This window comes from Sorex araneus, chromosome 5, assembly GCF_027595985.1.
Source record: "Sorex araneus isolate mSorAra2 chromosome 5, mSorAra2.pri, whole genome shotgun sequence".
Classification (NCBI taxonomy): Eukaryota; Metazoa; Chordata; class Mammalia; order Eulipotyphla; family Soricidae; genus Sorex; species Sorex araneus.
In genome coordinates this window covers 34452218-34709265 of record NC_073306.1, presented here as the reverse complement: position 1 = coordinate 34709265, position 257048 = coordinate 34452218, and the positions used below count along the sequence as shown (strand labels likewise).

Here is a 257048-nt window from a genome sequence, read left to right as displayed (position 1 = left end):
GGGACTGCAAGGACAGCTGACTTTGGACCCTGCCCCGGGATTCCAGGGGCCCCGGGCTCCAGGGAAAAAACTCCTAGTGACCTTGGCCCGCCCCGCCCCCCAAACCCAGCCCGCTGTCCTCCCCCGGCGAAGGCCGAGGTCCAGGAGCCGCGCTGGAAACGCGGGGACCGCTTTGGCCCACCGCCGTGCTGCGCGCCTAAGCAAAGGCCTCTTGGACCTTCGGGGTTCCTCTCATCTCAGAACGTCCAGCGTCCCGGGTTCTAGGTCCTTCTCTTCCTAGGCCTTTCCCGCGCCTGGCGTTGTTTCTCGGTTAAAAACAAAGGTGTTAGAAAGCCCAGGTCCCTTCTGATTCGAAGCTTGGCTGCCCACGACGTTATCTTCCTTGCTATCAACAGGTGGAAGGGTTAGAGGTGATTCTGTGCGACTTGTGAACTTTGGAATTTGTGTCTACGTCAATCTTAACTGATTTTCTAAACTCTGAGCACTGCTAATCTGCCCTGCAATTTCACACGTAATTACATTCAGACGCATTATTTGCTGTTGCTTCATTCGTCTTAGTCACCGAGACCAGTAAGCTCGCTTTTAAACTCAGCGTAGGTGCTCAATATTTGGATGCTGTGTGTGTTAGATTAATAGTAGGTTGTTTGGATGAGAGGAAACGGGGTGGGGGGGGGGCTTGGATGCATTGACCCTGGACGCCTTTCTTTTTTTTTTTTTTTACCTAACGTAGTCAGAGATCAGATAAAGACCTGGTAGTTGGCGGAGTACCCAATTCCTTCTGCAAACATTGAACACCTGCCATGTGCGGAGCATTTCTAGGCAGTGAGGGTACCAAGCACCAATGTATTCCTTTTCTGTATTCTGGCAAGATTCTGGAGATTTAAAAATTTATCCACTTGTTAATCCAACAAATATTTGCCCATCACTGCTAAAGATTCCCGTACTATTTTAACACTTGGGGTATATCAGTGAACTGAGAGGATGAGAAAGGGCAGGCTTTCCTTTCCCTCTTGGAGCTTTGGTCCTGAGTGGTTTTCTAGATGATAAACAATGGAAACAGAGGATGATATGGGCAGGGCTGTTGCCTTGCTTGTGGTTGACCCTACTTAGATCCAGGCACCACTCCTTGAGTGCAGAGCCAAGAGTTAGCTCTGAGCACTGCCTAATGTGGCCCAAAAATCAAAAAGAAGATGAAGAGAAGGAGGAGACCATTAAAAGATCCATATGTCCCAAAGAGAGTGTAGTACTCTCTCTCTCATATATATATATAATATTTAAAATATATATATTTCAAAGTTAGAGGTATGAAGAAATCTGAAGAGGAATTTTTTTTTTTAACATCAGCCATTTATTCAGCAACAATTACTTATTTGTTCAACAAATACTTCAACCGAGTCATGTGTTAGGTGCTGGGACTTTAGTAGAAAATAATCCAGAGTTTCTAAGGTGTGCTTTCTTGCTTCTCATTCCGTATTTTTCACTGAATCATGAACTAGGCCTCCCATGTTCATCCTCACAGTTAGAGAAACTGAGGCTCTGAAGAATTTTCAGCTTCACCTCAACTGAGCCTCCTGTTTAATAACCTCACCTCTTTTGTCAAGTAAATATCTAGGCAAATCGCCATAGGCCTGCACTGGGGCAAGAGGGAGGGAAGAAGGAAAATATTTTAAAAGGAAGACCTTGGAGAAAAAAAAAATGTGGAGTAAAGGACTTGTGATAACAACGAGGATTCTGTGTAAGAGAAATTAAAGAATCATAACATCCCATTTGAGCTTTACAGAAAGTGTTTAATAGTGCCATTACAGAGAGCCCAATCCAGAAGGTAACTTTAATCAGAAACTTGAAAGAGGCAAGGGGGCTGAACTGTTGTCTGGGAAAGAGTGTCCCAGGCAGAAAGAATAGCCAGAAGAAAGGCCCTGAGGTAAAAGCATTCCTGGAAGTGTTAGAAATAGTGAAGAGGCCAAAGAAACTAGATCTGCTGAGCCAATGCAAGAGGAATGGGGAAATAAGGCCAGAGAGGGGGCTTACAGGTCACTGTAGGGATTGCGGCTGAAATGGAAACACTAGTGGACTTTGAACAGAAGAGAGTGAGGTGTTCTGATTTTTTCTGTCAAAAGATGACTCTGGAGACTATGCTGAATAGACACAGGATGATTATCTCATTATCTGGGTACAGGATGTTGGACCTGACTGCTAGTAGTGAGTAGGATGAATAAATGATATATGTACTTTAGAATCCACAGTCTAATGGGAAGCAGACATTAGATACTTAGAATCCAAATGGGTGGCCTTGCCAACTTTCCTGCGATGAGGTAGAGGGTCCCTCATATCAAGTTCAAAAGGGAATTGGACATTCATGGTTCTTTGAGGAGTCCTTTGGATGGATCCTTGGTCAACATAGCTGACATTCATCTTCTCCACACCACCTTTAGGTCTCAAAGCCAACCATCGAGTGAGTGATAGCAAACCTTCTCCCAAAAGGTTTATACTAAAGAGCTGACTGGGTCAGTACATGTAGGGAGATGGACAAAGAAAATTGTTGCCTCCATTTGTCAGAGGGGAAAACTGAGGGAATAGTTATTAGGTTTTTACCTGGAGCTTGGATTAAGGTTATCAAAACCCCAAACCAGGGATCCCTCTGAACCTCTGAAGTGGAGAGAACAGATTATGAAAGGAAAAATCAGGAAGAACATTGATCAGATGTAGCTACTATCTGAAGATCAGGGCCACCCATTTACCCTCACCTCTTATGAATCTTGGGCAGCTCCTCATCTCAGTCATCAGGAATTCCAAAATACTTTCCTAAAGTCCTTTGTCTGTGCAAGGAGCCAGACTACGAAGAGTCTAGGTCAGGATAGCTGCCACAATGGGCTTAAAGGCATTGGGGTATCAGAAGCTTTAAAAAGAGGCACAAGGCTGGGGCTATAATACAGCAGGTACAGAGTTTGCCTAGCATGTGGCTGACCCAAGTTAAATTCCCAGCATCCCATACAGTCCCAGAACACCGCCAGGAATAATTCCTGACTGCAGAGCCAGGAGTAACTCCTGAGCCTGGTGTGGCCTAAAAAAACAAAGCAAAAAAAGGGGCAGGAGCGATAGCACAGCTGGTAGGGTGTTTGCCTTGCACGCAGCCAACCTGGGCTCAATTCCCAGCATCCCATATGGTCCCCTGAGCACCACCAGGGGTAATTCCTGAGTGCATGAGCCAAGAGTAACCCCTGAGCATCGCCAGGTGTGACCCAAAAAAAAGCCAAAAAAAGATTTTAAGGGGCTAGAGTGATAGCACAGCAGGTAGGGCATTTACCTTGCACGTGACCAAATCAGGCATGCCATAGGTTCCCCTGAGCACTGCCAGGAGTAATTTCTGAGCATGGAACCAGTAATAACACCTGAGCATTGCCAAGTGTGGTCCAAAAACAAAAAGCAAAAATCAGAAACGCCACAAATTAAAAGACGGACAAGCCCCAGTATGTCAAAGGATTAAGAAACACACTTTCCCTTCCCTTCCCACCCCCAAAAGTTGTAATGGCCAGCAGAGGAAGGGGGATGGAACCTGGCAGAGGGTGGGCAGGAAAACCCTTGAAGTCCCATAGCTCATTTCTTACATCACATTCTTTCTTTTCTTTTTGTCTCTGTTTCCTTGCCTATTAAATGGAAACCATCGTAGCTGCCTAGCAAGAGATGCTGCGCTGGCTACCATGAGTTCAGGCCCCCAAAGACAGTGATTGTGATGTGCAGGGTCAAGTGTCAGCACAGAAAAAAACAGTTTCCCTCCTTCAGAGTGGGAAATGAACTGGGAGTGGCTGGAGCCGGAGAGCCCTCTGAGAGGAGATGGTATCTCTCACTCAGGACAGAGCCTCAAAGAAATGGATTGCTTAAACAGTGAGATGGAGGCTTTGTTGATTTGTTTCACTTACAATCTCATGCCCAGCCTCATCTGGATTCTAAAGATCCTAAAAGAAACAGCCCAGGGGCTGGGGGTGGTTTCAGTGGCCCCTACGAAAATCTAGACCTGGCCTTAGCTGGGCTGCACCAGCAGGGCAGGGCCTTCAATGCCTCACCTGACCCACAGCTACTTAGACAAACAAAACAAACAAGGCTTCCCCTAATCTTTTCCTTCTCCTTTAGTCATTGTAAGTAGAAGGCAGAAAATGAGAAATTTTAATGAGCTAAGACCTGCAAGAGGGAGAGAGAAAAATGAAAATTCCCTCCTATCGTTCCCAGCCTGAAAGAGCCTGGAGATACATATCTAATACTTCATATTGTGTTGATTAGCTAGATGGGGGAGCTGTTCAGATGTCACAGAGAAGTGCTCAATGACATGTCTATTCAAAGACAAGGCTTGTGCTGGGTATGGTTACTATGCAGACTGGAAAAGCAGTAACCACCTTTCAAGCATCTGCTCTATACCTGGCATCAGGCAGATTCAAGGAATGAGCCCCGAATAAGCACTGTATCTTCAACATACTCCTAGGCCTCTGGAGAAGAAATCCTTATGCAGTTTGGAGAAATTTGAACTTGTGTTCTGGACCAGAGAAGAAACAAGGCCGAATATTCTCTGTTTGGATGCGTGCACCAAAGAAAGCCTCATCCTTTGGGGTAGATACAGGCTATGTTTTGATGAATAGGTGTTTGCCATGTAGAGACAGAAGCAAGTAGAGATAAACTGGGGCAGGGAAAAAGAGCTTCTGCAGAGTCAAAGAGGGTTAGTAGATATGAGAACAGGAGAGGCCATGCAAATTGCAGTCTTATAAGTGATTGTTAAACCCTTGTGGCTGATGGGAATAATTAACTCAAGGAACCAGGTCAGTGGTTGCCATTTACTTGTGCACCTGCGGACCCCAGGGTTGAAAACCACTAAGCTAGCCTAGGCGGCATCGCTGTATGTGTGCCATGCAGGAATTGAGTTCCTGCTTTCTGCAGTTTGTTATAAACTTTAGATTTTATCAGAAAGACAGTGTATGATACTTTTTAAACATTATACTGCTTAATCTTTGTAAAAGAAACAGTTTAGAACCTTTCTCCCCGCTAGGAGTCAGTAGCCTATTTGCCCACCTAGTTCTGGCAGTGATTTTTCTCTAGTGCACTACCTCCCACAACGCCCCTGCCCGACCCCCATTCAGTTTCCTTGTAACCACCTGACTCAAAGCTTGGCTTTCCTCCACTCTCTGAATCAATGGAGCTAATTAAAAACATAATGAAAGACACAAGGGCACCAAGACAGCTGAACAAACATTAACAAATGCATAGATTAAATAAAGTATTTACATTATGTGCAAGCAGTGGTGTCACTTGGGTTGACACTGGGAAAAATGAGTCAGAGGATGTTCAAACAGAATGGGATCACAGGAGGGATCTTCTCTCTTCCAGTTAGTTAACAATATCTTTTGGAATGACAGAATGAAAGGAACCTGGCTAGCTGAAAAAAGCAGCCAAGATTTGGTGCCTACAATTCTGGGTACAAATTATGATTGTTAAATAGTCATTGTTTGAGGAGCAGGGATGCGACTCAATCCTTGCATATGCAAGCCTCTGGGTTCCATCCCCCAGAAAGGCATCCCCCACTCAGCATCTAAAGTAATAACTCCAGAAACAATAGGAAAGAAGGAAAGAAAACGATTGTTCAATTTCAATGTGTAAAGTTCTTGGCGTACTTCATGCCTAATGAGCTGAATAAAAAAACATCAGGATCCCTCAGTGGTGGGAGCCAGAGAGATGACTCAGGGATCAGGGTTCAATCCCTGGCACTGCCTGGCCCCTGAGCATAATTGGCCCTAAGCCCACTGGGGTAGCTCTAGTGGCCCCTAAGATTGTTTGGCCTGAGCAACATCACATGACAGGGCCTGAGCTGAACCAACCATCTGCATAGCTGAGCAGGTTATCACCAGGAGAGCACTCCTGGTCCCATAGCACTGCTTGGGAGCCCTCTTTGCCCTCCCCCCCACACAAAAAAGAAAAAGAACCCTAAAGTGGGGAAGGTGAATAGTGAACATAACTAAAAACTGAGTTTTTCTTGTGACTCTTGGAACATGACATGCCCTTTGCAAATATTTTCCTTTACTCCTTAGAATAAACTATAAGGTTATCATCCCTATTGTTAGAAGTTATTTATTTATTGCAGTGGTGGGGATCAAAGCCCAGCCCCAGACGTGCGTGGCATATGCTCTACTGTTAAGCTTCAGCCCATTTTAAAGAAATAGAAAAAGAGACAGCGGATTGAAAGTGCTCTACATGGGGCTGGAGTGATAGCACAGCGGGTAGAGCGTTTGCCTTGCACATGGCCGATCCGAGTTCAATTCCCAGCATCCCGTATGGTCCCCTGAACACCGCCAGGAGTGATTCCTGAGTGCAAAGTCAGTAGTAACCCCTGAGCATCGCCAGGAGTGACCCAAAAAGAAAAAGAAAAAAAAAAGGCGCTTTACATATCTTGGATATAAGCCCTTTGTCTGACGTAAATTGCATGAATATTTTTTCCCATTCAGTAGGACATTTTCTTATTTTGGGGATCATTTCTTTTCTTTTTTTATTTGAAGGTGACTTACAATAGTATTCACGATACATTTCATCACCACACCCTCCACCATTACCTTAGGGTTCCCTCCTAACTCTCTTCCCTGGCCCACCACCCTTGGTAAATTAGGTATCATTTCTTTTGACATGCAGAGGGTTTTGGATTTAATATAGTTTATTTATTTCTGATTTTGTTGTCATTACCAGTGGGTTGATCTCATTAACAACTCTTCTGAGGTCAATTTCTGGAGAGTACTGCTTATGTTTTCCACACTGTGTTTAATGAATACAGATCTGATTTCAATATTCCCTGTTCTTGAGGTTAAGGCCATCCTCATTCATTTTTTTCAGATAGCCAATAGGTACTTTTTAATTTCTTTTTTTATTAAAACACTGTGATTTATTAAGCTCATAATATAGTTGTTTCAGGCATTTAGTGTTTCAACACCATCAGTCACACCATCATCACATACCCGTGTGACTTTCCCTACACCAATGTGTCCAGTTTCCTTCCCAATTTCAACCTGCTCCCTAACCTTCACTCATTTCTACACCTAATGTCTCGTGGCTGGGGTGATAGTTCCTCAGAAAAGGCATGCTTACATGTGGACAACACAGATTCAACCCCCAATATCCCATATGGTCCCCCGAGCACCACCATGAGTAAATCCTGAGTGCAGACCCCTGAGGATCACTGAGTGTGATCCCAAAGCAAATAAAATAAAATAAACCTATCATCTTAGTGGGTATCTGATGGTCACTAAGCACTCAATAAATCTTCATAAATTTTATCCAACAAATGCTATGGAATGAGCTAGAGCTGTAATTCAATCCTCTTAACTCCTCACCAAGGCTCTTCCGTGATCTAGACCAGAGATCTCCAAGTTTATTTGGCCTACTGTTCTTCCTTAAGAAAAAAAAAATCATTCATCACTCCCCTGAAAAAATCTGTCTTTTTTTAAGTGAACAGACTGAAAGTGCCCATCAGTTGTACTTGAAGCCATTCCCACACCTCTAAATCATTTCAGTGTCCTCCCAGAGAGTGGTATTTCCCACACTGGGAAACACTGATACAGATTACTGCCCACATGAGACCTTGAAAGGGAAAGCTATTAACTAACATTTATATAGTTTACAATTTATGTGTAAAGTATTTTAATATTATTTTAATTTTAATGTACACATTAATTACTAAGTTGTTTATACTACAGTGGTTTCAGGCATTATTTTAAATGCATGTAAGTGAAAAATATCTGGAACTCTTAGGTTCTTTGGGGTCAGAAGCATAATAAGCATCTAGTCAATGCACACAAACCTCCCGGGGAATTATTAAAAAGTACACATCCTTGAAGAAGAGCTCAGAGGAATTGTCAATGAAAAATCTAGCACTAGGTTGAATAGCACTAGGTCAAGTTTTCAAATGAGACTATATGAAAGAAAATGTGCAGGTGAAGGATAAATTTAGACAAAGATATGGGGCCCTGGGCCAGAGCAATAGTACAGCAGTACAGATAATACAGATAGCGCTTACCTTGTATGTGGTTGACCCAGGTTCAATCTCTGGCACCCCATATGGTCCCCGGAGGCCTACCAGGAGTGATCCCTGAGCACAGAGCCAGGAGTAAGCCCTGAGCACCCCACCAGGGATAGCCTAAAAACAAACAAACAGGGGCTGGAGTGATAGCACAGCAGGTAGGGCCTTGCATGCGGCCGACCCGGGTTCAAATCCCAGCATCCCATATGGTCCCCTGAGCACCGCCAGGGGTGATTCCTGAGTGCATGAGCCAGGAGTGACCCCTGTGCATTGCTGGGTGTGACCCAAAAAAAGCAAAAATAAACAAACAAACAAAAAAAGTAGGGTCCTGAGTCTCAACACTGACCAGACACACCCAAAGAATACAGGACAGTGATTGAAAAGCTATGTATGGAACATCCTTAAAACAAGCATAAAGAAAGTTCTGGAAATGAATTGGGACAACACAAATTAATTGCTCAGTTTATCAAATCAACCTGTTTTAATGCTGTTCACTTAAAAAGTTTTAGATACTGCACCCAAAAGCACAATGCAGAAAAGATATCTGCACTCCTATGTTCTTTGCAGCTTTATATGCAATGGCCAAACTCTGGAAACAACCCAAATACCCACAAACAGAAGACTGGATAAAGAAACTGTGGTCCATGTACACAGTGGAATGCTACTGCATTCCAGGACTGGCAAAACATTTCCAGGAAACAAGACTGGAAAAACATTGATGTCTGTATAAGTTCACAAACAGGGGCTTCAATCAGAAACAGAGAGTGGGGAAAGTAATTTTTCATTCAGTTCCCACAAGGATCTCAAAAGTTGGCAACTGCTGCTCCATTTCACAGGCAAAGAAAGCAGGAGGTATTTCTGGTGAACAACAGTGTGAAGTCTAGATACTCAGGCCCGTGACTTTGAAATCTTTCCTTTCTCTAATACTCTTGACCTATTGTCTAAATGTTTCTGTTATTTTAGTGGAAATGAAGATGGTGTATTTCCATATAATGGAAATTTGTAATTCACCTGTCTTCTGTCTTTATGGGTCTATTATCTACTTTGAGCAATTGTTTTGAGTGCTTACTGATTCATGGAGTTGTTTTAATTTCACTGCATCTAAATGCAGGATCCACTTCCTCCTGCAACTGATCGCAATAGAAAGAATGTGGGTTTTTTTTATTTTTCGATTATGATTATTTTTTTTGTTTTAGAGCCACGCCTGGGAGTGCCTAGGACTTAGTTCTGACTCTAGATTCTGGGATCACTCCTGGTGAGGGTCAGGTCAGGGTTCCAAATGGGATCTGCCATATGTGAGGCACCTTGCCTCCTGTACTAGCTCTCCAGTCACAAAAATCAGAATGTTTCTTGCAATGACTCTCAAAGCAAGAAATGCCAAAAGGTCTGTGAGCATGCATACATTCACAAACAAAGCTTTTTAAATACACCTCAGTTCTTATAATACAATTTTCCTTTTTAACAGTTTAGCAGTTAATTTATTGAACTAGTATGCCAACTTCCTCTTGCTAACTTCTTTTTCTTCAAATGTTAAGATAAACCCTTCTCTGGGGTTTCCTGTTTCTTACTACCATGTCGCCTTACTAATATGTATCCTTGTGCCTGTAAATTGCCTGCATATTTAAACTGCTTCTAGAATTAAAGAAATTTTAATGGCAATGAGATGGTTCTACATTGTTGCAGCTGACATTTATTTATCCAAAGCTAAATCTGGCCTGGATACTATACTCAGGGCTTGGAGGACAAACATAAAAGCAGTAGCTAGAGGGCAGTACAGCATAATAGTGATTAAGTGAGTATGTGCTCGTGATAAGTGAGTGATAGTGATTGATAAGTGAGGATGGGCTCCCTTGCCAGGGGTTAAACCCTAGCCCTGTCACTCACTAGCTCTATTACTTTAATTTGGCAAGTTGCTTAATTTCTGGGCCTCAGTTTCCTCATCTTTTTAAATGGGCATAATAATAGGGCCTACTGCATAGTTATGTTGTGAGTCAACTAACCTAAAGCACTTGTCTTAATGAGTAAATGTTATCAAGTATTTAATGTGAAAATGTTATAAAGGTGAGTTCTTCTGTCCCCTTGTATGGTTTGACAGGAAGGATCGTAGTGGAAGGAATTTGATAGAACTAAGGAAAAGTTCTCAGACAGAAACAGTTGTGCTCATCCTTGAGGTTGAGTTAGGAGCAATGAGGTAGACAGGAGGGTAATTCCAAGCATTAAGACCTGCCCTGCTCTATACAGGACATAGTTTGGGGAAACTTCAATTTCCTGAGCTTCCTTGGGATTGCCAGAGCAGGAGTTTGGGGTGGATGTGGGTGGATCATGTGATCTGTTTAGCAACTATATCATCCTTCAGAATGTGTAAAGAGAGGTTTCTAAAATCTCAGGGCTAGGACGAATGGAGACGTTACTGAGACTGCTCGATAAATTCGACGATCAACGGGATGATGATAATCATCATCATCCTTCATAACCATCCTCTGCTGATTTCTATTTACTTCACTCTCTCCCCACTAATATTATTGAGAAAATAATGCCTCTCCATCTCCCCCACAAGCTTCATGCCTGGGGATTGGAGAAATCCCTTAGTGGTCAGGGGCATAGAACCCCAGTTCCACCCCCGGCACCATTTGGTCCCTGAGAACCAGTGGATACACCTGTGGAAGCCCCTGGCTACCTCCTCTAGGGTTGCCCCCAGTAGATCCCACCAGCATAGGCCTTATCATTGACCCATCCAGCCCAGATAGTTGGCTTGGGAGTGGCTCCTTGGCCCTCTGCATACTCTTTGGGAGGTTCCCCCCCACCATCAAAAACCAAACAACCAAAAGAACCAACTTGCCACAAATCCCTTCTTAGATTCTGCTTTTTCAAGTAATCTAATTCAAATCATCATGATTTATACTAAATATAATTGAAATCTCACTAGCGAGGAGACTCAGAGAAATACATATTAATTTATCCATTGAACCATCTCTTAGAAATATTTGGCATTTCTTTAAATCTGAGCATCTTTATTGTGTCTGCGATCTTGGATGGATACTTCCTGTTTCAGATATAAATCCTTAAACCTTTTCAAATGTTGTTCTTTTCTGTGAAAAACTTCAGTCAGACATGCAAAGAAGCAAAGAACACACTGAACCCCCATCCACCCTTCACCACACTTGAACCAGTAGAAACCAAGTAGGAACCAAGAAGTAATATTGCTTCATCTAGGTTCTCACCCCTACCATCATGTTGCCCCTTCTGTGGCTTTGTTGTTGTTGTTGTCGGAGTCACACCTGCTGGTGCCCAGAGGCTAATCCAAACCAGGTGCTAGGGGCTTGCTACCAGCATGCTGGGACACCATGCAGTTCTGGGGAATCGAACCTGAGTCTTTGGAATGCAAAGCATGCATACCAACCCTTGGAGCTATCTCCCCAGCCCTTCTGTGTTATTTTGAGGCAAATTCCAGGCATCATATTTTATCAATACATGCATATTTTCAAACTATATCTCCAAAAGATAAGGGCTTTTATTTTGATGAAAAATGCCATTATCTTATCTGAAAAAAATAATGAGAATTTCTAAAGTTGCTGGTATGTAGATATATCTCTGATATATCCTGCTAGTGTTTTATTTAACTTTTTCTATAATTTGTTTTCTTTTGTTTTGGTGAGAAGGGCACACCCAGAGTGCTCAGGAGCTAGCCCAGCTCAGTGCTTAGGACAGAACCATTTCTGTCAGTGCTCAGGGGATTATAGATGGTGCCGGGGACCAAACCAGGGTTGTCTGTCTGTATCCCCTCCACTATCTCTCTGGTCCCCCTATCCTGACAGTATTTTAATTTCCAACCACTTTATAAAACGTAAAAAACGTGTTCTGGGCTGAAGAGGTTGAGCAGACTGAGAGCATACTTTGCAAACAGGAGATCTGGATTTGATCTCGGCCCGCATGGTCCCCCCAGCACTGCCAGGAGCAAGCCCTGAGCAACAAGCCAGGAGCATGCCCTAAACACTGCTGCCTATAGCCCCCAAGCAGCCCCCCTTCAAGTTCATTATTATTATTTTTTAATTTGAATCAAGACTCAAGTAACTGTAATAGAAACTAGTTATATTAGTTGTATGTCCCTTAAGTGATTTGGGTGGGAGAGTTGTACCACACCAAGTGGTGGTCAGGGGCCACTCCCTAGACAGTACAAGGGTCATTCTTGTGTTAAAGGGACCATGTGGTATCAGGGATCAAGGCCCAGTCTCCTGCATGCAAATTATTTTCACTAGTCCTTTCAGCTATCTTCTGGGTTCCTAAATCTTTTTTTTTTTTTTTTTTTTTTTTTAGAAAATATGGATCTCCCCAGTGGCACTTGAGGGCCCAAGGGCCTCTCCAGGTGACACCTTGGCAATGCAGCTCTTTTTTTTTTTCCTTTTTGGGTCACACCCAGCGATGCACAGGGGTTACTCCTGGCTCATGCACTCAGGAATTACTTCCTGCGGTGCTCGGGGAACCATATGGGATGCTGGGAATCGAACCTGGGTTGGCTGAGTGCAAGGCAAACGCCCTACCCACTGTGCTCTCACTCCAGCCCCACCTGAAATCCATTTTAGCATAGACGTTTTCTCATTCTTTTTTACTTACAGTAGAAGAAAGTACTAGATTTTCTTGCAGTTTTTCCTACAATATAGGTTTTGTTGATTGTTTCCCTGCGATGCTGTGTTTTTGTTGTTGTTATTTTTGCTTTTTTTGGGTCACACCCAGCGATGCTCAGGGGTTCCTCCTGGCTCTGCGCTGAGGAGTTACTCCTGGCGGTGCTTGAGGGACTATATGAGATGCTGGGGATCGAGCCTGGGTCGGCTGCATGCAAGGCAAATGCCCTACCTGCTTTACTATCACTTCAGCCCCTCCCTGTGATGCTGGGTAAATGTGGTGCTTTTTAAACTCTGTCCTCTGTGTTTTCTGTAAAACAATAGTTGGTTCTAAAGGTTAAATCAAGTTCACTTGTAATTTTGTTTTCTCATCAAGTAGAAACAAAATATCTGATTATTTCTGCTCTTGTTTTTCCTGACTGATACTTTAAAAATTTCACAAAATTACCTGGATTGCAAGTTAAGAATTTTAGCTGTTGTATATATAGTTGGGCCACCATAAGACCCCAAGATTAAATCTACTGTTGTCTGGTGATGTGGCTCAGTGGTAGATCGTATACTTCATGTGTGTGAGACTCTTTGTGTCATCTCTGACTCTTGGCAAGGCAAAGAAGGTGGAGGGGCTGGAGTGATAGCACAGCGGGTAAGGCATTTGCCTTGCACGCGGCCGACCTGGGTTCGATTCCCAGCATCTTATATGGTCCCCTGAGCACAGCCAGAGGTAATTCCTGAGTGCATGAGCCAGGAGTGACCCCTGAGCATCGCTGGGTGTGACCCAAAAAGCAAAAACCAAAAAAAAAAAAAAAAGAAGGTGGAGGTGTTGGAAGAGGAAAAGAAAAAGGTAGAGAGGAAAAAAAAACTACTCTGACTCTTCTCTCTCGTAAATATTCTATTATTCATGAAAGATTACTAAGCACTAATTATGTCATCCAGTATTGGGCTTATAGAAAATCACTGACTCTTACTGAGTTCCTCTTATATAGGTCAGCTACTCTATTTGGGCGATCTGTAATCACAGAACGAATCAACAGTGCAAGTTTCATTTTCTCCATTTGATAGAAGGAAACGAAATCTCAAGGAACAAGAAGGCTGCACAATTAGCAACTGACAGAGCCGACTTGGTTTGTGAATGCCGATTTGTCTGTCTCCCAATAGTCTGCTCTATGCTGTCGCCCAGTCCTTTGAAAACAAATGAACTGTAAGAATGGTTCCTGTCTGTAGCAGGATTATATCTGGAAAGGAGAAAGATAAATGACTAACAACAATAAAAGCATATTCGTTAAGAAAATATGAAATGGAATAAAAACCATAAAAATGTGTGCATTTTGCAAGTGTTGATACTATAAATGAACAGGATGGAGGGGGGGAGGGCATCGTGTTTGACGTTCCTGGGGGGCGGTTTCATCAGGCAATGCAGAAATTATTGCAAATATAAGAGCTTTATCAATGAGCAAAGAGTCCTTTGCACAAGCATCTTCTCCCTTGGGATCCATGTCACACTGACACAAAGATTTTGTCACCATGGCAACTGGTCATTGGACCAATGAAATAATCAGTCGTCATGGTAACATGGTCTCCATCTTACTCCCACCAGGCACCTGTTCCAAATCATCACATTCTCCAACAACCTTATACCACCTCTGTGGTTCCTTTCTTCTTTACCCATCACCATCCTGTGTTCTCGACCACCTATGACCAAGACCCTACATTTATGGTTAGATGTATATATAAGGCTCTTAAAAAAAAACAGATAAAAGGACAGTCAATTTGTAGTGTAGAGCTTTACTCCAGATGGAAGAAAACCTCTAAAATACAATAATTGAATGAGCCAGAGCATTAAAAAAGAGCATGTGATGCCCCATTTGTTTCAGTTAAATTTGTTTGGAGTTTGAAACCTTGCAGAATCTTGATTCTCATTTTATCTGCCTAATTTCACTGACAGTTCTTCCTCCTTCAGTATCCTCAGTAAAGGTGTCCCTCAGCCGCCTTTCCTACTGTGTTATCGCTTTGGCTCCACATATGGGGTTTTAAAGACCGCATTCAAATCATGCAAAACATCTCAAGTAACCCTTAGAATAGCCTAACCTCTTTTCTAAGATACAAACTCACATTTTCAGTGACCTGCTAATCCTTTCACCCTTAAAGGTTTTTTATTCCTCCCAATTAAGCTTTACCAACCTTTTGGGGGGTGTTTTAGTTTAGTTTTGTTTGGGGTCATATCTGACTGTGCTCAGGGCTTACTCCTGGCTCTGCACTCGGGGATTGTTGCTGATAGTTTCAGGGGACTCTTGATGTGCCAGGGAGCAAAAGCAGGTCCAATGCATGAAAGGTAAGTGCCTGCTGGCTGTATTAGTGCTCTGGACCCTTTATCAACCTTTGCATTTTATTTTCTTGTTGCTGCTATAACAATGTATCATAACTCACATGTGTATTATCTTATAGCACTTGAGGTTAGAAGTCTGAAGTGAATTTCACTGGGCTTAAACCAAAGTGCTGCATGATTGTATTCCTTTGGTCACTCTTAGGAGAGAATCCATTTCCTTACCTCTTCCAACTTCCAGAGTCTGCCAGCATTCTTTGGCTCACTGCCCCCTTCCATCTTCAAAGCCAGCGATGACTGGTCAAGTTTTTCTTGTGCTGCATCATTTTGGCACAGATTTTCCTGCTTCTTTCATTCCTTTATTTTTTAATGTTTTTTGGTTTGGGAGCCACTCGTGGCAGTGCTCAGGGATTCCTCCTGGCTCTGTGCCCAAAGATCACTCCTGGAAGAGCTTATGAGACCATATGTGTGCCAGGGATCAAACCCAGATATACCACATGCTAGGCAAGCATCCTGATCACTGTCCCATCTATCTGCCCCCTGGAGGTTTCAAAGTTTTTTTCTTTCGTCTTCTTTTTTGGCCACACTAGACAGTGCTCAGGGCTTACTCCCGAATCTGCCCTCAGGGATAATTCCTGGAAGGACAAGGAATTGAACCCGGGCTGGCCATTGAACTATCTCATTCAGCCCCTTCTCTCTTTCATTTCTTGTGATACATTGAGCCCATCCAGATAGTGTCCCTGGGGCTGGAGTGATAGCACAATGGGTAGGGCTTTGCCTTGCTTGCGGCTGACCTGGGTTCGATTCCCAGCATCCCATATGGTTCCCTGAGCACCACCAGGGGTAATTACTGAGTGCAGAGCTAGGAGTATCCCCTGTGCATCACTGGGTATGACCCAAAAAGAAAAAAAAAACAGATAGTGTCCCCATTTTAAGGGCACTTGATTAATTACTTTGTTTTCATCCTCAATCTTAATCCTGCCTTGTCATATTATGTGTAGTCACACCTTCTGGGTATTATAATGTGGATAGCTCATCTGAAAAGGATGGGCAAAAAGAGAATGTGTGTGCATGACCAACAAGAAAAGAAATAGGCATTAGGGTGCACTGAGGGTAGCTCTCATAGATTTCCAGGTGCTTGCTGATAGACCAGGTGCAGTTAAAGGGGATGATTAGTAGGGACATCAATGATCTAACATCCTTCATAGTTCACAGCGGAATGCATCTCCTCTAGAACTCCTTTCCCTCAGTTACACTTTCCCTCCATGAACTGTGATCGCTTTTGTACTCCCTTGTACATCTGGGTGTTTTTCATTACATATGTAGCACTTGGTGTTTTTTTTTTTTAATTTGTTTTTTAATTGAGTCACCGTGAGAACAGTTACAGGACTTTTAGGATCGAGCCTCAGTCATACTATGCTCAAACACCCATCCCTTCACCAGTACACATGTTCCACCACCAATAACCCCAGCATACCTCCCCTCCCACTCCCCCTCTGCCTGTGTGGCAGATGATTTTCACTTTACTCTTTCCTTATTTTGATTACATTCAATTTTCGACAAGAAACTCACTATCATTATTTGGAGTCTTTCCCCCAACAGTCAGACCTGTCGGAATGGCATCATTTGATTGTATGTTTTTTATTGTTGGTAACAAAGAGTATATGATGTTGTACGGTCGCGAAAGCGGCCGCCCAGATTTGGAATTCTGGTATTAAGTCCAGAGGTATTTCTGCCAGCAGCCGCTGCTTTCCGAGATTGGTTTCTGTGGCTCTGGGATCATGGCTGTTCAGGAGCAAAGGAGCTGTCCGTGGGCGACCGTTCGGGGTCTCATTTGGACAGGAGGCAGGGCCGGTTCTGCCTCCCCCATCGCAAGATTCCCCATGCATCCTGTCCCATCACTGCAAACTCCTACCTCTCTGTCCAATTGGTTCTGAACGGTGACAGTCACCATGCTATCCAGGGGAGAAAAGGCCAAGGGACAGAAACCCTTCCCCTTCCGGGGCTGCATGGGGCCGTAGCTTAGTTCAGAGTCCAGGAGTATATCTGCCAGCAGCTGCTGCGTTTCTGAGATTGGTTTCTGTGCCTCTGGAATAATGGATGCTCAGGGTTGGCGGAGCCATTCCTGAGCATATATTTATTTGTGTACCAGGAAAGATCACATGGCAGCATAAGCAGCTGTGCAGTTTGGAGGTGTCCCACTCCCGCACACCGGAGCCGTGTTAGTAGAAGCTCAGTGTCGCCGGGGCTCCGTCTGGAGAAGGCGTGCTGGCTGTACTTTCTCCGTCTGGCACCCCGGTGTTGTTGGCCCAGTCTGGGGTCCGAAGCAATTTCCGGCTTGCAGTGCCTGCTGGAACGGCCCAGATTCTTCACTGTTGGTTAGTAAGCACCTGGTTTTAACCTATCTACTAGGATGAAAAATATTTTGTGAACAAAATTATTTTTTTTTATTGCCAAAACAATATTATTATTTTTTTTTATTTTTTTTTAAATTTATTTATTTTTAATTAGAGAATCACCGTGAGGGTACAGTTACAGATTTATACACTTTTGTGCTTATACTTCCCTCATACAAAGTTTGGAACCCATCCCTTCACCAGTGCCCATTCTCCACCACCCGTAAACCCAGTGTCCCTCCCACCCTCCCCAATCCCATCTCCCCCCCACCCCACCCTGCCACTGTGGCAAGGCATTCCCTTCTGTTTTCTCTCTCTAATTAGCTGTTGTGGTTTGCAATAAAGGTGTTGAGTGGCCGCTGTGCTCAGTCTCTAGCCCTCATTCAGCCCGCAACTCCCTTCCCCCACATGGCCTTCGACTACAATGTAGTTGGTGATCGCTTCTCTGAGTTGACCTTTCCCCGGAACGTGAGGCCAGCCTCGAAGCCATGGAGTCAACCTCCTGGTACTTATTTCTACAGGAACAAAATTATTTTTTGATCTTTTTAACTATGCTTAACTATGTGTTTAACTATGTTTAACTATGCGTTTAACTATGTGTTTAACTGTGCCGCCTACTTAATAAAAACATATTAAAGTACCAATATTTATGCCAATCTACTGTATAGTGGTTTCTCAATAACCACTTCTTGAGTTTAGTAGACTAGAGACAACCTGAGTGAACTTATAGATTATATATGCTTTGTTATAAGAATAATTGATTCCTAAAGAGTAAACTCTATCTTTTGCAGGGAGGTTCTCAGGGACTACTCCTGGCTTGGCACTGAGGAATCATTCCTGGTGGGGTTGGGGGACCATATGGAATGCTAAGGATAGAACCCGAGTCGGCTCTGTGCAAAGCAAGCACCCTACTTGCTGTACTATCTTTCCGGCCCCCACAAACACTATCTTAATTGACTTCTTACCTAGTGCTCTCCCTATGTCTTAAATGAACCACCAGTATAGTCCTTATAGGTAGTTGATAACAGGGTTTTTTGCAAATCAAACTCACCCATTTGCAGATCAAATTTTTCCACACAAAAAAATGTTGCCTTAACTTTGTGATACAAATAGATACAATGTAGTCATTACCAAAATTAAACATTTTAAACATAAAATGCTTATTTAACATCAGAAATACTTAATTACATATAGATTAATTTATAATGGCTTCCATGCTGCTGTTGCTGCTCATGGTAATTTCTTATGTATATTCATAAAGTAATTATGACAATCTGTAGGTATAATAGTTGTATGAGAATGATTGATAACATCTATTGAATTTTCCTGGTTTAAGTATTCAACCAAAATATTTCCTATGCGGAGCTATTTTTTTTATTTAGACACCGTGATTTAAAAAGTTGTTCATAGTACAGTTGTTTGAGGTTATTCAGCGTCCCAACACCAATTCCAGCACCTTCCTTCTACCAATGTTCCCATTTTCCCTCTTACGCCCCCAAGTCTGCCTCCTTAGTAGGCACAAATTTACTTCATAATACTTACTACAACAGAATGGCAAATGGAATTATCAAAAATAGATCAATAAAAGTCAATGTGTGGTAATTGTTGTATCTCACAATGGTGTCACCAAAGTCATTGTGTGAGCTAGTTGGAGCTAGTTGAGCCTTCTGTGTCATTGTTTTTGCTCTTTGAGCTTGGGGTTTTCTGCACAACTTTCCCATCAGCTGTTGTTCTATACAAATTTTGCTGTGTTCCTACTGGGCTGTCAGTACTGTGAAATTTGGAGGTGTCACACAGCCACATATGCATACCCCAGAAGCTGTAGAGCAGGGACAATCTGGTGGTTTGGTGGCTTACGAGGTTCGATGGTGGAACTGGGCCATTAACATTCCAAAGGATGTCAGGTGTGGGTGGGGGCGGCTGGGCCTTCTGGGAGAGAGGGGAATCTGCCCTCTCCTATTATGAGAGGGCCTAGAATTCTCCGCCTGAGAATCACTCTAGCTGGGATGACTCAGCATCTTGGCATGCTTTAAAGCAGTTGTGGAAACGGGCCATTTATGATCCAGAGGACATTGGGTGTGGGTGTGGGCTGCTGAGTCTTATGGTAAGGAATGGAATTTGCCCTTCTCCATTTTCAGAACTTAATTTTTGAATTAATTAATTAATTGAACAATCCAATGCAGCATCGTTGGGAAGGACGAGTAAAGAGAGGCTTCTAAAATCTCAGGGCTAGGATGAATGGAGATGTTAGCGAGACCCCTCGAGAAATTCGACAATCAATGTGATGATGATGATGATGATGGTGATCAACGGGATGAATTTTTGAAAACTTTTCTTCAACAGAGTCCATCATTCCAGAGTATAGAGGTATAATAATTAAGTGTGTCTTTTCTAATTAACAAGATCACTTACTTCCCGGGTTTTAGGAAAGCTTACACTGTCCATATTATCAGTATATCTTTAAATTGTCTTCATCCAATTTTCATAGTAATCCCTGAAGAAATTCACAAAAATTATTTGAAGTAGTAGTAGAATGTGCAATCATTTTATGCCACACCTTTCCTTAAACATTTATTCCTGCCATTAGGAAAACATTTTATGCTCTAATTGTTGACATGGTCACATGAACTCTCAATTATGCTTTTGGGGGGGCCAACGATGACAATTAAACCCCAATTTATCAATGAATATTATTTTTTGTGCAGCTTCTGAAGCATTTTGAGAAAAATTCAACATGGACATCTTTAGCCTTGAACCTCAATTGTTCTCTCTGAATTTCAATGATTAGCTTGTAAAGATGCACACTTTCACACTTTTTTTTTTAACTGAATCACCATAAGATAGTTACAAGCTTTCATGTTTGGGTTACAATCACACAATGATTGAACACCCATCCCTCCACCAGTTCACCTTATCCACCATCAATATCCCCAGTATACACCCCCTTTCTCACCCTCTTCCTGCCTCATGGCAGACAATATTCCCCATATTCTTTCTCTACTTTTGGGCACTATGATTTGCAATACAGATACTGAGAAGTTATCATGTTTGGTCCATTATCTACTTTCAACACACATCTCCCATCCTGACCAATTCTCTAGTCACCATTTTCTTAGTGATCCCTTCTCTATTCCAGCTGCCTTCTCCCCTCCACTCATGAGGCAGGCTTCCAACTATGGAGCAATCTTCCTGACCCTTATATCTACTGTCCTTGGGTGTCAGCCTCATGTTATGTTGTTTTATACTCCACAAATGAGTGCAGTCTTTCTATGTCTGTCCCTCTCTTTCTGACTTATTTCACTTAGCATGATACTCTCCATGTCTATCCATTTATAAGTAAATTTCATTACTTCATCTCTCCTAACAGCTGCATAGTATTCCATTGTGTAGATGTACCAAAGTTTCTTTAACCAGTCATCTGTTCTAGGGCACTTGGGTTGTTTTCATATTTTGGCTATTGTGAACAGTGCTGCAATGAACATATAGTACAGATGTCATTTCTACTGTGCTTTTTTGCATCCTTGGGGTATATTCCCAGAAGTGGTATTATGGGGTCATATGGAAGCTCAATTTCTAGTTTATGAAGGACTGCCCATATTGTTTTCCAGAAATGCTGGACTAGTGGGCATTCCCTCCAACAGTGAAAGAGTGTCCCTTTTTCCCCACATCCACACCAGCACTGGTTGCTCTTGTTCTTTTGAATGTGAAAGATGCACACTTTAATGTGATGCATAACTGTTTCAGTTCATTCCTAGGTGTATTCTATAATATATCAATCAACTTAATATATGTATATGTATCAAACTATCGCACATTGAGTGATAATCAACATTGGTCACCCGACTGCACAAGCGAATATTAATAAAATCATGAAAAATGATATTATTGTGTTAGTTTGCTCAATTGCTCCCAAAGTAAATTTGATTTACCAGAGGATGGATTTGATTTGCAAATGGGTAAATTTGGAGTGCAAGGGGAGAATTTAATTTATAAAATGGCAAATATGATTTGTGAATCACATTTGATTTGCAACTTTGATTTGCAAATGAGTGGATTTGTATTAAAAAAATTACCTGTACTGTGAAATAGTGTTTGGTTTTTGTGTTTGTTTATTGTTTGTTTTTGCCATACTGATGGTATTTGGCATCTAATCTCAACTCAGTGCTTAAGGTGCAGCTTCTGGTAATGCCATGAGGACCATGTGGTTCCTAGGAACAAACCTGAGGTTCCCACATGCAAGGACTATAACCCAACCCTGAAAGTCATCTCCCTGGCATGAACTTGAGTCTTAGCATATCCATTGTTATTAACTCATATATAGTGTCAAGCTGCATTTCATTTAAGTGTCAGGTATACTTGATATTATAGATAGGTAATTTAAAAAAAAAATTGGGGCTGCTCCTGGCAGTACTCTGCAGCTATTTCCAGCTCTGTGCTTGGGTAAACATGTGGTACTGATGATAGAACCCGGGCCTCCTGCACACAAAGCATGTGCTGTAGTCCATTGAACTGTCTCTCGAGCCCACATATTAAAAAATAATTATTAGTGAATCACCGTGGGGTATAGTTACATACTTACAAACTTTTGTGCTTGCATTTCAGTCATACAATGGTCGAGTACCCATCCCTTTACCAGTGCCCATTCTCCACCACCAATGTTCCCAGCATCCCTCCCACCACCCCCCCGCTCCCCGGCCAACCCCCCCCCCCGCCCCCCGCTGCCTCTGTGGCAGGGCATTCCCTTTTGTTCTCTCTTTCCTTTTGGAGCCCACACATTTTAAAATAAAGATTTTGTTGTTGAGTGTTTTTGGTGTGGGGGTGCATGCCTCGTGGTATTCCGGGCTTACTCATGGCTCTGCACTCAGGGACCACTCTTGGCAGAGCTCAGAGAACCACATGTGATCAGCTGGGTGCAAGGCAAACATCTTACTGGGTATATTATCTCTCTGGCCCCTATTTTTAAATTAAATTATATAACTCAGGCTCGAGAGATTGTTCCGAAGGCTGGTGTACATGCTCTGCATTTGGGAGGACTGTACTGGATCCCCGACACGACATGGTTCTCAGAGCACTGCCAGGAGCAATCCCTGAACATTGAACCACAAGTAGCCCCTGAGAACTGCCAGATAGGATCCCACCCTCCCTACAGATAAAATTATGTAAACAATATGAATGTTATATTGAATAAAAATTCAAATAAAAATTGTTTCTATTTAGACTAAGTTGTTTATCCTGGGAATATAAGAAAGTACAACATTTTAAAATTTATTAATGCAGGGGCCGGAGCGATAGCACAGCGGGTAGGGCGTTCGCCTTGCACACAGCCGACCCGGGTTCGATCCCTGGCATCCCATATGGTCCCCCAAGCACCGCCAGGAGTAATTCCTGAGTGCAAAGCCAGGAGTAACCCCTGAGCATTGCTGGGTGTGACCCAAAAAGCAAAAAAAAAATTTATTAATGCAGTTAGTTATACCATGTGAATAGATTTTTACAAATTTTTTTTTGTTTTTTTTTGGGTCACACCCAGCAATGCACAGGGGTTACTCCTGGCTGGCTCTTCACTCAGGAATTACCCCTGGCGGAGCTCAGGGGACCATATGGGATGCTGGGATTAGAACCCGGGTCGGCCGCGTGCAAGGCAAACGCCCTACCCGCTGTGCTATCACTCCAGCCCCATTTACAAATATTTTTTAAAAAGCTGATCATTTCACTAAATGAAAAGAAACATAAAAATTAATATCATAATGGATTTTGTTGTTGCTGCCTTCAAATTCATGAATCTCCCACATAGAAGCATGTGCTCTACCATTAAGTTACATCCTGACCTTTATGATTTAAAAAAAATTTTTTTTAAACTGCAAGTAGATGGCTACTGTCCTCATTTATAGATATATGACTAACTACCTATAAACCTCCACTGAGTCACAGAAAGTATCTATTCACAGTAATAAGGGAATTTAGCACATTTCTTATGTTTAAATATATTATGACAAAATCAATATCATTTTAATATTAATATTCACTGTCACTGTCATCCCGTTGCTCATTGAATTGTTTGAGCGGGCACCAGAAACGTCTCTCATTGTGAGACTTATTGTTACTGTTTTTGGCATATCGAATACACCACGGGTAGCTTGCCAGGCTCTGCCGTGCGGGCGCGATACTCTTGGTAGCTTGCTGGGCTCTCCGAGGGGGGGTGGAGGAATCGAACACGGGTCAGCTGCGTGAAAGACAAACGCCCTACCGCTGTGCTATCACTCCAGCCCAATATTAATATTATCCTAATTAATAATTGTAATAAGAATGATTACCCTATTCACAATAATGACAAAAACAAGAGACCCAGGAATCAATCTGATAAAAATTATGTGAGTTCTTGATGAAGAAATTTACAAAATTAAAGACTACACATAATATACCATAGAGACTTGAATAAATGAAGATATCTACTAAGTTTATACATTGGAAGAGTCAGTATCATAAGGATGTAAATTTTTCCCCAGTTAGCTCATAAATTAAATAGGATTATAAGTAAAATCCAAATAAGTTTCTTTGTGGAAACTTGTGGTCTGATTTTAAAGTTCATGAAGAAGAAAGACTATTTCTCAAATGAAGAAGAAAATAGAAAGATTATCTCACCAGTTATCAACTTCTTTTATAGTTCCAGAAATTAAGATAGTTTGATAATAACTTAAGGAGACTTGTTATTGGTTTTATGTAGATAACTTGGTAAGTGAAGCCAAAAGGAACACCCAGATAAAGGTTCATGAACCTTTGTTAGAGTTCAAACTTTATAAGGTGGGGAAGGAAGGAACTACTCAATGAATGAGAAAGATGGTTGTAAAAGATTCAACAAAAATCCCTGGACCTACCTGCCTCCTGGAAAACCAGGTCACTAATTAATTCCTTCACTTCCTAGCACTGGCAATTGTCTCAGTGTCCCCATACAATGATAATCTGACTTTTCATTGCTCTCAAGATAGCTGGAGATGTAATGTCTCCTCTGCCCAGCTCTTACCCTCCCAGACTCAGGGAGATTTATTTTATATTTAATTACATGATAATAAATTCTTTCTTTAACTTTAAAAACAATATGTGGACAGCTAAACACTGAATTCTGGATGGTTCTTCTGGACAGGAAAAGTGGGATAGAAATGAGAGCAGGACCAGAGAGAGCACTCAAAAGGCCAGTGTGCATGTTTTACATCCTGAGGCCCTGGGTTCATTCTGAGCACTGCGTGGTCCCTCAAGTATCACTGAAGCAGCCCCCTAGCACTGAGATTGAAGCAGCCCCTACGAACTGCTAGGTGTGTCCCAAAACAAAAGAAAAAGAAAAAAAAAGAAATAAGTGTGCAAGATATAAAATAAAAGTGAAGTGTGCAAGAAGTTTCAACTCTCTATATTTTTCCTTTTTGAAAACTATGAGACAAGTTTGGAGAAATGTCACCATTTTTATAACTACACACGATAGCCTATGTCTGTACTGTTTTACTTTTCACTGTTGTGATGGTTTGGTTTGGGGAACAGTCACCAACGGACAAAACTTAGTCCTGGCTCTGTACTCAGGGGGCACTCCTGGCATTGCTCAGGGACCACGTGTGGTGCTGGGGATCAGTTTAGAATGAGTGGCCTGTAAAGCAAGAGACTCACCTCCTGCACTATCTTTCCAGCCCTGTATTATATTGTGTATATGTTTGCAACACTTCATTTGTCTTTTAAGAAGCAAAGTGTGGAGTGATAATAAAGCAGGTACTAGCTTTGCATGCGGCCAACCTGGGTTCAATCCCTCGCACCACATACAGTCTCTGTTCCCACCAGGAATGATCCCTGAGCAGAGCATGGAATAAGTCCTGAGCACAGCCCACATGGCCCCCACAACAAGCAAACAACAGCAACAAGGAGTCAAAAACAAAAAGCTAATTAAAAATGCTTTGAAAAGGCTCAATAAAAAGTAAGTTCTAACATGCAATAAACAAGCCAAAAGCCACATTGAAATAACTATGGGGAAAAAAACATTGTAAAAAAGTTGGGTAGATAATTCTTTGTTTTGTTTTGTTTTTTGGGTCACACCCAGCAATGTCTCAAGGTTACTCCTGACTCTGTGCTCAGAGATCACTCCTGGCAGTGTTTGGGGGACCAAATGGGATCAAACCTGGGGCAGTTGTGTGCAGGGCAAGCGCCTTCTCCATTGTACAATTGCTCCAGTCCCCTGGGCAGATCATTCTAAGTAACTTAAAGTCCCGCGTGCAGATTTTTTTCCTGGGTAAGTTTAAATTCTTGCTCCACATTACAGAAATTCAAAGTGGAAATCATAAAAATATATATATTATGAGTATGGTTTATTCAAGAAACATAATGGGGAGCTCCAAATCAGACTCATTGAAATATTTGGTGAATGAACACATAAATAGCTTTAAAGTTAAAAATAAAATATTTAAAGTAAGTATAGATTAGATGCTTTCATTTCCTACTTTAACTGAACAGTTTCACTTCTGCTCCTGATCCTATTGGATAAGGTTTCTGCTGGAGTCACTCCAAGAGCTATTAACACATATTCAAGGTCTCCATCCTATGGCTAGAGGAAATTGGGAGCATAGTTATAATTAAATGGGAGCAAATTCAGCCAAACATGGAAAAGCACTGGAGTATGGATTTCCTTGACCAGAGGATGCAGGAGGAAGAGATAAGATGGGGTGTGATAGCACCGAAGAAAAAAGTGTTTGAAATTTTTCTTAACATCATTTCAACATTCTTTTTTTTTTTTGCTTTTTTTTGGGGGGGGTCACATCCGGCGATGCACAGGGGTTACTACTGGCTCTGCACTCAGGAATTACTCCTGGCAGTGTTCAGGGGACCATATGGGATGCTGGGAATAGAATCCGGGTTGGCCGTGTGCAAGGCAAATGCCCTACCCTCTGTGCTATTGCTCCAGCCCCTCAACATTCTTTAAATATAAAAATTAACATTTGATAGTTTCCAAGTTGAAAGTATTTTATTCATCATATTTAGCATGGCCACGTCCTCTGCAGTTTTCAGAGAACACTGAAGCCTGTGCTTCTGTTGCTCTTCAGACAGGGAAGGGAGGGAGTGAGACTGGAGTTACCTCTGCAACCTTTCACAGTCACCGGTAAACATTTCATCACTCATCACTGCACTGCCATCCCATTGTTCATCGATTTACTTGGGCGGATACCAGTAACGTCTCCATTTGTCCCAGCCCTGAGATTTTAACAGCCTCTCCTTACTCCTTTTTCTTTTCAAAGTCTCTTTTCAGGGTCAGAGGAATGAGAACTGTTGTTGTTACCGTATTTGGTATATCGAACACTCGGTGGGGAGCTTGCCAGGCTCTTCCGTGGGTAAACATATATCTTAAAATATTTTTAGGGGCTGGAGCAATAGCACAGTGGGTAGGGCATTTGCCTTGAACAAAGCCAACCCAGGTTCGATTCCCAGCCCTTATATAATCCCCTGAGCACCTCCAGGTGTAATCCTGAGTGCAGAGCCAGGAGTAACCTCTGTGCATTGCTGGGTGTGACCCAAAAAGCAAAAAAAAAAAAAAAAAATTATAGTGACACAAAAAAATCTATATACCTTTTCAAAGTTACAAGTTAGCCACAGTCTGTTTTTCTTTTTGACTTGCCATTTCAATCCCCAAACCTCCTCTTCCCCTAACCAAAGTTATTTAGACCAATAGCTCTGGAGAGACACTGTCCAAGTTCAAATATTGTTTTAGAAACTTACTTCTTCCCACAGAGGCAGTGGGTAAAGACACATGCCTTTCATGTGGCCTACCTGAATTCCATCTCTGGCACCAGTATGGTCTCCTGAGACCTGCCAGGAATGATCCCTGAGCACAGAGAAAGCCCCAAGTTCCAATAAGTGTGGCCCAAAAGCAATTTAAAAATAAAAGAAAAGAACGAATAGAAATTTACTCCTGACTAGCTTCTATAAAAGTGATTTTGTTCGTTTGTTTGTGGGGGGAGGAGCATGGGTCACACTTAGTGGTCATGCTCTATGCTTGAGTGACCCTTGGCAGTGTTCACATGACTATATGTGGTGCTGAGGAGTTGAACTGCATTGGCGGGATCCAGGACCAGCACCTTAATCTCTGTGCTATATCTCTAGCCCCTGGACAAGTGACTTAACCTCTCTCCATTTCAGTTCATCATCAAGGAGATAATTACGTACATATCTCAAAGGGGTAATTCCTGAGTGCAGAGCCAGGAGTGACCCCTGTGCATTGCCGACTGTGATCCAAAAAGCAAAATATATATTTATATATGCATATATATTAAGTGAAGAGCTATTATTATTGTTTTCAGTTCAGTTGTCTCTCAGATCTTTCTCTTATGCTTTAAACATAAATCTGTAGTCAGCATTGTTAGGCTGGTCTTCTGTTTTGCGGTGCCATGGATGAACCCCAGGGTCTCACACATGCAAAATATGTGCTCTAAGACTGAGCAATGATCTTAACTAGAGACAGTTTTTACTAAATGGTATGGTACCAGTGATATTGTTAGGCAATTTTGTATTATCACCTAATAGTAAGTCCTGAAGGTCATTCTCTGGCCATTGATTTAGAAATCAACCTTTCTTATAGTCCAGTTCTATTAGACTTTAGACGTATAAATGACTCATTTGCAGTGACCAGCTTTGTAGGTGTCTCTGTGTCCCAGTATAACTTCACTATGGTGAATATTAGAGTGCTAATTCTTAGTCACACATGGGCAAATTCTAAATTTCAGTTGATTCTACCAATGTGCCCACAAAAATGACTGTTATGACTCATAAATAAATCTCAAAACAGATCAGCAGGCTGCAGAGATGTTTTTGGACCCCAAAGTCACAATCCAGTTAAAAATTTAACTCTGGCTGTATCACTCCATAAAATTTTAGAATTCCTTCAGCAGTATCTCATACTCTACACCACTAATATACCAGGAGTAGCACACACCACATTGGATGGGATGTAAAGTAGAAGCCAACCAATCTTGATTAAGAAAATATTAACACATGAGGCTTAACCTGTAACAACATATTAGTAATCTCTTCTACATGGGTTTATTGGCTCCAGTGTGAGATGCAAAAAACTTCACATGCTTTCTTTTTCTTTCTTTTTTATTTTATTTTATTTTATTTTTTGGTTTTTGGGTCACACCTGGCGATGCACAGGGGTTACTCCTGGCTCTGCACTGAGGAATTACTCCTGGCGGTGCTCAGGGGACCATATGGGATGCTGGGATTTGAACCCGGGTCAGCCGCGTGCAAGGCAAGCGCCCTACCCGCTATGCTATCACTCCAGCCCCTCTTTTTCTTTCTTATTTTTTAAAAAAAATTATTAGAGAATCACTGTGATGTACAGTTACAAAATTATGAATTTTTGTGTTTGCATTTCACTCTACAGTGATCGTTTACCCATTCCTCCACCAGTGCCCATTCTCCTCCACCAATGATCCCAGTATCCCTCTAAACACCCCCATCCCATCCCCTACCACCCCACTCTGCCTCTGTGGCCGGGCATTCCCTTTTGTTCTCTCTCCTTTTGGGTGTTGTGGTTTGCAATAGAGGTATTGAGTGGCCTTCATGTTCGGTCTATAGTCTACTTTTAGTTCGCATCTTCCAACCCGAATGGGTCCTCCCAACATCCTCTACTTGATGTTCCCTTCTCTATCTGAGCTGCCTTTTCCCCCAGCATGTGAGGCCAGTTTCCAAGCTGTGGGGCAGTTTCCAAGCTGTGGGTCGGCAATTATACCACCTCCGCTTCGCTGATGACATCGTTCTCATAACACCAAACCAAACATTACAATTCGTATTCTCCACAAATATTTGTAAACTATACTTATTTCAACTTTGTGAAAGTTTTTCATATCCTTCCAAACACTTAGATAGTAATATTTTAAACTGTTAACAGTCTTGTGGGATGAAACTTAAAAAATTTTAATTAAATATTAAATATCCCTAAGTCCTAGGAGAATTTTTGGAGAAATGTGTATTTTAATGTGAATACTGGCCATTTGTGTTTTCTCATTTGCAAATTAGCTGTTAGTATCTTATTTTCTTTTGGGGGTAGGAGTATTGGGTTGGACCCCTAATGCTCAGTGGATTTTCTTAGCTCTGTGCTCAGGAGTGTTCCTGGCAGAGCTCAGGAGACCATATGTAGTGCCAGGATGGCACTGAGGTCAGCTGCATGCAAAGCAAGTGCCTTACCTGCTGTACTATCTCTCCAGTCCTTATTTTCTTTCTTAAATCAATTAAAGAGCTCTTTGTGTATGATAAATTTGAATTCTAAAAATTTTTAGAATTTAAATTTTTAGAATTCTGCATGGGAGAGCCTGGCAAACTCCCTGTGGTGTATTCATATGCCAAAACCAGTAACAATGATGGATCTCATTCCCTGACCCTGAAAGAGCCTCCAATGTGGCACCATTGGGAAGGACAAGTAATGAGAGGCTTCTAAAATCTCAGGGCTAAGACGAGTGGAGACGCTACTGAGACTGCTCGAGAAAATCAACGATCAACAGGATGATGATGATGATGTTGATGAAATTTTTTTCCTGTTGCCTGCCTTTAGCTTTTGATATGGTATCTAGTATCTACTATTTTATTTTTATGTAAATTTTAGTGTTATTAACGATGGACTGGAAATATATAAATGGACTTTCAGAATAAAAGGGTGTACATACAAAATTTTTTAAAGTTTGGGAGGGAGATGAGGTAAAATACTAATGTTAGAAAATAATGAAAATGGGGGGGGGGGCTGCAGTGCCACCAGCAGGTCAACCTATACCCACAGGACGAGTGCATCAGCAGCCTGATGGTGGCTTTAGGCTTCCTGATACCCCAAAATTGCTGCGGTGCCTCTGGCGATCCCAACAAGCCTGGATCAAGTTTCCCGAGAAATCAAATGGCCCAAACTTATATAGGTATGTGGGAGTCATGCCCATAAATCACCTCCAGCTCAGCTATCCAAGTTCATTTATCAGCCTTGCTTCAGAGCCCCATGAAAAAACCTCAAAAGGGATCAAAAACAGCAGTTAATCTAGGATCTGCGCAAAGTTGAATAGACCTGTAAAACAGAGAAGGGACTACCATGACAATGATAGTTGGAAATGATCACTCTGGACAAGAACTGAGTATTGAAAGGAGGTAAAGGGATATACATGATAACCTTCAGTACCTATGTTGCAGACCACAATACCCAAAAGGAAAGAGAGAGAGAGAGAGAGAGAGAGAGAGAGAGAGAGAGAGAGAGAGAGAGAGACTCAGACACACATACAGAGAAAGACAGAGAGAGAGAGAAGAAAATGATCTGTCGTAGAGGTAGACTGGGAGAAGTGAGAAACTGGGAACATTGGTGGTGGGAAGTATACACTGGTGAAGGGATGTGTATTGGAACATTGTATGACTGAAACTCAATCATGAACAGCTTTGCAACTATGTATCTCACAGTGATTCAATAGAAAAAACTAATTGAAAAATGAGACTAAGCACACAAACAATTATAAATATTCTTATAAAACACTAGTCTGCTACCTGGAGTACTGACATATTGCAGGTGAAATGGTCCTGTTGAAATGGCTCTCTCGTGGCTTGAGGAGAATGAGGAAGCATCCCATCCTTGCTCACTGAGAGACATCTACGGCCAAAGCTCTTTCCAGAAAATGCCGCTTCACAGCATCTCCCTTTACTGACTCTGAGCTCAAGGGAATTGAGAATTGTGCAATAGTTTCTGCTTATTTACTCTGAAAATCCTTCACGATGGTATGGTGACAACTTTGTAATCTAATATCTACTGACTTCAGTTTTCTGGCTGTAGCTTCCAATTTAAAATTCTATTACACTTGCTCTGTGGGATAAAAGCTACTGGAATGTGCTGTACGTTCCTTTACAATCCTAATGGACTAGATATGCCAATTTTTTACTTAAGGTTTTGGAATCTATGTTCACGAATGAAACTCACCTTTACTCGTGCAGGTTTTATTTTGTTTTGTTTGTTTTCATGAACCTTGAGTTATATAGTGAGATAGAAAGTGGTTCAGGGCCAGAATGATAGCATAGTGGGTAAGGCACTTACTTTGCATGCAGCCAAGCCAGGTTCAATACCTGGCATCTTATAGAGTTCCCTGAGCACCACCAGAAGTGATTCCTGAATGCAGGGCCAGTAATAAATCCCAAGTATCACTGGATATGGCAACAAAAAACAAAAAATAAAGAAGGAAGGAGGGAAGAAAGGAGGGAAGGAAGGAAGGAAGGAAGGAAGGAAGGAAGGAAGGAAGGAAGGAAGGAAGGAAGGAAGGAAGGAAGGAAGGAAGGAAGGAAGGAAGGAAGGAGGGAGGGAGGGAAGGAAGGAGGGAGGGAGGGAGGGAGGGAGGGAAGGAAGGAAGGAAGGAAGGAAGGAAGGAAGGAAGGAAGGAAGGAAGGAAGGAAGGAAGGAAGGAAGGAAGGAAGGAGGGAGGGAAGGAGGGAAGGAGGGAAGGAAGGAAGGAAGGAAGGAAGGAAGGAAGGAAGGAAGGAAGGAAGGAAGGAAGGAAGGAAGGAAGGAAGGAAAGAAGGAAGGAAGGAGGGAAGGAGGGAAGGAAGGAGGGAAGGAAGGAGGGAAAGAAGGAAGGAAGGAAGGAAGGAAGGAAGGAAGGAAGGAAGGAAGGAAGGAAGGAAGGAAGGAAGGAAGGAAGGAAGGAAGGAAGGAAGGAAGGAAGGGAGAGAGGAGAGGAGAGGGGAGATGAGGGGAGAGGAGAGAAAAGAAGGGGAAAAGAGAGGAGGGGAGGGGAAGGAAGGGGAGAGGAGAGGAGAGAGAAATTTTTTATGAGTTGTATTTCTTTCCCTATGAGATGAAGTTGGTCAATTCAGAATTCATACTCCCTACTGCCTATTCTCCCTGCATTGTCCTGGAGGTACCATGTGCAGATATGTGGTCTTCCCAACCCCACCTTTTCATGTGGAAGCCTAGAAAGAGAGGGAAGCTGGGCCCCACCTTTTCTTTTGAGCATCAGTCTGCTCCCTACTCCTGAGACCTGCCCCCTGTGCTCTGAGCCTCCCCCTGCTCACCTCTAGCAGGGAATCCATCCAAATCATTCAAAAGGCAAAAGGAACCAGGAAGTTTTCCTACATGTTTTAACCAGATACTTACATTTTCATTCAGGACATTTATTGTTCTTATGCTTTTGTTGCTAAGTCAAGCTCCAATCAGATATAATAGTCCTCCATCACTGAAAGATGGGGAGAGTGTGCTGCCTAATCCCTCTAGAATTTTAATCAGGCTCCCAGAGCCCTTTGGTGAAACCCATGCTAATAGCTTTTACACATGATAGCTGGAGCACAGGTGCCTTTTTAAAAACATTTTATCCTTGCAAAGATCCAGTGCAAAATTCCATTGCCATTTACAGATAAATTAATTAAGATACCTATTTTAGGATAAGATACCTATTTTAGAATACAGGCTAAGTTTCCACAGCAGAGATACTGAAACTCAGTACCTTGAACAAGTGGAGGTTCATTTCATTTACATGAGAGCCAGAAGAGGCAGGAGGATGTGCCTCAGTTAGATCGGGACCTTAGTGCCTTCTACCTCATTATCCCACCATTTTCTGGGGTGTCATCCTCTATGTGGTAAAATCTGACTCACCATTGCATGTGCACATCCCAGTTCAGGTAAAGGGGAAGAGCAAGGATGATTGACAGGCAGTTGCTTTCTTAAGGATATTGCACACAAACAATCACCTTTCCAGGGAAGCACAATATCATATGGCTATAACTAATCACTAAAAAGGCTATAAAATGTTGTCTTTATTTGACATGACTACATGTGAAGGTAAAACTGAGGTAGATGCATTTGATGGTGAGTCTATTACTGAAAGAAGGAAATCATAAATACTGCAGATTGCTTAGATATCTCTGCCACAGAATCCGATGTGTTTCACTTCTTCCAGTTCTGAACATTGTGTCCAAATTTTTTTTTAAAGCCACATCATTTTCCATTTCCCTTGCAGATAGGCACAGCAATTAGATATAAACAGAAATCACCGAATGGGGTTTCCTAGAATGCTTCAGTTGCCTGTTTTGCCTTCTTCTTCCTGCTGCTTGGAAAGCAAATGAGGATGATGAGAGCTTCCAAAACCATATCAGACTATGATTGAGCTACACTAAGCTCTGGATTAAAGGTGACAAAGAAAGAATCTGGAAACTCAACGATGGAGGCACTCATACCATTCTACACTGCCGATCTCTACACTTCTCTATTATGAGCAAGAAATAAGCCTCTTTTATATTTAAGTTGCTTGAATAATGTTCTTCTACAAACAACCAAATGAAACTAAATCACTCAAATTTTTTTCATGGAAATATTTTTACTGTGTGGATTTCTTTTTTTATTTTTATTTTCATAGAGCTGTTTCACAATAATTATTACATTCAATATTCCAACACTAATCATACCACCATTACACCTGCCCACCATGATTATTTTGAATTTCCCCACTACCACCCAAACTTGCCCCAAAGTAATCCTAAATAATTTATTTTGCATTGATTGTTATGAATAATCTGCTAAAAATGATCCCTCAAAGTTTCTTTGTGTGAAGATTGTTGTATCTCACCTTGGAGACATTAAGCTCTTGTATAAGAGATTACTACAGGTGGTTACAGGTTGAGCCTTCTGTGCTAATATTTTTTTGATCGAGATCGGTTGCCTTCTACTTTACACCCCATCAAGTGTGGTGTGCTACTCTTGGCACATCAGTGGTGTAGAGTATGAGATGTTGCATCGAATAATTCTAAAATTTGAAATAGGGTGATACATCTGGAGTTAAATTTTAACTGGATGGTGACTGTGGGGTCTGGAGGCATCTCTGCAGCTTGTGGCTCTCTCCCGAGATATATTCATGAATCTCTGGATCATGGCCATTAATGGACGTATATGGAGCCAGAGGCAGTTTGTGGGTATGATGGCCAGTCTACCAGAAGCACAGGGAGATTGGGGGAGGTCACCCATTCCCAACTCTGTGATAGACTGTTGATTTCAGTCAAAAATCTTGCATACCTGGGTTTTTCAGCAGATTCTTTCTCATGTGTGAGGCTCATTCTGAGCATGTGGAGATTGGCCATGATGCTCATGGCAGCGATTGGGTTCTTGAGGGTTCCTGCTGCCGGGGCTCTGTTGAGGTGGGTGCTGGACTCATTTGCCCCCTCTGGGGCTCCCTAAATGAAACTCAACCTGACCTGGGATCTGGAGGTATTTCTGCAGCTTGTGGCTCTCTCCCGAGATTTATTTGTGAGTCTCTGGGCCATGGCTGTTATTGAGCTTATATGGTGCCAGAGGCAGCTTGTGGACGAATCACTAAAGGTATTCAGTTAAGTGGTGTATTCCAAGTCATGCAGGTTATGTTCAGATCAAACTTGACCCCCAGTATTAAAGTCTTCCTCCACCCCCTTGCTGGGGATCAAAAAAGTCAGGCTCTCAAGACTAACTCAGCTCATGCAATGGCTTTGGGTTTAAATGGTGGCCTCATTCATGCTTGTTAGGTGCATTAAACACTGAGTTATCTTCCAGGGTCCCTAAACTAGCTTTGTACAATACAGAAATGGTATACTTTTGTAAGGAATATAAGTTCTAAATAAGAGTTGATTCTATCTCATTCAGGGGAAGCTATTTGTCCTTCATGGGAGTTCTTTATATGACCAAGAATTTTGGCGTGATATGTCTATAGGATGTATCACTGTATCACTGTCATTCCGTTGCTCATTGATTTGCTCGAGAAGGCACCAGTAACGTCTCCATTGTGAGATTTGTTGTATGCAACTTAAAATACAGAAACACATCATGGGGCCTCTAATTAAGTATGATTTATTTCTTATCTCTGACCTTATCAATTCATATTAATTGGTTCCTTGCTCATTTCTTTTGTCACTCGCTAGCGTGTGCTGACAGACAAGCCATAGGAAGTAGCAGTATGAAGGAAAATTAATAGAGAACATTTTTGAAATGTATAAAGTCCTATTTACTCACTATAACTGTTTTCCTTTGGAAGAGAATTCACAATCATTGGACTAATATGTCTAAACTCATTGGGTCCACCTCCTGGGACACACAATTGAACTATCTTTAGGATTGACTCTATTATGTAGGAGTCTTGTGAACATGATGGAACCCCCTACTGCCGACAGAAGACGAGGTGTGGGCTCTGAGAATCATCAGATGCAGCAATCCGAGAAAGGGCCTTTGTCATTGAGAAGTCATTTGGTTGGTGTGGTAGACTAGTTAAGCTGCATGTTCTAAATTGCTTTTTAGGGAAGATATCACTAGAATAAGTGAGGAGAGGACTGGAGAGATAGTACAGTGGATAGGGTGCTTGCCTTGCTTACAGCTGACTCAGGCTTAATCCCTGGCACCCAGATGCCCTCCCCTCATCCCTGCCCAAGCCTTCTAAGAGTGATCCCTGAGCACAGATCTAGAAGAAAGCTGTGAGTTCTGCTGGGTGTAGCCCCAAAGCCAAACAACAACAGAAAGAATAAGCAAGGAAACTACTTTTGTAGGCAACAATACCACAGAGGATGAAACTTTAGGATTTACTAAATAATAGTTTTATTATTGGATTATTATTATTATTAGGATTTATTATTAGAATTATTAGGATTACTTATTATTAGGATTATTATTAGGATTTATTAAATAATAGTTTAGGGCATTTGCCTTGCATGCAGCCAACTTGGGTTTGATTCCTCTGTCCCTCTCGGAGAGCCCGGCAAGCTACCAAGAGTATCCCGCCCACACAGCAGAGCCTGGGAAGCTATGTGTGGTGTATTCGATATGCCAAAAACAGTAACAATAAGTCTCACAATGGAGACATTACTGGTGCCTGCTCAAGCAAATCGATGAACAATACATGTAGGACGAGAGTGCTACAGTGCTACATGTATTTATTATGGCAAGCTGCCCATGGCGTACTCAATATGCCAAAAACAGTAACAACAACAGTCCTCATTCCCCTGATCCTGAAAGAGCCCCCAATATACCATCTGGCTACACTAGCACTTGACAGGGACTAATGGAGACGTTACTGGCACCTTCTCAAGCAAATCAATGAACAATGGGATGACAGTGTACAGTGAGTAGTTTTATTATCTCCTTTGGGGCTATCAATATCCTTAGATTTATGTTAATATGTCCTATATGGTGGGGTCATAGATAGAGCTCAAAGGACTAAAACACATGCCTGGCACGAGAAGATTCTTAGTTAGCCAGGTAACATTCTGGTGACCCTCTAGTGCACCAGCCCAATCAGAATGACATCACTATGACCGAGCATTTGGCTTACATAGCCAGGCCAATTATTGCAGGGTCCCCTAAGCATTGCTTAGGAGTCCCCCAACCCTGCCCCCAAGTCCTGTTTGTTATAAAAGAAGTAGGTAAGACTGAGTTATCAGCAAATGTCAATTTTGATTTTAGACTTTTGTAGTAGATAGAATAATGACACTGCACACCCTCCCCCACCCCAATTCCCTGAACCTGTGAATATGTTGCTTTAGGTGGAAAAACTGACTTTGCAATGTAATTAAGTTACAGGTCTTAAAATAGGAATGTTCTGGACACTGGATAACCTGACAGCTTTGTCTTATTTGTCAAGTGACTCAGAAGTCAGATGGAGGGCTCAGATATAGCTCAAAGAACTGGAGTGCATGTTTTGAGTGTGGGAATTGGATCCCTGATACCACCTGGTTCCTGAGCTCTGCTAGGCATGGTCCCCCAGACACAGCACCAGGAGCAGCCCCCAAGCACTGCCGGAAGTAGCCTCCAAACCAGCAAGCAAAAGAGAAGTTGGAGGGAAAAGAGAAGTGCTATCAATCACCAGGATATGTTTTTTCCCCGGAGAAAAATAACTCCCCAGGGAAGCCATGAAATTGGGTTCAACTGAGAGTGTGTGATTATAACAGGAGGCCTGATTTCATGATTCTCCTCTCAGGAAACACAGCTTGCTCTACCCACTGGTACTGTCTCTTGGAAATGGTGGGCTGTAGAAAGATTTCCTAAGCATTTCCTATGACTTGTCTGTAAGTTCTGGGAATGTGATATATAGTACCCAGACTTAACCTTGTCTTCTGTAATACCGTTTGGAATTTTGGGACCTCAGTGACATCGATTGAATATGATTGAATATGATGTGGTGAATTTCATTGTGGAACTGTCCACTGGGAAACTCCCATGTCCAACATTTAGATTCAGCCTTCAGGAATTGTGAGTTACCATGCATGGTCTTGGTCGACATGATGAACTCAGACAGTCTCTCACCCTGTTGTTCCATTTTAGGCCATAGGTCCCGATGTGGAGTTCTTCGGGTGACCTTCTTGGTCCTATCTTGGCATTAAAATCACTAACAATGCAGGCTGGAGTGATAGCACCGTGGGTAGGGCGTTTGCCTTGCATGCGGTCAACCCGGGTTTGATTCCCAGCATCCCATATGGTCCCCTGAGCACTGCCAGGAGTGATTCCTGAGTGCATGAGTCAGGAGTAACCCCTGTGCATCGCCAGGTGTGACCCAAAAAGAAAAAAATCACTAACAGTGATCTTGTAGAAGGTGTGGTCTTCTTTATAGAACTTCTCCAGCTCCATGTAGAACTTCTCAATTTCTTCTTCATATATGTTGGATGTTGGTGCATAGGTGATGAAGATAGAAACTGCCAGCAGTGAGCCACATCTATTCAAGCGTAATCATCCAATTCAGTTTGTTAGGCATTGGAATGAATCAATGCTCATGGCCAAGTTTGTGTTGACAAGGACACCGACGCCACAGACGCCTCTGTTGTCTTGAGTTCCGACGAACAGTTCTCCAGTGTCGAAAGTGGCATGATGTGATCGATGCCTTCTCATTTCGGTCAGACCAATGGTGTCATACTTGATCTTCTGCACTTGCACCATCAGGTCCTCAATGGATGCTTCTGATGCCAGCGTATGTGCGTTAAAAGCACAGTCAGTTTAGTCTTTCTTCGTTTTGACAGTCTAGTTCGTCCCTGAGATTTTATCAGCCTCTCCTTGTTCATCCTTCTTAATGCTGCCGAATTGGGGGCTCTTTCGGTGTCAGGCAAATGAGGCCCATTGTTGTCACTGTTTTTGGCATATTGAATCCGCCATGGGTAGCTTGCCAGGCTCTGCCATGCGGGCGGGGTACTCTCGGTAGCTTTTGCTGGGCTCTCTGAGAGGGATGGAGGCTTTTAGGGCAGCCTCCAATCACCTTTACAGGTGTTCCCATGGTTCACGCCATATTTGAACCCCATCAAATATGGTGTGGAAATTATGGAAAATGTGTATTAAGTGTCTTATGGTGTGTCTGGGTAGTGGAGATAGTGGAAGTCAGCCGGTGAGGTATTTATCTGGCTCCAGTAGGGTGGAGCATCTGGGTTTGGTCCCTGGAGCACCGGAGATTGGAGGAGACAGACAGAGGATCTTGTTTCCGGGTCTCGTTGAGCCTGGAGTCCAAGGTCACAAAGTTCTGCTTTAACTGGTTCTGTGGGGCTTCACTCATGCGTGATGTTTCGCTCAAGTGTCCGGAAAGCAGCCTGGAGCATGGCGGTGGCTGGGTAGTGGAGGTAGTGGAAGTCAGCTGGTGAGGTATCAGATAATTTAGTAAAATACACAGGCAGTAGAATGGATAGTTGGAGCAAACAACCACACTAATTTAGGAACCCAATTTTTTGTCTTGTCTGGTTGACACTGCTAACTACCCAGCACTTTGACTTTTAAGTGGAAAGGCACTTAACCAGCACAAGTCTTACACACAAAATGCAGACATTTGAACTAAGTAAACACAGTATGTGCTGACCTCAGTCTGTACCCTACATTATGGCTGAACTGGCCTTTGTGGTCCCAGTTATGATTGCAAGATGCCCCTCGGTAATAACCATCAGGAAATGGAGGGGGAAGTATGGCTCATTACTTACGGGACTTGGAAATTACCCAGCACACAGAGGATCACACAATGAGGCCGTGAGGAGAGAGACGGAAGGAGAGCAAGAAGGAGAGGATGGGGAGGAGAGAGTGAGAGAGCGAGAGAGAGTTCACAGGCCTGGGGTAATGCTTTTATAAAAGTTGAGTTTTACACTAACTCCTTGGATTTACTCACTATCGATAAATAAAAAACTCAAGGGGGGCTAGAACGTATCTCAGTGGGCTGGAGCACATGCTACACACGTAGGGGTCCTGACCTTAATTTCTGCAATGACAGAGTGGAACACCTTAGGCATAAGCCCCAAGTGCTGAGCTGTGAGAAACCTCAGACCACTACCAGGATATGGCCCCCAAAGTAAAAAATAAATTTCAAACAGAATAGTGGTCAGAACACTAGAGTACATTTTAACAGGGTTTCTGGTTTTCGTTCACAGGTTTTGAAATGTTGGACTTTCCCAGTGCTGCTGACTCAGCTGACTCAGAGACTTGGTCCCCCTACTTGGAAGGAAACAAACAGAGTGTAGTTAAACTCTATTCTAACTACTGACGAGATTCTTGGCGGGCACTTGCTCTCTGCTAGATCTTCCCGTTACTGTAATAACTTTCTGGTCAATGACAAGGTCTAGAAGTTTTTTTTTTTTTTTTTTTTTTTTGTGGAGGGTATGGGGTTGAACCACTGTATGCATGAAAGTCTATAGAATTGTAAATTAAGGTGTCTAAATAAAATTTAAAAAGATAAAGGAAGCTGTAAGAAAGGGGAGAACCTAAATTATACAAAAAGTTGAAATCAATGGGATGAGCTGTTTTTCTTTTTCATCTAATAATGGAGGAGAGTCCTAAGATGAGGGCAAGCCAGGAAGGTCAGGGCAAGGCCAGATGACTTGATTACTCCACATCTCCCTCTTCCTCTTAGCAGCAATTAATAAAGGCCCTGCACATTGCTCTTGCTCTTAGAGAGAGAGAGTTGGGCTGGAGAGATAGTACAAGGATTAAGGCACTTACCTTGTAGACAGCTAATCAGGGGTCCATCCCCAATACTGGATAAGGCTCCTGAGCACTGCCAGGAGTGATCCCTGAGTGCAGAGCCAGGATTAAGCCTGAGAACTAATGGGTTTATTTAAGAAAGAAAGAAAGGAAGGAAGAAAGAAAGAAAGAGAAAGAAAGAAAGAAAGAAAGAAAGAAAGAAAAGAAAGAAAGAAAGAAAGAAAGAAGAAAGAAAGAAAGAAAGAAAGAAAGAAAGAAGAAAGAAGAAGAAAGAGAAGAGAGAGAGAGAGAAGAAGGAAGGAAGGAAGGAAGGAGAGAAAAGTAAAAGAGGTAGAATTATATAAGACTAAAGACCAAAAAATAGGTTTAACTTGCCTGGGTTTAAGTTCCCACTGTGGCCTCAGATATTTTTTTGTAGACTTTCTATGCCTTAGTTTCCTTGTCTCAGAAAGAGAAGGGGGCAGAGAGAGAGGAAAGAAAGAAAGAAAGAAAGAAAGAAAGAAAGAAAGAAAGAAAGAAAGAAAGAAAGAAAGAAAGAAAGAAAGAAAGAAAGAAAGAAAGAAAGAAAGAAAGAAAGAAAGAACAGAGAGGGAGGAAGGAAGGAAGGAAGGAAGGAAGGAAGGAAGGAAGGAAGGAAGGAAGGAAGGAAGGAAGGAAGGAAGGAAGGAAGGAAGGAAGGAAGGAAGGAATTGTTGATACCCTTTCCTAATGGGTATCTGGATTTTTCCGACAACATCTTTACCAAGCAGGGACTTCTATAATGCCTTTTAAGAGTCCCCTCTAAGATTTTCAATGTCCTTTCAGTTTGTCAGACCAGAGAGGGGCCCCCCATAAATGTCAGTCCTCCTAGGGAAACAACTTGAAGCGGATCCATAATTTATCCACACACATGTCTGAAGACCCAGGCTCAGTGGGCAGAGGAGTGCTGACAGGCATGGTGGAAAGAGGGATTCAATTTCCAGGGAGAGGCACTACCCCACCAAAGGTGGAGAGTATCAGCTGCGCCAGCATTAGGGCTGGAGCTTGGTGGCCATGACCGGAACTCAGCTTGTTCTGTCAGGGTCCCGCATAGGTTCTGGGAGGAGAGGGAGCAGTCTGGGGACATGCCTTTGGGCAGCATCACATAATTGTAATTAAATATGAACACGGGCAGGGGGTGGGGGGCACCCTAGAGCTATAGCACAGCATGTAGGGCATTTGCCTTGCACTCGGCCAACCTGGGTTCAATTCCCAGCATCCCATATGGTTCATCTGAGCTCTGCCAGGAGTAATGCCTGAGTGCACGAGCCAGAAGTAACCCCTGTGCATTGCTGGGTGTGACCCAAAAAGCAAAAAAAAAAAAAAAGTGAACACGGGGTCCTTGGGTGTGGTCAAGATTGGTAGCCCCTGAAATGCCTTGCATTGTTCTTTTTGGGGGAGGAACAGGGGGCGTGGCTCAGGAATTACTTCTGGCTCTGCCCTCAGGAATCACTCTTGGCAGTTCTCAGGAAACTATGGGATGCCAAGGATCAAACCTGGGTTGGCCACATGCAAGGCAAGAGCCTTACCCACTGTACTATCACTTTGGCCCTCTCTCATTGTTCTTTTTAGCTTTTATATTCTGATGAAAAGTTTGCTGATATCAGAACACATAGAACCCCAAAGGGTCTACAGCTTTATATAGCTGCTTTGTGCACTTTAGCAGCTGTCACATCTGTGTCCTTCCTCCAAGGTTACTGCATATGAGGATGCTCCAATGGGACAGGGGGGTGAGGTGGCCCTGGAGACCCTGCTGCTTCTCCATCACTGTGTCCATGACCTCCCTCTGCTCAATGGCACAGAAATGAACAGAGCAATTTCTATACTTTTCAGAGAAAGCAGAGAGCACTTTACTGTTGCCAGCACTTAGAAAACCTTCACCTGAATAGGCTAGTTAGGCACATCATGAGGATCAAGGCTCGCAACCCTGAAATAAATATTAAAAGAACTTCTTGGTAGAACACACCATGGAAGGTACAGAAGCCGAGTGACTGGATTTCATGCTAGACTTTAGTCCTCCGTGAGTGCCCTTGTGCACTGAACAACCCACAGAACTGGGCAAACTTGCACAGCAGTGGGTCCTGGGTCACAGTCAGAGCATCTGGCAGGGGTGGGGGTGGGGGCTCATGGGCATGTCTGCAGATAGGAGAGGTGGTCTAGGAAAGAAACACAGCACCCGCGTGAGCACAAAGCAGCAGAGAGGCTGGCCAGGGTCTTCGTTAGTGGTACCAGAGTTAAGTGGCAGTCCAGTGAAGCCACAGAGCAGGAGTCCACCCCATGGGCAAGCAGAGATCAGGGCAGCACAGGAAGAGTAGAAACAAGCAGAAAGGGAAAGTGAACCTTGGACTCATGGCAGAACGTGAGATATTCCTGGGGACTCTCAATCATTAGAAAGGAAAGAGTGGTCAATATCTTTTGTTTGACCTGCCCAGGCCCCCACAAACCTTGGGTCTGGTGAGGCTGCTTGTTACATCCCCTCACTTTCCATCCCTAGGGCCTTCCGGGACAAGCAAGTGCCCTGGAGCTTTGTTGTTGTTGTTTTTGCTTTGGGGGCCACTCCCAGCAATGCTCAGGGGTTACCTCTGGCTCTGTACTCAGGAATTAGGACTGGTGTGCTGAGAGGACCATATGGGATGCCCCCGTGGGGCAAGGCAAACACCTTACCCACTGTATTATCGCTCCAGCCCTAAGTGCCCTGTAGCTTTGGCAGAAATAATAGGTTCTTGAGTAGGGTCATCAAAGCTATTCTTTAGGATTTTTGTCACTTAGTGGTTCAAAAAGATGGACTTGGGTTTCCAAATGAAGAGCATTAAAATGTAAATGTTGTTTTCTCTGCCTTGGGGAGGACGTTAGGTCCTGTAGAAGAGGTCAAGGTCTAGAAAAAGGTGAGGATAAGGAAGAGGAGGAGGAGGTAGGGGAGGAAGAGAAAGTAGAGCTGGATTTTAATCCTGAGATCTAATCCTGAAGCCCACTGCCAGACTTCAAGGACTCTGAGCCAACACATTTGCTTGATTCCTGTTCCGGTTGGCACTGGATTTCTCTCCGTTGTGAGTGAATGACTTATAACTAACACAGGCAGGGAAACTTGGTGTGTTCTGAGTATCTGAATACTTTATCTCTAATGCACAAGTGACATTTGGGAGTTGGAAACTTTCTCCACAGGGCACATCACAAATTGCCAGTGTAGCTCCAGCCTTATTTTTTTTTGGTGGGGGAGGCTTTTTGGGTCATACGTCAATGTGCAATGGTTAACTCCTGGCTCTGCATGCAGGAATTACTCCTGGTGGTACTCAGGGGCCCATCCCAGGTCAGCCAAGTGCAAGGCAAACGCCCTACCTGCTGAACTCTCGCTCCAGCCCCTGTACCTCCAGCTCTTTAAGGATGCTAGCATTACTTGCCTTCTAGTTCCTTACAGGTTATCTTTGTCTTTAGTCAATACAACTAATTTCCTTACTATTTTAGGTGAAATCTCCTTGCTCCTGAATTCTGGCTTTGAGATACAAAAGGACAGCTCATGTAACCAAATAATCCATCAAACCTGGTCATTCTGCTATACTGAACAATCACTGAAGTTAGGAGAACCACTAAAGCTCAGTGGTCTAAGCGCTGATCTGGCAAACCTGAGGCTGTGAGCTGGATCCCTGGGGCCACCCATTTGTACCAAGCTTGGTCCTGGTTGCTCTGCTACTTTTTTTCAATTTTTAATTTTTTGGTTTTGGACCATTCCTGGTGGTGCTCAGGGATACTCCCAGCTTGATGTTCAGGAGACCACGTAGTATGAAGGATTGAACCCAGGGCTTTCCCCATACAAAGCCTGCATACAAAGTCCTTTGAGCTACTCTGTGGCCCTCCATTTCCTTCACTTTCTTAGTAATAAAGAACTTTCCTTCCTCCACTAAGTTTTATCTGGCCCTATACCTATTTGATCTGGAGCATATTCTCCAGCCTCCGCTGCATACATGACTACCTGACCAAGTTCTCGGAATATGAAATGAAATTATGAGTGCAACATTTAGGTTACATCATTTGAAAGAAAATCACTTACTTGCCACTGTCTTGTTCTCTCCTTCCAAAAGTCTAAAACACAAATGTGAGCCAGAGAGGCAATCATAAAAACATGCCAGCATGACCACACCTTTTGGCACATTAAGGTAAAAGGATTCTAGATTCCAGTATGAACTAAGAGAGCAGAGCCACTTCCTTACCCCAGATACCCACCTCACTGGACAGATAAGGGAGATCAATTAATTTCTTGTGGAGTTGCTTTCTTTTAGGGACTCTGCTATAGCAGTATAGCCCACACCCCAAGGTGCCACCCATTTGTACCAAGGGGGAGAAAAGATAGCGCTGAGGCTTCTAATGTAATTCCTGACTTGAACAGAAATGACTAAGGAGCAAGGGAAGGTTGAGATAATACTCATCTATCCTTAATAACTAATGCTGAGTGAGGTGACAGCCAGCAGATAGTAAAATTAGCAATTATATGACCTTATCTCAAGAGAAATCAGGAAGTCACTTGAAAGCAGTTACTGGCTATATAGTTCTGGAAGCCTTCATCCAGAGCACAGCAGCAAACAGCAACCGTTTCACTTGGTCCTTGCTCTCTGTCCTGCAAAGTTCTGGCCATTGTCATCTTTAAAAACTGACTCCAGGGGCTGGATCGATAGTACAACGGGTAGGGCGTTTGCCTTGCACGTGGCTGACCTAGGTTCGATTCCCAGCATCCCATCCCATATGGTCCCCTGAGCACCGTCAGGAGTGATTCCTGAGTGCAGAGCCAGGAGTAACCCCTGAGCATCGCCGGGTGTGACCCAAAAAGAAAAAAAAAACCTGACTCCAATGAAGACTTCATTGACTAACTCTGCTTGGTCATTTTTGTATGTATTTGTGATGTTTGCAAAAGGCAAAAATTATTTATAAATCTCTTCTATTCCCAGAAAAGGATGGTTCCTCTCATTGAAAGTAGAAGCTATTTTGTAAGCATCATTTGGAGTAGTGAAGAGCTGAGAAAATGTGCATGGGGCGGGAATAAGGAGTGACACTGGGAAGAAGTGTCAGAGCATCAAGTGTGAAGGCTGGGTTGAGACAGAGTGGGAAGGGAAAAAAGATCCCTGGAGTAGGAAAGTGAAAAGGAAAGAGGGGGGAGTGTGAAAGATTGGGAGGGATAGAGGAAAAAGGAAGAGAGATAGAGATAGAGATAGAGAGATAGATAGGTAGATAGATAGATGGAGAGAGAGAGAGAGAGAAGAAAGTGCAGAGAGAGGGAGAAGGAAAGGAGAGGTAGAGGGAAAGTGGATGAGGGAAAGAGATGGGGGAGGAGAGGGAGAGGGGTGCTTTCAAGAGTCTTGCTGCAAGCCATATCATGTAAATCATGTCTCCCCTTCAGCTCAGTTTACATTGTTCACTAGGGCCATGGGAGTGCATAAGGTGGGTGAATTTGAATAAGAGGATGAGGAAAAGGCTAACATCTGGATTACTTATAGCATCTATAGAGAAAAGAAATGGACCAAGAAAAGAACAAGTCAGTGATGTTGATTAGCAATTTTTGAATCTCACACACTTTCCTTTAGTCATAATTCTATAATTTTGAATGTATGCAAAGTGAATTATAATCTGAGAGTTACCATTCACCCAATAATTATTGAGTAGTTGTAACTGAAGTAATAATTTCTAGTGGTTATTAATTGCTTATGGGTATACAGAAAGTAAGAGTTTCTATCTAGCTGAGGGTAAAATAAATTTTAAGAAAGGCAATATGGGGGCCGAAGCAATAGTACAGCAGATAGTACTTGCCTTGCACACAGCTGACCTGGGTTTGATCCCCAGAATCTCTTGAGCATTGCCAAGAATAATTCCTAAGTGCAGAGCCAGGAGTAACCCCTGAACATCATCAGCTATGAAAAAAATGAAAAAGAAAAAGAAAGAAAGTTGAAAAAAAAGAAAGACAGACATACAGGCAATATGGAAGGAATTTTGTGTCTGAGCTGGATCATGAAGAGTGGATAGGAACTGAAAATGTAAAGGCTCTTTATAGGAAGGGAACAGTGTGGAAAAAGCAAACAGCACATTTTTTTCACAAGGATTTATGAATATCCAATGTGTTCTAGGTGTCATGCCAGGTCCCATGGTTATAAGGATGAATCTGACCTCACAGACTTCTACTAACACATCTTGCCACTTTTCTATTCATTGATTCTTGTTTGACATACCAGTCACTTTCTTAGCTATATTTCTGCATAAGCAGATTTTCTTTCTTGAATCTTAGTAATGATGCCTTTGTTACTACTTAAAGATACTGATTTCCAATCACTCTTGTACATTTTAACCTGCTATTGATGATCATTTTGCTAATTTATTGAGGTCAGTTGAATTTTGATCTTCTATATACCTGTCATATTCATCTGCTTGGCATCGTCTGCAATATTTATGAGGACTTTCATTTTCTTCCTATTGTTAAGACACAGTTTATACCCTTTTGTGCCAATACATATGGAAGGTTGGGAGTAAGACAAGAAATAGAGCTCCAGAATTCCATACACAGAGTCTAGTATATATATATGTATATATATAATTATATATACATATATATGTAATTGACCACAGTTTCATCAACTGACCCTAAAGTGATGTCTCTTAAATGATAGTCACAAATGTTAATTGATCCCTGATTCCTGACCACATGCAGAAATAGTGAGACCAGTGCATTGGCTCTGTTCTTGAGAGGCTTACAGTCTAACTCAGGAATAAAATTGACAATGTGCATGCCTGAGTTTTACAGGGAACCTTTTACAATCCTGTTCCTAATGGATTAAGGGACAACTAAAATGAGAAGGTGGAATGTAGGGAGGGATTCCCTTCTATTCTACTTTAAGAAGAGTGAAGAATTTTGTTAACCAATATGTCAGGGCCCAGATCCACATTTGACCCACATTTGGGGTCACTGGGCTGAAAGGTCACATGATCACAAGTACTGCTTTGCCACATGTTTTCTGTGGAGGGGTCTGGGATGTGGTCTTCATTTAGCACGCACTTAGATGAGTACAGCTGGGCTGCTTTGCTGATCTGATCATCTCTCTTTCTTCAGGCATGTCAGAGCTTGCTGGCCCAAGAATTTAGGGGGCTGGGAATTAGGAAGCTTTGTGTCAACCTTAACCCTAAGCCATGATTCAACTTTGTCTTTTGGCAGCGTTCTATACAGAGATTAGGTGCTAGCTCAGCTATAAATAAAACTATCCTTTGGCTTCTATTTCTTCCTTTTGTATAGTTCCCTTGGAAGCCCTAAGCAGAGAAGAGACGATTAGTAAGTTTCCTGCCAAACAAAGGCATGTGCCTCATCTATTTCTGATCCTTGATCAGGGCAGATCAGGTTGTTGACCTCAACTTTTGCCCCATAGTTAGTTATTTTCTGCCCTTTCCAGAAAGGATTGTAATTTGCTGCCTCACTGACATTTTTAGACTTGATCAAGTGAACTTGTTCTGACCACGAAAATGTGAGTAGATCTAACCTGCAAATATTCTAGGCAGAAACACCAAGAGTCTCTGTGTGATTCACTAAGATCATTTTCCTTCCACAAGACCAACAGTGTTCCCAATAGTTCGTTCAATCAGCCTGAATGCTGGCATGAAGACAACCTAGAGTAGAGCCTGGCTGATCTGCCATTGCTTTGAGCTGGTGGCAGCACTAATAATATGCCTGGCCTGGTCCTTGTGGTTCTTTTTTTTTTTTTGTCACTCATATGGTTATTTATTCAGTACTTTTCTTTTTTTTTTTTTTTTTTTTGCTTTTTGGGTCACACCTGGCAATGCACAGGGGTTACTCCTGGCTTTGCACTCAGGAATTACTTCTGGTGGTGCTCAGGGGACCATATGGGATGCTGGGAATCGAACCTGGGTCAGCCACATGCAAGGCAAACATCCTACCCACTGTGTTATCACTCCAGCCCCAATTCAGTACTTTTTTTTTTGGGGGGGGTCACACATGGAGATGCACAGGGGTCACTCCTGGCTCTGCACTCAGGAATTACCCCTGGTGGAGCTCAGGGGACCATATGGGGTGCTGGGAATCGAACCCGGGTTGGCCGCATGCAAGTCAAACACCCTACCCGCTGTGCTATGGCTCCAGCCCTTCAGTACTTTTCATGTGCAGTATTTACAGACACACACACAACTTTGCATCAGAGGCAGGAAAAAAAAAAAGAAATCTCAGAACACTTTTATCATGGAGCCAGAATTCTAATCCAAGGACATGAACCCCAAATCCTATGCTTTCAACCATTAACACTACCCATGTTCCTCAAATACACCATCTTTCAAACTTTAGATTCATAGAACAAGAAACACCCGAAAGGCCAGGTATATGTGTGGAAAGTTCTGATTTGTGAAGATGTACCACTGAGCTAACCTAGCTGAACCATCTGATGAAACTGTCTGAAGGAGACTGGCAGTATTACCATTTAGTCATACTGCTAATTAGCCTTCAATTTTTACGTAGCACATGAGAAGTAACACGGCTTAAGTCCTTGTGGTTCTTAACATGTTTTAAGACAGCCTTCAGCCACTCAGCAACTAACAACAAGAAACTTTGAATGGAGGGAAAAGGTTCATTATAGGACTTGGAAATTACACCACACATCTGGGGTCGTCAAGGACTCGCAGGCTGTGGTGGAATTGGGTGGGAATGGGTCTAGGGTTTTGCTCTAATTGGGACAGAAGATGAAGACCCAGGGCACAAGGGGTCACTCTATAGTGAATCTAAAACATAAGAATGGGACTCAAAAGAGTGAGAAAAAAATAAGTGGCCTAAATGGTCAGTAACTGAAATCCACCTACCTCTCAAAACAATGGAATCTCAGAGTGGGGCAGACTCCTACCTCTTCACCTAGTTATCTAACTGGCAATGTGTCTATTTGAGACAACAATCTTCTTAGTGGATGCCTTGCATTACAAAAAAAGAAAATTGAACTGACAGGAGTTAACACCACAGCACTACAGTATGGTAGCAGAGTTATAGATCACCATTGTATAGTACTATAGTGCAACTATACAATACTGCAGTAAAGCTACAGGATTTGACTATACTGGTTTAGGTGGAGTGTTGTGTTATATTGCCGAGAATCCTCAAAGCCAGAAAAAAAAAATCTTTGTTGTAAAAAATCCTCAGAGTTAGAAAAAAATCTTTTTTGCAAATCACATTGGGATTATTTGTTGCCATAGTCTAACCTAGTTTATCCTGACACTTATTTTCTTTGTATCAAACACCATTGTTTGCTCTCTCAGCAGCCATTTTTTCTTCATTCCTCCTTTGAAAACTTTTTAAAAAATTTTAAGCAAGGTAGTTTACAAAACCTTTATTGGCATGGTTTCATGGGTAGAACATTCCAGCACCACACCCCCACCAGTCTGTCTGCCTCTCTCCATTAGTGTCCCAGTGTCATTCCCTCCTCCACTACAAGCTTCCTACTGAAGACCAGTTTTTATTCTTAGTTTCTGTTGCTGTTGGGAATTTGTTATTCCCGACTATGTTTCTTTATATCCTACATATGAGAGAGGGCCTTCTCTGCCTGTCCCTCTCTTTCTAACTTCACTCAGCGTGATACTCTCCAGATCCATCCACAAAGCGGCAAATCACATGATTTCATCTTCTCTTAAGGCCAAGTAGTGTTTCATTGTGCTTATGCACCAGAGTTTCTTTATCCGGTCATCTGTTCCTGGACACTTGGGTTGCTTCCAGATTTGGGCTTTTGTGAATAGTGCTGCAATGAACAGAGAAGTGCAAATGTCTTTTCTGAGTAGAGCGTTTGGGCCCTTGGGGTAGATGCCAAGAAGTGGAATTTTGGAATCATGTGCAAGTTCAGTTCCTAGATTTTTGAGAAATGTCCACACTGTTTTCCCTAAAGGTTGGACAAGCTGACATTCCCACCAGCAGTGAAAAGGGGTCCTTTTCCCTCACAACCATGCCAACACTGTTTTGTTGGTGTTATATTTTGTTTGTGCCCTTTTATTTCTCTTAAGACAATCACTGACAGACTTTCTGCTGGAAAAAAAAAAAAGACAATCCCATTTGAGGATCAGAAGTGTGGATCAGTGGTAGTGTTTATCTTGCATGGTGAGGTCCTGGGTTCAATTCCCAGCACTTCACAGTCCCCCAAGCACCACCTCAAATGGCCCCCCTGCCCCCATCCCAAAAGCACAAAACTAGAAGTAAAAAGTTCCTGATCACCACTAGGTATGGCCTAAAAACAAAAATGAAAAAAGAAAACCCCAAGTTTTTGCAGGTACTCACCTAACTCTTCATGTGCTTTGGGAAAGAGATTCCCAGTCTGGTGATAAATCATAATGAGAAACTATTCATAATGGTTTCTTATTACTTTCTGGTGACTGGTTTAGCTGTAGGACACTGTGGGAAATTGGCTTGAGTATTTCTCAGATAAGTTTTATTTTATCCCTTTAGTAATAAAAAGCCCACACGGGCAGAGCCTGGCAAGCTACCTGTGGTGTATTTGATATGCCCAAAACAGTAACACTAGGCCTCATTCCCCTGACCCTGAAGAGCCTCCAATCATTGGGAAAGACGAGTAAGGAGAGGCTGCTAAAATCTCAGGGCTGGGAGGAATAGAGACGTTACTGGTGCCCGCTTGAGTAAATTGACAAACAACAGGATGACAGTGATACAGTGACAGTGACAGTAATAAAAAGAGGCATATGGGGGGTATATGGAGCACATTATGTGCTTGTGTGTGCATATGTGTGTGTGTGTGTGTATGTGAGAGAGAGAGAGAGAGAGAGAGAGATAGAGAGAGAGAGAGAGAAGTGAGAACCTGAAATTGTAGCAGGCATTTTGAACTATGAGGAACAAAGAAGCCAGAGTGAAAAGAATCCACGTTCTTGATAATGCCAGGGAGCTACTGAAAGAACTAATCCCGGATCAGACCCCCTCCTAGATTTCTTGTCACATAAAATAATTCATTTTCTAGGCTAAGACAGTAGAATTTAGAATTCAGCAAAATAGAATAAGTATAATTTTGGTGATGAGGCAATGGTAAGACAGTTTTTCCACTGCTGAAATTCAGACATCGGGGTTAAGTTTGAATTTGGGAGATATCTATGGGAAAATATTCAAAAATAATACATATTAGAAAAATAACCCTATATTTGGGACTGCTAACTGTGCTTGAGGAGTCTTGGCAATATAACACAACATTCCACCTATACCAGTATAGTCACTTGTTTTTTTGGCAGGCAGGGAGCACACCCAGCGATGTTCAAGGGTTACTCCTGGCTCTGTACTCAGGAATTACTCCTGGCAGTGCTCAGGGGACCACAGGGGATGCAAAGCAAAAGCCTACCCTCTGTACTATCTCTCTGGCCCCATTCACTTCTTAACTGACTATGACACTGTAATGGGTCCTGACTACCCAGTCTAGAAAAGGTAGGTGACAGAAGTTCCAGCAATTTCCAAGGGAGGAAGGGCAAAGTCAGTGCATGTGATGACATCTGGATCCTCAGATCATCTTCTCAGTCTGGGTTCTGAGAAGTTTGGTTGTCACTTGCATATGCATTAGGCTTCTAGTGTTGTGTAGGTGATGTTGAGAATGGCTCCTGTGCAACTTCTCAGTTTACCAACTTGGTTATTGCTGTTGAATAAATCACTGATCCAGACTTATGGTTCTGACCCATCTTACAAATACTCATTGTGTGACCCTATAGGGATCACACAATCATGATCACCATCACGAAATCCCGTTAATCATCAATTTCTCGGGAGGGCTCAGTAACCTCTCATTCCATCCTTTCCCTGAGATCTTAAAAGTCTATTTCGACTCAGCCCTCCCAACGATATCGCACTGGGCTTTTTCAGAGTCAGGGGAATGAGATCCAGCTTGTTACTGGATTTAGCATATGAATACACCATGGGAAGCTTGCAAGGCTGTCCCATGTGGGCAGGAAACTCTCAGAAGATTTCCAGTTTCTCCCAGAGGGAGAAGTAGGCTAAAGATATCGCTTCTGAGAGCTTGCTTTTAAGTCTCTGGATGTTGGCCATTGATGGGATTACACACACCTGGGTTCCTCTGCCGGTATCTTCATGCATGAGGCCTGTCCGAATGTGGAGAGGGGCCTCGGGCATGGCTGTAGCTAGGTTCCAGTGGTCTTCGGCTGCCGGGAGCTCTGCTTGGGATGGGGAGGGAAGCGGGAGCCCATCCCCTCCGAGGGGCCCCGGGGAAAACAGCCAGGCATGCGGGCAAGAGACTCTCTGCATCACTCTCTTCCGAGAGCTTGCCCTTAAGTCTCTCTCTGGATGTTAGCCGTTGATGGGATTATACACACCTGAGCTCCTCTGCCAGTACCTTCATGCATGAGGCTTGTCCGAACGTGTGGGGAGGGTCCTCCAGCATGGCTGTAGCTAGGTTCTGGTGGTCTTCGGCTGCCGGGAGCTCTGCTTCGGGTGGGGAGGGAAGCTGGAGCCGATCCCCTCCAAGGGGCCCCGGGAAAGACAGTCAGGCGTGTGGGCAAGAGACTCTCTGGAGTCTCTTAGGGAGCATCAGGGTGAACAAAATATATATCAGAGGAAAATGGTTAATGGTGAAGAGAAAATTTGGTGGCTACAAGATACCAACCATAAGACCCTAGTACTTAAGAAATACATTCCTAGGGAGAAGGCAGGGTATTTTGCAACACAAAGGAATGATTCTATATTACTTGGAAAAGGTATCCTTGAAACTCCTTTAGGACAGAACTTTCTCAAAGGCATGGAAGGTGGGTGAACGCACACACGTGCATACTATTTGAAGCGAAGCCTGTAGGTTACCCCATAAGCTATTGTTGCTGGGATGCCTTGAAATTGCTGTTGCTTCCCTAAGCAAAACAAAACAAAACAAAAACCAAAAAACCAGCCTTGCTATGAATGTCAATGAGCTGGAAGAGCAAGTGCAAAGATAAGCTAGCTTCAGTCTTGCGGAGATATAGAAAGAAATATCTGGCTCCTGACATCGTTGCTTGCAGACAATTGGCTAGGACCAAGGATGGTGTTTTAGAGATGACTCAGTTGGATGGCGGGGCATCGGGTGGGCGGGCAGGTGGGAAGACCAGCAATGCTTGTGCTGATTAGAAGGCGTCTTAACAACGCGGTCATCACATCGAGGGTCTCCGGGTGCCTAAGCGCTGCAAATTAGGGGCGATCTGCTTGCTGTGGGGGGTCCAGACTACGAGACCGCGAGACACGCACCTGCAGCTGTTCGCGACTGAACACGGACCGACCGCAGCCAAAAGGCGCTTAGTCCCCGCCCGCTGCTCCGGGTCAGCATTTGGCCAGCGCTCCAACACCAGGGGCCATCTGGGGGCCCGCCTGGGTGATGACCTTGGCCAGCAGGAGGCCCCTGGGGTCGTAAGGCTCTGCGGGAGGCCGCCCAGCCTCCAGCCCCAGCGTGCTTGGAGCCACCTTGGAGGTGCCCCCTAAGCCCAGTTAGCGGGTCACCGGGGACCTCCTCCCAGCCCGGCCGCCGCCCCGGCCCCTCCCTCTCCGGCAGCCGCACCCTAGTCGCCAGCGTCACGCCCACCGGGGACCCGGGCCGCCCCGGGATGCCCGCGCTCGGCCTCGCCGTGCAGATCGTGCGGTTCCCGGCCGCCCGGGACCACGTGCCCCGCCCCGGCCGCCCCGGCCCCCCCGACCCCCCCGGCCCCGCCGCCCCTCCCGGGCGCCGCCCGCCGAGGCCGCCTCTGCAGCGGCCCGCGCGGCCCGCGCCTCCGCCGCGCGCTGATTGGCTGGACGGCGGCGGCCGCGCCGAGGGGCCGGCAGATTCGCTGGGTCAGGGCTGCAGAGGCGCCTGGCGCACGAGCGGGAGCCGAGCCGCGCTGCCCGGGACGCCCGCCGAGGGGCCGTCGCCATGTGCTCCCAGCTCTGGTTCCTGACCGACCGGCGCATCCGCGAGGACTACCCGCAGGTGCAGATCTTGCGCGCCCTCCGCCAGCGCTGCTCCGAGCAGGACGTGCGCTTCCGGGCGGTGCTCATGGACCAGATCGCCGTCACCGTGGTCGGCGGCCACCTGGGTGAGTGAGGCGCGCCCGGGGGCGGGGGGGCGCCGGGCTCCCCCGCGCCAAGTCTCCTCCGGACCCTCTGCCCTCCCCGCACCTCTGCGCTGGAGCCAAGCCCCCTTAGCTCAGCGCTCCCTTGGACAGCCCCCCTACCCCCGCCTTTGACCATCCTGCTGCTGGGATGGGGGGGGGGGATGCGATTCTTCCACTTGGGGGGCTGAGTCCACCTGCGACCGCCTGGAGGTCTGAGGAAAACCACGCGGCCAACCCCATGTGCAAAGCCCCTTGGCATCTCCCTCCGTCCGTTTAACGACGGAGACCCAGGCTGCGTGTGCAAAACCGCCACCAGGACGAAGGAAGGGTTATAGAAGTTTCCCGGGACTCAGGCTGTTACTCCCCAACTAGGAAACCCGAGAAAGAATGGGATGCGGAAGAGTAGACCTGGGATGAGTTTTCTTGCTCGCATCCTCCTTCCTACAGGTATTCAAGTTCGATTGCAGAAAAGCCTGTAGTTCAGATATGAACTGTTCTGTCCTCTCTGACTTCTCCACCGCAGGTCCAAGAGGTCTTTGGGGTAAGAAGTGATCAACGCCCCTGACCCCAACCACAGAAGGTTAAGTGTGTTTTTAGAGACTGTTGATTATTCTTACCGCGGGCTTGAGTAGTCTGTGGGTTAGGAAGAACCTCCCCTGCCACTTGCGCGGGGGGGGGGGGGGGGGGGGTTCCCTCAGCCAAGGAGGTGGGAAGTTGGGCCTCGTTCAGGTGCTTCTTGGTGTGCCGTTTGTGGCTTCAGTCATTCCTGGTTAAGTACACTCATGATTTGTTCGTTGGGTGAGGAAAGAATTCCCCATTGGGAGCAGGTTACTTAAGACTCGGATTCTGAATGTGATTCTGAATGTGATGTAGCTAAGAGAGAAGTAGCATGTTTGTTTCTTTTTAATCCATAAATTTAGCTAAATCCTCGTAAATAATATCAGGTTGTGTAGCTTGTTGGAGAAGACTGTAATTCTTGAGCATCTGACATTTAGTCTGAAACAGTGTCTTCAATCCTAAGGGGTGCCCCTTTCTCCCCAACTTGCTTAAACTCTCACGATTCGTGTAGAACTGATTCCTGAACAGGGAATCTGCAGGTCTGGGCTCTTATTACAGCTTTTTGGCCCACAAGTATCTCAGCTTTGCTTTGGCCAAGTCACTTTATGTCTTTCGATATCAGGTTTCTTGTTTATAGGACTAGGAGTTGAGGTTCCTCCAGATCTCCTGATCTATGGAGCGCTTCTGCACTGGGACAGTCTCCTCTCCTTTACTCAGCCAGAGCCTGAGCTACTATGTGTCTTTTCACTCCCATTCCTGTCTGTTGGATCTTCATTTAACTTACGTGTTAAATTTATAACTTAGAAAGATGCCCTTTTTTTTGAACTGTGTAACCCAAATTTCGCATCCTGCTCCTATTAAACACATCAGATTCTCTATGAAAGAGTAGGGAGAAGGCTCTCAGTCTGGGATCTGATGTGCCATTTTAAAGGACCAGCCTGGGTGAGCAGAGTACAGCAGGTAGGGCGCTTGCCTTGTGGGAGGCTGACCTGTCCCCAGCACCCCAGATGGTTCCCTGAGCCTCCTGAGCACAAAGGAGTAAATTCTGCACAGTCCGAGTGTGGCCCCCCAAGCAAAATATAAACAAATTAAGATCAACCCATGAAAAAAGGAGAAAATTAAATTTGCAACTGCAGGAAATATCTAATTTTATTTCATCTAAAAATATTTAATTTTTACTAGAATTGCTGTGCATTTCAGTCTAGTCACAAACCAGCAGTTATTTCTTTTTGAACTGTAAGAAAATGCACAGTTATTTTCATGGTCCATGGGAAGCTGAATATAGGTCTTAAAAAATTATGTGTTCTTATTTTTTAAATGCAGTTTTAGTTTTGTGTGATAATTCAGAAGCAGCCACCCACAAATCAAAACACATCAAACTTATTAGATTACTTGGGTGGGGGGTTCATACCCAGTGATGCTCAGGGGTTGCTTCTGGGTCTGCTCTCAGGAATTACAACTGGCAGTGCGTGGCGGACCATATGGGGATTGAAGTCAGTTTGGCCATGTGCAAGGCAAACTCCCTACCCACTGTACTCCAGCCCCTAGGTTACCCCTGAATTACAACAGTCCAAAGATTTGCCATGTGTATATTTGGGTAGGTGGGCCGATGGGGTGGGGATGGTGGTAGATTGATTTACAAAATAGAAGCATCAGGGCTCATTTGCCTTGTCCCACTCTGTAAATGACTAGAATAGTGCTTTATGCATACACAGAGTAGGCACTCAATGCAGACTTCAGAATGAATAAAGAAACATATGTGACTCCTGACTGCTAAATATCTGACTCCTAAAGTGATGAAGTCACTTGCTCAGTGCCAGTGATGAACAGCCTCACATGTGAAAAACTTATCTCCTCATTTCTAGCCCCATGATTTTTTTTTTTTGGTTTTTGGGTCACACCTGGCGATGCACAAGGGTTACTCCTGGCTCTGCACTCAGGAATTACCCCTGGCGGTGCTCAGGGGACCATATGGGATGCTGGGATTTGAACCCGTAGCCCCATGATTTGGCAATTTTCTGCTGTAGGACAGCTGTATTCTGTAAATTCCTTTACAATAGAGGAATACTGAATTGAATTACAGGAAAACTAGACAGTGGCTTTGCAAAGTAAGTGAAGGTACTACCTTTTCTTTTCTTGGGGGGTGGGTTAGGGTTGGGGCTTACATAGCTGTCTTTAGCAGCTGTTCCTGGCTCTGTGCTCAGGATCAATCCTGGCAGTGCTGGGGGACCATATGTGCTACCTGAAATCCAACTGAGGTCAGCCATGTGCAAGGCAAGTACCTTAATCCCTGTATTGTATCTCTGGCCCCAAGGTTCCACCTTTTCAAAGCCTTTATACCTTTGCTATTTTTCCTTCTGTGTTTAGATTAGGGTAGGAGTAGATGACAGGGCAGGCGGTGCTTAAGTTGAATCATGACCTTCCCTCTGGTGAAGCTCGGAGAAACCCAAATCTAGAGATAAGATTTCAGTTTATGCCAGGAAGTGGGGTTCAGACTTGAGATGAAAAGTTTTGCATTAAAGATCAAAGTTATTTTAATACAAGTAAAGGTAATGCTTTATGATTATTTTTTACCCAACCCAGCACAGATTTGGTGGGGGGGGGAACTACTGGAAATAGTGGAATGACCTTCAGATGACTGAAGCCACCCTGTGGAAAATAACTCCCCTTCATTTCTATCCTGTTTCCTTCTTAGAAGCCACAGACTTTTATGCATTCATTCAACAAGTAGTTATTACTCTCAACCCTGGGGATAAGGTGGTGGAGATGGTGGCAAAGTAGGCACATGGTAATAGTCACAGAAAGATATTGTGTACCAGGCATAGGTGTAGCTCTTTTTATATATTCTTATCAATATTGATAAGGGTGTCTGAACATATAGAGCCAATACATATTAATTCTGGCCTCAGCACTAGGTTTCTTCTCTTCCCCTCCACTGCATGTATCAGGGCACACCGGCTTTCATGTGCCTGGTTCTGAAATCCCTCTTTCTTACATACTCATCTGGTCCAGCTCCTTCCTGCATGAAGAACTTTTATTTATCCTTCAGATACAGACCAAGTCACTCACCTCTACCAAATCTTTCTTGAACTCCCTGCCCTCCTCCCTCTTCCGTATGCTGCCAAGCAACCTTGCACATGTACCTGTTAAAATAGCATTTATCTGCTTAATTGTAATTTAGCAGTTTCACAAGGTTTGCCTCTACCCCTTCATGACTGGGATTTCTCATATGTACACACCCTAACCGGTACATAGTAGGTCTTTAATCAATGTTTTTGGGTGACAGAGTGAAGTGCATTAAAGGTCAATTTGCAGCATATGAAACTTTTACTATAATTAACCTCTGTGCTTGGGACCTTAGAATTGAATGCCTAAATGTTTGGGTAATAAGCCATTATGTAAGAATAGAATCACAGTTTTCTTTGACCACCCACAGGTCTTTAGAATGAATTGTCTCAAGAAACAAATATAATCGCAAAATATGGGACAGATCCCAAGGCAGAAGAAATGACCTGGAAGCAGTGAGTGTCTTACAGTTGTTTCTCAGGAGCAGCATGATTCAGCATTCCTTGCTTACTTTCAGAGCTTCAGTTTGGTGGCCCTCTCGCCGTTTCTAGGTCAGGGTCTTTAAGGTGTACAAGGGTACATTTAACTGTGTTTTGGTTTTGGTTTTTGGTAGTAGTCTGGTGAGATTTAAAAGACCTCCAGAGGAGGGATCCTAATAAAATTCCCATGAAGAAATAGTCTTATCTCAGCCTTCAAAACAGCACAATGGTGCAAGAAAAAAGGATGGCCTCCCGGTACTAAGCAGAGGATGAAGGACACTAGAACGAATACATTAGCGAAACCTGCCTTGCTAACCCTTGCCCATAGAGGTTGGCCTGCCTGACGCCTTGTGATTGGAAAAACCAACCATACGTAGCCAGTGAAAGGATCGGAGAGAGGATGGAAGCAGTTCCTATATAGTGTTTCCTGACAGACTGGAATGCTGACTCCTGGGTCCGTGTTTATATCACATAGACCAAGGATAAATCAGATGCTCAGCATATATTTCTAACAGTAGTCTTTTAAGGGGAAGTCCTCATGAACTGTATTGGAAAAAGTTGTAGAAGCAGATTTTGGCATGCTTAGTGCAGCTCGAAGTCCGAATTATAAATTGGTTTTTGCTACCGTAACACTTTCATCAAATTTGTTAGGCTTGCCAGATATAGGTTCCTAGATCACCCCAATAAAACAAATATCATGGCAAAGTGAGTCATATGAATTTTTATTTCCCAATGCATATAAAAAGTTATGTTTGGAGCTGAAGTGATAGTACAGCAGGTAAGGCACTTGCCTTGCACACAGCTAACTGTTCCATCTCTGATGCCACACATGGTCCTCTGAGCACCACCAGGAATGACTCCTGAGCACAGAGCCAGGAGTAAGCCCTGACTACCACTAGGTGTGGCCCCCAAACAAGTTACATTTAGAGGCTGGAGAAAGAGCTCAATGGTCTGAGCACATGTTTAACATGTTAGTGGCCTGGAGTCATCCCCAGGACCACACGGTCCTCCAGCACCACAAGGAGTGACTCCAAGCCCAGAGCTGGAAATAGCCCTTGAGTATTGCTGGATGTGATTCAAAAAAACAACAAAAAAAAACCCCAATAAAGCTAACCAAACAAAAAAGTTATGTGTATCCTAGACTGTGTACACTATTAAGTCTAATAACATTAGATCTAAAACAGTGTGCCTGCCTTAGTTAAATGAGATACAGATACAAAATAAAAAATGGTTTGACGTAAGGTTGCCACACATCTTTTGTTCGTAAAAAATTGCATTATTTGCAAAGAACATTAAAGGAACAATTCAGTATCAGAGATCGATTTCCTCCTTATCCATCCACACCTCCTTACCACACCTTGCAGGGAGTCCACTGACTTCAGGTACCTCTGTGCTAGCCTCCCTATGCCAGCCCCTCTGATCACTTCATCCACTTGCCTATTTCATAAGGTAAAATACCTTGGTGATTATTTTCTTTTCCCCCACTTAAAAGAATGATTTTTATTTCATTTTTTTGCTTTTGTTTTGTTTCCCAGTGATGCTCATGGTACTACTGACTAAGCACTCAGACATTACAGCTGGTGGTTCTTGGAGTACCCTATGGGGTGTCGGAGATTGAATGTGGGTTGGCCATGTACAAGACACCCTACCAACTGTACTGTGTCTCCAGCCCCCCGCAAAAGTGATTTTTTACTTTTTTTTAAGTTTTTAAAGTTCAATTATCTCTTTTGTCATAGTTACAAAGCTGTTCATGATTGGATTTCAGTCATATACAATATTCTAACACTCATCCCTTCACTAGTGTACATTTCCCACCACCAATGTTCCTAACTTCCCTTCTCCTCCCCTTTGCCCTCACTTACCTCTATGGCAGGCACATTTCTTCTCTCTCTCTCTCTCTCTCTCTCTCTCTCTCTCTCTCTCTCTCTCTTGTCTTAATGTAAATGTACAACATGATTGGAAAGTTTCTGTTTCTGTGTGGTCCTTCACTGTTAAAATGTAGCTTAATTTCCTTCTCTAAAAGAGTGATAAATTAAAGTACTTGGCATTGAGGAACTCAACTCACAGGAATAATGGTTCTTTATTCCTGTAACCCTATTATTAATACTTTAGTATCTTTTATGTCTCAATCTTCACAACAATGCTGTTCATCTTATTTCAGTTAACAAACATCAAATGCCAGACATTGTGTTTTGTGCTGGAGGTATAATGGAGAAAGAACAATCCCCACCCTCATTATTATAACTCCATTCATTCAGTCAGAGTGCTCGGCTGCATGTATCTGGATATAAAGTATTGTTCCAGGAACTAGAACAGAACAAGCAGCATTACCTGCCTCTCAAGATTACATTTTAGATAAAGTAGTTGGAATACAAACAGGACTGGTACAAGATACAGTGTGCTGGTGGAAAGGGCTAAAGGAGGCAGAAAAAGCAGGGAAGGAGGAGAGAACATTTCTGAGGTTGGGGTGGGGATCGTTGTTTTAGATGATGTGGCTGAGGTGCTTCTTACCCAGAAGAAGCATGATTAAGCAAGCCATTTAGATACTCGGGAGTAGAGTTGTTGAAGTGAAAGGCAGTGGCAGAGGGACTGATGTGGCCAGAGCAGAGTGAGTCTAGAGTCATGCATTGGTAGAGGTCAGAGATGGGCAGGGGAAGCAGGTAGATCAAATGTGGGTCATGGGAGGACTTTGACTCTGGAGGAGCCAGGGGGTAGGGAGGGAGCAGAGAAGGGTCCCAGAGAAGGACATGGCTTGCCTTTGGTTGACTTAAGTTTACAGTGTCATTCTGACTGTCGCTGTTGAGTCTAGGCTGTTGGTGGTAAAAGCAAAAGCAGGGTGGTTGCTTTGGAAGCGCTTGCCACAATTCAGGAGAGAGGTGGTGAGTAATGGACTAGAGTGAGTTCTGGGGAGGAGGTGAAGAATGACTGGATTTCAGATCTATTTTGAAGACAAGATTGTCAATCTTTTCCCGTTAGTGTAGATGTTGAGTGTTCAAGAAAGACAACTCAGGGTGGGCTCCAAAGAATTTGGCCTGAGTAGTTGGATGAATACAGGTTTCCATTTACTGGTGGAAAGAATGAGAGGAGTACGGTTGGACAGAGGGTGTGGGTCAGGACTCAATCTGAGATGTCTGTTTCGCTATCCACATGGAAGTGCCAAGTAGGCAGTTTATCATATTGATGGGAACCTGGGAAAGTTCTGGCCTGTAGGTATAGAACAGGAGCTTCTCTAGACAATCACCAAGGGAGCGACTGTCCTGGAAACAGCAAAGAGAAGAGGTCTGAAGACTGAGCTCTGGGGCAATCCAGTGTTTAGTCCTGGGAGACAGAAGGAGAAATCATAGAAACCTCAGTAAAAGACACTGGGAAATTCTCAAGTGTGTGGGTGGGTCTGGAAGCCAAATGGGGCAAGAACCATTATTCCTGTAAGTTCCTCAATACTTGCAGAAGAAACAGGTTGGGGCTGGAGTGATAGTACAGCAGGTAGAGTGTCGCTCAGACACCTGGGCTCAATCCCCAGCATCCTCTATGAGCATCCCCTGAGTACCACCAGAAGTATTTCTTGTGTGCAACACTGAGCATTGCTAGATGTGGTCCCAAAACAAACAAACAAAAAGAGGTTTACATCAGGCAGATGTAAACTGTAGCTGACAGATCAAGAAAGGGGAAGGAGAAAAATTTGCCATTGAGGGGCTGGAGCAATAGTACAGCGGGTGGGGCATTTGCCTTGCACACAGCCGACCTGAGTTCAATTCCCAGCATCCCATATGGTCCCCTGAGCACTGCCAGGAGTAATTCCTGAGTGCAGAGCCAGGAGTAACCCCTGAGCATTGCCGGGTGTGACCTAAAAAGAAAAAAAAATTGCCATTCAACTCGGTTATAAGGATTTAGAGCCCTTGCAGTGAGGGTTGGAAACAGTGATCAGACACTGTCTTAGCAGCTTTGTGAGGGACAGAGTAAACAGTGGGCTGGGAGCTTGTTCTGGATTGAGGGTTACTCCCAACCCCAACCCTCAATGTTAATGCATTTGGAAATGGGATCTTTGAGAGGTAGATGAGGTCAAGAGAGAGGGATCCTCAGGATGGGATTAGCACTCTTATAAAAGACTAGCGAACTTGCTTGCTTGTGCTCTGCCATGTGAGCACAGAGCAAGAAGCAATTTGTCTTCAAGCCAGAAAGAGGGTTCTCACCAGAACCAGCCTTGCTGGAACCTGGGTATCAGATTCGGGCTCTTGCTATGGTACTTGACTATGGAATTTAATAGGCTAAGAAAAGTAGCCCAGGTAGGAAGGGGGAATGAGAGACAGTGAAAAGACAGGGGACTCAGGCATGATCATTCGTAGTGGAGGCAAAGCATGTATGGAGTGGGGAACCAGGCCAGAAAGATAGTGATTGAATATTTGAATTATGATGTTGGCACAATATATAGAAATTGACCGGGAATGGCAACTAAGGTGGGATGGTAGAAGAGCTCCTTGGAGGAACCGAGAGCCTTGAGCATTGGGAGAATTAATTCTCCTTAAGGATGACATCGTCAAGCTCCATGGGGGCATGGGAGAGTTGGCGAGTCTGGAGCTGAAGGGCGGGGAGTATCTGGGGCTTCACCATGGCTCCAGAGGGCCGTTGGGAAAGCATGGTTACTGGGGAGAGGTGGGGTTCGGGGACTCAGAGAAAGATTAAGGGAATGCTGACAGAAAAGGTGGGGGACAGGGCATGTGTTGCCCGTAGATTGGAGTCTGATCGATTTGGTCCAGCCAAGGTGGGAAGGAGCTGAAGGGGACGTTATGGAGCAGGGTGGGAACCATATGGCATTTAGAGGTCAGAAAAGTGACGAGACTTGGAGACTTGGGGAGTTTGGGGGGAGAGGAGGGGAAAGAACTTGACAAGATTTGTCTTTGTGGCTGTAAGACAGATCCTGATGGTGACATGGGATAAGAGAGGATGGAAAGTTTCTGAGTTCTGGGACCCACATTAATTATAGAGGGAGGAAGCAGGGCCTGGAGAAATGTTTGTGTCCTGAGAGGTTGTTAAATGACAGCAAAGAATTAAATCAAGTCTTGACAGGAGCCCAGCTCTCTACCCACTTTGCCATAATTGCCTTTTACCTCACTTTGCCTCAGTTTCTTGAAATGCCTTTGGAAATACAGTTGCCTCAAGATAGCCCTGAGCTCAGTGCTCAGGAGACGCCTGCCTTTGCTACAGGTCTGTTTTTGAGAGGTCAACATGGGGCATTGACTAATTTCAAACATTTCTTCCAAGCCCAGAGACTTGATGAATTAACAGTCTCTTCCTGAAACTTCCCGTGTTCGCCCCGAGACACTGTGGCCTCAGTGCTCCCTCCTCTGTGTCTGCTGCATCCTGATGCCTGTGTCTGTTCAGGGGGCGTTTCTTACGTTGTACTGGGACCAGGGTCCTTTGCTCCCCCTTCCCCTGCCCAAACCCCCCTGATTAGTCTTCTCAGTACCCCGGTGCTCTGCACAGAGCATTCAGGGCCCTGATCTCAGACGAGTGTCTTCTTTCATTCCAGGAACATTCCTTGTTTCCCTTACTTACATCCCTTCACCCCCATGCCCAGCCCTCCAGAGGTTTTTGCTCTCTTTACCTCTTGACTACTCCGTAACCACCAGACCCCAATCTCTGGTGGCTCTCTCTGCTCCCAGGAGCCCACTTGGTTCGCATATACATGGTAGATCTGAAGAACCAGAGAATTAATACTGCCTTGCTGGAGCAGATCTCCTCCCAAGACATCACTGGTGTATAAAAATGAGAACTAGCCAACTCCCTCACCACTGTGTGTGTGTGTGTGTGTGTGTGTGTGTGTGTGTCGGGGCGGGGGGGGGCATTGGGAGGGTAACTGAGGCATGTGTTGTGTTGTTGTTGATGTTTGTTTTATTATAGGCTCCCCTCATGGTGCTCCGCCTGATGATTCAGTGCGGAGTACTGGGTGCCTCCAAGAACATATCTACAGTGCCAGGGATGAAACTTGGGGCCTCACACATGCTGGGCATGTAGTCACCTATTCTGAGCGATCTCTCCAACCCCTGAGGCTTGGGTCTTAAATAGTTTCTTGAGAGTGGTGGCCGGGATTAAGCCCCCATTGCCCAGGGTTAAGCCCCCTGACCCAAGGCAATCACTCATTTGTTATCATACTTCTATTTCTATATCCCTTTCCCAAACCACCCTAATGAATCTCTTGTACTTATATCTGCAGACACCCAAACTAAAGGCTTGGCCCAAAGGAGGTGCTAAGTAATTGTTTGCTTGAAACAATAGATGTGTATTGTGAACAAATAAATGAGTATGTCAGTTACATCTGTAGCTTTCTCCCAAAGGAAGCTCTAAGCTCCTGGTAGTCAGAGACCACCTGGTTTATCTTTGTGTTCCTGCTTAATAGTGTGTCTGACTCCTCCCAACAGTTCAATAAAGGCCAAATTGAATTCAGTGACCTCAAAATAGCAGCTGGTGGGAAGAGAAAATGCCATATAATGACTATAGATTTTAATGAGGCGGAGGTGAGATTTCCTTGGGCCTTTAACAAAGAACTTGAAAAGAAAGGAGGAATGGTAAGAACATCTTTAAGATGTTAAAACAAAACACCTTAAGAACATCATTAAGAATAAAAATAAGGGCTCTCCACCCAGATGTGACTCCAAGCACCGCACATGAATGGCTCCTTCATTCCTGAACGCCCATGATCCCGGAGGCCAAATGACTACTTTCGGCACCCATCAGCTTCTTGAAGAAATGCCTCTAGACTGTGAACTAAGCTACAGCCCCATGCCGTCCCAGGAGAGGAAAGGTTTTTCTCTCTAGGCCTTTCTTTTTCCCGGTGGCGTGGTGACTGCCATCTTATAAGGCCCACTAAACAGAGGTACGAGCTTGCAATGATGCAACTTCTGGTAGAAATTTTTCTGGACTTAATTGCTAAAATACCAGAAATCCAAAACCACACGGCCACTGTTGCGGCCGCATGACCTCATATGCTCTTCATTCTCAGCAATGGAAAACAAATTATCAAGTGATGCCTTTTCGGCAGGTCTGATTGTTGGGGGAAAATTCCAAATAATAATAGTGATTTTTCTGTTGAAATATTGAATGTAATCAAAATAAAGAGAAAGAAAAGTGAACACCATCAGCTACACAGGCATGGGGTGGAGGGTGGGATGGGAGGTATATTGGGGTTCTTGGTGGTGGAATATGTGCACTGGTGAAGGGATGGGTGTTTGAGCATTGTATGACTGAGACTTCAGCCTGAAAGCTTTGTAACTTTTCACATGGTGATTCAATAAAATTTTTTTTAAGAAAAAGAATAAAAATAAGTTTCCTGTGAGAAAATGCTGGGGTAGATAAGAAGCAGGGAAACCTGAAGAATGACCAAGATGAGTGAGATCACATTTCAGGGGACTCAGGTTCCTCAGATACACAACACAATAATGTGAAGCACTCAATGGATCATCCACTGACTTTATATTGTCAATTCTTTCCTGATGGTGTTGAGTGCTACGCTACCAGCCACGGTTAGATGAGTGTGAAAGCTGCTGTCAGTGAGGTCCTCCCGGAGCCGCTTATTTTAGTGTTTTGAGAGGAGGACCTCTCCAGCTCTGCTCAGGAGGTCCTGGGAGTCTCTCTCAGCAATATTTGGCCAACGAGGCCAAACAGTTCAACACTTGAGCTCTGCAGATCAGTGCTGCTCAGGCCTGGCAGTACTGGGACCTCCTGGAACCACCCCCGCTGTGCTCAGGGGCTGCCTGAGCCACATCTAGCGTTGCTTTAGAGTCCAGGAAGTACTGAGGGTCCAACTAGGGCTTATACTCCAGCCCTCTAACCCCCCCCCTTCCCCTGTCCTGCTTAATTTTGTTGTTTCCTATGTACATTAAGGTATTTTTTTATATATTAGGACCCATTTTACTCATGAAGATTTTGTATTTTGCAGGGAGGGGCTCAAAGCAATGATCTAGGGACTCACCTGGGTCAGGCAATGCAGTGTCTAAATACTCTGGGCAGGTCAATGTGCAGGTCTGACATCGAAGAGCCTCTTGGACCCTGTGGTGCCAGGGAACACCAGGGCTATCCCAGTAGTTCCTAGGGGGCCTTCAGGGCCACATCTAGGGTGATAGGGGACTCTAGGTTACATCCTTGTAGTTCCAGAGTTTGAACTTGGGTCCCAGCACATGTACACATGCACTCCTGGCCACTGAGCTATTTCCCTACCTTTGTGAAGCTTTTTTTTTTGTGTGTGTGTGTGTGTGTATGGAAAGAGAATATGTGTGTATGCACATACCTGAATGCTACAGGTGTACATGTTAGGAGGATGGTTACTATTGCAAGGACCCTTTTCCAAGACATCTTTAAATTAGATAATATATATGAAAGTTCTTAGCAAATGAATTAAAGCACAAAAGATATTTAATTAAAATGTAGCCAAATGCTACATTTGGAAGAAGGAAGAAGTGATTTGGGCCATACCTGGTGATTCTTAGGTGCTATATTTGGCTCTGTACTTAGGAGTGACCCTGGCTGTACTCAGGGGACCATATGTGGCACCAATGATTCAAATCAGGGTCAGCTGCATTCAAGGCAAGTGCCTCAACCCCAGCTCTCCCTCTCTCCAGCCCAATGACTACTTTTCATATCCCTGCCTCTACTTCTATTAGTTTGACGGATGAAAATGGTTTTAATATTTGGCACTGTTCTTTCCGAGAATAATTTAATTATTTCTAAATAAATTTCTTTGTATTATAGAGCTCATTACCATTTGCATATACATATGGGAAATTCTACTTTTTAGGATTAACAAAATCCTGATATGTAGGTTAAAAAGTCTGATATGTTTTTCACTTTTATATCTTGTTTTTTAATACATGAAAGTATTTCCAGGGGCTGGACAGATAGTATAAGGATTGAGATGCTTGTCTTGTTTCACTGCTGTCCTGGTTCAAATATCTGGCACTGCATATGGGCCCCAGGGCACCACCAGGGGTCACTCATGAGCACAGAGCCAGAAATACCCGTGAGCAGTGCCAGGTGTGACCCAATCTCTCCCTCCCAAATATTTCCAAAAGTAAATAATAAACTTCAAAAGAAATTCAGGATATAATTATCCATGGAAGTCGGTCATTCTTTCTAGAAGTGATATGGAGAAATTATTTTATAGGTTGATTTCACGTACACTGCCCTCCAGCGTGTGTCACTGGTAGCTCCCACTTGGATGTCACATTGGACAGATGCTGCCACCAAATATGTACAGTAGTCAGTTAAATTGGTTTGCTAAATAGGAAGGGGAAATGTCATAGAGTTTAAAATTAATTTAGCATATTAATACTGACGAGCCTCACCATGAAGGAACTGGCAGAGGAACCCAGGTATGTGGGACCTGGGGCTGAGATCTCCAAGCCCACGAGGATCGGGTCTGGGACTCCTCCACCCAGATCCCCCATTTTCCAGTAGCTTGGCATCCACACCCACAAACTACCCCCAGTGCCATGTAATCCCATCAACAGCCAAGATCCAGAGACTATAAAACAAAGCTCCTGGAAGCTGCTGTGTGACCTCTTATACTCTAGCCCACTGATGTACCTAAAGCAACACACATGTATTTGGTTTTAACATACTTGCTTGTATTCTCTTATATACGTTCTCCATCCCTCTCAAAGAACCCTGTAAGCTACCAAGAGTATCCTGCTCACACGGCAGAGCCTGGCAAGCTCCCTATGGCATATTCAATATGCCAAAAACAGTAACAATAATGGGTTTCATTTCCCTGAACCTGAAAGAGCCCCCAATACGGCACCATTGGGAAGAACAAGTAAGAGGAGGCTGCTAAAATCTCAGGGTTGAGACAAATGGAGACATTACTGGTGCCCGCTCGAGCAAATCAATGAACAACGGGATAACAGTGATACAGTGACAGTGATACTTTCAAACTTTTAATTTATATTTGTTGGGACTGGAGCAATAGCAAAGCAGGTAGGGCGTTTGCCTTGCACGCGGCCGACCCGGGTTTGATTTCCAGCATCCCATATGGTCCCCCGAGCACCTCCAGGAATAATTCCTGAGTACATGAGCCAGGAGTAACCCCTGTGCATCGCCGGGTATAGCCCAAAAAAGCAAAAAATAATAATAACAACAATAATTTCTATTTGTTGAAAAAATAGGACTGATTTACTGAAGCTGCCAGATGGCAAGAAACACAAATAGCAGTGCCCACATCACCATGTGGACTATTGATCACTCTACTAGCTAGTTTGGGGTGAGACTCTTTTTTTTCTGTTATCTAATTGACCTGTTTGGGGACAGAGTGATCATTTTAATGAAGAGAAAGTGGTTTGAGACTCAATAGTAAAATGTGAAGTATTCCGGAAGCAACTCCCCACCACCCTTCTCCCTCGTCTCCATATGCCTGAAAGGAAATCCCTTTCGGTTTGAGAGTAAGTTCCCCGCCTGTTGAGCTGCCCTTCCGTTTGCTGACTGCCAAGCAGAATCCTGCCCTCCTCAGTGTTCCATACTAGCACTTCATTCCTCTGCCTTGAGGACTGTAGATTGCCATAAAAATATTAAAGGTCCTGGAAAAGGTGAAACATTAAACCCCATTCTGCATCCAGTTTTTCAGGTCTGTGTTTGTGTGTGTGTGTGTGTGTGTGTGTGATGAGAAGGTCCCAAAGGGATACAATGCTGCATGGGTCCTTGTGCTGGGGAATAACTGGACCACTGTGGCAGTGATGGGGAAGGAACCTCTAGGAGTAATTCTGGTGATGATTGGGGGATCATAGGAACCAGGGATCAAACTGGGGTAGGCCATATGCAGGGCACACATACCTTAAGCCTTACCTCCTGTATTATCTCTCAGTCCTTTGGGTCTTTTCTCAAGGGGTGGTATTAATGGGGAGAAAGACGGAGATTACTTAAGTGGTTAAAGATGTCATAGGAGACAGTGATTATACCGTGAATAAAGTGTTTGCCTTGCGTGCGGCTGACCCAGGTTTGATCCCTGGCATCCCATATGGACCCCAATGGAGAAATTCTTGAGTGCAGTGTTAGAAGTTACCCCTGAACATCGCCAGGTGTGGCCCCAAAACAAACAAACAGAAATGAGTTCATGGGCAGATTGATCCAGGGCAGTCTTAAACACAAACTCTTGACTATGACCAGGTGGAACTTTGGCTCCCACTGAAGCCTGGTCTAACTTGAGATGCAGCTGCGGAAGCACCAGAGAACAGGGAGGAACAGAAGACAAAGGAAGCTGCCCATAACAAGGATGCCAGAGCTGTGCCAGTGGACAATGTGTGCAGATGTAGCCCTGAATCCACCGTGTCCCTCTGAGTGACGCTGGACAGTCAGCGCAGAGACCAGATCTGTCTAACAGCTTGCTAGAGCCTTTTCATTAACCCATTCCATTCTTCGTTTATTAAAGGCTTCAGTTGGAATGAGCCAGGCCCAAAGATTAACCTTTGGAGAAGAGAGATGAAGTCCTGGTAAGACTTCCTAGGTATATGTGACTGCTTGTCGAGGCTGAGCTGTCTCTGTCTACTCGTGGTTGGTATTTCCAGAAATGACGGAAGTCTATTCTTCCCATTTAGAAGTTTAACTGTGTGTCTGTGGACTCGTGCTGGAATTTAACAGCCAGATGTTTCTGCTGCTTCTCATTTCTCTAGGCTACTTTTCTGTTGCAAAGTCATTCTTCTCATCTGATGGTTAAATCTCCATGAATTGTCTTACCTTGCTTCGTGGAGTGTCTGTGCAATAACAGTGCCAGTGCCTTACATATGTGTAGCGTTCTGTGGTTTTTCAAAGCCTTTTTTACATATAGTTTCTCATGATGCGATGTCCTGGCTGTTGCTTTATCCCCTCCCTCCCCCCGCCCCTCAATGCCACCAAGTTTTCTGTATATACTTATCATTTCCACCAACCTGAATACTTTTCCTTCTTTTCCTACCCATTTCCAGGCCATGAAGCCTGGTTTCCTTTCTTTTTCTTTCCTCTCCTATTATTTCTCCCAGGGACTGTGAGTATCAAATGTGTAAATAAAGCGGCTAACAATATAAATAATAGTGTTTTCTTTTGGCAAAGTGAAGATAACCTAAATGGTCTTTATCAACATCCCGGAGAATTATGTTGTAGTTCCTCAGTTGCACGTGTCTGCAGAAATACTAAAAGAAGTTAACCTTAATGATTATGCCTACTCCTCCCCCCTTTCAAATTGATGAATCTTCTAGAGGGAGGGGAAATAGTGCCGGCTGAAGCCTTCTGGCAGTTTTGTAGCTTTTCTATTTTGTTTGTTTGGCTTCTGTTTTGCTTAGGGTTTGTGTGTGTGTGTGTTGATATTTTTGTGTTGATATTATACATTTCCTGATGGACAAATCCTAATTTCATTAGCACCTTTTATTTTCTTGGAGTTAAAATGGGCAGTATATCATCTTTGAAATAGGTACTTTTGGTAAAAGCCTATGAGAAATGACTCTGAAACTGTATTGGAAACGTTTTCTTTCGAGAACTCTAGAGACTCAATCTGAACTCACTTGTCACTGCCCTTTCCATGCCTGGTTGAGTAATGGCTCCCAGGAGTCTGAACCATAGAGATGAGAGCGGGAAGGAGGGGACTCACAGATATCTGCAGCCCTCTCCCCTCTTTCCTTCCCTCTGTGCCCTTCCGAGTGAGCAGAGAGCCCAAGTCCATTCCGTGCCAGGCAGTAGCAAAGTAGCCCCATTGGTTGAGTCCAAGTCGGTCTCTCCTACAGCATTTGGAAATTAAAGAAACATGAAGTGCCTGTTATGGATCAGGCACTAGAACAATCATTACTTCACTTGAAAACTGCAGCCCTGGCCTGAGACTAATCTCTTGGCTTAGCCAGTGCAGTGTGGCTCAAGTCCTTTCCCTGTATGGATCCATTGCTTTGGCTATTTTCTAATTTGGCTTTATAGGGAATCCAGTTTTAGTAGCTTGATTAATTTTTTAGTCCTTTTTTTTTCCATAGAAGGGTAATATGTACTTGGACATATTTTGGAAAACACAAAATAAGTACAAAGTAAGAAATCACCTATAATTCCTTTACCCACTCTTTTTTTTTTTTTTTGCTTTTTGGGTCACACCCAGCAATGCTCAGGGGTTACTCCTGGCTTTGCACTCAGGAATTACTCCTGGAGGTGCTTGGGGGGCCATATGGGATGCCGGGGATCGAACCTGGGTCGGCCGCGTGCAAGGCAAACCCCCTACCCGCTGTGCTATTGCTCCAGCCCCCCTTTACCCACTCTTAAAATATTATTTTCTTCTGGCTTTTTCTAACCTGTATTTGTAATTTTGTTTCTTGAGTTTCTGTTTTCCATTTATCTTTTTTTTCATTTAAAGTATTTAAAATTCATTAAAAGTAGTTAAATGGTGTTATAATATTCTAAAGAGATTCCTCCCTGGCTTCAGTAGTTTTGGGTCCACCTGTAGTAGTGATCAGGCACTACTCCCAACTTGACTTCTGGTGGTACTCAGGGGGCCATTGGGTGTGGGGAATAGAACCCCAGGCCTCTGCCAAGCAGTGCTTGAACTCCAGCTCATTGAGTTCTCTCTCCACCCCCAGTTCTACTCCTGTTGTTAAAGACTGAGTCCTGAACTGGAGAGTTAATACACAGGGTGGGGTGCTTGCCTTGCATGCAGCCAATCTGGGTTCCACCACCAGCATCCTATAGTACCCCGATTACCATCAGAAGTAGTTCCTGAGCACAGAGGCAAACCCCTGAGCTCACTTGGTGTGTCCCTCCCCCCACCAAAAAAAAAGAGAAAAAAAACAAAAGCAGAGTCCTAAGAAAAAAGTAGTGACCTTTCCACTCTGGGGAAGCCCATGTTCCCTAAACACACATCTCTCCCCCACCCCTCAAGTTTTGCTTCACTAAACAAATAAAAAAAAGAATAGAAACTCCTTAAGTGAGCTTCCCTGTTTCCATTTGATTGCCTCCAACCTCCTGCTGCTGCTACAGGCGCTAATCTAGTGCTTATGTGGGGGGTCAGTGCTGATACATCAGCTCCTGAAGACCCTTCTAACTCAGACCGTTCTTAACTTGCTGCTTCCTGCGCCCCACCCCCACCTTCTTTTTGTATCTCCTCATAACCTCGCTGTGCCATTGATTAGTGCGTCTGGCTGACTGTCATTTCTCATGGCAACAGGATTTCCAAGTGACATTTTCAAGACTGGCTTCCTAGGGCTTCAGTCTTGAGGAAACTGTTGGAACCGTTTCCGCTCGTGGGCCCGACAGAGCCCCGCGCTCACTGCTGTCCTTCGCTTGCAGGCCTCCAGCTGAACCAGAAGACGCTGACCACTTTCCCCGACGTGGTGCTGGTTCGGGTGCCCACCCCCTTAGTGCAGTCCGACAGTGACATCACAGTCCTGCGGCACCTGGAGAAGTTGGGCTGCCGCCTGGTCAACCGCCCGCAGAGCATTTTGAACTGCATAAACAAATTCTGGACATTCCAAGAGCTGGCGGGACACGGTGTCCCCATGCCAGACACCTTCTCTTATGGTGAGTCTTCTGGAGTGGGACTTGGAACTTACCCTCCCGAGCACCTGCCTCTCTGCTTCCTCCCTGGGGAGCAGGGCATTGGTTTTCCTCATTATGGAGGTAACGTTGGTTTGCACCTGTGTGGATTTCAATGGGGGTTGTTGATTTTAGATGATTCGTATTTTTTTCCTTTTGCAGGGTCTCTCAAGCAGTGCTCAGAAGACTTAGGTGTTTCCGCCTGCCCCCACCCTTTTCTTCCTGCCTTCCCCTCACCCTCCTACCTCCCACACCTTCCTCAGCACCATTCCTTCTGTGATACTTGGCCAGTTTGACTAGCAGTTCAGTGCTAGGGCCCAAGAGTACATTGGTCCTTAGGGCTTGCAATTAATTCCCTGGGGAATACCCAAAAAACAAAACAAACAAAAAAATGCCCCCCAAATCTCTGTAAGTCCAAAATGCATTGTTATCAGAGGCTGTAGGATTCCCTTGGGGACTTGTAGGATTGCACCTGGCAATGATGGTTGGGGACCCAATGTGGTTCAGGGGACCAACCTGGGGTTGGCTGCATGTAAGGCACACAACTTAACCCCTGTACTATCTCACAGCCTTCAAGATTTTGAGTCTTTATCAGGGTCATTCATTTGTTTAAAATGTCTTAGCTTCTTTCTCTCTTTTACATATTTCTTAAATATGTTTGTGGTACCAGCCAACTACCAGACTAGTCCCTGGGCCATAGCCCTAAGTAAGAGAATAGAGTAGCATGTCCTTAAAGTATTCCCCGTCCATCAGAGGCAATTCAGTGCCATGTAATCAATGTCATGGTAAGATGTAGTGCAAGGGGGAATAGGATACATGAAGAGAGCTCCTGGTAAGCGTGGAAAACATTCATAAACAGTATTGTAAATCACAGAATATCAATAAAAAGTTTGTTGTGGTTGTTGTTATAAATAGAGCACCTATTGTTTAGAATGTATTGGGAAGACTTCTTGAAAGTTGCTATCTAAAGCAAGCAGATGTTGTCTATCCCTAAAACAGTGAACAGGATACAGAAAGGCCTGAAGGCAAGGGCAGTCTTACCCAGTTAGTGGAGTTGAGAGCACTTCGAAGGGTTGGAGTTATAGTACAGCGGGCAGGGTGCTTGCCTTGAACATGGCTGACCCAGGTGCAATCCTTAGCACCACATATGGTCCTCCAAGCCTGCCAAGATTGGTCCTTGAATGCAGAACCAGGAGTAAACCCTGAACACTGCCAGGTGTGACCCAAAAACAACAAAGAAAGAAAGTAGTTGTATATAGACCCTAAAGGAGTTAGAGTTGAGATAAGAAACTGGAAAGTGGGCCAGAGAGTTAATATGAGGGAAGGCACTGGCCTTGCATATTAGCCAACCCCAGTTCAGCTTTTAAAGTAGTTCAGATGAACAGTGATGGTCAAAACTAAGGTGGCCATAGTAAGAATGAAGATAAGTAAACACTCAGTAATTACAAAGGAGATAGAAATAATAGGATATAGTAATTAATTGGATGAGAGAGGTAGGGAGAATCAAGGGTGACTGTGGTTTCTGATTTGGGCAGCTGAGTCTGGACACCCTGGGAAGGAGAAATAGCTTGGTGTGTGGTAATTGCAGGTGAACATATTTCTGACTGAGGAGTCTGTGGTGTCTGCAGGTAGGCACAGAAAAGTGAGTCTGTAGTTGCTAAAAGATGCACAGGTAAGGCTTGGAAACCGCATTCTGTTGAATGAAGATTACTCAGAATATGAAGAGAGGGTTGAACTGTACACCTAAAATAGTTAAAGTGCCAACTTGATATTTTGTGTATTTTCCCACAATAACAAACGAAATAGGACTGGGGAGATAGCTTAGTGGACTGGGGGACATGCTTGGCGTAAGTTCAGTCCCTGGCCTCACCTGTTCTTCTAAGCACCGCTGTGAGTGCTCTCCACGCACAGAGCCTGGAGCAGCTCTCAGCACTGCCAGGTGCGGCCTCAACCTCCACCCCAACAAAACAAGAAAATAATAATAGTCAAATTAAAGAGAGGTTAAGACAAAGCTCTCTCTCTTTTTTAAATAGTCACCATAAAAGGACAAAGTTATTCGTGATTGGGTTTCAAGCATGCAGTGGAGGCAAAACCACTCCCTTTACTAGTGCCCACTTCTCTCCACCAGTTCCCGCCCCCCATTGCCTTCTGCCCACCAGTCTGCTTCTCTCTCTCTCTCTCTCTATCCAGAGAAATACTCTATATATAAATTTTCATATTTAACACTTTACCACCTTTCAGTACCACCTCTAAGAAGGACCTCGTTTAGGCATCAGCTACTTTTGTTAAGACAGGTCTTACTAAGATTACTCAGAATTTGGGGGCTGGAGAGATAGTACAGCAGGTAGAGCACTTACCTTGCATATAGCCAACTTAAGTTTGATCTCTGGCATCCCATATGGTCCCCTGAGCACTGTCAGGAATAATTCCTGAGTACAAAACCAGCATAACCCCTGAGCATCACCAGGTTTGACCCCAACCACCAACACCCCACCAAAAAAAAAAAAAAAAAAAGATTACACAGAATATTTTGTTTTTGCAAAAAAATGACAAATGACAATACCGCCTGTGTTAGATAAATAATGGCTCTTCCCAAAGATGTAAATCAAGGAATGTTTGTAAAATAATTGGGAGATTGAAATGTATATCCGTGTTTTTTTTTTCCTGATTAATACTGAAAGAGACCTAGTGGAGCAATTCACGCTTTCAATTTAGACCTAAATTTTGGATGAGACAAATCCTCAGGTTTGATTGATTTCTTTGGATATTGGAGTCTAATGCTGCACAGCAAACTACTAAACACTGGGCTCGAGCAGGAGCTCAGCTGACTGAGCACATGCCTTGCATGTGGGTCCTGGGTTCAACCCCCAGCATTTTGTGCCCCTCTAGTGCCAAAAGCAAGCCCCGAGAACAGAGCCAGGAGTATTTTCCCAAGTACTGCCAATGTTCCCCCCGCCCCCCCAAAAATAATAAAACCCAACAGAACGAACCACTAAACTGAAGTGATTGATAACCACACCCACTTCTGTCTCCTAGTGCCAGTGAGATTATGTGCCTTAGTCTGTGCAGCCTTTAACACCTACAAGAGCTTGATAAGTTTTGGTTTCCTGAGCTTCCTGCACTCACCTCTTTTGTACTTCAGCTACATGATGCTTGTCTGTTGGGTTGAAGGATTTGAGTGGCTTTTCATCAGAAAGACAGAGACAGGGCTGGGACAGACCATCAGCCTCGCCGTCACTAACTCTCACCCTTTCCTGGCAGGTGGGCATGAAGACTTTTCCAAAATGATCGATGAAGCCGAGTCCTTGGGCTATCCGGTCGTGGTGAAGAGCACGCGAGGACACCGGGGTCAGTGCTGTCTTTCCCAACCTTCTCTGAGGCTGCAGCTCTGCCTGGAGATCACCCCCTTCAGCAGGGGCTGAAGCAGTGCTTGGAAAATGGGGCTTTCCCTTGACGGGCTTCGTTGTAGGTGGGAGAAGTGGGTCCCACCAAAAGAAGTAGATCTCAGGACTGTAGCGGGTGGGGCACTTGCCTTGCACGCAGATGACCCGTGTTCAATTCCTGGGACTCCATTTGGTCTCCTGTGCCCTTCGAGGACTGCTCCCTGAATGCAAAGGCAGGAGTAAGCTTTCAGCATAACTGGGTATGTCCCAAGCACAAACAAAAATTAATTGTAGATCTTAGCTCTTCTGGGCAGCTCACAGATTATGTTGCAGTTCTTCCTTTGGGCTGACTCTAGTCTGTCTACCCAAGTGACTTGGGGAGAGTGGGGTGCAAGGGAAGTAGCCTCCAGAGAAGAGTGCAGTTGCCTTCCTGTTCAACACCTCCTTGATCACCCATGGAAGTGGGAGAATTGGGACAGATTGAGTCAGCTACAGGCACTTACATGGCATGAACATTCATGTCCCACCAGCCCCACCAGGCAGCCAGACTGTGTCGAAGTCTTCTTAGTCTATGTGGCACGGGAACAGATCCCCACCAGCTAAATTCTCAGGGAGCCCTGAACTCTCGCTGGAGCCAAGTGCTCTTTACAGGAGAAGGAAAGTCAGTGTGAATTACCGCCCAGGTGTTCTGGTTCTTCACTTTACAGGAAAGAATTCCAGGGGGTGACAAACTGTGAGGTAAAATTGTTTTATTTAGAGAAAACTGAAGAGAGAATATGAGTGCCCTCATATTCAGGGGAGAATGAGGGCACTCTCAGGTTCAGAAGTTGTTGGTGAATCTCCATGACAAAGGAGGCACCCACTTGCCTTACTAAGGTGTTTTTTGGTTTGTTTTAGGTTTTTGGCTCACATCTGGCCATGCTCAGGGCTTATTCCTAGACTCTGCACTCAGGGATCACACCACATGAGTGCCAGGGGTTGAACCTGGGTTAGCTGCTTACAAGACAAGCGCCCTGTAGGCTGTACTGTCACTTGACCCTTACAAATATTTTTTATTTAAAAATGTTAATTCACATATAATACATAGTTATTATAATCTATAAATAATTTTATAATATATTATCTACACTATCTTTAGTATATTATATTATATTCAATAAGTATATTATATTATATTCTAAGTATTTATTCTAAGGAATTATAATATATTATCTATAGATAATATAACATATCATCTATAAATATTATATATAAATATATAATAATTTATGTTATTGAATCACCATAAGATATAGTTACAAAGTTGTTCGTGATTAGGTTTCAGTCATAGAAGTTCTGTCATCCGTCCTTCTACAAAGATGGGCTTATACTAGGGCTTTCCCCAAACTGCCCCATGGAGGGCTCTGTTGCCAGGGTGTGGCCAAGGGAAAGAGCCTTAGACTTTTGATGATCTTTTCTATAATCTTATCATAGCCTCTGTTCTTAAAGCCGCTTTTCTGAGGGGGGGGGGGGGTCCACCCTTTTCCGGCCATGCTGCAGTTTCTGCATTTGGGTGGCACCTTCATGCCTTTGGGAAACTTCAGTCTGGTGAATTGACAACTTCTTGAAATCACATCTTGGTAGGTTACTTCCCCAAAACTCATTACCTTGGGCCTTTCCCTTTCTCGGGGCAATCTGGTTCTGACTTGTTTTCTTAACTCTCCCACAGTGCACCCCTCTGTGATTCTCAGGAGCCAGTTCTCTGAAACATAAATCTATTCTTGTCATTTCCTTGCTGGAAAAACCCTGCTAAGACCCCTGCAGCACATTAGGCAAAATGTCCATGCTCAGAATGGCCCCCAACACCCTGGGTGGATGGCCGTATCTTCCTGAGGAGCCATGTCTGACTTCACAAACCCTCTAGATCCACTGCACATCCGACTTCTCGTTCACCTGTACGATGCCATATATTTTCCTCCTTTTATACCTTGCTGCCTTCCCTTTGCTGGGAGTGCCTCTTCCACTCCCTCCAGTGAACTTCTCATTCTTCAAGCATACACGATTCAGGGTGTCCTTTCTCTTCCTCCACATCCCTGACCTCCTTCCCTGTCTTCCAGACAAAATTAGTGGTTCTTTCTGCAGCACTTTGGCCCTGCCTCTGGCATAGTCCTGTGTGTTAGGGGGTTAAGCAGCCCATATACCCTCTTATTGAATGCTTTGCTTAGGGCTAGAAGCAAACTTGGTGTACAGGTGTAAGGCAGGCTGCTGGGCTCAGGACATAGTTGGGACTCAACAGTCCTGTGCAGAAAATGGTGCTCAGAGAACCGTGTGTGGTGTCAAGGGTGTGCATTGGGGTCATCGCTGCTGAAGTCACATGCAAGGCACGTTCCTTCTTTCCTGTACTATCTCTCTGGACACTGTTGTTGAGTTTATAAGAGTTTATCAGTTATACTCTTATTGGAGATATAATTTGAACATGCTTTTCCTACTCTATAAATTAATTTTGTATTTTTACCTTCTGGTTAGAGGCCCTTATTGTATAAAATGTTTTATTTTGATGAGGTCCAGTTTATCTATTTTTTTTCCTTTGGTTACTTATGTATTTTGTGGGAAGGGGTTTGCACACCTGGAAGTGCTCAGGGGATACTCCTGGCTCAACTGGGGTTCACTCCTGGCAGGGCTTGGGGAACTATATGCAATGCCGGGGATTGAACCTGGTCTGCTGTGTGCAAGGCAAGCACCTTACCTGCTAGAGTATCACTCTGGTCCCTGGTTATTTGTGATTTTTATGTCATTTATTCCTTGCCTAATCCAAGATCATACAGTTTTATTCATATGTGTCTTTCTGTGAGTTTTATAGTAGTAGGTTTTATATTTCAATCTACGATCCATTTTTAAGTAAATTTTATATAATGTGGTACAGGGGTCCAGCTTCTTCTTTTGCATGTGGATGTTCAGTCTCCCCAGTACTATTGATTGAAACAACTGTTCTCACCAATTAAATGCTCTTGGAACTCTGTCAAAATTTAACTGACCATTTGAGGGAGAGTTTATCTCTGGACTCACAATTTTATTCCTTTTATCTGTATGTCTATCCTTATATCAGGCCACACTTTCTTTTATTACTAAAACTTTGTAGGGACTTGTGATATTGTTAAGTGTAAGACTTCCAACTTTGATGATCTTTTTCAAGATTCTGTTGGCTGTTTGGGATCCTTTGATTTGGGTGAGGGTTGTTTTGGAGGCCACACTTGGCTGTGCTCAGGGCTTACTCCTGGCTCTGTGCTCAGGGATCACTCCTGCTAGGATTCAAGGGACCATCAATGGTACTGGAGACTGAAACTGGTCAGCTGTGTGCAAGACAAGCACCCTACCTGCTGTACTATTGTTCTGGCCCCAGGCCCTCTGTATTTATGTCTGAGTTTTGTTTTGTTTGGGGGGGGGGCATACCCAGTGGTACTCAGAGCTCACCTCTGTTTCTGTGCTCAGGAATCTTTTCTGGCAGTGCTCAAGGGACCGTAGGTGGTCCTGGGGATCTAACCAGTGTAAGGCAAGCATCTTACCCCCTATACTATCTCTTCAACCCCTCTGTCTGAAAAGATCAACCTTTCCATTCTACCATTCTACAAAAAGGGAATTGGAGGGGTTCTCACTGAATCTATTGATGGTTTAAGTAACAATACCCCCATGACAATATTAAAACTCTAATTCCTGGAACCTCGATGTTTTTCCATTTATTCAGATGTTTTTAATTTTTTTCAAAGTGTCTTCTAACTTTTGGAATCTAAGTCTTGTACTTCTTTGGTAAAATTTATTCCTTTTGATGTTATTGTAAATAAAATTATTTTTTCCCATGACCTGTTCCAGTTTCATGTAGGGAGCAAAACCCAGGAATGTGCATCCCCACCATGGAATGGAAACCTCTCAGAGATTGGTTGGGTAAACCACAGAGTCAGTGAAAACATGACCCAGATAAGTAAGGAGGCAACTTTTGTAAAAGCAAATCACATGTCAAATTGGGGAGCTTTTCTCTTGCAGAAAAATCTGACTCTAAAATGCTACAGCATTGTACCTCAACACAGTTGTGGTAGCCTTTCACACAACATCTTTGGAATTGGAGGTCTGTGGCCATAGTCCGAGAGGGTGAGAGAGGTGTGGAGAGGGTAAATACTTCCTCAGGAGGTGAAGGTGACCACCTTTTCTGAAACATAAGGTTTCAGAATAGTTCTGAATAGTTCAAACTGGCCTCAGGAATATTTTCTTGTTGTTAGAAGTACTCATATATTTGTTTCCAGCATGTTGTGTTGGCTTTGTATGTTTCTGAAAAGCTTTCTATAAACTGTCATCCTTGATTTATGTTGAATTAGTGGAGGGAAGAGGGACACTTTTTTTCCAATCTCCTGCAATCCTTTTGCTGTAAGAACTCTTTCACAGCTATCACTTGTGCTGGCCACCTTGTTGGCTAAGAGCATATCTTATTTTTTGCCCTGAGCAATGGCCATTGGTGCGTCACCAACTAGGTCACCTGACTGTTGTGGAAAAGGAAGCAGAGGAAATTCTTCCTGTGCTACAGCAAAGGGGCAATTGTGTTAAAAGCCAACCCTAAAGCCCTTGAATCCCAGTGTTTTCTCTTTATTATGAATATCTGGCAAGCTACCGAGAGTATTGCGCCCACATGGCAGAGACTGGCAAGCTACCCGTGATGTATTCGTTATGCCAAAAGCAGTAACAATAAGTCTCACAGTGAGAGATGTTACTGGTGCCCACTCGAGCAAATCAATGAGCAACAGGATGGCAGTGACAGTGACAGTGACAGTGATGAATATCTGGGAAGGACATTGAAAGAGTAGCTCATTCAGGGTTCTGTTGATGGCTGACTCGGTCATGTTGGACTCTTGGCCCACTGTGCTGGTGACTTAGCGTATCTTTACATTCTCCACTCGACCTCACTCTTCTGGCCCCCTTCTGAATGTAGAGATGGTAACTGTTCCTTCCACATACACAGCCCTTCTCTACATAAATGTATGGTTCATTGTCTGCTTTTTAAAGCAGTTAACTTAATCTCTCTCTGTACCATAAAAGCTATTAGAAAAGTATCTTTTTATACGTATAAATAGAGAATTATATAGAATCAATTTGTTATTATAATGTTTATGGCATCTTAAATATGTAAAGTATAATTCTTAGATAATTTTTGGCCAGGATAATTTGGCGGGGGCGGGGGGTGGTATTTGGTTTGGACGAAAGTCTTCTTCACGCATGAAGAAACCAGCAGAGGAACCCAGGTGTGCGGGACCCAGGGTTGAGATCTCCAAACCTACTTGGATTGGAACTGGGCCTCTTCCGCCCAGATCCCCCATTTTCCAGTAGCTAGCTGTTCACATCCAGAAACTTCCCCCAGTGCTGTGTAATCCCATCAACGGCCAACATCCAGAATCTATAAAACCAAGCTCCCAGAGCCGCGTAAGATCTTATAGCCTAGCTCTCCCTTTCAGAGAACCTGGCAAACTACTGAGAGTTTCTTGCCCGCATGGGAGAGCCTGGCAAGCTCCCCATGGTGTATTCATATACCAAAACCAGTAACAATGATGGGTCTCATTCCCCTGACCCTGGAAGAGCCCCCAATGCGGCACCATTGGGAAGGATGAGTAAAGAGAGCCTTCTAAAATCTCAGGGCTAGCACGAGTGGAGATGTTACTGAGACGGCTGGAGAAAATAGACGATCAATGGGATGATGATGATGATGATGATGATGATGATGGATTTTTATTTGTAGATTGTTCATTGCTCATGTAAAGTAGTATCTTAGAGGAAATGGATACTGATTAAAGAAGTTAGACCAGTATATGAAAATAAATCTAAAGAAATGAGTAGATAGGTGGACTGTGCCTTTAAAACCGTTACAAATCTTGTGCACCCTTATTTTCCTTGTTTGTTATTTTACAGAAAATGCTGTCTTTGCCCTGATGACTTCATAGGGCAAGTATGAAGTGCAAATGAAATTTCAAAAATACAAAATGCTTGGCACATAGGAGTAGATGATTAACTCATCTTCCTGCCTTTCTTTTCTCACCCATTTTTCCTCCTTGCTTTCTTTCCTCAACTCCAGACTGTTATGCATCACCATGCCAGAAGCCAAGTCTCAATTTCTAGCCCCCATCTCTGCTGAAATGTTCATAGAACCCCCCCCCAGGGCCTAGAACAGAATCTCAGACATCTTCTGCTGTATGCCAGATTTTCAGGTGCCACATGGCCAAACTGAGACATATTTGGGGAGCTTATTTCTCAGCCCCAGCAGGAGACCCTTCACTATATTAATTAAGACTTCAGGAAGCTCCCATTCCTTTTAAAGTGATCACATAAATCATAGAAAACCATCTCTTTCATATAGTTGCAAGCTATACTAGACTGGGGCATTTGCAGAGCAGGCCTTTTGGGAATCCCTACTCAGGTCTGCAAGCCCATGCACAAATGGAGAAGCAGATGGTAATCGGAAAAAAAAAATAAGCCCTAATGACTCTAGCAGAAAGTAGAGAATTTGGACTCAAGCAAGAATTCCCTCCTCCCCCCAGAGATCAATAAAGATAATTCCTGGTAGAATTACAAGTATAGCCAACAAATATAGGATTACTTTGTTAGGTCAGACTCTGGTGACCCTCTTTGAACCCCATAGTATTTTGTAAAGCCTCACAGTGCATGTCATGCTGTGCTATATTCTGTTTTGGGGTCTCTTTTGAGCTATACTTGGAATTCCTCTGGAGTATAGTATATTGATTATGATATTTATTATGGTCTGAAAATATCGGTTGATCCTAGCTTGGTATTATCAAGTCATGTGAGGTTTGGGGGATTAATAAATGAGTTAGATCCTGCTTAATCATAATTGTTGGGGTGATAGGAGATGCAAACTGATGGGTTTCGAAGCCAAATTGACTAGATTCTTTGAGTTTTATTTTGACTTCTTTGTATTATTTACTTTTGAAAGGGAGTGGCGTGGAAGGAACGAGTGTATATTATTACATATCTCTTTTTTGGTGGGGGACACTCACCTGGCAATAATCAGCAGTTACTCCTGGCTCCACACTTGGGAATTACTCCTAGTGGTGCTGCGGAACTCTGTGGGGTGCCAGGGATCAAACCTGGGTCAGCCACGTACAAGACAAGTGCCTTACCCACGTACTGTCTCTCTTGCCCCATGGCTTATTAAAACCTTAGAAAAACCAAGAGAAAATAGAGCCACAGATGGCTATTTGATAGGAGAGCCTCCTCAGGTAATTGGACCAAACTCTCTGGAGAGAGTGAAAAGAACAGGTGGCGGTGGAGAACAGGGGATGGGCCACAGAGTTCTCACTTCTCCAACTGTTGCTCTCACTCTTTGTCTTCCTAAAGGAAAAGCGGTTTTCCTGGCGAGAGATAAACATCACCTCTCAGACATCTGCCATCTGATTCGCCACGACGTGCCCTACCTGTTCCAGAAATACGTGAAGGAGTCGCATGGCAAGGATATCCGGGTGGTGGTGGTCGGGGGCCAGGTGATCGGCTCCATGCTTCGCTGCTCCACAGACGGCCGGATGCAGAGCAACTGCTCTCTTGGTAAGGGGAGACGCTCAGATTGTGGGGCCTCGGGGACGGGTCCCAGGGCTTTTCACTAGGATGTTGAGGCCGCTCTGCGTCTGTGACGCACTCTGGTAGCTTCTCAGATCCCTGGATGGCATGAGGGGCCCAGAGCAGAATCAGAAACAGCGCTTGCCTTTACCAGCACACAGCCCAGCAGGGCGACAGCTGGCTGTGGGTGCCGTGATGGAAACTGGTCAGGACGCCGAGGGCCGGACCCTGTCCTACAGAGGCAGGACTGAGTGGTCAGGACAGAGCAGAGGCTGATGCAAGTATTCGTGTTTGAGAAGAGCTCATGTCTGGGGGGGGGAGCGGCTTGAAGGCCTGAGATGGGGTAGGGAGACGAGTGTGGAACCTGCAGTAGTGGGGCAGGAATAAGGAGGGGCTGCACGAATGTGACGGCAGGAGGCAGTGCCTGTCCCACCGTGACATTATAATTACAGGCTGTGCAGTGATGTCTTGTCTGCATAAAATGTGTCAGGACCCGTCTTTCCCAAAGTAGACGATACCTCCCTGGAATGAGGTGGGGCGTGGGTGGGACTAGTCTCAGTGCTATTGTGGGGGGAGGGCATCTTCTTGTTCACTTAAAGAAGAGGGTTTTCATGGAGCCAAAAAGGTAGTATAGCAGATAAAGTGCGTGCCTTGCACATAGCTGACCCAGGTTTGGTAACCTAGACGGTCCCCCAAAGTCCCAGGAGTGATTCCCTGAGTATAGTCGGGTATGACCCAAAACCAAAAAGTTAAAGTTTTGTTTTAAAAAGTTAAGTAGGTGGGTTTCCATGTGATGCTGGGCATTTTTTTTTAACTTTCTGGAAAGGGCCATAGGCCAGATTAGTTTGGGAACCACTAGCATCAGATTTTATCTTAAGAGTTTTTACCACAATTTTACAATTCAAAAAAAATTTTTTAATTCCAAACATCGATGTCAAAGTGCCAGAAACTAGAATTTTAGAAATGAAGTGTGGGGGCCTAAACGAGAGAACAATGGGTAAGGTGTTTGCTGTGCACAGGACTGACCCAGGCTTGATGGCCAGCATCCCATACAGTACCCCGAGCCTTCCAGGAGTGATCCCTGAGCACAGAGCCAGGAGTAACCCCTGAGCAATTACCAAGTATGGCTCCAAAACAAGAATAATCAAAAAGGGAAGTGTGTCTTTTGAAATTTTATCATAGGCAAAAATTATAGAAAGAATATCTAATGAGTGTTTGGAAAAAGTATTTCATTCTTACAAAAGAAGACCAAAGGGGCTGGAATGATAGCACAGCGGGTAGGGCATTTGCCTTGCACACAGCCAACCCGGGTTCAATTCCCAGCATCCCATATGGTCTCCTGAGCATAGCCTGGGGTAATTCCTGAGTGCAGAGCCAGGAGTAACCCCTGTGCATTGCCAGGTGTGACCCAAAAAACAAACAAACAAACAAACAAAAAACCAAAAGAAGACCAAGAAGATAGAAGTAGAAATATGTGGTGCCAGAGAGATAGTACAGGAGGTATAGCCTTGCATCCTACTGGCCCAGTTCAAAGCCCTGGCACCATAAATGGTCCCTTGAGCTCGACCAGAGGCAACTCCTGACACAGAGCACTGAGCACTGAGGTAGCCCCTGAGCACACTCAGATGTGGCCCCTCTCCATCTCCAAAAAGAAATATGTAGTTGGTAGGACAACTGATGTTCTTTGGTAATTTTTGCAATTTAATTGCAATGTAAATAATTGTAGCACTATTGTCCCGTTGTTCATCGATTTGCTCGAGCAGGCACCAGTAATGTCTCCATTGTGAGACTTGTTACTGTTTTTGGCGTATCGAATACGCCACAGGTAGCTTGCCAGGCTCTGCCGTGTAAATGAGATACTCTCAGTAGCTTGCCGGGCCCAAGGATAAAATTATGTTTTAAATGTCAGGAAAGAGGAGGAAGCCGCCGGGAAGACAGTACAGCGCTGTGTTGCCTTATCCCCAGCAGCACATCTGAGCCCCTGAGCACAGCCAGGACTCACTCCTGAGCACAGAGCCAGGAAGAACTGAGGACCACCACGTATGGTCAACAAAACAACAACAACAAAAAACCAAGGGGCCTAAGAGATAGCACAGTGGGTAGGGTGCTTGGCTAGCACACAGCCAACCCGGGTTTTAGCCCAGCATCCCATACGGCCCTCGGAGCCCTGCCAGGGGTGATCCCTGAGCACAAAGCCAGAAATAACCCTGAGTTCTCCTGGGTGTGCCTCCACCCATCCCCCCAACACACACACACACAAAAACAAGCCCCAAAAGTCAGTGGAGGCCAGGCTGGAGGGATGGGACAGCAGAAAGGTGCTCACCTTGCTTGTGGTGCCCAGGTTCACTCCCTGGTACCAACAGGAGTGATCCTTGCACAGAGCCGGGAGTGAGCTCTGAGCACTGCCAGGTGGCTCAAAGCCCAGCCCCCACCCCCGAAATAAAGAAAAGTCAGCAAAAGGCTGCAGGGAGGGATGGCTCCAAGACTGGGGCACGTGATTTGATTCAGGAGCCCTGGTTTGAGCCCCAGCACTACACGGGGCCCCAGCACCGCTGGCATCAAAACCCTCTGCCCCGGCCAAAGAGTAAGTCAGAGAAGGCACCAGTTAAATCACACCCAGTTCAGGGTGCTGTCGCTGGAGGTGGGGGCGATCTCGAGCACTTCTGTGAGGAGGCAACGTGGGGAAAGTGGGGTCCCTGCGGCCGGGAGAGTGGGAAACCAGGCAAGACTGCACCAGCTGCCACCCCCGGGCCCCCCACACTATAATGTAAATATAGCAAATCTTTTTTTTTTTTTGCTTTTTGGGTCACACCCAGCGATGCACAGGGGTTACTCCTGGCTCTACACTCAGGAATTACACCTGGCGGTGCTCAGGGAACCATATGGAATGCTGGGAATCGAACCCAGGTTGGCCACGTGCAAGGCAAACGCCCTACCCGCTGGACTGTCACTCCAGCCCAATATAGCAAATCTTTCTTTTTCTTTTTATCTATGTGTGTGCCATACCTTGCAGTGTTTCAGAACTACTCCTGGCTCAGTGCTCAGGGGTCATTCCTAGCAATGTTCCAGGGACCAGCAGGTGCTGAAGATTGGACCCGGGCCCCCTGCATGTAAAGCATACTCAGCCTGTTGTGCTCTCTCTCCAGCCCTCCAACAATGCATTTAAAAGGAATACAATTGGGGCCGGAGCGATAGCACAGCGGGTAGGGCGTTTGCCTTGCACACGGCCGACCTGGGTTCGATCCCCGGCATCCCATATGGTCCCCCAAGCACCGCCAGGAGTAATTCCTGAGTGCAAAGCCAGGAGTAACCCCTGAGCATCGCTGGGTGTGACCCAAAAAGCAAAAATAAATAAATAAATAAATAAATAAAAGGAATACAATTATAATTAATCCAAAGAAAAATGGACTTTTCTTACATATGTGGTGCTGCTAGATAGCTGCTACTTTTGTTTGGGTCAGATACTAATAACACGATCCTTTAAACCTCTAGGTAAAATTCGGGTTCTGTTGGGTAGATGGAGATATCCTAGGAAGGTTATAAATTCTTGTCCCCATCATAGGAATTTGCTACTGTGAACCATCTTGACTAAATTTGCATGTTGGGAATATGAAAAAAAATTACAATGATGATCATTTTCAAAATCACCACATGAGCATGTCCCGACAATTCAGTGACCCGTGTAAAAGCTTTACACATCAATTTGGTTCTTCTGTGAAAACTGGGTGAACAGTTTCTTGGAGCAGACCCCATGCTAGCTGTTGGGAGTGTAGCAGGTCATGGGTGAGTACGTGCCTTTGGGCAGCTTTATGGCCAGTCCAGCAAAGTAGGCACATAAGCAGATTAGTGTGAGAGACTGAGGCTGGAAGAGGCAAATGTCCAGTGCAGATGGACATGGGGCAAAGTACCTACTACTCCGTTCCCCTGATAACCATGTGCTGTTCCACGGTATTGAGCTGTATACTTCAACATTTGTCTTCTACAGTGGGTAGGGTGTTTGCCTTGCACGTGGCCAACCCGGGTTTGATTCCTCCGTCCCTCTTGGAGAGCCCAGCAAGCTACCGAGACTATCCCGCCCGCACGGCAGAGCCTGGCAAGCTACCCATGGCATATTCGATATGCCAAAAACAGCAACAAGTCTCACAGTGGAGACATTACTGGTGCCCACCTGAGCAAATTGATGAACAACGGGATGACTGTGCTACAGTGCTAGTCACTTTACAGAGAATCTGGGTTTTTTTTTTTTAAAGGAGCCACTCCCGGCAGTTCTGGCCCTGGGGAGTAGTCAGGGCCACTGTCAGCGATGTTCTGCCCCACGGTGCAGAGGGCCACTAGGCCTACCGGGTGGCATCTGGGTGCCACGCCCAGCTGAAAGGGCAATTTCAGGACCTCACAAATGCTACAGTTGTGCTCGACCACTTGAACTATCTCCTTGGTCCCCAGAATTCAGGATTAACTAGGAGTCCCCCATTCAATAATTAATCTGTATTGCTGTTTTGGGCAAGGGGCTGCTAGCTAAAGCTGTTTTCTGGCTTTTTCCTTATACAATGTGATGAGTATAGAGACCAAGGTAAAGACATTATCTATTGGACCTGAGAATATGAATTGTTAATCTTTCCAGGGAGACTAAAAGGAGAGAAATAAGTCAGAGTTTAAGTTCTCCAACAAGTCAGGCCAGACTATCCTTGGGTAGGATTTTATCTCAAGCTTCCCTTCTTTAAAAATCATTTTAATTTTGCTAGTTATAAAACAGTCAAAGTAGAAAACTTGGGAAATAGAGTAAAGCAAAATGAAAAAACACATTTATCATTAATTACCCTTCAGAAACAACCAATATTAAAATTTTGGTTAGTACCTCAGTGCAGTAGCAGCATGTCCATCTTGTAAAAAATTTGATAGCATTTTTTCTGATTACAAAAAACAAGTCTCACAATGGAGACATTATTGGTGCCCGCTCAAGCAACTCGATGAGCAGCAGGACGACAGTGCAGTGCTACAGTGCATTAAAATCAGTCATAGTGATGACTGAAACGTACCATGAAAGTTTGTTTGTTTGTTTTTGCTTTTTGTCACACCCAGCGGTGCACAAGGGTCACTCCTGGCTCTGCACTCAGGAATTACTCCCGGTGGTGCTCAAGGGACCATATGGGATGCTGGGAATCAAACTCAGGTCAGCTGCATGCAAGGCAAACACCCTCCCCGTTGTGCTATATCACTCCAGCCCCAATACCATGAAAGTTTGTAAGTCTGTAACTGTACCTCATGGGGATCCATTAAAAAAAAAAATTAAAAAAAAATACTACAGGGGCTGGAGTGATGCCACAGTGGGTAGGGCGTTTGCCTTGCACGCGGCTGATCCAGGTTTGATTCCCAACATCCCATATGGTCCCCCAGCACCATCAGGAGTGATTCCTGAGTGCAGAGCCAGGAGTAACCCCTGAGCATCGCTGGGTGTGACCCGAAAAGAAAAAAAAAAACTACAATAGTTCATTCTTTTTTTTAAAAAAATTCTTTTATTAATTCACCATGTGGAAAGTTACAAAGCGTTCAGGTTAAAGTCTCAGTTATACAATGCTCAAACACCCATCCCTTCACCAGTGCACATATTCCACCACCAAGCAAAAGTTCATTCTTATAGGTAACATCAGAGTAATTTTCTGTAATCTTATTAATGTATTTGCCTAAGTAGCTTCTTTTGTTATTCATATTAATTATATAAACTCCCCAAAAAATCAGTCATAGTGAACAGTCTTATAATACTTATAATACTTCCCATGGTTTACAGACTTTCTGAGAGAATCATTTTTAGTGGTTGTGAAAAACAAAAAAGCTTTGCATGGGCCAGAGAGATAGCACAGGGGTAAGGCCTTGCATGTGGCCAACCCTAGTTCCATCCCCAACATGGCAGGCATGACTTCTGAGCACTATTGGGGTGAGCCAAAGCCAAACCCTCCCCCCATACTCTTCCCTTTTATTGTGAGATATCAGATTCTAATGTTTTATATATCCACCAGTGGGTACTTATTGGGTGCCTCACTGTGTACCAAACCTATAATATCCAGTATTTTTTGTTTGCTTATTTGGGGCCACACCCAGTAATGTTCAGAGTTTACTCCTGACTCTGTGCTCAGGGTCACCCCTGGTGGGCTCAGGGCACTACATGGGATGCCAGATATAGAACCTGGGTTGGTCGTCTGACAGCCAAGTGCCCTACCCACTGTACTATTGCTGTGGTCCCAATATCCAGTGTTTTAAACAACTGCCATCAACATCGTTAAGCATAAAGCTTTTCATTTTATTTGTGGAGGGGCCTTGAGGGAGAATGTTTAGATCACACCTAGGGTGCTCAGGGGCTAATCCTGATTCTGTGGTCAAGCTGGATCCCTGATGGTAATAGGGCAGGTGATACTGGGGATCAGATCTGGATCAGCCACATGCAAGGCAAGCACCTTACTTCCTGTACTATCTCTCCAGACCTTCTTTTAATATACGGTTGTCCCTAATAGTGCTTGGTGGGGAGGGGCAGGTGGTTCTGGAGATTGAACTCAGGCCTCCTGCATATGAAACATGACTCCATCCCTCTAAGCTGTGTCCCCAGCCCAGAAAGCTCTGATTGGTCCATCACATCAGGTTCAGAAGACTGAAGCATGCATTCTGAAGAAGAAGCAACCACCTTGCTTTCCCGGAGACGGTCCCATTTTCCATCCAGACCTCAGTGTAGTACCACAGTGCCCTTCCCTGCCATGCCCCCCCCACCCCGCCCCACTCCCAGCTCCTCTGAAGCGTCTCATGTCCCTGTGCTCTCCCCACAGGTGGCGTGGGTGTCAAGTGCCCGCTGACAGAGCAAGGCAAGCAGCTGGCCATCCAGGTGTCTAACATCCTGGGCATGGACTTCTGTGGCATTGACCTCCTCATCATGGATGATGGCTCCTTTGTGGTGTGTGAGGCCAACGCCAATGTTGGCTTCCTGGCCTTTGACCAGGCGTGCAACTTAGATGTGGGTGGAATCATTGCTGACTACACCATGTCCCTGCTGCCCAGCAGGCAGATGGGGAAGCTGGCCGCCCTCCCTGGGCTGGCCAGTCCCAGGGAGCAGAACGAAGCAGATGGCTGTGCTTCAGCTCAGGGAGTTGCAGAAGGCGTCTACACCACCAACGGTGGGTCTACCTCTAGTGAGAGTGAGCCCGAACTGGCAGAGATCCGGGATTCCTCAGCAAGCACCGCCGGGGCTGCCCTGCCTAGGCTGCCCGAGCCCGGCTACAACATTAACAACAGGATTGCTTCCGAATTAAAATTTAAGTGAATTCCTACTTTGTTGGCAGCATTGAAACCAAATCCTCCTGCTTCCTTAGTAGTTTCAAGTGAATCAAATCTGGACTGATGTGATTTCATTTGCACAGAAAACCAGAAATCCCATCTGGGCATTCAGCATTCTTTCTAATGATGATGATTTAAGCAAATGGCCTGGCTGTGTGGTTTTTATGAAGACAAATAGAAAGACACCCGGAGCAGCAATCCCAACCGATCCATTTGAGACCCGTGTCTGCTGCGAGCATTCGGATATTATGGCTGGGCTGGGGTTGATACTCTGACTCGGTGGCACTGCTTCTGACTCTGAGCAGTGGTGCCCAGAAACTCAGATGGGCTCCTGGAAATCCTAGACTCTAAATCAGTCATCAGCTGGAGATGTGTGTAGAAGAGGGAGCATGTGATTGCAATTACATGCTCTTCGTTACGAGAGAGAGTGTGTGTGCTTGTGTGTCTGTGATGATTAGAGAATACACAGTCCAAACACCCTTAGAGGATCAATCTCTGCTCCTCATCAATCACCCTATTTCTCTGATACTCAGGAGACAGTGTTTCGAGAGTTTCCTCATTAGCATTCGTAGTGAAGCACTTTGTGGAAAGCGAGATCGAATGGTCTGGTTGATCCGTGTCTGGGTCTGAGACAGGGACTTTCTACTAATAGCCAATTTGCATTTAGAGACTTGATTCCACTAACGCCAGTCGCCAGCAGCCTCCTGCACCTTTGCTGCCTTTAGCCTCAGCTGGAAATACACTTCTAGTGAGCTCGTGGCTCCACACTTTATTTCTTAAGCATGCACTAAAATCAAACACCGGGGACTTCCTTTTCCACGGACTCTGTTCATTTGTCCTACAGAAGCCAATATGTTTTGTTTTGTCTTGTTTTTTAATCATAGAACACCTACTAGAAGATAATAATTTCTCCCCTTCTCTACTGAAACTTTGTATATTCTTTAGCTGCTGTGTAGATTGAAGCCATTGGAATCAAAGTCTAATCCCCTTGACACTGGAGTCTTATCCAGATTTCAGAGACCTGTCCTTGCCCACTTTTCCAGCTGGGGAGACTCAGGTCTCAGGAATCACTCATTGCACTTTGCAGGGAGAGGAAATGCAGACATGACAACAAGTGCTTTTCATGTTAACTCTTAGAGCAGTAGATGATCCTTCCATTAGCGTAAGTCATGGAGATGGAGTGTCCCGTCTCTTCTTATTTGAAGAATGACCTAATGTTAGCAAGGCTACCTTTTAAACCAAATACACTAAAATACACACACTCAAGGGTTACTCTTAGCAAGACTGTTTCCTCAGAAGCTGTACTCTTGAGCTGTGGTGTTGCATGTGCCAAGAACACTTAGACTTCCTCTTTGGAGTGTACCTCTGAAACCATTCAAGGGAAAAAGCCTCACAACCTCACAGTCAAATCTTGCTTTCCACATCATCCCTCCCCAGAGGTAGGCAGTCCCAAACACCATCACCTAGTTATCAGATTTATTTTTCTAATGCTGTTTGACTGTTAACAACATCCTTCCTCAAAAAGAAGTAAATCTGTTCTTAAAGGAACAAGACTTACCAGCCTTGGGCAAGCTCCCAGGGATGGTTCCCGTGGAGGGGTCAGCAGTGTTCAGCGCCACTGAACTCAACATGTATCTTTCCAAGGTGACTACTTTGACGGCAATAACACCCATTTGGATGTATTAGTTCCCATAATGATCTACTATAAATGTAAAGTGTGTGTAAAGTCAAACTACTTCCTCCCCGTCCCCAACACATTTAAATAGACATCAAGCTCTTTAAATATCTGTGACTAGAATCAGATCTCAAAGGAAAAACTGCTCCTCTGAAGAGATCTGTGCCATGTCATGGAGATACCACATGGGACACTGGTCTAAATGCAGCCCAGCATCAGGTACATGCCTCCATGCTCTAACTCTCATCACAGGTCTCAAACACCTGGAAAGCGATCAGTTTCACCTTTCTACAACATGTACTGCTCAGGGTAGGCATAGAAAAAAGATCATTCTCAATGGAGTTTGCTAGATGCTCTCTGCACAAACATCTTGGCTAAGTGATGCCATTCTGGAAGCTGCGTTCGCTTATTCCCACTGTTAGTAAAATCCCAGCCCCCTCCCCCCTACCCATTTCATCTAAAAAGATGCTAGTGAACCCCACCCTGAGCAGGGCTGCTGAAGACTGCTTTTAGACTTACAGTGAGGATTCATTTTCTAGCCATTGGTGACTTCTGTAGTCAACGGGTCACCCCTTGGAACCTGCGTAGAGGGAGAGGCCCGGGTCACTGCAGGATCAGAGCCCCTCCAGGGTTTCCACTGCCAGCTTGGACCGTGCCAGCCTCAGTCAGGCAGACAAGCCATATGCACCAGAGCTGCCCACAGTGCCTGCTGGGAGGAACGTGAGACCCATAGCCCAATTCTGGTCCTGGTTCTTTCTTAAAACAGCTGGTTGGGCTTGTACAATCCAGTGAACTTTGTCTTTCCATGTCCCCATCCTTCAGGTCAAGGAGATACCTATTCTGGTGGCAAATCCTGGAGGTGCTTTGTAGTTGAAAAGAGTTCAAGAAACTGTACTATGTGTGTGTGTGTGTGTGTGTGTGTGTGAGTGTGTGTGTGTGTGTGTGTGTGTGTGTTGGCAGGCAAGAAGGGGTTTGAAGAACCACTCCTACATCTGGTTTTATAACCATTTCCTATCACCCCTCCTCTGAGGGGGTAAAGAAGGAGGCCAAGAATTCTTGGCATTATTATGCTAAATAGTGGTGGGAACTCTGAGAAAGGATGCCAGATTCTCAGAGACCTTCTGGCCAGAGAGGAGCAAGGCACTATGTGTATTCAAACACCTTCTGATGTATCACGGAGACTGGAAACTCTTGACTCCTGTGCTAATGGACTGTCCTCTTATGTAACATGAATTGCAGAGTCTATATACAGTCTTCCCATTATCTGGTCATTGCATCTCAAAACTGGTCAAAACTTGAATACTAGTAGCACAGTCATTCGGAATACATATGATTCTGCACTTAGGAGAAATGTCTTCATGTTATCCTCTGATTGCTGAGGGTTCTGGGTTGCCAGGATCCATGATGGGAAGTGGGGGAATGGGGGTGGACTTTAGGTCTTTTGTATTTGATAAACAATCGACATGGATCAGGAGTTCATTGCCGTCAACTCCAAAAGGGTACCACAACTGAAAGGGGAAGGCAGGAAAGGGAAGGAAAAAGTTGTGGAAGGATTTATGACATTTCAGTGGCAGTTCTAGTGGGAAAAAAAGAATAAAGGGTTCTTCTGTGAGCTTTCATGGAAGAACTATGATTATATTGGTTAGAGGAAGGGGTCTCTGAAACTGTTCTGTATAAACATAAGGAAATGCATAAATTTCCATATACCTCAGAGGAAGTGGGCAAGATCAATTCCTTGGAAATGCTAGTCCTGCAAACATTCTGAAGATTGAAACAGCTAACTGGGAATTCCAGGATCACCCATGAAACAGTTGGCCCTCCCAGGGGGAAATGATTGCAATTACTAGTGAGCAAGCCTAGAGCCATGGCTCTCTCAGGTTGGTTTATGGAGCCATATTGGAGTATGAATCCCTCAGCTGTAAAACATGACATTCCAACTTCACACCTCCACTTCCAAGTCACCCTTTTGTCCTGGAGATGAGGCTCCTGCTTGTTGTCGGTCTATGCAGATGTCTTGGGAAGAGCCCTGACGACATTTTTGTGACTGTCCCTTGAAAGTGGTGTTCTTAGATCTGTCACTGTAGCCTGATGAAAGACTGGTGCTGTTTTTGACTGCCTGAAACTCATGGCGTTTGCTGTTGTGTGATTTTTTAATTTTTTAGGCAATATGATTTACAGGGAGCGATAGCACAGCGGTTGGGCATTCGCCTTTCACGTGGCCAACTCGTGTTCGATTCCTCCACCCCTCTCGGAGAGCCCGGCAAGCTACCGAGAGTATGGAGCCCACACGATAGAGCCTGGCAAGCTACCCGTGCATATTGGATATGCCAAAAACAGTAACAATAAGTCTCTCAATGAGAGACGTTACTGGTGCCCGCTCGAACAAATCGATGAGCAACGGGATGACAGTGATGGTTTACAGTACTTGTTAATGGCAGGGTTTAGTGTATCACATAGTCCCTTATCACACCCTCCTCAAAGTATCCACTTCCCTGTTTTGTCTCTGTATTCCCTGCTCCTCCCCATCCTATTTTCCTCACCCCTGCTCTATAGTAAGCTTCTTACAGAGGACCAGTTCTTGGTTTCTGTTGCCTCTGGGAATTTGTTATTCTCCTACTATGTTTCTTTGTATCCCACATATGAGAGAGATCATTCTGTGCCTGGCCCTCTCTTGACTAACTTCACTCCACATGATGCTCTTCAGATCTCCAACCCTGAAGCAGCAGATTGTATGATTTCATCTTTTCTTGGAGCCTCGTAATATTTCATTGTATATAAGTGCCAGGACTAGAGTGACAACACTCCAGTAGGGTAGGGCGTTTGCCTTGCACATGGCCAACCCGGGTTTGATTCCTCCGTCCCTCTCAGAGAGCCCAGCAAGCTACCGAGAGTATCCCACCCACACAACAGAGCCTGGCAAGCTCCCCATGGTGTATTCGATATGCCAAGAACAGCAACAAGTCTCGCAATGGAGACGTTACTGGTGCCCACTTGAGCAAATTGATGAACAATGGGATGACAGTGCTACAGTGCTGTATATGTGCCAGAGTTTCTTTACCCAGTCATATGTTCTTTGACACTTGAATTGTTTCCAGAATTTGGCTACTGTGAACAGTGCTATAATGAACATCTAAATGCAAATGTCTTTTCTGAATAGATTTTGAGGGGCTCTTAGGGTAGATGCCAGTGGAATAGTTGTGTCATATGGGAGCTCAATCCCTAGTGCTTTGTTTTTATTTTTTTAATTTTTTTTTTTTTTGCTTTTTTGGGGTCACACCCCGGCAATGCTCAGGGGTTACTCCTGGCTCTGCACTCAGGAATTACTCCTGGTGGTGTGCTCAGGGGACCATATGGGATGCTGGAAATCAAACCCGGATCGGCCGCGTGCAAGGCAAACACCCTACCCGCTGTGCAATCTCTCCAGCCCCACAATCCCTAGTGTTTTTCACTCCTCAAAGGGTCTAGAAGACCAGCCTTCTTTTAATGTTTTCTTAAAACACAGAAACAGAGACTTCCACTCCTAGTCCATGACTAGACTCCATCACTGTCTCTTCCAAAACTCCCCTTGCTACATATAAAAATGTTGTTCTTTTAACCTTTTTAACTTCCTTCTTGATTCTGGACCCAACACTTTTGTGTTTCGTGTTCCCTGGAGCTCCGGGTTAACACGAAGAAAGTCATGTACAATGCTAGATTTGAGGCCCCAGGAATAGCAAGTCTTTGGAAACCAGCCCAGCCCCCATCTGATCGCTGGGGCATTTGTAAAAATGGGATCATTTAGCAAGTCAGCTGTGAGGCTGGGATGCAGGCTGCCTGGCTATCCATCATTCATCTGAGCCTCCTACCAGAGGATCTCTACCACATTGCCATGCTGGGCCCACCCAAGACCATCCCCCTTCTGCTGTGCCTCTGCTCTGGAGTGGACTGCTGATGTCCTGGCTATGGAAAGTTCCACTCGAGGCCTCTCTGAGATCTCTGATGCAAGATGGCTTGTGGCTTGGGCTGCCTTCTACAGAGCAGCCAAAACCATAGCTTCACCTCCCACTGCCCGAAAAGGACTTGGAGGTCCCAAACTTGTTCACCTTAAGTGTACTTGAAGGAATCTAATTGATAAACATGTTTCAGGAGTCCTCAACCACAAAGCCAAAAGCGCCCTCCTCTTCTGTTTCACAGGGAACCCCGTTAGTGCAGATTCTTCCTGTCAGAGCCCAGGTGTCCGCTAAGGCCTCCTTACCCTTTCCTCAGCCAAACAACCGCGCTCCAGTTCCTGGCCCTCGGATCCACGTGGTTTCTAAGAGGCTTTATATTTCTGCAGTCACTGCTGACTTCAAACGTCTGCTAGCTTACTGGAAGTGGCATCTCTTCTCTGTGTCCAGTGAGACATGATGTTCAGACCATGCCCGACTTCCATTCATGCCAAGAGGCAAATGAGTTTGTGTGGGACTATCTGCTTCGGTGATGTCAGAAGAGGACACCGGGCAAGGCAGACATACTCCCTGTTCATAAGGACCCACACAGGGGCTGGAGTGATAGCACAGCAGGTAGAGCATTTGCCTTGCAGGCAGCGGACCCGGGTTCAATTCCCAGCATCCCATATGGTCCCCTGAGCACCACCAGGAGTAATATCTGAGTGCATGAGCCAGTAATAATTCCTGTGCATTGCTGGGTATGACTCAAAAAGCAAAAAACAAACAAACAAACAAACAAACAAACAAATAAATAAATAAATAAGGACCTATATATACCACAAGAGACCCACTCCATGGTGCCTATCTCCCCTCTTGGGACATGCTGATCCCACTTGTTTCCATTCCCAGCTGTATATCTACTCTGTTTGATTCCTGTAGTGCTCTCACCTCCAAGATTTTAAAAATTTGTTTGGGGGCCACACACAGTGCTGCCCAGGGCTTACTCCTGCCTCTGCTCTTAGGGAACACTCCTGGCAGAATTGGGGGACATATGAGGTGCCGGGCACTGAATTCAGGTCTGCCACATGCAAGGAAAGTGCAATATTCTCTCTCCAGCCCCCTATAGTCACCTCCAAGATTTGACCTTCTACCACCAGTGGCTTCTTCAAGGCATTTTCCATAACAAACATGGCTTCCTCCTCAAGAGTCATCTGAATGCCATCCCTCTCTATTTTATTATTATTTAGTGTTGAGACAATGAAGGTTTATGACATGGTCTGTGACAAGGCACGCAGATGCATCCAAGTGAATATCACCACACCACATTCACCACCGAGGCAACAATGACACTTTATGGTCCCCTGAATCAAGTGCCATTTTTTATCCCTACTTGCTGGCCACTTATCACCACCATGTTCACCATGTTCATGACGGCCCAGTTGTCAGGGCCGTCATGCTTTTTGGAAAAGCAACACACACCAAGGTAAATGGTGCCCATTTGAACTACACAGCCCCGATTCAAATCCTTGCTCCATAACCTACAGCTTGTGTGACCCAAGGAAAGTCGCTAAATCTTGCTGAACCTTTGTCTTATCTCCTACAAATGTGATCAGTAATACCCTCCTGAAAGTGAGACACTCAGCCCCGTGCCCACCTTCTAGCAGGTTCCTTCCTCTCGCTTCCTCCACGGTCAGTGATCACAGACACAGCCTTCCCATCCTGCGGGCTCAGAGCCAAGGCCTAAAAGCCTCAGACAGCAGCTTTCCAGCTGGGACAAAGAAACACAGGCTGGGTGGGGGTGGGAGGTGGCTGGCGGCTCCTCAGACATGCTATAGTTTGGGCTTCATGGTTGGAAGGTCCCATCCGTCCTTGAAATTGTCGTGTAAGATAGAGGGGGTATGTTTGGCTTAGGAAAACCCCCGAAGAAAGAAGTCTGCCTCGGACAACTGGGAGGCTGCCAAGCTGCCGAGCATCCCGACCTTGAATGATTCGGCACCTGGCTTTTTTGGCTCTTCCTGTATGAAGTTTGCTGGCTTTGCATCAGATGGAAGGAGGAATTGCCAGGGACTTGAATTGAATCTGTCAAACGGGGTGAGGGGAGTATAGAATGCTGGGGACTGGGCTGGGAACACAGAGAGTCCGACAGCACCATCTGGACTTAGCGAAGATGACAGCCCGGAAGTCAGATGGAGGTAGCCAATAAAGCCCCAAGTTCTGCTGTCCTGGTCCTGTCCCCAGGGGGGACTCCCATAATCTTCTCAAGGGGGGGGGGGCTGGGGCTCTTCATCTTTCTGCAGAACTGAGGTCGCTCTCAGGGCAGAACTAGGCAGGCGGTTTTAGTACCACCAGGCTGCACCAGCCTATCAGAGCAGTTTCAGGGATTTGCTGAGCTGGCTGTTAACCAAGACATTAAGAAAAAAAAATATGATAAACACATACGATTAAATATAATTAAATAATTGAAAATCAGAGGTAAGGCTCAGAATGTTTCATTTCCCAGTCGTTTTGCTATATTTGGCTGTTTACTGCCTCCGTGCTCCCGAGGTTATAGGCGTCTGTTGTCTTTGGTGGAAATACTCTGTAAAGGGGTGCTCTTCCCAGCACACCACTAGGGACATCACACTGGGAAAATTAAATCAGCCACAGCAGGTGTTTCTACTACAGAGGGATGGGTAAATGCCGTTTAGTCACATTTTCCCTGGAGAGCTGGTTGTTGAACATTTACCATTAAACTGCCACCACGTGGGGTGGGCTGACAAAAAAAAGTGATACAAGTAAGCATTAAAAGATTCAGCTGGGGTAGAGATGGGGGCAAGAAATGGGTTCTATTTCTCTGAAGCCAAATACCTTGGTAGCAGAACTGACTTGGGGTTTTGTTTTGTTTTATTTTGATCCACTTGAAAACACTGCTTCTCTGCTTGTTTTGTCTTGCCTCTGTTTTTCACGCTTGAGAAATCGCTTGCGTTTTTCTCTTTAACTAATAGAGTGATTTATGAGGCTCTATCTTACCTGTGGGCTCTACTTCAGCTTCGTTCCCTGCAGGAAAGTGAAGAGTAGATTTTGCTGCCTAATTGGCAAACTGGAAAATGTGTTCTAAGAACTCTATCTTAACGAGGCCCCCCAAAGAACTCATTTCCAAGTGATTAATACAGCAATAGTAATGTTAACATCTCCAGCAGGGAAGAAAACATCATAAATGATTGTTTTTGCTGGTTTTGCTTTTTATTAAAATTACTATGAAATGGAATGCTTTGTTTGCCTTTATCCCCCAAACCCTGTGTCTTTTGGTGGTTCTTTTGAAGTAAGAATCACATGATGAATCTACATTGGATGATTTTCGCATCATGAAAGGAGGTTTCATAGAAACCTCTACCCCATTCACTTGCATGCCAGCTGCATTCTGAAAAACCCTAATTTTCCTTTCAAAGGCAGAATGCTGTTTGAATTGTAATATTGCCAGCTCTCAACTGTCCAGATGATGGAGGAAAATACCATTACAGATGGCACGCGCTTGTTGTGGGCCTGCTCGGCCTGCTCTTCCGATATCCAAACTGATATTTGAAGAGTCAAAGAGCCAGTGAGAGCTGAAGGCCACTCCAAGTGCCCAGGTAATGGCAAGAAGCTGTGTACCCACCCACAGCGCTGAGCAGAGAGGCTCAGCCGTCGGGACATTTCCAAAGGTTTTCTGGAAGAAGGCGTGATAGGCTCTTTCGTAACCGTGGTTGGCACCAGGTTGGTGACCCTTGATCGTCAGTCAGCTTTGTGAGGGTCCGGGAGCTGCTTACTGGTTCCTGATGAGAGTCACCATGTGACTCACAGGAATATTGTTGTGGCCAACACTGATTTGGGGTGTGACGCTCTAGCTATACCACACACATTGTTCTTCAACCCAACTGTGGGGAATGTGACCTAGATTTCTTTTTCGGTGGATATGAAAATCTTCAAACTACAAGCAAGTAGACTGAATATTTCAGTAAACTCCCCAGATTGTAAGTGATCAAAATCTTCTATTTTTACTGCACTTGTCCATCTCTTTTCTTTCTGCATTTTAAATCTCACAGACCCACTCTTTGCTCCCCTTGCCTTTTTCAGCATGAGTCTTTTTTTGTGTGTGTGCTTTTTGGGTCATACCTGGCGATGCACGGGGTTACTCCTGGCTCTGGACTAAGGAATTACCCACTGGCAGTGCTCAGGGAACCATATGGGATGCTGGGAATCGAACTCAGGTCAGCTGCATGCAAGGCAAGCACCTTACCCGCTGTGCTATTTCTCCAACCCATATGAGTCTCATTTTTAAAAAGGGCTGTTTCTTGATGCCTTTGCCACTTGAAACAAGAGTCAGTGATTCCTTGACACCATCTCAACCAGGTGTTCAAATTCCACATTTTAGAAACCAGTGGATCTGCTGGTTCAGGACAGACATTGGGGAGGGTCAGTGACTGTGCTCCCACCATCCTAATGGACTGGTGCTGAAACACCCCCCACCCCAAGAACCCATGTTTAGGTCAGTGGCCATTACCACCCCGTGTGGTCACAGCTCTGAATTTTCAGTCCTTTAGCAAGAAGCCTATGGTAGGGTCTCCTACATTTCCAATGTCCTGTGGTCACTTTTGAGCCTTTCCTAGCTACCTGATGCCAGCACCCCCTCCAGCTGCTCCCTGCACCCCCAGCTTTCCTGTAGTTGTGACTTTCACAGTAGGGATTTCCTCAGGAGGAGAGGGAGTACCTCTCCTCCACTGGCCTCACATGCATGGCCAGGCTCCCCATGACTGCCAGCCCCTGACTCCTGACTGCTCTGGGGGTTGGAACCGTGGGGCTGCATTTATCATGAGGGATGCAAGAGAACACGTGAGAGGCAGCGCCAGCCACACCTCAAGGTGCCCCTCTGACTAGAAAGCAGGCAAGGGGATGGGTGTACGGCTTGCTCTGGAAGTTTCTTTTGCTCTAAAGGACATGATGCTGCTCACTGGGGAGTTCTGTCAGTGCTGGTGGAAAGTACTAGAGCAATGCCGAGTTCCTGCTTTTGGTGAACTGACGAACATATGTAAGAATGTGTCCTGGTTTTTAGAAACTACCCACGGGCATGAATATGGAGAAACAAGTAGGCATCGGTTCTGCAATTTCCAAATGGTTCTGAAAATAATGTCCACGGGTAACAAAAATGATAAAGCAAATGTGGCAGTATGCTCACATTTGGGGCATCTGGGCAAGAGGTATATGGGAGTTCTTTGTAGAAGCAGTTTGAATAGATCTGACATTACATCAGCCTTCACTGCTGGTCTCACCTCTTCCTGTGAGACATTCAGTTTTTCCCCTCATTTTTCCGTATCTTCCTCTCTTCCTGTCCCATGATCCAATGCACCTTCTCCATGATTCTCTCAGGTAACTCTGGAACCATGTTCTCTGATTTTTATAGGTCCAATGGCTACCTTTGTCTTCCCATTTCTCCTCCATTGTTTCAATGTATCTCAGACTCCCCAGCTCCAATCTGAATTTTCACTCTTCTCTCTGGAGGACAAACTCACTCTGTTTCCAGGGCTGCCTCTGGTGGTGGGGAGCCCACCCCCCCCCACTCAAGCCAGAGAAAAGGGTAACAACAACACACAAACTCAGCAGTTTTATAGTCTTCTGCTGTTTTCCTCACCCCCGCATCCAATTTATTTTTTTTTCAAAATTTTTTTTTCATGTGGTAAAACTTTACTTTCAAGCTCTGAACAGTCTTTTTTCACTGAAGATTTTTTGCAGGGTCAGGGGCCTTGTTCATTAAGATGGAAGCTCTGTGATCCATCCTTAAAGATTTGCAAGGAAGGGACACCATTTATAATCTCTTCTGGTATCAAAAACAACCTTGTTCATATGCTTTTAAAACTAGCTACTGTTTATTTACATAACAGTTACTGAAACTCTGTGTGCATGTATATAAAATGTTTATCTCAATAGCATTGTCATCAGTCTTGATGAGTATCAGGAAAAACACTGCCAAACAAAATGATGACTTGATCTCTTATTCAAGTAACATTTCGTTTCTTCTGACACAAAGTGTTTCCTTTGTGTGGCTATTGTCCTGAGATGCCCTTCATTAAACCATTGAGAATCCCAAACACCTCACTTGCACCCTGTCTGTCTGTCTGTCTGTCTGGGATGTGCCCGAGTGTTCTGAAATTGGTCATCTGGGGACCTGGAACACAGACACAGTCCATAGCTGTGCAAGAAGAAAATGCTATGGAGTCAGGCACAGAGCAACTACTAGCAAATTTTTGTCAAACAAAAATTCACAGACAGCAGGATACACTTTGTAAGACTGCGTATATATTTCATATTTGAATAGAAAAAATGATTTTGGTTCTTGGGCCACAACGAGCTGTGCTCAGGGCATCGGACCTGGACCTCCCTATGCTGAGCCTGCACTCCGGACTGTAGCAGGCAGCCACTTCCCTGGCTACATTTCCTAATAGAAAAAATTTACCCATCGCTTCCAAGGATGATCCTGGTCGAACACCTGCAAATTATGCTAAAGAGGCAGAGAAAATGTGAGATGATCAGAGCATCACCAGAACTGAACTTCTTCAGCCTGACTGCTCCTGTGGATCAAGGAGGCACTCGTTTGCGGGCATTTGGGCAACTGAGATTATGTCCCTCGGTACTGTATTATGCCTAAAATGAGATGCATTTTTATTGTGGAATTTAAAAAATAAAAGCAGAACAAACACCTAAAGATGGTAAGGGGACTGGAGAGATGGCATATGGGTAAGGCACATTCTGCTGACCTGGGTTCAATTCACAACAGCCCATATGGTCTCCTGAGCACTGCCACGAGTGATCCTGAGCACAGAGCAAGGAGCAAGCCATGAACAGAGCCAGGGTCATCTGCATGCAAGTAAAGCCACTTAACCTCTGTACTTGCTATCTGTACTTTCCCCCCACCTCTCACCGTCCCCGCCACACACACACTTAACTATTTTTAAAGCAGTTTTTTTACTGATTGTTTTAAGAATTATTCTGGACATTTTCACAACACTTTAAGATTAATGTTAGTTTCATTACAGTATAATAGAGAAACTTCCCCAATAGAATTCTATTCCTACCTTTTCTTGGTGTGTGTGTCGGGGGGTGAGGGGCTAGTGGGGTTTGGGTCACTGCAAGTGGTACTCAGGGCCTACTTCTGGTTCTGAACTCAGGGATCAGTCCTGGTGCTTCGGGGACCATATGTGGTGCCAGATATGGAACTAGAGTGAGTTGCACACAAGGCAAGTGCCTTATCCCTGAACTAGCTCTCTCGCCCCCGACTCCCCTCCCCTTCTCTGACCAAGATCTACAGAACATGTATGGGAAGACTTTCGGGAGCTTTGATAGACTATTTGCAGTCTGATTACAAATACCATGTTAGTGAGCTGACAGACCATCACTCAGAAGTTGTACAAAGTCACCAAAGAACAAGCACAAAGGTCTTGATGACAACAGTTTACTATTTTCTATGCCTAAAGCTCTAAATTCCCTTGCATATGCAGGTAAGAAAGAAAGCACCTCTCTGGGGGGGGTGGGTTTCCGGGAGAGGGCAGGTGCTCTGGCTGTCCTGGGGGGCAGTTATGCCCCCTTCACTGTGGGAGAAGTTGTGGACCCAGTATAGCAGCAGGGGACACCGGGTGATGGGTTATATTTACTCCACTGTGACGAGATCTACCAAGTCTTGAAGGATCCCCTGTTCTTGCAAACTGCATTTTCGCTGTTGAGCTAGATTTAAGGCTGCTCTGGCATAGTTCTGAGCCTGAAAGAGAATGACATAAGAGGAAGTTATTAAAGGCAGGGTAAAATAACCAAGGCCTGGACTGCTACGTGAGGGCTATGGCTGCAAAGCTGGAGCCCACAGCCACACCTGCTGACTCTAAGTCTCTAACACCAGAGAAAGTACACGGCTCTGAAAACAGAGGCGCCCAGGAGGATACTGGTTCTCTCTGGGCAAGAGATGGACATGCAAGTACAAAGCAAAGACCAACGTGGTGCTTCCTGGTGGCAAACCTAATCAAACCAAGTGACCTGGGAGAGGGTTCATGCCCACATTAACAGAGGCAGGGCTCAAGCCAGGTCTGAAGGAGCCTCCCAGGTTGGGTCACTGGACATTGAATCCATGTGAGGCTGCACCCCCTCAAGGACAGAAACTGAATGGAAATAGAAGACTTTCTGATAAAGCGATTAAAGGGAACTTTGCCATTGAAAGGCCCCGTCTGCAATGGACCCCAGAAACACAGGAGAAGCCCCATCAGTTTCTCTGACCCTACGCCGCCGAGCCCAGTGGGGAGAATTGACAACATGAGCATAAATGAGGAACACCCGAACAAAGGGAGCACCTCACAGGGTCTTCATCAGGGCCCTTTGGTCCAGCATCAGGAGTCACAGGTTGAGAGATACCACGAATCAATTCCCATCCTGAGACCATGGGACTCAGGGTTTTAACTGGAACAGAGATTCCATAGGACATCTTGGGACAGACTCCTCCTTTCTCCCCTTCTGCCTTTTGTCTTTCCTTCTTTCCTTCCTTCCCTCCTTTGCTGCCTTCCCTCCCTCCCTGTATTCCTTTTTCCTTTCTTCCATTTATATTTCCTTTCTTCCCTCCCTCCCTCCCTGTCTCTCTCTCTCATCTTTCCTTTTTCCCTTTCTTTAATGAATATTTACTGAATGGCTACTGTGTTCCAAGAACTGGTCTACAGGTAGAAATTCCTGCCTAGAGAGAAATATGGTAGGGGAGAGTTGGAGAGATAGTACAGTAGGTAGAGTGCTTGCCTTGCAGGCAGCTGTCCCAATTAGATCCCTAACATCCATTATGGTCCCCTGAGTCCCTCCAGGAGTGATCCCTGAGCACAGAGCCAGGAATGAGCCCTGAGCATTGCCAGGTGTGTCCCCTCCAAAATACATCGTAGGGGAGAGAAGTAATGAAAAAAAGAAATAAAACAGGACAATACAATACATGCTCAAGGGGAAAAAATTAATACAGCAGGAAGCAGGGCTGGGAAGCATCAGTGTGGTCAGGGTGGGACCAGAGGACTCCTGCCTGAGCAAGAGCTGAGGGAGTGAGGCGCCAGCCTGGAAAGGGACAGAGGGACCCCTTTTCTCTAACGAGCTCTTGGAGTTCTTAGAGCTCTACCATTAACACTTGGGAGTCACTTACCCCAGGTATATTAAGTACATAGATAATTGGAACCTCAGTTGTGGAAAAGAGACTTCATCTCTTGCAAACCTAAAATTTCACTGGGAATATTCTTTTTTTAAAACTTTTTATTAGTGAATCACCATGAGGTACAGTTACAAACTTATGAACTTTCATGTTTGCATTTCAGTCATACAGTGATCGTTTACCCATCCCTTCACCAGTGCCCATTCTCCTCTATCAGTGTTCCAAGTATCCCTCTCACCACCCCCTTCTTCTCCCCCAACACCCCACCCTGCCTCTGCAGCAGGACATTCCCTTTTGTTCTCTCTCCTTTTGGGTGTTGTAGTTTGCAATAGAGGTATTGAGTGGCCTTCATGTTCGTCTATGGTCTACTTCTGGCACGTATCTTTCAACCAGAATGGGTCCTCCCAACATCCTCTACTTGGTGTTCCCTTCTTTATCTGAGCTGCCTTTTCCCCCAGCATGTGAGGCCAGTTTCCAAGCTGTGGGGCAGATCTCCTGGTCCTGACCTCTACTACTCTTGGGTGTTAGTCTCCCTTCAGTAGGAATATTTTGTCCCACAAATCCCCTTTCCCTACCACCCGCAGGGTGAGTGTCCTCCCTTTTATTCTCGCTCTGGCCCCCCATCATACCCTCATGCTTGCTGACTCTGAGCTCCAAGGCCCTGGTACACAGGAGGAGCTTAGAAAACGTGTGCTGAAGAAAGGAAGGGAAGATGGGGCAGAGGGGGAAGGGAACCCCCATACTGCTATACCGCCTCCCACCAACCCTCCCTCTTCCCTAGGCCTCTTTTCTTTTTCTCTGGGCCACTTTCATTGAGTATCTTTGGCCAGGATTCTTGTTTGGTTTGGGGCCATCCCTGGTGGTGCTCAGGGGCTATTCCTGGCTTGGTGCTGGGGGGGTGGGGGCGTCACTTCTGGTGGTTCTCAGGGAACCATGTGGGATTGAACCCAGGTCATCTGCATAGAGAACATGCTCAGTCCTTGAGTTATATCCCCGGGACCTTTGGAGTATTTATTTTCTCATTGATGTTACAATGAAACAAAGTTGAACAAAATGACATTAGATGATGAGCTGCTGTATTTGAATGAGTGACTTGATCAATAAATCAGTTAAACCCAACAATTACCACTTACTGTCTCTAAGAACTGAGCACAGGCCACAGGGCCTCGGTGTCCTTATCTGCAAGGTGGGAATAATGAAATACCTACTTTTCAAGTGGATATGAGAATAAAATATGATACTTCACATAAAGCACTTAGGCTGACGACTGGAAGCTAATAAGCACTTACAAGTGATCCCCTTTTGAATTATTTTATTGCAATCTACTTCTACCTAGGTCCCACCAGCAGTTGGTGCTCACTGAGTGTGTTGAGAGCTTCTTCTCTGTTTCTCCTAGGATATCCCTAGCACTTCCCAGCCTCAGTTTATCTATGCAATCCTGGGAAGGTCCCCTGGAAGTCCTCTATGCAAATGGGATTCACTGAGAAATGTGTGAGCACTCAAACTTCTTTGAAGTAAGATGCTTAGGCATTTATTTCTTTTGTAAAGAAACTTCTTTATGAGGCCAGAGAGATAGTAAAAGCACTTGCCTTGCACATGGCTGACTCAGGTTCAATCCCCAGCAGTATATCATTCCCTGCACACCATATCAGGAGTGATCCCAGAGTACAGAGCCAGGAATAAGCCCTGAGCACTGCTAGGTATGGCCAAAACAAATTTTTCTTTTAAAAAAGGAACTTTGTGGGGCTGGAGAAATAGTACAGTGAGTAAAGGACTTGCCTTGCATGCAGTTTACCTGGGTTTAATCCCCACCATCCCTTATGGTCCCTTAAGCATTGCCAGGAGTGATTCTTGAGCACAGAGCCAGGAGTAACCCTTGAGCATCTCTGGGAGTGGCCCCCAAACCCAAAAAAATAAGATCAAGTAAAAAGGAGCTCCTTTCTCATCAGAAAGCAAAGACAAGCTACTTTCTCTGGAAACTTGCCTTTGGAGAATTCATCAGGAAGAAAAGCATGGCAATGGTTTTCAGAACAAAAATAGTTTTTCTGGGTTCTTTTTCTGTTCTAGTCTCTCGGATGCTCAAGATCGTAGTCAGGATCCTAACAGCTTCTGCTTCCTGGGCTTCATCTGCAATGGGAAGAAGGGAGGAGAGATGGGGCAAATGGGGAGGCTGGGCCTGTGCCTTGCTCCCCTTCAACAAGCCCTGAGCTACTAGGAGTGGGGGGTGGGGGGGCTGTCAGGAAGCCCCCTTCCTGGAGCACTGGTGGAGGCAGCCCACAGCTCAGCCCCAGGCCTGCAAAAAGCTGCTTCCTGGGGCCTTGACCACCAGCGGGCCCCCAGTCCAGGATTTGTGCCTCCAGCTACCTAAGCCTCTCTCCCAAGCAGCATTTCTCAATCAGGTCATTCTAAGGGGACCACAGGGGGGAAATCGCATAAATGGGGGCCACAGCCCAAGACAAGGATCAGACCAGTAGGGGTGGGGGCGTTGGTGGGTGAGAGGTGTCACGGGAGGGAAGCAAGGGGCCTTGGTTGGAAAGGGGATGAGAAACATTGATCTAGAGCAAGAGCGGGGCTTGTGGCTTCTTGCATGCGTGGCCCCAACTTCTCCTTCTGCCAAGCCAGAGGTCTTGAGCTGCTGCCTTCCTCCTTCCCTCAGCTGAGACTGCACATCCCCTGCCTCGGCCTCTAGTGAGTGACGAGGGGTCTGTAACGGGAAGCACAGTCGCTGCTACACTCAAGAAGAAGAGAAAGGACATCGACCATCATGTTCGTATCCACTCTTCACACACAGCTACAGCTTCCACGTGTTCTGCTTTAACAGGAACCTCTTTTACCATGAGAGAAAACTCAATGGATTGGTGCTTCTTCTTTTTTTTTTTTTCTTTTTCCTGAGTGCTTGAAACCTCTGCTCCAAAAAACAAAAGACCCATCCCTTTTCCACACCACCCCACTGTCCTCACCTTCTGGCTCAAGGCCTCATGCTGAAATATCATCTGTACTTGCAGGAATAGTTTTTGCTACTTCACAGCGGTTCTGTCTATCTATGCTGGATGTCTCTCATGAGCAGAAACAAGCCTCTCTGTCTCCCTGGATTAGCTCAGAGGAAATAACGATGGAGTTGGCCTGGAGATGCTCACAGTCCGGTGATGAAAGAGTTCCCAGGAAGAATGAGCACAGCCTGCCACCCTGGGCCTGCACCCTGCAAACCGTAACACCTAAGAAACTCCCTGTGCCCGAATCATAGGGGCTCTGTAGGGCCCTTTTACTGAGAAATATTCCCGTATTGGCCCCCTGAATGGCAGGAATCTGAATTTCCCACATCATTGCTAAAATCTTTTTGATTCCCAGCTAAGCTTCCCCAAGGGGACACTAGGCAGATGGAGTGATGAAGCTTTCTTAAGGACAGGAGTATGGGCTAGAGACATAGTATAGGGGCCAGGACACTTCCCTCACATGCGGCCAACCTGAGTTTGATCCCCTGCACTACACATGTCCCCCAAACCCCGAAGGAGTAATCTCTGAGTGCTGAGCCAGTACTCAGTAATCTCTGAGTACTGCTGAGTGCGGCCCTGGCCACCCCCACGGCCCTCCCTCTCCCACCCACACACAATGTAGGCCAAGCTGTGCGGATGAGTTAGGAGGGAGGGAGGATCTTACCCAAGCCGGTGTCAGTCTCAAACCGTTTGCCCAGCAAATCGACTTGTTGGAGGCGAGCTTCTGCAAGGACTTGATAATACCCATATAAATATTTGCTCCAGATTTCAGTGACCTGTTGTTGCACAGGCAGAGAGAAATCAGACATCCGAGCAGCCAGCCCGGCTTTAGCTAGCCAGGCCAAGGGAGCAGCACCTCCGGCCAGGATCTCCTGACAATCTACAGTCTCTCTGTCTTATGCCTGGAGCCAGGAAAAGTCTTTGGAGTGCAGACTGAGCTGGCCCAGCTAGTTACGACAAGTGCTGACCACCAAAGGCAGGTGGAGAGGGGGACGTCCTGCTGGGGTCTAATCACAACTGCTATCACTTACTAACGGTCCTCAGCTGAAACCGTTACATCTTCACAGCTGTCTCAATGAAGGCATTTTAAAAAATTATTATTCATTTTTACAGATCAACAGAGGCTCAGCAAAGTTAAGATCACACTTGGCTTTGATAAGAGCTGCTAAGAGCCAAGATTTAAATTCAATCCAGACGCCAAAGTACATTTCTTTTCAGCTACACCACAGTGCCTCTTCCTCAGAAGTGGGCACCAAATGCAAATCATTGGAGAACTCCAAGAGCTGGAGAGCGTGCTCTGCATGCAGAGGACCCGGGTTTGGTCCCTAAACTGCCAGTCCCCTGAGCACTGAGCCAGGAGCAGTCCCTGAGTACTGCCTGTGTGGTCTAAAAACAAAACAAAACAAAAAATTAGAATAAAATACATCACAGCATGAGAGATTATATGTAACACACAGGAATGGTTGCTTGCTTAATGAGGCGTTACTGTATGAATACAGCCAATATTTTAATATATTGACAATGAAGTAAAACCATTTACATGAAAAATGGAGAATTTCAAGAATTCTTATGTTCTTTGATCCCTTCATCGGAACTTTCAGCTCCCTATCAAAACCATGTCTTCTCTATCAAACACCTCCCCAGGCCACATTAACTCTAGTGCCTGGGTACCACAGAATAGGTGGCCATTTATGGGGAGGCTTTGGTTTTTAGACAGCTGCTAGTCATTGGTTAGATCACTCTGGTACTAAGCACTGGTCTCTCTTGGTGGCAGAGAAACAGAAAGAATCTTATGAAAATTACTTTATTTCTTGGAAAAATAACTTTATTTCTCGGTAAATTTCTCATCAACAGTCTGACACCAGTTTTAAGACACAAGACTTAAATGTCAAAATTAGCTTCCACATTCCCCAGCTCACCTTTGTGTACAAGGTGTCTGCCAGGTCCCACTTTTCAAGGAGGTAGAAGATACTAGCCAGGTGGAAGTAGCCTCCTGAAGTCCTGATGTCCTCTGTTCCAAATGCACAACTGGCATGGTAAATCTGAAGAAGGAGACAACCTGAGTTCTTTGGGAGACATATGTCTCACAAAGGGGCTTGAATCCAGAAAATATCAAGAACTTTTACAACAGTTCAATTTCAAATATGAGCAAAGGAGCTGAAGAGACATAGCTCTAAAAATATATAGAACGATGACTCATAATAACCTCAAATGATAGTAAATATTAGTATTATTAAGGAAATGTAAAATAAAACCATAATGAATTACCACTTCACCCACAAGAATAGCTATACTTAGGAAGCACTGTAGCACTTTAGCACTGTCCTCCTGTTGTTCATCAATCTGCTCAAGCGGGTACCAGGAATGTCTCCATTGTGAGACTTGTTACTGTTTTTGGCATATAGAATACTTAGGAAGGCAGAAGAAAATAACAAGCACTTGGTAAAGATGTGGAGAAATGAGAATACATTGTATGTGAGAATATAAAAATGGTACAGAGCGCTGTTCTAGAAAACTTGTGTTGAAGTATTGTAGAGCCTAGCCATTCTGTTTTTAAGTAGATTTCCGAGAAAATGCATCCACACGGAGATCTATACACAAATGTACACAGAAGCATTATTACCAACGTCCACAAAATGGAAAGAACCCACGTGTCTACCGCCTGGTGAAAGGAAGGGCTAACTGTGGCTCTTCCAAATAACCAAACACTACTCAGCAATAACAACATGAAGGGTTTCTACACCTAGAAACATGAATTATCCTCAAAATAATTATGCTGAGTGTAAGAAGTGCCACGTGATTCTATATGCATGAATTGCCCACAAAAAAAAAATAGGTCTATAGAGGTACAAAGTAGTTGCCTGCAGTTTGAGGGTAGACATGAAAAATAACTGCACATAGCTATGCGGGTTTGGCTGAGCTATTCTAAATTGATTAAATATCACGGAACTCTATACTTACATTGGGTGAATTTTTACGGTCTGTGCCAACAAAGCTGTGTTTCTTTTTTGTTTTTGTTTGACAGCTAGACTGAGGAATAGAGCTGACCTAACTCTTGCTCCAGTAGCCGGGCTCAGACAGAGCAGCTATGCCTTCACAGGATTTCCTTTTCTGTATATTTCATTTAAACAGAATCACGTGTGATCTTTAGTGTCTGCCTTCTTTCTCTTAGCATAATGTGTGTCTACTTAACTTGTTGGAGGGTGAAAAGCGAAAACACAAGTGAAGAAGTGTTTTAGTCAGGCTTGCATGTGGCACCCCTCAAAAGGATTGCCTGGTGAGAGTTTACGGAAAAGCTTATTTACAGAGATTGGAAGTGGTAAAGAGCTAGTGAGTTCTAGCATCAGTCAACAGCAAGAAACTATTATCGTCCAAAAGACAAGAGAGAAAAAGTAAAGTGACGAGGGCTATGGAGGGAGCTGTGCCACGAGAGAACTCTGCCCCTGTAAGGGGTCAGAACGACAGCAGAGTAAACACATCAACCTTCCTCTCCCCCCCCCCCCCCACACCTTCTCTCTATTTCCTGGCATTTGGGACACACCTGGCTCTGCACTCAGGAACTACTCCTGGCAGTGCTCAGGGGACCATATGGGATACCAGGGATCAAATCTGGGTCGGCTGTATATAAGACAAGTACCTTACCAGCTGTACTACCACACTGGCCCCACCAACTTCTCTCTTCTCCCAACTTTCACTCCCTGCTATGGCCTTCAGCCCAACTCCAAATCTCCCAAAAGCTAGAGACTGATGGAATCAAGTTGCATAGTCCATAAAGCTCATCTTCTCAGGGCAAAGCCTGGATTTGGGGTAAGGGAATCAAGGAAATTAGCCCACCCAAGAATGTTTCTGGAAGCCAGCTGGACTTCCCAGCAGAGAGTCTGAGAAAGCACCAATCCACATGGAGATGGCAGTCCAACCCTAACCATAGCTAGATCTCAGGCTCAGAAACTCTTCTCATGGTCACTGTCACTGTCACTGTCATCCTGTTGCTCATCGATTTGCTCAAGCAGGCACCAGAAACGTCTCCGTTGTGAGACTTGTTACTGTTTTTGGCATATCGAATACGCCCCGGGTAGCTTGCCAGGCCCTGCCGTGTGGGTGAGATACTCTCAGTAGCTTGCCGGGCTCTCAGAGAGGGGCTGAGGAATCAAACCCAGGTTGGCCATGTGCAAGGCAAACGCCCTACCCGCTGTGCTATTGCTCCAGCCCCCTTCTCATGGTAATAGGATCTAATACTGAATTCCTAATAGAAGCCTCATAAATTTTGGAAGAATGTTCAATAATCACCCCCATCATCCTGTCTAGCATTTGTACAGAGGTAAAGTTTATGAAGTACTTTCATAGCTCCAACTCATTTAAATTTAATAACCACACTCTGAAGTAGAGTCATTGATGTTATTTTTAAAATAATGACCAAATTAAAAAAAAAAAAAGACAATCCTTGGACTCTGACAACAGAATTGAAGTTACTAAGTGGGGATGGGGTGGAAGGAAAAAAAAGGGAAGACTAGAAAAGACAGATGTAGTGGAGGGTTTTCCACACTATTTTGGTGGTGCTGGTGGAGACGTAGGAACTTTGTACAGCAAAAGCATCAACATCAACACTACTGTAAACCATACTGTTTCAAGCAGCACTGTCATCCCGTTGCTCTTCGATTTGCTCGAGCGGGCACCACTAACGTCTCCATTGTGAGACTTGTTGTTACTGTTTTTGGCATATCATATACGCCACGGGGAGCTTGCCCGGCTCTGCCATGCGGGTAAGATATTTTTGGTAACTTGCCGGGCTCTCTGAGAGGAATGGAGGAATCAAACCTGGATCGGCCGCGTGCAAGGCAAACGCCCTACCTGCTGTGCTATCACTTCAGTCCCTAATAATAATAAAAATAACACAATGGCTGATGTACTACACATGTTCTACCCTATTATTTATCTTAGCAATGACCCAATGGGACAGAAACTATCTGTCTCACAAGAGATGAAAGAAGACAAATGTCCTGTCTAGGCTTGTGCAACTAGTGAGACGACAATGCCAGCGCCAGAAGCCAAGCTCTCCCTCACCACCATGCTCTCCTGTCCCCACTGTCATCCTCATGGCAAGAGAGGCCTGGGGACACAACATGAAATGGCCATGATTACATGGCCAGGAAATGGAAAGACTTGAACACAGGTCATTAGAATTGAGTTCTTGATAATTTCCCCACCAGTCAGTTGTAAACAGACAGTTTAAGAGAAAGGCTTAATATGTTTGTTTATAAAAGGAAAACAATCTATTCCTTTCTTCCTTCAATAACCGCTCAGTAGCTGTGTTGCAGAACATAGTGTCCAGAAAGGAAGGGGAGAGGGAGAGAGAGAGAGAGAGAGAGAGAGAGAGAGAGAGAGAGAGAGAGAGAGAGAAGGAAAGATCCTGCCATAGAAGCAGGGGTGGGGAGGCCCCGGGTCACGGGGTGGTGATGGGAAGGAAAATGGGTCATTGGTGGTGGGAAATGAGCACTGGTGGAGGGATGGGTGTTGGATCATTGTATGACTGAAACCTGATCATGAACAGCTTTGTAACTATGTATCTCACGATGACTCAATTAAAAAAATTAAAAAATAATTTTCAAAATTAAGAAAAAAAAAGAAAAGCAATTTATCTTGTTTACATCATTGGCCAGATGATAGCGTGCTTCATCGTAGTTTTCCTTAGCTATGTAGAGAAGGCCCAGGTTTCGGTGCAGCAAAGAGTGGGTGGCACTAGAACATTCAGTTGATTTAAGAACTGTCCACTGGGCTTGGGATAGATATTCCTCAGCCTGGACAATATGGCCCATACCTGCCCAAAGGAAGCAAAGATGGTTATAATTAATATCCTGGTCAGAGAACGCACGATAATGATTCCTCACCTATTGGTTAATTCACTTACTCATTGACTTAAATATTTAGAAACAGACAAAACCTTGTACACAGCTGTTCGTAACAGCCTGTTTATAATAGAAAACATGTAGAGAATATTTGAATGTCTGTTGTCTTGGCAACTGACAAGTATATATACAAAATGTGGTTAATCCATATCCATGAGCACACTACTAAAGACTTATTTACTCAAGTAAGACAGAATAAGAAAGACAAACACAGGATGATCTCACTTATCTGTGGTGTATTGTATACTGGATGGGGAAATATACTATAGTAAAGGGAAGATGCCTAATCACCCTGCCCCCGGTGTTTAGAGAGAAGGACAGGAAAGGAAAGAAATCAAGCGGGTGGGGGGGGGGGCAGGGAGAAGAAATGGGAAGTAGGAAGCAATGGGTGAACAGGCATCAGGGAGTCAGTTAAACTGATGACATGGGAGAGTGATATATCCTTATATCCCAAACACAGACAGACTCAACAACACTGAAAACATGAGATCTAAGCTGCAACCTCTGGAACTTTGTAATGTGCCTGTCAAGGTGATGGGCAGGGATGTGGCAGGGGTTGGGGTGGGGAAGGAATATGGGAACACTGATGGAGGAAGGTTGACATTGGTGGTGGGATTACTGTTGAGATACTGTATGCCTAAAACTCAGCAATCATTAACAATAAATCACAGCTTTTTAATTACAAAAAGGAAAAATGTTTAAGACATTCACTTACACACAGGAATAGAGTGCTGATACAGGCTCAATGAACCTTGAAAACAAAACATGAAATGAAAGAAGCCAGATGCAGAAGGTTACCTATTGTATGTATGTAAATCCAGAGTCGACAAATCCATACAGACAGGAAGCAGGGGACAGCTATGCTGGCCAGGATCTACAGAGATTCGGGCATGGTTTTTCATTTTAGAGTAATGAAAACATCCTGGAACCAGTGAGGGTGAGTGATGCGTGATTATATGACTATACTAAAATCACTGCATCATGTTTGGAAAGAGTGAATTCCATCATATGTAAATTGTCTATATTAAAAAAAATTTATACACATGTACATTAATTACCCTTTATGTACCAGGCCTCATGTTGAGTTATAGGAATTCAAGAATGAAACAAGTTAATATCTGTGAATAGTTTATATGTTTATGGAGGGAATAAGTGTGACATGAAAACAAATACATTTATAGTAGAGTGTAAGTATGATGATAGAAACTCAGAGAGAGCACAGCAGGTCAAGCGTCTGCCTTGCTCTTGGCTGACCAAGGTTCAATCCCTGGCACCACATAGGCCCCGCAGAGCACTGTCAGAAGTGATCCTTGAGCACAGAGTCAAGAGTCAGCTCTGAGCATGGCAGGATATGGCACAAACCCCCTTGCTCACTTCCTCTCCAAAACGTAAATAAATAAAAGAACATTATAAGGCTGGAAGCAGCAGAGAGAAGGAAGTGTTTCACGCTACGGACAGGGTAGCATGTCCTGTCCGTAGCGTGAGAGGAACAATGGGGTAGGGAAAAACTGACTATTCTATCTCCCCACCCAGGTTCTTATACTGAAGTTCTGATGGTTGGTATTTGAGAGGTGAAGTCTTGAGTAAAGATTTCCCCTATGAGAGATGCAGATCAAAACAACTATGAGATACCACCTCACACCACAGAGACTAGCACACATCCAAAAGAACAAAAGCAACCGCTGTTGGAGAGGATGTGGGGAGAAAGGGACCCTCCTGCACTGCTGGTGGGAATGCCGACTGGTCCAACCCCTTTGGAAAACAATATGGACGCTTCTCAAAAAATTAGAAATTGAGCTTCCATTTGATCCAGCAATACCACTTCTGGGAATATATCCTGGAGAAACAAAAAAGTATAGTCAAAATGACATCTGCACTTATATGTTCATCGCAGCACTGTTCACAATAGCCAGAACCTGGAAAAAACCCCAGTGCCCAAGAACAGATGACTGGTTAAAGAAACTCTGGTACATCTATACAATGGAATACTATGCAGCTGTTAGAAAAGATGAAGTCATGAACTTTGCATATAAGTGGATCAACATAGAAAGTATCATGCTAAGTGAAATGAGCCAGAAAGAGAGGGACAGACATAGAAAGATTGCACTCATCTGTGGAATATAAAATAACAGAGTAAGAGACTAATACCCAAGAATAGTAGTATATAATACCAGGAGGTTGACTCCATAGCTTGGAACTTGGTCTCACACTCTGGGGGAATGTCATACCAAATGGAGAAGGGAACACCAAATAAAAAGTGATTGGAGATCCCTCGTGGTAAGGGAAATGCGTGCTGAAAGTGGACTAGTGACCAAACATGATGACCACTCAATGCCCCTATTTCAGACCACAAGACCCAAAAGGAGAGAGAGAGAGAACATATTGGAATGCCCTGCCACAGAGATGGGGTGGGGTTGGGGGGATGGGACTGGGGGGTGTGAGGGATACTGGGTTCATTGGTGGTGGAGAATGGACACTGGTGGAGGTATGGGCTCCCGAACACTGCGTGAGGGAAAAACAAGCACAAAATATATGAATCTGTAACTGTACCCTCACTGTGACTCACTAAATAATAAATAAATAAATAAATAAGATTTTCCCTATAGAAGAGACAAGAGAGTGATGTCTCTCTTGTGCTGTGTGATGAAGACCTGTGTCTGCCAGATGCTGTGACACAAATGGCACAGTAAGGGGTCAGGAGATGTGTGCACAAACCCTCACGAGGCTTAGAAGTCAACTATTTCCTCTCTGTCCTTCCTTCCAGGCCTGGTTAATATGTCACCATGAGAGCATTTTTTGGATTATTATGTATTGTTGTTGTCTGATCGGGTGTCAGGAGATGTGCACACAAACCCTCACTGGGTTTAGAAGTCAACCATTTCCTCTTTGTCCTTCCTCAAGGCCTGGTTTATATGTCACCATGAGAGTATTTTTTTAAGTGTTATGCATCGTTGTTGTTGTTATGGGGTCATACCCGCCAATCTCAGGGCTTACTCCTGACTCTACACTCAGGGATCACTCTGGGAGGTGCAGGGGACCATTTGGGGTGCCAAGGATCCAACCTGCTTCCGCTGCATGCAAGGCAAATGTTCTACCCACTATACTATTGCTCCAGCCCAACATGAGTTTATTTTATAATGACGAGTTATACATCACTGAATGAAGGGAAGAGGCCTGAAGGGAAAGTTTGTAAGAGGAAGCAAGTAACAGTACTGGGCTGGCGGCCAAACTAAAACAGGAAGTTACTAGATTAGAAGCAAGAGGCTGAGGTCTGTGCTCCTGGCCCACGCCGATGGAAAGTCAGAGCTCACGTCTGGGTTCTATCTACAAGCTAAGAACTTCAGACAGAGGTCTTCTGAAATTTAAAGACACGTGACTCAGGCCAGGTTGTTTGGGGGCGCAGTGGCGGGGGGTGGGGGGGGCGATAGGAATTGGGAGAGAACTCTGACTTATGGTGGAAATTTAATGTAAATTTCCACTGTGGGGTTCTCACTAATGAAAACAATGGAGGAGCAGGTATGGAGAGGTGTCTGAAAGCAACAGTTCCAAAGACAAAAGTCGGAGCTGGAGAGATAGCACAGCGGGTAGGGTGTTTGCCTTGCATGCAGCCGACCCAGGTTCAATTCCCAGCATCCCATATGGTCACCCAAGCACTGCCAGGAGTAATTCCTGAGTGTATGAGCCAGGAGTAACCCCTGTGCATCGCTGGGTGTGACCCCCCTAAAAAAAAAAACAAAGACAAAAGTCATGCTGTGGGGGTGGGCTGGGGGTGGGGGTGCCAGGAATCTGTGAGGGCACAAACTCAGAGGTGGGATATGGGACACGAGGAACACACGGGTCTGTGCTGGTGAAGACGGTGCCAGGGAGGGGCAGTTCCAGGTGTGCACTCTTGTACGTGGTGCGTGCCTGGAGTAGAGACAGCTTGCCAAAGGTGCAAGTATCCTAGAGGCGGATTTTAAGAGTGCAAGACAAAGGAGGGGAACTAAGGAACAGAAGCACTTGTCAGAGGTGGGGATAACAGGCTGACCCCGCTTAGTGGGCGAAGCATTCTGCAGGGAGATTTTGCAAGACTCAGTGATGAAAGTAGAGGGTGAGTCAAAGGAGAGGCTGTTAAGCTCCCGAGGGCACAGCATTCGCCTCCCCATGCTGGTACGTCATTTCCCTCCGTGACTTAGGCCTGACGAATTATTGACTAGGCAGTAATGATCACAGGAGGAATTTACCAAGTGGGAAGCTTTCCCTCACTCACGAGTCTCCGCCACTCTGCCTAGGGGCTCCATGCCTGCCTGCCGGTGAAAAAGCAAAAACAAGCCCCCAAAACCGACTTGATCTCTGACCTCAAGGAGCTTACAGTCAAGTGAAGTAGAAGAATCAGACAAACACAGAGCAGTGAAGGCAATGAAGGGAGCACAGGTGAAATGGGGAGCACAGGCCTGACCTGACGACTAGGCAATGCCTCTCTGAGAAGGGCACTCTGGGGCAGATGCTGGCGGGCTGGGAGGAAGCCTGGCCGGGACCAGGAAGAAGATTCCAGGCAGAAGGGATGCCAGTGTGTGTAAAAAACAACAACAACAACAACAACAACAAAAACCCTGATGCTGAGGACACCTGAGCAGTAAGGACAGGTTGGAAAGTGAACTTGTGCTAGCCTGGCTCCAGGGTGGGGTGCTGGCAGCAGCGGGCAGAGATGAATGAGGTGAATCCTCCTTTTTGTTCTAATTTTTTTTTCTAAAATTTTTTTCCTGAACTTTTCTAAAATTTCTAAATATGCTTTTGAAAGAGGTTTTCTAAACTTTTTTTAAAAAAAAGTTTAAATTAGACAAGTCCCGTGATTTATAATACTATTAACAAGATGGCTTTATGCATACAGCATCCCAATACCACACCCTGCACCAGAGCACTCCCCTTCCATTCCCCCCCCCCACACACACACACAAAGTGGCTCCTCTTTGAAGTGTTACTGCTGTTACTGATACTTCCTTTCTAGTTGATTAAATTCCCAAAGCAGGTGGGGAGGCTGAATATCTGTTATTGTTCCATTCCAGTCTGGAGAAACTCTGAGAGGAACAAGGCACATGCACAATGGACATGAATTATTTAGATGTTCAAAAGGGTTGACAAGGTCTTAAGTCAATGGCCCTGGGGGTTACAATGAAAGGTTCCATTTGGATAGTACTTTCTACCTTGCAAAGCACTTTCATGTTCAGCTCACATACACTCATTTCATCCACAAAACCCTTCCCCGAAGAGAACTTGGGTTCAACAAATGCTGACACCACCTCTCCAAGGGGGCAGGCAGTGTGAATGGGGAGGCTGAGTAACTTCTCTGCACTAAAACCCTTCCTGGGTGTGAAGACACCGTGAAGATGGTCCCAGGACTCCCTGAGCTCATAGTCTAGTGTCAGAGGGAGACCTTGGTGAAACAACCACATCAATGGAAGCATAATTGTTATTGGGCAAAATGCCCAGAAAAAGGGAAGCAACTGCCACATTGGTACATGTGAAAGAGATCTGTCCCCATCTGCAGAGCTAGAACAGGCTTCTCGACAAGGGGGGTAAAAGAGATGAAGGAGAGGAAGAAGTTAGAAGAAGGACCCCTAAAACAGCAATAAAAAAAACTGCCCCTGATGCTTAAGTTTTAAATTCTGATGAAGTGCAATTTATCTTTTTCTTTTGTTCTTTGTTCTATATGTCTTTGGTTTGGTGGCCCACACCAACAATACTGTGGCTGTACTCCTGGCTCTGCACTCAAGGATTACTCCTGGCAGGTCTTGGGGAACCATATGTGGTGGCAGGGATCAAACCCAGGTTAGCCACATGCAAGGCAGGCTCCCTGCCCACTATTCTATCTCTCCAGACCCTGTTCTTTGTGTCATTAATCAACATATCTAAAAACCACTGCCCCAAGACAAGGATGCCCACTCTCACCACTCCTCTTCAATATAGTACTGGAAGTACTTGCGATAGCTATTAGACAAGAAAAAGAGATTAAGGGCATCCAGATAGGAAGGGAAGAAATCAAACTCTCACTATTTGCAGACGACATGATACTATACCTAGAGAAGCCTAAAACCTCTACTAAGAAACTCTTAGAAACAATAGACTTATACAGTAAAGTTGCAGGCTACAAAATCAATACCCAAAAATCCATGGCCTTCATATATGCAAACAATGAGGCAGAGGAAAGGGACATGAAAAAAGCAATCCCATTCACAATCGTGCCCCAGAAAATCAGGTACCTCGGAATCAGCTTAACCAAGGAAGTAAAAGACCTTTACAAAGAAAACTACATAACGCTACTCCATGAAATTAAAGAGGACATGAGGAAATGGAAACATATACCCTGCTCGTGGATAGGGAGAATCAATGTTGTCAAAATGGCAATACTCCCTAAAGCGTTATACAGATTCAATGCGATCCCTATAAATATACCCATGACATTCTTCAAAGAAATGGATCAAGCAATCCTAAAATTCATATGGAATAACAAACGTCCAAGGATAGCTAAAACAATTCTTGGGAAAAAGATGATGGGAGGCATCACCATCCCCAACCTCAAACTTTACTACAAAGCAGTAACAATTAAAACAGCATGGTACTGGAACAAAGGCAGAGCCGTAGACCAATGGAACAGGGTGGAATATCCCTACACACAACCCCAAATGTATGACCATCTAATCTTTGATAAGGGAGCAAGAGATGTGAAGTGGAGCAAGGAAAGCCTCTTTAACAAATGGTGCTGGCACAACTGGACAACCACGTGCAAAAAAATGGGTTTAGACCTTGACCTGACACCATGCACAAAAGTCAGATCAAAATGGATTAAAGACCTCAACATTAGACCACAAACCATAAGGTACATTGAAGACAAGGTTGGCGAAACCCTCCACGATATTGAAGATAAAGGTATCTTCAAAGGTGACACGGAACTAAGCAATCTAGTAAAAACAGAGATCAACAAATGGGACTACATTAAACTAAAAAGCTTCTGCACCGCAAGAGATACAGTGACCAGAATACAAAGACTATCCACAGAATGGGAAAGGATATTTACACAATACCCATCAGATAAGGGGTTGATATCAATGGTATATAAAGCACTGGTTGAACTCTACAAGAAGAAAACATCCAACCCCATCAAAAAATGGGGCGAAGAAATGAACAGAAACTTTACCAAGGAAGAAATACGAATGGCCAAAAGGCACATGAAAAAGTGCTCTGCATCACTAATCATCAGAGAGATGCAGATCAAAACAACTTTGAGATACCACCTCACACCACAGAGACTAGCACACATCCAAAAGAACAAAAGCAACCGCTGTTGGAGAGGATGTGGGGAGAAAGGGACCCTTCTTCACTGCTGGTGGGAATGCCGACTGGTTCAGCCCTTCTGGAAAACAATTTGGACGACTCTCAAAAAATTAGATATTGAATTCCCATTTGACCCAGCAATACCACTGCTGGGAATATATCCCAGAGAGGCAAAAAAGTACAATCGAAACAACATCTGCACATGTATGTTCATCGCAGCACTGTTTACAATAGCCAGAATCTGGAAAAAACCCGAATGCCCCAGAACGGATGACTGGTTGAGGAAACTTTGGTACATCTATACAATGGAATACTATGCAGCTGTTAGAAAAAAGGAGGTCAAGAATTTTGTAGTTAAGTGGATGGGCATGAAAAGTTTCATGCTGAGTGAAATGAGTCAGAAAGAGAGAGACAGACATAGAAAGATTGCACTCATCTATGGTATTTAGAATAACAGAGTGGGAGACTAACACCCAAGAACTGTAGAAATAAGTACCAGGAGGTTGACTCCATGGCTTCGAGGCTGCCCTCACGTTCCGGGGAAAGGTCAACACAGAGAATCGATCACCAACTACATTGTAGTCGAAGGCCATGTGGGGGAAGGGAGTTGCGGGCTGAATGAGGGCTAGAGACTGAGCACAGCGGCCACTCAACACCTTTATTGCAAACCACAACAGCTAATTAGAGAGAGAAAACAGAAGGGAATGCCTTGCCACAGTGGCAGGGTGGGGTGGGGGGGAGATGGGATTGGGGAGGGTGGGAGGGACACTGGGTTTACAGGTGGTGGAGAATGGGCACTGGTGAAGGGATGGGTTCCCAAACTTTGTATGAGGGAAGTATAAGCACAAAAGTGTATAAATCTGTAACTGTACCCTCACGGTGATTCTCTAATTAAAAATAAATAAATTTAAAATTAAAAAAAATAAATAAATAAATAAATAAAAAAAATAAAAACCACTGCCCAATCCAAGATCATAAAGCTTTACCCCCAGGTTTTCTTCTAAGGAATTTTTAAAAAGTATTTGCCACCAATGCCATGGGTAGACTCTCTGACCGCAAATATGAGCACTGCTGAAGGGTCCCAGGGACAGCACATGCCTGCCTGCTCCACTTACCAAGGCTAGCCTCAGACAATAGCAGGTAAGCGGGCACCAGCTCTACCGAACTCAGGCCGAACAAGTTCATGCGGAAGCGGAGAGAATGTAAAGCCGCTGGGACGGCATCTGCGTGTTTCCCTTCAAAGATGTACTTCTGGGCGATGGTGTAGCAGAATTCAATCAAATGCTTCTGTGGAAGGAAAAAACGAGACCATCTAGGAGTCCTGCGCAATGGTGGCCAGGGGGACACCTAGAGAGAAGGTCAACTGGCAGAGGGGAGAGAGGAAGCCCGCTATCCAGTCTGTTTGTTAGGGCAGCCCTACGCAACTGATACAGCAGGTATCCATGCACACAGGACGGACAGCTGATGGAATGGTGGCAAGGACATGGAGACACAAAATCTTTGGTAGCCCAGTCATTGACCCCCTTTGCTGTGGGCACTGTGGCTGCATGCCCAGTTAACCCCACGGTCCTGCAGGGCTGGCCTACCTGTCGCTGCCGAAGCTGCTGCAGCCCGTGCTGCCGCTCTTCCTCTGAATTGTAGAAGGGCATGGAAGTGCGCAGCGGGATCAGGAGCTGACATATCTTTTCGTGGATACTGTTCCAGTCAGCTTTCTGATGAACTGGGCCACTGGCAACGAACACAAACAAAAAGCCCGTTAGCTGGGCCTGATCTCAGAGTCCACTGGCCCTACTACTACTAACCTTAATCCCTAGAACCAGGAGAGGCAAAGCCAATGCAAAGCAGAGTATTCTGACAAATCTCTTTTCCTTCATGTGGTTATTTGCTGGTGTAAAAACCAGGGCGGGGTCCAGGGGATGGTCTCAAAGAGGCTGTTCCTGCAGATGCAGGTTCACAAGGCAAAGTCACAGCATCATCCTGGGACAACCTCAGTGTTTCTGTTTAACAAAGACATCTTTAACTCTGTGTTGCCCATCAGCTCCTATGGTCATTGTATCACTGTATCATTGTATTGTTGTTTATCAATTTGCTCGAGCGGGCACCAGTAGCATCTCCATCGTGAGACTTGTTGTTACTGCTTTTGGCATATCGAATACACCACAGGTAGCTTGCCAGGCTCTGCTGCGGGGGCGGGATACTCTCGGTAGCTTGCCGGGCTCTCTGAGAGGGAAGGAAGAATGGAATCTGGGTCAGCTGCATGCAAGGCAAACACCCTACCCACTGTGTTATCACTGATACATTCCTCGTATCATCAGAACAGAGGGACCTGAGGGTCTTGTCCTTGGGAAAGAAAACTGAAGCTGATATTTGATGACATTTTAGGAAACAGTTTCCTGTCACCAGAAGCTTCAACTCAGGAAGAAACTTGCACTACTTTCTGTGCTCCATTGAGCTGGTTTATGTAGAATACACCGTCAGTATTCCCTCAAGCCCAGGGATGCAGGACTTGGTGTAAACTGTGATTCCTATTTGGAAAACCAAGTGAAATCTGTTCTTACTGTTTCGAAGGTGAGGAATCCTAAGTGGGAAAAGTTTGAGATGCTTTTTCTGGACTCCAGACCCGTTTGTTTTCAAACGGAGGAAAGCACGGCGACAGTGGGCGCACAGCCTTTCGATTTTACAGGCATATTAGTATCTTTAAAAACTTAATTAGAGGGGGCCGGAGCAATAGCACAGTGGGTAGGGCATTTGCCTTGCACGCGGCCGACCCGGGTTCGATCCCCGGCATCCCATATGGTCCCCCAAGCACTGCCAGGAGTAATTCCTGAGTGCAAAGCCAGGAGTAACCCCTGAGCATCACTGGGTGTGACCCAAAAAGAAAAAAAAAAACTTAATTAGACACCACAGTCATGGAACACTTGTGATACAGCAGAAAGGTTGTATTGGAATTCCTAGAGAGCGGCCAGTCCTATTCAGAAATAATTGTCCTGAATGACTCGAATCCCTGCAATTCTGAGCCTTCTTTCAATGGTTTTTGTTTCAGATTTTTGGAATTGGGATTAAATCCATATGCCATGAAATTCACCATTTTTGTTTTGGGGGGTAAGATGGTGTTCTCAAGGTTCATTCTTAGCGATACTTGAGTGACCATATGTGGTGCTGGGATTAAATCCAGGTTGGTCCCAGGCAAAGTTGGCCTTACCCACTATACTATTTGTCTAGCCCCAAAGTCACCATTTTAAAGTGTATCACTGTATCACTGTCACTGTCATCCCGTTGTTCGTTGGTTACTCGAGTGGGCACCAGTAAACGTCTCTATTCCTCCCAGCCCTGAGATTTTAGCAGCCTCTCCTTAGTCGTCTATCCCAACGATTGGAGGTTCTTTCAGGGTCAGGGTAATGAAGCCTATCATTACTGTTTTTGGCATATCAAATACGCCATGGGTAGCTGCCAGGCTCTCTGAGAGGTACACATATATATATCTATATATGTATAGATACATATATAGATATATATATAGCAAATCGATGAGCAACGGGATGACAGTGACAGTGACATATATATATTTATGTATTACTCTCTATGATTTGTTGCCTACTGTCTGAACTCCATCAAATATGGTGTGGTAATTATAGAAAATGAGTAGGGAGTGTCTTATAATGTGTCCGGAAAGCAGCCTGGAGTGTGGCAGCAGTTGGGTAGTGGAGGTCGGCTGCCGGGGCTGGGTCCCTTGGGGCAGGGAGGGTTCTCACTCGCCCCCCTCTGGGGCACCCCGAGTGAAAACAGCCAGGCGCGGATTCCACTTTAAATTCACAGTTTTTAGTATATTCACTAGATTGCATACCCCTGTGTAATTTCAGGGCATTTTTCATGATTCAAAGAAGAAACTCTAACAGCTACTTTCTTTTTTTCTACCACTGATGCTCAGAAATCAGTATCTAGAGGCATCACATATAAATGAAAACAGACAATATAGCCTTTCGTGTCAAGCTTCTTTCACTCAGCATACTGTTATCGGGATGTATCCATATTTCATCCTGCATCAAGATCATATTCCTTTTCAGAAATAGCATTTCACTGTGAGATGTGGATCTATCACTTTTACCCCTCCCTCAGTTGGTGGGCATTTGGGCTTGTTGCTTTCACTTTTCTGCTATTATAAATAACGCTGTTATGAATATTCATACATAAGATTTCATGCAAACATATGTTTTCCGTTCCCTTGGGCATATATCTAAGAATAGCACTGCTGGGGCTGGAGCACTAGCAGAGGAGTAAAGGCATGCAGCTGACCCTGGTTTGGCTGCTGGCACCACATATGGTGTGTTCCTCCCCCCACATACAGAGCCAGGGACAGCCTCTCAGCACAGTGGGTTTGGCCCCAAAACAAAGCCAAAATTAAAAAAGAAAAAAGAAAAATAGAATTTCTGGGTCATATAGTAATTCTATATTTACTTTTGTGAGGCTGGCCAAGTTGTTTCCCATGGAAATTGTGCCATTTTACATTCCCGCTAGCAACTTAGAATTCCATATTTCCTATATCCTTTAACACTTATGATTTTTTTTGTCTTTTTTATTATACCTAGTCTAGCCATTCTAGTGAATGTGAAATTACATCTAATTGTGATTTTATCTTGTATTTCCCAGTGACTAATAATGTTAAATCTTTTCATATGTGTATTTGGTCATTTATATATTTTCATTGGGAAAATAATTATTTAACTCCTTTCCCTATTCTTTTTAATCAAGAAATTTTCCTAAAGGGATAAAATCTTTGAAAATGAAAAAATTATCATAAACAGAAATGGGGAAAACTCAAACAGCTGGTAATTAAAAAAAAACAATAATATAAATAAAGGGAGGAAAGAAAGCATGTTCTAGATATAACACCTGTGACTGTTTTTTTCTTTTTGGGTTATACCCAGTGATTCTCAGGGGTTACTCCTGGCTCTGCACTCAGGAATTACTCCTGGAAGTGCCTATATGGGCTGCTGGAGATTGAAGCTGGCTCTGTCGCATGCAAGACAAATGCCCTACCCACTCCGGCCCCCAAGCCTTGTGAATTTATAAAAGGAAGGTGTGGCAGGGCCAGCGTGGGATGTAGATGCTTCCAGAGTGGAATGCACATCATTGGTTGTGTCAAGTCTTCTTTCCCCCATTTTGGTGGGGTCTTTTTCCTTTTCATGGTTGAGTTTAAAGTTTTTTCATGTCCTAAATACCAGAATCTTATGTAACTTGCAAATACTTATTTCCATCACATGGTTTTTCTTCTCACTCTTTTTAAAAACAAAACTTATTTTAGACACTGTGATTTACAATACTTAAATGACAGGGTTTATGCATACACACAGTGTTCCCACACCACAGCCTCCACCCAAGTGTCCCCCACCTCATCCCACCCTGCCACCTTTGAAGGTCAGGTCTTTTCATTAGCTTGATAGTTTCTCGGACGCACATGAGCTTTGATTTTTGATGGTGATCTATGCTTCTTTTTTTTTTTTTTGTTCCTTATGTTTTTGGGGTTAAAGAAAGAGCCTAATCAAAGATTACATATTTATGTAGTCTTCTGAAATTTTTTTTTTATAATTTTAGCTCTTATGTTTGGGCCTTTTTGTAGATGGTAAAAGGTACAAGTTTATTCTCAACTCTGATTTTAGTAATTTGCATCTTCTCTTGGTTGGTCTAGCCAAAAGTTTGTCAATTTTGTTCATTTTTTTTTTCTTTTTGGCTTTTTGGGTCACACCCGGCGGTGCACAGGGGTTACTCCTGGCTCATGCACTCAGGAATTAACTCCTGGCGGTGCTCAGGGGACCATATGAGATGCTGGGAATGGAGCCCGGGTCAGCCGCATGCAAGGCAAACGCCCTACCCGCTGTGCTATCGCTCCAGCCCTGTTCATCTTTTTTAAAGAACCAACTCACTCTGCTTTTATCCTAGTGTTTCTAGTCTCTATTTCATTTATGCAGCTCTATTTCATTTATCTTGGCTCTTATCTTTAGCAAGTCCTGCCTTTTGCTAATGTTGGGTTGAGTTTACTCTTCTTTTTTTCTAGGTTCCTAAAGTAGAAGACTTGATTTGAGATCTTCCATTTTTGAAACGTATATGTTTACAGCTAAAAATATCCCTCCAAGTTTTACTTTACTTTACTTTACTTTCTTTGCTTACTAAAATTTCAAGTGTGTTGTGTTTTTATAGTCATTTATCTTAAAGAATTTTTATTTTACTCCATGATTTCAACCCATTGGCTATTTCAGTGTGTTATTTCCACACATTCACAAATTCCCCCAAATTTCTTGTTATTATTAATCAGATACCTTAGAGGCCATGTTTTTTTTTGGGGGGGGGTTGTCTGTTTGTTTTGCTTTTTGGGTCACAACTGGTGACACACAGGGATTACTCAGGAATTACTCCAGGCGGTGCAAGGGAGGGGGAGGGGGGCATATGGGATGCTGGGAATTGAGCCCTGGTCGGCAGTATGCAAGGCAAACGCCCTACCCGCTGTGCTATTGCCCCAGCCCTGAGGCCATGTTTTGTATTATTTTTATTCTTATAAATTTACTGAAGTAAGGTTTATGTTTTGACATGAATCTACCCTGGAGTGCTGCATATTCACCACAGAAGAATGTGGACTCTGCTGTTATTATGTTTTAGGCCTGTTAAACCTATTTGGTTGAGTTTTCCGGATTCTTAGTTTTCGTGATGATTTCCAATCTAGTTGTTCTATTATACATTACTGAAAATAACATATTGTCTCTTTGTTACCAACAATAGAAAACATACAATCTAATGATGCCATTCTGACAGTTCTGACTGTTGGGGGAAAAACTCCAAATAATGATAGTGAGTTTCCTGTCGAAAATTGAATGTAATCAAAGTAAGGAAAGAGTAAAGTGAAAATCATCTGCCACACAGGCAGAGGGAGAGTGGGAGGGGGGTATGCTGGGGTTATTGGTGGTGGAACATGTGCACTGGTGAAGGGATGGGTGTTTGAGCATAGTATGACTGAGACTCGAGCCTAAAAGCCCTGTAACTGTTCTCACAGTGACTCAATTAAAAAAAAAATAGCAGATTGAAGTGAATTTTTTTGTTCATGTTTTGCTATGCTCTAGGCTTACTTTTAGCTCTGTGTTCAGTGATCATTCCTGGTGAACTTGGGGGACCATAAGTGGTACCAGGGATCAAATTCAGTTGGCTGCAGGCAACTGTATCCACTATATTATCTTTCTGGCCCCTTGAAATGAACTATTATTGAATCATTTATTTCTCCCTTTAACTCTGCCAGTTATTGTTTCATGTATTTTGAGACTCTGATGTTGGATGCACACATCATGAGTTTTCTATTACAAAGCACTTAAAAAAAAAAAAAACTAAATGTGAGAGAGTAGCACTGTAGCACTGTCATCCCGCTGTTCATTGATTTGCTCGCGCAGGCACCAGTAACGTCTCCAGTGTGAGACTTGTTGTTACTATTTTTGGCATATCACATACGCCACAAGGAGCTTGCTATGCTCCAGTCCATTAATTCACAGCAGATAGGGAGTTCGCCTTGCACCCTGTTGAACCGGGTTCGATTACTCTGCCCCTCTCAGAGAGCCCGGCAAGCTACCGAGTATCCCACCCACACTGCAGAGCCTGGCAAGCTACCTGTGGTGTATTCAATATGCCAAAATCAGTAACAAGTCTCACAATGAAGATGTTACTGGTGCCCGCTCAAGCAAATCGATGAACAACGGGATGACAGTGACAGTGACAGGGATCAACTAGCTGTTGTTTAAAGAGCTAGAGAGTAACAATTTTTTATTATTTATTTATTTATTTATTTATTTTGCTTTTTGGGTCACACCCAGCGATGCTCACGGGGGTTACTCCTGGTTCTACACTCAGGAATTACTCCTGGCGATGCTCAGGGGACCATATGGGATGCTAGGAATCGAACCTGGGTCAGCCGTGTGCAAGGCAAAAAAGCCGCTGTGCTATCGCTCCAGGCCCGAGAGTAACAATTTTAAACTTTGAGAACTACATGGTCTCTTGTGTGTGAAGGACAGAGTACCCAAGCTTCAGACAGACTGCTTCATGGTGTTCCAGACAGGCCTTCCAGCGATGTGCCCCTTCAGGCACATGGGCTATTGAAAGCACAGATCAAATGAGGCTCTGTAGACTCACAAAACCTTCTAACTACCAAGAGATGAAACTCGGGCCTCTGACCTACAAAGAATGAGCACTGTTATAAGAAATACCTTTTTATTGGAGAAACCTATCTCCCTGTCAAGGCAAACATCTCATGACTGAGCATCTGGTCTTCATCGTAACTCACCCTCTCCCACTTCCTTTTCTGTCAAATCCGAAGGCCCCTATCTCATTCCTGAACTTGGGATACACGCACTCCTTTTGCCCTGTTGGCTTTACAGTCCACTTCTAAGTAGAGTCTTCAAGTGTATGAAATTAAATTTATTCTTTCTTCCCACTCAGCTCTCTGATGCTCACTGTTTGCTCTCCCAGCCTGAGAAGGGAGGAGATGCGGACGGTAGGGACAAATTTCTCTTGACAGTTCTACCTACTTCACTCTGCTGGGAAGCATGAAGCAGCCATGGGCAATACGGGCGTTCCTCAAGCACCCTCTCTCCTTTCTCCCCTGTGGGATCAAAGAAATGCAGCACCGTATGTTCTTACAAACGGAGACCACTGAGGAAATGACATTAAGTGCATGAAGGATTTTTCAAATAGACAATTGTAGTAAGCAAAAGCGGTAAAAGCACTGAACAGTCAGGTTAGAGAAACAGCAGCATCCCGTGGGGTATTTAACACAAGGGGGTTTGTTGAGTAATATGTGAAGCACTTGAAAATATTAACTTGCTGAACTGCTTGAACTTTTTTTTCAAATGAAAGCACTTGCATATCTTGCCTTTCTTAATAAAGTGGGTTTTATTTATATATTTGTGAAATCCCTCCATATTCATCTGTCTCACCCTAAATACCCAAACGCAGGGTTTGTACAAAAAAAGGAAAATAAGGAGTGGAAAATATGTTTTCAATCAGGGTTCACAATCAAGCACCGTGTGAGCCAGACATATTTTGTTTGGCCACTATTGTGTTTTTCAAAACTGAATTTGATTGTCTTTAGGTAAAGGCATTTATTCTCCAGTTCACTACTGCTTCCTGCTATTGGATACCACGTCAGTGTTCTCTCATCGAGGCCAGTGAAGGCATTTTAATTTTTGTCCAATATGTTAAATAAGAGGAAAAACTATCACAAATGACTCTTACCAACCTGCTTTAATTTACTAACCTGTAGTACTAAAGCTTCTTTTATCTTGCCTGCCATGTTCCAGTATGTATTTGAATGTCTTTTCTCTAAAATCTATTTCCTGGAAATAATTTCAAAATGCAACACAGAATGATAAGCATACAATTATACTAATGACAATTTATTAATCTTTGGGTTACGGGATTGTGGATTCTTTCTCTTGTACCTTTTGTATTTTTAAATATTCCACAATGAATATGAATTATGATTATAATCAGGAAAAATTCTTTCACAAAAATATCTAGGAGCTGGAGAGAAACCTCAATGGGCTACAACACATACTTTGCATGCAGGAGGCCCAGGTTTTATCCCCAGCGCATGATCCCTTGAGCACTGCCAGGGGTGACACCACCCACCACCACCACTACCATGTACTGAGCAGGGAGCAGCAGCACAGAGCCTCGCTGGATATGGCTCCCAAACAAACCAAAAATAACTGTCGCAAATTCAAGTTGACTATTTTCTCTATTACTGTATTTGTTAGGAACTTTAAAGGATTTTTTCCCCTCAAGGACATTCTTCCCCTCACCTCATTTTATTACCCTTCCAGCCAAAAGTAATACCTTCTCCTCTCAACCCACTCTGCAGTTTGTGTGCACCTCTCAGACTATATTTTCAAACAGATGTTCTTGAGGAAATAAAATTTAAACTAAGAACTTCAGAATGAAAGAGACCAGTTAAGATTCCTGGTAGAAAGGGAGGTCTAGTCTTCAACAGATGGAAAGATTTAGGCAAAGAAATTGAGCAAAGAAGGGGCTTTAAAAATTAGAAGGAGCTTGGAGATAGTACAGTGGTGTTTGTCTTGCACACAGCGGACCTAGGTTCAATCCTTAGCATCCTGTATGGTCCCCTGAGCTTCACCAGAAGTTATTCCTGGGTGTAGAGCCAGGAGTAAGCCGTGAGCATCACCAGGTGTGACACAAAAACAAACATGAAGCAAAAGAAAAATCTCTTTAACTACATCAAAGAAAAGAGGGTATGGGTGGTGAGAAATGAGAGATTATTCTAGTTTATGGTACATGCTAAACTGCGTTCTGTTTTATTTGTTTGGGGGACTATACCTGGCAATGTTCAGATAATACTCATGGCTCAGTGCTTGGAGGTCACTCCTGGCTATGTCTGGGTATCAAGCTGTACCAGGGATCAAAGCCCAGTCTCCTACATGCAATACATGCTCTCATCTGTCATGAGAGCTCCCTCTCTAGTTGCATCTAATTGCAACGAAGAAAACACAACCACGTAGCCCTTTCCCTCATGGAACGCAGAAGCTGCTGAAAACTACAAACCATCTTACAGTCCCTTCCGACGCAGCCGTCAGTGTTAGAACAAAGGATGTATTTGTGCTGTAATAGCACTGAGGGGAAATTCATGCCTTCTGGACGATGCAACAACTACACAGCTTCAGTGTCTGCCTTCCTATCTGTCTTTCACACTGCTGTCATCCTTGCTTGCCACAGATGACAGCATGCCAGTACTACCCATGGTCTCCCAAAGGATAAATGACAAAATCTCAGGTCACCAGTTGGTCCTAACTCTTATCTGCATGGTTTAAATTTCTACTACTCTTCATCATAGTGATTTTCAACTCTTTGGACTCAAGTCATAGTGAAAAATACATTTCAGTACAGATGTCCACAGAAAACAGTGAAACAAAAGTTTGCCCCAAATCAAGTTTCCAATTCTATATAACTTTTTTCTTTAATTGGCGGTGGTGATTTTTTTCCTGACCTGCTAGTGGGTCCTGAACTAAAACTGAAAAACCAGCAACTGCTACCTCGATTATTTTTCTCAGCTCTCAGAAAATGCTTTTCTTTCACTCAAGCATGCCCTGCCCTTCCTTCTTCATTGTTTGTTCAGGGCAAACTTGCTAGGACAAGTTCCTACTGACCTTTCAAGACTCAGTTCAAACGGTACTTTTTTTCAGAGAAAACATTCCAGACACTGCCCTAGTGACTAGGCTTTCATGCTCAGAGTTCCCAGATCTCTCCCTGCCTGAGCGGCAGCCTTGCCTGTGGAGTATACTGTAATGACGCTTATTTGGGGCTGGGGAAACAACCTTGGCTGTGCTCAGGGCTAACTGCTGGTCCTGTGCTCAGGGCTTATTCCTAGTAGTGCTCATATATGGTACCTGGGATGGAACTGGGAGGGCTACATGCAAGGCATAGCATCTCCCTGGCCCTGCTCCTTCCTTTGTCTCCAGATCAATAGGTAACTACTCATCTCACAAAGAGGTTCCCCTGCCCAACCCCTGCATCACATTTCCTTTGTCTTCATGGCACTGAGCCCTCTCTGAAATCATCTTGTTTCCCCTCTCTCTACTTTATCACTTTAGAAATTGAGCAGTTATGTGCGGAGGCAGCAATGTCAGTATAAGACTGCATCCTAGAGCAGACTGGGTAAGAGGGGGAGTAAGTGGACCCACAGATGCCTCAAAGCCCTGAAGCTGATGTAGGCAGGTAGATAGGGAAAGGCCCTTGGCAATGAAAATTGAGATTTAACAGAGTCTCTGGGAAGGAGACTCTTAACACTTGCAGATTCAAGAAAACAAAAGACTGGGGCTGGAGCGATAGCACAGCGGGTAGGGCGTTTGCCTTGCACGCGGCCTACCCGGGTTCAAATCCCAGCATCCCATATGGTCCCCTGAGCAGCACCAGGAGTAATTCCTGAGTGTAGAACCAGGAGCAACCCCTGTGCATCGCCGGGTGTGACAAAAAAAAAAAAAAAAGAAAAAAAAAAAGAAAACAAAAGACCTGGAGGAAACCATCAGCGGACCCTGAGGATAATGGACCCCTCCCCAGGAGGTTCCCCAAAGAAGGCCATCACCACTCCCAACCTCCCTGGTAACCTTAGCAACGAACTTTTACCTGGAAAGAAGCCCCACGTGGGGGCAGGTTGAAGAAACCCTATAAAAGACACCTTGAACAAAGGAAGGGAGCACAGATGCTGCCTGAGCCCATGTGCTGCTTGTGCCCACGTGGCTGAGCACATGTGTCGCCTGCATCTCCCCTCTTGAGATACGTACTTTCATGCTTTCATACTTTTGCGTCTAAATCTCGGTTATGTGTAGGGGCCCGTGTTTTCCCTTGAGCACGTTATTCTTACTATTTCTCTCTCCCACTTATCCTGTCCTCCTTCCCTCAGAAACCTCTGAATAAAATCTATTTACTTCACTGCTTGTCTACTCCTGAAATACCTTTCCGCGAGCGAGACAAGAACCCAGTAACTCTGGGTCCCGAGTGGTAGAGGCGGCTGGGGAGAAAGTGACCATCTTTCTCCTTCCCGCTCCACGTAAGTTACCTGTGGGGCTCACCAACATCAAAGCCACCTTAAAGGAACCTTGGTTGAGGCAGAAGAGATGGTAGAGTGGACAGGGCAATTGCCTTGCACGCGGCTGAGCCGGTTTGATCCCTGGCATCCCGTATGGTCCACCAAGCCCGTCCCGAGTGTGCTCGGAGCACGGAGCCAGGGGTAAAGCTGTGCACCCCCCCCACACACACACACTCCCGATGGCGCCAAAAAAACAAAAGGTGGGGAGGGGATGATCCTTGGCAGGGACACGAACTACAGCATGTGCGAAGCCCAGTGCCCGGGAGAGGAGTCTACTGGGGTAGCGCTGTCTCAGGCCTACCAGTAATAAGTGACCGTGCAGGCCGTGCACACCCGCTCGGCGGGGGCTTCGCACACCTCGCAGCGGAGCCGGCGCCCCTTGGGCACCGCCAGGGGGTAGATGATGTCCATGTTGCAGCGGGTAGCGCTGGTCTCTAGGGCGGTTGCCAGGCGATGCTGGACGCCGGAGTCACAGGAACAAGGTCGACTCGTTCCCGGGGCTTACAGGGCAGGGGAGAGGCGTGGCTGGACCGGCACTGGGAACTGCGCTTACGGGGTTAAATAAAAACCCAAACCAAAGACCCGCTGCTCGCAGGGAGTCCCAAAGTCCCAAAGCCGGTCGTGCGAACTCCCGAGGAGTCCGAGTCCAGGAAGGTCCCGATGGTGGCCAGGAAGGGTCAGACCCAGTCGGTCCTTTCCCCCCGGGCTCTAAGGCTAACGTCAGGGGTCTGATCCTTCCCGAGGCCCGTCCGTGCAGCCGAGCGCTCGCGTCAGCGCGGGGTCAGCTCGGCCGGGCGGCGCGCGCGGCCGAGGCTTACCGGCGAGCCCAGTCCGCCCCGGACAGCCGCGCCCGCCGCCCGCTCCCGACTGCGCCTGCGCGGGGGCCAGGTGTGCGGCGGGGGGGGTGGGCGTGGCCGGGGCCGACGCGTGCGCAGGCGCGGGTGCGCCCGGGACTAATGGCGGAAGCGGACCTGGTCGCCGAGTTTCCCCGGCCGGCCGGGGCTGCTCGCTGGGCCGAGGTCATGGCTCGCTTCGCCGCGGGGCTGGGCGCGCAGGGCCGACGGGTGGTGTTGGTCACGTCCGGCGGCACCAAGGTCCCGCTGGAAGCGCGGCCGGTGCGCTTCCTGGACAACTTCAGCAGCGGGCGGCGCGGTGCAACTTCGGCCGAGGCCTTCCTGGCCGCGGGCTACGGGGTCCTGTTCCTCTACCGCGCCCGCTCCGCCTTCCCGTTTGCCCACCGCTTTCCGCCCCAGACGTGGCTGTCCACCCTGCGGCCCGCGGGGCCCGCGCGGCCCGGCCTGCTAAGCTTGGAGGCCGAGGAGAACGCCCTCCCGGGCTTCGCCGCGGCTCTGCGGAGCTACCAAGAGGCCGCCGCTGCGGGCACCTTCCTGGCCGTAGAGTTCACCACCCTGGCCGACTATCTGCATCTGCTGCAGGCTGCGGCGCAGGCTCTCAGCCCGCTAGGTGCGTGCCCGGGGAGCCCACCGGTTGCCTGCAAGGCAGAGCCTTTTCTCCCCCAGACACGGCACTTCTTGCCCCATCGTGACGCTCCCGGGGTGTCGCAGCCCGGGAACTCCAGTCGGAACTGAGCTTGTCCCAAAATGGGCTCGTCCCATACCGCTCGCTCCCTGATTTACGCCACCGTGTGCTTCTCTTTGCAGGCCCTTCTGCGATGTTTTACCTGGCTGCGGCCGTGTCAGATTTCTATGTTCCTGTCTCTGAAATGCCTGAACACAAGATCCAGTCATCTGGGGGCCCACTGCAGGTGATGGGCGCTTCTCTACCAGAGATCTGGTCCCCTCTAACCAATCCTGGGTTCATTCCCTCTTGATCTGGAGATGGCCTTTCTGCATTCCTTCTGTGCTAGGCACTAGGGATACAGAGATGAATCAGACACCGCCCTCCCTCAAGGACCTCACTCTCTAGTGAGGGAGCTGGACACAGACATAATTACAGTACAGAGTGATCCATGCTCTAGGAGAGGTACGTACACCACGCAGTCAGAGCCTGGGGTGAGTCTCGAGGAAGGTTTTTCTTGGTGATGGCTTGTATTTTAAAAAGAGGAGGAGAGGGGATACCAGCGCTGGTAGAGAAGGTGTCACTTCAAGCAGAGGGCACCCTTGGGCCTTCCATGTGGGCTGTGTGCTGGGTGTGGATGGAGAGCCCCCAGAGAGTGCAGCGGGGCTGGGGAGCAGGCTGGAGGTAGCTGGCTTTCTAGAAGACTTTCTATTCTTTAAGGAACTTGGGCTTTCTCCCCCGACCCTCCAGCCTAGGATCATGAAAGAGCTAAGGTTTTTTTTTTTCCTTTTTCTTTTCCCCAGGGAATGTTCGTGCATCAGTACGAAGAAGTGACTTAGAAGGAAGGGTGTAGATTAGTTGGAAGCTCTTTAGTTATTTGCTGTAGTTTAAGGAAGTTTTGTGGGGAGAGAGCAGGGATGTGGTTTGAGATGTTGATGCCTCCTGGAATCTGGAGGCTTCTTGTTCCTGATTGAGTGACAAGGTAGATTTTTAAATATGAAAAATGGGCAGGAGATATACTAGAGCGTGTACAGCTCTAGCTTTGCGTGTGGCCAATCCTGGGTTTAATCATCAACATCCCATATGGTCCCCCGTGCACCACCAGGATTAACGTCTTGAGCATCACCTGGAGTGTCCCAAAGTCCAAAAATAAATAAGTATGAGAAACTGTTGGTGGGACACTTGCTGACTTTATAGGATCGTTCGTTCATTTCTCCAGCAGATTCCTGTTGAGTACCTATTATTATGCTAGGTTTATTCTAGGACTTGGAAATAGAGCAGTGAAAAAAATACATAACTTGTCCTTGTGCTGTGTAGAGTCTTCAGAGGAGAGAATAAATCATCTTGTCCCCTCTGCTAACTCACTGTGGTCCCCTGAGAATTTCTAGAAATAATCCTGAGCACAAATACATGTCATGCTAGGTGGTGCTCAGAAGAAACCAACGGTGGTGATTGCCAGTGTCATCACTATCATACTTGTTCACAACATATTGTGGGGAAATCTAGTGGTTTCATATATTTCAATCTCTGGGAACTTTACCTTGCTCCTCATTTTTCAATTCCTATTTGAAAAATTAAAAACAAAACAAAATTCACCTACCCCTTAGAAGGTATGGAGAACCATATGTAGGAGTTTTGATCAAGTGAGAATAAAGATCAGTTTTCTTTCCTCAGTGCTAACTTGTGTTAGGAGTGTGACAGTTTTTTCGAATGGAATCAATCATTCTAGCAGTGCTGAGTGATTTTGAAAGCTCAAAGGGCTAGGGTATTTGCTCAGCTATAGAACACTTACCTTGGATGTGTGAGGTACTGGGTTTGATTCCTACACTGCCAAAAAAGAAACAATACAATTTTATTGAGCTTCTGCCAAAATCATGTTTGCATGAATGAATGATTTGCATTGAGGGAGGTTATTTTAAAAATAAAGGAGGTGACAGAAAGAGGGATTTAGATGCTTGCCTTGCATACAGCTGGCCCTGTTTCCATCCCTGGCACCACATATGATCTTCCTAAAATCAGCAAGAGAGATCCCTGAACACAGAATTGGGTATAAGCCCTGAATATTGGCAGGTGTGGCCCTACACCAATAACAATAATAATAATAAAGGACGATGTTTGGGAAAATGAAGTTCTAAAGATTCTAAATGATGACTGCTCATGGGGGTTAGAGCATCATTAGAAAACCCTCACTGTGCTTTGCCTTCCATTATAAAGCCTTTAAATTTGGTCTAATTATGAACCCTACAGCACCGAGGTTTCTAAGCTAAGCATTTTATTTGTTTTAAAAACCCAGTTGTTAGAAATGCCATTTAAATCAACAGCCAAAACTATTTGAGTTCCTGCTTCCTTAGTTCCTCATGAGATTGACCTGGGGGGTCAGTGATCTTTGCTTATTAAGTTTTTTCTTTTTCTAATACAGATAACAATGAAGATGGTACCAAAAATGCTTTCTCCTTTGGTTAAAGACTGGGCTCCCAAAGCATTCGTAATTTCCTTTAAGTTGGAGACTGACCCTTCCATCGTAATTGATCGGGCACGGAACGCTTTGGATGTTTATCGGCATCAAGTGGTAGTGGCTAATATCCTTGAGTCACGAAGATCTTTTGTGGTTATTGTCACCAAAGACTCAGAAACTAAGTTAATACTGTCAGAAGAAGAAGAAGAAAAAGGTGTAGAGATAGAAGAGAAGATAGTGAATGATCTTAAGTCTCGACACACAGCTTTTATGTGTGACAAAAACTGAGAAAACCTTTCATAGAGGATGAAAACTTGTTCACTGGACCAGGGCTCTGACAAATGGTGAGAATCAGAATAAGTCCTTTGCTTTCGTAAATTCAGAATGAAGGGAAAAAACAGTGACTAATGTTCAGGGAGTTTTGCTTTGGTGTTTGTCTTCTCAAGGCCATTTTATACTTACTGAAAATGAGAACAAAGGCAAAACCGTTATGACTGAACCAGCTAACATATGCCTGGATATGATCTTGAATTTGAAAATGAACACAAGCAGTTTCTCACTTTTTTCAAAGGAGCTTATTGGAAATTGTCTCTCAAAATATACATGTGAGGGCTGAAAAATCAAATCTTCATACTGTAAAAGAATTAAGGAGAGTGGAGTGATAGGACACCGGAGAAAGTGTTTGCCTTGCACTCGGCAGATCCAAGTTTGATCTCCAACATCTCATACGGTCCCCCGAGCACCGCCAAGAGTAATTCCTGAGTGCAGAGCCAGGAGTAACCCCTGAGCATCATTGGGTGTGACCCAAAAAACAGGAAAATAAAGAAGGATACAAAAATGATCTTGCTTTGAAAATCAAAACATTTGTTGGTACTTACTATATGCTAGGCTGTGAGAATTACGAGGATACAAAAAATGAATAAGTGTGTAGTTTGGGACATGAATCTATAAAAAAAATTAAGTGCAATAAACAATGTGCCCAAAAACTGATGTAGTAGAAAGGATGTTTTGTTTTTGTTTTCAATTTATGGAGGATGGGAGCAAGAAATACACTTCCCTGAAGATAGATTACCTATCCAGCAGAGGTTCGTAAATTTGGCTGACCTGCTAACCACTTTTCAGAAAAAATAATTCCTCAGTATACCTCTGCACATCTTTATTCTTTAAGTGAGCAAACAAAATATCCTCTAATTGCACCACACCACTACACTCCAGGTTCCAGCACTCCACTTTCCTCCATCCCCACCTCACAGTATCACCTGCTTTGGGAAATACTGCTCTAGTGCTGAACTTTCCACTATATGTGCTTTTTGCATCTTTTTCTAGATTGACTTCTTATTTGGGTTAATTTACCATTTCGATATTTAGGACTACTTTTGAAACTTAACCTAGAACTGGGTAGGGGCAGATGGTAATGTCTTCCCTAAAGCAGCATTAATAAGAGTGGGCTTTTGAGTCATTTCTACTAGATAGACCAGATTTCTTTATATAATGGGATTAATAAATCTCTGCAAAGTAATCCCATTTGCTGTGAGGATTAAATAAAGCATTGTAATGCATTAGTGTGAGGCCTGGCACATGAATCACACACATTAAGTGGTTGCCCGGATTTTCTCACTTAGCAAGGCAGTATCCTGGTCTTTGAATTATTGAGAGGCTTTCAAAACTCCTCTGTTTTGGGCTTTGGGCTGGGAGTACACAAGAATTGAGGTTCAAAAAAATTTCCTAGATTATTGGTGCAGCCTGTAATTTGAAAAAACAAAACACACGGTAAATAACAAAAGGTGCTGTGATTTACATTTGGCATAAAATATAACTTGTGATATTTTATGGAGTAGGGAAGAATAGTCCAGAGTATTGTATCTAACATTGTACCTAACACCATTGTAACCTAACACACACAAGAGTGTGTGTGTGTATGTGCATGCACTTTGGGCTTTGGACTTTGAGGCTATACTTGGCAGTGCTCAGAGACTACTCCCAGATAAGTGCTTGACGGTTACTACCAGCCATGCACAAGGGGATCATGTGGCATCAAGGATCAAATCTAGGGTTCCTACAGTGTGAAATGTGTACTCCAGCCCTCTAAGCGGTTTCCTGGTCCAAAACATTAGAGTTGAAAGATTTTAACAATATTCACTGAAATACTTTATTGAATCAGAAATGTGACCTTGCACATAGAAAAAAACTAGCAATCAGGACTGTCCTGGAACGAGTAGTACCATTGGATGATATTTTTAAATTAACTTAAGGTCCAGTTGGCAAAACCTCACAAGCAGCAGGCTACTTATTGGCAGTGGCTGCAGTACTGATGTAGGCAGCAAAAGATTCTGATGTTCTTCCCCACATTTATATCTTCATATGAATAATGATGGCAATTATCATCTTTGAGTGTACAATGAAGACATATGTAGTTAAAAATGATTTGTTTTTTTTAACATAACTTCCTTTGGAATTCTGTCTTATTAATGCTCAAAAACAACCATGTGTGAAATTTAAGTATTTCCCTTTCAGCTGTTTCCTCAGAACACTTAAATTAGTATTTTCATATGTAAAATTTACAGAAGTTTTTTGTTTAACAGAAACTGGAAATGTGTGAAGAAAATGTGACCAAAAGGAACATGAGTTAATGAGAACAAATAAACTTGATATAGATTAGGAGAAACAAAGACTGCTTTCCTGAGGAAGTGAGAAGTGTCCTTGAACTGACATGGAGGACTAAAGTGATGGCAGTCACATTTTAGATCAGAAAAAAAAAAAAAACGGCTAACCAACCCCCAACAGCAGCAAAACACAGTTGGAAGGGCTTTGGAATGAGAGAGGTTGCAGCAGTTCAGAAAATAAGGGATAAATTGCTTATATTCGGATAATGAATGTAGCACTAGAGAAGCTTTGGGAAGGATCCTTGGGAAACCGGAACAAGACTAAGAAAGGTAAATACTGTGTTTGGAATACCAGAGAGTAAGGGTCTGCACAACTTGAGTAAAACTAAGTTTCAACGCACCAACTCAAATCTTGCAATATAATATGTAATCAATATATAAATAGAGCCAATACTAACATTTGTGTCATTTAGAAATTGTTATTTTGCATGAGGTAGGAGGAGTGTACATAAGATTCGCCTAAGTAGAATATTCAATGTTCAGGACTTATAAAGGACTTCAGCCATCAAGTTAATTCTAATAAAGTTTAATTTTTTCACCTTTACAATAGCAAGTCGGGTCCGAAAGTGTGGTGAGGGGTCAGAAAATGATGGCTCAATGTACAGGATGGCATCCCAGATTCCATCCTCTCGCTGCATGGTTCCTTCCCTGCATAGTCACGGGTGCACTTTAGCACGAGCTAAACGTGTACCCCGGATAGTATATGTGTCTCAGATAGAGAGGGTCAGAGCGAGACCTAAAACTCAGAACTTCTGACCGACGGGCCTAAGCGGATAGTACAGCGGAGAGGGCATTTGCACGCGGTCAACCCTGGTTCGAGCCTTGGCTTCCCATATGGTCCCCTGAGCCTGTCAGGAGTGATCCCTGAGTGCAGAGCCAGGAGTAATAAGAGTAATTCCTGAGCACCGCCGGGTGTGGACCAAGACGAAAATAAAATTTTAAAAAGAACCAAAAAACAACCAACTTCTGACTTAGCGGCTTCTCCTTTTAAAAGTCGAATTCTAGAAAAATAAATCAGAATCCCAGGATTGACTCTAGATGAAGTCTGGAAGCTAAAAGCCAGGTGCGCGGTGTCCCGCGTCGTGGTGTTACCGTGGTTACTGCACACCCAATAGAATGGACCGTAGCCGCCGGGAACGCCCCGCCCCGCAGCTCGGGAGCCAATGGTATACTGCTTAAAGCCGGCCTCACCGGAAGACCCGCCCCGCGCGCCGCCAGCCCCCGGCGTGCGTCGTTTCTATGGTTCCCGCCCGGCTGACGCCTCGGCGTCTCTGCGACCCGCGCGGTTGCCATGACGCCCGAGGCTCCCTAGGCACCTGCTGCGGGCGGCCGGGCGACCAGGGGCTCGCCCGTCGCGGGGTCCTGGGCTTCCCGCCCGGGCCTCCGGGAGAAGAGCGACTCCTCGCGCGACCCTCTCACCGTCCATCCCCGCCGCGGCTCTCCCCAGCATGGGAGCGAGTGACCCCAGGTCCAGGGCCAGAGCCTCTCCCGGCCCGGCCCTGCGAGCCCCGGGTCCGAGTCCCTGGGCCTGAAGAGGCTTCCCGGCGTGTGGGACCAGGCGGCCGCTGCCCCGGAGCGCGGGCGGCGCGTCTTCGGCGTGTAGGGTAGGTGCTCTCGGCTTGGCAGGCGGGGAGCCGGCCCGTCGCAGGCGGCGGCGTCCGGGGGCCAGGCCTCACCCAGGGCACCGAGCCTCCGCTGGCCTGGCTGCAGGCCCCTGGACGGAGCACGGCCGTGTTCTGACGGGTGCTTCCGGCACGGGTTTGGTGGGAGTTTTCGTCCTACGTTCATCCTGCAGAACTTGGAACCTCAGTGACGCTCTGGAGGCCTTCTGCGTCCACCCGCAACCTCCGAGGTCATCAGGTCACTTACCTGCCCTCCAGGTTGCACCCGGTCCACCCGCTTCCCGTCTCCTTGGGCATCTGTTTGGGGTTTGTTGTTGTTTCGTTTTGCTTTGCTTTTTAGGACACACCTGGCGATGCTCAGGGCTTACTCCGGGTTTCGCACTCCTGGTGGTGCTAGGGGACCATATAGGCTGCCGGGGATCGAACCCACGTGGGCCCAGACCCCCTACCTGCTAGTATGATCAGCCTGGCCCCTGGGAACCAGTTTTATCAGCCTGCCCTGTCCACAGCCATTTTCACCCTTTCTTGCTGATTCTGCACGTTACTTGAATGCCGGTACATCTCCACCATTTCTGTCACCTTTCTTGCTACGATGTAGTTACGTGTTTCAAGTTCTCGGCCTGGGAAATATTTGGCAGATTTTTCTCTGCAGCTGCCTTGTAGCATGCTTTCTATCTTGAAAAAACTAGAGGCTAGACTGTAGAAGCACCACGCTAGTAAATTGATTCTGGAAATTTCTCCAAATCGAGTGTTTTGAAAATGAAGGGGAAATGCGTTTAGAGGACCCATTTCCAGGGAAGAAGATTGTTCCTGTTTGTCTTTGTTTTTTACTTCGTTTTATATTTTGGGCATTTAAATTTAAATATTGTAAGCTACATTGTTTTTAACTTTTTAAAAGAATTTTCTTATTTTAAGAATTGAAAAGAGATGTGGATTGTATTTGGGATATCTGTAAATTTGAACTTATATTTGCACAGAAGGAAGAAAGAAGGTTTAGGATGAATAATCAGGCTACCTAGTTCTGTTTTCATGACTGCTCTCTGTTATCAGGCAGACTGTGGGATTCAAAGTTATCGAAAACTTGGAGCCAAGAGATGTGCATGACATATCTTCCTGGAAGTTGGAGGGCCTGACAGGGGAAATAAAACAAGTAGAAGTGGCTCATCTGTCATTCCCTTCATCCTTTTCCCATTTAATTTTTTGTCTCTTATTTTGATTTGACATACTTACTATCTCACCCTTAATCTAGTTTTTTGAGGCCACAAAGCACTCTTTCCAGGGAGTGGATTTTATTTATTTATTTATTTTATTAGTGAATCACCATGAGGTACAGTTATAAACTTACAAACTTTTGTGTTTGCATTACAGTCATACAGTGATCGTTTACCCATCCCTCCACCAGTGCCCATTCTCCCCCTCCAGTGTTCCCAACATCCCTCCCACCACCCCCACCCCACCTCAGTGGCAGGGCATTCAGGGAGTGGATTTTTAAGGCAATAAATATCTTTCATCTATGAACATACGTAATTCAAAGAGTGAACTTATATTACTCTGAGATCTGAGATCTGTGTTTGGGTTTTTTGGGATTTTTTTTTTTTTTTTTTTTTTTGCTTTTTGGGTCACACCCAGCAATGCACCCTAGCTCATGAACTCAGGAATTAATCCTGGCGTTTCTCAGGGGACTATGGGATGCTGGGAATTGAACCCGGGTTGGCCTTGTGCAAGGCAAATGCCTATCTGCTGTGCTATTGCTCCAACCCCTTTTGGGGTTTTCTTTTGGCAGGGGGGTGTTTCAGGATTTTTAAATTACTCAATCACTGGGTCTCAAATACATTGGAAAAATGTTTTGACTTTTTGTTTGTTTTCTGTTTGGGAGGCCACACCTAATTGTGTTCAAGAGTTACTCCTGGCTCTGTGTACAGGGATCACTCCAGGGTAGTGCTCAGAAACGAGATGTGGTGCCCAGGTCTGAACCCAGCTGGACCATGTGCAAGGCAGGTATCTCCCCACTCTGAACTATTTCTATGGTCCAAGGTGTTTGTTCTGAGATGTCATAGCGGTAAGAGCAGAACAGTTCAGATAGAGGGACCCAAATGTCCAAAGTCAAGGAAATAAAAGAAGCTTGATGGGATCAATAAATATATTGGTCGAAAAGGCTAATGGCAAAATAGTGTAGAAAATAAGTCTGGTGGACAGGTAGCAACCAGACTGTGACATATATGGTGACACATCTCTGACCCCAGATTAAGGGTTTTGGTCCGTCCCTTTCCTGAAGCAGTAGGGACATTAAGTGCACAGACTTTGCCAGACAATCAGTTGGAGAACTTTTTCTGATCACTGCCATGCCTGGCAACAGGGGCATCAGTTAAACATGCTATTATTCTAAACAGGGAAAACAGTAAATATGGCCTAAGCCAAGGCAGCAATTTTACATATGGAAAGAATGAATTGTAAAATGATTTATTTAAAAATGTTTAAAGACTCCCATACTGTTGTTTTATATTCCAAAGATGCGTGCAATTCTTCTATGTCTGTCTCTCTCTTTCTAAATCATCTCACTTAGCATGATACTTTCCATGTTGATCCACTTATATGCAAAGTTCATGACTTCATCTTTTCTGACAGCTGCATAGTATTCCATATGGAATTCCATAGTATTCCATTGTGTTGATGCACCAAAGTTTCTTTAATCAGCCATCTGTTCTCGGGCACTCAGGTTTTTTCCAGATTCTGGCTATTGTAAACAGTGCTGTGATGAACATACAAGTGCAGATGTCATTTTGACTATACCTTTTTGCCTCTCTGGGGTTTTATTCCCAGAAGTGGTATTGCTGGGTCAAATGGGAGCTCAATTTCTAATTTTTTTGAGAAGCGACCATATTGTTTTCCAAAAGGGCTCAATCAGTCGGCATTCCCACCAGCAGTATAGGAGAGTCCCTTTCCCCCACATCCATGCCAACAGCGATTGCTTTTGTTCTTTTGGATGTGTGCCAGTTTCTGTGGTGTGAGGTGGTATCTCATAGGCATAGAAGAATTGCACTCATCTGCAGAATATAAAACAACAGAATGGGAGACTAACACCCAAGAATAGTAGAAATAAGTACCAGATTTGCTCATGGCTTGTAAGCCAGCCTCAAATACTAGGGGAAAAGGCAGTTCAGATAGAGAAGGGAACACCAAGTAAAGTGTGGTTGGAGGACCCGCTTGGAATGGAAGAGGCATGCTGAAAGCAGACTATAGGTACTATATAGTACCTCCATTGCAAACCGCAACACCCAAAAGGAGAGAGAGAACAAAAGGGAATGCCCTGCCACAGAGGCGAGGTTGGGGCGGTGGGAGGGATGCTGGGGTCATCAGTGGAGGAGAATGGGCACTGGTGGAGGGATGGGTACTCAAGCAGTGTATGACTGAAACACAAGTGTGAAATTATGTAAATCTGTATCTGTACCCTCACGGTAATTCATTAATTAAAAAATAATTTAAAAATTAATTATGGACAAAAATATTTAAAGAAGAATCAACAAATTCATAGATTGTTTTTTGATAGGAGGGTAAATGAAAAGAGGTAAAGGATAACTCCTTGTTTCCAGCTTGGGAAATCATATATCAGTGGTGATTTTATTAATTGAAATACTGAGAGGAGGATACTGAGAGTATTCTGCCCGCACGGCAGAGCCTGGCAAGCTCCGCGTGGCATATTCAATATGCCAAAAACAGTAACAACAAGTCTCACAATGGAGACGTTACTGGTGTCTGCTCGAGCAAATTGATGAGCAACGGGATGACAATGACAATGACGGTGACAGTTATTATTCTAAAAACTTATGGTATTACTGAAAATGGTATCTGAAAACAGAAGATGGCTGGAAGGAAGTTTAAGGGAGATAAACCCACACTGAAGGAAAACTGAGAGATTTTCTGATTATAGCTCATGCTACAGTCATGATAGAATAGTAACCTCTTAGTGACTCTTTAATAAATTTTGGATAGGACTTAGAATATGAACCATAAGATTAAGACTAAGAAACTATGGAGTTGTTTTTTTTTTCAGGTTGAAAATTATGCACACCATGTTTGGAACTTAACAGAGGAAAGAGAACATTTTCTCATGGTTATGAAAAGGAAAACAAGCATCTTAGACATGAGTTTAAAGACCTCCAACTTAAACAGGGTAATGTTTCATTTTATGAGAAATGTGACTTCTATTTTTCAATTTGAAAAATAAGCATAGGGAAGTTATTGAAAATTTGGGAAATGTGTAAATGGAGAAGGGGTTAATATTAGTATATATCCTCTGTCCCTAGAAAAGTACGTGTTAATGTTGTCTGTGTATTTTCTGCCTATGGTCTGTATTCTGAAATTAAGTGTGAAGGAGTATAGAATGGTTATCAGTTTCAATGTCTGTTACGACTCTTAGCTTACTGTCTCAGTGATATCATGTCCTGGTCTTTTGTGGCTTCCGTCTTCCCCACCTCCCAGCCTCATAGAGTATATAGTATGTTAAGGACTCAGGAAATATTTTTTGAATATTTTGGGAAAAAAGGTTGCATTCTGTTTTTGCTTACATGATGGTTGTATTTTAAGCATTTTGTTTAATTTCTTTAAGACTTTAGTTATCAAGTTGGGTAGCACTTGTCTTGAATGTTGTCTGAATTTGATGCCTATCATTATAAAGGAAGAGGGGGAGAAGATAAAATATATCTAATTTAGTTACTTATATGGCTACTTAAAATATACTTTTTTCATCTTCTATATGGGGTAAGTACTTATACATTTTTAAATGTCCATATAACTTCTCTAGAGTTTGCAAAACACTTTCAATTGCATTATATTCATGTGCTACAAAACAACATTTTGGTCTATCTGGGACCACATATACAATGGTAGTCCCTATGTATAGACTAATACCATATCAGTTTGTGTAAATACATTCCTTAATGCTTGTGTAACAATAAAATCATCTAATTGTGCATTTCTTAGAATGTACTCATCTCATTAGGAAGTACATGACTGTAAAAGGGAATTTAAATTATGTAAATTTAGCTCATCCCCAGATCCTTTGGTCTACTGTTATCAGACATTTTGTTATATATATAATGACCATGTAATATGTTGATACAATTTGGGGGTTTTATAGATTTCTTTTAAAGAGATTAAAAACAAATTTCATGTTTTCCATCATAAATACTGTTTTTAGCACTTTCCATTGAAAGTGCTAAGGTATTGTTTAGACTGTTGTGGTATAGACTGAGGTATTGTTTAGCACCTTCAAGTCCTTTAGAATGTCCCTTCTAGGGATTGGAGGTATATACAGGAATATAGATGCTTGCCTTGTATATGTCAATCTGGTACCAACACTAGTAATGCATAGTCTCCCAAGCTTATAGCTGGCAGTAGCCCTCAAACAGCATTTACATGTAGCCCTCAGCTGTGAAATTAGTTCTCTTCCTTTTGAATTTCATACATCTACTAGTAACAAGTCATGTGCATGTGTGTATGTGTGGCGGGGGGGGGGTTCTCCTTCAATTTAGAAAATATTTTGAGTGCACAGTTGGGATGACTGGTTTGGATCCCCACTATAGAACTAGAATACTTCCAGGAGTGATCTCTGAGCATAGAGAAGTAGACCTTTTCCACAAAAAAAAAAAAAAACAGAATAATGCTAAAATAATAATCAGTATTGAAATTTTTTCCTCATCTACTATTTGTAAGATGTCACGCTGGTCTACTAAATTTCCTAATTCATAAAGAGAATCTATTTCATTTCTTTATCTGTGATGCATATTTTTTGTTTGGCAAACTTGAGTATGACTTGGAGTTATAGCATTTTGGACAGCATTTATTGTTTCATGTTCTCTAACCCTGCATAAGTGGATTATTAAAAAGTCATCAATTATGAAAAAAAAGACTTTAATTATCTTAGCAGAAAAGTCAACTGTAATCTGCCATATTGTCAGAAACAGAAAGTATCATTTGTCTTGTTGCTAACTAAATTGGCTTATGAAGAAATTGGTACATGGAGGAATGAGGTCATTACAAGGGAGAGTCTCATACACAGCTTTTCCAGCGTGTTAATGCTTTTACTGCCATCAAGCCTTGGAGTTTGCTCGTGAAATCCATTTGTCCTAAGTTCTTCCTTTGGACTCAGCTTAGCCACATGTTTTGTCTTAGAACTAGTTCACTTGTATCACTTGTATCACTTGTAGTGCCATTGATCTTCGATTTGCTCGAGTGGGCGCCAGTAATGTCTCCATTTGTCCCTGTCGCATGCTAGTGCAGCCCACTGATATCTGCTTGCTCCAGGAACAGGAAGAGCCCCAAATCATTCATTCAGGGATTGACAAGAAATCTGACCATCTAGTTGGTGGGTGGCCACGAGGTCTTCTGACATCCCGTGGAATCCAGTCGGTAACAGCTCTAGTCCAGCAGTCATCTCTGAATCACATTATATGACCGGCCCATCTGATTTTTGATGCCTTGGCAAATGAGGCAGCGTCCCTGATTCTTGACCGTTGACGGAGGTCAGAACTCTGAATTCCTTCTCTCACTTGAGTGAGACGTGATACTCCTAGCATAGCTCTTTCGATTCCTCTCTGGGATACCCTGATAGCGTTCTCATCCTGTTTGCGTAGGGTCCAGGTCTCTGAGGTGTATGTTAGTGCAGGAAGAACAGTGGAATCGAAAAGATGTGCCTGGAGGGGCTGGAGCAATAGCACAGCGGGTAGGGCGTTTGCCTTGCACGCGGCCGACCCGGGTTCAATCCTCAGCATCCCATATGGTCCCCCAAGCACTGCCAGGAGTAATTCCTGAGTGCAAAGCCAGGAGTAACCCTTGAGCATCGCTGGGTGTGACCCAAAAAGCAAAAAAAAAAAAGAAAAAAAAAAAAAAAGAAAAGATGTGCCTGGAGTCGGAGTTTCTTCGTTCTCTTAGCCACTTCTTCGACACTCTTGAAGGCATTCCTCACTGCTCTCTTCCTCCTGCACAAAATCGTTCCTCATGTTGATTTCTCAACCCAGGTACACATAGCTGCTGCATTCGGAGATGTTCGTTCCATTGAGAGCAAATGGAGCTTCAGGGACTAGTTCGTTTTTCATGAGCATTGTCTTGTTGAGATTCAACTGCAGTCCGACATTTCCACACTCGTGGTCGAAGTCTGCCAGCATTTATGCTGCTTGGCTAATGTTTGGTGTTATGAAAATGATGTCATCATTGAAACGGAGGTGGTGTAATTGCCGACCGTCTATCTTCACTCCCATTCCTTCCTATTCCAATCGTTGCATGATGTTCTCGAGGGTGGCACTGAAGAGTTTCGGTGAAATGGTATCACCCTGCCACACCCCTCTCTTTACATCAATGATCACTTCCTTGTAAAATGGTGAGATCCTGGTGGTGAATCCACGGCAGCGTTAAGAAAGATGAGCAAGAAGAGGCTAAAAAAATCTTGGGGACGAACTAGACTGCCAAAACGAAGAAAGACTAAAATGATTGTCTGTACTTTCAACCCACATATGCTGGCATCAGAAGCATCCATCGAGAACCTGATGGTGCAAGCGCAGAAGATCAAATATGACATCATTGGTCTGACCGAAACGAGAAGACATCAATCACATCACGCCATTTTTGACACTGGAGAAGAATTGTTCCTTGGAACATGCGACAACAGAGGCGTCGGTGGCATTGGTGTCCTTGTCAACACGAACTTGGCCACAAGCATTGATTCATTTGAATGCCTAACAACCCAAATCGGACGATTACGCTTGAATAGATGTGGCTCACTGCCTGCAGTTTCTATCTTCGTCGTCTACACACCAACTTCCAACTACAATGAAGAAGAAATTGAGAGGTTCTACATGGAACTGGAGAAGTTCTATAAAGAAGACCACACCTTCTACAAGATCATTGTTGGTGATTTTAATGCCAAGATAGGTCCGAGAAGGTCGCCTGAAGAACTCCACATTGTGACCCATGGCCTAGAATGGAACGATCAGGGTGAGAGACTGTCTGAATTCATCATGTCAACCAAGACCATCCATGGTAACTCACAGTTCCAGAAGGCCGAATTTAAATGCTGGACATGGGAGTCTCCCGGTGGACAGTTCCACAATGAAATTGACCACATCATATTTAATTGAAGGTTTTGCCTGACCGATGTCACTGTTGTCCCAAAATTCCAAACGGGATTGGACCACCGTCTCCTTCATGCAAAATTCAACTTAACAGAGCGGGGAGAAAGTTCTGCAAAATTTAAGTCTTTCTAAGAAGGCAACTCCCAGAATGACCACCAACTGGGAGCTCTTTGGCACTATTTTTTTTTTTTTTTGCTTTTTGGGTCACACCTGGCAATGCACAGGGGTTAGCTCCTGGCTTTTCACTCAGGAGTTACTCCTGGCGGCGCTCAGGGGACCATATGAGATGCTGGGAATCGAACCCAGGTCGGCCGCGTGCAAGGCAAACGTCCTACCCGCTGTGCTATTGCTCCAGCCCCTCTTTGGCACTATTGCAACAACGTGGGAAGATGCCATCCTTGACAACATCGACGAGGAATACAATCGACTGGTTCAGCACCTCCATGACTGTGCAAAGAATGCCGAGTGAGAAAGCCACAAACAGATGCCTGTCTTCGGAAACTCTTGAGCTCATTCGTCAATGTGGTTTGGCGCGAGCCTCAGGGAACCACAAGCTAACGTCTGAGCTCACAGAGCTGTGCAGAGATGCAATAAAGGAAGACCTCAAAGAGAGAAGAGCAGCAGTGTTGGCCAGTGTAGCAGAAGCCAGGAAAAGTATTCGCAACACTTGCCTATCCTTCGCCAACTACAAGACCAAGATGACTGCCCTCCGACGTCCTGATGGATCTATCACATCTTTCAGAAAGGCAATGGAGAGAATTCACGACTTCTGCTTGATCTCTTTCACAGCCATGTCCACCTGCCCACATACCAAATTACGCAGGATGGATATGTCATTCCCAACGTCCTCCCTTCTGAAATCCAACACACCATTTTGTTGGTAAAGATGCGTACAGCACCTGGTCCAGACAAGGTCAGACCCAAACACCTGAAGAATCTGCCGCCAGTACTAATCAATACACTGGCTCGACTCTTCACACGCTACCTGTCTGAATGCAAGGTTCCATCTCAGTGGAAAACCAGTAGGACCGTTCTGTTGTACAAGAAGGGAGACATCCATGACATCGGCAACTGTTGCCCAATCTGCCTGCTGTCTACCATCTCCAAGTTGTTCACTCGTGTCATCCTGAATAGACTAGGCAGAACACTAGACGAAGGACAACCATGCGAGCAAGCCGGGTTCCGAAGGGGATTCAGCACGATAGACCATATCCACACAGTGACCAAACTCATTGAAGTTTCGCAAGAGTTCAAGATGCTGCTCTGTCTAACATTCATCGACTTAAAGAAGGCCTTCGATTCTGTTGAGACTGAAGCGGTCATCCAAGCCCTGGGCAAACAGGGCGTTCAAACTCAGTATATCAAAATCCTCCACGAGCTATATTGTGGATTCACCACCAGAACTAGTTACTGCAAAGATACTCCTAATTTGTATGCATTTGCCTTTATTTTCATAACTTTGAAGACTCAATACCTTCTTTAGCTCACCTTTACAGGAAGTCTGATTTGCTGTTTGTTTTGGGTTTGTGGACTATACCTAGCAGGGCTCAGAGGTCGCTCATGAGGTCCTTGGGGGACCATATGGTGACTGGGGGTCAAACTCAAGATGCCAACATGCAAAGTATGTGCTTATTCCACAGAGCTATCTCTTTCATCCAAGCCTGATTGATTAAAAGATAAAATCTAGGCTTTGAACTTGAAACAGCCGCAGGATACAGGGCCAGCCCCAGCCGGGGCCGGTGGCTCGGCTCCGGCCGGCCGGGTTTTCGGCCCGGGTGCCCATACCTCTGCAGAGCCGGTGGATGTGGAACGAGCGGGAACCAGAGACAGCTTCAGGAATTGGGGTTCCAGCAAGTGCTTGCACCCATGTATGGAGACTGTGAACTAACTTTGGCTACATGCTGTTCCAGGAAGGGAAATGATTCATTTTCAAACTTAAATCTTCGCGGACTTAATTATTATAATACAGAAATTGTAAACCGGCCGCGCGACATTTTATCTCTTCATTCTCATCAGTGGAAAACTTATTATCAAATATTTCCCTGTTAATAGAGTTGTATTCTTAGGGGATAAATTCCAACAAAAATAGTGAGTCTGTTTTGAAACTCTAACAACAATAGTGAGTTATGTGTTGAAATCTGGAATGTAATCAAGGTAAAGAGAAAAGGAAGTGAAATTATCACTCAAGTATGGGTGTGGGTTGGGGGGTGAGGGGTGGGATCTATACCTTTTTTTTTTGTTTGTTTTGTTTTTGCTTTTGTTTTTGTTTTTATTGGTGGTGGAATATGGGCACTGGTGAAGGGATGGGTGTTTGAGCATTTTGTAACTGAGATATAAGCCTGAGAACTTTGTAACTTTCCACTTGGTGATTCAATAAAATAAATTTAAAAAAATAAAAAATAAATAAAAGATAAAATCTAGGAGCCAGAGAGACCCAGTACAAAGGTTAAGGAGCTGGCCTAGCATGAGCCTGCTGCCATGGCTTTGGTTCAAATTTTGGCACTGCATGTGGTCCTTAGAGTACACCAGGCATGACCCTTGAGCCCACTGGGTGTGCTTTCCCCCAAAGAAAAAAGATAAAGTTTCATATTTACTACCATTCTTTGGAGGATGCAAGAGGAATAGAGCAATACCCAGCAGTATTCAGGGGCTATTCCTGCCTCTCTGTTCAGGAGTGACCCCTGTGTGACCCCAGCAGTGCTCAGAGGACCTATATGGTGCTGGAGATTCAAACCAAGGTCAGAGTCAAGCCACATGCAAGGTATGTGCTTTAACCTTTGTACTACCTGTCCAGTACTTCATCATTATTACAAAGGAATTAGACACTTCTCTTTAAATGTACTGGTGTAATGATTAGGATTGTATCACTCTTTTCATTGAAAGAGGAGGTAGCATTATCAGCTGAGAAATGAGAATGAGGAAGGAAGTGTTGAAGATTAGAGGGGAAAGAGGAATGAAATTATGATTTAGAACTCTAGAGAGAAGGGGCGTTGGGGGAGGGGAGATGAGCAAGAAAATGTTGGCAGATTTCTGGGCAGCCTAAGGACCATAAGATTAGTAGACATGAATTTAAAGTGAAACCAGTCCCCACCAGCTGTGCAGTTTTCTCCAGCCCCATTCTCCAGCTTCTGGATTGGGGAGCAGAAGAGGCAAAGCGTTCCACTGTCTCTCCTGTCCAAGAAATTTATTGAAAGAAGATCAAATGCAGGAGCCAGATAGATAGTGCAAAGGTTGGGCTTTTTCCCAGAATGAAACTGAGTTTGGAGTTTTTCTAGCTAAGCATAATGGAAGGAAAGAGTGGCCAGAGTAGTGGTTGTTTTCAAAGAAGAGATTAAAATGATGGAGTATAGAATCTAAGCTAGGTAAGAAAGTAAACAAGGGACCAAATAAGTAGTAAAGTGGGTAAGTGCCTCTATTCACAATAGCCAGAGTCTGGAAACAACCTGTGTGCCCACACACAGATGTATGAATAAAGAAACTATGGCACATCTACACAATGGAATACTACACAGCTATTAGGAAAAATGAGGTCATGAAATTTGCCTATAAATGGATAGACTTGTAGAGTGTCATGAGGAGTGAAATGAGTCAGAAGGGACAAATGACTGCTTTCATTTATGGGATACAAAAAAAATAAGTATAAAACTAATATACAAACTCCAGGGAAAATGGGCCAGGAGGACTGGTCAGTGGTTGGTCAATGGTGTGGGAGATGGAGGGTAGTTAAGATGAGGAGGGTCCATTATGACAAAAATAATTGGAAATGATCACTCTGAAAAGAAAAGAACTGAGTGTTGAAAGAGGCCAAGGGATATAGATGATAACGTTTCAGCATCTGTATCCCAAACCATAATGCCTAAAATGAGAAAGAGAAAGAGAGAGAGAAAAGAGGTGCCTGCCATTGAGGCGGGCAGGGGTGAGGGGTGGCTTGAAGGGGTAGGAGGGAAACTGGGAACTGGTGCTGGGAAGTTACACTGGTGGAGGGATGGATGTTGGAACATTGTATGACTGAAACACAATCATGAACACTTATTTTAAAATTTTTATTGAATCACCGTGAGATAGTTACAAGCTTTCTTGTTTGGATTGCAGTCACACAATGATCAAACACCCATCCCTCCACCAGTGCACATTCTCCACCACCAATATCCCCGGTACAACCCCCCTCTCCCATCCTCCCCCTGCCTCCATGGCAGACAATATTCCCCATACTCTCTCTCTACTTTGGGCATCATGGCTTGCAACACACCACACCATTGACCAACTATTGGTCCGTTTTCCCTGGAAGAATTCCATCATTTTCTTAGTGATCCCTTCTCTATTCCATCTGCCTTCTCCCCTCCACTCATGAGGCAGGCTTCCAGCTATGAGGCAATCCTCCTGGCCTTTGTATCTACTGTCCTTAGGTGTCAGCATCATGTGATGTTATTCTATACTCCACAAATGAGTGCAGTCCTTCTATGTCTGTCCCTCTCTTTCTGATTCATTTCACTTAGCATGATACTCTCATATCTATCTATTTATAAGCAAATTTCATTATTTCATCTCTAACAGCTGCATAGTATTCCACTGTGTAGATGTACCAAAGTTTCTTTAACCAATCATCTGTTCTAGGGCACTTGGGTTGTTTCCAGATCTTGGCTATTGTGAACAGTGCTGCAATGAACAATTTTGTAATGCTCTGTCTCATGGAGATTCAACTTTTTTAAAAAAGAGAGAGAGTAAGAGCCTGCTTTGTATGCAGACAATCTTCATTTAGTCCTTGGCACCACATGATCCCTCATTCACTGCGAGGGTTCATTCCTAAGCACAGAGTCAAGAGTAGCCCCTGAGCACACTGGATATGGCCCTAAATTCCTCCCTATCCCTCAAAAAAGAGAAAGTAGATAAGAACAGGAGCAGGGTAAGGACCATTAAGATGCACTTAAGGTCAATGAATGATTGTTTCCAAAATGTGTAGAAAACTTTAAATCAAGCAACGCAACTAGAAAGAAGTACATAAGAAGGAGTGAGTGGAGAATATAATGCTTGAAACTGAGACAAGGAAAGAGCTCCAGCTATCACAAAGGATAAGGTTTAGGGAATAACTATGGAATAGGTACCTGAGATAGGTTAAAGGATTAGGACTTTGGAAGTTGGTTGGGGAAGAGACTGAAAAGTCGGGGCCCTTAAACAATCCCCTGCCTGAATATTGAAATCACAGAATTTGGACCTCAGACAAATTATTTGCTTTAGTAGCTCCTGGCTTCCTTATCTTATAAAAGATAACCCTAGGGTCTATTTCAATTTGTTTTAAGGAGAAAAAGGATGAGCTTATCTCAGATGCATAGTACACAATATATGCCACATTGGACGCAATTAATAAAACAATAGAACTTTTGTTTGTTTATTTGTTTTGGGAATCACACCTAGCAGTAGTCAGGACTATTTCTAGGTCTGTGCTGGGAGATTGCTCCTGGTGGTGCACAGAGGACCATATATGATGCCAGGAGTTGAACCCAGGTCAGCCACATGCAAGGCTTACCTACTATACTATCTCTCTGGTAGCAACAAAACATTTTTCTGTAATTTTGTTTTATTTGGGGGCCAAACCCAGGGATGCTCAGGGGTTACTTCTGGCTCTGCACTCTGGAATCACTCCTGGCCATGCTCTGGGGACCATATTGGATGCCAGAGATTGAATCCAGGTCAGCCATATGTGAAGCAAGCACCTTTCCCACAATGGTATCTCTCTGGCTTCCCATTTCCAAAACTTTGCAAGCACTCTGGCAAAACAGGAAGATGAGTGGGAACAATAACATGGCTTATATTTTTTAAAAATTATTTGCTGCCTATTTACGAATTCATTGAACATAAAAATGGTGGTTTACCTGTACTTCTTTTCCAAAAATTTTGTTTCTTTTATTTAATCCCAAAAGAAGCACAAATAAAAAGAGGTTGGAAAAATGTTATGTCAAGAAGATTTATCTGAAATAGCAATGGGCTGTCCAGGTGACCATATTGTATATTTACTTACACAAAGAAGTACACTCAAGAAAGCTATAACTTGAGCATCCCAAGTTAGACTCACAAAGATGTATAATCAGAAAAAAAAAATTCCCAAATCGACAAGATAATTGAGTCAGAGGAAGGCCTGTTTAAAAATGTGTTATTTCATGGGGCTGGAGCAATAGCACAGCGGGTAGGGCGTTTGCCTTGCACGCGGCTGACCCGGGTTCGATTCCCAGCATCCCATATGGTCCCCCAAGCACCGCCAGGAGTAATTCCTGAGCAGAGACAGGAGTAACCCTTGTGCATTGCCGGGTGTGACCCAAAAAGCAAAAAAAAAAAAAAGTATTATTTCTTTACTCAGTTGTTATTTCTTTAAAATATTGAGAAATGGTAACAGAGAGATAGTACAGATGCTTGCCTTGCACCCAGGGGCCCCCAGTTTGATCCCTGCCATCTGGTGCCCTGAGAATCACCAGAAATAAGATCTGAGCACTTCCAGGTGTCCCCAAACCCTACTCAAATAAATGAATAACACATGTTTTGCTTTGCACACACAACATGGTAGTGATGATTTTTAAAATAAAAAAGTTACAAGCTTTTGGGTTGACGGCATAGCTGAGAACTGCTGGGAGTGGCCCCAGCCTCCCTAAATACTGCCTGAAGCTCCCCACTACCACCACCTCCACCACCGTTAAGATAACACAAACTTTGGGTTTCGAGGGACTTCCTCTGCCACCCATTAGTAGTATTGCACAAGATAGTTCTTTTGGGAGCCTCAATTTTCTTACCTATAAACCCAACATTTCACTAACTGATCAGGAAGATGCTCTGGCACAGATAAAGTTCTTGAATAACATTCATACCAGTCTCTAACATCAGGGTTTTCTCACTGGCAAAAAGAAGCCTTGCAGAAAAGAATTACAGGAGACAAATAGGGCAGTAAAATAGTTTTACTTCAGGAGTATAGTGTTTACAGGAAAACAGTGAGGGAGCAGGAGGGGGAGCATTTTGCATTCAAGAAAGAACACAGGCTTCCCCAGAGAGAGAGCCAAGAGCACCCCATATAGTAACAGAAAGGAACAACACATTCCAAATTGAGTTGCAGGAGACCCCAGGATGGGAAAGTGTGTGATTAGCCTTTGCAAAGTTGGTTTTATAGGGTTTTTCTCAAACTGCCCCACATGGGGCTTTCTCTCCAGGTAAAAAACTGTTGCAAGGGGCTGGGCTTTGGATTTTAAGTTGTCCCCTCAGGTTCATATCACAGTCTTTTGTTCCTCTGGAAGTTTTTCCTTTCAAACATTCTCTGGGCTGTGCTTATAGAGTCTTATCAAGCCTCAGTTGGCTCTTGGGACAGAGGAACTTCTTTCCTAATTCCCGGGAAACTCAAGAAACTCATAGCTGGTCCCCCAATCTATCTGCCTGCTTCAATACCTCCACATTAGTGTTGTTAATATTTGTTGAGAATTTTTTTTTTTGCTTTTTTGGGTCACACCCGACAATGCACAGGGATCGCTCGTGGCTCTGCACTCAGGAATTAGCCCTGGAAGTGCTCAGGGGACCATATGGGATGCTGGGAATCGAACCTGGGTCATCTGTGTGCAAGGCAAACGACCTACCCGCTGTGCTATTGCTCCAGCCCCTTGTTGAGAATTTTTATGCCACATCTTGTGCCAGTAGATGTAGAAACAAAATCAAATTAAACACCATCTGTATTTGCAAGGAACTTACATGCTAATGGAGGGAGGAAACTTCTAAAGTAGGAACAATTGCTCAGTCCAAGAGTTCCATGATACAAGAGGGCCCAGAAACTGGGGAAGATGCAGAGGAGAGCCTGAGTCAGACAGGATAGATGAGGTGAGCGTATAGGAAGCACTTCCCAGCGAGGAGATGATTAGCAGTGTTTTGAAAGCTGACGTGGTGTTAGGAAGATGACGAAGCTGGGAAAGGTGTTCCTGGCAGAAGGACCAGTGGCTGATACATGCTGATTCATGGGGGTAAATGCTGTGAAGTGAGGCTGGAAATATTTTCAGGACCCATGTCCCATGAGAGTCATACAGTAAGCTGAAGAGTTGGTCTCAAATCCCAGAGCACTGTTTCTGGATTCGAGGCAGGAAATATTGTGAGCGTCTAAATGATTGACTTGATTATAGAAGGTCTTTCACTTTATCACTTTATCACTGTCATCCCATTGATCATCGATTTTCTTGATTGGGCACCAGTAATATCTCCATTTGTCCTAGCCCTGAGATTTTAGCAGCCTCTCTTTTCTCGTTCTTCCTAGTGGTGCTGCTTTGGAAGCTCCTTAAGGGTCAGGGGAATGAAACCCATCATTGTTACTGTATTTGACATATTGAATATGCCACAGAGAGTTTGCCAGGCTCTGCCATGCAGGTAGGATGTTCTCAGTACCTTGCCAGGTTCTCCGAGAGGGAGAACTAGGCTATAGGAGGTCTCTTCCAGGAGCGTTCTTTTATAGTCTCTGAATCTTGGCCATTGATGGGATTACACGGAACCGGGGGCAGTTTGTGAGTGTGGCTGCCAAGCTACTGGAAAATGAGGGATCTGGGTGGAGGAAGCCCAGTCCCTATCCGAGCAGGCTTGGAGATTTCAGCCCCAGGTTCCGCACACCTGGGTTCCTCTGCCGGTTCCTTCATGCGTGAGGCTTGTCCGAACATGTGGAGAGTGGCCTTGAGCATGGCTGTGGCTGGGTTTCGGAGAAGGTCTTTCGAGTACATAAAATACTTTTACTAGGAGAGTAACACAATCTTATTTGTGTTTTTGAAAATCATCCTGGCAATACTAAAAGGGTGGGTAAAATAGGGGTCAGATTGGAAACATGGACTTCAGGAAGAGTTATACAATAATTCATTCAAGAACATCAGCTGAAAGCGTAGCTCAGGACGCAAATGGAGAAAAGAAGATAAACTTGGGGCTTAAGAAACTTAATATGGAAACTATGAAACAAACTGGACATGGTGGAAATAAAGTCTGGATAAATCTAAGTCCTATCCAGTTACTGTTAGGTTAGAGTTTTCTAATTAACGGGCAGGAAGAATTAAAATTCCAAAGGTATTTGGCTATTATAAAATGTCACTCATATAGTGTCCCTGTCTCCAGTTAGTTTACTGACATTGTGACTTACCTAGCCATAAAAGTAATCAGGTGAGTTTCCTTCTTTCAAAAAAGAGATTTTAAAATTCCTATTAATAAAGAAGTACTGAAAATATTATTTTAGCCTAGCTGAGTCTAAAATTGGCATGTAGAGACACACAAAAGAATCTCAGAACTGAGCAACTCGCTGCAGAGATGCTTCCAGACCTTGCGCCAGGCCAATTTCACCAGGGTGCCTCAGACAGGAGCAGGTGTCATCCCTCCACCTGCCCCCTAGAAATCCTGGTGGCCACCAATTTCCAGAACCCAGTGAGAAGCCCAGGTACGTGGGATCTGTGACTGCAAACTCCAGGCCTCAAGGGAAAGGGGATGGGCTGGTCCTTCTCATTTCCTGTCCCTCTGGGACCCTGGGCGTCATGGCCACAAACTGCCTCCAGCTGCTATTTAAGCTCCTAAGGGCCATGATCCACAGACACACAAAAGAATTTCAGAACCGTGCAACTCACTGCAGATACTTCTTCAGATCCTAATTATCTAAAATTTTTGAATTTCAGGAATGCGCATTTGTGAAATCTTATGCTATTCATAACAAGCAATACAAAATAAATTACCTAGCATCTACCTTTTTGGCAGGCTTGAGTGGTGGCAGGAAAATTCAAAATAATGGTGGTGGGAAGGTGTAATGGTGGTGGGACTGGTGTTGAGATATTGAATGTAATCCATTATTTTGAACAACTTTATAAATAGATAATAAATAAAATTGACATGCAAATATACAATGAACCTCAAATAGCCAAAACAGTGTTGAAAAATCAGCAAAATTGGAAGTCAGGGTTGTGGCTCAGCAATAGATCACTTGCCCTGCATGTGTGAGGTTCTGGGTTCAGTCATGGTAACCACCACCCCACTCCCCAAAATGGTCAGTGTTGTTGTAAATGTAGATGCATCAATCAAGGGAACAGAATAAAGAATGAAAATTAAGTTCATTCCTCAATGGGATTTTTCATCAAAGGTGCCAGGATAATACAATGTGGAAAAAGATCTTCTCAGTAAATGATACAGGAAAAATTGTATAAATATTCCCCACCCCGCAAAAAAATAAAGAAAGAAGATACGACCACAGCTGATGTTTCTGTACCCTGAATACCCTGAGATAGCAGAACATAGTCTTGGAGGGAGAAGAGATTGCTCGGTTGTTCCCATCCCTTAAACTCACTAACGAGCGAGAACATTGCCTGCCACGTGGGGGCTCGAGGGGTTGTGCACAGGAGGAGCGTGAACTCACAAGATATGTGCGAAGTAGGTTGTGTAGTAACAGGAATGTGAGAGAGCCTCCATGTCCCCCGAGAGAATGTGATTTGCTTGTTTGAAAAATTCCTTGGGCTGGCAGGTAGGGAAACCCATTGCATTTGTGAACTGGATGAAATATATCTGATCTAGTTGGTCGGGAAATTAGCAGGTACAGAATTCTTTTTTCTCCTTCTCATCTGGCAGTACTGGTGGAGGGTGGAGAAGGGTTGGGTGTTTGACTCTTGCTGCACTGCTTAGGGGTCAGGGAGGTGCCACTCTTGGCAGAGCTCAGGGAGCCATGCATAGCTGAGGAATTGAACCCAGACCTCGGAAATGCAAAGTGCTCCAGTCCTGTTAGTTTGGCATTTTCTCAAAAAGTGAAAGTACATCTATTGTGTAAACCCTGTCATTGCACTCCTTTGTGTTTGCCCAAGAGAAATGTAAATCTATCCATAATAAGACTTAACATAGAGCAGGAGAGATAATACAGCGGGTAAAGTGTTTGCTTTACATGTGGTGGACGTGGGTTCAATCCCCAGCATCCCATATGGTCCCCGAGCACCACCAGGAGTGATTCCTGAGTCCAGAGCCAGGAATAACCTCTGAGCATCGCTGGATATGATCCCTGCCCCCTTCAAAAAAGGACTTAACATATTATAGCAACCTTAATTGTAATATTTCCAAAGTTGAGACAGCTCAAATGTTCAATGGGGGAAGGTGTAGATTTGTATGGTTGAATGTTGTTTAGTAATTAAAATGAATGACATACAGCAAAAATATAGCTCACAGAGGATCCTGATGTAAGCTTCATGAGCTGTATTATGAATTCACTACCAGGATCTCACCATTCTACAATGAAGTGATCATTAATGTAAAGAGGGGGGTTCGGCAGGGCGACACCATTTCACCAAAACTCTTCGGTGCCACTCTCGAGAACATCATGCACTGACTGGAATGGGAAGGAAAGGGAGTGAAGATAGACAGTTGGCAACTATACCACCTCCGCTTCGCTGATAACATTGTTCTAATAACACCAAATATCAGTCAAGCAGCACGAATGCTGGCCAACTTCGACTGTGAGTGTGGAAAGGTCAGACTGCAGCTGAATCTTACGAAGACAACGTTCATGAGAAATGGACTAGTTCCTGATGTTCCATTTGCCCTCATTGGAACGAACATCTCCAAATGCAGCAGCTATGTGTACCTAGGTCGAGAACTCAACATGACAAATGACCTGGCACCTGAACTGTGTAGGAGGAAGAGAGCGGCATGGGACATCGTCAAGAGCATCGAAGAAGTGGTTAAGATCGAAGAAGTGGTTAAGAGGATGAAGAACTTCTGGCTCTAGACACACCTTTTCGACTCTACCATTCTTCCTGCAGTAACATATGCCTCAGATATCTGGGTCCTATGAAAACAGGACGAGAACACTATTTGGGTATCCCAAAGAGGAATCGAAAGAGCTATGCTTGGATTATCACGTTTCACTCAAGTGAGAGAAAGAATCCGTAGTTCTGACCTCCATCAATGATCAAGAAGCAGGGACACTGTCTCATTTGCCAACGCTTTGAAAATCAGATGGGCCAGACATGTAATGTGATTTAGAGATGGCTGCTGGACTAGAGCTGTTACCAACTGGATTCCACAGGATGTCAAAAGACCATGTGGCCGCACACCTACGAGATGGTTAGACTTCTTTGTCAAGACCCTAAATGAATGGTTTAAAGCTCTTCATGTTCCTGGAGTGAACAGACGCCATTGGGCTACACTAGCATGTGACAGGGACAAATGGAGACATTACTGGTGTCCGCTTGAGCAAATCAATGAGCAACGGGATGACAAGTGATACAAATGATACAGCAAAAATGGATAAACTTTCATGGTGATTCATTAATAAAAAAAAAGAGAGAAAAAAAGAGTAGGAGGATAGGTGGAAAGGAAAGAAGATCAGATTTGAAGTGACATGGGGACAGGGGTGGAGGGCCATGGGCATTTTAGTGTTCATGGTATGCAGTAATCTTATAGACCAACACCATAAACTTGAACACTATTATTTTTTAAATTAATATTAGAAAAGCATAACAAGGCTTTCTCTGCTCTTGAGAAGTCTGTATTGTCTCCTAAACATGAATCTCTATCTCTATCTATCTCACATCCCACCTCACATCTCTAAATTTCTTTTAATAAAAGCTATTCTGCTTCACTAAAAAAAAATGGATAAACTTCAAAATAATTTGAGTAAAATAACCCAGGCAAAGAAAGAACATACAGTCTGTGATTGCATTTAAAGTAGGAGATGCAACTATTATATCCATAGTTCTTGAGGTCATGGCCAGGAAGAGAAAAGAACAATGAGGACCCACAGAAAACTCAGGGAAACTCAGGGAGGGTAGGTTTTCACATCATCTTGATTATGGTGATAATCTTATGGATTATATTTGTACCAAAAAATACTCAGGCATGCGGGTTTTATGACTGAAATCTCCCAGCTCCCACGGAGTCAGGGATGGGCAACCACCACCCCTGCTTCCCCCTCCCCACCCCATTCTCCCCGGAGTCTGGCAGTCATGCCCATGAACTGCCTCTGTCACATATAAGCTCATTAACCAGCCATGATCCAGAGACTCACAGATAAATTTCAGAAGAAATTAACAAGCTGCAGAGATGCCTCCAGACCCCATAGTAACCATCCAGTTAAAAAATTAACTCCAACTGTATCATGCTATTTCAAATTTTAGTATTTCTGTAGCTTGTGGTTGCATTTGCAGCCACGTGACATCTCATACTCTATACCACTGATGAACCAGGAGTAGCACAGATAGGATAAGATGTAAAGTAGAAGGCAACCAATCTCGATTAAAAAAATACTAGCACACAAGATTCAACCTGTGCAACGTTAGTAATCTCTTATACGAGGGCTCAATGTCTGCAGGGTGAGATACAACAGTCTTCACACACTTTCTTCTAAGGAAACCTTTTTTGATCATTATTTTGCAGATTATTCATAACAAGCAATACAAAATAAATCATTTAGGGCCTGCTATTGGAGCATGCTTGGGTAGTGGCTGGGAAAATTTAAAATTATGGTGGGAAGGTGTAATGGTGGTGGGATTGATGTTGGAATATTGAATGTAATAAATTATTGTGAACAACTTCATAAAAATAAAATGAAATATAAATATATGTACTCTAACATGTCATTTATATGTTGATTTTACTTAGAAGGTTTTCTAAAGATTATCTTGAAATGCAACTTGCAAAAAAGACAAAAACAAACTCTTGTCACCCTAGCTATATTTTGTATAGGCTAGTGTTTAATTAACCTATGTGTAAAGTAGATGTGAGTCAATCCACCAAATAGGACCAAATGGAAAGAAAAGACTTAGAAGCCCAAAGAATTTTGTACATACTGATTTATAGGTAAATTATGTCTTACTTAGCATTTGTTTTTATTGTGTTGGTGTTTTTAATTTAATACACGCTCATCATAAAAAATTAAGCAGTATCAAATGAAAAATGAGTTTGTATTCTCATGCCAACTCTTTAATTCAACAGTCATGAGCAACCTCTGCCAACATATTTTAAATTAATCCCTTTTCTTTAGACTTCAGAAATAAAGATTATCCAGTGTCCTTCCCATTTATCAGCCCATAGAGGCAACACCTCTGTCACAGAGTTGCCTTGTTCCTTTTTCTGTCAGGGCAATGCCCTGCATCACAATCATGTCATCATTTGCTCTTTTATTTTGACCCTGGGAATGGAATCAAGGGCCTCACACATTCACATCATAAACTCTACTTTTGAGCCACACCCCAAGCACCAATAGTGGCTTTTTCATTGAATATTAATAAGCAAAGCCTATGTCTGGTTTCTCATGGTACCAATTACATTTAAAGTTAAAAATTGGGGAAAATTTATTTCAAAAGATTGTTTTAATTTTTAAATTTGGTATTATCTCAAGGTTTCCTTTTTCTTTCCTCTATTTAAAGATGCTTCTTGTTCATTGTTCCCCTAATAAATTAGAACTATTTCTTCCTCTTTTTTTATCTTTCTTTTTTTTGCTGAATTTACTGATAAGAATGTGATAAATTTGCAATGAGTGGAAGAAGAAAAAAAACTGGGGGCTGGAGTGATAGTACAGCAGCTAGGACATTTGCACTGCACGTGGGCAACCTGGGTTTGATCCTCAGCATTCCATACTGTCCCCTGAGCACTGCCAGGAGTGATTCCTGAGTGCAGAGTCAGGAATCACTCCTGAACATTGTTGGGTGTGCCCTCCACCAAAAATAAATAATTCTGTGAAAATAAATGTTGAAAATAAACTTAAGCATGGTGGTTAAGTTTGTGCATACCTTGAAATTAAATTAAATACTTTATGTGAATGCACTTTGTAAACTGTACTTAATGTTTCATATAAACAAGGAGTATTTTCTTTGCCAAATGGTACTCATCCTTGTGATTTGATTTATATATTTTATAACCAGAGTCTCCAAATACTTAGGTTGAAGCACATGAAATTATATATTAATCAAAAACAATTAAATATTACAAATTATACGTGGTTTGACCTAATAAAAATTTACTTCAATGAAAGAGCCTGTTTGCTACTTTCCTTTGCTGACTCTTAAACACTTGTACACTTGTAGTACTCTTAGACACTTATAGAATAGCACAATATCATAAGATACATTTACTTTTTGTTTTCTTATTAACAATAGTTTTGTTTCAGTCCCATAATGAAGACTCGGGGAAAGATGAGTCACCACAAAGACATGTGCAACAAGCAGTACAAAGGTTAACAATAGCTCATGAAGAGATCCAAAGACTCACTAATGAACTCCAAGAGAAGGAGAAAGAACAGAGTAAATTAGGTAAGCTGTGCTTACGGATGCACACTTCGGAGCATGTATAAGGTACAGTTAGCTGTTATAATAGTCAGGAGTACAGTTTTAGGCAAATCTAGTCGTTTTTTTACTGGGATTTACTTAAAGAATTGAGTCTGTGGGAATAATAATGAGACATGCACTCCAGGAATCATCTCATTAACATCCATGTTAGTCTCTTACCTAGGGGAGCTTTTTCCTCCTGACATGATGGGAGACCCACCAGCCATTTCACTGCTGATGAGAGGCCCAAGGAGGCAGAGCGATAAGCCTGGATTGGAGAACTCACACCCAAGTGACTTCATGCCCTGTGTTTTTTTTCTAAATTGTCTGCCTTTGAATAATTCTTGAGTAGTACTAAAAGTTACTTCCTGAACTTTTATCACTTTAATATTCCTAGGAGCTATTGGTAACATTTTAAACATTATTAATTGCATGCATTAATTTTGTGTGTTTCTGGATGCAATTTTTAAAAAATAAAGGTACTTTAATTAACACCATGCTTGAAAACTTAAGTTGGGGGCTGGAGCAATAGCATAGCAGATAGAGCATTTGCCTTGCTCGAGGCCAACCCAGGTTCGATTCCCAGCATCCCATATGGTGCCCCCCGCACCGCCAGTAGTAATTCCTGAGTGCAAGATCCAGGAGTAACCCCTGTGCATCTCTGGGTGTGGCCCCTCAAAAGCAAAACAAACAAACAAACAAAAAGAACCTTAAGACAACCTTAAGTTGTCAGTCTTCTTTCGAGTGGTGCAAACTCCTCAGCATTGACTCTGGTAAAGGATGCAGCTAGGGAAGCACGTCTGAGATGAGCTCAGCTGATCAGGGATTGGGTAAATATAGGTGTAACATGACATCTAAGGAAGGAGTCTGGGAATTCTTACTGAAGGAGGTGATACTTACAGGCACTCAGGAAGACCTGGCAGGAAGGGAGAGTTCCAAAGAGAGAATCATCACCAGAAAGATAGTGCAGAAGTTAAGGTGCTTGCCTGGGCTACAGCTGCAGCCACTACAACCCAGGTTTGAATCCTGACACTGCATATGATCACTTTCAGGATGATCTTTGAGCACAGAACCAGGTGTAGCCCCTGTATAACCGCCAGGTGTGGCCCCTCAGAATAAAACAAAACTGAGTTACTTGTAATTTGATCGCTATACTAATCATTTCTTCCATGCACAAATACTCTTTTAGATTCTGCGCTTGAGACATCTCGACTAGAAATTGAAAAATTAAAAGAAAATTTGATAAAACTGAAAGAAAAAGGTGAGTCATTCTAGCAGAAACAATAATCATTAACATATTAATGATATGATGCCATGTTATAATAGGTTTTTTTAATAATATTATTTTGCAATAATAACAACTGCATTTCCATTACTGTTTCTACTACTATTACTGCAACTGCCTCTTATTACTTGCTAAGTGGCAGGCAACCAGTCAGGTACATTATATATGCATTAACTCTACTCATGGCAATTCTAAATAATGAGTATTATTATTCCTGCTTATCAATAAAAAAATGGAGTCATGGTAAGGTTAAGTGAGCTATCAAATAGCCATGCTTAGATTAGAGCTGGAGGGCCAGAGAGATATTACAGCTGGTAGAGCTCCTGCCTTGCATGTGGCCAACCCAGATTTGATCCCTGGGCACTCATGTGGCCCCCAAGCCCCACCAGGAGTGATCTCTGAGTGTGTAGCCAGGGGTAAACCCTGAGCTTTGAAGGTTTGGTCCAAATCCCACTCCCCCCCCAAAAAAAGTATTAGAGATATTTGAGTTTATACATATCTGATTATACATATTTCAACACATAAAATGCATACTTGACTAGGACACTGAGACCAAGTCTCTCTAGCGCATTAACATCTCACGCATGCATTAGTATCTCACACATGTTTACTTAGAAACCAGTACTTGGGGCTAGAGCGATAGCACAGTGGATAGGGCATTTGCCTTGCATGCGGCTGACCCGGGTTCAATTCCCAGCATCCCATATGGTCCCCCAAGCACCACCAGGAGTAATTCCTGAGTGCAGAGCCAGGAGTAACCCCTGTGCATCGATGGTGTGAAACAAAAAGAAAAAAAAAAAAGAAACCAGTACTTGGAATCAGTGATGAATTTATTCATTTGAGCCTGTTTGACTATGTAAAAATAGTGTCATCTTTATGGAGAGTATCATGCTAAGTGAAATGAGTCAGAAAGAGAAAGACAGACATAGAATGACTACACTCATTTGTGGAATATAAAATAATATAATATGAGACTAAACCCAAGGACAGTAGAGACAAGGACCAGAAGGATTGCTCCACAGTTTGGAAGCCTCCCCCATGTGCTGGGGGAGAAGGCAGTTGGGATGGAAATGGGACCACTAAATCAGTGATGGTTGGAGGGAGATGTGTGCTGAAAGTAGACTACGGACCAAACATGATGGCCTCTCAGTATCTGTATTGCAAAACACGATGCTCAAAAGTAGAGAATAAGAAGGAAAGTGCCTGCCGCAGAGGCAGGGGGTGGGATGGGGTGGGAGTTGGTGGGAGGGTTACTGGAGACATTGGTGGTGGAAATGCACACTGGTGGAGCGATGGGTGTTCGATCATTGTATGACTGAAACTCAATCATGAAAGCTTTGTAACTGTATCTCATGGTGATTCGATTAAAAAAATTTTAAAGAAAGAGTGTCATTATCAATACTACAATGGAATTTGATAAATTTTAAATTATATAGATCACTATCACTGTCACTGTCATCCTGTTGCTCATCGATTTGCTCGAGCAGGCACCAGTAATGTCTCCATTGTGAGGCTTGTTGTTACTGTTTTTGGCATATCAAATACACCACAGGTAGCTTGCCAGGCTCTGCCATGCGGGTGAGATACTCTTGGTAGCTTGCCGGGCTCTTCTAGAGTGGAGGAGGAATCAAACCCGCATGCAAGGCAAAATATGTTTACTTGTCTTAAATAATTCCACAATTAGGTTTTTTCTTCTTTTATTTATTTATTTGGGGTGGTTGGGGGTGCACCTGACTATACTAAAGGCTTATTCCTGGCTCTGCACTCAGGGTTACTAACGCCTGGTGGTACTCAGAGCACTTCACCACATGGGTGCCGGGATCAAACCCGGGTTGACTGCATGCAAGGCAAGTATCCTACCCACTGTGCTATCTTTCCAGCCTCACTGTTCATCAATCTTTAGGTTCTAGTGAACCTAAATGCATTATTATTTAATTATTGTATTTATTAATAAGATGGAATGAAGAACTGAGGAAAAATTATTGATGTAACATAGATGAAGTCCCAAAATACATATTGAATAAAATATCTAACACATACAAAAATGTATAATATTAGATTCCATTTCTATGAAAACAAAGAATAAATAATAATAATAATAATCAATGATGATAGCAGTCAGAAAATGGTCATGGATATGGGTGGGAGCAGAGATATGAATGGAAATCATGTGAGGTAATGGAAATGCCCTCCTTTGTGGGGGAGTGGATTTATAAAATTTTAATGTTACTAAACTTAATCCTAGAAATGTATATTACATTGTACATAAGTTATGTCTTAATTTAAAAATCATTCCAAATAAGAAATGGAAAATGGATTTACAAGAATTGTCCCATGAAAAATCTTTAATAGGGGCTTGGAAGATAGCTGAAGTAGTAGAGTCCTTGAGTGTGTGAGTCCTTGAGTTGATCCCCTGCACCACCATGTAACCACTAGAGCCCTTCCCTTCAGGGTGTTATCTCTGTGGCCCCTGGGTGAGGGCCTATGCACTACATCACAGTCCCCAGCCCCCAAACTGTCAGGCTGAGTGTGTCTCTCTTTTTTTTTTGTTTTAATTTTTTATTATTTTTTTTCTTTCTGGGTCACACCTGGTGATGCACAGGGGTCACTCCTGGCTCTGCACTCAGGAATTATCCCTGGCGGTGCTCAGGGGACTATATAGGGTGCTGGGAATCAAACCCGGGTCTGCCACGTGCAAGGCAAACGCCCTACCCGTTGTGCTATCGCTCCAGGCCCTGAGTGTGTCTCTTATGAACATAGTATATCCTCAAAGTTGTGACAGTTGTGTATAGAGCCCTCTGTCTCTGTCTTTGTCTCTCTCTCTCTCTCTCTCTCTCTCTCTCTCTCTCTCTCTCTCTCTCTCTCTCTCTCTCTCCTTCTCTAATCTTTCTTGTTTTGGGACCACACCTGACTGTGCTCAGGACTTGCTTATTCCTGGCTCCTGCTCAGGAATCACTCCTAGCAGTGTTCTGACTGTATGTGGTGCTACAGATTAAACCTGGATTGGTCACATGCAATGCAAGTGGCCCTTGCATACCATTTGGTTCTTTTTAATTACTTTTTAAAAATTTAGTATCGTGATTTACAATTTTTTAAACTAACTTGCAGTGATAGGGTTTCCTGAATACAGCATTCCAGTGCCACACACCTTCCCACATCAGAGTGTCTGCTTCCCTGCATCATTGTCTCAGGGCCACCCACAACCCCCTGCCTCCCCCCAACTTTTATTTTTTTTAATTTCAGGCCAAAAAGATAGTACAGTGGGTAGGGTGCTTACCTTGCATATGGCTGACCTGGGTATGATCCCCAGCATCCCATACAGTCCCCTCAACTTGCCAGGAATGATCCCTGGACACAGAGACAGGAATGAGCTTTTAGCACCACAGGGTGTGGCCCAAAAAACAAATAAATGAATTAATAAAGTTTTTATTAAACTTTTCATGAGCAAAGATAAATCTCTTTCTACAGGATATACAAATATACAGTATATATATATGTGTGTGTGTATATATATATATATATATAGAGAGAGAGAGAGAGAGAGAGAGAGATACACTAAGTCCTCAATGTCCTTAATATACAAATTACTCTTTGTTAAAAAGTTGTTGATCATTGCTACACAATTCTGTGTAATAATAGTATAGCTGCAGACTTCATCACCAAAGCTCTAGTATCACCACGACAAAATTTACCCCTCTCTCCCCGCTGCTCCCGCACCCCTCACTCTTCCCCTCTGGTGACTGCCATTTTGTTCTCAATATCTAAGAGGAGTTTGGGGTAGCACATTGTTCATTTATTTTGTTTACATTCCACCTTGGAGTCAAATCATTTGACGTTCAGTATCACTTAGCATAATCATCTCAAGTTCCTTCCATTTTATCCAAATGATTTCATCTTTTTTTTTTAATGGCTGAGTAAATAAACCAGCGAATATTGATACTACATCATTATCAGTCAACTATTTATGGGCATTTAGATTGTTCCCATTGCTTGATTGTTGTGAACTGGACTACAAACACAGATATGCTTATATCCTTTCAAATTACTGTTTTCATATGCTTTGGATAAATTCCTAGAAATGGAATTGCTACATCCTATGGAATTTTAATTTTTAATATTAGCCATGCTGCTTTCCATGACTACATCAAGTTATATTACTCCCAACAGTGTATGACGGTTATTTTTTCTCTATATCCTTGTCAACACCTGTTATGTCTAGGTTTTTTGGTGTTTGCTTGTTTGGGAGGGTATGCCTGGCGTTGTCAAGGCTCACTCCAAGTTCTGCATTCAGAGATCGCTCCTGGTGGGCTAGGGGATGATATGTGATGGCAGGGATCAAACGCGGGTCTGCTGTGGGCAAGGCAGCCCACTGTGCTATCTCTCTAACTCCTATTTCTAGTTTTTTACACGGGCCATTCTCATAGAGGTGAGGTGATAAATCAGGAAATGCAACTTTTAGCAAAATAGTTCATGAAACCAATTTTTCTGTTAGTTAATGAAGCATTTAGTGACTTTTTTTTTTTCAGGCCACATGCAGAGTCTCAGGTGGATAGAACCAACCCCAGAGGCTTAGGGTGCAGATCAGGAAACAATCCTGGACCCTCCCCCACACACACACGCACACACACACACAGAACAGGAGAATCCCTGCCTATGTAGTGACAGTGTTTATGTATACCTACATGATGTAGGATTGTGAATGTTTTCTTTTTTGTGTATTCAGAATTTTTCCAATTTGAAACATTTAAATAAGGGGCTGGAGAGACAATACAATGAGTAGGGCATCTGGGTTTGTTCCTCGGCATCCCATACGGTCCCTCAAGCCTGCCAGGAGAGTGATTCCTGAGTGCAGTCAGGAGTAACCTCTGAGAAGCACTGCTGTGGCCCCAAAATAAGCAAACCAAAATAAAACAAAAAAACAAAAGGGTATCAATAGAGAAAGAAAAGATAATAAGAGTTTAAAAAAAAAAAAACATGATTGGAGGTCATGTGGGGGAAAGATGATGCGGGCCCAATATAGACTAGAGACTGAACACAATGGCCACTCAACACCTTTATTGCAAACCACAACACCTAATCAGAAAGAGAGAACAAAAGGGAATTCCCTGCCATAGTGGCAGTGTGGGGTGTGGGGAGACGGGACTGGGGAGGGGGGAGGGGATGTTGGGTTTACTTTTGGTAGAGAATGGGCACTGGTGAAGGGATGGGTTATCAAACTTTGTAAGGGAGAAACATGAGCACAAAAATGTATAAATCTGTAACTGTACCCTCACGTTGACTCACTAATTAAAAATAAAATATTAAATTAAAAAAAAAATAAAAAAAAAACAGGTAACTAAGAAGGAAAACAGAGAAGGCTTTAAAGTAGCAAAAAAAAAAACCGAGTGACTAAGTGACTGAAATGAAATCTTTTTTCTCTCTTTTTTTTTTTTTTTTAATGAAATTTAAATGACTAAAGTGAAACAGCTACAATTTCAGGAAGGTTCCAGCAGGGTCATTGAGACTTTGGTGAATGCTGGGAAGAGCGTGTCTCATTAACACGAGGTGCTCAGCTGCGAGGCACTGGCGTCATGCGGGCAGTGGTGCGGGCAGCAAGGTGCTTTTGATTAATGGACTTGATGTAACTTGGAAAATATGACCATTCATAGCTCCCAGCCCACTGCTTGGGTCATCTGTGGGGACCCTGTTGTTGATGAGTGGAACAGAAGTTTCTCAGGGTTTATGAGGTGTGTGTGTGAGAGAGACAGGACTACAGAGAAGCCAGAAAGGTCGTTTTCTCCACCATTTAACTTTTAGACGGTGGGCTCAGCTGTTTTAAAATTTCAGTTCCTAGCAGTTTCTATTCCCAAAGTTCTAAACGGAAAAAGTTCATCTCAAGCCTGGTATGAGAAATGAAAAGCTTTCTGTTCCGTCCCGTTGGTGGAAGCGTGTTGGACTGGACTCGATGCTCTCCTGTGCTGAGAGTCACAGGCAGACAGACTTGGTGGGACTGGAGAGAAGGGCAGGAAGGAGCACCGTGCTCTGTAGACGAGTGCCCCCAAACTGCGGCTTGGATCCAGCCAAGTAACTGTGGTCTTCTCTGTTTCAGATTCAGCTGGCCTACAGAAAGCAAAAGAACATAATCAGAGACTGGATGAGGAAATTCTGGCTTTACGAAATCGGGTTCGATCACTTGACTCAGATAAAAAAGTGCTTGAAGAAGTAGTAAGTGCCTAATTTGTTCATAGACTTTATTTAAATACGTATACAGGGGCCAGAGTGATAGTATAGAGGGTAGGGCGGTTTGCCTTGCATGCAGCCAGCCCAGGTTCAATATCCAGCACACAATGTGGTCCTCCAAGCCCCACCTGGAGTGATCCCTGAGCACAGAGCCAGGAGTAAGCACTGAGCACTGCCAGGTGTGACCCCCCCAAAAAATTAAGTTTGTATACCATAACAACCCGAGCTTGAGCACCATATATTACCTACTGGTCCTTACTGAGAACTGTTGCTGTAGACACTAGCATCCCACCTAGACGCCCACTTTGACCTGGTACTCTATTGATATATATAGAGTATATACTTGAATTGCCTATGCTAAATAGCAGTGTTACTGCTGCCATGTCATTTTATGTCATTTTATAATATTTTAAATAAGTTTTCAGAATATTAAATATTTTAACACATTTGTAAATAGAAATTATGTTAGATAATTTTGAAATTATGCTAGGTCCTATCTTGTCTTTCTTTTTTGAACTTGCATTTCTTTTTTGGATAGTTTATCCTTAGTAATTTATTGGCTTTGTGGTGGGGAGAGTTTGGGCTACCCCAAAATGTGCTCAGGAATTACCCCTGACTCTGTTCTCAGAGGACCATATGCGATACCAGGAGTGGAACCCGGATCAGTTGCATGCAAAGCAGCTATCACAATATTATTTTGGGGTGGGGTGGGGTGAGGGCAGTACCCATAACCAGCTGTGCTCAGGACTTATTCCTGGCTCTGTGCTTAGGAATCACTTCTAAGAGGGGCTCAGAGGACCATAAGGGGTACCAAGATTGAACCCAGGTCAGCCGAATGCAATGCTATCCATTGTACTCTCTGACCCCTCCAGTATTATTTCTTAAGAGGAGAAGAGATTGTGGGGTTGTACAGTTACATGAACAAAATGCCATTTTTAACTCTATGCCTGTATTATTTTATTTATTTATTTATTTATTTTGGCCTTCCAAGCAGTGCACTGGGGACTTGGGGCCCACTCATCGTGTTAATACTCAGCCCTCTTGATAGGAAAGTCAGTGCAAGTGCCTGAGATACGGTATTGCTTGGGTCTTGCAATGCTGGAGACCACTAGTGCCTGATAGTACTCAGAGCCTACAGGGCCACACCTGTTTATTCTCCTTGGGGGTCCAGGAAATGCTATTAGGGTAGGATCTAACCTACTATCTCTCTAGCCCCTGACAGAAAATTTTATAGAGAGAAAATATAAATTGTTTGTTTTGTTTTTTTTTTTTTTTGCTTTTTGGGTCACACCCGGCGATGCACAGGGGTCACTTCTGGCTCATGCACTCAGGAATTACTCCTGGCGGTGCTCGGGGGACCATATGGGATGCTGGGATTTGAACCCGGGTCGGCCGCGTGCAAGGCAAACCCCCTACCCGCTGTGCTATCACTCCAGCCCCGAAAATATAAATTGTTATATAAACTTTTGTAGAGGGAATCATTGTTACGGTAATAATGCATTTATTACTTATATTTATTATAGACTACTTTTTAAACAAAGCAACTTCCCTTCCTCATACTTTTGTTGTATATAAAATAATTTTTGTATTTAAGGTTGAAAGACTTAAAGGAGAGCTTTGTGAATTTCAAGAGAATAAACTACTTGGAAATCACTCCCCTGGAAGAACTGTGACAGTTACACAGAGGGAAGAGGTATTTTAAACTTTTTCTTCCTGGTTTCCAACTTCCTGGCGAGTCACACTTCACACAGTACACCAGAGCACTCGGGGCTGATAGGGCAGACAGCCGGGGTGCTAACAGTCGGCTTCAGTGCATACTGTGTCTGTTCTCTTCAGCCAAAGGGCCTGTGCAGCGGTGCACAGGGTGACTCTGAGCACAGCAGGGTGAAGCAGGAGCCTGTGTGTTTAGCTCGGACGGTATCTGGTACTCACAGCACAGAACTCGGTTGCTCTGGAAGCCTTTCCTCTTACAGACTTAACGTTGTGACCTCTTCCACGGCTCCTTCGGCAGATCTTGTGTTACTGTAACTCCCGGGGCCTTGTATCCCAGACCTCTGTGGTTATCAAGAGAACTGTAGCTTTTTTGGCTCCCTACCCAAGAAACTGCTATCCTTCCTGTTTTCCAGCACCTCCTGCCCACCCCCGCCCCTGCAGATAAATAATGCCATTTTTAAGCAAGAAATGAGGGAAAGAAAGAGGGAAGGAAAGAAGAAATTTTCAGTCATGGCTTCAATAGCTTTTTCCAAAGTTAGTCCCCCCCAAGGACTGGAGTGATAGCACAGCGGGTAGGGCGTTTGTTTGCCTTGCATGCGGCTGACCCGGGTTCGATTGCTCTGTCCCTCTCGGAGAGCTAGGCAAGATACCGAGAGTATCTTGCCCGAAAGGCAGAGCCTGGCAAGCTACCTGTGGCGTATTCGATATGCCAAAAACAGTAACAAGTCTCACAATTATATTACTGGTAACTGGAAACGTTACTGGTGCCCACTGGAGCAAATCAATGAACAACGGGATGACAGTGCTACAGTGCTATAGTCCCCCCAAAAGAGACAGGAAGTGGAGACTCTAATACAAAGCACGTTTATTACTAGCAATGTTTATGTATTTCATTTATCTTGTCAGTGTTAAACACTCAAATTAAGCAATATGAACATTCAAATTTCCTCTTATTAGTATCTTTATCTTTATTTTTTATCTTTATTTTTAAAGATCTATCTGCGAAGATCTTTCCAAAGAAGATCATCCTTATTCTTTAGAGCCGTCTAGCATTCTGTTTTCTGGATATAATATTTATTTAGCCAGTATCCTGTGGAAGATTGTTTCCAGTCTTTTGTGTATTCTGCAGGTGTTCCTATAGAATTGTTACAGAAAAAAAGATTGTGGGGCTAACGGACAAGTGGTTCTGAAATTTCTGCAGACATTGTCAGATAATTCTCATTTTGGGATTGTACCATTTTCCTCTCCCATTGGCAATATATGAGAAAGCTAGTTTCCTAAAAAAAATTCAGCTGAATGTATTGTCAAATTTTTGTACTTTTCTAAATGATTGATGAAAATGAGTATCAGTGTATTTTAATTTTATTTCCAGTGGGATGAGTTACACAGTAAATGTATGTCTGACTTTATAAGAAACTTGAAGATCATTATCAAAGAAACAGTACTATTTTCAAGCCACACTAGTACTGTGTGGAAGTTTCACTTGCTTCTTATCTTTGTCAATGTTATTATAAATCATTTTAATTTTAGCTATAGAAGTAGTCATGTATCAAGTAGTTACTAACTCCTTGTAATTTTTGTTTGTTTATTTACTTGGGGATCACCCCTTGGCAGAGCTCAGGGCCTACTTCTAAGCTCTGCGCTTAAGGGTCACTCCTGGCACCGATCAAAGGTTGGGTGTCAGGAATCAAATCACGGTCGACTGCAGGCAAGGCAAGCACTTTACCCATTGTACTGCCTCTCTGGGCCCTCGTTGTGATTTTGTACAATTTGATCTTTGAGGGTGTCTAATAACAAAGAGTATGTTTTAATGTGTCTGTTAGACATTTATATACGATATTCTTTTATGAAGCATCTGTTCACGTATTTTGTTCATTTTAAATTGAATTTTATGCATTCTGTATATTGAATTGTAGGATTTTAAAATGTATTTTAGATGGCATTCCTTCAATAGAAAAATACATTTAAAATATTTTCTTCTGGGCCAGAGAAAGTACAGCGGGTAAGGCACTTGCCTTTCATGCGGCCAACCCAGGTTTGATCTCTGGCATCCCAGATGGTCCCCCCAGTCCCTGCCAGGAATGATTCCTGAACACAGAGCCAGGAGTAACTCCTGAGTGTTGCTGGATATAACCCAAAAATAAAAATAAAGCAAAACAGAATTTTCTTCCATGGCTTGTCTTTGCATTTTCTTTGCAATGTTTAATGAACAGTAGTTGTTTAAAAAAAATTGATGGAGGCCAATTCATTAATCGATTCTTTCTTTTTTAACTTAACAAGAGCACAAAGAGCCTATCTAATCTTTGTCTACACCAAGGCCACAAAATATTCCTCCAGGGCCAGGAGAGATAGTACACGGGCTAAGGTGTCAGTCTTGCATGCTGCCAGCCCCATTTCAATAACCAATACTCCAGTACCACATATTGTTCCCAGAGTACCCTCAGGAGAGATTCCAGAGCACAGAACCAGGAGTAAGCCCTGTGAATAGCCAAGTAGGCCCAGGGGGTCCCCCCCCCACACACACACACACTAAAAAACAAAAACCCAAACCATAAAACGTTTCTCCTATGTTTCCTTCTAAAGTTTTTAGCATTTTTAGCTTCCATGTTTCATTGTAAGATCAGTTACCAAATTCAAGATCCAGTTGCTCACTGCTCGAAAGTCAGTACTCAAGGGACAAGAGCTGGTATGAGAAAAGCAGATGTTATTGAGGTGTTAGCAGCCTTCGAAGATGGGGGGGACTTGTTCCTCCCCACCAGCCTCCCCCTAAAGCCTCTTACTCTCAGGTTGGGGTTTGAGGTTTATGTAGGAATAGTTGTGAAAGTGAGTTAAGGTTTTAAAATAAAGGTAGGTGGATAATGGAGTGAAGAGTGGTCATGTCACGAGGTGGGTCACTGTCGTCAGTGATCTGATGAGTCCCTGGGAGCTGGTGGTTAACTTCTGGGAAATACTGTGAGGGAACACCTTTGTACAATCTCAGCCTCCAGGACCTGCATGACAGCCTCTAGAGGCCTTCTTAGAGGACCTGGACATTGTTCTTTGTCATTCTCCCGTGACTGGCTCCTGGTTTAACATTAAGCACACATCCTCTTTTCGTTTATATTAAGAAACAGGGCAAAGGTCAAAGTGGGGAGGGCGAGAGACTTTAAAGAAACCAGATGAATTTTCTATTACTGGCTCCCTTATGTTATTCATCAAAGAAAACTTGTATATGGTCTGAGGTAAAGGTCGAGGTTCGTCTGTTTCAAATGTATATCCAGTTATTGCAGAACCATTTGTTGAAAGACAATTATTTCCTTATTCATTTACCTTTGCACCTTTCGTAGAAATAAGTTATGCAAATCTATTTTTAGATTATTTTTTGTCTATTATCTGCTTGTGCTTTATATTTGTAATTAGAAAGAAAACATCTCCAACTTTTTCTTTTTCAGCTCATTTCACTAAGTCCCTTGCATTTTCATATATAGTTTAATGTAGGGTAACATTGGTTTGTGCTTTCTCCTCTGCCACGAGAAGATTAGGTTTACTGAGTAATACCCATCACAATGGTCCGGAGGCACTCCCATTCCTCTGTGTTTATCTGTAACCTCTTTCTTTGTGCTCTGCTTCCCCAACCAGTCAATCACCTGTATCCCTCCCCCCCCAACCAGACTATGTTAATTTGTAAGGTCAGATCCTTCTAGGACACTGGATTTGTATTCATAAGTGAAATAATGCTTTTCTCTTCTCCTTATGTCCCTTGCATAGTTACTTTAGAGCAAGTCCTTTTGGTGTAGACACAGAAAGACAGTTACTGCTATGCTTTTGGAATTTGCGAGTTAATTGACTCTGAATTATAATTCACTCCTGGGCATCTGTTTTCTCGATTTAAGCCTCAGTTGCCCTTAATTCCTAGCACCCTAAAAGTAGGGGCCTGGCGAGGGAATGGTTGGATCCAGGGCAAGCTGTGAGTTACCCTGGCATCAAAACAGGCCACGTTAAGAGCCATAATACTTAACTATAAGTTAAGAGCACGGTCATGGACAAATTCTGTCACGATCCAAAGAGTAACAACTGGATTAGGACCCTGCTAGGATTAGGAAAGATTAATCTGGCCTGAGCACTGTAGTCTGAGATCTACATTGAGATGTCCCCAGGAGAGCCACCCTGCAAGCTTAATGTATCTCTTACTATGTCCATACAAAATGACTAATATTAAGAAATAGAATTAAGATGAATGTTTAAATGGTTATTGGACTAAGGAAAGGAGAAACACACCCTAGGTGGCATTTCGTCCTTGAGTGGATCTCCTGGGTGCAGGAGATCAGGAAGGGCTTTCATATGTTGATTGTGCCACCAGGCCTAGATGTGGTTGCTACCCCCAGTACTTGGAGGTTGGGGCGAGAGGGAGGCTGTGAGATGGAGCACAGGGAGACTAGCATGGGAGACAGGAGGACAGGGAATGAGGGGCAGTGTGAGATTGGAATGTGGAGCCGAGTGAGACTGGAATAGGCGCGTGGGGAGAGTGGATTTAATGGCAATTGATCACCAACCAGCCTGGCAGCCCTGTTCCTTCCTTCATGCGTTTGTTGGCCATGGCAGCTATAGGCCAGGGTTGGGGAAGTGGCTCGTGGCCACTGAACACACGTGGCAGGTGAGAGAGAACGCCACTGACACTGCCTTCACTCATTTATTTTGTGATTACACAGTATAGAATCAGTTTGTCAGTTCTGGCAAACAGGCCTGCTAGGGTTTTTAATGGGAATTGTATTGAATCATCAGATCTATTTATGGGGAGATCAATTTAGAGAAAATTTATATATACATGTATATAAGGCAATTAATGTATTTTCACTGTCGCTGTCATCCCATTTTATCGATTTGCTCGAGTGGGCACCAGTAACGTCTCCGTTGTGAGACTTGTTACTGTTTTTGGCATATTGAATATGCCATGGGTAGCTTGCCAGGCTCTGCCATGCAGGGGGAATACTCTCAGTAGTTTGCCGGGCTCTCCGAGAGGGGCAGAGGAATCGAACCCCGACCAGCAAGGCAAACGCTCTACCCACTGGGGGAATTTATCTCTGCATATATATATAATATGTAATTAGCTAATGTTGATTGATTGTATGTGCTTTTCTGTTTTAGGGCTACAGTGTTACCTCACCATGCCCAACACCAAATCACTAATATCCTTTCACCACCATCCACTAGACCCCCCTCTACCTCTAGAGAGGGTAACCTCAAATCTGCAGTCAGAATCGAAGGCTTATTTATTTCTGTTCTGCTTTTTGGTTTTTATTTTTCGGACTATACCTTGTGGTGCTCAGAATTTATTCCTGGCTCTGCACTCAGGAATCAGTCCTGGCGGTGTTCAGAGGGAACATACAGGATGCCTGGGACCAAACCTGAGTTGGCCGCGTGTGAAGCAGATACCCTACACCCTGTTCTATCACTCCAGTTCCTCCTCCATTTCTATTTAAAAAGTTTTTATTAAAAAATATTTATCACTGGCTTACAGTATTAAGGAATTTCACTATTTTAACTTCACATCTATATATTTGCAATTATCACCCAATCTTTAGTACCATCCTATCTACCACCAGTATGATACTGTGTCACATTCCTCCTAGCCCCTCTCATTTCCCCTGGGTTGCCATAGCCATAGCCATAGCTCTCACCAAATGTAAGAATTAGTTTGTTGTTTTTTACCAGTTCATTTGTTTTAGTAATTCATGTCACACACAAATAAAGTCATTCAAATCTTTCACTTCCTTAAATATTTCACAGCATGATCATCTCAAGTCCCATCAATTTTTGCCTTAACAGGCAGAATTTCATTTTAAATGACAGAGTTCTATTCTGCTGAGTATATATAATACTGCTTCTTTAACCAATCATCTATTGATGGGCAGCCACTTAGGTTAATTCCATCATTTGGCTTTTGTGAATAACTGTTTCTATGAACAGATGGGTCCAAATATTCCTTTGAAATAGTGTTTTTATGTCTTTTTGTTAAATGCCCAGCAGTGGTATTGCTCGGTCATATGGAATTTCTGTTTATTGTTGCTGTTTTTAAAGAGATCTCTGCACTGTTTTCCTTAGAGGTTATACCAATTTACATTTTGAGGATTTGTTTTGACTGTCTGTTCCTTTGTTAAAGTCTTTATGCATATGAATGAGATCATTTGCTATTTGTCTTTTTCCTTTTGATTAATTTCATTTAACATGATTCTCCCCAGTTTCATCCACATTGTGACAAAAGGCATGACTTCATCTTTTCTTTTTTGGGTATTTGTTTGTTTGTTCATTTGGGTTTTTTGTTTTGTTTTGTTTTTTACTATAACTTCAATCCTCCAAGCTTGGTATAAACCAGTTCTTGTCCTTGTCATCAAAATTTGCAATGCAGGGGCTGGAGCGATATAGTACAGTGGGTAGGGTGTTTGGCTTGCACGAGGCTGACCGGGTTCAATTCCCAGCATCCCATATGGTCCCCCGAGCACCACCAGGAGTAATTCCTGAGAGCAAAACCAGGAGTAACCCCTGTGCATTGCCAGGTGTTACCCAAAAAGCAAAAAAAAGAAAAAAATTGCAATGCATATGGGTTTCTAAGATGATAGTTTATATAGATTCTATAATGATCCTTTCACTTACTTCATCCAGAACTAAGTAGGAAAAAGCTGAGGATATATTTCTAATCTTGAACGGTGTTTACAAATCAAAGTCATTAGACACAGAAATGGTCCACAGTGAATATTCAAGTATAATTGATGAACTTTTAATCCATTTCTTAAGGAAGGAGAAGGTAGCTTATAAATAGATTTTTGCCTGAAAGTTTTCTCTTTATCTTTGATGGAAAAGTCTCAGTCTTTATTGATTATACTTAGCAGAAGGGCACTGGTGGTGTCAATAAATATTGACTAAAGGATCATTCTCAGAGGAGGAATTGGGTGAACTGAGTGCTGTAAAGGTAAGGAGGATTAGCTCTTTCCCATGCATTATTTCCAGATCTTGACCAGCATACTACACTTTTCTTAGCCCTAATCTTCAGCTTTTAGATGTGCCCGTGAGTGAATCACAGCAGTTCCTGGTTTCTGGCTTCTTTGTTTTCTGTTTCTACAATAATGGAGTAAAAGGAAGGAAATCAATATTTAAATTCCTATGTTGTGATGACTGCGGGTCTTTGACCTAATGCTAACAAGTGCTGGGCAGGTAGATAATATTTACCTTTCTTTACAGTTGAGGGATTGTGTTTATAAATACACATGCAAGCCAACATTACAAATTTTACTTTATTTTTTATTGTTAACTACTCTTTTATTTTTGATACAATTTATCTATTTTTCAATTGCATCATTGTTTTAATTTTTTTAACTTTTTTATTGAATCACTGTGAAATAGACCATTACAAAGCTGCTTTCATGATTGGATTTCAGTCATACAGTATTTCAACACCCATCTCTCCACCTGTGTACATTTCCCAGCACCAGTGTCCACAGGTTCCCTCCCACTACCCTTATATATTTGAGGGTGTGTGTAAGGATATTCAACCCTATTTCATTGGTCTGTGGATCTGTCTTTATTCCAATACCATGCTGTTTTAATTATTACCACTTTGTAGTACAGTTTGAGGTTGGGGAAGGTGATGCCTCCCATCTTTTTTTCCCCCAAGAATATTTCTGATGAACACAGATACAAAATATTAGCAAACAGAATCCAGTGACTCATCAAAAAGATCATACATCATGACCAAGTGGGATTCATCCCAAGGATGCAAGGATGGTTTAACATTCACAAGTCAATCAACATAATTTATCATATCAATAAAAAAAGAGAAAAACCATATGATCATATCAATAGATGCAGAGAAAGCATTTGACAAGATCCAGCACCCATTTTATGATGAAAACTCTCAGCAAAATGGGAATTGGAGGAACTTTCCTCAATATAGTCAAAGCCATCTACCACAAGCCCACAGCAAGCATTATTCTCAATGGAAAAAACTAAAATCCTACCCTCTAAGATCAGGAACAAAACAAGGATGCCCACTCTCACTACTCTTATTCAATATAATACTAGAAGTACTTGCCATAGCAGTTAGGGAAGAAAAATATATCAAGCGGGGCTGGAGTGATAGCACAGCGGGTAGGGCATTTGCCTTGCACGTGGCCGACCCGGGTTTGATTCCCAGCATCCTATGTGGTCCCCTGAGCACAGCCAGGGGTAATTCCTGAGTGCAGAGCCAGGAATAACCCCTGTGCATTGCCGGGTGTGACACAAAAAGCAAAAAATAAAAAATAAAAAAATATATATATCAAGGGCATCCAGATAGAAAAGGAAGAAATCAAGCTCTCACTATTTGCAGATGACATGATAATACACTTAAGGAACCCTAAAGCCTCTACTCAGAATCTCCTAGAAACAGTAGATGTATATAGTAAAGTCGCAGACCATAAAATCAATACCCAAAGTCCATGGCTTTCTTATATGCAAACAATGAGAGAGAAGAAAGTGATATGGAAAAACAATCCCATTCACAAGCATGCCTCAGAAAATCAAGTACCTCAGAATCAGATTAACTAAGGAGGTAAAGAACCTGTACAAAGAAAACTACAAAACACTACTTCAAGAAATAAAAAATACTTCAAGGACACGAGAAAATGGAAACACATCCCCTGCTCATGGATTGGGAGAATTAACATTATCAAAATGGCAATACTCCTAAAAGCATTACACACATTCAGTGTGATCCCTATAAGGATACCCATGACATTCTTCAAAGAAATTGATCAAATACTCATGAAATTCAAATGGAACAACAAGCCCCCACAAATAGCTAAAGCAATTCTTGGCGGGTGGGGGGGGGGAGATGGGAATCATCACCGTCCCCAACCTCAAAGTGTACTACAAAGCGGTAATAATTAAAACAGTATGGTACTGGAACAAAGACAGCTCTGCAGACCAATGGAATAGGGTTGAATATTCTTACACATACCCTCAAATATATATCTAATCTTTGATAAGGGAGCAAGAAATATAAAGTGGAGCAAGGAAAACCTCTTTAACAAATGGTGTTGGCAAAACTGGACAGCTACATGCAAAAAAAAAAAAAAAGGGCTCAAACCTCTACCTAACACCATGCATAAAAGTCAGATCAAATTGAACTAAGGACTTCAACATCAGACCAGAATCCATAAGGTACATTGAAGAAAAGGTCAGCAAAACCCTCAAAGATTACAAACTTTAACTGATGACAGAATATGTTTTTATTGCTGTGAATTTCAAACTGATTCAGGGAATGTTCATGTTCCATAGATGCAATACTCTAAGTTTTTCACCTCCACTCAATTATAGAAGCTTCTACTTTGGGATATTCCACTTTTTCCCCCATAATAAATTTTTATTAATAAGAGGGAGGTAGTCTTAAATAAATAGGATTAATAATTTAGAAAAACACACCCTTAAATCAACTAAGCTCAATGTCTGACTCCAATTCTTCCCCATTTCACTCAGTAGTCAGATTCATCATTCCGTAGCCTCCCACAGGCTGATAGCCAACTCATGCTAGCAGCATGCATGTTCCCAGAGGGAGAAAAACAGCTTAAAACAGAAGAAAAGCTAAGTATCTGTTTTTGTTTTTGTTTTTTGCTTTTGGGGTCACACCCGGTGATGCACAGGGGTTGCCTCTAGCTCATGCACTCAGGAATTACTCCTGACAGTGCTCGGGGGACCATATGGGATGCTGGAAATCGAACCCGGGTCGCCTGCAAGGCAAATACCCTACCCACTGTGCTATTGCTCCAGCCCCGAAAAGCTAAGTATCTGGAAGGAATAGTAACCAGGAGTTTTGAGCATCTGTCATGTGTGTGCTCTCTCCTAGGTATTTTGTTTTATTATTTTATTTGCTTTATAGATCAGACCCAGCGATGCTCAGGGGTTACTACTGGCTCTGCACTCAGGAATTACGCCTGGCAGTGCTTGGGAGACCATCTGGGATGCCGGGGGATTGAACCCGGGTCAGCCACTTACAAGGCAAACGCCCTAAGCGCTATGCTATGGCTCCAGCCCCCTCTCCTAGGTATTTTAGAATAACAATGTATGTGATCCTTGTAGCAGTCCTCCCCTAGTTCAGAAGAACTGCTTCTATTTCATAGTTGAGAGAACTTAAAGGAGCTTGTCCATGGAAAAGGCAGAGCCAGCCATTGGTCTGGGTTTGTCCAGCTTTAGAGCTTATTTTATACATCAGGAGATTTCTCGTGAGGATTTGGAAAGAGGACTTATTACAGGTCACAAGGCTTCTGTTTTTGCCCCCCACTGAGTATGTGAACCACCTCTCCTGGGAGGTGATGGGCAGACTGTGGTTCGTCCTCTCTGAAGAGGAGGAAGTGGGCACCGTCTCACAGACTGGGCAGTGTGGAGAGAGGGCAGAGCATGCTGCCACCGAGTATGGGCATGGCAGGCACACTTGGCACCCAGGCCTGGGAGGCACCATTTGGTTCAGTGTATTGGAGCACCCCTGCCTTTTGGATGAGGGAACGCTGAAAGAGGAGACTGCTATGCTCCTCTCCAGCATCGTTGGTGGCTACCCTGTGCTAAAAAGGCAATTAACTAGCAAGACCACAATCTTCTTCCTTGTTCACTGCAGACTACCAGGTGAGGCGGGCTGCCTTCAGCTCCCCAGAGGCCTCCTCCTTCCTCATTCCTCTCATCATTTGCTGCCCCTCTCTATGTTTCTCTGCTTTCAACTTGACCCCTTGCCTCAGGAAGTACATTAAATTGCCCAAATGCATAGCTAATTTGGTATGTCACAAATTTTAGTGATTTTCAATAGATAGTCTCTTGAGAAACTTATGGCATTGCATGATATTCTTATCCTGAGAAAATGTAAGGAAAGGAGGGCAGACTCTGTTTTTAATCCAAGTGTTTTCTTCCTCACTGTGGGGTAAGGGCAGGTTAAGTGCATCAGCATCATAGGCCCAGAGGTGCAGAAGTTCTCATCAGCACACACGGGGACCGGCAAAGAGGGAGTAGCTGCTCTGGGGAAGCATGCACCCTTCCCTGCAGCTCTGCACAGTGCTGGAAGAAGCGACCTGATTCCCCACTCCATCTTTTGTCCAAACCAGTGAAAGAAAGATCTGGAAAAGTGACACTTGGGTTTCAGCACCCATTTCTGTAAGAGTATGCCCCAGTCTTTCCAACTTATTAGTCTGAGATTGTTCTTCCTGTTTTATTGATATGAGAAAATTATTAAACATGAGAAAGGTAAATTATTCATGATCAGCCTTACTAAACTAATGAATTAGCTTTCTTAAACATCTGAAGGTTAAATTTATACACATCTGGCAATAAAGTATGAATCTAGAAGTACAAGAAAATCTACAGGGAAAAAAAAGGAAAATCTACAGAATACTGTTCCCCAAAATTTAATTAAATAAAACCCTTTGGTCAGTTGGCACTTTCCTTTCTTCAGCCTCGTAGATAAATACTTTAATCTCTAGATTTTTACAAAATTAGTTTCTACTTAGTTCTAATTCTACATATGACTGATGCAATGTTAGTGTCTTCTTTTTCAAAACTATATATAAATACTTATAAACTTCCTTTGTCCGCGCGGCAGAGCCTGGCAAGCTACCCGTGCATATTGGATATGCCAAAAACAGTAACAATAAGTCTCTCAATGGGAGACGTTACTGGTGCCCACTCGAACAAATCGATGAGCAATGGGATGACAGTGACAGTGACAAACTTCCTTTGTATATAATATGTTACTAGGGCATTTCAATAAGAGTTACTTTTGAAAAAAAAAGTAATTGGACTGGGAATGTAGCTCAGTGGTTGGGCTTTGTATGGGTAAAGTCCTGGTTTGGATTCCTGCCACCTAAAAAAATATATTGTATAGGGTGAGAGAGAGATAATACAAAGGATAGGGCACTTGCCTTGCATGTCGCCACCTGGGGTTCGGTCCCCAGCACCACATATGGTCCCCTGAACCCTGCCAGGAGTGGTCTCTGACCACAGAGCCAGAAGTAAGCCCTGAGCACTGCTGGATGTGACTCCAAAAACAAAAAAACATACACTAAGAGCAGGAGAGATACTACAGTGGGTGGGGCACTTACCTTCTACATGGCTGACCTGGATTTGATCCCTGGAACCACATATGATCCCCTGAGCTCTGCCAGGAGTGATCCCTCGGCATACAGCCACAAGCAAGCCACTGGTTGAGGCCCAAAAGCATACAAAAAATTAAATTAAGTAAAAAAGGAAAATTAATAGCTAGATTAATTCAGATCAACCAAGTTTCTATAGTATGTTTTTCTAATATTTTCTAATATTTGGGTTTAGTTGCCAAATAGCAGCAAGATTGCAACTGTGCCATAAAGCCAGTCTGCAAAGCACCCAAGGACAAAGAAGAGGAGAAACTTGCTGGTAGGAAGAAATTCCAGGCATGTAACTTCAGGGAAAAACACTAACAAATGTAGCCTAGCCTACCCTTCCCCCCCACCCCCAATTACATATGTGTATATATTTTAATTGGTGATTTATTTGGATTAAGATTTCTATCTTAGAACCTGAGTTATCATTTATATAGGAAGATTGAAGAGAAATCAATATGAAAGGTCAAGAGACAGTGGAAGTACAAGATTTGAATGAGGTAAGAAATGAAGGCTGGGTATGTGGCTCAGTGGTAAAGTAAATGCCTTGCATGCATGAGACCTGGGCTCAGTTCTTGGCATTGTTTAAACAAAAGAAAAGAAAAACTAGCATTAGATTTTTAGCATTGAAGGACCTTCAGTCTCTTCTGGGACTGGAAAGGTAGAACAGGGGTTAAAGTGCTTGACTTCTATGCAACTGTCCCAGGTCCCTTCCCTCGTACCACATATGGTTTCTCAGGTTCTGCCTGGAGTAAGTAACCCCCAGAACAAAGGCAGGAGTAGCTCCTTAGCACAGCTAGATGTGCTCCAAACTTTCTCCTCAAAAGAAAAAATATGAAGATACCATTTTTAGTCATACATTCAATGTAGGTAAAGGCAACTCTCATAAAGATATGCTGAACGTGAGCAAAAGAAGAAAAGATATGAGAGGAATAGTAACTTACAGAGGCTGAAGTGATAACACAGCAGGTAGGGCATTTGCCTTGCACATGGCCGACCCTTGTTCGATTCCCAGCATCCCATATGGTCCCCCAGCACTGCCAGGAGTAATTCCTAAGTGCAGAGCCAGGAGTAACCCCTGTGCATCACTGGGTGTGACCCAAAAAGAAAAAAGAAGTAACTTACATTCTATTACATTCTGTGGTTGTGGTAAGTGGTTGCAGAGGCCTTCCAAGAGTAATCAGTCAGAAAGAAGCCCCCAAGAATGTATTTAGAATAAATTAGTGTGTTGATTTTTTTCAGAGTGACTTCAAGGTCACATTGCCTGGTGAGAGAATAAATGTAAAAGTTCTACACACTTGGTGATGATATAAATTTTCACTTTCAGAGCACTTCCGACATGCCTATTTATAGCTAGACATCATTATCACAATTTCCAGAGGGGGACCTTGAAACTAAGAAAATTTTAGTACCTGGTTCAGAATCCCAGTGTCAGTAAATAGTAGAACAGGACTCTCTGCTGAAATAGCATTTTGCATTTCCAAGTTAGAGAGCAGAGATGTGTCCACCGCATGCTCTTCCCTGCCTGGCCTTTCAGAGTAATCAGTGAGTTCACTAGACCAGGTGCTCTCACAGCGGAAAAGGGTCTGCAGCTTGGCCTCTGCAGCCTGGTAGCAGGAGAATTGGCTCAGCAATCTCTCCCCACTCACAAACTGCATTTGACCTTGATATAATTTCCTAGTGGGTGTTTATACACAAGAGACAGTACACTTTGGCAAGTTTGAATAGAACAAATAGTAAGAGTGTTTGGGGCTGGAGCATAATACAGAGGGTAATGCGCTTGCCTTGCATGCGGCCAACCCAGGTTCAATTCTCCACACTACTTACGATTCCCCAAACACTGCCCAAGTGATCTGAGCTCAGAGCCAAGAGTAAGTACTGAGCACTGCTGGATATAACACCCCCCAAAAAAAAATAAATAAATAAAAGAGTTTGTTAGCTGGACTTGGTTTGAATCCCAGTGCTGACTCTGTGAGCATGGGCAAATTATCCAATGTATAAGAACTTATTTATGTCCTCTATAAAATATATGTAATAGTTACCATCTCGTAGGGGTCATAGGACAATAAAATTAGGTAACACATATTTTACCATAATGTCTACAATATGTTAAGCACAAAATAAATAGTAGATGCTATTTATTATTCAATTATCATTGATTAATTTTCTAAATTTTCAACAATACCTTATATTTGTCAGTTATCCAGAATTCACAAAATAATTTTAAAATCACATTTTATTCTTACTTTGATTACTTTTAACATATGTAAGACAAATAATGGCTTCATTTCATAATTGATAAAGTAAACTTAAAAATATACCTAGGAGCTATAATACCAAGAACTAGTTTTCCCAAGTTTAGTCTCTTCTAGATGACTTTACAATTGAGGTAGATATAAAATAGTTATCAGAATTCATAGGAATCATGGTTATTATTTTATAATTAATTTTATAAATACTTTTTACAGATAATGAAAATGAGCCAAGAAAAAAATGAAATGTTTCAAAGTGAGTTGTCAGAAGAACAAAAAAGGAGAAAGCAATTGACATCTCATTTTAATGATGTAAAGAAGTCTTTGAAAGTTGAAAGCGAGGTATTTTGCTATTCAGGACATTATCTCTTTTTGAACTTTTAATTTAGGGAACTCATGTAGTCATATAATTTTACTTTGAAATAAATTATAGCTATCTAAGTATGTGTTTCTATTACAAGTAAGTGACTTGTTCCCACTGAGTTTCATGACCAGCCTGTGAAGAATCATTGAAATAGCAGATATTCAGTTATTCACTATCACTATCATCCTGTTGATCGTCGATTTTCTCGAGCGGTCTCAGTAATGCCTCCATTCGTCCTAGCCCTGAGATTTTAGAAGCCTCTCTTTACTCATCCTTCCCAACAGTGCCACATTGGAGGCTCTTTCAGGATCAGGGGAATGAGACCCATCATTGTTACTGGTTTGGGCATATGAATACACCATGGGGAGCTTGGGATTATAATTAAGAACTGTTTTATTTTTAAAAAAAGTTTATTTTACCATCTTCCAAAGTCGTGTCAGGAGACAACACCAGAAGACATTAGGGGAGAGAGGGCTGGGCCAGAGCAATAAGTTTAGCAGGTTAGGCCTTTGCCTTGCATGCAACTGACCTGGGTTCAATCCCTAGCAGTCCATGTTCCCCTGAGACTTCCAGGAGTAATTCCTGACTACAAAGCAAAGAGTAACCTCTGAGTATTGCCAGGTGTGGCCCCAAAAAGCAAACAAAAAATAAAGAAAAGAGAGGGCTCAAAAAATAGCTCAGTAGACTGGCACACATGTTTTGCATATGGGAGAGTCCCAAGTTTGATCACTGGAACTGCATGGTCCCCAAGCATCACTGGGAGTGACCCTGGAGTACCAAATCAGGTGTAGCCCCTAAACAAACAAAAAGAGACCTGGAGATGAGTTCATGGAAGTCTAAATTTAACCAAGTTATGTGATGATAACCTTTTATGTGATGTGATGATAACCCTCTATATTATTTTTTATGTGATGGAAATCTTTTGGCTGCAAATATATCTGTCTGGAGACTATAAAAAATTTATATTATTGTATTTCTTGGAAAAATTGTAGAGGATTAGTTGCAAACTTTTATATTAATGATTCTGTTAAAATTATAGCTTGGAACCCTAAAAGTTATGTTATTCAAACAGACAAAAGAGGAAAAGAAATAAGCCTGGTAACTGGGAACACCTGTAAAGGCGATTAGAGGCTGCCCCCAAAAAGCCTCCGTCCCTCTCAGAGAGCCTGGCAAACTACCGAGAGTATCCCACCCGCATGACCGAGCCTGGCAAGCTACCCGAGGTGTACTTAATATGCCAAAAACAGTAACAACGACGGTCCTCATTCCCCTGACCCTGAAAGAACCCCCAGTACTCCATCGGGCTACACTAGCACGCTATAGGGACAAATGGAGACATTACTGGCGCCCGCTCAAGCAAATCGATGAACAATGGGATGACAGTGACAGATGTGATGATAACGCTTCAGTTTGCAGGGCAGGTGACAGTCAGTGGAATGTCCCAAATCTCATGCTGGTGCCTACAGGAACTTCTCATGAAAGCCAGTGAAAAATCAGGAGCACTTGTCCTCTTTTGATCTGGGAGAGCTACCTTGTCTCACTCTCCCCCATGCCTTCTTGTCAGCATTTCCTTCTGGTCCAGAGCCTTTGGGGAAAACCAAGTGGGTCCCTACCTAGAATAACTATAGCCCTCCAAGGGCACATGGATAGACTCTCAGGCCCTACTTTCATGTCAGACACTACAAATTCTATATCATCAATGAAATTTGGTTAAAATCTACAACTAAATAAACTGTTTTCTCTCAGGAATAGGGGAAAAAACAGGGTTAGGCAAAAACCTGGCTGATTAAGTTATCACACACACCTTCTTTAAGCAAAATAATTCTTAATTAAAAAAAAGTATTTGCTTACACTCGGCCAACCCAGGTTCGATTCCCAGCATCCCATATGGTCCCCCAAGCACTACCAGGAGTAATTCCTGAGTGCAGAGCCAGGAGTAACCCCTGTGCATCACTGGGTGTGACTCAAAAAGCCAAAAAAGAAAAAAAACAGTATTTGATATAATTAAGACATTTGAATTACATATTTACTTCCTATGTAAAGGTCACTTAAGCTCCCCATATTTCAGTTTCAATAACCCTACCTCATCAGGTTGGCACAAATTAAAGGTAAACCACGTCAGAGGCCGGGGGGGGGTCCAGAGAAAGAGTACAGTGGGTAGGGCATTTGCCTTGCATACAGCCAACCTGGGTTCTATATCTGGCACCTAATCTGGTCCCCTGAGCCATACAGGAGTGCTCTCTGAGCACAGAGCCAGGAGTAACCTTTGAGCATTGCTAAGTGTGTCTCAAAAACAAAAACAAATAAACAAACAAAGGCAAACCATACAATACCCTATAAAAGCTAGTTGGGGGTTGAGGGAGTCAGATAGATAGTACAGGGGTGAAGGCACTTGCCTTGAAGTGACTTGCCTAAATTTGATCCCTGGCACCACATGGTTTCCTAAGCAAAGCCAGGAGCTGAAAATGGCTCCTGAGCGCTGCCCTTTGTGACCCCCAAACCCTCTAAAAATATAAATTAATTAGATTGAAGCTAAGTTTTTTAAATTGAGATAACAGTTTACATGGCTGTATATGTTTTGGGAGTATAACTTCACACATCTTTATTTATGTTACCACACCACAACCACCATAAAAGTACCGATAACCTTATACCCCAGTCCTCCACCCCCCAAGATTACCTCCACCTAACACATAACTTTTTAAAGATCTGAACAGGTAATGAAACTATTTAATGCAGGCATTGGTGAAGAATCTATATATAAACCTTATTTAAGACAGGGCTGACTCTAGTTTAATCTTTCAGCTATGGATGAAAGAAACTAAGACCGTTACATTTAATTAATTAATTTGAATTACATTTGTTCTTGATTACTAAAGAAGGAAGTCTGCTGAAAGGCTAGGTTTGAAATATTAAGTTTTTTTAATTGTTAGAATTATTTCAAAGATTCTTTTTTAGAAATATACCTTTTATGGAAAACATCTTCTTCATTTCTTGATTAGGAATTGCAAAAGTCAAAGTCAGAACTTATATACCTGTATAATGAAATTCAAAGTCTTCCAGGGACTGCAGATGAGAGAGAACCGTTTTTAATAGAATATGAATTGCTGCAAAGAGAAAATTATGAATTAGATATTAAGGTGAGCCTTCATTATTACTTAAGAGTTTAATGTTTGACACCTCTTATGAGGATAAGTTAAATGGAATCTAATTTTCAGTATAAGCTGACTTGAAATTGAAATGTCAATTATTCTGGAATAAATTACAACATTGTGTGGATTGTTAAAAATGTGTTTCAGAATAAATATTGAGATACTAGCCAGTATTTCACTCTTTTTTTTTTTTTCTTTTTGGGTCACACCCAGCGATGCTCAGGGGTTACTCCTGGCTTTGCACTCAGGAACTACTCCTGGCGGTGCTTGGGGGACCATATGGGATGCCGGGGATCGAACCCGGGTCGGCCGCGTGCAAGGCAAACGCCCTACCCGCTGTGCTATCGCTCCGGCCCCAAGTATTTCACTCTTAGGATTGATTTGTTCAAATTTTTTCACTCTAAGCCAGCTACACAATGGTTTCGTTTTAGGGGACATATATTATGATGACAAATTTTTTAAGCATTATAGCGAAAGGCTTACTTAAAATGGAGTTACCTTATAATCCAGCAGTTCTACTTCTGGCTATATGCCCCACAGAATAGAAGTCAGGATTTAAAGAAGATGTTTGTACACCAGTGTTTGGCCAGTGATCCACCACAGCCAAGGTGAGGAAACAATCTAAATGCCCATCAATGTTGGGGGTGGAGGGGAGTGGCAAATACATACACTAGTATTTTTTCAACCCCAAAATGGAAGGTAATTCTCTAACTAGCTTCAGTAGGATTAAAAATTGTGTTAAGTGAAATAAACTGGCAATAAGACAAGTAAGAGAAATACCTTGTGGTTCCACTTATGGGAGTTTCAGGCTGTTTAACAATAGTTGGGCTGACAATTGGTTTACTTTCTGTTGGTGGGAAAGTGGTCCAGGTTCAGTGGAAGCCTTATCTTGAGTTCTGAGCTCCCAGCCGGCGCGCATGGTGTCATGTTCTTGGGATACCACAGTGGGCCACAGCCCCGCCGCCCCCGCCGCCAGCCACAGTCAGGAGGGTAAACACCCAAGGCATTGGGCCTGGAAAATAGCACAGAGGCGAAGGTGCTGTGCCTGCGTGCTGACGTCTGTGGTTTGAGCACCACCTTTGTCCTCTGAACACTGCCAGAACAGAGACCTGAGTACCACTGGATGTGCTCTGATCCCCTTCCCCCAAAAACCACTACTGAGACCTCACAGTGTACTATGTTGGCTCTGTTTTCAGTGTATGAGATTTTCATCTTACTGTGGGTACATTGGGGGTGCGACCACATCACATGTTAATCATGAAAATTAAGTATATGTGCTTAAGAGATAGTACAGCAGGTAGATTCCCCCAAACCCACCAGGAGTGATTCCTGAAACTGAGTGCAGAGCCAGGCCTAAGCCCTGAGCACCTCCAGATGTGTCCATCCCACCCAAAAAAAATAATAATAATAACAGGTATATTGTGAGAAGATGCTTTGAGGCTATTTGCACCTTTTGTTCATGCTTTAGACTTAAACATAGTCTTGCTAAGAGTGACTTAGAAATGTATATCTTATATATTTTTTTGTTTTTTTGGTTGTTTTTTTTTTTTTTTTTGCTTTTTTGGGTCACACCCAGCGATGCACAGGTGTTACTCCTCACTTTGTACTCAGTAATTATTCCTGGTACTGCTTGGGGCACCGTACAGGATGCCGGGAATTGAACCCAGGTCAGCCACCTGCAAGGCAAATGCCCTACCTGCTGTACTATCGCTTCAGACCCTTGTGTATTTCTTAAGTCCCCTATTGTAGGTCTTTTCCTTTTAATTATAGTACCTAAACTCATTAGTCATAGAATTTTGAAATTCAAACATATTTGATTATGTGCAGTGACATTCTTAATTTATACTCTCTGGAATAATAACCAAGTGGCATAGTGATTCTCAGCCTAAACTCTGGTTGTTGGATCACCCACATCCCATCTTGGCATGTGTAACTCCTTTCTTTAACTTCACAGAGCTCCCTCTTTATCTCCCTTTCCCCACACCCATCATCTCTCATTCTCATCTCTCTCCTATACTGAATATAAATAAAACTATTTCACTTCATTAAAAAAAAGCAAAACCTGGGCACAGTGGGTAGGGCGTTTGCCTTGCATGCAGTTGACCCGGGTTTGATTCCCAGCATTCCATATTGTCACCCAAGCACCACCAGGAGTAATTCCTGAGTGCAGAGAGAGGAGTAACCCCTGAGCATCGCCGGGTGTGATCCAAAAAGAAAAAAAATAAGCAAAAAGAAAGAAAATTTTGGCCATCCAAGTGTCTTCATAATATGGCTACCCTCTACATCTTGCTTTTTTCTTCAGCTGTAGCTTCTGTAGCTTCTACTCCAGAAAGACTATCCTCCTCTCTTCTCCACCAAAAACTGAATGCTCAGTTTCATACCAGTGCCTTTGGCCACATTTACCATGCTAATATACAGAAATAGGGTCTTTACCTGTTCATATCTTCCCTGATGCCATCAACCATCAACCATGGAGAGGTTCCAATCCTCAGGAGAGTGCATGGAGTCTATGAGATTATAGTCCATACGGTAGTCTGGGACCTTTTACTTACTCACAAACTCTAAACAGTACTCTGAGAAGTCAGTATCAGAGACAAAAAAAAAGTACCTTTTAAAAAACAAAACAAGGGGCTGGAGCAATAGCACAGCGGGTAGGGCATTTGCCTTGCACGTGGCCGACCCAGGTTCGAATCCCAGCATCCCATATGGTCCCCTGAGCACCGCCAGGAGCAATTCCTGAGTGCAGAGCCAGGAATAACCCCTGTGCATCACCAGGTGTGATCCAAAAAGCAAATAATAATAATAATAATAAAATAAATAGGGGTGATACAGCAAAAATTAAATTTTAAAAAAAATTTAAAAAATTAAAATATAAAAAACAAAACAAAACATGGTCTTGCATACTATTATGCCTGCCATAAAAATATATCCAATTATATAACCACTGAAAAATATTAAGTTAAAATTAGAAAAAAACTTCAATTCAGGTGTCAGTATTTCATTTAATGCAATGACTTAAACATTTAAGTGGGACCAATGCAGTGTCTTCATAGTTCAATATATGCAAAATATCTTTTTGTTTAACTTTACAGATCTTGAAGCTTTCACAAGAATATGAACAATTAAATAATTTTTCTTTAGGGGAAAAAATTGAAACTCCTAATTTAATTACAAAAGAAAATCTCTGTGCAGATGTTGAGTCTAGCGTACCAAATTTGGAAGTAGAGAGTAAAATCCCAACGGAAGAGAAAGAGAAACTCAGGTAAATTAAGAAATTCCCATGTTGCATTATCATCTAGGGAAGAGGGAGGGGACCTTTTACTTGGCGTTATTATATAAGGAATTGACATTTATTTCCAAAGAATGCGCTTGGGGAAAAAATAGTCTCAAGTATTCCCCCACAGCATTTGTTTATTTGTTTTTTAATATAGTGTTGCATTTTTGGGGCTGGAGCTAGGCGGGTAGGGCATTTGCCTTGCACTCGGCCAACCAGGGTTCGATTCCCAGCATCCCACATGGTCCCCCGAGCACTGCCAGGAGTGATTCCTGAGTGCATGAGCCAGGGGTAACCCTTGTGCATTGCTGGGTGTGACCCAAAAAGCAAAAAATATATATGTATATATATATGTATATATATATAGTTATAGTGTTGCATTTTTAATATTTGTACAAATTTGTTTTCCCCTGGGGCCAAAGAGATAGTACAGCAGGAAGGCTCTTGCCTTGCATGTGTCTACCTGTATTGGATACCCAGCACCCCATATGTTCCACTCAGAAGTGATCACTAAGCACAGAGCTAGGAGTAAGCCCTGAGCACAGCCAGATGTGGCCTACAAACCAAAAGAGGAAGAAAAAACATACTCTTTTAACGACTTTAAAATATGCAGTACACCGTTAGCCACTGTCACCATGTCATGTGTGAGATCCCTGCGGCTTATTTTAGAACTAGAAGCGTGTGCTTTTAGACAGACCCCCTTACCAATACTACCCATCTCCCAATATTATTCCCCCCTGCTTCTAGCCACCTTCATTCCGTTCTCTGTATCTATGAACTTGTTTTTTTTCTATTCCAAATATATATAAAATAAATATGTGTAAAAATTATTCTTTTCCTCTGACACATCATTTAGTATAATCCATCGTGATTCATCTGCATTGCCTCAAATCACAATGTTCCCTCCTTTTTCCATGCCCCTGCTGGCATCTGTCTGTCTCTGGAAAATGTCTATATGATTGGATTGTGTGTTTGTTGCTATTGAGTTGTTTCAGTTCTTTTTTTCCCAGGAGATGATGAGTTTTCTTTTGTCTTGCTTAGTAGATTTGATTTGGTCTCAAATGTTCCAGGGTGGAGAGGAGAAGCACATTCAAGTGTAGTACTCCTTCATTCTCCTTCGTTCTCATCCTCATTCTCATCGTCACCATCCAGAGAGCAGCATATTTGCTTGCAGAACTGAACTTGGAGGCTGGATTTTCTTCAGGTTTCTTTGGCTCAGGTGCAGGTCAGGAATCTTGATCCTTTTTGCTGTCTTTCCTATCTGACTCATTCCAGTGACCTTTGTTCCCTCCATCTCCTGGATCATGGCTGGAATTGCCATTTTAGCCCTTTGGAATGCTCACACCATCTACTTTATTTTCATCTGCCTTCTTACTGGTCCTTCTTCAGATGCCTGACCCGAAATGACGTCCACAACCACCACCACTTACAGGGAACTGCTTCTCTGTCTGAGCTCTGAGATGGAACAGAAAGGTTAGAACTTCGCTTCATCCAAGCATTCTCCTCTGACGGAGGGGTTGGCATTACCTCTAGAGGCTGTTCAGGGCTGGGAGGTTTAGATGGTGGAGAGTGGCGATCTTCCTCCTTATTGAGTGTTTCGTTTCCTAGAGATCGCTCTCTCTCTCTCTCCCCTCCGTGCATCCTGATCTGGCAGATTTCTTCTGCCAGATATGGCTGAAGTTCCAATTGGTGATGACTCACTTCCTGTCCTCGACCGTTCCCGTTCCTGACTTTCTTCACTTCTCCAACTTGGGTGTCGCTCCTGAGGCCGTCGTTCTGGTCTCGGCTCACCAACTGCCGCTGCAATTTCTCCTGTTCCTTCTGTAGCTGCTCTTCCACTTCTCATTCCCTGGCAGCTGTGTCAACAGGCTTCCTCCCCACCCCACCCCACCCCACCCTGAAGACAGAGGCTGTGCAACTGGACCAGGAGGTGCTGGCTGAGGAATCATCTTCCTTAGGAGTTCTCCGAGGCTTTAGTTTCAGCTTGGGTCTTTGGGGGGACCTCTGTCATCACGCCTGCAACCATCCTGAGAGTATTCATCCCTGGAGTTCCATGACCAGTCATCTCGTCTTCCTTTACTGTCTTCATAGCATCCTCACTTCCTCCATAGTTATCATCCCTATGGTACCCACTACCAAAAGCTCTTCTGCCACTGCCTATCCTGGAATCATCGCCTCTGTCATAGTCTCTGCTGCCTCAGTCATCGTAGCAATCGCAGCCCCGTATTGATCTATATCCTGGCTCGGGCCATCCTGATACCCATCCTGTTATCAGCCTGAATCGTAACAATCTCAGTACTTGTCTCCAAGAGCTGTTACCGCCTCTTCTTGGTGAGTGGCTATCAAAGCTGTCTGTCGCAGGATGGGCCCTCCAGTCTGTATCTGTTTGGTCAGAATCGCGATTTCTGTCTCATCCAAAAGAACAGCTATCCCTGTCTTTAGCCTGTGCTTGACCAGCAACATCCACTGGAATTCTGCTGTTACCTAAAGATTCTTCATTGAGACGACACTGAGCAAGGAATCCAGGTCTCTTCAAACTTAATAACCAAAACCTTTTACTCTCTCTGGGTTGCTGGCTTCGTGTGGCAAATGCACCACACTGATAGTTAATCCTCTACAGAATTCCTTGATGGACTCTTCTGTCACATCTTAGGGTAAGTTCCCTAGGAAAGCAGTAGAGGGTGGCAAGCTGGGAAGATAGCTCTGGTTGATATTGGATTCCTGAGCAGCCCATGGAGCAGTGGGCAGGATGGAACAGTCAACTGAGGGTGCCCTGTGCCGTCTTCATCATTACTGTGCCAAGTAGTTGAACTGTCTCCTTCCAGATTGTCTGTTTCATTACCCAGCTCACTAGTTTGGTACTAGGTACTTTCTCCACCAGCACCTCCATCCTCGGCAAAAAAGTCTATTAGGGATGTTAGGGAAATCATCTTTCCCTTCTTCTTTTTTGCTGAGGCCTCCATGTTGGGAGAGGGAGAGAGCTGTTTCAGTGCTTCATGTGTTTCCAAGATTAATCCATTATCAAATACATGATTTGAAAAGGTTTTATCCCATTTAGTATATTGCCTTTTCACTTTGTTGGTAGCTTTGTTGGCTATGGGAAGCTTTGTAATTTTCTATGTTCCACTTGTTTATTGGTGAGATTCACTGTCATCATCACTGTCATCGCTGTTATCCCAATTTGCTCGAGCGGGTGCCAGTAATGTCTTCATTCATCCCTGTGACATGCTAATGTAGCCCAATGGCATATTGGGGGCTCTTTCAGGGTCAGCGGAATGAGGACCGTCATTCCTCATTATGGTGAGATTATAAATAGAATTTTTCATTTCTCTTTGATATTTTGTTTTTAATATGTACAAACACCAACTAATTTTAAAAGTTTTATTATTATTACTATTATTTATTATTATTACTCTTTTTATCATAATGTTTTCCTGAGGGTCTATTCTATTAACATAGGCACTCCTATTTTCTTTGTATTAATATTTTCATATGTAGTTATCCTTGTCATTTTAACCTGCTCATATATTATATTTAAAGTGAGATTTTGTATACAACATATAGTTAGGTCTTGTTTTTTAAAACCACTCTGCAAATTTGTATCTTTTACTATGTATACTGGTACCATTCACATTTGAGGTAACTTCATGTTAAATTTGGGAGACATAATTTCTTCTCCTCCTTTCTTTCCCCCCATAATTGTTGCTGCTGCTATAAGCGGGCTCATATTAGTGCCAGGCTGTGGTTGCACTCCTGGCTGCAGTGCCCACACACCTAGCTGTGTGCCAGAGATCACACACTCTGTGGCAGTGGGAGACTCCCAGACTGCAAGAGTGGCCAGGACTGAGCTGGGCACATGTGGACAACGTAAGAGAGATTGAACTCAGGCCTTTCCACTTGCAGTGCAGGATTGAAATGAAGAAAACTCTTACTAGCCTTCATGTACTTTACTTTCCCCTGTTTATAATCTCATTATCTTTACACTTCTTGTCCCCCCCTTTAGAAACATACCATATCTACACATTTAGAAGCACACCAAGAGAGCTCAACAGATTGAGTATATACTTTGCAATTATAAGACCCAGGTTCATTCCTCCAAGTACCACCTGGAATCAAACACAGAGTCACCCCTGAGCATTGCCAGGTGTGGCGCCAAAACAACAAAAATTATAAATATGCTAGTCCATGTTATAATATTTGCTTCAAGTATCAGGAAATTCAACAGAAGTAGGGGAAATGTATTTATATTCTTGTTCTTTTTATTCTTCCTGGTGTCTTGAAATTCTTTTTATAATTTTTGGGGGGTTTAGGAGCTATAACAGCTATACTTGACTCACTCCTGGAAGTGCTCAGGGGGGCCATATGTGGTGCTGGGGATAGATCCCAGGTCAGCCATATGCAAAGCAAGTGCCTTACCCACTGCTCTCTCTCTCTCTCTCTCTCTCTCTCTCTCTCTCATGACTTCTTTAGTGTCAAGAGAAGTTCCTTTAGCTACTTGTTTATGAATAGATCAACTGATGCAATTTCTCTTCATTTTTAAGATGTTATTCTGAGTTTGTCTTGATTTCCCCATCATTCCTGAAGAATATTTATACTGGGCATTGGATTCTGGGTCTTTTTCTTCTGCAGTTTAGATATAGTATACCACTATTTTCTTATCCCTATACTTTTCTGATAAGAAGTCTGCCATCAGTCAAATTTTTTTTGCCTTCTAAATAAGAAGTATTTTGCTACAGAAGTTTTACAATGAAGTATTTTGGTATAAATATCTTTAGATTTACCCTTTTTGGAATTACTCAGCTTCTTGGATCTGTGTTGATATATTTTGATGAAGTTGTAGGCATTGTTTCATCCAGAACTTTTCCAGCTCTACCTTATTCTCCTCTTTCCAATATCATGACAGAAGCATCAGGCATCTTTTGTTGTAGTCCCATGAATCTAGAAGTTCTATTCATTGTTTTTCAGTCTACTATTGTTCAGATTAGGTAATTTTTGTTTGTTTGAGGAGGGGCACACATCTGGACATGCTTGGTGCTACTTACATCTCTATGCTTCTGGGTCAGTCCTCGCAGTGCTTGAGGGACCTTGTGTACCAGTGATGAAACCCAAGCTGCCTGCATGCAAAACCAATATACAACCCAATGAGTGGTCTATCTGACCACAGAATGCATAATTTTTATTGTTCTATATCTCCAAGATCACTCAATGGTTCTTTTTTCTTTCTCTCCTCCATTCTGTTGTTGAACCCATCCATTGAGAGTTGTTTTGCACTTAGGTTCCTACTCCTCGATAGGCCACTGGTTATACTACTCTGGCTTTGGAGGAGAGGGTGTGAGTGTGTGTGTGTGTGTGTGTGTGTGTGTGTGTGTGATGTGTATTTCTTAACTTTCAGTTATAAAATTTCCAATTGCTTCATCCTTATGCCTCCAGTTTATTTTCTGAGTCTTTTGGTTGGCTTGTTTTTTTAATTTATTTTAAATTATTTGAGAATTACTCATGGAAGGATTATTTTGATGTCTGATCTAAAATTTTTGTAAGTCACTAAGGTGCTTGCCTTATATGAGGACACAGGTTTAATCCTGAGTATCCCATGTAGTCCCCAGAGCCCCATCAGGAATGATCCCTGAGTCCAGAGTCAGAAGTGAACCCTAAGCTCTGTCAGGTGTGTCCCTCACCAAAAGAAATTTTTTTAATTAAAGTACATAAAGTACTTCTCAGATAATTCTAACATACTAGTTTCATCATGTACTGAGGCTTTTCTCCTTATTCAACTTGAAATTTCTTCTAGTTATTGGTATGATGGATATGATGGATAACTTTAGAGCCACATTTGAATGTTTGGATGGTATGTTATAAAACTCTTGGCCTTATGTAAATCTTCTCTTGAGTTGGCTTCTGTTAACATCCTGGCAGAGGAAGGGAAAGGGAAAGTGCTGTCTCATTGCAGCCAGGTAGGAGTAGAAGTTCAGGTTCCCCTCGCATAAAATACATACATACATACATGCATACACACATAAAAAAATATGATGTTTATGTTTATATTTTCACAGTCTCCAGGTATTAGATACAGCTAGATGCTTTTCCTGGGGGTTGAAAAAGGAAAGGAATTTATAGAGAACGAAAAAAATTCATTGTTACATTATCCAAATTTATTTATTTATTTTTTTTTTTGGTTTTTGGGTCACACCTGGCGATGCACAGGGGTTACTCCTGGATCTGCACTCAGGAATTACTCCTGGCAGTGCTCAGGGGACCATATGGGATGCTGGGATTTGAACCCGGGTCGGCCGCGTGCAAAGCAAACGCCCTACCCGCTATGCTATCACTCCAGCCCCTATCCAAATTTATTTCTAAGGCATTTTATTCTATTTCATATTGTTTTATATTATTTTACTATATTATCTTTCAAATTACTGGACCTGAGAGATATAGCTCAAAGGACTGAGCACATGCTTTGCAAAAAGTAAATAAATACACTGAGTTCACAATAAAATATTTTTATATTAAATAAATTTTAAAATAACCCCCTCAACACAATTTTCCTAGTTATTTTCCAGTTTTTTTCCTTATTTACATTTATCAAAGTATGTATATCCCTGTGATAATGCGTATATACATAGCAGTAGATCCTTTTGTTCAACCATTTTTATTTGGTAGGTATTTTTTATGTTAATTGGTTTTCATATTGCTTTCAAATTTATCTTTAATTCTCTTAGCCATTTCCTTATCTCCATTTAATCACTTTTTCAAATAACATGGTTATGAATATTACTATGCATTCAACTTTTCTCTTATGCATTATCTTACTGTACTAAATTCATTTAATGTGCAGAGTTACTCAGTAAAGGATCTTAACTTTTTTTTTAAGCTCTTGACAAGCTGCCAAATTGCCTTCTTGAAGAATTTGAGCACCAGCTATAATTTTTGAAGTGTGCTGTGCTAGTCTCGGAGGTACCTGAAGCACATTGAAGATTTAGGGAACAAAAATAAGATTAGTATGTTTACATTCTTTCTATTTTTAAAAAACCATTTTAATTGAGGCACCAGGATTTACAACATTGTTAATCAGACCTTTCATAGATACATCATTCCAACAGCATCCCCACCGGAGACCCCACTTCCCTCCACAGGCATCCTGTGGACCCCTCTCACCTTCCCCCCTGTAAACTCTGTTCTAAAGACAAAATCTTCAGTTCTGATGACTATCTGTTCTTTTACTGTATTTCTTTTTCGTTTTTATCTCATATGGGTGCTCTCCCTGTCTCTGTCTCTCTCTCTCCCCCGCTCCCTCAACCCCTCTCTCCCCTCTTATTGTGGAGGTGCTGACACCTACACACATATGTGCATAGAACTAATCGCCTAAAAGTCCACAAAATTGTAAATCAATGATAAATTGATAAAGCAAAAATTTCTTTTCAAAAACTTCATCCTTTTTGTAGGTATTTAAATTTTTAACTATTATAAATCTGTGCATTTTGAGATTTACATGAAATTTACATTTAAATTTGTAAATTTAAATTTACATGAGATTTACATTTTGAGATTTACATGAAATAGATAAATCTTATAAAAACATAAAATTTAGTAGAGAGGAAAAATTAAGGAGAGAATCTGAATAAGCTTATAAATGTATAAAAGTGTGCTTCATCGGGCCAGAGAGATAGTACAGTGGTTAGTGCATTTGCCTTCCATGTTGACAACCTGGGTTCAATCTCCAACACCGCATATGGTTCCCGAGCCCACCAGAAATGATCCCTGAATACAGAGCCAGGATTAAGCCCTGAGCACTGCTGGGTATGGCCCCAAAACAAACAAAACAACAAAAAAGTGTACTTTATCCTAAGAAAGAAAATATTGGATAGGGGCTGGAGTGATAGCACAGCAGGTAGGGCGTTTGCCTTGCACTCGGTCGACCTGGGTTTGATTCCCAGCATCCCATATGGTCCCCTGAGCACTGCCAGGAGTAATTCCTGAGTGCATCGCCAGGTGTGACCCAAAAAGCAAAAAAAAAAAAAAAAATTGGATTTATGTTAGAAAATATTATAGATACTGCTTAAGTATTAATAAGCATTTACTTATTAAACCTGCATTAATAAGTAAATGATTATAATAAAAATATTGGGTATAGTAAAACAACTGATCAGGTATATAACATTCAATATAAAGAAAATATTAATTCGTTATTGCAAGTGTATAAAATCTCTTGGCAGGAGAGGAGTAAACAAGCCTTAATCTAGTAGAGAGCAATCATAAACACCATGAGTAAATGCCATGCTCACTGTCAAGCGCTGGAGAGTTTGTTCAGTTTGTATGTTTGTTTGGGGGCCACAAGCAGCGGTGATCTGGGGCTACTCCTAGGTCTGCCCTTGGGAATTACTCTGGGGTGTTTGGGCAATGATAGGGATCATTTGGGGTGCCCAGAGATCAAACCCAGGTCCACTGTGCACAAGGTAAGTGTCCTACCCGAAGTACTATCTCTCCACCCCCCTGCCTTGCCTTTTAAAGAAGCTCCTTTAATGCTTCTTGAAAGACTGGTTTCAAGGCTATGAATTCCCTAAGCTCTTACCTGTCTCTGATGCTCTGTATCATTCCTTCAAATATGAATGATAATCTAGCTGGATAGAGTATTCTAGATGACATGCTCATTTCATTGAACTTTTGTGCCATATCCCTCTATTCTTTCCTGCCTCCTGAGTCTCATGTGATAGATCTGCTGTGACTCTTAGTGAGCTTTCCTCTTCACATAGTTCCCTTTTTGATCTTGCTGCTTTCATCTTTGGATTTTGTCATTTTGAGTACAATGTGTCTTGGAGTTTTCCTGTTTGAGCCTGTTTTTGGTTTGTTTGGGGGTTTTACCTGGTGGTGCTCATGGCTTACCTCTGGTTCTGCACTCAGGTTTCACTCCTGGCAGACTCAGGGTCGTATATTAAGTACTGGGGATTGATCCCGGGTCAGCCACATGCAAGGCAAATGCCCTACCCACTCTCCTATTGCTCCAGCCCCATATTTGAGTGATTTCTGAACCCTTCAGGCCTCTTGGATCTCAGTGCCTGTATACCTCACCTCTGTGAAGTTGTTATCTGTGCTTTCTTTAATGGTTGTTTCTTCATAGAATTTGCCATCCTACTCTTCAGGGACTCTGGTGATTCTTACATTGTTCTTCTTGAACACATAGTCCTCTGGTGTGCTGGGGTTTTTTATTTTCAGATTTTTTTTTCAATCTCTTGTTGCTTCCTAAGGTTTCTATTGAGTGTGTGTGTGTGTGTGTGTGTTTGTGTGAGTGTGTGTGTGTGTGTGTGTGTGTAAAACCTACCATGATCTACATTTCTGCTTATGGTTTTCTCATTTCTGTTCTGTTTTCTTGCGCTTTGGTGACTACCTATGCCATCATTTCTTTAAGCTCATCAGACATTCGTTAGCTGGTTGGTACTACTTGACCCTTCTGTGTCATTGTTTTTACTCTTTGAACCTGGTGGACTTCTGCACTTCTTCCCCAGTGGGTTTGCTCTGCTCCTGCTATGCTGAGGGTGAATCTTTGTGGCCAATCCCCATGGGACTCTCCGAGGAATTAGGCTGGGAATTTCTCTTTTCCTTCACCTGTCTTCACCCGATGAGAGAAAAAATAACTGTGAACAGTGTGAAATTTGATGAGAAGCTGCCACACAGCCACGTTTGTGGCCACCTGGTTCAGGAGATGTGGAGGATGGTCCACTGAAGTGAGGGAGTGAGGTGTGAAGACTGGAGACTAGTGTCACCTGCGAGATTCAGGAGATTTGGCGCTGGGCCCGTTGAAATGACCACATTCCTTCTGTTTTTCCACCTCCAGACTTTCTAGCTGGGAAGAACTCCTCCTAAGAGTTCTATGCTCATAGTCTCTTGGTCTTCCTCCCCCCTCTTCACCCCTCCTCCTCAGGCTCCCTTTCTTTCACTTAGTCCTTTCATGTGTTGGGCCAACGCTGTCCCTGATTCTGCTCCTGCTCTCTCACCAGGGTGCGGAAGCTTGCCTGCCCATGCCCTTCCACATCCACCTCTTCACTGCAGGCATCTCTCCCTAGCATATTCTCCCTCTGGCTTTACTCCCTACTTGCCCATATGTGCCCCTGCCTCAACTGCAGGTTTCAGTTATTCATGATTCCTTTTCCTCATCACAAACAATATATGACAAGTCTTATTAAAATTGTCTCCTGGAGCTAGTGCAGAGGGGTGGGCATTTGCCTTGCTCCCAGTGGAGACTCCAGTTCTGTCTCTGGCATCCCATATGGTCCCCCCAAGCACTGCCTGAAGACTTGACTGCAGAGCCCTGAACAAGCTCTGAGAGCTTCCAGGTGTGACCCAAAAACAAACCAAAAACAAAATTGTCTTGACTATCCTTCTAGTCCATTGCTTCATCCCCTCCCCATCATCCTATTGCAGTCATTGTTGTTTTTTGCAGGGCTCCTACAACCGTCTTTCATCTTGCTTCCAGATGAACTAGCATCCAGATGAACTTTCTTTTTTTAAAAAAAAAAATTTAAAATTTTTATTTTATCACCATGTGGAAAGTTACAAAGTTTTCAGGTTTATGTCTCAGTTATACAATATTCAAACACCATCCCTTCACCAGTGCCCCTATTCCACCACCAAAATCCCCAGTATACCCCCCGCCACAGCCCCCCCCCAACTGTATAACTGATGAATTTCACTTCATTTTCTCTCTACCTTGATTACATTCCATATTGCAAAACAAAACTCATAATTGTTGTTGGAGTTTCCCCCCAAGGAAGACAGCGCTAAGGAAGCATTTGATAATTGGTTTGTCATTAAAAGATTGCATGTTTTCAGTTTTTAGAAAAGGCCGCGCGGCTCGGATGTGTTCCAGTCCCGCAACCCGGAGCCGTGTTAGTTGCTTCTCAGTGTCGCCAGGGCTCCATCCGGAGAAGGTGTGCCAGCTGTACCTCCTCCATCTGGATCCCTGGTGTTGTTGGCCCGGATTCGGGTCCGGAGCATTTCTCCGGCCGCGTTGCTCACCAGACTGCCTGGCCTCTTCTCTGTTGAAGGTGGGAAGATGGTGCCCCAGATGAACTTTCTAAAGCATATTCGTTCCCTCCCTTCTTATTTGCTTATTTCCTTACTTAGAACCTGAATTCCTTCTTTTCATTCTCGCCTATACCACCCCACCACCACAATACATGCACACATGCACGTTTACACACCCGACTTAAGCCTATTCATCAAACAGACCTTGGATTTGCAACACACCTTACTACTAGTTTAATCTAGTTACTAGCTTGATTTGTCCTTCTTTCTCACTAAATTATAAATTCTTCTTTCTGCCTGCTAAAGTACCTGGTACTTTCTGAGTGATTTTAAAACCTTTAGAACATGGTCTTCCCAGTGTTATACTATAAATTAAAAAAAAGAAAAAAAAAACTTCAAACTAGGACCTGCTGTATTCGAAAAATAGTACAGCAGGTAAGGCACTTACTTTGCTCATGGCCAACCTGGGTTCTATTTCTGACATCCCATATGGTGCCCCTGGGCATCACCAGGAGTTATTCCTGAGTGCAAAGTCAGGAGTAAGCTCTGAGCACCATCAGGTGTGGCCGCAAAACACCCCGCAGACCTCCCCCCCCCCCGAAAAAAGCACTTGAACTGATTGTGTATAAACAAAAGTCCATGATGGGTTATCTCCATGAATCTGAGTTTTAAAATACCTTTCATTGTATTTGTTGTGTGTGTTTCTATGTGTTGTGTCTCTGTGTGTTTCTGAGGTTCATACCAGGGCCTCACATTTGAGAAGCATGCACTCCACCACTGAGCCACATCCCCGGCTGATGCATTTGCTTTTAAAGTTTATTCCGGGGGGACTGGAGCGACAGCACAGCGGGTAGGGTGTTTGCCTTGCACACAGCCAACCCAGGTTCGATTCCCAGCATCCCATTTGGCCCCCCAAGCACTGCCAGGAGTAATTCCTGAGGGCATGAGCCAGGAGTAACCCCTGAGCATCGCTGAGTGTGATGGGAAAAAAAAGTCTATTTCAGTGACTATTCCTTCATTGACTATAGAACTCCAGTTGAAATCTCACTTGAATTAAACACTCATATTTTGTTACTCTAATGAGTGTTTTCTAGTTATTTTTTAATGTTGTATTTGCACCCAGCCCCAAATCAGGAGAGAGTAAGCAGAAGGAAATTTCAGAGGAGTCAGAAAAGGAGGGCACAGTCCCAAAAGAGGGTCAGGAGAAGAACCCAGCCCAGAGTGGAGACGTGAAAGGTGAAGAACAGCAGTTGACCCAGAAGCTTGAGAACTTTGCCAGGCTTAGAGAAGAGGTGATTCATATGAGCCAGAGCCTCCTTCAGAGCTCGGGGGATAGTTCCGAGGAGAGTAGCCTCCAGGTAGGTATCAGGGACAGCCCTCCTGCCGCGTCCATCTCCTCTCGTCCGCTGTGGGCACACACAGGAAACTCACACCTACATTAACATGTTCTTGTTGAGCAATATCGTGGTTATAGCCTGAACAGTACGCAATAGCAACCTAAATCTGTGCTAAGCCTGTGTGTTAATTTCCTTTACTAAAGTGAGAGCTCTTAGGTACTATAGAAGATCAGCCGGGAAAAAAAAGTCCAAGATAGGTGGAACCCAAAAATAGCAGGATTTTCCATTCCTGACGTCCAGCTTTGATATAACAAATGCTTTGTTTTGACGGTGAAAGTATCACAGACTTGAAATTTATTTTCAATAATGGCTTTGTGATTGGGGGCTGGAGCGATAGCATAGCAGGTAGGGCATTTACCTTGCACGCGGCCGACCCAGGTTCGATTCCCAGCATCCCATATGGTCCCCTGAGCACCGCCGGGGTAATTCCTGAGTGCAGAGCCAGGAGTGACCCCTGTGCATCGCCGGGTGTGACCCAGAAAGAAAAAACAAACAAACAAACAAACAAACAAAAAATAATGGCTTTGGGATTGACTAAAGGTCCACCTGCAGAAGAAAGTAAGGGAGTGATTACCTGCCAGCCACACCTGAACTCTCAGACCTTCATTTTCTCTTGTACAAATGAAGTTTTCCTAAACATGCCTTTCCAGGAATTTTTTTGAGTGAGAGAGAGAGAGAGAGAGAGAGAGAGAGAGAGAGAGAGATCTTCGTATTTATAAGTAAGCAAATTTCAAAAAACTGATTATAATCATTTTCAAAGTGATTCAAGTGTTTTGTTTTAGTGAGAAAGTTGGGCTGGAGAGCTAGTACAGGGGTAGGACACTTGCCTTACGTGCAGCTGACCCTGGATCCTCAGCACCGTGTATAGTCAGTCACTCAGCCCTGCCAGGAGCTACTCCTGAGCACAGAGCCAGGAGTAAGCCTGAGTACCACCAGGTGTGGTTCCCCCCCACCCCACCCCCAAAGTATAGGAAAGTCAAAATATTTGTATTTATATGTATGTGTGTATTTGAACTGCTATGTTATTTGATTTCCTATGCTGAGAAAACCAAAGAAAGTGCACGGTGATTCATCATGCTAATTCCTAACAAAAGTCGGTCATCTGTCTCCCTCCACCCCCCCAGAGTGTCTGTCATAGACTATCTTAGCTAATGTTTTGGGATTTAGTCTTCAGGCTCTAAAACTTACTCAGCTGACTCCCCCTACTCCTCACCCACACACACACCTATAGAATCTAGGTCTTGGGAACAAACAACGTAAGCCATATTTTCAAGGCAAAATGTCATTTATTATTCTGTAGTGGTTCTTTACAAATCTCGCACACATTTAGATGAATGACACATTTACTTCTAGAGAGGAAGGCAGATCCAAATATGGAGCATGTAGGAGAGGAGTGATAGTACAGCAGGTAGGATGTTTGCCTTGCATGCAGCTGACAAATAGCATTTATATGTGTACATATATATGACTCAGTTTATATATTGAGTATACATATATACTCAATATATATGAGAGACTCAGTTTAATGATTAATATAAGTCATGGTTTTGTTCACTTATTCTATCCACAGTCAGTGGAGGAGAATATTTAAAACCAGTAGTCTAGTCTTCAATTCTATTTCCACAGTTACAATATTTTTGTCATAGTGACCAGCATATGAACTTCATTTCTATTATTTTGTAACATGTTAAAAGCTGGGGGCTAGAGTGATAGTACAATGGATAGGACACTTGCCTTGCACATGGCCAGCCCAGGTTGGATCTCACGTTTTTTTTTTCTCTTTTTGGGTCACATCCGGCGAAGCACAGGGTTTACTCCTGGCTCTGCACTCAGGAATTACCCCGGGCGGTGCTCAGGGGACCATATGGGATGCTGAGAATCGAACCCAGGTCAACCACATGCAAGACAAATGCCCTACCCGCTGTGCTATCGCTCCAACCCCCCAGGTTGGATCTCTTGTATCATGTATGATCCCTGAGCCCAAACAGGAGTGATCCCTGAGTGCAAAAAAGGAAGAAGCCCTGAGCACTGCCACCTGTGTCTCAATAAATATAAAATTGGCGACTGCCAGCTCAGTGCTCAGGAGTCTCTCCAGACATTGCACAGGGATCATGCAGTGTCGGATCCAGCAGGGGCCTCCTGCCTGCAAGGCATGCATTTCAGCCCCGTCGGAGTTTTCAGGCCTCTGAATGGACTTAATCTACTTGGAAGTAATTTGCATGGCAACATTCAGAGACCCTTCATAAGGGCTATTTAACAGGGTGACCGATCGCTTCTTTAACAGTTGCCATTTCTGAGAAGTAACTCGCATTTCTTCTCTGGCAAAGTGACCGGAACAGAAAGAACTACTATCCTAATTTTCTTACTTCAAAGCAAGCTAAAATCTTCTGTGCCTTTGTCCCATTGGTAAAAGTGGGTTGCTTCTCTTGGATATCTCTGTTTTTGGTATATTGAGTGACAATGGAAGCTGCTATTCCTGCTTCATTACTTAGACCTGTGACTTGAAGTTTAAAGAAAAAATTAGAGTGATGAGGAAGGCTTCATTGCTTCAATGTGACTATGTATATATATATATATATATATATATATATATATATATATATATATATTGCTTTTTGGGTCACACCTGGCGATGCACAGGGGTTACTCCTGGCTCTGCACTCAGGAATTACTCCTGGCCGTGCTCAGGGGACCATATGGGATGCTGGGATTTGAACCCGGGTCGGCCTCGTGCAAGGCAAAAGCCGTACCCACTGTGCTATCTCTCCAGCCCCAAATGTGACTATATTTTAAATGACATGAAGCAGAGATAAAGGAGTTAGCCTGAGTGCTTAGAATGCATTAGGCATCATGCTATATTCTTGCTTGCATTTTCCTACCTTTTACTTCACCCAACAGCTATCAGTATATCCCCCTTTAAAATTAGTAAAATGAAATATAGACTAAGTTTATAGTTACTAAATTCTCTCAATTAATGAGTGACTGAATCTGGGTTGAAATTTAGGTGTCAGGGCTCTGGAGAGAAGGCAAATGATAGAGCATGTGCTGGGGCGTGTTCAGGGCTTGGGTGTGATCCCTGGCTCTTCCAGGGCCCCTGAGAAACGCCAGGTGTGGATCCTACAAAAATAATGAAACCCAGATGTTTCTTATTCCAAATCTAGCATTCTTAATAATTACATTATAATTTGATTAGACTTCTCTAGGGAACTTAGACTTGCAGCTCTAATCCTAGAATTGGATTTTATTATTGTCTTTCTGACCAAACCAAGCTAAAAATGAAGGACTGATAGGGCTTGAGGAAATGCTGTGTTGCTTCAGGAACAGAAGAAGGAATAATAGCCTTTCAGAAAATGGACAGACACATAGTTGACCAGGACTCAGGAAACTCTTCAGCATGTCCTATCTGTTGAGTTGGGTAGTGTGAATTCTATCCACCTAGCCAATCTGACAGTTATTATAGAAAGTCCAAATGACGACTCCTTTGGCTACAGTGGTGCTGTTGCAATGAAGAGACCTCATGGGAGAGTGTGTTGCTTAGAAGTAACCGAGAAACAAGGGGTTGGGTGACGTCAGTGGGCCCCACGGTGGCTTAAGTGAAATGGGGAGGAGAAAGATGGTCACTTTCTCCCCATCCGCCTTTGCCACCCAGGACCCAGGGTTACTGGGTTCTTGTCTCACCTCACAGAAAAGAATTTCAGGAGCAGAGCAGTGAAGTAAAACAGATTTTATTTGGAGGTTTTGAAGGGAAGGAGGAAGAGAGAGTGGGAGAGAGTGGAGAGTAATGTGCTCAAGAGAACCCGGGCTTCTCCAAGGGCAGAGAGAGCCCTACACACATCCCAGATGAAAGTGCGCATCTCGAGAGGGGGGAGCGGGTGCCACATGTGCTGGGCCACATGGGCGCAAGCAGCACCTGGGCTCAGGCAGCGTATGCGCGCCCTTCCCTTGTTCAAGGCGGCTTTTATAGGGTAGGGGGTGTCTTGGCCTGGAATATCCTGAAGTCTTCTCTGGGATGAATTGATAAAGTTAATCAGATAGGGAAGGGAAAGGTCCAAAGGTATTAGAGGAATTCCCTTTAAGGGGAGGACTCCAATCTCCTGAGGGTCAGATGCTGAAGGTCTTATCTCAGTCTTGTTCGACCTTAGGACTTTTACTTCCCAGGAATTTCATTCTGGTAGCTTTCTTCCCTAGAAGTTTCATGGCCATGGGGCCCTTCCCTGTCTCTCTGCCTGCCTGCATCACGGGGATGGGTCACTCCTTCCGATCTCCCCGCCCCCGTGGGGTCCTGGCTGTCACACCCACGAGCTACCTCCAGATGCCATTTAAGTGCATTAAGAGCCATGATCCAGAGACTCACAAATAAATCTCAGAACCAAGTAACTCACTGCAGAGATGTCTCCAGACACCAGTTATTAAAAATTTTAGAATTCCAGGAGCACGCGGCTGCTTTTGCGGCCACGCAACATCTCATGCTATTCATAACAAGCAATACAAAATAAATTATCTAGCATCTGCCTGTGGGGCAGGCTTGAGTGGTGGTGGGAAAATTTGAAATAATGATGATGGGAAGGTGTAATGGTGGTGGGATTGGTGTTGAAATATCAAATGTAATCAATTACTGTGAACAACTTTATGAAAAATTTTTAAATAATTTTTAAAAGATGACTATAGGGGCTGGAGTGATAGCACAGAGGGTAGGGCACTTGCCTTGCATGTGGCCAACCCAGGTTCGATTCCCAGCATCCCATATGGTCCCCTGAGTACCGCCAGGGGTAATTCCTGAGTGCAGAGCCAGGAGTGACCCCTGTGCATCACTGGGTGTGACCCAAAAAGCAAAAAAAAAAAAATGACTATAAATGTAGCACTGCACTGTAGCATTGTCGTCCCATTGTTCATCGATTTGTGAGGGGGCACCAGTAATGTCTCCATTGTGAGACTTGTTACTGTTTTTGGCATATTGAATATGCCACAGGTAGCTTGCTAGGCTCTGCCATGCGGGCCGGACACTCTCAATAACTTGCCAAGTTCTCCGAGAGAGACAGAGGAATCGAACCCGGGTCAGCCACGTGCAAGGCAAACACCCTACCCGCTGTGCTATTGCTGCAGTCCATGACTATAACAACTAGGAAAAAAAAAAGTAACTGAGGAAGATTCGTCCCATAGCAAAAGGAAAGTAATCACAGGCAGATTAGGAATTTAAGGTCTCTGGCTAACTTCTCTTTCCTTCTGCCCTCAGACACCATGCACACTCGACTTCCTCACATGTTGACTCTTTGCACACCCCATCCATTAAAAACATGTTTCATGCAAAAATTGCCCATGATTTTGTTCCCTATCATTGGTGTGAAAAAGGAAGAAAATTGATTCTGTGTTTAACCACTTTTGTTCACACAATTTCCCTGAAATTCTCACTTGAACTGGAGTTAAATTACATGAGCACATGCCAGTGAGCCATAAATATGAAAGAGTAGCTTGTTGATGGGTAAAGTCACTCCAAAACTATTTAGATGTGAATAACTGCATTCCAGCAATTCCAGTTCTACTCCCTATGCCCCATGTTTTACCGATATTCCTTCAAGTTGGCCGTGTTTCTCTTTCTGAAACATTTACTTTAGTGTCCGCCATCAGAAGAAAAACTGAAACAACACCAGCAAGAGGAAGTACAACAACTACGCCAGAATTTGCACCGGCTGCAGGTACTATGCAACTCAGCTGAAAAAGAGCTTCGATATGAAAGAGGGAAGAACTTGGACTTAAAGCAACATAATAGCTTACTTCAAGAAGAAAGCATTAAGGTAACTCTAGCGGGCACTGCTATCATCAGAATTCCCCCAGCTTTATAGTCCATGGGCCTAGAGATGAGTGGGCAATGGGAGCTATGCCATGACCCACTCCTTTCGCTTTGCCCTCCCTCTAGGAAAGTGACTCAGTTCCTCTATTGCTGAAGGGTGGGTAGGCCGTCAGTCTGCAAATATGAGAAGTTTTCGCTTACACGGTCTTTCAGTGTTACCTCAACTTTTACCACCTACCAAGTTTCAATGACCAGAGGCCAAACCTTGGTGGTCCTACCCAAGTTAGATCTCTGGACTTACTTGCTCCCAATCGGTAGATCTATATTAGTCATTGAGTAAAATATCAGCTCCACCATGGTACAAGGCCTAGGAGGACAGACATTCTTCTGACATGAGAGAATCCCAAAGTTAGGGGACATGCACAAACAGGCTTGTTTTGAAACGATCTGTATAGACCTGTATAGACCTGCCATCCACAAATTTCTAAATCTTCTGAATTACATAAATGTTCAAAATGAACGACCATGTGAAATACTGCTTTTCTGTAAGTCCATATCTACTCTACTCTGGAATTAGGCATTCAGCACATACTTATTGCTCATCGGTCCTATGCTGGCAAGCTTGTCGATACTGAGGATTTAATGGTAGGTAAGAGAAAAATCATCCTTATCCCCACACGCAGCTATCAGCAAACTCTGATCTGTGAGTCAAATCCTTCCTGCTTTCTGTTTTTTAAAAATAAATTTTTACCAGCACACAGCCATACCTGTGTGTTTACATATGATCAACGGCCGCTTTTGTACTATAACAGCAGATTTGAATAGTTCTAACAGAGATCTTATTTATGGCTGAGATGACAGAGATCACAAAGGACAAGACATTGACTGCCCTACTCTTTAGCAGAAAAGCTTTCCACCCGTGGTCTAGTGAGATCAATGAACCATATTAAAAGGTGACATAAGGAGGGGCTGGAGAAATAGTACAGGAGATAAGGGGCCTTGTATGTGCCCTTATCCCCTGTACCACTTATGATCCCCCACACCAGGAGTGATCCCTGAGCAGAACCAAGAGAGAGCACTGAGCACCAGCAAGAATGGCCCTCAGACAGAGCAAAGCATCCCCCCTCCCAAGAAAAGAGTGGCATAGGGACTAGAGAGGTAGTACAGGGGTTAAGGCACATGCCTTACATGTAACTGATCCCTGGTTGATTCCCAGCATCACATGATTGCCCAACTATTGCCAGACCCCCAACTAAAGCAGGATGACCTGGGTAATCCCCAATACCACAGAATCCAAACAGCACCACATTCTTGGGCCTTCGTGTTAAACCACCGGCCCCCTTGGCTGAGAATCAATGGGAGTGGATCTCTGGGGCCCCTAAGTCCTCCCACCCAGTCCCCCCAAAGAATGAAAACAGAAGGAACACACACAATAAAAATGGGAATTTTTTTTAAAATATCCTGAGGCTGGAGAGATAGTACAGTGAGTAGGGCACTTGCCTTGCTTGCAGCTGACCTGGGTTCAATCTCCAGCTCCTCAGATGGTCCTCCAAACCCCTAGGAGTTAACCCTAAGCACAGAGATAGAAGTAAGTCCTGAGCACTGCTGGATGTCACTGTTACTGTCACTGTCATCCCGTTACTCATCGATTTGCTCAAGTGGGCACCAGTAATGTCTCCATTGTGAGGCTTGTTGTTACTGTTTTTGGCATACCAAATACACCACGGGTAGCTTTCCAGGCTCTGCCATGTGGGCAGGATACTCTCTGTAGCTTGCCAGGCTCTCCAAGAGGGACAGAGGAATCAAACCCAGGTCGGCCACATGCAAGGCAAAAGCCCTACCTGCTGTGCTATCTCTCCAATCCAAAAGATTTAGACAAGGGAGTTAAAATAATCCAATGGGGGACAGGCAGAGTACTACAGATTGTGCCAAATTGTGTTTTTAAGAGAACACTGCAGGAGGCTGGACTGATAGCACAGCGGGTAGGGCATTTGCCTTGCACGGGGCTGACCTGGGTTCGATTCCTAGCATCCCATATGGTTCCCTGAGCACCGCCAGGAGTGATTCCTGAGTGCAGAGCCAGGAGTAACCCCTGTGCGTTGCCAGGTGTGACCCCCCAAAAAAAAAACAGAACACTTCAGAGGCTGGAGCAATTGCACAGTGGGTAAGGCATTTGCCTTGCACGAGGCCGACCCAGGTTCAATTCCCAGCATCCCATATGGTCCCCTAAGCATCACCAGGAGTAATTCCTGAGTGCAAAGCCAAGAGTAACCCCTGTGTATCACCAGGTGTGACCCAAAAAGCAATAGATAGATAGATAGATAGACAGATAGATAGATAGATAGATAGATAGATAGATAGATAGATAGATAGATAGATAGATAGATAAAATAAAAGCACTTCAGGGCTGTAGAGATAGCTCAACTGGTGGAATGTATGCCTTGCATGCATGAGGCTTGGGGTTGATCCCTGTCACCAAGTGGTCTCCAAGTGTTTTCAGGACTGATCAACACAAACCACAGAGTTGAAAGTAGCATCTGGGTACCACCAGGTACAACCACAAGACAAAACCTAAAGAACACTTGAGCTGCTGTAGAGAACAGCTTTACTTGGAGTGAAAATGGAAGTAGTAGAACCAGTGTGGAAAGCAATTGCTTTGACTTCTGCTCGAGCTGATGATGACAAAGGGTAATGAATGATAAAGAGGCACAAGTGGAGCGATGAGGAAAGTACAGTGAGGAGGAGAGTGCCAGTCCATGTCACCTTGGCTCCTAATGGGGAAGGAAGAATCAAGATAACTCTGAAGTTACTGGCACTAACCAAAGGTTGAATGGTGGCATCGCTTACTGAAATCAGGAAGACAGAGAGACAATATGGGCAGGATTAGGGAGCTCCAGGTTGGGGGTTCTTAGCACGGAGAGGGTATTTTTAGGTCATGAGAATGAGTTGTTCTCAATTCCAGCACAGTGCAGCTTGGTAGTCTCTGAGCAGTCTCCCAAGGAGAGACCAAGACGAATGGCAGAGCCAGTGAAAGCCAAGAGCATGGCATCACAGGCTCCGAGGGAACGCTTCGAGATGGGGGAGGCTACTGAGAAAGTAACTGTCTGCTGGATTTACTTTGGCAACGAGGAGAACTGTCGTGCCTCTAGCAAGAAGAGACTCATGAAGTCGTGGGGAGGAAAGCCAGCTTCGAGTCTGCCGGAGAATGGGTGGGAAATGTTTAGACTGTACGTATATAGAAACTCTCAGGAAAATGCCTTTGTCTAGCTGCCATCTGGCTAGATAGACTTTGGCAAACCTTCCTGACACATGGCAGCCTCAGAGAGGTAATTAGCCACGTGACGCTGCTCCCTGCCAGCTCCGGGGGGCTGCACTTGAAAGCTGCTCACTCTGGCGCACGCACACATTTGTTCCAGGCTGATTTTCATCATCCTCATCATCCTTCTTTATCCCCCCCCACCTCTAGATCAAATTTGAACTCAAGCAGGTCCAGCAGAAATTATTAGACAGCACAAAGATGTGCTCTTCACTCACAGCAGAGTGGAAGCACTGTCAGCAGAAAATTAAGGAGCTGGAGCTGGAAGTACTTACACAGGCTCAGAGCATTAAATCACACAACAACCTACAGGAAAAGCTGGCTCAGGAGAAATCTAAAGTTGCTGATGCAGAGGAAAAGGTAATTATCCTCACACTTAATAAATAGCACGCACTGGATACCACAGCTGAGATCCTCTTTCCCTACGGATTTTAAGAAATAGAGATGGTACGAACTCGACAGGACTCTGGGAGTTACCTTTACTCTCCCACGTTTTCTCTCTTTGACTTCACCTCCTCTTAAAATTCCAGTAAATATTCGTGGGAGGTGTGGGGTTATATTGAAGTAAATTAATTTTTATTTTTAAAAGTTGACTTGGAGTGTGGGAGAAGAGAAAGAAAACATGTTCAAGAGAACACTGAACGTCTACAGAGTGGGAAATGCCAGGGGTTTTGTGTTGTGGGGGATTTTTGTATGAACCTTTAAAAGACAAATTTTCATTACAACATAAAATGACCTATTGGGTTGATTTTTGAAGTAGACTTTTTCATTTGATGTTATTTTGTTGCAGTGCCAGAGATCCTGCCCCCAGGGTCTCAGGAATATGAGATGTGCACTTTATTACCAAGCAACATTCCTGGCCTACTAAATTTTTAATGACTTATTTCTCATTTTAAATGGCTCGTTTTCTTCTTTGGATTAACTGTCCAGTTGATTGTTACTTTGTCACCGATAGAGGGATTTGTGCTGTGATATGAACCATTTTGGAAATATTGCCCCTGCATTTTAGATCACTTAACACCAGGTGGCAGTAGTGTGCAACAGTTGCACATTTTTTGTTCTGCCTGATTTTCTTTGAGTCGTGTCAACAAATAAGTCATTTCTTCTAGGGAAGTGACTAAGCTGTAATGTACATGCCCACATGGTTGAGAACCCAGGTTCGATCCCTGGCCAGAGTCTTTTCATCTAACCATTTAAACATAAAACAAATATCGAAAAGTCTGTGACAGGGCTGGAATGTCCCTCAGTGATAAAGAGCAAGGCTCACATGTGTAAGGCCCTGTGTATGATCCCAGCACCAGGAAAAAGTAAGACAAAACAAAATTTAAAGTCATGAATTAAACTCAGAAACCTACTACTGAGCTAAAGAGGCCAGCACAAAAGCGTTTATAACTTTATTCATCTAAGTTTTAAGAACAAACAAAACTAGGATTAAAGAGGACAGTACAGTGGATAAGGTATTTGCCTTGCACGTGCCTGACCCAGATTCAGTTCACATAATAGTTCCCCAAGCCCTGCCAGGAATGATTCCTGACCATAGAGCCAGGAGTAAGCCCTGTGCACCACCAGGTATGGCCCAAAAACCGAAAGGAAAAGAAGAAAGAGAAAGAAGAGATGGAGGAAGTTAGAACAAACAAAACTAACTTCTAGTTTTAAGTTATAGTGGTTCTCCATAGGAGTATGACTTGGGAAGGGACACAAGGAGCTCTTCTGTAACAGTAGCAGTATTTATTTCTTCCTCCAGGAGATAGTTACAGAAGTAACATATCTTGAGAGATGCTTGTGCTATACCCTCCATTAAAAAAAAAAGTAATTGAGGACCAGAGATAGCAAAATGAGTTGGGGTGTTTGCCTTGCATGCCTGAGTTCCAAATTCACATGCTCCCTGGAGCACTACCAGGAGCACCCCCCAAGCACAAAGCCGGGAGTAACCCATGAGCCTGCTAGGGAAGCATGGTCCATGCCTCCTGCTCTAGTCCTTTGAGTTGTCCGTCTACTCCCAAGAGGACAGTTCTGGGAGGAGAGCAATAGTACAGTGCGTAGGGCATTTGCCTTGCACGTGGCCAAACTGGGTTCAATCCCTGGCATCCCATATAGTCCCTCAAGGGAGTGATTCCCGAGTGCAGAGCCAGGAGAAACCCCCATACATTGCTGGGTTTGCCCCACACACAAACTCACACACACACAAAGACATTTCTGATACTAAGCAATATGCTAATAGTTTGTAATGTGCTAATGGTTTGTAAATAACTTCTACTTTGCTTTGAAATTTTATTCATAAATCTTACAACTCTTTATACCCCACATATGAGAAAGGAACATTCTCTCTCTCCTGCTGACTAACTTCACTCAGCATGATACTCACCAGGTTCCTCCATATAGCAGCAAATTGCATGACTTTATCTTTTCTTGTGGCCAAATAGTATTCCCTTGTGTATATGTACCATAGTTTCTTTATCCAACCACCTGTAGAGGTCCAGGGCATTGGTAAAGGGAAGTGGAAGCTAGTGAAGGGATTGGTGTTAAAACATTGTATGCCTGAAACCCAATCTTGAATAACTTTTTAACTTCATAGTAATTACAAAAAAAAAAATCTTAGGGGGCTGGAGCAATAGCACAACGGGTAGGGCCTTGCACGCGGCCGACCCGGGTTCGATTCCCAGCATCCCATATGGTCCCTTGAGCACTGCCAGGAGTAATTCCTGAGTGCATGAGCCAGGAGTAACCCCCGTGCATTGCCGGGTGTGACCCAAAAAGCAAAAAAATATATATATATCTTAAAACTCTGTTGTTAGTATGTAACATGTTACTGCCAACATGAGTTATTCTGGTACCTATGGAGATGGTTGGCATTAGCTAGCAAACAAAGAAATCCATGCTTCATAATTTTTCCTAGAGATATTGTTTACAATGTTATTATTTGCAGAAGATATCCACCACACTTAAGGATACCGTAAAGATTTAGTTTGATAAGTGAGGGGGTCTTCCTACAGCAAAAGCTGCATAGGAGGACAAGTCATGGATTAATGGTGAAATCACTAGCAGGATTAGTAAAAACAGTTAAAGTAACCAATAAACAAAATAGTTTATTAAAAGGAGCTTTAAAAAGCAAGGTATATGATGGGGGCTGGAGCGATAGCACAGCGGGTAGGGCGTTTGCCTTGCACACGGCCGACCCGGGTTCGATCCCCAGCATCTCATATGGTTCCCTGAGCACCCCCAGGAGTAATTCCTGAGTGCAGAGCCAGGAGTAACCCCTATGCATCACCAGGTGTGACCCAAAAAGCAAAAAAATAAAATAAAATAAAAAGCAAGGTATATGAGTGTGTGTAAATATGCATAAATAAAGGCACAAGAAATTAACACCTGTGATGACCTATTCGTGAAGGAAAACTGGGAGGAAGACGGGATCAGGAAAGAAGAAAGAAACAGACAGCTCCATTCACTTGTGTGCATGCGCGCACACACACACATACACACACACACACAATGATGTGAATACATTACATTGCAGAGATTCAGTCATTTTCAAATTAGAATAAATCTATCCACATTCTTTAGATACAATGTGTATGTTGGCACATTGTATGTTTGTTCTCTATATGTATGGTGTTTCCTAGTTAAAGAAAAGTTCACATCTTCTAACAGCTTTATTTGTACTTTTTTTTTTCATTTAAGATACTGGATCTGCAGCAGAAATTAGAACATGCTCAGAAAGTTTGCATCACAGACACTTGTGCTCTGGGGAAGAAGCAACTTGAGGAGAGGATAAAAGAAGCAATAGAAAATGAAGCTAGACTAAAGCAGTGCTATGAGGAAGAGCAACAGAAGAGGTGAGAGGACAGAGCCACCATCCTGTCCATTCGTGTCCACTTAGCTTTGTGCCTGCATCCGACGAAAGCAGTCAGCTTCTCACACAGAGCACGTACCGTGTTGTAGTCGTATGGCTTATTTTCTCACTTGCCTTTTACACTGGACTGTGGGATTCTTAAGGGCAGTGGGTCATACCTTGTTCTGGTTGGTATGTAGGCGGTGCCCCGTTCTCTTGACTGACTGGCTTGCCTATGAAATACGATACTTCGTGATCTGCTTTTGAGGGAGTGAGGGTTTTGGGGTCACATGATGATGCCCAGGGGGAATGATGCCCAGTGCTCAGAAATGACCCCTGACGGTGCTCATAGGATGATATATGGTGCTAGGCATCAAACCAGGATCAACTGCGTGCAAGACAAGTGCCTTAATTCCTGTACTTTCTCTCCAGTCCTGTGATTTGCTTTTTTTTTTATAATGTAGGAGTACTACTATTTATTCAGCCATTGGTTAAGCTGATTATATTAGGCATGAACTTCACATTGCTTTATTGTTTATTCAGAATGTTAATTTTATTTTATTTTATTATTATTCCCCCCCTTTTTTTTGATTCACCGTGAGATGCAGTTACAAATTTTTCATGTTTTAGCTTCAGTCATACAATCATCAAACACCCATCCCTTCACCAGTGCACATTTTCCACCACCAAAATCCCCAGTATTCCCCCACCCCACCCCCGTTCCAACCCTTCCCCTGCCTGTGTGGCAGACAATTTCCCCCATACTCTCTCTCTACTTTGGTTACATTTGATATTTCGACACCAGTCCCACCACCACTCGAACCTGCTGAAAAGGCAATTCTAGACCATTTGTTTTGTACTGTTTGTTATGGATAGACTATAACATCCAGGAAATTCTGTGTTGTTCTCTTCAGGGAGCTTTGTTTTATAGTCTCTGGGTCTTGGCCATGGCGCCGGGGGCAGTTTGTGGGTGTTACTGCCAAACTACTGGAAAATTGGGTACCTGGGGGGAAGAGGCCCAATCCCGATCCAAGTGGGCTCAGAGATCTCAGTCACAGGTTCCCACGTATTTGGGTTTCCCTGCCAGTCCACTCTCTGATGAGGTTCATCCCCTCTTGGGTGAGGCTCAGCTGAGCGTGTGGAGAGTGGCCTTATGCATGACAGCGGTTGGGTTCTAGAGGTTTTCGGCTGCTGGGGTTCTGTTTGGGGCATGGAGGGAGACTTAACCTGCCCCACTCCCAGGTGCCCCAGTGAAGACAGCCTGGTTCAGGGTCAGGACATTCTGCGGCACTCTCTTCTGGGTCTTGGCTGTTGATGAGATTACATGGCACCAGGGTCAGTTTGTGGGTGTGACTGCCAAGCTACTGGAAAACTGGGGACCTGGGGGGCGGAGGCCCAGTCCTGATACAAACAGGCCTGGACATCTCAGTCACGGGTTCTCACCTGCGTCTTTTGATCTCTTTTGAGATTTATAGGGTCTCTGAAATAAGGCCAATAAATGAGCTTATATAGCTGAGCCAGAAGTAGTTTGTGGGTGTGTCTCCCACATACCTAACTTTTGGCCACTTAATTTCTTGGTAAACTTGGCCCCAAGTTGTTGGGGTCTGGCCAAAGGCACAGCAGCAATTTTGGGGTATCTAGAAGTCAAGACACGCTCAGGCTGCTGATGCACTCAACCGACAGGTACAGGTTGACCTGCTGATGGCACCATACCCCCTATGATTTGCTTTTTAAATTTGAACATGATTGGCAGAAAACGCAAACTGCATATGTTTTTCCTATGATTATGAAATATCTTCAGAAACCTGAAACAATCTTCTTAAGTACCCTAAACCTCAGTAGCTTCTACTTTTTTCTGTGGCTCTCAAAGTAATATATAGGTATGTATATCTTATATATGTGCACATTAAAAATATGGTCTTAAACACCAAAAATATTCAAATATTTACATAGACTAAAGCGTTCTGAAAGCTATTTTCAATTTGGGTTAAAAGCTCTAACACAGATGTCCGGAGTAATAATACAGTGCCTTGCATACCCAACGCAGGTTCGATTCCTGGCATTCCAGACGGCCCCCTGAGCCCACAAAGAGTAATCACTGAGTGTAGAAATAAACGCTGAGCATCACCGGCTATGGCCTAAAAACCAAAGAAATAAATAAATAAAACTAAAAGCTCTAGCACAGGGTTTGGCACTCGATAGAAATTCAGCAGATGGGTGAATACGTGAGTGTGTGAGTAATTGGATGAATGAATTCTCTCACGAAGAACAGTGGAAATATACTTGTCTCACCATCACTTCTTGCAGGATGACAAACTGCCCTCCTATGACGTTACACAAAGATCCTGACTGTACTGTAATTAATAACGTGGTCTTTTACAGCATTGCTCACTAAGCAGAGAAAGTCCCGAGGGAAACATACAATGACAAAACAAAAATGCCGAGTGGTAAGCAAGCTTCTGAGCCAAGGCATGACTAGCAGCTTCAGCTCTGGTTTCAGGATGTTTGACACCAGATCCCATAGCTGAACTCTAATAGAAACTCTGGAATTGAGTGGGCATGTGCAAGAAACTACAGTGTTCCTCAGCAGGCAGCCTCTGATTCCCTAGCTTCTGATTTCCTTAGAAAAGTCCATATTTTCTCTGGGGGAAAACATAAATCCCATTTTAGATATTAAGGATTGCCATATTATTAAGTATAAATAATTTTAAACTTATAATTTAAAAAATCACCAAAGAATACAGGGAACCTGGCTCCCATGAATGAAAGTAGGCAGAAGTGACAGACACCAGCTTTCTACACCCAGAGAACTTCAACTATGGAATTATGAAAAATACATCAGAAGACTAGTGTGTGAGGGGTCACCGAGTTAGCTCAACCAGCTGAGTGCATGGTCTCCTGAGCACTGCTGAGTGACCCCAAAACAAAACAAATAACAACTGAAAAAGGAAAAAATACCTGCCATAAAATGTCAAAAGAATCAAGGATATAAGCGAAGAATGGAAGAGATGAAAAAGCAATTTCACTTCCCTAAAATTTGATTTTTTTATCTCTGAGAATGATAAAATCAGTTATATACATTTTTCATGAAGATTTGCTAAGAAGAAACATAGAATTTAGACTAAGTATTAGGAAAATGAAATCTGTGGTGCTGGAGAGACAGGTCAGGAGGCAGGAGCGATGCTTTGCATCAACCCTCAGCACCACAGACAGTCCCCCGAGTGCCCACAGGAATGACCCTGAACACAGAGCTAGGAGTAGCTCCTGAGCACCATCAGGTATGGCCCGAAAACCCAAAGGAAAAGAAATTTATAAGGACCAATTTGTGGGAATGAACCAAACTTGGTGGTATACAGGGGATACTTCCTGGGTCTGTGTTCAGGGATTAGTCCTGGAGGTGCTCAGGGACCATACTCAGTGCTGGATATCAACCAGGGTTGGTAAGACAAGGCAAGTACCTTGATCCCTGTGGGTTTTGGGGGAGCGTTGGGGCTTTGGGGGTCACACCTGGCAATACTCAAGGATTACTCCTGGCTCTGCACTCAAGGATTACTCCTGGCAGTGCTTAGGGGACCAGATGGGATGCTGGGTGTCAAACCTGGGTCAGTTGCGTGCATAGCAAATGCCCTACCCTCTGCACTATCACTCCGGCCCAACCCCTGTGTTATCTCTCTGACCTTTCCACTTGGTTTTTATTTTTTTATTTATTTATTTTTATAAGTGGAAAGCGGTCTGGATACGCTTGGGCCAAGCTTCATGTATGAGTGAACATATTCCTAAACTGTGCAGCCGCTTTTGTGGCCGCGTGACACATCATAAGACACTCCCTACTCATTTTCCATAATTACCACACCGTATTTGATTGGAGGCAAGATTGCACCAACAACGCCCGAACTTCTCACGCTCTCCCAAACCCAGCTCACCATCTCGCCTCAGACAACGCACGGCTCAGCGTGCCAGGCAGGGAACTCTACGCATGGTCCCTGCTGAAACTCTACGCGTGGTTCCTGATGGACATTGCCGGCTGTTTTGCAAGACTCAGACAGAATGGTGTCAGCAGGGCATGGAGAAACCGCGGTGATGACCTCAGCATCGCCGCCTGCCCTGAACAGGCCGAGTCACGGCACCGTTGGACATAAAGCCATGGCGGCAGTGCACAGTGGCTCATCCACTGTGGGGTGCTGTCAGCCAACCACCAGGTGACCTGGGACTCGGCACAGGTGTTCGACCTGGCACACACCCTCCGTGATAGGGTCCTGCTTTGCCAGCTGCTCAACAGCCTTCATGCACACTCCATCAACCTCAAGGAGATCAACCTGAGGCCGCAGATGTCCCAGGTGCTGCCCAGAGACACAGGCAAATGCGTGTTTGTCAGTGTGAAGATCGTTACAACACGCCAGTCGGCTAAAAGCTTACATTCGCTAGACTGGGAACACCTGTAAAGGCGATTAGAGGCCACCCCAAAAGCCTCCGTCCCTCTCAGGGAGCCCGGCAAGCTACCGAGAGTATCCTGCCCACAAGGCAGAGCCTGGCAAGCTACCCATGGCGTACTCGATATGCCAAAATCAGTAACAACACGGTCCTCGTTCCCCTGATCCTGAAAGAGCCCCCAATACACCATCAGGCTGTACTAGCACGCCACAGGGACGAATGGAGATGTTACTGGTGCCCGCTAGAGCATATCGATGAACAACAGGATGACAGTGACAGTGATATATTTTTATAAAGTTGTTCACAATAACTTAATACTTTCAATATTCCAACACCAATTCCACCACCATTATACTTTCCCACCACTATCATTTTGAATTTTCCCAACTACCACCCAAGCGTGCTCCAATAGCAGGCCCTAAATAATTTATTTTATATTGCTTGTTATGAGTAATCCATTAAATATGATCTAAGAAGTTTTCTTAGAGAAAAGTGTGTGAAGATTGTTTTATCCCACCCTGGAGCCATTATGCTCTTGTGTAAGAGGTTACTAACATGTTATTATAGGTTGAGTCCTGTATGCTAATATTTTTTTTATTCAAGATTGGTTGTCTTTTGCTTTACATCCTATCCAATCTGTGCTATTCCTGGTATGTTAGTGGTATAGAATATGAGATGTTGCATGGCCACAAATGTAGTTGTGCACTCCAGGAATTCTAAAATTTTTAATAGGTAATACAGCTGATGTTAAATTTTTTTTTGGTGACTTGGGGTCCAGAGGCATCTCTGCAGCTTATTGATCTCTTTCAAGATTTATTTGTGAGTCTCTGGGTCATGGCTATTAATGAGCTTATATGGTTCCAGAGGCAGTTTGTGGGCATGACTGCCAGGCTCCCAGAAGCACAGAAAGATGGGGGGAGGTAGCCCATTGCTGACTCTGTGAGAACCTGAAGATTTCAGTCGTAAAACCCAACTACCTGAGTTCTACTTGGTTTTTAATCTTGGGCAAGTTTTGTGTACTCCCTGGGCTTGTTCGTTCCTACCTCATAGGATTATTGTCTAGGTGGATGAGCTATAAAAAGTTAATTTAGAGGCCAGAGTGATAGTGCAGTAAGTAGGATACTTACATTGCATGCAGCCAACTGAGGTTTGATCCCCACCACACCATACGGTGCCCTGATCTCTGCCAGGAGTGATCCCAGAGCATAGAGCTAAGAGCTGTAGAGATAAGGACCAGGATGTATGCTCCACCGCTTGGAAACTGGCCTCACATGCTGGGGGAAAAGGCAGCTCAGATAGAGAAGGGAACACCAAGTAGAGGATGTTGGGAGGACCCATTCGGGTTGGAAGATGCGAGCTGAAAGTAGACTATAGACTTAACATGAAGGCCACTCAATACCTCTATTGCAAACCACAACACCCAAAAGGAGAGAGAACAAAAGGGAATGCCTGCCACAGAGGCAGGGTGGGGTGGTGGGGGATGGGCTGGGGGTGGTGAGAGGGATACTGGGATCATTGGTGGAGGTGAATGGGCACTGGTGGAGGGATGGGTAAAACGATCACTGTATGAGTGAATGCAAACACAAAAGTTCATACGTTTGTAACTACATCACAGTGATTCTCTAATAAAATTTTTTTAAAAAAATGAGGTGTGAAAGAGAAGCTAGCTACCAAGTCAAAATGAGAAGTTTGGGCTTCATAGAATGATGGAGACCACTGCATACATTAGGCAGGGGGTAGGATTAGACTTTGGGCTGCAGAGAGCACTCTGGTTGCTATGTAAAGGCTGGTTTGGAAGATGGGCTGTAGCTATCAGGGGGACGGCATCTTAACAATCTAATTCTTAAATTTATTCACTGACAGAACAGGTTTATGTTAGTCTTTCATTGTTCAGATTCCATATATGTGATCAACGGAATCAACTTCCAAAATATTCACGAGTTGCTTTCTATGGCCTGACTTGTTTTCTCTGCCAGTCTCCAGTTCCTTACATTCAGATTCAGATAACTCTGTTTTTTTTTAGTTCTAGGATCAAAACTTCTCTTCCAGGTCCAAGGCTTATCTTGGAGTCTGGTCCCTTAATGGAGTTTGGCTCCATTAATGAGAAATTCAGAATGGAGCCAAAAAAAAGCTGATGAGAATAGAAGGGAATTTCTCAGCCCTATAGAGAAATGAGTGAAATAGACTAGAAAGGCAGGAAGGGCAGAGAGGTGCGGGTAAGCAGCTGAAGGCAATCTGCAACACTCCTTGGGAAGCCTCTGCTTGCTCCAGAGCTGAGAGCAGAGGTGCTGAGAGGCAGAGAGACGGGAGCTCTGTGTATCACATAAAAATCTTTCCCAGGGGCTGGAGAGGTAATCCAGTGGCTAGGGCACTTGCCTTTCACGTGGTTCAATTTCTGGCACAACACTGTTCCCCTTGACCCCGCCAGGAGTGATTCCTAGATACAGAGTCAGGAATAAGCCCTGAGCACTGGCTGATGTGGCCTAAAAACTAAAATAACAATAATAATAATAATAATAAATTCCCAGTTATCCACTGATTTCTCAGAAAATTGAATTTAGAGACAGAAATTTAATTGTTTGGTATCAGCATCTTGGTCACCTAGCAGGTAAGTGAGAATTTTTTCTCCCAATACCCTTTCATTATCATTATCCTATCCTATTCCTCTAGATGGTTCTCCAGGGCCCAGAAGCCTCGTCTGAATTTTCAGAAATTCTTTCCACAAATCTGATAAGAAACTCTCTGAGGGCCTTAAGTAGTTATGACCCTTGGGGACAGCCTGCATTTTCTTATCAGCAGACTCATTCAGGATTCAGCTGTGTTAATACCATGCCTTGGTAGCCATTGTGCTTGAAACCCACAACCTATGCTAAACTCCTCTGAACATCAGGACTTCGCTGTAAAGCTGTGGGATTGAATAGACAGAATGTGAGATTGCATGTTAGTCCACCTTGGCATAGCTGTGTAACTGAGCAATGCAGGGAAGCGTCTCTTTGCCTTAGTTTCCCTTGGAAAGTAGAGAAAAGCGTTTCTTCCTCAAAGGTTGTTTTGAGGAGAGAGAGGATGAAGAAAAGCTGCTATCAGAGGCGGTTCCCTGTGCTCACTCCTTTGCATTTTGGACTCAAATCCTGTCTCCTGCAGCCCTCCCCCCCAAAACACAGTCCCCAAATGTGTTGCAACATTTTTTAGTCTAAGAGTTTCATTTGCGAAGCTTTTTAATTCACAGTGTGATTGAGTGTACATTCATTGCCCTCAGGAAACTCCTAGATCAGGATATTGATGAGCTGCAAAAGCAAGTGAGAATCTCACAGAACAGAGAGAATGAACTAAAAAAGATCAGTTCTCAGCAACAAGCCCAGATAAGACAACAAGAAGCCCAACTTAAACAACTGGAAAATGAACAAAGAATATCCAACAAGGTAAGGAAGTAAATAGGTTTGCTTCTTGGCTTTCCTATTCCCACATAGTAGAGTAATTGAACTCGGTAACCAGTAGACTGTTGAGTGCTTAGCCCTTGACCCATTCTGTTTAAGTGGGGTTCAGCCAGGAAAGCACAATCTCCTCAAGGCATTTCAAGGAAGACAGTATCTGACCCCAGGAGTGCATGCTGTAAAGCTGTTGCGAGGAAAACATGAGAGATAAGGCCTGACTTTCAATAAATGCAGGTTGGAAACCCCAGGAAGTAAATTTCTGCAGGCACAGAGAGGGCTTCCCGGGACTTTCCAAGGCCCCTACTAATGTCTCGTCATGAGCTAACCGCTCATTTATAACCCTGCTACGGCTAGGGAGAAAGGCTTTTCAGACCTGTGCAGGTGCCCCTCACTTGCAGAAACTAAACAGGAACTCTGCTATCTGGAACGTCTGGGGAACATCCTCTCCAGACTTCTAAACTTGCAGCACAAGGTAAAACCTTAGAGAAAAAAAATTGGATCTGGGGCCAGAACAATCATGCAGGGGGTTGGACGCTTGCCTTGCTTGCAGTCAACCTGGGTTCAATCCCCAGCATCCCACTTGGACCTCTGAGCCTCCCAGGAGTGATTCCTGAGTGCAGAGTCAAGAGTAATCCCTGAACACTGCCAGGTGTGCCCTGCCCCTGCAAAATAAAAATGGTTTTATTGAGCATCAGCAAAGTCTAGGGCAGTAAGCATCCATACAGACCCTTTACAAGTCCTATTTAACCTAATAAACAAGCAGAAGATGACGCTTCCACCCAATCTGATCCATTATCCAATTATGACACTCTTACCTTCTCAATGGTCCTTTAGATTCTGGGATTATCTGATGATTGTCAGTTTCTACTCCTTCCGTTTCAATCTGCACGGGTAAACTATAACTTTAAAACTTATCCAGAGAGGCCAGAGCCAATGTACATACAGCAGGAAGGGCACTTGCTTTGCACACGGCCAAGCCAGGTTCCATCCCTGGCATCCCATATGGTACCCTCCAGGAGTGATCCCTGAGCTCAAAGCCAGGTATAAACCCTAGGCACAGCAGGGTGTGGCCCCCAAACAAAACAGACAAACAAAAAACTTAATTAGAAGGCAAACCACCAGTAATACACATTGTGTCCCTGAGATATTGGTGTGAAAGTCACCCCATCTCTTGGTTCCTCTCCATAAATTCTGTCTAGAAGAGAAATGGCCTCCTGGGGCTGGAGTGATAGCACAGCGGGTAGGGAGTTTGCCTTTCAGACGGCCAACCCGGGTTCGATTCCCATCATCCCATGTGGTCCCCTGAGCACCACCAGGAGTAATTCCTAAATGCAGAGCCAGGAGTAACCCCTGTGCATCGCCAGGTGTAACCCCAAGAATTAAAAAAAAAAAGAGAGAAATGGCTTCCTATATTCACTACCGGTTAAAACTTATCATCTTAGGGGATATCACATAGTGCCAAAAGATACTGTAATCTAGCCAGCATCTTAACTACATCTTCCATAGGTCATTCCAATTATTTCATTGGTTATTTGTGGGATGACAGTGTAGGGGGTTGAGCCATAGCTGTCTATGCTCAGGGATTACTAGTGCTCTGTGCTCAGAAGTGACCCCTGGTGGTACTCAGGGGACCACATGTGGTGACAGGGACTGAACAGGTTGGCTACATGCAAGGCAAGTGCCCTACCTGATGTACTAACCTAGCGCCAGGTTAGTTTTCTCTGAGTGATGAGCTATATAGTAAGGCCAATGACCTGTATTTTTCTTACCATAAAACGATTTTATTAATCAGAAACAATGCTGAGTGATATAAAATGACAATAAATAAGGAAGTTGATGACTTTACAGGTAGAGGTTCTCAGAAAAAGCATTATCAGCAAGAGAAAGCAAATCCATATTCCACTGAGGGCAGACTGTCATTCTCCCAAGTGTGGAAGGAGTCCAGTGTAATAAACTGCTGCCACAGGTTGCTTGGCCCCCACTCGGTGGTGCCATTTGACTTTGCCTTTGACACGTGGAATGAGCTGGTCTTCACAATGCCTTGTAAAATGTATTCCTGTGACCGTGGACTTTGAACATGTCTACTGTGCATGCAGATAGGTAATGACTCCAGAATTAGTGACTTTTCTACCCGATGACTGAGAGACACGTCTTGTACGAATGCCTTCTGGCGAGCAAAACCACATGGAATACCTATAGTCTCACTCTCACTGCACTGTCACGAGGATGCCAACCAGACACATGTAGCACCACCAGGTATGGCCCCAAACAAATAAACAACAACTATACATACACACATCTATAGGCTGGGGCAATAATACAGCAGGTAGGGTATTTGCTTTGCCTGTGACTGATCTGGGTTCAATCTCTTGCACCCCATATGGTCCCCTGAGCACCACCAGGAATAATTCCTGAGTGCAGAGCCAGGAGTAACCCCTGAACCAGGTGTTACCCTAAAACAAAGCAACTATACACACACACACACACACACACACACACACACACATATATATATATATATATATATATATATATATATATATAGAATCCAGGTAAAGTTCTGTTTAAGTAGCTTTTCCCTTAAGCTAAGGATAGCAAGATCTTTCAAACATCATTCAGAGACCACACAAGACAGGCAGACAGTTCACCTGCAGCCAATGGCAAGCATCTGTGTCTCTCATGAACCAGGGACAGACCACATGATTTTGCAGGCTGGCCTTTCCCCACCCTGTACGGTTCATGCCTTAAACGAAGTTAGTACAGAGGCCTCTCAGTAAGAGTGGTTCATCTTCTGAGGCAGCAGATGAGGAAGCACTTATCTGACAAAAGAGGCTTACTAGAGGGAGTCAAAGTGTAGAACCATAAATATCTTTACTCCAAAGTCTCAGCTTCCCATACATTCCGAAACAAAGCTCAATATTTTTCAGATAAGAGCCTTCTGACAAGACTGACAAGCCTCACGCGGTAGCCTACCTATAAATTGGGGTTTTTGTGCATTGGATGCATTGACCTACTGCCTACATGATAGAAGTTCCCTTAGGGCATTCATGGAAACTTTGATGTTGTCTCATTCCAAATAATTAAATCCCCAAATTGGCTGTTTTCTCCTTGTAAGCTCATTAAATGGCCAGCTGTGGCTCAATTACCCCACTGTCCTCAGTTCAGTTGTATTGTAGCCTGTGTCCCTGTCTTGTAACACCCTCCCCCCCCAAACCCCTCAATCCCCAAGACTTCATCCCAGGAACCTCAAAGGCGCGTGATGGTTAACTCTTCTGCCAGAGATTGCTGGTACTATGCCAAGGTCATACTACCTTCAGATCTAAGCAGATCAGATAATCACTCCCAAATTCCTGTCTTTGAGATTTTGTTTGCTGGAGCCACTTCAGGAACCATATATTTTGTTGCCAGGGGTAAGTGGGGAAAACAGCTCTCACCCCCTGTCCTTCAGGCTGGAAGTCTTCATGGAGGCTACCAAAAAGGCTGAGGCGCCAAATCCAGGAAAAGAGCGGCCAGCTCTCCGGCAGACGGGCTCACCAGAGCCGAGATTCCAGCCCCGCAACCAGTGTCCCTGGAAGCTGTTGAGGGGCAGAAAGGCTCTGCGAGCTCCGTTCCCCCCTGCCTCTTCCCTTGACGCGCTGCAGAGCGGTCTCATTTTTTTTTTTCAATGTTCTTTCAGTATCTCAAGAGCAACCAGAAATTGTCAGAGAAGCTTTCTGGGTTGCAGCAAGAGAAGGAAGCTCTGTTTGAAGAATATGGGCAGTTTTTGAAGCAGTTCGATCTCTATGTGAGGTAAACAAAAACAAGGCCCCCTCGGAAGAACCCGTGGAGACTCTCTCCTTCATAGCCAACCGGATCAGGGTGAGGGGCCGGAGACACCACCGAGGAGACCTTCATGAGGCCCAGTGGTCTCTGTTCCTGGGGGGGTTATCTTCAGGGTTTTTGATAGAGAAACGGTGGCCCAGCTTCTCCGTGAGAGAGGGAGAGAAAGGAATGGCTGTTTAGCTCTAGGCGTGCCTCACTTCTTGCTTGCCCAATGTGTACCTTTCCCATACTTTCCTGTGGCTCACCCCACACACATCTGCTTTCCTCAGCCGGGATCAGCCTCTCCCATTCTAGTTTGTTGTTTCTAGTCATAATTATTTTCTTTTTTTTTCTTTTTTTTTTTTTTCTTATTGGATCACACCAGCAATGCTCAAGGGTTACTCCTGGCTCTGCACTCAGGAATTACTCCTGGCAGTGCTCGGGAGGCCATCTGGGATCCCGGGGATTGAACCCAGGTCAGCCACATGCAAGGCAAACGCCCTACCCTCTGTGCTATCACTCTGGCCCCTCTAATTATAGTTCTTAAACCAAGAGTCACTGGCTGCAAGAAGCTTTCTTTCCCTGTGGTGTTCACACGTGTGCCTGTGGTGCCCAGAGAAGTCACTCGCAGCACAGCGGGTGACAGTAAGCGGGGTGCCAGAATTGTGTTCCGTGCATGTGAGATTCCCAGGCCAGAGCCCTAAGCCCCTGTGCTATTCCTCCAGCCCCCCAAATTTTTTGTTTTTCACAAATAATGTAACAGCAATGCAGCATGGGTTTATTTTTTATTTTGTTTTGTGTATCTTTTTTCCCCTTTCCCTTCATCTCTGTGATGAGGGGTTTGCATACATGCTTAGCTGTGGTGCTCCCGGAATGGGGGTGGAGGTGGAGGGCGTCCTAGGTCAAGGCATGATGCTAGGCCCCGGCTGTGGTGCTTCCCAAGGATTGCTCTCCTTTGCAAGGTTGGCACACCTGCCTCCTGAGGGGGGCACCTAATCTTGGCGCATGTGCACATTCCTTTAGAGTGTGGTCACTAGCACAGATACTCACCAGGGGTCATACTTCCTGGCCTGATAGTACAACAAGGAGGGCACTTGCCTTGCACACGGCCAACCCGGGTTCCATACCCAGCATCCCAGGTGGTCCCTGGACCTTCCAGGAGTGATGCTTGAGTGCAGAGCCAGAAGCGACCCCTAAGCACCACCAGGTGTGGCCCAAAAACCAAAACCAAAAACAAGACTGCCAGGGCTTGCACCCCTTTAGTCATGCTGCTCACATGCGCCTGTCTGCAGTGTGGGCAGAAATTACTTGCAGTGCCTGGGATCAGAGGGATCAGCTGAGTCAGCAGAGCAGGGTGGCCAAGACAACCCTTAGCACATGTGGTAGCCCTGGAGATTGGACTCAAGATCTTATGCTTGCAAGGCCAGCATTCCAGGTCACTGAGCTCTTCCTTCACCTGCTAACTCCCTCATCTCTGTCAACAAGCAGTATTGTGACTTGCTTGCATAGGTTAGATAAACTTTTGTATTACCATCATAATATCTGGTACACATTGTGCTTTGTTGACTATAGACTACGCATTAGCTGACTTTTTCATAACATAAAGTTGAGTTGCCCTTGCACCAACAATGGTCCCTGAGGAGAAGGATCCTGAGGAGCTCCCTGGGGAGAAGGCCCAACCAACTAGCTGGTTGCAGGAGAATGCTACCCCACAGCGGGTCCCAAGAGACCAGGCGGCCCCCCTGCTCTTCCCAGCCAATGCTATGGCTGGATGTGCCTCTCAGTCGGATCTGGAAACGCCCATGGCGGGGCGGGTGCACTGGGCACCTCAGCCAGGGACTTTGTGACATTCTTCTGCTCGTGTGAACGTATTCCTATTGTGGAGCCAGCCTCAAGGTTAATGCCGTCTTGGTCAGGGGAGACGGCTCAAAGGACCAGAGTGCATGCCAGGCACGTGGAGACCCCAAGTTTGATCTCTGGCATGGTGTGGCCCCTGAGCACTGCTGAGTGTGGCCTTGGTGTCCCTGAGCACCCTCAGGCCCAAGCAGCGCCGACTCACCAGACCTCACCACAAAGCTTCAGCCTGCATGGCTGGGATGAATGTGCGAAACGGCCCCTAGGAGCCCCCCGCCCCCACCCCGGAGGAGTTTCACTGTCTTGCATTCCACAGAAAGCAGGTGTGGTTCAAGGCTCTCCTTATGGTCAGTACAGTGTGGACAGGCTGGTGGCAACTGCCTTGGGTCGTAATATTTCATTGTGCTTTGTTGGCTTTGTGGGTCGCTCCAGTTAACCCAAGGTCAATGAAATCAACCTGTACCGCACAGCCTTAATTTACTCAAGAATTATCCATTGGTCCTAGAATTTATCATTTTATTCAGAATAGCACAAAAAAATGATTTTAGTATGTGTATTTTTTATTTTTAAAAAAATTTGTTGTCATGGGGCCAGAGTTACAGTACAATAAACAGGTAGCATGCTTGCCTTGCATAGAGCCCACCCACGTTTGATCTCCAGCACCCCATATGGAGACCAAGCCCACCAGAAGTTATCCCTAAGTGCAGAGCTGGAGGAAGCCCTGAGCACTGCCGGGTGTGGCCCCGAAGGAAAAAAAAGATTGTTGTTGGCATTCTTTACCCTGGACATTGACAACCTCAACCTCTGACTCTCAACCTCAACCTCAACCTCTCAACCTGACATGGATGATCTTGGGTTTTTCCCCCTCTGGAGAAGCTCATATATTCTCTTGATCACATAACTCTTCTCTCTCTCCCCATCCCTCCCTCGCTTTCTCTCTCTCTTTCTCTCCTACCTGTCCCTCTCTCCTCTTCTCTCTCCCTCTCTCCCCTCATATTTCTCTAAGTAAATTTTTCTAAAACTATTTTACTTAAAATTATTTTTGTATAATAAATTCCTGGAAGTGAAATTACTAGTCATATGGTACCCCAAACACTGCCAGGAATGATCCCTGAACAGAGCCAGGAATAAGCCCGGAGCACTGCTGGGTATGACACAGCCTTACCCACCCCGACACACACACACACACACACACACACACACACACATACACACAAAGATAAAGAACATGCCCATTATCCCATTATCCCCTCTGTTTTTCTCCTGCCTCTTTGCAGTGATTCTGTCTTACCTGCTCTTCTCCCCAAAACTCACACCCCTACTTTTCACTTCCTCTCCCATGATTTCCTTCTCTCCTAGAATTGCATCTAAGTGGAATCATACTTTATACAGTCTTTTGTGTCTGACTTATATTTGAGAGAATCTGTAATTTTTCAGTGTTCACTTTAGACATAAGTTACTTGTGATCTTAGTTTCAATGTCTTTGCCTGCTAATGAGGGTGGCTATTGTTTATGCCCACTGCCTTTAAGATAGCAGATCCTAACTCTGGAGTGGCACAGACCTAGGTCCCAAGGGTCAATCATTTTTAATAATTCTCCCCTCTATGATATGAGAGAGAGTACAGTGGGTAGGGCCTTTGTCTTGCACACAGCCAATCAGGGTTCGATACCCAGGATTCCATATGGTCCCCTGAACGTTGCCAGGAGTAATTCCTGAGTGCAGAGCCAGGAGTACCCCCTGAGCATCACCAGGTGTGGCCCAAAAACAAAAATAATATTAAAAATTAAAAATTAAATCCCCCATGTGTTTCTGATGAGTATCATAAGTTAAAGATGACATGTTTAGGAATAAAGATGAAAGAACTGTCAAAGCTCTAGGTTTGGCATTATCCCCCATCCCAGTCCTGACCCTCACAGACGGTCCTTATTCTTTCCATGCTTTCCCAGCCTATCTTCCAGAGGAACCAGTTTCTTGCCTTTTTGGAAGTAGAAATAAGAGAAAGGCCACATGGTTTCACTTAAACACAAATGAAAGTTGTCCCTAAATTTTAGGACACGAGTATTCTGCTACCCCGTAGTTCTTGCTGATAGTTAACAAAGACAAAGGAAGCTGAGGAAATGTGTGAATTCTGCACACCAGTTGGCCAACGTTCTAACCCAACAAATAAGCACTGCAGATGGCTGGTCGGCGAGGGCAGGGGAGGGCCTGAGCTCTCACCGGCTGTGCTGCATCAGCCTGTCTCTAAGTCACACATGCTACTATGGGGAGGACCCAGAGAGAGTATCGGGCAGTCGAGGCTAGTCCACAAGAAGTGCAGGATTCCCTCAGCAGAGCAAAACCAACTGTGAAAGAGATGGTGGCATGCTAGAGAGAGAGCCCAACGCACCTCCCTCATGATTTGCTTTGCACGTGGAAGGCCCGGGTTCAAGCTGCGTGGCCCCCAGGTGTCACCCACAGAGCCAGAGGTAGCCCCTGACCACCATCAGGTGTGGCAAAAAAGTAAAACAGTTGAAAAATACATATGAATATTGAGGCTGGAGGGATAGTATAGCAGATACAGTTTTATTTTATTTTTTTATTTTATTTTTTATTGAATCACCTTGTGGAAAGTTACAAAAGTTTCAGGTTTAAGTCTCAGTTATACAATGCTCAAACACCCATCCCTTCACCAGTGCACATATTCCAGGTGGTCCCTTCTTTATCTGAGCTGTCTTTTCCCCCAGCATGTGAGGTCACCTTCTACGCTGTGGAGTAATCCTCCTGGTACTTATCTCTACTACTCTTGGGTGTTAGTTTCCCATCTGTTACTTTATATTCCACAAATGAGTGCAATCTTTCTCTCTGTCCAAGAGGGCTATTTCTTAATGGTGAAAAGATATGTTCATCAGGAAGAATTCATAGTCGTAAATGTATATATGCACCTAATGAAGGACCAGCAAAATACAAAACAATTGCTAAACATTGTCAATATGGCAACATTCCCCCAAACATTATACAGATTCAATGCAGTCCCCGCAAGAATAACCATGACATTCCTCAAATAAATAGATAAAACACATCTGAAATTTATATGGAACAACAATCAACCCACCCCGGGAATAGCTAAAGAAGTCCTCAGGCAAAAGAAAATGGGATGTATCACTTTCCCCAACTTCAAACTGTACTATTAATCAGTGATCATCAAAACATAAGGGAAGATAGACCCTCAGATCAATGGAATAGAATAGAAAACCCAGAGATAGATTGTCAGGCACATAGTCAATTAAACCTTGATAAATGGGCAAAATAATATAAACTGGTGCAAGGAAAGCCTCTTCAACAAATGATTCTGGGAAAACTGGTTGGCCACATGCAAGAGAGAAAAATAATGAACTCAGACCTCTTTCTAATGCCATGCACAAAAGTCAAATAAAAATGGATCCAAAGCCTAATAGCAGATACAGTTTTAGACTTGTATGTGGCTGCCTGGGCTGGAGCGATAGCACAGCGGTAGGGCATTCACCTTTCATGCGGCCGACCTGTGTTTGATTCCTCCGTCCCTCTTGGAGAGCCCGGCAAGCTACCGAGAGTATCTCGCCCACACGGCAGAGCCTGGCAAGCTACCCGTGGCATATTGGATATGCCAAAAACAGTAACAATAAGTCTCTCAATGAGAGACATTACTGGTGCCCGCTCAAACAAATCGATGAGCAACGGGATGTGGCTGCCCTAGGTTCAATCCCTGGCATCACATATGATCCCTGAGCCCACCAGGAGTGATCCCTGAGTGCAGAGCCAGGAGTAAGTCCTGAGCACTGCTGGGTGTTGCCAAGAAATATATACATAAATATCATGAAGACTAGATAACATGGTAAAAAGCACACACTATAATAAGTAAAAAGAGCTAAAGATTATTATTTTAATACTACAATGGATAAATAAAATATATTATATAATATCGCAATATTGATCATATTAGGAATTGAGTTTTTACCCGAATTTTTTTTCTCTATGTTCCCTTGTTAAGGAATAAATTGATTTTTTTAGGGGCCAGAGCCATAGTATAACCTGTAGGGCTCTTGCCTTGCATGCAGCCAACCCAGGTTCTATCCCTGGCATCCTGTATGGTCCTCTGAGCACCACCAGAAGAAATTCCTAATTCCTGAGTGCAGAGCCAGGAGTAATCCTTGAGCATTGCCAGGTATGGCCCAGAAAGCAAAACAAACAAACAAACAAATATGTATTATAGTCCAAATGGCAGAATGAGAGAGACAGCAGGCCTTGGCAATAGTACAGTGGGTGAAGCACTTGCCTCACACACGGCCAACCTGGGTTCCATCCCCAGTATCCGAGTGCAGAGCCAGAAGTGACCACTGAACATCCAGTGGTGCCCTCTGCCACCGTCAAAAAAAAATTCAAAAAGTCTAGTTCAGAAGCATGCACACACATTTATTGGGGCCAGTGCAATAATATAGTGGGTAGGGTATTTGCCTTGCACACAGTTGACCTGGCTTACAAAGTGGCATCCAGTGTGGTCCCCTGAGCACCACCAGAAATAATTCCTGAGCTCAAAGCCAGGTGGGCCCCACACCCCAATTAAAAAATATTTTAATGTTGTTCCAAATGTACCAATAAATAAATAAAATAAATAAACAAATAAATAGGAGAGACAGCAGCTATCTGGCATGGAAAGCTTAAAACCTGATTTTCAATACCCAGGACAGGATGGATAAAAGAAATACATATTGGATTTCAAGTTACTTCCCTCTATGCTAGGAGTCCCCACCTCCCCTCCACCACCACCACACGCACTTCTACACACTCTGTCTTCCTCGAAATCAGGGGATCTCTGGATGCCTACACAAACCCTGGGATCTGTTAGCAGACGAGGAAAAGGGCCATCCCACTCCCAAGAACCACAGATAAACTGTTAATAGTGAAACAAAGTGGCCCTCTCAGATATCTGGGGCTTTCTCTCACACTTCAGCCTGCATCAGAACCTCCCCCCTTGCAGCTTGTTAAAACACAAAGTTCCTGGGGCCAGAGAGATGGCCCAGTGGGTGGAGAGCACACTTTGCTTGCAGACGACCTGGCTTTGATCCCCGGTACCACATGGTTCCCTGAGCATCACCAAGAACGACCCTGAAGCACAGGGCTGGGAACAGCTCCTGAGCACCGCTGGTGTGGCCCAACAACCTCCCAAAATTTTTTAAATAGAATACCCAACACCGATCATCTAGCTGTACATTCATCGTCATCATCCCATCAATTTTAAAACGTTTCCCTACCTGAAAAAGAAGCCCCTTAACTCCCAGTGCCCTCTTCCCGTTTCCCCACCCCAAACTCAGTAGTCTACCTCTTTGTCCATTCTATTTGCATACTCTGCATATTTATGAAAATGAAGTCATTAAATGTGTCCTTTGTGATGAACTTCTTTAGCCAGCACAGTGCTTTCTAGGTTAGCCCAACCTTGCATACAGCCATAGTTCTTTTTTAACCTATATAGCCAAATTTCATCTGAGTTGCTATGTTATTTGAGGGGGTCGGCCAATGCTTGATTTTTTTCTAAATTAATGATAAAGCATCCCCCATATAACCTACCAAATTAGGGATGGTCTACTTTGGGGTAGGGAGGAAAGCCCACGGCCCAGGAGATCCTTACATGCTGTTTTGTCTCTATTCTTCAGTTGGGGAAATTCAGTGTTTGTACCTTCTGGGCACTTGCCCATTGCTGTGGGTGCCAGCTTTTTGTGTGGACATCCATTTTCATTTCTCTTACATACCTAGGAGTCAAATCACTGCCAGGTACTTAGTGTCCTCATCTGGGCAGCTGGCCAGGCTTCTCCAAAGAGTTTGCATTCCTACCTGCACTGCAGGAGGGCCCCGATTGATCTACCCCCTTGTCAGCATTTATTATCATCATTTTGTTTTAGTCACCCTAAGGGTGGTATCTCCTAATGATTTAGACTTGCATTTCCTTAATAGCTAATGAACACCTTTATTTGTCTTTACTGGCATTCTACTAGGAACTCAGATTTAAATCTATGTTGAAATCAGAGTTCTAAGGGGAGACTTGTATAGACTTGGTATTTAAAAGTCTAGGCTCAAAGCAAGGACTGAGAGCAAACCCAGTTATCTTCCAGTTGACTAAACAAGATTGAGGTGGGCTATATCCCTATCTAAGGGTCTGGCCAAGAAGAAGGCATTTTTATGGATAACTTAATTAGCAGAGCAGGATTTTAAATTTAGGTATCAGAAATAAGTAGTTACGGAGTTTCCTAAATTGCTCTCTGACACTAAAACTATGATGTAACTACCAGGTCAAGATCATGGTGGGCCAGAATCCCAAGTCCCTGGGAATCACCAAACCTGCTGTGATTTAGCATGTCCTTAGTCTATCACTGTTTTCTTGGGAGTAGAAATGCTGCAGGTGTGAAGCAGAATATATACCCACATCGTTGCCTGTCCTTGACAAAGCAAGAGGAGAGAGCCCAACTGAAGGGCCCACTGTAGAGGCAGAATAAAGGCTCACTGTACTCAGGGGCGCCTGTGTTTGAATTTACCTTCCTAGAACCTACAATGAGAAACATCACCACCAAAAAGCCAAGCTGCACAGAGTCAAGGATCGTTGGGCTCAGGATGTAGAACAACGAGATGAGAGGATCAAACTACTTGAAAATGAAGTTGTTGTCCTACGACAACAGTATGGAAAGGTGAGAGAAAAAAAAGACGGTGATGAGCTCACCAGTGAAGCCAGACTCGGGCATGGAGTAGCCTCTGGGTGTCACGCTTCCTCAAACTCTCTTCGTAGGGGCTGGAGCAATAGCACAGCGGGTAGGGCATTTGCCTTGCACACGGCCAACCCGGGTTCGATTCCCAAAATCCCATATGGTCCCCTGAGCACCGCCAGGGGTAATTCCTGTGTGTGCAGAGCCAGGAGTAACCCCTGAGCATTGTCAGATGTGACCAAAAAACATGAAAAAAAAATCTCTTTGTAGCCCATTTCTGTTCCCCACCTCCTTTCAATGTGAATTATCCTTCCAACCCTGGATAGATATCTATAACTCAGAGCAGTACTAACTCATATCAACACTGAAAATACTGACATATCAGCACTGACAACTCAAGATCAGTATGTCGCCTTCAAAGAAAATATGTACCTATGGCTAGAGAAGTAGAGCAGTGGATAGGGCCCCTGCATTGCATGCATCTAACCTAGATTTGATCTCTGGTCAGAAATTACTTCCCTAAGTACAAATTCAGGACTAAGCCTTGAGCACTACCAGGTGTGGCTACAAAGCAAACAGGAACCTAAGCTGAGGTGACAGAAGCCAGTCACTTGGATTTTTTAGTGTCTGCCTATTTTGTCACTAGTTTGAAAAGACTGTGATCCAGGTTAGACTCTCAAGTAGAAAACAACCTGGAAAGGTTACAGAGAAAGTAGCAGTGGTGGCTAATGGTCCTCCAGAAGCAGGGGGCTCCTTCCCCATTGCTGATTCACTCGCCCCGCTGCCTACCTCCAGGTCTGGGCTAGCGTGGCAGTCACGGCCCCCACTTCCAGTAGAACATCTTCTGTCCTCCTGACTGTGCAGAATACTGCCCCCAAAATTCATGTCTCCCTGCAACTTCAGAATGGGACCTAGTATTAAAATGATGTCTTTGCATGCATAATGAGACAAGGCCATGTTTGCTGGCATGAACCCTAATCCAGTGTTACACCAAGAGAAGAAAAGGAGGGTGGGGTCTGGTTCATGCAGTAGACCAGTTACCTTGCATGGGCAAGCGTCTGGGTTTGATCCCTGAGCACTGCTGGGTGTGGCTCCTACAAACAATCTTTTAGGATAAAAGGAGAAAGGTAGGGAAAGACACCCACAGAGGCATGCAGGTGGAAATGGTCCTGGGCTGATGGAGGCAGCTTGGAGGGTGCAGCCACCAGGCAGGAATCGAGACATTTACTCACACCCACCAGAAGCTAGACAAGAGGCAGGGAGCAGCTCCTCCTGCTAGAAAAACTCTAGAAATGCCTTGGTCTTAGACTTTTAGCCTCCAACACCAAGATTAAGCTGCCCAGTTTGTGCTGATACATTATGGCAGCGTGAATAAACAAGTTTATCTACCTAGAGAACCATAGGTCTCTATGGAGTCCACTGGAGATTGCAAATAAGCAGCTAAGAGGGAGTCTTGGTCCTAAGGCCAGGGATGTGGCTTTTGCATGTACGTGTCATCTGCATGTACAAGGGCCCCAAGTTTGGTTCCTAGCATAATAGGGGTGGGGAAGGAACATTTAAAGAGAGGGAGGGAGGGAGGAAGGGAGGGAGAAAGAAGGGGGGATGAAAGAGAGGGATTCTGTCCTTTGGCTTGCTGCATTGGACGAGTATTGCAGTTTGGGGCCTGCGTCTAGCCTTGCCAATGACTAGACTAGCCTTGCTTTGCACAGTCCAAACGCCATTGTCCTTATCTGTAAGATGACAGGAGTAACCTGCTACCTACGAGGTTTGGGATGATTAAATATGAGATATCTAAAGTGGTGCCTGGCACTTACATACTTTCACGGATGTTATTTTCTTCTTTTTACTATAAATTCTTTGAGAAGCATGTTTATTAAAGCATGGCAGGTTCCCAAGAGAATGTGTTAGTAGAATTGGCAATACTTGGCTTAGAGAAGCCTGAGGGGAGAACTTTCTATGCCAGTGGTGCAGACTCGCAGGTCTTGAGTTTATATCCAGAGAGTAAGGTTGCTTTGGAAGACTTCGTTCCTTCCGCTTCTCTTCTTACAGAGCTTGTAAAGTCCTCTGACTGTTGTCTCCAAGCCAGATTTTACCAAAATATTTTATCCATAAGGAGAAAGTGTTCTGATTTTTTTTTTTGTTTCTAACATACTTGGTATTTCTTAGAGGACTCACCCAATTTCCTTTCTGACCACTTAGAAATGCAGAGTATACTATTCATGCAGTGGTTGCTTCCACTTTCAATCTTAATTGTAAGTATATTTATATACAAACACAAAAGATTACTACTAGTCAGTGGGGGGCCCTGAATGAAGGACCTTAACATCTGGAATGGGGGGGGCAAGAGAGAGCCCAGTGGGCTGGAGTGCCATATGGGAGGCCCAGGTTCGTTCTCCAGTACCGCATGCTCCCCTGAGCACCACTGGAGCAGCCCCTATCCATGGAGCTGGGAGAGCACCCGAGTACTGCCAGCTATGACTCAAAAATAAAATATGGAATTGTTTAATACAGAACACATATAATCTCATAATTCTTTAATAATAAATGGACTAAGGTGGGGAAAGCAAAGAGTGCAGTACAGGAGATAATGCACTTGCCTTGCATGCGGCCAGGCCTGGTTTGATCCCTGGAACTACATATATGGTCCTCTGAGCACTGCCAGGAGTGACCCACCATCACTGGCAGGTGTGACCAAAATAAGCAAACAAATTAATTAGTAGAGTCTTTTCTGAAATACATACGTATATACATATACATATATAATACATTTTCAGGGGTACCACACCTGGAAGTGCTCAGGGTTTACTCCTTGCAGGCTTGTGGAACCATATGGGATGCCAGGATCAAACCCATGTTGGGGGGCCGGAGCGATAGCAGAGTGGGTAGGGCGTTTGCCTTGCACGCGGCCGACCCGGGTTCGATCCCCGGCATCCCATATGGTCCCCCAAGCATTGCCAGGAGTGGTTCCTGAGTGCAAAGCCAGGAGTAACCCCTGAGCATCGCTGGGTGTGACCCAAAAAGCAAAAAAATAAAACAACCCATGTTGGCCACTTACAAGCAAGCACCTTACCCGCTGTACTATTGCTCTTGGCCCTGAATGATCTCGATTAGTACCTTGTTTTGTTTGGGGAGTCACAACCAAGCAGTGTTTGGAAGCCTCTCCCAGCTCTGTGCTTGGGATTGCTCCCAGGAGTGCTCAGAGTACCAGACTCCCTCCACCAAAGACCAAGATTATAAAGAGGAAATATAGAGAAAAAAAATTTAATAAGACACTTAAGGTATTTGGGTTTATTGATTAGTATTTTGATCCCCATGGAAAAGGAATAGTATCTTGTTGGAGGTTGGACGCTCAGATAATTTTAAGCATTGACCAAAATAGAGGTCAAAGAGACAGTACATGGGGTAGGACATCTGCTTTATACACAGCTGACCTGGGTTGAATCCTTGGCACTGCATATGTTCCCCTGAGAACTGCCAGGAGTAATCCCTGAGCACCGCCAGGTGTGCCCCCCCCCAAAAAAAAAGAAATGTTAACCAAAAGAAATAGCTCCCCCCAAATATATGTTATAAAAACAATGAAATGAATAGTGTCTAACTGACGATATCAGCAAACAGAAAAACAGATTAGAGGACCCGAGAGCAAAAGAGGAAATGATGTGAAAGCTGAGAAACGGGCAAATGTTCTTAGACTTCTAGTTTTTTATCTTATTGTAGTAATTGAGCGATCTGGCTCATTCCTAGGAGAAGGCATTCCAGGACCAAGTCACTTCCCAAAATAATACTCTGCTCCTAGAAAATGAGAAACTTCTGGAGCAACTCACAGAGAAGGATGAATTGATCCACAGTAACAAGTGGGTAATCACATCTGTCCAGAGCAGGTAGGTGTGGTACTGCCGAAGATCTCCACAAAGAGGCTGTTTCTGCCTAGGCGAAAGTCACTGCAGACTATGCTCCAAGCGTGCGGCCTGGCTCAACTGTTGCTCTCCTGTGTGCTGATTTTGGCAACTCATGCACATGGCAGAAGTGAAATTACAGAGAGTAACCTGCACTTGTGTGCGTTGGTGTGTGGGGGATGGAGCAGGGAAGTTGGCCCTGCAGATAGGCAGTTCCCCACAGTCTTTGATGCCCCGAAGACCCACTGTGCTTAGCTTTTCCTTGGTTTGATACTCATTTTTATTATCATTTGATACCTGTGGTATGCCAAGAGAGAACCAGGGTCATCTTAGTGACTCAAATTCAAGAAATCCACAACACACCAATGCAGTAATTTATAATCAGAAATGTGCCCGAACAGCTAAGAATTCTCATACCAGAGACTAGGCAGGTTGCTCAAAGGGATAGAGCATACACAGGCAGTTGGCCTGATCCCCAGCACCATATGTCCCTCTGAGCACTGGAGGTAGCTAGCTCTGGCAACCCCATAGCCTGGTGGCCCCCAACTAGTCGGCTGAGTCGTACTGTGCCACTGGTCTGAATACCCAACTGCTAATCCATGCATCGCTGGCAGTGCCCCCGCCACCCCCACCAACCAGCACTGCTGCTATCAAACAATTCTACCCTCCAGGCTAATTCTTCTCTCCTCGGTACAAAACTTTGATTATAATCAGAAGTGTTCTCAGAGCACAGAATCTGAGCAAAGACTGTGGGTTGATTTTCAGTGTCCCCAGGGTTGATAAGGACTCAGATTGGCATTTTATTAACACTACAGCAGGTGAACGCTGCTCTGAGCTCTCTACTCACTAAATCCATTCACACCTGTCCCCTAAGGAGACGATATTTTAGCCCAGAGAGGGAAGGGGACTCAGACAGCCTCCCCAATTGCTGGGCAGAGCATGAACCTCAGCGGCCATCTGGGAGAGGCAAAGAAAGGTTCTCTTTCTCAGACAGGTCAAGACTTAACCTATTTTATTTGGTCTTGGAAGAAGATGAGAATTACTCTGCCAAAGTTGCTTCTAAAATCTAAAACCCAGAGCTAGTGGGAAATGGGACATGGGTGGTCTTAACGGTGATCAAGAAGTGGGTAGCTAAGTCTCTGATTTGTGCCATTCTTAGAGTATTCTTCCTGGATAAAGAAAATAAGCAGTTGCAAGAGAACAGTCTGCGGCTCACCCAGCAGGTGGGTCTCTTGGAGCGCATTCTGCGGAGCATGCAGATCCGCACAGGAGAGGTGAGAATGGGCGCTGGGCTGGGGCCTTCGCTGGAAGTTGGGGGTGCTGAGATGGCTGTGTCCTCACTTCTTTTCTGAAGCATGCACGTGGCCCCATGACAGGGTCTGGGGAAGATCACACAGGCTGCATACAGGGCAGCAGAACCCGAGGCTTCTTGGGGCCAGCTTTGTCTTTGGTTGGTCAACTTCCGTTAAACCTCCTTCTCCTCCTCTGTGACCATAAAGAAAGTTGTGAATGAGTCATAACTTCTTCCTTAGCACGTTGCTTTGCTGTTGCCTTTTGACTTCACTATCTCAATTCAGTGACATCCTGAAAGACAAGGATCCTCTCTCATGTCACTGTAGTTGGGGGGAGATGCTCCACAAATGCTTTAGAACGAATGGATGGTAAATGTTTCCACAGGTACATCTCACTCTCAACAACACCCTTTTACATGTATTCTTCCAGACCCATCCCAGAGATAAGGAAACCAAAGGCTCAAGGAAAAGTGAGAAGGCGGAGGGATAGTACAGCAGGTAGGGTGGTTTCTTTGCACACAGCTGACCTGGTTTTGATCCGCTGCATCTCATATGGTCCCCTGAGCCTGCCAGGAATGATTTCTGATTGCAGAGCTAAGAGTTAACCCTGAGCATCGCTGGGTATGGCCCAAAAACAAACCAGAGAGAGAGAGAGAGAGAGAGAGAGAGAGAGAGAGAGAAAGTAAAATTAGGCTGGACTGACAAGGAGTCAAACCAAGAATAACAAATGAGGGGACTGGAGCAATAGCACAGCGGGTAGGGCATTTGCCTTGCATGCGGCCGACCCGGGTTCGATTCCCAACATCCCATATGGTCCCCTGAGCACCGCCAGGAGAAATTCCTGAGTGCATGAACCAGGAGTAACCCCTGTGCAATGCCGGATGTGACCCAAAAAGCAAAAAAAAAAAAAAAAAAAAAAAGAATAACAAATGAGTCAGTGAAAAGTAATTAAGTTCCCCAAATCTAAGCGGACAAGTAACCACTTCTAGAAAGCTGTTACTAATAGTGTAGGTTCAGACATTGTCCAAAGTCCAGTAGCTCAGTTAGTCAACAAGAGGGACTATGGTAAGTAGAATTGCATCCTGAATCAAGGAGAGGTTTCCCACTCTCTTCCCTGGCTTATCTCATCCCTTGCTGGATATTTCTTCCAGACACTTAATAGCAAATCCTACATAATGGATATTATTGTTATGAAGATATGACTCACAGCCCTTTATTTATTTATTTATTTATTTATTTTGCCACATCCAGCAGTGCTCAGGGGTTACTCTTGGCTCCACACTCAGGATCCACCTCTAGTGGTGCTTGGGGGACCATATGGGATGTGAGAATTGAACCTGGGTCATCAGCATGCAAGCAAACATCCTACTCACTGTACTGTCTCTCTGGCCCCAAGCCCTGCATCTTGTTTGCTCACAAGAGAAACAATTATTCCTAGGTTTTGTTTTGTTTCACTTTTCGAAAATTATGTCAAAAGTAAAACATCAACTAAAATCCACATGCCTTTGTTTTACTTTGCCTTACTAACTTCCCTAACTGGCATTCCCATTTCTCCCTCCAATATTTATTTTAGCTGAACTTTTGTTTTATTTTTAAAGCTTGGGGAGGGTTGGGCTGGAGCGATAGCACAGTGGGTAGAGCATTTGCCTTGCACATGGCTGACCCAGGTTTGATTCCCATCATCCTATATGGTCCCCCAAGCACCTCCATGTGTAATTCCTGAGTGCATGAGCCAGGAGTAATCCCTGTGCATCGCTGGGTGTGACCCAAAAAGAAAAAACAATATTGAGGAGGGAGATGAAGAGATAATACAGTGAGTAAGGCACTTGCTTTGCACACAGCCAACCCATGTTTGATCCCCAGCATCTATCTGGTCCCCTGAGCACTGGCAAGAATGACTAAATTTAGTAAGCTCTAAATTTTTTAAACATTACAAGTTTTTATTTCTTTTTTTTTCTTTTTGGGTCACACCTGGCGATACACAGGGGTTACTTCTGTCTCTGCACTCAGGAATTACTCCTGGCGGTGCTCAGGGGACCATATGGGATGCTGGGAATCGAACCCGGGTCGGCCGCATGCAAGGCAAGCCCTACCCGCTGTGCTATTGCTCCAGCCCCACAAGTTTTTATTTCTTTTTGGGCTATGCCAAACTGTGGTTAGAGGACTGGAGGATAGTACAGCAGGTAAGGTACGTGCCTGGTCTGCATTTAATCCCTGACATCCCAATGGTCTCCCAAACACCACCAGGAGTAATTCCTGAGTGCAGAGCCAGGAGTAACCACTGAGCACCACTGGGTATGACCAAAAACAAAAACAAACTTAGGTCTTACTCCTGTCTCATTTCTCAGGGAATCACTCCTGGAACTAGTTGGTGGCTGTATGTGGTGCAGAGGATCAAACTAGAGTTGATCACATATAGAGCAAGCACCCAGACCCCTGTCCCACTTCTCTTTAACAAGGGTGTTTAAGCGCATATCTGAAACTATGTTGAGTGAGATACTGAATCTTTCTGGGTCTCTCCATGTATACAGTATATACATATATATGTACTATATATATGTATTATTAAGAATCCTTTTGACTTTTTTTCTTAAAAGGAGTCACCCAATTATGTTAACATAATTTTCAGTGGTTTATATCTTTGCTTAAGCTGTAACTGTCCTTGGTTATCTGTCACTCACGCTTATTTAATCACTCATTCAGCAAACATTTATGAATTCTGGAATCTATCCTAGATCTTTTCTTTTCTTCTTTGGGTCACAGCCAGCAATACACAAGAGTTACTCCTGGCTCTGTACTCAGGAATTACTCCTGGAAGTGCTTGGGATACCACGTGGAATGCTGTGGATTGAACGTAGGTCGGCCACGTGCAAGGCCACGTGCAAGGCCCTACCCGCTGTACTATCACTCCAGCCCCTCAAAATTATCTTTGAATTTAGAATTTTAAGGATCCTATAAATCAATACCTCATTTAATATAGGATGGAGAGAAAATTCAGATAGTTTAAATGACTTCTCTCAGGTCATAGAAATCCTGCTTATCTTTCCTAGGTCTTTTGATCCTTGGCTATTGAGTATCACATACTGCAAATAGGTCAGTATATTGAATCCCTGAGATCAGATATGTCTTAGGTTCCCTCCATCCTTGCAATATTTCAGTGGTTAAATTGGTAATAAATTAATATTTGTTGAATGGATACTATGAATTAAATAATAGAGGCAAAAATATAGGACAGTACCAAACACACATAGAAATCACTCAACAAATATTAATTTCTCAGCAATTTAGGCCTTTGATCTATCTCTCCAGCCTAGAATTTGGTTTTTTAGATTTCACATAAAATTGAGATTATATAGTATTCTTCTTTCTTCACACATACACACATGCTTTCTTATTTCAGTTAGAATCATTTTATAATTATTGTTCAGTTAGAATAATTCCAAGATCGTATACATTGTTACAAATAACAGTTTTCTTTTTCTTTTTTTTTTTTTTTTTTTTGCTTTTTGGGTCACACCCAGCAATGCTCAGGGGTTACTCCTGGCTTTGCACTCAGGAATTACTCCTGGCGGTGCTTGGGGGACCATATGGGATGCCGGGGATCGAACCCGGGTCGGCCGCGTGCAAGGCAAACGCCCTCCCCGCTGTGCTATCGCTCCGGCCCCTTTCTTTTTATTTTTATAGCTGATTAATATTCTTTATTCATTTATCTGTTGATAGACATTCAGATTGCTTTTGTATTTTGGCCATTGTAAATAGTGTTGTGATGAGCAAAGGGTGCAGAAATCTCTTGAGCTAGAGATTTTGTGTCCTTTGTCCTTTGGATATGTACACAGAAGTGCCATTGCTGTATCCTACTGGAGGAGCCGCCTGTATTATTTTCCATGGTGATGGCACCAGATTACATTCTCATCAGTAGTACACAAGGCGTCCCCCTTGCTCCACACCCCTGCCTCTATTTGTCATCTCTTATCTTTTTTTAAGAACGCTTACACGCTCTAACAGGTGCAAGAGAAGGGGATCAAATTTTTAACCAAGAAATATGAAAATATCAAGTTCTAGGCACTTGTTGCCAGTGACTAGTCATTACAATTTTTAATATTCATCTTTTTTCCATTTTAGGAAGCAATTGGTCATATACCTGAATTTGAACATCTGGCTAGAAACTTTCCCTTTTCAAACTCCAGGTTAGTAAAGACGTTAGTCAGTGCCACGGTGCCCACTAGTCCTGAGTTGCTAGCAGGAGAACGCTTAGTATTGGGAGATAATTTTCTCAATATTTAATAGTTGAGTCTTCTTCCGATGTATTCTCCCCTTATCTCTGCTTGGCATGTGCACATGCGCATGCTCTCACACACACGCTCCTGACTTAAGGTAGAAAATAATTAATACATATAACTTCATGTTCAATTTTATGCGGTTTTCATTGTTTTATTTTTGACAGCTGTAAAAGAACTAAACTAACAATTGTTGTCTTTTTTTTTTTAATTTTTTAATTGAGTCACCATGTGGAAAGTTACAAAGTTTTCAGGTTTAAATCTCAGTTATACAATGCTCGAATACCCATCCCTTCACCAGTGCACATATTCCACCACCAAGAATCCCAGTATAGCTCCACCCTGCACCCCCACACCCCTAACCCCCCCATGCCCCTAGCCCCCTCACCCTTAGCCCCCCCCCGCCTGTGTAACTAATAAATTTCACTTTACTTTCACTTTGATTGCATTCAATATTTCAACAAAACTCACTATTATTGTTTGGAGAGTCTCTCCCCTAAAGTCAGACCTGCTGAAAAGGAAGCATTAGATAATTTGTTTTCCATTGCTGAGGATGAAGAGGTATGAGGTCGAGTGACCACACTTAGCGGCCTCTTGGTTTTGGGTTCCTGTATTTTAGTATTTTAGTAACTAAGTCCAGAGAGATATCTGCCAGAAGTTGCATCATTGCCAACTTGTACTTCTACAATTGTTGTCTTATCACAATTCCAGCCTGCTACCCAGTGTCCTCATATTTGGCCTTTCTTAGTTTTTCAGGAAGATGCTTGAAAGAATCAGTTGAGAGTCTCCAAGAGGCTGAAGATCAAAAGCCAGAAGATGCAATGACAAACGTCAAGTCCTGTGTAGGTCTTTTGGCTTCCCAGAGTTCTGAAACTAGCTGTATTAACATGGCTTCTCTGAATGAGACAAATATCATCCAAGAACAAGACAAAAAGACAGAGCTATAAAAAACCACTAATCTCTAAATCTAGACTGATTAGAGCAACTAACTTAAAGTCTTGGTAAGAAGGTGAAACAAGACATGGAGAATATTCACAGGATCCTATTGGACCAGTAGTTTACAAAATTGTTTTTATACTCATTAAATCAGTTCTTAAAATGGATGTCTCAAGTTTGGTTGATCTCCTCAAATGCCTGGTATGAGTCAATGTAGTGTTTAAATTTAGGAGCTTTAAGAGAGCACAGCCTTGGCCTAGTCAGCAAACTTTCCTATCTCATGAGCATTTACTTACGTTTTTTTTTTTCTTTTTGGGTCACACCCGGCGATGCTCAGGGGTTACTCCTGGCTCTGCACTCAGGAATTACTCCTGGTGGTGCTCAGGGGACCATATGGGATGCTGGGAATCGAACCCAGGTCGGCCATGTGCAAGGCAAACACCCTACCCACTGTGCTATCGCTTTAGCCCCCATTTCCTTATGTTTTAAAAGTAAAAAGAGCATAACTGAATTAAAGCAAAAACTTTAAAAAGGAAAAATCCCTTGGTACAGGAGAGATAATGTAGTGCACGCCTTGCACGTGTTGATTGACCCAGGTTCAATCCCCAGCCCCACACATGTCCTTCAAGCCCCACTAGGAGTGATCCCTGAGTGCAGAGCCACGAGTTTGGCCTGAGAACCACTGGAAACGTCCCCCAAACCAAAAAATATCTCCTATAAAATTTAAAAGGTCCTTCTATGATCCCACACAACTAGTAAACACAACTTGTTAAGTGCATGCCTTGTATGCATGAGATATTCAATCCTTGGCTGGGATGAGGGTGGAGGGGTTCTAGAAGATTCATCCCACCTAAACACAACTGTTTTGTAGTTATTCCTTTGTGGTTCTTATTTAAATGGATGTTTTTTATTTATTTATTTGGTCGGGCTCAAGGGACCATATGGGGATGCCAGAGATGGAGTCAGGGTTGGCCTCATGCAAGGCAACCACCTTACTTGCTATACTATCTCTCCAGACCCTCAAATGCATATATTTTAATGGTTGCATTATTTCCATAGTCTAATTTCTCTGCATTTAACATACCATAAAGCATTTCCCTTTATTTCTTTTTTTTTTTTTGGTTTTTGGGTCACACCTGGCGATGCACAGGGGTTACTCCTGGCTCTGCACTCAGGAATTACTCCTGGCGGTGCTCAGGGGACCATATGGGATGCTGGGATTTGAACCCGGGTCGGCCGCATGCAAGGCAAACGCCCTACCCGCTGTGCTATCACTCCAGCCCCATTTCCCCTTATTTCAATAGCATTAATATTTCTTACTACAGCAAAGTGATATTCTATATGTTGATGTTCTATAAATTATCATTTAAGTTGTTTCTACTTTCCACTATTTAACATTATTCTGTTGTGAAATCCTTGTGAGTGTAACTCTTAGCTAAATTTATTTCAACAAACCAATTTACAAGATTGACATCACTGGGTCAAAACATGTAATGCTGTATAGTTGGGTAAATCACTTGCTGCATCACTTTAAAAAAAAAAAAAGAGGTGTGGGCCAGAGAAAATAGTAGAGAGGTTAAGGCACTTGCAGTCATCTCTGGTTCTACCTCTGGAACTGCATATGGTCTCCCAAACACTGCCAGAGGTCATTCCAGAGCGTAGAGCCAGGAATATCCCTTGACAACTGCTAGGTGTGGCCCCATACCTCGCCCCTCCTCCCCAACAGCTGAGAATATCAACATATTGTTCTGTAGTCAAACTTTTAAATCATCAATTTCTTGATCCATAAAATAGAAATAAGTTCCTATTGCATATTTCAAATAAAATACAAACTATCCATTTAACACTTAGAAGCAGCTTAGCATGTTCTAGGTTTCTGGGGGATTTTGTCAGGCTTTTTTTTTTTCAGTTTTTTTTTGGGGGGGTCACAGCCAGTGATGCTCAGGGGTTACTCCTGGTTCTGTATACAGGAATTACTTCTGGAAATACTAAAGGGACTGTATGGGATGCTGGGGATCAGTCTCAAGTCAGAGACCTGCCCACTGAGCTATCTCTTTAGCCCTAGATTTTATTTTTTATAGTAATTTTTTCACAACTAGCCTTTCCACAACTTCGCTATTGGATATTATCAATTCTAAACATTTATTCAAAAGTAGTTGGTATAAAACTCAAGGGTTATCATTGCTGCTTCTTCCATTTCTCCTTCAATTGCCTCATCTTCCTTCTTTGTCCTTTTTTGGCACATACCCAGTGGAGCTCATGGCTCACTCCTGGCTCTGAGCTCAGGGGTCACTCCTGATGGAGCTCAGGGAATCACATGGAGTCCTGGGGAAACTGTCATGTACAAGACAAGAGTTCTACCTTCTGTGCAAGAGGAGAAATAGCTAGAAATTTTAAGACACCTCTACTGAGATAGTGACATAGTGATTGGGGAGGGATGTGGTTCTAGGAATCAAACCCAGAGACCTATTCATGAAAAGCATCTGCACTTCTACTGAGTACATCCTCAACCATAAGACACTGAGTTTTTTGTTTGTTTTTTATTTTGTTCGGGGGCCTCACCTGGTTATGCTCAGGGATTACTCCTGGCTCTGAGCTCACGCATCACTCCTGGTGGTGCTCGGGACCATATGCAATGCCGGCAATTTCAAACCCAGGCAATCAGTGTGCAAATCAAGCACCCTACCCACTGTTTTATCTCTCTGGCCCCAAAACTTTGAATTTTTATGTGTAATGACCAAGAACTATAAAGAATGACTAAAGGATATAAAAAATGACAAGCTATCAAATATGTGTTCAGAGTATCAAGTCTCGCCCAAGTCCATCTTTCACCCAATTCATATTCTCTGTGCACTGAGTTTCTACTAAGGAATGGTCAGTAGTTGGCACTGTATCCACAGCTGTGAAGACAGGCAAGAACTGCTCTCAAGAAGTTAACATACCGTTAGGTTGAAGGTATGTGTGTGGCAGGGTGGTTAAGTGAGCAGATAGCATATGAGTTTAATGAGTGACAGACATGAAGAAAGTAGGCTATGGTCTAGTCTGAAGGAGAGAGGGGGGGCTGTGTTAGGTTAGATAGTGCTCCCACTTGAGTGGCAGCTGAGCTTAGTCCTGAGGCTCTGGAGCCCTCCGCACACCCATTAAGATTTAGGAGGATCCCGAGATAGCTCAACAGGTTGAGTGCAGGCTTTGCATGCATAATGCCCTGCTTCCATCTTGGCCCCACATGATCTCCTGTACTCGAGCACAGAACCTGGAGTAGTCCTTGAGTACTGTCGTCCAGTTGTTCATCAATTTGCTGGAGTGGGTACCAATAATGTCTCCATTGTAAGACTTATTACTGTTTTTGGCATTTCGAATCTGCCATGGGTAGCTTGCCAGGCTATTCCATGTGGGTGGGATACTCTGGGTAGCTTGCCGGGCTCTCTAAGAGGGACCAAGGAATCAAACCCGGGTTGGCCGCATGCAAGGCAAATGCCCTGCCTGCTGTGCTATCGCTCCAGCCCAGGTGTACTCAAACAAAATTTAGAAGATCTAGAAGGGGACTGGAACAATAGTACAGGTGGTAGGTCCTTGCCTTTTATGTGGCTGACCTGGGTTCGATTCTTAACAATCATATGGTCCCCCAAACCCTCCAGGAATGATCCGTGAGCACAGAACTGGGAGTAAGTCCTGAACACTGCTGGGTGCACACCCCTCGGAAATAAAAAGATCTATAGTAGCATAATACAATAGCTAGTACCAAGATCCTAAGAGACTATGAATCTGTGACCTCAAGGAACAGATTAGTGTATAGTGACTATTGTATATCACTGTGTAGTGACTGAAGGTGAGAAATAACAAGGTGAGGCTGGCTAGGAGATGACCAGATAATGTCATGTAAGCCTCTTCATAAGAGGAATCGGATTTTATTCCAATACGGGAAGCCTGGAGTGATTTATAAGCAGACAAATTAGAAGGTCTCGCTGCTTTGTAGGAAATGAAACTGTGGATGATAAAATGAAAATTGAGGCAGAGCTAAAACTAAAATTCAAGTGTCCTGATTCCTGCATAAAACTGAACAAGATTACAATGCCCAGCTGTTCTAAACGCCTTGGAAGGACTCCCTGCCTTTGTGTGCCTCACAGACTGGTGGGCAGGGGTAAGAAACAGCCTGTGCG

At 43.8% G+C, this 257048-nt stretch overlaps 4 protein-coding genes and 1 pseudogene across 19 annotated transcripts; 3 read left to right on the top strand and 2 right to left on the bottom strand.

Annotated features, from left to right (window-relative positions):
- Window positions 1–54108: 54108 nt before the first annotated feature.
- On the top strand, window positions 54109–94314 carry RIMKLA (ribosomal modification protein rimK like family member A). Its single transcript, XM_004614202.2, has 5 exons — window positions 54109–54358; window positions 72751–72981; window positions 76258–76344; window positions 83748–83951; window positions 90776–94314. Exons 1-5 carry the CDS (start codon window positions 54196–54198, stop codon window positions 91264–91266), a joined length of 1176 nt encoding a protein of 391 aa, XP_004614259.1. The 5' UTR covers window positions 54109–54195; the 3' UTR covers window positions 91267–94314.
- Window positions 94315–104520: 10206 nt separating this feature from the next.
- ZMYND12 (zinc finger MYND-type containing 12) lies at window positions 104521–135554 on the bottom strand. Its single transcript, XM_055138417.1, has 8 exons — window positions 135172–135554; window positions 123826–123967; window positions 123355–123526; window positions 114671–114840; window positions 110945–111067; window positions 109690–109801; window positions 108017–108159; window positions 104521–104628 (listed from the first exon to the last, which is right to left on the bottom strand). The coding sequence occupies exons 1-8, from the start codon at window positions 135279–135281 to the stop codon at window positions 104521–104523; spliced, it is 1080 nt and encodes a 359-aa protein (XP_054994392.1). The 5' UTR covers window positions 135282–135554.
- A 251-nt stretch (window positions 135555–135805) lies between these two features.
- On the top strand, window positions 135806–140264 carry PPCS (phosphopantothenoylcysteine synthetase). Of its 3 annotated transcripts, XM_004614297.3 has the most exons (3): window positions 135806–136334; window positions 136532–136635; window positions 138808–140264. In XM_004614297.3, the coding sequence occupies exons 1-3, from the start codon at window positions 135827–135829 to the stop codon at window positions 139129–139131; spliced, it is 936 nt and encodes a 311-aa protein (XP_004614354.3). In that variant the 5' UTR covers window positions 135806–135826; the 3' UTR covers window positions 139132–140264. The 3 variants fall into 3 exon arrangements, with proteins under 3 accessions (XP_004614354.3, XP_054995159.1, XP_054995158.1); XM_055139184.1 differs by lacking the exon at window positions 136532–136635 and having other exon boundaries at window positions 136196–136334; XM_055139183.1 differs by lacking the exons at window positions 135806–136334; window positions 136532–136635 and adding an exon at window positions 136706–136853.
- A 2493-nt stretch (window positions 140265–142757) lies between these two features.
- CCDC30 (coiled-coil domain containing 30) lies at window positions 142758–253055 on the top strand. Of its 14 annotated transcripts, XM_055138427.1 has the most exons (18): window positions 142758–143110; window positions 147180–147299; window positions 166376–166517; window positions 166705–166824; window positions 167722–167793; window positions 169587–169664; window positions 173906–174021; window positions 175631–175729; window positions 214945–215124; window positions 218587–218796; window positions 222115–222269; window positions 229953–230115; window positions 233804–233916; window positions 242334–242475; window positions 246232–246368; window positions 247543–247657; window positions 251798–251862; window positions 252701–253055. In XM_055138427.1, the coding sequence occupies exons 2-18, from the start codon at window positions 147237–147239 to the stop codon at window positions 252897–252899; spliced, it is 2169 nt and encodes a 722-aa protein (XP_054994402.1). In that variant the 5' UTR covers window positions 142758–143110; window positions 147180–147236; the 3' UTR covers window positions 252900–253055. The 14 variants fall into 14 exon arrangements, with proteins under 14 accessions (XP_054994402.1, XP_054994415.1, XP_054994407.1 ...); XM_055138440.1 differs by lacking the exons at window positions 166705–166824; window positions 169587–169664 and adding an exon at window positions 190346–190471; XM_055138432.1 differs by lacking the exon at window positions 166705–166824.
- Window positions 198027–199882, bottom strand: LOC129404865 (eukaryotic translation initiation factor 4B-like; annotated as a pseudogene).
- Window positions 253056–257048: the final 3993 nt, after the last annotated feature.

Bases quoted from the DNA above. Each gene is read 5' to 3' on its own strand.
- RIMKLA (XM_004614202.2), top strand. From the start codon at position 54,196: ATGTGCTCCCAGCTCTGGTTCCTGACCGACCGGCGCATCCGCGAGGAC. The intron at 72,982-76,257 runs GTGAGTCTTCTG...CTTTCCTGGCAG, and splicing joins GCCAGACACCTTCTCTTATG to GTGGGCATGAAGACTTTTCC. The intron at 76,345-83,747 runs GTCAGTGCTGTC...GTCTTCCTAAAG, and splicing joins GAGCACGCGAGGACACCGGG to GAAAAGCGGTTTTCCTGGCG.
- ZMYND12 (XM_055138417.1), bottom strand. From the start codon at position 135,281: ATGGACATCATCTACCCCCTGGCGGTGCCCAAGGGGCGCCGGCTCCGC. The intron at 123,527-123,825 runs GTAGGCCAGCCC...TTCCTTCCACAG, and splicing joins AGCAGCTTCGGCAGCGACAG to AAGCATTTGATTGAATTCTG. The intron at 111,068-114,670 runs GTAAACAAGATA...CTCCTTCTTCAG, and splicing joins GCTATCATCTGGCCAATGAT to ATTTACCATGCCAGTTGTGC.
- PPCS (XM_004614297.3), top strand. From the start codon at position 135,827: ATGGCGGAAGCGGACCTGGTCGCCGAGTTTCCCCGGCCGGCCGGGGCT. The intron at 136,335-136,531 runs GTGCGTGCCCGG...TTCTCTTTGCAG, and splicing joins GCAGGCTCTCAGCCCGCTAG to GCCCTTCTGCGATGTTTTAC. The intron at 136,636-138,807 runs GTGATGGGCGCT...TTTCTAATACAG, and splicing joins CATCTGGGGGCCCACTGCAG to ATAACAATGAAGATGGTACC.
- CCDC30 (XM_055138426.1), top strand. From the start codon at position 188,336: ATGAAAGGTCAAGAGACAGTGGAAGTACAAGATTTGAATGAG. The intron at 196,908-209,058 runs GTAAATTAAGAA...ATTTGCACCCAG, and splicing joins GAAGAGAAAGAGAAACTCAG to CCCCAAATCAGGAGAGAGTA. The intron at 242,476-246,231 runs GTGAGAGAAAAA...GCTCATTCCTAG, and splicing joins TACGACAACAGTATGGAAAG to GAGAAGGCATTCCAGGACCA.